Source organism: Prinia subflava, chromosome 2 (genome assembly GCF_021018805.1).
Source record: "Prinia subflava isolate CZ2003 ecotype Zambia chromosome 2, Cam_Psub_1.2, whole genome shotgun sequence".
Taxonomy (NCBI): domain Eukaryota; kingdom Metazoa; phylum Chordata; class Aves; order Passeriformes; family Cisticolidae; genus Prinia; species Prinia subflava.
In genome coordinates, this window is record NC_086248.1 from 105,405,997 (window position 1) to 105,643,363 (window position 237,367).

The 237,367-nt window shown below is 42.5% G+C and overlaps 7 protein-coding genes across 16 annotated transcripts; 6 read left to right on the forward strand and 1 right to left on the reverse strand.

Annotated features, from left to right (window-relative positions):
- The first annotated feature begins 66,094 nt into the window (after window positions 1-66,094).
- On the forward strand, window positions 66,095-85,885 carry PAPOLG (poly(A) polymerase gamma). 7 transcript variants are annotated; one of them, XM_063391432.1, is made up of 23 exons: window positions 66,095-66,680; window positions 69,564-69,722; window positions 69,819-69,885; window positions 70,520-70,601; window positions 70,685-70,794; window positions 71,375-71,428; window positions 72,500-72,611; window positions 73,496-73,585; window positions 74,140-74,278; window positions 74,416-74,488; window positions 74,571-74,691; window positions 74,965-75,049; window positions 75,336-75,389; window positions 76,945-77,064; window positions 77,306-77,415; window positions 79,329-79,450; window positions 79,538-79,707; window positions 80,608-80,696; window positions 80,774-80,844; window positions 81,900-81,971; window positions 82,565-82,618; window positions 83,374-83,468; window positions 85,763-85,885. In XM_063391432.1, exons 1-23 carry the CDS (start codon window positions 66,397-66,399, stop codon window positions 85,821-85,823), a joined length of 2,394 nt encoding a protein of 797 aa, XP_063247502.1. In that variant the 5' UTR covers window positions 66,095-66,396; the 3' UTR covers window positions 85,824-85,885. The 7 variants fall into 7 exon arrangements, with proteins under 7 accessions (XP_063247502.1, XP_063247500.1, XP_063247499.1 ...); XM_063391430.1 differs by having other exon boundaries at window positions 66,096-66,680; window positions 70,685-70,779; window positions 80,774-81,012; XM_063391429.1 differs by having other exon boundaries at window positions 66,097-66,680; window positions 80,774-81,012.
- Window positions 85,886-90,526: 4,641 nt separating this feature from the next.
- Window positions 90,527-130,632, forward strand: REL (REL proto-oncogene, NF-kB subunit). 2 transcript variants are annotated; one of them, XM_063391438.1, is made up of 11 exons: window positions 90,527-90,560; window positions 91,234-91,336; window positions 106,213-106,355; window positions 108,894-109,042; window positions 112,875-112,966; window positions 122,801-122,941; window positions 126,544-126,648; window positions 126,941-127,153; window positions 127,480-127,548; window positions 127,652-127,726; window positions 128,062-130,632. In XM_063391438.1, the coding sequence occupies exons 2-11, from the start codon at window positions 91,318-91,320 to the stop codon at window positions 128,784-128,786; spliced, it is 1,731 nt and encodes a 576-aa protein (XP_063247508.1). In that variant the 5' UTR covers window positions 90,527-90,560; window positions 91,234-91,317; the 3' UTR covers window positions 128,787-130,632. The 2 variants fall into 2 exon arrangements, with proteins under 2 accessions (XP_063247508.1, XP_063247509.1); XM_063391439.1 differs by lacking the exons at window positions 90,527-90,560; window positions 91,234-91,336 and adding an exon at window positions 101,194-101,349.
- PUS10 (pseudouridine synthase 10) lies at window positions 130,462-155,794 on the reverse strand. 2 transcript variants are annotated; one of them, XM_063391442.1, is made up of 18 exons: window positions 155,677-155,794; window positions 153,952-154,088; window positions 152,716-152,982; window positions 151,359-151,445; window positions 147,277-147,311; window positions 146,719-146,830; window positions 145,063-145,124; window positions 142,500-142,545; window positions 140,239-140,303; window positions 139,731-139,816; window positions 137,525-137,650; window positions 136,645-136,701; window positions 135,659-135,735; window positions 135,511-135,566; window positions 135,269-135,386; window positions 134,034-134,176; window positions 133,367-133,466; window positions 130,462-133,145 (listed from the first exon to the last, which is right to left on the reverse strand). In XM_063391442.1, exons 2-18 carry the CDS (start codon window positions 154,075-154,077, stop codon window positions 133,107-133,109), a joined length of 1,602 nt encoding a protein of 533 aa, XP_063247512.1. In that variant the 5' UTR covers window positions 154,078-154,088; window positions 155,677-155,794; the 3' UTR covers window positions 130,462-133,106. The 2 variants fall into 2 exon arrangements, with proteins under 2 accessions (XP_063247512.1, XP_063247510.1); XM_063391440.1 differs by lacking the exon at window positions 155,677-155,794 and adding an exon at window positions 155,390-155,668.
- Window positions 155,795-155,814: 20 nt separating this feature from the next.
- Window positions 155,815-162,199, forward strand: PEX13 (peroxisomal biogenesis factor 13). The gene is made up of 4 exons (XM_063391443.1): window positions 155,815-156,010; window positions 158,005-158,702; window positions 159,135-159,260; window positions 159,497-162,199. The coding sequence occupies exons 1-4, from the start codon at window positions 155,943-155,945 to the stop codon at window positions 159,790-159,792; spliced, it is 1,188 nt and encodes a 395-aa protein (XP_063247513.1). The 5' UTR covers window positions 155,815-155,942; the 3' UTR covers window positions 159,793-162,199.
- A 1,458-nt stretch (window positions 162,200-163,657) lies between these two features.
- On the forward strand, window positions 163,658-186,928 carry SANBR (SANT and BTB domain regulator of CSR). 2 transcript variants are annotated; one of them, XM_063391436.1, is made up of 21 exons: window positions 163,658-165,185; window positions 168,091-168,256; window positions 170,164-170,350; window positions 173,464-173,557; window positions 174,544-174,782; window positions 175,610-175,668; window positions 176,316-176,476; window positions 177,270-177,356; window positions 177,501-177,611; window positions 179,338-179,461; window positions 179,635-179,787; window positions 179,970-180,205; window positions 180,575-180,674; window positions 181,172-181,204; window positions 181,822-181,921; window positions 182,911-183,005; window positions 183,130-183,158; window positions 183,253-183,326; window positions 183,965-184,053; window positions 184,414-184,505; window positions 184,924-186,928. In XM_063391436.1, exons 2-21 carry the CDS (start codon window positions 168,107-168,109, stop codon window positions 184,958-184,960), a joined length of 2,250 nt encoding a protein of 749 aa, XP_063247506.1. In that variant the 5' UTR covers window positions 163,658-165,185; window positions 168,091-168,106; the 3' UTR covers window positions 184,961-186,928. The 2 variants fall into 2 exon arrangements, with proteins under 2 accessions (XP_063247506.1, XP_063247507.1); XM_063391437.1 differs by lacking the exons at window positions 163,658-165,185; window positions 170,164-170,350 and having other exon boundaries at window positions 168,120-168,256.
- An 11,972-nt stretch (window positions 186,929-198,900) lies between these two features.
- On the forward strand, window positions 198,901-227,640 carry LOC134547638 (protocadherin Fat 4-like). The gene is made up of 36 exons (XM_063391785.1): window positions 198,901-198,925; window positions 199,096-199,205; window positions 199,432-199,605; window positions 200,069-200,197; window positions 200,459-200,614; window positions 201,445-201,625; window positions 202,611-202,744; window positions 203,758-204,702; window positions 205,665-205,790; window positions 205,919-206,176; window positions 206,479-206,577; window positions 206,679-206,851; window positions 207,833-207,981; window positions 208,905-209,212; window positions 209,815-210,084; window positions 211,241-211,378; window positions 212,192-212,408; window positions 213,028-213,186; window positions 213,672-213,823; window positions 214,830-214,998; window positions 215,890-216,098; window positions 217,472-217,651; window positions 218,250-218,469; window positions 218,821-218,957; window positions 219,624-219,767; window positions 220,891-221,135; window positions 221,606-221,715; window positions 222,438-222,572; window positions 222,727-222,863; window positions 223,035-223,232; window positions 223,559-223,653; window positions 224,734-224,889; window positions 225,400-225,597; window positions 226,112-226,234; window positions 226,623-226,833; window positions 227,291-227,640. The coding sequence occupies exons 1-36, from the start codon at window positions 198,901-198,903 to the stop codon at window positions 227,471-227,473; spliced, it is 6,753 nt and encodes a 2,250-aa protein (XP_063247855.1). The 3' UTR covers window positions 227,474-227,640.
- A 451-nt stretch (window positions 227,641-228,091) lies between these two features.
- Window positions 228,092-236,657, forward strand: LOC134547466 (activator of 90 kDa heat shock protein ATPase homolog 2-like). Its single transcript, XM_063391456.1, has 9 exons — window positions 228,092-228,251; window positions 228,341-228,531; window positions 232,111-232,196; window positions 232,800-232,914; window positions 234,018-234,106; window positions 234,311-234,433; window positions 235,197-235,298; window positions 236,096-236,147; window positions 236,364-236,657. The coding sequence occupies exons 1-9, from the start codon at window positions 228,172-228,174 to the stop codon at window positions 236,537-236,539; spliced, it is 1,014 nt and encodes a 337-aa protein (XP_063247526.1). The 5' UTR covers window positions 228,092-228,171; the 3' UTR covers window positions 236,540-236,657.
- The last annotated feature ends 710 nt before the right edge of the window (window positions 236,658-237,367 follow it).

The following is a 237,367-nucleotide window of genomic DNA, read 5'->3' on the forward strand; positions in this document are numbered from 1 at the left end:
TAAACACGCACACGGGGAGAGAGAAGGGAGGAAAAGGAGCGGGAGAAAGCAAGCAGACAGGCAGGCAGCGGCAGCTCTCGCACGCACACCCCCGCTGGAAAAGCAAACGCATCGGTGAAGCCAGAGCCGGGCAGACAGGGCTGCGGGGCAGGCTGGCCGCGGGCTGTGCCGAGGAGGTGGGGGAGCTGGGGGAAGCCAGGTAGGACCGGAGACCACCCAAAAAGCAAGGGGGGGGCATCCGGCTCCCGGCTTCCCCGCTCGCCCCCCTCCCCCCCATCCTCCTCGAAGCCGCTGAGTCCCCTCCTCCCGGGAGCTGCGGCCCGTCCCCGGGGGAAGGCGGCGGCGGCCCTGCGGGGAGCTGGGGGGCGGCAGGGGCTCGGGCCGGGCCGCGGGAAACTTCGGCCCTTGCCCCGGGCCGGCGGGGGAGCAGCGAGAGGAGTTTGGCGGGCGAGGAAGCGCAGGCACAGGAGGAGAAGCCGCAGGAGCTGGGCGCGGGGGGAGCGGAGGGCGGCGGGACCTCGCAGCTCTCCCCGCGGGCTGCTCGCGCCCGCCAGTCCCGGAGCCCCCCTTCCTCCCCCGGCGGCGCTCCGGGCCCTGCCCGCAGCCACGGGCTCTGAACGGAAGCGAAACGCGGGGCTGCCGGCGGCGCGGGCAGCGGGCTGGCAACGGGGGAGGGCGGGAGAGAGGGGGAGGCGAGGCGGCAGGAGGCACCGTGAAGTGGCTGGAGTTGGGAGGATGCGGCGGCGGCGGCTGCAACTTCGCCGAGAGGACTCGGAGTGAGGTTGACGCTGCCGGCACCGGGAGGGATCAGGTTTCGGTAGAAATAAGCTCTGAAGGCGAACGGGTGTGCGGAGCAAAGTGCGGCTGCGAAGGGAGTGCGAGGGGATAACCCTGCCTGCGGACAGCCGGAGCGGAGCGCCGGGCGAGAGCCCGGGGGGACGAGGAGCTGCCCGCCGCCGTAAGGGAGACTTTGCCGGGAGAGGCGCGGCCGCCCGGCGAAGTGAAGGGACGGCGGGGGCCAGGACTCGGCGGGGACCTGTTGGCGGGGCGAGCCCGAGCGCGTACCCGGGAGCTGTCAGGAGCCGGGGCCGAGCCGCTCCGCCGTGGGATGGTTTCAGCTTCCCGCCAGCCGCCCTCCGGCTCCGCCCGCCGCCGCTCAGCCCCCCCTCCCCTGGCCCCCGCTTCCCTCCTTTATCCATCGGCACGGGGATGCGCCCCGCGGCTCCCGGGGCAGGGTGCGGGAGCAGATGCGGGACGTGGCGGGGGGACCCAGCCGCAGGTGACAACAGCGGCGGCTCCTGGGCTCACGCCGCTCGCAGGGCTGGCTGTGTCAGGCGTGCACATGTCCCTGCGCGAAATACGGGCGTGTGTGTCTGTACCGGAGATGTAGATATATATATATGAGGCTTGATTTATATCTAATGGCACGTATAAAGCTTTTGAAGGTGGCTGCAATGTAAAAAGTAATGACTTTATTACCCCTGAAAGGTTCTGCGGTTCGCAGTTAACACTCCTCTGAATTACAATTCATTACGCTCTCTAAAGCCAACCTGCATCAGAACACCTACCTGTGCTTATTCCCAACCACAGGCATCGTTTCATTGATTTTCTTTTTTAAAAATCATAGCAAATTAAGCACTTGGTGACAACTAAATCTGTTTCATTATCGTGCCGTGTTTGAGATTCCAGAGGTGACTTCCCAGACCGCATCTCAAAACCTACAGTCAGGAGCTAATTTTACAGATGCTTTCATGAATGGCAGCGAGGATGTTCTTAACCATCAGCATGCCCGTAATTCCAGCACCGTAAAAATGCCTCGATTTAAATGGAAACTCGCTGCCTTAAAAATAATATTTCATCCTGGCTGGATAATTATTAATATTAGCATTTGATCGCAATAGTGCTGGCTCCCCCTCGTTCCTGTACCCCCCCCACCCCACAGCGCTTCGCATTGTCATGTGATTGGAGGGAGATAACAAACCTCAAGAAAGAAAAGGAGTGAGAAGACATTTTTAACACGGCATGACCGCAGATTAATAATGCAGGTGGGTTTTTATTTCATTGTATTTTTAGGGGAAGGGAACGAGGCTGTTTAACGAGCAGTCGTGGACACAAAGTGACTGTATTTACAATTCTTGATGTGGCTTTCGGTGGGTAATAAATTATGACAATATTAAAATTATTTTCTGGCTGCCCAGTTAACTGCGCTGGGGACTGTAAAGCCCCTACTGATTCCATTTATGCCTTGTAATTGCGGTCCACGGGCTCGCTCTAAACCTTTTGGTCTATATTGTGTGTAAACTTTTAGCTAATAGACTTTTTTTTGAATGGAGGGACTTTTCTCGGTACTTCCTGCCGTATACATTTTGTCTCTGATCTCTGTATTTAATGGCCAAGTCCTGGTTTATGGTTTATAATGTGTTGACAAGTTTTCTAACAGACTTTCTGAAATAATGCACATATATTCACGTCGGTTAGAAACTACACAGTATTTTTAGAGTCGAGTAGATCTATATCCTAATGCACTGAGAGGGAGTGTAAATCATAGAGGATTTCATAGCCCTTTCAGTAGTTTTCTGTATGAAGTATGAGCAGCGTGGCCTCCAGACGTAACCTTTTAGAAAAAAAGACAGTGCTTTTATTTTATGGTGTAAAGTGCTTTTAGCTTCAGGGCTCTGAACGTGAATGTGGTCAACAAACAGCTCTTGCGAGGGAGTTTGCTCCAGCCTCAGCCCAGCGCCGGGCGCTGTGGGGAGGGATGCGGGGCCGCCCCCGGCCGCAGGACCGTGCTGAGCCCCCCAGAGACACAGCACCCCCGCCGGGTCCCCCCGCCAGTGTCCTGGGCTCCGACACCCTGCGGAAAGAGAGGGTCGGACGGCCCCCGGCGCTGCCGGAGAGCCTGATGGCAGCAGGGTCAGCCTCGGCGCGGCCGGGGACAGCGGGCTGAGCTGCCTCCGAGCTGGCACCGGCAGCGGCGGCAAAGACAGGGGCAGAGGGCACAGCTGGGGCAGGGAGCGCCCCAGGAGAGTTGTGGAGCAAGGGCAACGCACGCCATCACTGCCCCGCTGCACCCCACGGGCTGCATCTCCTGCATCTCTGCTTCCACCCTCACAGCACCTGCGGGACGCACCGAGCATCTCCAGCCCTCTCTGTACCTGCTGCACGCTGGTGTCCCTTGCTGGGTTGTAGTAACAAACCCAGAGCAAGGGGCAGGCGAACACAGCGTGAAATGCCCAAGTGCTGACTTGCTAACACCTAGAAACCCCAGCAGATTGGAAGGGCGGGTGAAAACAAACCCAGGCCAGTACAGAAAATGATCCAGTGATCATGTTCTGTGGATTGACACAAACCTGTGTCTCCTCCTGCTCCTCCACAACCATTCTTAGCCCAAGCTGCAGGGGATGCCTCACAGTCATGCTGCAGCATTTGGAGCTGCTGTCACCCTGGCCATGTTATCAGCTTCTCTTTGGCTACAGGCTCCTAGCCCCTACACCTCAGCAAATTCTGAGGTACACGCTGAAATCAGAGCCATGGTGGGTTTCAGGCTGCCTCCAAGGGGAAGCTAACCTTAGAGAAGGGTCTGTCACATTAGCTGAGAGCCCATGCTGCCTCAGGCTGTCCCACATGAACCAAAGTCCTGTGAGAACATTCATGCTGTAAAAATTAGTCTAAGATGTAAATCTGCCAAAATGTATCTGTCCCTTTCCTCATACCTCAGCTCTCTGCCTGAGAAACAGAGAGCTCCTCCCTACATTCAGGTGCTCCCGACATTCAAGCACCTGAGATTCTTAGAGGTTGCTGTAGAAAGGGACATAAAACTAACATTGAGAAGTGTGGCCTTCCTCCATCTCACAGGCAGGCACCCAGGACTGGGACCTGAAGGTGCAAAGGAGCATGGCACAGTTCATGCCATGTACTGCTGTCCCTGCCTATCTGCTAATTTAGTGACAGACTTGGCAGTGGGTGAGTTCAGCAACTTTGGTGGGCAAATGTTCCTGCTTCGAAGCTCCAACTGTCACTCACTCAGAGCAGGAATCTCACTTGCCAGCATTACAGAACATTAGGACCAAACACAAATTCCCAAACTCTGCCAGTTCCCCGGAGCTGGGCTGCATTATGTAACGGCAGATCGCACGGGGCGCTTTCCGACACCCTCTTGATAGTCTCAATCAGGCGGAGGCAACGTGGGTGGAACTCTTATCACACCAGGCTGGCTCCCGTGAATGAGCAGAGGACTTGCACGTTCTAGAAATAGTACGTGCATTAGTATTCCCCAAGGAGAAACTTGGGCGCGCTCCTTTGCCTTTTCTCATTTTTTTTTTCCCTTTTTAATAAAGGCTCAAAATAAACTGATTTTGCAAGCTCTTACTAGCAAGCACAGCACACACAGCAGCGAGTCCGTGCAGGATCACAGACATCTGAGCGCCAGGTGACAGAAAGATTTTGTTATCGGCTCGCCCTAGGCAGGACCTGGAATAAAACCCTGAACTTGGGGAGACATTTTTTCCATGAGTTTCAGCAAGGCCTGGGATTTCGGCCTGCCTCTGCTTGCACAGCACCTAGCACAATGGAGCCCTGAACCTTGACTGGGCTTTCTGGGGATGACTATAAAATAAATGGCACAAAGTGCTTAGGGAACAGTCTTTGAAGTGACAAAAAACCTCCCTTGAAGCACACAAAGAGTTTTGTTTGCATGTGGGCAGGCAGTGGAAGGCATTACTAAAAATCTCATTTTTAATCAAATGTTTGATTTCAACCAAATTTGGTTTCGTTTGCGCTACTTACTTAGTTGTCATATTGTAGGTTTAATATTTCTACATATTTTTATAAGTAAACATGTAACCTGCCCCTAAGCATTTCTATGCTACATCTCAAGCCAACGTGATCTAAACTATGTGCATTTCAAACCTCCCAGAACCTGACCTAGAATGCAGATCCATACAGTCTTAATTATTGGCAGCACCAGCAGCCACGGCACGAGTGAGGTAGCTGAGCTTTTGTTACTAAAGAGGCACAGTAGTTATGGTCTGTCAGTGCTCCTGTTACAACCCCCATCTTGAAGAGGTTATAACTTGGGCTGTGTAAATTTGATTGAGCTGAAACTTGGGACTCCAACTGTCAGTCCATATAGGGAATTATCTTATGAATAATTGGCTAACCCATTGCTTGATTCACAGACTTACAAAATGATTTTAATGGGTTTTAATGTTTTTTTCTTTTACTGACATCTAGGGTATGAATTTGGTACTTCTAGCTCTTCTGAAGCTCCATAACTCAATGGAATATGTATAGATACCCAAGGTAAAGTTACAGCTCCCCAAGGATTTCGTGGGACACACCTGCCACCCTGACCCACCTGTGTGTTCCTATACACTGAGAAGCGGCCAGGAACAAGAAATGATACTTTAGTTATCTCCGAAGAGGGTCCTAAATGTGTAAGATAAAGAGAACATAAATAAATATCGTTGCTAACAGTTTCTCGGAATCTTTTAATTTTCCTTGGCTTTATCTTCCCCCCAGAAATGTGTGGAAATGAGTCCTACTTGTGTGCTGGCCTCTCTTACAAAGCCACTCAGCTTTGAAAATTGAGCCTGAGTTTAAATATTGGTTTGTGTTACAAAGGATTTTGCTGATAAATGCTTCCTACTTTTCTCTAGCTTTAAACTTCCAAAAGTCAGTTTTTATCACCTCAAATCACACTAAGAAAAAGAGAGCATGTTTAGTTTAGATGCAGACTGGAGATTTTCCTTGACCCTCCAGCAAACAAAGCCAAGCCCAGGGCCAGAAAGGTGAGCCACAAGCTGTGAAGGGGTTGCTCTCCAGAGAGAACAGAGAGCTGGATCCCACACTTTCCATGCCCACTTCCCCACACAGTTAAGGAGCAGGGACACCTGAACTCAAGAGCAGCATCTCCATGTGTTTCAGGAAGAGTTTTGACCAAGCCTGGCTGCAGCCTGGGTCTCTCACGCTGCAGGGCTGTGTCCTGTGCAAGCCATTCCAAAACAAAGCATTGTGAGAAGCCAGGTGCTCCTTGGCAAGATGTTCCACACATCCAAATCCCATCTGTCTGGCCTCACAGTTGGTCCTTCTGAGACACTGCTAAGATCCCAGGTCATGCATCTAAGCAGGTCACTGTGTCCAAGCCTATGAGCAGTAGGAAGGTAGGTCATTGACACAAACAGCTTCTTAAATTCCTGTTCTGGCTTGAGCTGATAAGTGCACTTTTGTGCACGGGGATCCAATTCTCATGATGAGGAAATCTGGAAAGCCCTACTCTGGATGTGGCAGGCAGGGAAAGGCAAATATTTTGTCTTGAAAAATAATCCAGCTATATCTCAAATATATTTTAAAAATTAGAATAACAAAAATAACTAATCTGAGAAACCTAACATCAGCAATCAAAAAGAAATTACTTCTATTGAGAACTTAGTTTTGCTACACAAGATGAAGAAAGATTTAGTTGTTTACTTATCTGCTGCTGAACATAGTCCTTCCTTCCTAGCACGCTTGGTGTGAGGGACAGTAGAAAGGACAGTGCAATAAAAAAGGATTTTCCTCCTCTAACTCTGCTTGATATAACTCCTGCCAGAGGAATCTACTTGGCCTTGGGTACTGCAAAATTCTTAAGCACATATTTATCTTTGGGCACATCAGCTGTACTTACGTGCTTAAAGTGAGCATGTACTCAAGCATGCTGTTAGATTGGTGCCTTAACATCTTCTGTAAATAACTCACATTGCTTTTTAAAGCTTCAACTTTTAGTCACTTAGAATGCATTGAACTGAAATTTAACATACACAATCATCATTCTCTATATTCATTTTATATTACTATTTCAGGTGACATTTAGGTTTAGCTTTTAGCTTCAGCCAAGAAGAAAAGCGCCTGCTTTGCAGAACATGACATAGTTTGTGTGAGGATCTAGATGAAAAATAATTAATAGTTGAGAGAGTAGAGTCCTTTCTCTGTGCTTAAAAATAAGGACAGCTTTACTGTGGGTTTTCTCCTTTGCCATATTTATTCTACGCAAAATTCAGCTTAATTGTTAAAATGCTTACAATAATATTTTAATGCAACTCTCTGTAGTCAGAAGAATAAATTATTATATAGCCCAAAGCTGCACAGAAAGACACAGCACTGAGGGGGAGCAGGAGTGGTGGTGAATAACCTGTGATAAGAGCCTGCTTCTTTGAGCAGTTTGGATAGTTTTGCCACCATTTTTTATTGTCAGCACACATAATTCTGTCAGTGCAGTGTGAATCCTGGCTGCAGTGAAAAGAATGCCTGCTCCCACCAGTATGAATAAGATTTCACTCAATTAAAATAACATGCAAGTATATTGTATGGCATTACATAGAGAGCTGATGTGCATTAAGTATGAATGCTGAGGTTGGGGGGAGTTATTGTACTAATACTATTGTTCACTGAGCAACTATTCCCCAGCATTTAAAAAAGCAAGGGAAATTAAATACAGAAATCAGAAATAAGTACAATGTTTGATATTACCATACTGAAATTAATGTATTCACAATTTGGACTGTAATTTGCCCTATCGTATTTAGTTTCACAGCATCTGAGAGCCTGGAGAGAGAGAGATAGATGTAAACACATGGAGAGAGAGCTCCATGCACTGTCTGTGCTGACACACACCTCCCTCAGACATTTGGGTGCTCTAGATATCCACAGGGTAAATCCAGGCCCTACAGAGCACCAGTCTGTAGGTGCTATCCCCTACAGGCAGCAGGGAGAGGTTTGGTCTGGATGTGGCTGGAGCGATGGGATCCACTGCCATCTCCTCGTGAGCAGTGCTGAACAGCCCCTCAGCACGGGGGTCAGACGAGCCACAGGCTCCTGGCACCCTGGTTGGTGCTGCCCAGAAATGGAGGAGTCTGAACACCCGGGCATGTACAAGCACACAGCCGTGGCCGTTCCTACGAGGAAGGCCAAAAGTGCCTCACAATAGGTGTGTCTCAGGCAGCCACCGTACTCAGAGCCAATAAAAGTGAAACTATTCTCTATTAGCTCTTATACTGAGTGCCATACTGCACATCTGTACATTGCTTATGAGCGGGACTAAAACTATCTGTACCATGACACTGGACTTTTAAAGTGTCTATTCAATGCCTTTCCCAGTCTTCAAGGATTGCCTCCTCACACACATTCAGTGACTATGACGAGGCTAATCATTTTCCCTGAAGTGATCAGTGCTCGTCTCCAGCACGGACCTCACATTTTCAGCCTCAGAACTTGAAAGAAAGAAAGGAGACACACAACTGCATTCAAATCCTAAAACAAAAACCAATTTGGCAAACAAATTCCCTGCCATGGGCTTTACCAGGCTTTACTCTTCCATCAAAGCCCCCGTGCACGTAGAAGCCTCTGCCATTTTGGAGAGGGGGTTCTGTATTTTCCTGTTACCTTTCCTTCCTGTAAAGCAATCAGGGAGAACGGCAGGAGGCACCATCAATATGCAAATTGCTGCCAGATAACTGGTTTCGCTGGTTCCGCCCTGGGAAGCGGCACCGCCGCCGCGGGGGCACCCGGGGGCCCGGCTCCCCTCGGCGCCCGAGTCCCCCCGGCCCCGCAAGGACGGCGCTCCTCCGAGCCCCTCGGGTTCCCCGAGTCCTCGCAGGCTTCACGCTGCCTCACATGGCTTCTTCAGTGTGCTCGTGGGCCCTTCTGCTTCGGCGTTTCTTTTGCAAGGGGTATCTGAGTCGCCCTGAGAAGTGCCGGCAGTTTGATGTCGCCTGTCTCTAATTAGAAGATGAAGATTTTCGTGCCTCCATCAGCTCACTTAGGCATGGAGTACAAAAAAGACAGGCTTATCCCTGAGTGGCATCAAAGACCTGCTCAGGAAAATCTGTGGACACTCCCATGTGGATCTGTAATGCGAAGCACACATCCCGGCCCCCTCTTTTCTAACTCATCATTTGAGGGATGGAAAGGGAGCCACTGGCTTCTAAATTAAAATTAAACTATAATTCACAGGTAAAAGTTCATGAGCGCATTTTGCAAAAGCATATAACCCCATTTTTAAAAATCACAAAGAAACAGATCTCAGGTGCATTCTGGGTTTGCTCTGCTGGCAGATTCAAAGCAGCACTGCTCATCACACCAACCTTCTGCAAGGCATTCATCAAAACCATGGGAGTATTTTTAAAACCCCACCAAAGTAAACCATACAGCTAATTTATAAGCGTTCAGATGTGCAGTAACTCTAGCACAAATACCCTATCAGTATGGTGGTGGCCCCATATAATACAATAAGACACAATTCAGACCTGTGACGGTCTATTGAATGCATAATATGCGTTTTTTAAAATTGCCTGGAAACATATTCATATTGTAAAATCTAATGGTTCAGGTGGAGCTTTTACTCTTGATCAAATAATAAAATTGTTAGAGACCACTCTGTCATCCCATTGCTCACCAGCCTCCATGAGGACTGTTTTACATTCCCATTTAAATAGGACAGGAGAGCAAAAAAGGAAAACATAAACCACAGAAGAGTTACTACAGACATTAACTTTTAAGCCAGAAAAGCAAAAGAGCTGAGAAAGAAGCTCCATTCTGGGGGAATTGTCTTTGTCACTCTACATCCATTGAGGTTTCCTGCAGCCAAAGCCTCTGGATGGCGAATCACATTAGGATAAGGCTGCACTCACCAAGTCCCAGGGGCTGTCTGGGGCAAGGTGTCCTTGTTTGGCCTCCAAAATAGTTCCTTCCTGTGGATTTAGGTCTGCCAGGGAAGGGGACTGGTGTGGACAGACAAACAGAGCCTGTGGACAGTTGAGACTCCCTGTGGGATGGAGTGGGTGGCGGTGTCCTTGTCGGTGGAAAAGGAATCTGAAGTGCAGACTAGCGATAGTAATGGTGATTACCATTAAAGCATGGAGCTTTTCATTACTGAAAACTTCAAATAACTCTCCTGAACTATAACTATATTTGAGACATTTTTTTTTCATGTTAACTCCGGGTTTGATTGCTGAAAAAGGTTGACTGCTAGAAAAGGAAAACCAGTGCAGTGCACAGCAGTGGGGAATCGAAGCCCTTCTTTACCAGAACCCCTGCCATATACATACTGTCACTCACCTTCCAGACACTCAGTACAACCATTCAATCTATTGAATCAAGAGACTGTTTGATCTTATCTGCATCTGTGAGCTGACTGTCAACCTGCTTAGGCTGCATATTAAATCATCTATAGTAGCTGTATCAAGCTGGGATGATCTGTTAATTCTAAATTTATTAACCCTTGGAGTGCAGTCATCATGTTTAATCTAGTGTAGCCAGCATTTATTTTACAGGACTAAATCCTTCTTTAAGACATGGCTGTGCTGTAGGTTAAGGAATTGGCACCGTGGAGGAGCTGGTAACTGGGAAGAGCTTCCCTTTGATCTCTGTGAGCCAGCTCACAGCACCGCTGCTCCAAACACGTCTGTGTGTGCTCAGTCGTGCTCCTGGGTCCAGGCTGTGGAGTGGCCGCACACGTGTGGACCTAATGACATTGCTTCAGAGTTTTGCCCGAGATGAGCCAGAAAATGAGCGGCCTTGAAAGATGTCTGAGCCCTGTGCCTCCAGGAGGACTTGAAATCAAAAATCAAAGTGACGGCAACCACTGCAACACGAGCTGAGGGTGGCTGCACGTGGGGTCCTACAAGGAGCCACCACCAAACCTCTCCTCCGAGTGGGCGCCTGCTTCTTGGCCCATCACTGCGGTCCAAATCAATTAACAAATGTCCTGGGAGTGCTGAGGACCACGGCCACTGCAGGACACGCGGGAATCCAAGCGTTCCTCTCTGTGTAAGTACAAACACAGCCACGGCGACCCACACAGATAATTTCATACGGATACATACATGCGCATCAATATGTTAATCTGTTCGTTACACACACGCGTCTCTCCCTGCCCCTCTCTCCTGTTATCTATTATCTTTGCACATTGCCGATGGTATCAACATATTCACAGCTTTTATTTCAGTCACAAACTGCTAGGCATGCTTCCTTTTTTGGTAATCATGTGCCCGGTATCTCTCTAATGTAGCCTAATAACAATTTTAGCATTCAGATGAAGCGATTTCATTCTGTGACTGCCTTTTCTATTAGATTTGATTCTGAGAAGCCCCAGTGGGTGCCTCGGAGGCAGAGATCTATCTGTGAGGCTGCAACCGATTCAATAGCAGCCTGAGCTAACCTTGACCTTTCCCTAGACCCTGCTCCATCTGGTGCCAGCCTGGTCCCCCCCTTCTCCTCCTCCTTGCTTCACAGTCAGCATTGATCAAGGCAGAATCGAGCGTCTCTCTCCCTCCAAGGGCTGGGCAGTCGTGGAAAGGACAGCACATTTCAATATATGGAAATGATTGAGCCTCTTATGCAATCATAAATCTACATACAGCCTCGTGATTTGATATTTCATTCACCTCCAAAGATTCTCACCCTCCCTCCCACCAGCAGGGATTTATAAACTATAAGACAACAGCTTTCCCCAACACCTGGATATTATAAAGCTTGCTGTTTATCGGGAGCGAACGCCTGGCAATTTCATCTGATTCACTTTGTGGTTTATTTATCACCTCGTTGTTTTCCCTGCGTGCCTGGGTTATTTCATTTTTTTTCCCGGGGGCTTCGCGCGCACGTCCCCGGCCCTTTCGGGGGTGGCAGCCGCTGGGACAGGGGCTGTTGGATGCCGCAGCCCCCGAGGGAAGGGGCGAACGGGCTCGGCTCGATCCGCGGCTCGCAGCGTGCCCGAGCCCGCGGCCCCAGCTCCGCATCCCGCTCCTCTGCGGGAGCGTTTCAGTAGCTGGGAACGAGCACAGGCTCCTACAACAAATCAGCGCCCGCCACTTTGTCACCTTCCCACTTCTGCTCCGTTTTCTTGTCCCTTTCCCCGCTGCCCGGGCCCCCTCACCCCCGGAGCAGCCGGGATGTCCCTGCTCGCTCCTGGGGGGAGAGTATCCCCTCAGCGGAGCCAGCGTGGCTCTCACCGCCGAGACACTCCGTGCTGCACCATCCCTCTGCTCCCCTTCCTCGCTAGGACTTACAATCAATAATTTTATTTTTCTTCCGAAGAATTCTGACGTAACCACAGTTTCTCACTGCAGACCAGCCTCGAGATTACATAACCGATTATGTAAAATTATAATTGCAAGATAATATATGCAGACTCTAATTATTACCTAGAGTTTCCCGTGTAGCTGTAGCCAGGCACACAGCACATATGTTAAGAGTCGGTTCTGCAATATTTGCATAGCCAACACTTCTGGCTGGATACGCGGTGTGGAAAAGGAATGGATAGATATTTGACAGTACATATGTATGAGAGAGATATATTACTTAATAGGAAAAGGTATCTGGAAATATATTCCTCTCTGTTTTGAGGAATTTGTTTTGCTTTATCTCCATGGGTAGTAAAAAATAATAGGAAGAAACTGTGAATTACACTGAAAAAAAAAAGATATATTCAATTTGTCAGTTTAATATTACACTTCCTCTCTGCAATACTACAAAGATTTAGAACATTTCCAAAACTTTCAGCTCTAATCTGTGCCTTGGGTTTGTCTGGAGGACCTGCCACCACATGCCAGCTAAAAATAAGTGTCAATTAATAATAAAACCCACTCTTCCTTATTTCTGCGCTCATATAATTTAACAGGTTTTCAGAAAACCATGGATCTAATGGTGAGAATTTTCCAATGTGTGCAATATTAACAGCTTTCGTTCTAAAGCACCAAAACTTCCTGGAAAAGAACTGCTCAATGTTTTCTTGCTTTCCCCAATGGTCATCTCCACCTATTATTATACATTTAAAATGCAAAGAATATTCAGCTATTTAAAAGTGGGGTTTGTTCTACCAAGAATATAGTTGGTAGAAACAATCTCAGATCGAGGTGGCTCAGGTAAGCACATTGTTATTTGTGGCCTGCAAAATTAGAAATAATTTGAAACAAGAAGTGGGAGAGGTTTCAGCTTGTGTTTGCCACCACGTGACACGTGACCGGAAAATCTTTGCCCCTACAATGCAACAGGATTCCTAAAGTCTCTGATCTCTGAGCTACCTGAGCAACCACAATAACCTCTGCAGAAGTGCCTGAGCGTGGCTTGTTGATGAAAAGCATATTGTACTTATTAGTAAAATGTGAAATGGCTTAAAAAACAGTTTGAGCTATGAATTGCCATCTGCTCAATGGGGAGAAACAGAAAGTAACTGAATATATTTTCTCACCTTTTTTTATAGTAACATAAACAACACTCCAGAACACTATAAACTTGTAGCTGTACCAAAGGCGTTGGTGCAGTTCGTTGCGCTTCAGGTCAGGACTTTGTCCACACTGTTACATGCTGTTTCTTTTAACTCTCTGCAAATGTCCCAAGGTATTTTTTTCCCCCTGTTAGGTAAGATGGCCTTTTTAATTTCAGGGATTAAAAGTTTGATGCCGATGCCCTGATACAGGGCTAGCCTGAGGTCTGTGCGTGCCTTGAGACATCAAAATACAGGTAAAGCAGCATACATAACTTGTTCTGGTTCCATGTGTGGGAGGGGAAGAGGGAAGGGTTTATGTTACCCAGCTTTCATGCAGAGCTTTGCACCACTCTGTCCATCACAAGAGAAATTTTTCTTTGTGCTCTCTTCTCCCCCAGCCCCATTTTGGCAGGGAAAACCCAAGGAAGCACTTGGGACTGCTTCCTCTGGTGTTGAGCTTTGCCAGCGCCAAAAGCACATTCCTCCAGCACCTGCAAACACAGTGACCTTCCCCAGAGCTGTGGGGGCAAGGCCGTGAACTCGGCTCAGAGCACGGGAGGCCTCTGCCTGTCGCAGGAGAAAGGCCCTGCAGCAGGGCAGTGCCTGCCCCGGTCTCTGCCAGGAGCAGGACTCTGGGTGAGCGCTTACAGAAACCAACCGTGCTGGCAGCTGCTGCTCCACACAAATGCTACAACAGAAAGGACAAAATAACACCTTTTTGTTTTCTGCTTAGCCAGGGTGATTTCTTTGCTGTCCTTCAGCTTTATCCACCTGGGAACGCAGAGAGTTTTTTAACCTGTTAATCCCGTTTCTTGCCTAACAGCAGCTCAGCTATCCTGCCCCAAATGCTGCTCCTACAACCCGTGGACTGGAGAGGAGAGAGTTCCTGGAGTCAGGGATCCATTCAAACCAAATGGAGGCAAACTGGAAGGTCTTGGCTTGAAGTGAGTTTTGCAAGGAGCATGAGGACAAGAGAGCTGTGAATTGTTAAGTTCCATCCCACAGGACAAGCACATGTAAGACAGTAACTCTGCAATGCAGAAATTGTCTTCATCTGCCTGCCTGATGCTTTCTCCTCTCTGAAAACCTGACTTGTCGAAAGCATCACTTAATAATAATATGAGGAGCAGCTTTTCTGCTCCCTTGGAACTTGGCAGGAGTATAAATACGCAGTAAGGGAAAAAGGGGAATCAAAACCTTAAATATAGGAAAGGGAAATACAATGGTGTAAAGTGGCCTGCACCCCTCATATTTTAATTTCCACCAAATGCCCCTAGAAAAGCTGGGCACAGCAAAAGCCTTGAGATTGATATGCAAAGCGTGTGAGCTGGTTGCAATAGCTGCACCACAGCGCACGCCTAGGTGTTCTACACCTCACACACATCACCCCCTAGGATTAAGATTCAAATCACCTGTCCTCTGTCGCTAATAAAAATGAAATATATTAGGGGAAGTTTGAATACGGTGGCTTGACAGAGCATGTCATGTCACACACGTGAAAAAATGCGACAAGTGCACAATCAAAAAGCAGCTCCCATTTTCGTGGCACAGGATTTTTCTGTTTCAGAGAGCAAAATGTGTGCTCGGAGACCAGGAAAACCTGAACCCTTAAACTCCTGCAGCCCCTGAGAGTGCAGTGTGAGGTCAGATCAGCACTCACTGCTACAAGGAGGAAATTCATATGTTTTTATGAGACTTCCAGATTTGTTTTTTGCTTTCCTTTTGAATATGCAGAACATAAGCAAGGCATGAGAAGCAGCACTGTACTTTGAGTGGTCCTTCCCCAACAAGGAAGCTGCCAGAGCAGAACACCACCCTACGGTGGAAGTTGTCAATAATGTCATGTTAAAGGTTTGCCAGCGTTTCCACTGTAAGTCTAAGCCATCCTAGCCTAAGATCCAGATCCCGCAAAGGCCTTCTGGAAAAGAGTGTCAGCCAGGTAGATGAGCACATCTCCAGAGAGCTGGCAGGGTTGGAAGCTTTTTCAGCCCACCCTGGGCTCAGTTTTTCAGAAAAGCAAGAGGCCAGACAGATTTTAAGGTGGAAAGTTAGAAGCAGTGCTCCAAATGAGATGCAAACAAAGGTCAGACACTTCCGGGCACAACAGGTTACTTTGTTCTGTGTGAATGGCCTCCATTATTGACACAAGGATGGACATTACCAGTTCAACCTCTATTGGAAATTGTGTCCCTTCCCTAACTGAGGGCATAAAACCAATTCAAAAAGGTAAATCACAGCTCCAGGTGCTGGAGATAGAAATATTGTAAAGTCTGTTCAATGTATATTCATGCAAGAGACAGCACCTGCTTTGAAAATTGCCCCAGCTTCCAGGAAGAATGCTTTAAGAGGCTGTAAAAAGAACAAGTCCCAGGCAGCCTCTCGGAAGGGCCCCACAGATTTACAACAAATGTGCCTCAAATCTGCCACCTCAACAGGTGACCCTGATGTTGGTTTCTCACCACAGGCTCTGGAGTGCCCTTTTCCTCCTGAATTGTCAGGCTGGTGGTGGAGGAAGACAGAAGAGGAAGAACTTTATGTGCCACTGCTTGTGCCATGATCTGTAGATAGCGCGAGGACTTTGCTCCTCAGGACTGTCCATCTGGCGCCATTCCTGAGCAATAAAAGCTCACCCACAAAATATTTTAAAGCAAACAGTTGGTGTAATGAATACCTTAATACTCCTAATACAATACCACAAAGACTAACTACTATAAAAATACCCACTCAGTGAAAAGAGCCCAAGTTCACAGCACAGCTCCTTCAGAGGGCAGGAGACAGGACCCACAGAGGCTGTGAGTTTGTATCACAGGAGGGTGATTTACTTTGCCACTCACTGTCCAGTGCTTCCCTCTGGCTAATTCAAGCACACCTGCACACTTTCCAGCAGAAGAGGTGTTCCAGCAACCCTTGGACCAAGTGAAAAGGTGAGCTGGCCACCAGAAATGGGAGTGTGTGCATGGGGGCATGGAGTCAGAACCCATTTTTTTAGAACCACGTGTTCTAAAAAAAAAAAAAAAAAAAAAAAGCATTCTATGATTTACCACTTCTTTTTTTTTTTTTTTTTTTTTTGGTGATCTCTGCACAGGTTCTCTCTCTGCCTTCTTCAAACTTAGAAAAGAAGGGCCACGGAAACAGCCTCAAGAGCTAAATACTATCTCTGATTCATCAGCACACATCATGCACAAGAGCAAGAGGTGATTTCGTAAGATACCTGGAACAAAAAGTCTTTATCATTTAAAATCAGAATTTGTTTACCAGGTTATTTAACCTAAGGAAGACAGGCAGAAATCTGAAAACCTGCCTTTAATTTACTCTGTTATGATCTGTATTATTGTTCTTGCAGTTCTCTTTTTAGGTGACTTTACAGTAGGCCTGTAGGTCTGAATTCCTGATTTTAATTTTGTTGGTTCCCCACCAGATTCACCCATTTTTTCCTTTAGAAATTGCTTACTTTACAAATGTAAAATAAGCACCGAAAACAGATGTACATAAGTATTGCACCTAAGGAATACTTACAGTACCTGAGAAAGAGCACTGTGTGGAGGGGTTGTTTGGTTTGGTTGCTAGCATAGTACATCCATTATTTCATGCTATTTTATATTGTTTTACCTTTATGCTTTGGCCTACAATAAAAGCAGTAACTGCTCATATCCTCATATCCTTACAGGTAAAAATAAGGTCTCTTACATTTTTAAAATTAAGTGTACCTTCCACTAATCTCGTGTCTTCCTTTTTTCTTTCATAAAAGCAAGTGCTGTTTGCTGTGCATGATTATTTCAGTGAGCTAAATATCTATTGAAAACTCAGATCATTCACTGGCCTCATTTTCTCCAGTTGATGCATTCAGATTAATAAACCTGTTTCCTACTTAAAATGAAAAGAGAATTCAGAAACATTTAGCATGAAGTGAAAAAAGCAGCAAGAAAATGACTAACAGATACCAGGACGTCGCATATTCATTTTGTCCTGTCAATTATTTTTAAAGAATCCCTTGCTTATGGAGAAAGATTTTTTAAAAACCTGGACTATTAAATAAAGATGTCCACAAACACCAGTTTCTTCATTTTTCCTCGTTTTGGAGAAAGTGGATACTGGAACGGTTTGGGGTTTTTCACTTTATATTATTATACTTTTGCCAGTGCTGAAAAGAACTCACGTTTCAAGGGTCACAGAATAAACCTGCATAAAGCGTTTATGACACTGCGGTAACACATTTATGAAGGCGAATACTCACGGGCACTTACAACATTAGGAAAACACCAATATCAGATGTTCTCCTCAACACTTCAAAGCTGCAGCCGAGTGCAAAGTTCCAGAGGTACCAGCTACTCCAGGGTCAGCGGTGGCTCCGAGTAAACGCGTTCAGAGGCCTGGACCTGGAGGTAATTTCAATGTGTTCTCATCCAGTCATGAGCACACAATCACCTATTGAAAGTGTCTGGCTTGGAGTGCAGACAGATGGAGAGCACAGGGGTTAGTACAGCCAGGCCTTGGACTGACCTTTGCAGGGAGAATTAAATCAGTCTGACCTTGTTGTGAAGCCTAAATTATATCCATAGACCCCCAAATAATGCATCTTTAATGCATCGCTGCCCTCTTTTTATCAGCCTCTTTACCTCGAGGGTATCTTGTTTGCTAACTACTGATGTTAAATTGCAGCTATTTATGCTTACATTTGTGACCTCGGTGGACATCTTGTCACATTTTTCATGAGCACTTGAAAAAGTAGAGAAATATTTATATAGAGAGAATATACAAAACTGAGGTCTCGTTTCACTTCAACATAAAATAAACATTAATAGGAAAAGAAACCTGGTTCAACTGTGGGGCGCTGTATTCATTGTATAAGTCTAACAAAATAGTCATTGTATGATTCTGAGCTTCAGTATCATCCATAACCTATCATCTGGACAGCCTGGAAAACAGAACGGTGCCACGTAATAGGATTTCCAGTAGCTTACAAACACCTTTTCTTCTCAGAGATTTTTAATATTTCAGGATTTTTTAAAAATTCAAAATAGTGCTAAGAACAGAATAACCCCTGTGACACCTGTCAGTTTTGGTAATACAGACCTCTGGACAGAAACAATACCGAGTCCACAGGCTGGAATCTCGACTGGAAGCCAGCTCGGTTCAGACCAGGAAGCGTTTAATTGGTGCTTCTGTTGACTGTAACAGCAGAGGAGCCCAGTGGAAGTTCGGGAGAATTGCATCCTTTCCCACAGCCTAAAGGGCTCCGTTTTGTGGTATTCTGTTGTACCTTAATCCGAACAAAAGGTGCTTCGGAAAAAAAAAATCATCTTAGTCCAGGATATTGCTTTCCAAGTACCATTATTCTAAAGTGCAGAGTTCCCTTTTAGCTTCTATTAATCAAAATAAACTTCTGATTTAAACTACAAAAGGAACGAGGTTTTGTTCCTCTGCTGTTAGTTTGGGATCTTGGCTCTGCCACCGACCGTCTTTGTAATTTGGGCAAGTCGCCGGGGCCGGTCACAGAGAGTCTCCATAGGGAAAGCTGAGGTTTCGCAGGCCGGTGAGGTCCACCGTGCAAGACTGGCACCACACCACTTGGGTGTAGGGACACTCTTCCCAGCAGCAGTGAGCTATCAGGGTGCCTCACCCAACTTACAGAAGCACTCCAGGGCTGGCCCTGTCACCTTGCTGACCTCATCATCCAGCTCTCTAAGCCGACAAAAAAATATTTGCTCCCTTTTGCCGAGCGGGTTTTTGCTGGTTTAGCAAAGTGCATGGAACGAGCGAGGGGAGAGGAGCAGCAGCAGCAGAACAGAGCACGCAGCTGCAGGGCGGAGAAGAGCAACCCAGTGCAGCACTGATTTAAATCAGCTGCACAACCACACCATTAGATTAAACTGCTGATGAAGGTTAAGTTTGGTCTAATCCTTGGCACCGAAGCAGCTGAAATGCTGGAAGACGATGCTTGCTCCCAGCTTTATTCCTTACTATGAGAAAAGCCCAAACCATCAGAACTCTATTTGCATCACTTAAGAGCCGCCCTCCAGGGTGGGTTACAATGATAACGCTTCTCAGATACACTGGTGTGAGCAGTGTTTGCACGCTGAAATAAAAATTAATACTTCATCCATTCCCTTTGAGATTAGACTGTTTATTTTCGAAACAGATAAAACAGGACACACTCCATTCCAAACTGCCCACTGTTACCCCCCTCAAGAAGCTCATTCCTTATCCCAAAAGCGAGCTTTGGGATCAAGTCAAGCACTCAGCATCCTGCAGATCCCACACTGCCAGTGCAGGCAGTAACCACCCCTGAGTGCTCTGCCTGTGCTGAGTGAAACCTGTCCACACAAAGTAACAACTGCTGGTCACAAGCACCAGCCCTGGGCACGGGAAGAGCCACAGCTGCACGCAATGCAAACTATGTGGTGTTATTTTATTTGGGTTTCTTTGGCTCACAAGTCCACAGGTGCTACTGGGAACCACCTAGGGATAATCTACTTGACAAGCAGAGGTCAGTGCAGCTCACAGAGCTCGGCTGTTGGCATTTTCTGCCTACAAACATGCTAGAAGTCCCTCAAAATGGAAGTTTTGCATTGCCAAAAGCACACAGCAGAGCACAAGCACCGGGCTCAACCATACTGCTGCAGATTCGGCCTGATATTTCAAGGGTATTCCAGACAAATAAAGATTCCTGTATTTCAAGGGACAGGAGCAGCAGCTGACTACAACAACAACCACTCAGGGTCTGTCAAGTCCCCCGAAGCCAGGGTTACTGCTGCAGCCCGGGTTGGAAAAGCAGCTCCCTTCTGGCAGCTGCAGTCTTTCCCCACCTTTTAAACTCTGATAGTTCCAAGGTCACCGAGCCTGATCCCAAACTCTCACAGCTGAGGCAGCAAAATTCAGTCTTGCCAGCCCTGCTGAGAAGTCTTGCTCCAGCTCTGACCCCAGTACTCTTAGTTCTCCTTCCTCTTATATGTGGTTCCCTTGTGGTTGCCTGCAAGGTGTGTGGAGCAAGGAACAGAGCTCCCAGGAGTTATATATGGCTGTGTTTGTCCAGCCATGGAAGAGACAATCACAGGATGGAATCGACATAGAGGAGAAACACACAACAAAAAAGCCTGTGTCTTCAAAATCATTTAAACCTCCAAGGCTGCAAACTCAAAAAAATCAAGTGTGATCTAAACAGTCATATAGAATATAATGAGTACAAAACTACTACCTATTTGCTTTGTCTATACAAAGCAAAGAAGACAGTGATAATCACTCTCTTTGATTCCATGATCTGATTCCTGTGTTACCTTATTTCTCAGAGACTGCAGCTCTGCGTACCACAACATGCCTGTCAAGATGTGGATTTACAGGTTACACTGTAGTAGAACCTGCTGGTTTTCAGCTCCAATCGACATCTGCTTGTCAGTACATGCCTGACAGAGTTGCAGTCCAGATTAGGAAACATTTGTTTATGCCCCAAAATCCCCAACATATTTTTCCAGCTATGTTCCCTGTGCTGAGCTCCATGCCACTCCAGCTCTCTGGTAGTCAGCTCTCACACTGCTTCCTGGTATAAAATTGATTAGAAGCAGCATGAAATGTTATCAAGCTGACCCTCGGGAGGCTGGGCCCAAAAATAACAGATGGGAAAAGTGGCCTTTTGATTAAACTTTCAATTGCCAAAAACTGTACATTTCCTCTCACCGTGCATGTGCACACACGTTGTAACTCAAGAGAAGTCCATGCGAGCTGCAGGCGCAACAGTGAGCTTAAAACAGGCCTATTCTTATCAACACTGGTGCTGCTGAAGTCAGCAGGACACTGGCCATCAGCTTCAGCAGTGGCAGGAAAAGGGTCCTTTGTTCCACTTTTTATTTCACATCTCTCTCTTCCTGGTGGAGCTCAGCTGATCCCGGGGAGAGGATGCGAAAGTAACCAGAGCAGGCCCAGGCTGGCTGCCCATGACACAAGAGCTGCTGGAGGGGGTGGTGGCAGCAGCATGGGGAAGCCATGCAGATTTTCAGGCATTCTCTAAAGCCCAGGCCAAGGTGCTTTCAGGGTGGTTCTGGGGAAGTGCACTTCGTACCTTTCCAAGGTGAAAAAATTAGCAAAATGCTGTTCTGGTAAAATCCCGAGAGACCCAGGTCCCATGGCAAGGAGACAAAAGGAGCCACAAAGGATTTTGGTGGGAAGAAAAACGACAAAGAAAGCAGCACATCTTCATGCACGCCTGTACTGATATGAACCTCTGATAATACAAATCTGATTTACATATTCATATATTTATATGCCTGACTGTTCCCATTTCAAAGAGTCTTATTGCCTAAATTGCTGCAGAATAGCCAGATGTAAAGGAATGAGGGAAGGATGGAATAGCAGACCTTGGAACCTGAATTTCCAGGCCTCGGTAGCTTTGCCACGGTCTTGTTTGCATAGGTTTTTCACTCTGTTCTACAAGTGCCAGTTTACTGTGAACCACTCATACACAGGGTATCTATGGTAGAGATTAGTAACAGAGTAGCTTGACTAGGGATTAAAACACAAATGTTTGTGTCTTCAGGCCCAGCATTTAGAGATCACCCCTCATCCGTGTAAAATTGGCCATATCTAGTGACAGGCCATGAGCTGTTTTGAGAACAACATGTATCAGAATTGATCACTGCTTTCCTGGAAAGTTCAGCGCCATCCAGACCAGGACCTGCCTCTGTGGGGCACAGCAGGACCCTGTGGTTGCTTTTTTGCATGTCAACAGAGCCACAATCAGTTTAAAACTGGTTTTGAGGCCTAGAGATGAATGACAAGAGCCAGGCATTGTAACAAGTAACGATTACTGTTATTCTGAAAACAGGGCTTGAGAGGAGCTGGCAAGAGCTAGCAGGATGAGGAACATCCACATTCATCCTACCCCCTCTCATTCACACTTCTCTTACTCTCTTTTCAGAGGATTCAAGGACCTTTCTGTCCCAACCCCAGCTGTAGTTCCTCAAAATTTGAGGAGGGCAGCTCCACTGCAGCACTATCACCTCTTTCTACAGTCATTTTCTCTCTTTCCCCACCATGTTCAACCACGGACTTTGCAGTGTGTACAAAAAAAAAAAGAAAAATCGAAAAGACTTATTTAGTAATTCTCAAGGAGTACCAAGTCCATTATGGCAAGGGTATTTGGGAAGCAGTGGCAAGAAAGAAGTCATATGAGTTCGGCAGAGCACATCTGTCTTGAGCAAGGAGTCGGGATTCAGTCAGGGCAGCAGGGTGTACCTATGTGGAGCCTGCACACACGCAGCAATTTAAGGTAATATTTTGGTCACCAGGCGGAGACCCCAAGTACACACTGGTTTAAGATCAGATTTGTGAGAGGCAGAAATCGGAATCGCATTCTAGGCCTGTTGTTTAACATTCTAGGTATGCGAGATAGAGAACGAAAGAATAAGAATTATCTTTAAATCCCTGCTAAATCATGCCCTGCTTTCTCAAGGCAACCTCGAGCTTTAGTAGTTCAGACAGATTCTCTAGCTGACAATTAATATTAATGGGTAGATTTCACAATGTGGCATTATCACACTGTGCGATGGGTGGGCATACCATCTGGGTTTTGGCAGGTATTAGATGTAATCAAAGGGATTACTTGGCTCAGGAAGAAATAGAAAACCTTGGGTTTGTTTAGGCTTTTTCTTCTTTTGTTTGGACGCAGCTCTAGGTGCACTTAGCTGTTTTCGCCTTGTCCTTTTGTTTCTTGTGATGAGCGCTTCCGAGTTTACACGGGGAATGGGAGCCAGATAACCAGCACATTGTGTTAGTGGGAGCGAGGACCGATTTGCTTGAGAGCTCCCTCTTTCTCATGCATTGTTGTTTTGGGATCGATTGGCAGCTCGTTTAGGGGTCTGCTGCTGCCTTTTAGAAGGTTAAGCTGCGAATTTAAACAGTGAAGGAATTAAAGGCAAAATATATTTAGATAATCAACCAGTCGGGCCCTTTTCAAGATAAAAGCTGAAGAAATCAGGTGCATGAACAGATGCACGCAGAGGACTTTGTCCTCATCTTCGCACAAAGCAAATACTAAGTGCCAACTTTCCGGGGGGATGGGGGAAGGAAATTCCCCTCCTTCCATTTTCCTCCTCCCGACCCAGCCACAAACAAGCCCCCGAGCATCAGCAACAATAAAGGGTGGAGATTAAGTTTTAAACTTTGGGAAAGCTATTGATTTGGCAGGCTTTCTCCTCTCCTGTCTGTGCCCCAGCTGATTGTAACTAAGTAATCCTCATCAATCTGTGGTAATGCAGGACCATGTTTATTGCTGTAGTAGTTAAGTTGTTGTTAATTTTACACTAAACGGTTGTTATGATGATGAATGAGTAGCTCGGGCTGCCACCCAGGGGACTTCAGCCCGTACAACCGACAAAAGGGAGCTCGCATAGGGAAGATCAGGGAAAAGTCAGAACGCCCACCCCAGAAGTTTCTCCGGGACCTTAAAAAAAAAAAAAAAAAAAAAAAAAAGAGGCAGAAGCTGATCTTCAGGTTTGTATTTGAATTTGGACGCTGTGAGGTAAAAGGTGCTGCTTAAGTGTAATTGCAATTCTTTTACATACTGGCTGGGATCAAAGAGGGGAACGAAAGCACAAGTGATTTCCCTCCCCGGCCCGGCAAAGCAACTGATGAGATTCTGCCCAAAAGTATCCCGCTCATTAGCTCTTGGGGGAAAAAAAAGAAACATATATAAATTCACTCTACCGCGGGGTTTTCCTGCGGCGGGAAGGTTCGATAATGTAAACTGTAGGCGTGAATCAGGGGGCAGCCTCCTTCACCGGTAGCCCCTTCCCGGGCCGGAGTCCCGTCCCTCTCCAGCCCGTCCCTGCCCAGGATTCCACGTCACTGTCCATCCCGGGGGCCCGTGTCCTCTCTCCAGCTCGGGTCCCGTGTCCCCGTCCGTGCCGGGGCGGTGCCGGGCCCGGCGCTGCCTTTGTCCCGCCGCCAGCGCCGCGTCCGCGGGCGGGTGGCGCCCCCGTGCGGCCTCGGCGCGGCTCTGCGGCCCCGCTCCCGCCGGTGCCGGGATGGACCCGGCCCCGGAACGCCGGGAGCGCCTGACCGAACACAACACGTCCAGCTGGGCTTTTCTCGCCCGGGGATGCCGCTGGTGGTTTCCGAGCTCAGCGGTGCTGGGAAGAAGTCCCTAAAGGTATAACCGCCTGGCCTAAAACGGCCATGGAACTGTTGGTGCAGGTGCAGAGGAGAGCAACAAAGATGATTGAAGCACTGGAGTATATCTCTTACAAGGAAAAGCTGATGGAGCTGGGCCTGTTCAGCCTCAAGAAGAGACAATTTGAGACGTCATCAATATGTATAAATACGTAAAAGGAGGGTACTGAGAAGATTCTTCTTGGTGGTGCCAACCAAAAGAACAAGAAGCAACAAAAGAACAAGAAGCAACAACAGGCACAAACTGATGCCCAGAAGTTCCACCTGAACATGAGGAAAACCTTTACTGTGTGGATGACTGAGCACCGGAACAGATTGCCCAAGGAGGGTGTGGAGTCTCCCTCACTGGAGATATTCCAGAACTGTGTGGACACAATCCTGTGCCACATGCTGTGGGATAACCCTGCTTGAGAAGGGAGGTTGGACCACATGCCTCACTGTGGTTCTTCCCAGCCTGACCAGTTCTGTGGTTCTGTGCCTCCTTCCATCATTCACCAAAGGCCTGCAGGAGGAGAGGCTCCAACAGGCCACAGAAGAGTTACAAATGAATACAGACACATCTCGGGGTCAGAGCTCCGTGTGTCAGTGGGACAGCAGGGGAACCTCGCTCAAGAATGAAGAATTAGATCTTGCTCTCCCAGACAAGAAAATCCTCATAATCCAGGCTTTTTCTACCAAACAACAGACAAACATGGGAATGATTAAGGATGTAATCAGAAGGTAGTAATCACTATTGTCTTCCATCCTCATACTCTAAAGATGGAAAAATGTACTAACCAGACCTCCCAAGCTCAGCAAGGGTAGACCTGAAGGGCTAAAGCTCAAGAGAGACTTCAGCTATTTAGCTTATTTTGAGAAGTTCTCAAAAAGCCAGTAAAGGATAAAATACCACCTGTGTATCTGCTGCAAAAAATACTGTGTCCACTTTGCCCAAATGGTGCTTTTCCATATGCCATGACAGCACCTCTGTAGCTCAGATTTAACAAGTCGCCCAGTTCTGAGGGGTGTCCCATAGCAGTCTGGGACTGCTGGAATTACAGGAAATAGCTCCATTGCCAGGTGACATCCAGTGTTCAGACACCAGGAAAGCAGCTCAAGTCAGAGAGGGCCAGAAGACAGGATTTCAACTTGCTCTGGCTTTGTCTCAACTCCAGACAATCCTAGGCTTGCTCAGTAAAGCTCCTTTGGCTTTTATGAGAGATCAGAGCTGGGCAGCAGCGAATGGCTCAGGTTACACTCCAACATGGACACCTGCCCTAGAGCCTGATTTACCTGGATGAAGGCCAGAGGTAGGTGAGTCACCTAACGAGTCCTCAAGAGCCATTCTCAAGATGTTAAAATCTTTGTTTCCCTATCACATGGAGCAACTCGTGAAGCACCCGCTGGCATGTCAAACAATAGCACCATTAATTGTGAGAACCTTTCGCAGTACTATGCATCCTACTTTTCCGTGGGCATTAGCATCTTCAGACTCTTAGCCTAGTAAAACAACAATCCTTCTCCAGCCCCTCTGCAACTCAAACAGGACTAATTACATGAGTGCTCCAAGGGCTGGGAGACTCCTTAAGCCATATCTGGTTATCATATACTTTCCATACCTATATAGTTAAATCTAATTTGGGCATAAAACTCAAAGCATCACCAAGATAACCCTTTCGAGATGCTAAGATGTAACCATGACAGACAGGATTCTCTCAAGGAAACCAACACAAACAGTTCTAAATGGCTCTGGAAGCCCAAAAGCCCATCATTAATCCCTTGCACATCCATGCTGAGTAGGTGAGATCCATCCATGTAGGATTAAGAGGTGCCTCTTACATCATCACAAATATCAGATGAGTAAAACACTCCATCTCAACTTTAACGCCACAGTCCAGCCAGTGCCAACAAAACCTCACCATAAATTCGCATTGCAAACAGCAGATTATCTTGTATCCTCTTAGAATTTACATAAAACAACATTATCAGCTGCTGGTAAAACAAAGAGCAACTGGACGAGGTGGTGACTCTGAAGGTTTGACTTTTCAGAGCTGAGAAATAAAACTGTGCTAAGTACGGATTCTCCAGAAGAACAGCAAGAAATACTGTGCTTATGTTATTTCAGACATTTAGTTCTTCCTGAACCTCCCTGTTGTGCTCAGAGTACCTCACAAATGGCAGCAGCTCGCCCTTAGGCCCTGCCATACAGTCTCGGCCACCTGCCTGGCTCCACCTGCCACTTTATCTCGGAGGAGGAGAGGACATGTAAAGGGCAACCTTTGAACTCTTGTTCCCCGGTCAGAAATAAGGCCTCATCTCATCAGGTGCCGAGCAAAAAGACAACTTCTGCCACAAACCACTTGTGATCCAATGTGTTCTCAAGGCTGTGGCCAATATTTACTTCCTGTTATGATTAGCAGCAATTGGACTATTAAAAACAGACAAGTGTACCAGCACTCCTTAAAATTAATGGTCAATAAACAAAACAAATGAACGCCAGTTCTTCCTTATTGACATGGCTGTACCTGTTCTCCGCATGCTGTCCCTACCTTCCGTTCCAAGGGGAATGCAGCTCCTGTGCCACGTCACGTCTTGCAGTACCCTAAACCATAAGGGGACACACAGAGCAATAACCTCTGAATATATTCAGTCATTCAGCACTGGTGTTATTGCAAGCAGCATGGGCTAGAGTATACAATATTCCCATCTTTTCACACATCTGCCACTGCCTTTCAGCAATTCACTAAGCCAACTGCATTTATTTCCTCCTCTACAAGTGACATGTTCCATGTATGAAGCCAAAGGACTCAATCCATGGCTATCCTTGTGCAGGACACGCATCCCTGCAGGATTATCCTCTGTGCACGTGGATCCATGTTCCCATACGAGATTGAGTCTTTTGCCAAGGTCTCATGTCAGTGACTGGTGGAAAGAAGAGGCTGCTGGGTGGTCCTATCCCTAAATTATTTGTTGACTGCTTCCCTAGGGACCATGGCAACTGTGGCATGGACAGGAGAATCCCTAAGGACAGCACTGAATTGGGTCACAGCCAGCCACTTGCAGGAGAAAAAAGGAGATGTCCTCCTATTGGCATGGGGATGAGGTGCTACCCCTCTTCTGTAGGGGCCAGAACCTTCTCTATTCTCAACAATCTACACTCTAAATTAAGGGCTACTATCCAGGAGAAGAAAGCAAAATAAAAGGAAGCAGCAGCAATACGAAGAGACCAGGCATTTATTCCTGGCTCACTTGCTTTTAATGGAGATAACAATACCTCACTCCTTGACAGCAAAGCAGGGAGACTTAATGCATGGAAGTTTGCCAAGTAAATTGAGATCTTTGTACAATAGGCACTTTCGACATGCACAACTCTTGGCTTATTAAAGCAAAACAAAAGCTGCTCACCTTGAGGAGTGTTTAGAAATTAGGAGCCACAGTTCTACGTGGCACAACACTCCACAGGATTATTTAAACTTTTGCACATCCGAACAGCAGTGCTTGACTAGTTAAATACCTAACACCAAGGCAGAAAACAGCAAAGAAGAAGCAGGACTGCTCTGTCTCTTCCAATTTCCCAGGCATTCTCCAGGGCCCCACTCTGCTCCCTTTGAGCAACATCTGAGTTTCAAACAAGGCACTGCATCGTGACCTTATCATAGCCTTACATCCAGTATAAATGTACATATGAGGGAAGAAGGGTTGCACATAAGTGGCCCATTTAGAAAGGTCCCAGAATACTTTTTGTGCAATTTTCTCCTCAGTTCCTCATCCATCCCTCCTGCTGAAGTGGCAGGTAACCTGAGCAAGAGCAGCGTGTGAATTGATTTGAAGGCGATCAGCGCATCGGTGTTCAGCTCTGGCCAGCTGCCGTGTCATTGATTGCCTCGGGATCGATTTGCACACCATTCCCACTCACCTACCAAGTCAGATGGAGAGGGAACAATGAAGTGAAAAGAAAATTATGTATTTGTAGTAGACACTTTCACCTCTCTCCACATTCTCCCTCGGGAGAAGTTAAGGGACCTGGACTGATTTCAGTGCTACTTTTAGCAAGTGTTAGGAGAGAAGTCTGTACAAAAAAGGGGACAATAGGGATGACCCTCTTCCTCTGTTCCCTTTGACAAGAACCACCTACAGCATAGAAGAAACTAATATTTGTGCCTATAACAGAGGCAGAGATACAGTAAGACAGAGTTTTGGCTGATACATAAATCTTTTACTGCACTGTGGTCTTCTGCACAAGCCATAGACCATACAGTTTTCTGCTTGCTTACACCTCATCTAAAAGTGGGACTAGAGCACATCAACACACAAGTACTTCAGATATCTATACCAGTGGCAATGATATTTCTCCTGTGTCACATGTAAAATTCTCTCATGCTGGATAACTCCAACTTAAACATATCCCATTTCTATTGTCCTTTTTTCCCCCCTTTCTTCTTCAAACACAAAACAGCATTTAACTGATTCACTACCTTCATTCCCAAAACCCTACACAGATTCCAACAACATTTTTCCAAAAATCATTCCAGAAAATTCCCATTATGGGCAATAGTCAGTGACTCTCAGAAGACCTAGTATCATATACCCCTTGTGAAAATGAGTGTTAGGCTCCTAAATCAACTGGAATGCACCCCATGTGGCACTGAGCTGGACAAGAAGACCCAATGTCAGGGGACAGAAACAATCAAAGCAAATAGATGCATAAATGAGGGAAAGCACTATGCTGGGCTATTACACAAGATGCTTTGAAAGCAAGCTCAGACTCAGAAAATTCCTAATCTGTAAACTGCTGAAAGTAGGAAATTATAACCGAGCCAGTGTCACACTCTGCCTGTCACATTTTATCTTTTCTCTCTTATACATCTACTATTGGTCACTGTCAGAGACAAAAACCTTGTGTTAGAAGGGAGTTTGGTTTGACATTGGAGAGACATTCCTACACTCTTGTCTATCGGGAAATTTAGTTTTCACAACATGTGTCAAATAGGTGTTATTTTTCCTTTCTAAAGAGTTTGCAGAAACAGGCAGAGTAATTAAAGGTTACACTTGCAGATACCATCACTATTATAGTTATTACACAATACAGTCGTATTATTACAGTCACCACAGCGTTGTGTTCCTCTGGTTTCGGTTTTATCAGCTGGAGACACTTGCTTTCTAATTTCAGATACATTGCAGGCTTCTAGTGAATTTGGGTCTAAATGGCCATCTATTTAAGAGTGCTGGGCAACCTTTGCTTTGTTATCCTATTTTCAGAAGAACTCAGCTTACCTTTAAGCACTGCTAAAGAAAAAAACAACCTGGCACCATAAATTGACCAGCAATTTACAGGGCCTTTTGGGTGACAGAACCTACAGAATGAAGAGAAACTCGAAATTCTGCAGAGCTATTCAGGGTTCTGTAAAGGCCCTACCCTCAGGAACCCAACCCTTTTGTGAATATTTTTCTCTCGTTTACAGAGATTTAGATAATACAGCTCATGTAAGCTGAGGTATCAATACCTACACCCAGGTGTCCCCATTTAGTCAAGTGACTCCCATCTTTTTGTGCTCTTCTAAAATAATTGGTTTCAGAGAATAAAACATTCATCATCTATTTCCAAGCAACATGTCACAATAACCCTTCTCTCTGCCCACCTCCTCCCTTCAGGCAACTCTTGATCCCTTCCTCCCCAGGCAGATTATGAAGGTAATGTTCCTTTTGCCCCAGCCATTTTACTCTTGTGCTTTGAATTCCTCTAACATCCTCCTCTGTGTCATCACGTCATCTTCAGGTGCCTTGTTCTGAGCTTCCAGCTTCTCCTCTCTGCTTATTCATCCTCGTTTCCTACTGTTCAGTCCCAGCAACCCCAGCTGGATCATCATCAGCCATCATACACACAAACTCCACATGCCCAAGGGTCCCCTCTCACCTTTGCCCCCTCCATAAACTGATTCCGAAGGCCCTGTTCTTCCTCTGCAACATAATACAGGACTCATTGCTTTTGTGACATCTGTGAGAAACTGATAACAAAGCTGATAATGAAAATGTTATTGACTATTTAGGTACAATCAGTCCATATTACAAAGTTTATTAACTGCAGGTGAAACAAAGAGCAACTGCACACAGTGGTGGGTGATTCTGAAAGTTCAATTTTTCAAAGCTGAGAAACAAAACTGTGCTAAGTATCTATGGTCTGAAAAATTAAACTTTTCAAGAAAAATATACCTGGATACCAAAGACATCTGAGATGACCCCAAAAAGGTACAATGATTTTGAAATTCTGTTACAGACACTACTTTTAAAAGAGGAAGAAATAAAAAGAAAAATTCACTTCAGGTACAACCTTTACTCCATTGCTTATGTGTCATTTAAAGGCCTACTGGACTGAGTTGTAGACACATTCAGTAGGAATGAATAAATCCTGAAAGTCAGCTTATCAAAAATAGATTGCCAAGTCATGACTTCAGCTTTCCTCAGTTCCACTGGATTGCCATGTATCCCCTGGGTTTTTACTGAAATTTGGAGAAGAACCTTGTGAAGAATAACTGACCTGAAGAAAAGGAGACTTTGGAGAAGGCTGGAAGACAAGAAGCATTTTGAAGATGGATTCTGATAGAAAATCCCTGAAGACAACTGGCTCAAAAGGTGAAGTGTGGTCAGCATTTTTCTCCACAACAGGATGCTGCTGCGTGCACCAACTGGCACACAACTTCTTTTATCCTGACAGCTGCTGGATGCTGATATGGGTACATATTTAACATTTTCCTCAGGCCAGCATACTAATACTAGGCCTTACTCCACCTTTTGCTAGAAGTTCAGGAGAGGCACATACCTAGAAACATTAGAACTCCTCTCTGAATCCAGGTTCTCTGGATTCTCTGAACCCCGGTCTTGCTGTGAACAGAGCCATGTTAAGAACGTGCAGTCACACCACACTTGCAATGTTCTCTGGGGCTTCTCCACTGACACACTGTGGAGGGGAGCAGCACATCGAGCACTGACGCAAGGGTCAAATTAGTGAGTAGCTGCATAAACTTCCTCCATGGCTCATACTAGACCTGGTATTTTGGTGTATTTTGGGTGCTCTACAGAACAGTTATTTATAGAGTCGAGGTTCCAAGAAATGCTCTGTACCATTAGCTTTTGTTTCCTGTCTGAGAAAAGAGGTAGTCCTTCCAAAATGAAAAAGTAATTATGACATTCTGAGCTTGAACCCTGGAACAGAAAATAGTTCATTTACAAAGAATCAATCCCATCACACACAGTTGCTTTGAACTCTGTTCATAATACAGCTCAGTGTAAAATACATCAATTCTATCAAACAGAAAAAAGCAAACATGGCTGGGTGAGTCATGATGGGTTGTGAAACTGAAGGAGCTTGCGCTGTCTCTTGGGATAAGTAAATTTTCATCGATCACCCCCTCCATTCTGGTGATCTCCAGAGGGAAGCAGATTGTGATGAGCTAGCAAACTCCAAAACCAGGAGCTTCTTGCACACTCCTTGTCTTGAGAAGGGAAAAGACTTCAAGAAATCTTGTCTCCTCACTCATAATAGAGACACATAGTCTGGTGGCTGCCTCTGTGTATCTCATATCAAGCTATCTTGGAACACACCAGGACATCAGAAAGAAATTCCCGAGTCCTTCTACTGCTTCTGTACTGGCTTGTTTCTCAATGCTCTTTGTAGAACTACTCTGCAGATAATCTAGTGGAAAAACAGCTTGGAGCAGATAATTGCAGGAGCTGGGAAGGAAGGGATGGCTTTGCAGGGAAAGGAAGTGAGCTCTCCCTTTTTTCTTTACAATCTGACTGCCCCACACAGCAATCTCTCTCTCCCTACTGATGTGGCTATGATTGATCTACACAGATCCATTCCTCTGCGTTCAGCCCTGTCCACACACATCAGGCAGTGCCTTAACTGTAGCACAAAAGACTCTGTGAAGACAATTGGGCCATTGACAGATTCTTCACAGTCCAAGTGGGGACAGTGATGCTGTGAACTCTTCTCCTCATCCACTCCTCTGCCCACAGAGGAGCTCAGATGTTCCCTTCTTAACACACAGACAAAATCAGCTGGGTGAGTTCAAACCAGCTGTTTGAACTGGTTGAACTGGCCTGGTACTTCTGCTTGACACAGAAGAGAGATTGCAGGTGCTGGTGTTGATCAGCAGCTGAGGCATTATTGCCCTTGACCTGCAGAGAGGGAGCCCGAGGAGGGCATTTCACCATGGCCCTGCTTTACTGAGGGACATTAATCCTTTTTAACTATTCCTGTTCAGGAATAAAGATGGGCAATGTAGAAACAGGGCACTTTTCCACCAACGTTTCTATGTCTGCATTATATCTTTAATTGTGTATGATTTTTTTTCCAAACAATTTAAACTTCTAAGCTCGCTCACATTTATGCACACCCACCAGCCTTTGAGATGAGGTAAGTAACAGAAATCACAAAATCTTATCTTATCAGCCTGTTTTATGCTGTAGGTAATTAGCATTCACCATTCTTTTTGAATTACAACTCCAAATACAATTTCTTTGTATCTTTTTCAGTTTAAGGTAAACTTCTGTGAGGTACAGTCCAGTCCAATAGAGGTTCACTATGAATACTGAGTATTTCATGCACAGGGAAGAGGCCATAGAGTATTTGTGCACTGTTCTACCTCTTAAAGTCCTCATAACATTAATTATGAATTATTCAGTTTGTGAAATCTGTGTCACAGAAGTTCCATTCTGTTGCTTCCTAAATTGATTGGTGTAACCCTGACAAGGATCTAATTGAAATCAGTTTGTTGCTTAAGGTTATTTGGATGTTATGTGTGCTGTGCCAAACCATAGCTTATGAACTCACCTTGTATGAGATACACCAATTCTATTAAATAAACCTAGTCTTGCATCTTAAACCTATGATCCAACACCATGTTCTTCATATGCAAATCCAAGCAACAAAAGTCAGAGATACATACTACTCATTATTGTTTCCTAAACAGTATTTGAGAAGAATCAAGGTTTTCAAAGCTGGACACCAGAAATGGCTGTTCAGATTTATCATAATACAACTGACATAGAAAACTTATTTTGTGGATGCAAGCAAAGGTTTGTGCCAAAGATTGTGGAAGTTGATTTAGAAGTCCTGCATGGAAGCAGCTCTGGAAGCAAATGAAAAACATTCAACTCTTCAAAGATCTCCCTTTTTTCCATTCACATTCCACCATCTTCTAAATTACAGTCAGGGAATGGGTTGAGATCTTAGAATAGGCAGGGCTGTAAATCCCCAGAAATTCTGGGTAATTATTGACTGAAAGGGAGCAACTTTTCAGATTACAGAACCAGACACAGGTTTATCTTTGCTGAAGAGTAGCTTGATCTCAAAGAGACTGGAGGTCAGTAGACGCAAATATGTAGAGCCAGGAGAAGGATGAAGAAAAAGAAGACAAACCTAATCTCTAACCCAATCTAGGAATGGCACTAGCAGAGGTAAAAGTCACACATGACTAAACCTCAAGGTCTTCTGTCAGTGAGATGAAAAAAGCAGTGACGACCACCACTGAAAAGCGCAGGAGAATCAAAAGGCTGAGACATAATAAATCTAAGTCCACACACCACTGATGTGCTAAATTCAAAGCCAGGAGCTCCATTCTTCCTACTTGGTATATTTTGTGAGCCTGAACAGCATATTCCAATTCTTTGGCGTCAGAACTTTTTTCCCTTGTTTGTCTGTGAAAGAGAATCTTCAGTTCATGCCCAGAGTTTTAACCAAGGCAGTGAAACCTACCCAAGTTACAATTTCAAATAACAGCCAAGAAATGAAAACTCGCTCTCCTACCTTGGGATATTGGTACTAAAGCATAACAATGGCACGTAGGAGGTCAGCATCAGCTGCTCTGCAGACAGCATTGTAACAGATAAAATGGGACAGTGGTGAATAGCAAAGAGTACATTTGGAGCTGCAGCAGGGAAAGAGACAGAAGAAAGGATGGGAAATATGCCCTTTTTGCACCACTGTGTATTTCCCTACAGAGCAGGGCTGTAACAAGGCTCTAAACAGAGAGGAAATGGGTCCATCACTAAAACAGAAAGTGCATCAAGATGTCTTTGCAAACTCCTTCCACCAACATCAGCAGCAGTGCCCCTGCAGACTGAAGGATTGTTTGACCTGCACACATTAACCTACAGATCAAAACAAAACCCCACAACTTAGATCTTCTCCACCAGGTTCCCTTTAACTCAATTATTTAGGCAGATCCCTGCATTACTAAACCCTTGATAAGCTCAGAAGTAAAACAAACACCATTTCAGGAAAACAAAACAAAAATACCTACATTTTGAAGTCTGAGTTTGAGGCTTGTTTGGTGAAAATTGTAACACAGTTTTGGGGTTAATGACACTTGTGACTGGAATGAGGTATGTGCATCACACAAATTCCATTGTGCTCTGCCACTGAGAGGTCTGTACATGCTCAGACTGAGGGAGGAATGCTTCACATCTGCATAGCTGAGCAGAAAAACTCAAGGAACTCTAGAACTGTTTGAAGCAACTCAGGAAATAGGATGATACTGACTTCTGCAGGTTCTTTTTTTTTTTGAAGTTTGAGTTTCTTGGCAAACACAACAAGAAAAATAGAAAGACACTGCATTAAACTTAGTTTGATTTTCTGTTGTTAGAATTCAAATCTAAGAAGTACTGGTAAAAATAAAGAGCTGATCTCAGCACTCCAAAAATTCAGAGTGGAGGAAAGGAGTGCAGGAAGGGGTGAAATGTAGGTCAGAGGACGGTGTTAGAAAAGCACTCGGAAAAAGCAGAAGTTTCAGACTGTTTATAACCCACCAGCTGAAAGTGAGGCCTGCAACAAAAGCTCTAAGAGCAGACAATCTCTGAAACCAAACCTGCAGATAAAAAGATAACTCCTAAATCACAATCTAACAACTGTAGAACTTAAAAATGCATATTAAAGCTGTCTTTACAGCAGGTGTTTTACTGTAGATTGACAGTAATGAAGACACTGGTGCTCACCATGCTCCCCCTTCACCCTTGTAAGGCCTCAGCCCGAGAGCCTCTGGCTGCCAGTCTTATGCCCTTCCTCCAAGGAATCTACAGTCAGGATGTAACCTCAGTCCAGAGGAAACCAGAGTGAAATACTGGCTTGTTGAAAACTCCTCTCAGTGCTCAGCCATCCATCAGCAAGTCTGTCTTCCTTCAGCCAAAAGCACAAAACTTCCCATTTTCTCCCTTATCTTTCCATCTTGTGGTATTTCTTTGCTAAGGCAACTTGGTACATGGCAGTAACATGTCCTGATGTCCCTGACCTCCTCCAGTTTGCTGCTTCTTTCTGTAAACTGTGACACCATTTCTGATCACCCTCTGGTTTCTGCTGTCATTAAGGGCAGTCTCCACAGCACCACTCCAGTGGCACCAGCAGAGATAAGCTGTATCAGCAATATAACCAAGAACGGATAACAGTAGGATAGTTTTATGGCTGGAGACTTCTATAAACAGCATATGTCATAACTGCATTATAGAGATGGACTTTAATGGGTTCACCTTCACCCTATATAGCTGATTACATCACTAGGAACAGCAAGATAACCATAATTGCATGGTCATAACAGTCCAGTTTGCTGCCTTTTTTTTTTTTTTTTTTTTTCCCCAGATATATTGAAATAATTTTTTTGTGAAACAGGACTTCAAATTTGATTCACGAAAGGTAGTAACAGGGCTCAAATCAAAATCAAGTACAGTTCATGTTTGCCAACTTCCTTTATAACCAGAGACCACTATGTTACTGTGCTTCTGGGAAACTTGTCTTTTACCTCCCATTTCCAAACAGGTGTAACTGTCACTTAATGAACGTTAATTAAGATAGATCCATTGTGATTTCAGAGTACTTTTTGTCTAAGCTTGATAAATTTATCACAGACAGCCTTAACAATACATAACGAGTTATATCTGCACTTTCTGCAAGTCTATGCAATTAATTTTCTATTTGTGAAAGGAAATGGAAAATGAAATATTGTGCCCTTTCTAATGCAGAGGCAGATGTAATGAATGGCTTTGGCAAATAGTTGTCAAAGTATGTTAACTAACATCTACAAATCTTTTCCTTCTCCAACAATAGTTTCAGGGCCCAGGATAATTCACTTCCTTTTTTTGTCATACTGATATGACATACCAAATCCACTGTCTCTACATAAAAGAAACATAATTGAATTCAAGTTGCAAACCAATTGTCTTCATCTTTTAGCCACTGGCTTGAGAGATCCCAAGTGCAGATTAAAATCCATAGAGCAGATCTTTTCAGTATTCCCACTGGAGAACAGAAATCTGATGGGCAAACACTTGAACAGAAGACTCCCCAGTTTTGGAAGAGGCTACTGACACACACTGATCACTCTGCTTCCAAAGGGAACAATCACTGTATCCTACATCTCTCGTCAGCACCCTTTCTTCATGTGGGGATGGGAATATTCACTCTTTGCATCTGGACCTTAGAATTGGCTTCAATACCTTTAAATTCTTACCTGTACCATTAGAAAATATCTACAATATTCTTGCAAGCAGAGCATCCCACCCTGTTTCCAGACTATCAGGCAATTTGCTGCAGCACTCCATTATTTCATTAATGCAAATAGTGATATCCATGGGGCAGCCTAAAGAGCTTGTCTTCTGTTGTCCCCCCAACATGGGCAATTATTCACCAAAACCTACACAAATTTAGTCTTTTAGTTTGCCAGCTTAAGGCTTCAAAAGGTTAAGAAGCCCTAAAATGAAGATTACCACTAATTCCTTGGGTTGGGGCACTCAGACAGTTTTTAATTGCATGCCCACACCCCATTCTACCCCTACTATCAGATTTCTCTTTTATTTGTGAACTGGGGAAGCAGAGCATGTGTCAAAACTTCAGGTTCTTTCATCCTTTTACATGACTAAGTCCAGCTAAGTTCTCCAAGTGGCTTTGACTCTGGCTTTTTCTACCTTTGGAGACCTTGCAATTTCCCTAATACTCTTGAAACAGTTGCTTTTAACTTTTGGACATATGTGATATTAGTGTGATGCAAAACGGCCAGGGTCAAGTGGTTGGTAAAGCCTGGAATAGTTTAGCAGTCAAGGATAACAACAACACACCAAAAAAAGCAACACCAAATTGCTTGTAGGTCGTCAGTAGCAGCACTGAGCTACAAGAAGTTCCACAGCATAACACAAAAGAAGAAAACAACACTGCAACCACAAAAGCAAAATTGAAATCACCCAGCAGTACAACCATAGCATTCAATCTGCGAGTAGACTAAGGAGAAAGAACACCTGGATGAAAAACTCCTAGCACAGAAAGTCATGAATGCAACTGCACTCACCATGGGAGAAGTTTATCCTATTATAGATTCTTCAAAGCCTTCTGATTTTGAAATGCTCAGCCTGAGGCATGGAGCTGCCTGGATGCAAGCTGTTCCACAGGCACAGAGGCACTACTCAATAGGGAAAACTCCAGACCTGATCACGCATTAACTGCATAGGCATAGGTGGCATTTCAGCATCCTGCCTGTCTTTCCCACAATCAGTAGAATCCAGCAAGGGTTTGCTTCCAGCATCACAGCAATGCAACGTTCATATCCATTTCCTCAAGCAAGGAAACAAGTTGAGAGGGAGAGTCCTTGGAGTAATCAGCTACCTACTGGTTCAAGCACTCCCTTAGGAAATTCAGATTCCTCATCTGCTCAGTTTGAGCAGACACATAGACTTCATTCCCCCATACTTCAGGGGACACCTTAACCCCCCCTCTGAAGTCCCACTTCCACACTGTGTAAGCAAGGTCAACACTAAGGGCCTGTAGGGATCAAAGTTTGGATCCCTAAAAAGTTCAGGGAGCAAACCAACCATGTTTTTGCAAGTATAAGTGGAATACAAGCATCTTCAAAGTCATCACCAGCCATACACGTGCACACACACAAAGCCCCAGCTCAAAGGACTGACATCCCTCTGGTATTACCAAAATGTTTCTGAAGTAGTTGATGTTTCCCAGGCATGTTACACCTGAAAAGTAGAACAGCCTAGCTAGTAGAGCATCTGCTTCACCAAGCAACCCTCACATGAAAGCAAAATTATGGGAGCAATAAAATAAATACTGAAGGCACCACTGCTAAAGCCACAGAACCCACAAACTGGATAAGCAACATGAGGCTACTGAAAAGGTAGGTAGTTGTTTTGGGTCCTCCTGACCTCTGTACACACCTGCTTCCTCCCTAGAGCCAGGTAACAGCACTTCTGCATAGACAGAGAAGTTGTGCAAAGCCTTTGAAATAACACTCATCAAGAAATAGTACCTGACTGGGCCAGAGCCTCAATACTCATTGCCAAAGACACAGCCACAAGGTATTGTGGAAGGACAACAGTTACCTCACAGCACAGTGGGCACCAGCAGATGCCAAGGAGTGCCATGTGGGATCCAGCCTGCCACAAAGGAATATTAATGTCCTCAGCAAAAGCAACCAGCAGGATTTCTGAGACTCAGCATCAAAACTGTTCTGGGGTATGGCACAGGAGACAGGATGGCAGAAGAGGTAGCAGAGCACAGCTGTATCTTCAGGTGTTTGCTAGAAAGCACAAATATGGGAAAAAAGTTACGCACATTGAAGCTGGAAGCAGCTACAAAACTATACACAGCCCATCCTTGCTTTTATTGCACAAGGTACAAGGTGAATCTGAAAAGCAATTCAGAAGATATCACTGCTAAAAATGCAGCTGGGCTAAGAGGTTATTAGAGCTTGTTGATGACACCATCTTTTGAGCCCTTCAGATGCAGAAAAACTACTGGTATGAACAAGAGGCAAAACTGCCATACAGACACTGTTAATTCAATGGAGCACAGCCTTGACAAGGAACTGGTGAACAAGGACACCAACCTCAGGGTACTGTCACATGAAAAGGGGTGTTCAGTGAAGCAGAATGTGGGCTCAATCCCAACAAGTTACACAGCACTGATGTCAGGAAATGCATCCACCCAAACTGAGTTTCATAAGTGTTTGTATCCATCTCTCTCTCAGGATGGCTACTCAAAAAGACAGCAACTCGGAATGGGATTTGAGCCGGTATGAAGTCATATATAAGACAATCAAATCATGAGGAACAGATCATTAGAAAGAAGGAATCCTTCTTTCCACACTTCCAGGGTAGTGGCCTGAGTGTGGAAAATAACAGATGCTGTATGCTGGCCAGGCATGTCAAGTGATATCAACGTCATGAGGAGTAAAGATGAGACACAGGAGGAAGTGCAAGCAACAAAAAAGTAGCTGTGAACATAGAGAAGGCTCCTAAGAGACCCTGAAGTAAAATAGGAAAGAAAATACTGGTCTTGTATTCAAATGTCTTCCTTATTCTAAGTGACTCTTTTGACTGCTGAGAACTCAACAGGTCTTTCATTACCATAATAATAATAATCACCATAAAAACATTTCTGTACATACAGTATCCCAAACCATCCAGCTTCAGAAAATACATTTTCAGTTTACCAAGAAAAGAGAATTCAGCTCCACCACACATCAAAAGGTCAAACCAAACTGGCAAGTTATGAACAGCAATGACAGCCGATTCATTCCAGACTGGGAAGCATCTGGGAAGTGGTAGAAAGAGCAGTGGATGAAAGAGAGGGGGACAAAAATGTGCAACACCCAAAACCTGTCTAGTCTGAAAAGATAGCAACCAGAATTAATACCAGACATCACTTATTAAGAAATTGTTTCCACTGCCAAATCGTGCACTCCTGAGTAGTGCTTTGAACAGATAAATTCTTATTTACATAATATGACTTTCTCACTGAAACAGCACAAATGTTCACACACACTGTACATATCAGATGCACACATGAACAAGGAAATTAGTGAGAAAACCACCGTGAGCCAATAGGCTCACAGCATCTGGACACTCTTTCAAAACCCGCTGGAGAATAAAGTCAGCACAATGTCAAATTCATAGGGAAATACCTGATTTACCAATCAAACTAGCAGATGCTTTCAAAACTGAGCTCATGTTATGGGTTTGTGCATTCAGATGTGCACACACGTGATGTTACAAGCAGAACGGAAACACGATAAGTTCCATAAGCATGTTTACTTTTTATCTCTGATAAATACAAAGGAAGTGATTCAGACTTGCCCAGAAGGCAGGGATTCTACTGACATTATAGGTGTCTGTGGTTATGTCTAGGAGCCTTCAGAGAGGTACTGCTTGTGAAAGAAATATTGAAGTCAGCTTTAAAGTATTGAATTCAGGCATAGGTACCAGACTAGCTGTGGCAGCCTGGAGCTCAGCAGGGGCTGATTTATCCTGCTGGAAAGTAATCATTGTGTAATTAATGGAAACATCAGTCTTTATTTTAAGGGGTGGATGGTAAATCCACTACACAAGTTGTTAACTGAAGTAAATGTAAAATTTGTTAAATACTTATACTTTTTGCACCAACATGAAAGACTGTTTTATTCCATTTGCAGGAACTGTTTTCAGGGGAACAAGTGACTAACAGACCATGCTTATGTGACAGGTCACAAGAAGCAGGTTTCACATGCTGAGACAAGAGGGGAACTCCACCCTGCACCCTGATCTTCCAGTCGTGGGTCTTGACCTAATGGCAAAAGTCCTCAGAGACCCCCTCCAAGAATTACTTCCTCTTCTCTGGTAAAATAAAACTTCTGCTTCTCTTGGTTGCTCTATCCTTTTTTTGGGACACAGTAAGTAAACAACCAAGTCTTTAGCGTGCTTCATCTTCTGCACAGGGAAGGATTAATCCTTAATTTTAACAACAGCATCTCAAATGAAAACCAGGGGCACTGTCTCCACCAGCGCTGCATTCAGAGCAGCACAGCTATTGATTTAGCTCAATTATGTTTTAATGTAACATTTGCTTTGTTAAACAAAGCTCAGCATCTTGTAGTTAATGGCACTGGCCAAACAACCTCAGGCCAAAGGTACCACTATGTGAGGTGAAAGTACCACTGCATTATCACATGCTGCTTCTCACCCAGTGCCTGCCAGCTGAGGAGCTAACCCAGGCCACCTTCTGATGGCTACATGACTCCCGCTACAAAGCACTGAACCAGGCCACATAGTCCCATCCAAGGCTGCCCACCAGTGTTCTGACCACAAGATACTGAATTGGCTCTTACTCTTCGCACAGCTGTGTTCCTGCATGTGCTGACAAAAACCACGTCAGCAGCTGGGCATTCCAGGGTTGCAAGCAGACTATCACATTAATGCCCAGGTGACGTGAATGAGGTGGGCCACAGCCAGCTACTCCAAGCCTTTCTCAGGGCACCCCTACTCAACTGGCACAATCGCTCCTTGTTTTTGAAGTTAACTTCCGTGGTGGTGGATGATTGGTGGTGGATGACAAGACAGAAACAAAATACAACATTTAAATCATGCCAATACAACACCAAACAGCCAAAATATCAACTACATGCTGCCTTTTTATTAAGACATCAGTCATTTTAATTGCCTTACACAGTGGAGTTCTGGCTACCCACTGAAGCTTCTGGACACTGTGGATAAAAATTTAATGACACCAGTAACTCTAACAGGTGAGCCTATCTTTCAGTATTTCCCTTCCTATCATGAGGGCTCCATGTCCTTCTTTCCCAGCCCACTCCAAGGCATTCCTTTAATTTCTTTGGGTCTTTACAGAACAAGACCCAAACCCAAGACCCACTTTCAGAGAATCATTTTGAAGGAACAGGACAACCAAAGGAAAACAAGTGCAAAATCACACCAGCAAATAAAGTATGAATGTTTTAGCATTAATTCAAAGCCGTAAGGGTATATGGGATTTGGGGAATTAAGACATACCCTTCACACCAAGGATCTTCAATTGAATGCAGACAAGTTATAGTAGGAGTTGACATTAGAGAATGGGAAGATGATACTGCAGTGAGATCATCAAGGACTAATGCTGCTTTTAACCTGGAGCAGAGGGAAGACTGTGATGTTTAAAATCCCTTCAAAATACTTTTAAGCCAAGCCATTACCATGAGGTGGAAACAGTGCAGGTAGGAATATACTAAGTAGGGTTTTTCTGGTACATGTATGTATTTTGAACTGGAGTTCAACAAAGAGGAGGTTGCAGTGAAGAGACTGATTGACTTAATAGCAGCACAAAACCCAGCACTAGATTTCTTGGTGAGGTTGGATGGGTGCCAGGGAAAGCAGGGCAAAATATTCCATTCACTTTCACTTTCAGAGTTCCAGGGCTATTCATCTTTGAGAAATGTAACAAGTTACACAAATGTAAGTCCATCTAAAATGACTTGGCTTGGAACTCCCATACCTTAATATTGCAACTACATATACAAACAAATGCTATGTGGGTGTTACAGGATCTTCTGACCCACAAGGAGAAGGACAGTAGTCAAAGTGTTTACATGAATTGAACAAAGGGTCAAAAAAAAAAAAAAAAAAAAAAAGGCAATTTCATTTCAAATACATCTAGGGCTTTCTCATTAGGCCATGAAACTCACAGGTATTAATCATGAAAATAAATGTTCCTTGCCCCTAGGTGCGACACAGTTCTTACACAAGAGAAATGACCAATACAACTCTTTCTCTGATCAAATTACTGAAGATGAAATGAATTTTAAAACAATATCCCGGGTGGATTATGCATTTAGCTACTTAAGAAGAGACTTTGTAAGGACCCCCATTTATTACTTTGAAAAGCCAAGCTAGTTGCTGCCAATAATTAAGGCACAGTGTTGTTCACATCTCACCTTAAAGGCTTTGGAGCTGAAGAGCCTATGGATAATAGGCAGCTGCCCTATTGTACCTCACACTTCGCTTTGAAAAGTTTTGAAGCAAAAGTAAAACCAGGTAAAGTAGATGGTCTCATTCATCAGCACTTTATTATGGGGACTTATCACAGGAAAATAACAAATGTTTCATATATTGCCTTTTAAAAAAATTGTTAGAACAAATCCTATACCTGTGTTCTTACCTACACATTATATGTAATCTCACGAAAATAATAATAAAGAAAATCACTGAAAGGCAGATGTTTAATTAGCACTAGACACACAGTTTAATAGGATTTCATTTAGGCTGGGCTTCTCACGAGTATAAAATGAAGCGTGTGATGTATATTTGCAGGATTAGGGCTCATGGGCTGATTGCCAGACCTACACTACAGCTGCACTGGGGTTGCGTGCAGACAGTGCCTCACACGCTGCACCTGCACCAGCAGCTCCTGCACCCAGACAAGGCTTTTGTGCCACTCAGCTACCTCTGAGGCTGCTTCCTTTACTCCACTTTTCCAGCCTAGCACATGGAAAAAAATCTAACAACTGCAGCTCACATTCCAGAAGCATCAGGTGTTTGGTTATAAACCATGACATGGGCAGCCAGTTAAGAAAAGGGGGTATCTTTTCTATTTGAACTCTTTAAGTCTTAGTCAATGGAACCTCATTATGTTTAGGACAGGTTTTCAAGCTTTCCTCCACAAAACTAGAGCTAGAAAATGTAGAACAAAAGCTCTGATTTTCAGAAAATTCACTGAACTTCAGTATGAAAAAACCCAGACAAACAAAAACCCTGCACATGGTTGGTAATAAGATCACGAGCCAAAGCACTGCTGTTCTTTAACTCAGAGTTCAGCTGTGCTGTTTCCAGCCCCTCTCGGCATTGCTCCTGGCCTGCCTTTCTCCTCACCATGTTGTACATCCCTGACCTCCTCCTTGCACCGAGAACTGGCATTTGTCAAATCCCACAGTAAGACATCTAGGATGAGCTCAGCTGCCAGTATGAAAGCTTTTCTGCAGGTTGAGGTTCCTCAACTTACCTTAGCATGAGACAGGCTCCTGTGCCAGTGTGCAGGAGCCAGGAGGGAACTTCCAACAGCACCAACCAGAGAGGCTTCAACTGGTCTAGAATCACAATTACATTTAGCTACAGCCCAGCAAATCCAAAGCCACCGGTATTCAAGTGTCCAGCAGAATAATTACCCACCTAGAGGAATTTTTAAGAGATGTAGAACCAAGCTCCTCTTTCAGACGTGCCAGTGTAAATCAACAGCAGAGCCTATGACAGCAGCAATCTGTTCAGATCTACCTCAGAGTAATTGACAATAGCTTTTGGCACAGCTGACAAATTCAAGTGGGACAGGGTTTTAAAACCACATCTGAAGTTCCTACTGCAAGTGTTGTTATATGAACTTCTCAGTAATTACAACATCACCTCAGTAATTACAACAACTTATGTTTTAATTCAAGCCAGTCTCAATTAAGTGGTAATTCTGTGGTAATATGACTAATACCCAACAATCAAGTCAATAGTTTCCTACTGTCCACATAGCAAAGCCATGAGCTAAGCAGTGTTGGGTGCACTCTGAGCTTAGAAAGATTTTCAGGGCACTGAGAACTTGATCCATTTCTCCCAGAAACCTTAAACCTGTTCTTTTAAAACCCTGACCAAGGGAAAGCACTGCAGGAGCCGTAACCAAGTTCAGTAGGTGGCTCTTCCCATAACAGAAATGACAACACAACACTAGGAAATTCTCAGAGCAAGAGACATCACTGGGGATATTCAGCTGGGCTTTCAAGTGGTATCAAAGATACAAGCCATACAAAAATGATGGAAATTCACAGGGCACTTCAGAGTTGGGATAATTCAGCCAAATTCCAGTGTGAGGAACTAAGATTGCACTGACTCCAAATATCCACTAATCAAATGTGTTTCATCCTGGCTGGAAGTGTGTTAGAGCCTCACAGCACCATTAACCAGCTGCATGTTTGGGTGTTATGTGACATAATCAATCTACTCCATTTTTAGAGTGTTACAGGATTAAAAAGCATTGTATTAATGAAGAAATTTTCACTTAAAAGGAGCAGTGGTGACAGCACAGAGGGGAATGTTTGTGTGTGGTCTTTTCATCAATGTTTCCTCCCTGTTTAAAACAAGGCAAGCCTTAATGAAGGGGAGAGGACAGAGGAGTTACGAAACTGAACTGTTCCAAATAAAGAGAAAAAAATGGAAAATGGTGCCAAAAGGGGCACATGATATTAAACAGTGAACTTTTATAGACAATCTATAAGAGAAACTATATGACGATCTACAGAATAATTAGTTCTGAAGTTAATTTATATGCTTATACAGCACTAAAATATAAAGTGGCTATTCCTGAGGGTTTTCCATTTTTGTTAACTTTTTAACTAAGGACAGAAATTTTAAAGGCACATTAAAATTATCATCTATCACTAAATTACATATTATACAAATGTAAATGTGATCACACCACACTTAAATTCTTATAACAATAAACTATTCTGTTTTCTTCCCCCTGACATTTACAAAATTCATTTGGAGGAGTAGGATATACCTTACAGAGATTAGTGATAAATCATGTATTTTTAATGAATATCAATAGGAGAAACCCCAGGACATAACCCACCATCTAATTTGATTAAACTGTGCTTAAGGCAACACCACCTCTCTGGCTGGGGAATAGCACTATAATGACTTTGTGAGCATTATTGCAGGCTGTTTTAATGATTTAATGAACTGACTCTATATTTAGTTCAATAGCCTTAAAATGATTAGTGTTTAAGAAAAATTAGCTCACTTTGATCTGATTCTATTTGATAGTAAGTTTAAATAACCTAACCCTTCAAAACACAGTGGAAAAAAATTCCTAGAATCCCAGCCAGCTAACTGCTAGAAAACATTATGGCAATCATTAATAACAGTTCATTTATGTTTAGCTACAGCATATGGAATGGCACACTCATCCCCCAAGATGGGACACAGCAGCATATATTAAGTTGCATTATATTATTTTCCTGTGGTTTTTTAATGTGAAAAATAAACCAAGAGAAAAACACCCTCATGAATGTTCATGTAATGCAAAAAAAAATTTTTCCTTCATCAACGGTACCACTTGAGAATTTTAACTTGTGGGTCCAGACTATGGTTCTGTGTCATCTGGAGACTGGAAAACTGTGTTGGGATTCTGGAGGCACAAGCTTCATGGCATCAGTCAGTGCTGGCAAGTTATTTGAAGTGCTCAAGCCACGAATGCAACACAGTCATGCTGCTGAGAAAGGGAAACAAAAATATCCCATAGTGCTAAAAATAACACTTCCAATAGGAAGTTTACAAAATACGGAACTAAACTGGAGCTGCGTTTCTGAAAGGATGAAGGCAGAAACATCCACTTGGCAGGGTTATCTCTGCACTTCACCTGTGCAGATACTATGATCCTTTTGTGATCCATCCCAGGTATATCACATCAGCCCACTCCCTGCACCAAACTGCTAGAAGCAAACCACAAACATCCAAAATTACAACCCACTGTGCAAATTCAAAAGCAGGCACCCAATTCAACCACGAATCAAACCTAGATGTTGAATTCTTCTCAAGAAACAGCCCTAGCAAAGAGATCCTTCGCTGTAACAGACACCAAAGAGGAAATGCCAAGTACAAGCTAAAACCAGAGACTAGTGTAAGACACCCTCAGACCTTGTGTTACGTTCTTCCACTTTCCTCTTCTAACACTATTATCATGAACTGCTCCTTGGGTTTTTAGTCTAAGCAGTTCTAAACCTACCCTTTAAAGTGAGCTCCAAATTGACAGGCAGCAAACACCTTCCTCTCCCCAGCAAAGAAGTGCAAATGACTTTGTTGCCAATCCACCCACTGCAGGAGCCAGCAAGTTGCAACAGAAATCCAGGAGCTGATCCCATCACCCCCCATGAACATTTTTTCCATGTCCCTTTACAACTTGCCTGTTTGTGTTCCCTGCAAAGTACAAGAGTTCGATTTGCTCAAAAGCAATTTCTTGGTGGCATTTGTCTACATAAAAATATTTGGGTACATCCAGAATGCTCATACTGCATTTTCTTATGGTTATCCCTTTGTGTCTCAATGCTCCAGATTTCCAGCCATCCATTAGGAACTGCAGGCCAGGTTCTCCCTGAGGCTGGCTTTCCAAATTATTTTATATGATCAGTGTTCCTACAGTATTTTTTCCCAGATCTCTGATCTTTACTGTGTTGGTCACCCTTTATGTTCAATGAGTACTTTCCAATGTTTTATGTTTCCTATAGAAAAATCTGAGACCATCACTTTCATTCCAGACTCACAAAACTGGTAAATATCTTTATCACCAATAGAGTTTATTTATATCAAGATTTAGCTTTTTTATTCTGCCAATTCTTCCTCAAGCTGACAACGACTTCTATTTTCCAAGAAATTCTAGCATTTCTAAATTTTTATAAGAATCTAATCTAGAACCTAATTTTTATTTTATTAGAATAAAATAAGAAGTAACATTCTGTGGCAGTGACACAGTAGAAGTTTTGTGTCTACCCGCACGTTCCACTTTAATATGATTTATCATCAACAAATTATTGTGTAGAAGATAACAGTTATCATATATGCGAACTGGTATCTTGGTAAGAGTACAATTACTTGAAATCTGCTTTGAGATCCAACCGGAAACATGTCAAATAGTTCAATAAGGCACATATTGTCCAAATGACATACTCATATTATAAAAGCACTGACAAATTGAGTTAATTTTCCCTTTTTATCAAAAGCTACAATCAGATTGTCACAGTCCCGTGGAACACTCCAATTTCCACTAAACTGCATTTTCTAACAGAAAACTGTTCCATTAAAAAAAAAAAATCAGCCAGCTCTAATGTGCCTGAAGTCTATGCAATTAAAAAAGTTTCTAAATATAGCTTTAATCATGGCCGACCCCAATCTTCTCAGAAGTCCTTGCCCTCCAGGCCATCCCAAAGGGATGGGAACATCCAGTAACAAGCCAAAAGTCTCATGACAGTGTATTGACCCCATTTGATATTTATCTCTAGCCATTTGTGAGAGCTTCCCATGAGCTTAATTAAGCTCATTCATTTCCACAAATTGTGGCATCCTAGAAAATATCAGCCTTCCCTTTGATAGATGAGATTCAGATGTGGAAGTCTTATGGGAGGTAAGGTGTCTCTCAGGCTATTTGACAGAGCAGCTCATGAAACATCTTATCTAATCCCTCCCCTCCACAAGGTGGAAGTGGAATGCACGTAGGATTGTGCCCTGTCCAGTGCAGACCCCAGCAAAGAGCCACTTGCTATGAACTGGGAAAAACTCCCCACACTGTGGGGAAATGGAACCCTTTAACTACACAGGCAGAATTGCAAAGCCTCAAAACAATTTCTGTCCTTCAAAGCAGTATTTAGAAGGAAAATTCTTGCATCAAGAAGCAAAGATTTGAGAGGCAATCAGGGTGAGTGTTTCTGCACTTGGCATTTGAGTTTGGCTTTGAGTGTCATCCTTGTCTTTCCTACATTATTTTTTTCTATTTGTGCTATATTTGACTGGGCTTAGGGAATTTGTTCTGTGTGACAAAGCTCATTCGAGGGGACACTGTAACAGCCTTCCACTGTGCAAAAGGTTGCTGCAAAAACTCACTACTTATTCTACACAGATAAGGCAAAATACCAGGTAAAGATAATCAAACATGAACAGAGGAAAGCAAGAAGACTCACTCTCTATCATAATGGTCTTAAAGTGAAGCCAGAAAAACTTCTGTCTTGAATAACAGGTAACATTGATTCCGCCTCAGGGCAAAAATAATAAGCTAGCAAATCCCTCAGAGTTGCTTCAAGTTGGGACTTTTTGTTGTTTGATTGTGGGTTTTTTTAATTTAAGAAAATCCATGATAACTGCAGGCTTGAAAAAGCGCACCTTAGACCCTGTAAAAAAGCATTTCTTAATATCAAACCTAAGTAGAAAAAAGAGAGTATTTCCCTAACATAGAAAAACATTTTTTTCAAAAAAAATCTACCTTTCATGTATTTCACACTATAACATTCAGTCACAAAGTATAAGCTTAAACTTTGTTGATTACATACTTTTCTCCCACAAGTGTTTTCCTTTACAAAGCTGCCTCAGTCTACTATGTGGTCAGCTGAAGACCAGTGCTAATATAACAGTTTTCCTTTCTTGAGTATATTTAAGCACTTTGTTTACTTTGGAATTTTGGTTCATAATTCCTATGCTATCCTAATTGCTCCATTTACCTTTAACGTATTTACACAGAGTCCATACCAAGGAGTTCAGGCACTTCATGCAAAGGAAGAGCATTTGGTCACCACACTGGTTCCATCATTCCAGATTTTTCCAGCTCATTTAACACCTTTTCTACTGTTTTATGCATACAGAGCACCAGTCTCATCTCAGCTGTGCTACCACCCTTGCACTACATGTAACCTGAAAAATCACATTTTCATTCTGGAGCCCTTCAGTTCATCCAACATCTCAAAGAAAAGCTTTTTTCCACACGTTGTATCTGGATCATGAACTATCTTCTTGCTGTAGCACAAATACAGATCTGTTTTCCCCAGTATATGGAACTTCAGGATTTCCAGTGCTTTTGCTGTCCTGGGGTTACAGTGAAATCTATTTACCAATTTGTGTCCCTGAAACAGGATATCACAACAGTGGCACCAAAACCAAAATGATACCCATGTGAAGTCTCTTTCCCTGTAGGAGTTAAAAAGTCATTTGTAGCCACAACCAACCTTTTTTCTTTACTGTTTCCTCTTTCTGGGCATAATTTACCTAGACAAGTGTAAGGGATGTAAAGCATCCTGGTTTTATACTTTGCTTTTTTATTATTTGACTTAGACAAACGCCAAGTGGCAAGATAAAACATTTCATGCAGATGAAGGTACTTGAGGAAGCTGCATAAAAATAGTAATATTTAATGCATATAGTGACTAAAAATAGCCGTGGAGTTGGCAGGTATTGAACGGCTCCAGAAAATCTCAGCCATCGGGATCTGTTTACACAGACACTTCTGTCCCAAGACGAAAGAGTATTAAAAAAAAACAACAATCACCACACAAAACACATCTGTTTGGGGGGATTGGGGGTTTTTTCCAGTTACCAATATATAGGACACAAGGTGAGTGTGACAGATAAAATCACTACTGAAAGGGAGGGTGCGAGAAATAGAGCAAGAGAAGCAATTTTGTTGCTCCATATCTTGGCTCCATACCTACAGAAATAAATGGCTTGTGGACAGCTAACCTCAGGTCAGCAAAGCTTCCACTATTAAGTAGTTCCAGCTGGTAGGGAATTCCCAATTCCCCACTTACAGGAGCCTCTCAAATTACTTGTTCAAATTCATGCAGATCTGGGATTCCAGATACAGATTTTAGAATAGCAACCAAAAAATATTTTACCATAACACCAAAAAAAAAAAATCCTAACTCGAGCTGTAAGTGAAATTAACAACAGCAATACCTCCAGAAAACTATATGCTTCCCATATGAAGCTTTCGGGTACGAGATGCTCTCAAAGTCTAGTCAAAATCTGAAGAAAAGTGAGAGCCAACCTTATTCTGTCAACACTGACCTATTTTGTTCAGGTCTAACAGCTCAAAAAGCTACAAATTTGGTGAAACCCGGACTGTAAAACCATAACACTCCTCAATTACTTTTCCTTGGCCAGACAGGCAAACCTGTCATTTGACAACACATCATGATCCAAGATAGTAAACTTTATCACTCAGGGGTCATGAGAAAATGGCCACAGGTACAGCTTGCTAACCTTCCCCAGGTAATTTTTCACAGTTATCAACCAAAAAGCGTAAAAGCATAAAAGACATGTTATCTTTGAGCTCCGTTTATTGTACCATGGGTGAGATTCCCTGTAAAACCACTTACTAAGCAACTGTTGTGTGTTCTTCAACACGGAGTCAAATCACTAACACATCTTGTTGACAGTGTGTCAGGAGCAAGACGACACCTCTCCTCTCAGAGACCAACACATTATTTATCATTCTGCTCTGACTTACCTTTGCTTCCCACCCAGCACTAGCTCCAAAAACACTTCCTTGCCTGGTTTCTTAAAACAGTATTTGAAGACAAAGCTAATCCAAGAGTTCCAGAATTTGGTTCACATTTTCCCAAATGCCAAGAATCCACTGGAGTTTTGCTCTTACCTGTAAGTAGACGCTTAATCACAACATTTTCACTTATGTTCATCTTCTGAAATCAATTGAGCAGTTTCTGTGGGGGAGTTTGAAGAACAAATCAACTTAATTTCTCAATTCTCATAATAAAAGTGTTGTCTTCATAAATTTTTGCACTGCATTCATTGCAGGGACAAGCTCAAAGACTGGTTTCAGGGCTCTGTGGATTATCGTCTCAAGGATTTTGTTTTTTTCCATCTCCTTTAAATGAAATCAAATCAAATCTACAGCACAATGGTTTCAAATGAAGGATCTCCAGCAGCCCATGTGGAAATTCACAGCCAAATTAACATGCAAATCTTGACACTTTTGATACCAAATTTGAACTCTGTACAGAATCAAGTTCTAATTTAGTATTGAAACCTCTCATGCTGATTCTTACTTAAACTGAAGTCCATTGTATGGCTGAGAAAAGTTAACCCTTGTATTCCAAAGAGGTATTAAGAGGTAATAGGAACCAGGCATCTGATGCTTCTTTTGGAACAAAATTACCACAAACTGAAAAGAGCCTTAACCAGTTCATCACTGGCTCAAGGCAAAGCACCCAAGTGTTGGAGTTGTGCGTATGCAGTCTCCTCTAGAAATAGACAGACACGGAACTCATTAATATTATTAAAGGAATGATAATTGTGTCCCTCATGTGGATTAGCCAGAGCAGTTTCTACATGGGGAACAATTGTCTTCCTGACACAGCCTCACTCTGCAGTCAGTTAAAGGACTGGTCATGTGCAACACCAAGTTTTCACAAATCCATTTTTTAAACCTGAGCTGGGCAGGCTTGGCCTCTAATTGAACCATTTTAGTGGGTCAGGCCGGTGCGACAGAAAGTCCTTTGATTATTTATTTCATGTCCACTCAAGTTTGTTCCTCTCGGGAATTTCAATCCCTGCATTTATGCAACACCCCATTGCTGTTACACCCTTCTTAGTGCTGTGAACTAGCAGAACTTTCAGTTAATTTTCAGGTTCCTGATCATCAGGTTTCTGCTGGGGTTTTGTTTGGTTGGGTTTTTCTTCCCCAGCAATTTGAGGAATGTTAGGAAGGATATAAATATTTCATCGTGTAATAACAGTATAATCAAAATAACTTTGCTTGAATTCATCATTGCTAGCAGAACTCCAGGATTTAGAACTAACTCCATGCTATTCCACAAATTCTTATTCCTGGGTGTTTGTAGGCCCTTTACCCTCATAGCTTGTGGCCTTCTTTACTTGATACCTCCCTACAGTCACAGCAAGCTACTTCCCTCCTTTGCATTTTGGAATCAGGTCCGACTTGCAATTTCAAGCTTTTTGTTTGAGAATACTTCCATTTGTTCTCACAAACACATTTTTGGGGTAGCCTACAAGTAATCCATCACCTGATTCCTACTTCATGGCACAAGAAGATAGTTTGTAGTTGTTTTTTGTTTGGTTGAGGGTTTTTAATAGCTACATATCTTACACTCCCTCACACCTGCACAAACACACTAATAAACAAACCCACAGCATTTTGTCTTTCAAAAGGACACTAATAATAGATTCCTAATACAAAAATCATAGTAATAACATATCACTTATCTTAGGAGACCTACTAACTTTCAGTGGAGTAAAACCATGCTCAAAGCACACGCCTGGGCATTGTGTGAATCAAAGTAGAATGCCAATCTGCATTTTTAAATCCTGCTGTAGTCGACCCTCAGGAGCTGCACTTGGTGCAAAGTAGTACAAAACAGGATGAAATGGAAGAGTTACACACACAGAGCAATCCTAACACTGGTCACAGTACACATAGGGGAAGAACTTCTTTACAGGCACAATCCCAGAAAACATATATTCAGTCATTTAATCAAGGAGCAGATTGACCATTTTGCCAGTGTTCTGTTCATCTTTTAACCTTTTCATTGCATTGTTTTGCAGAGTGGATTAATTGAAATTCTTTGCTCATGTTTTATTTTTGAGTTGATGATGAGTACAGATAACACTTGGATTTCTTTCTTATACCTACAACTGCTTTTCTGTCAGTGCTTTGTTCCGTACCTCCAGTTCATTTCAACTTAACCTCTTCCAAACACACAGGTGCCTGCAAGAGGATGTCTACATTAGCAGTTGAAAGCGTAACAAACTCGAGTATTTGGCACAGTTAACTCCAAATTAACCTCCCACCCTGGCTAAGCAGAGATATGAAGAGCTCAGAATCAAGTGCTTGGGGCCAGTGCTTTTCTTCCATTACCAGGAGAAAACTGTCAGTGTGAACACTGCCTGCTCCTCTGCAGCTTAGTGATTGCTTATAAACCTGAGCAAGGAGTATCTGGTAGTGCCTTGCACCCACTTCCCTCAAGTATAAATGACTGCAGGAGGTGAAGGGTAGTACAGAAGGATCAGTGACATTTTCTGTTTGTTTTAAAATGAAACTATTTTATGGCTCTCTAGAACTATGTACTTTTAACCTCCTTGTTGTGCTGGTGTTTTCTGATTATACCTCTTAGCATGAGAAATATCTTTATCCCAATCCTAACACTCCACTACACTTAAATCAGATGCTGAGGTGTGAGAAAAAAAAATCTTGGTGGAAAAGTAGAATCTTTTTAAAATACGGTGACTAAAATATTCTATAATCTTAGGGCAGAAGTCATTTTTTATTTGCACTAGCTAGATAAACTAAATTACAATGAAAATTATTCTTTAAACAAGAGGGAAAAAAAGATATCTCCAAATGAGACTTTTTCAGTGCAGGTCATATGTTTGCTTTCCCCTAGTTTATCCAGAATATTAAAGGTACAGCGTATTAATTACCATGTATATGAAGACTCTACCTAATCATAACAACCATAACACTAGAGTAAATAAAACCACTAGAATACGTAAGAGCAGAGTAAAATTTGGTTACAAACAGGAATTATCAGCACCTGTTTGAACTTGCTTATTAACAGGTTTAATCCATAAATGCTCAGGCAAACTCAGAAGCAAATATCTTTGATGACATCTCTTAACATAGAAGCTTAAAACCAAAATCATTCTCTATTTGCATAGTCAGTCCTGGATTTACTTTTGTTTCCATGAGCAAGGGCTACCCAGGGCATCAGTAACAGTTTCCAGAGCTACTTCCAGAGTAGTTATACATTAGGATTTGCCCTTTCAAGAGATTTTTAGAATACACAGTTTGGTCAACTCTTACTTGGTAACTCTGCACATGCCAGAATAAAGTGTAAAATAAGTTGTAGAAAATCCTTACGCACATCAGCAGGACTTTGGCAGATTTGTATTTTCACAGAAATAAGAATTATCCTCTGAGAGTTAAATGACAGTGGGAGGGGATATGTATTCCGAGACACAGACAGTGCACGTGTAACTGCAGTGGGCATTTTCATCAATTAACAAAAGCTTTGGGTAAACTTTAGGTGAAATAGATAAAACCTCTGTCCACAAAGTAAGGGATTAAATTGGTCTGCAAATCACTTCTGATATTTAATATTCCATCTGTTATATTTGCTTTGGCTAAAGATTTTAAGCTTGAGCAATTTCTACTCTTCCTAAATGACAGGTCTAACTATACACTTATTTTATGACTTATTTTTCATTTGTCTGAAAAAGCAAGAATGCCCCCTTTTGACAATTCCATATATTTCCCCTATGAGGCCAGGAGAGGGAGTAGTAGCTTGTATTTTTCCCCAGGAAAATCAACACTGGACGCCAAGTATTGTATCCAATTCCCCGCAGAAAACGATGGCATCCTTGGTTCATTATTTTTTAAAAAGGTCACAAACATATTTTTTGGAGGGGTGGGTGGGGCAGAAAAAAAATCACTTTGGGAGAAGAACATCCGCCACAAAGAAGTCTCAGATGAGAACTACACACTTTGTAAAAGCTTGATCTCTTACACTTTGAAGGATGGAAAGTTATGCAGGTGTCTGCACAGGTTAATCTGTGCAAGCTCTGTGCTCGTCTGTCCTGCTGAAGGTACAGCACAAATCCAGATCACCTGCAATCGTAACTGAGCTGAGGCTGGCCAGAACATGATATTAAGGTCAATTAAAAATAGACTCTGCTATTCTTCTGCCTCTAGTTATATGAATTCTAATAAAACCCTGCCTATTTCTCTAGATTCCCATCCAAAATCTCATGGCTTTTGTACTGATGCTGACAGAAAGCAAAGATTGTTTGAAAGCACTTTTGCTTCAAGTTTGTCTGCAGTGAAACCTGAAACATGACTTGAAATTCTTCCAAGATTCTGAAAAGATCACCACCTGATCTTAAACAATTCAAATTCCAGCGTTAGGAAGTCAGTCTGAGCTCTCTAGACAGACAGTGGCAAATGATGTGGTCTTGCAAAAGATAACTCAGAGGAGGAAGGAAAAAAACTCAAAAAACCCAAAAACTTACTTGTGTATTTTCCAGCTCTTCCAGAGGACTATTACCTCAGCCTGAAAAACAAAAGGGAAAAAGTCCGCAAATTAAATCATTCAATGTAACAAGTAAGGCATTTCCAAGAGAAACAAATAACAAGGTAGAAGGCAGATCCTAGTTTAGGGTTTGTCTCCACTACATCCTGGGCAGCAGAACTGCAAGCAGCACTGCCTTGCACCAGAGACTGTCTCCCCTGACCTCAGGGACTGTCTGAGGGACTGACAGGCTTAGAGAGAGATAGATCAGACACCTGCAGAGAGCAGTGCCAGCCTCAGCCTCTCACCGAGAGTCTGCACAGACTTCAGGGTGCTGCACTATCAATCTTGGTTGATATAATTTTTTTTTCAGTAGTTCAAGCAAGAGGCACATCCCTGCACCTGTGTGATCCTGGAGGACAGAGATGAGCACACTCTTCTTGATCCTCGTTCTGTACAACAACCATTAACTGAAAGTGCAACCTGTTTCTCTCAGAGACAGATGCGCTTATGGCATTTAATTAACAATACACAACAGTCATGACAACTGCAAGATGTCTTATTCAGCTGAAAAAGCACAAGAGTTAAGCCAGCAGCATCGAATGACAACTGAAATTACAGCATGGGGACAAATCTCAGGTCAAAGCTGGGAGAAAATTTTTTACCTGGCCCAATAAGAAGTTAAAAAAAAATTAAAAGAAAGTTAACTTACAACTGTCAAAGCAAGAATATCAAAAATCCTGCTGTAGTTACAAAAATAGAAGTGTCTCTCTCTCATGAGAAAAAGAGTCTTTCTGCATCAGTGAAAAATAATTTGACTGATTTCAAATTCCAGGTTTCACACCATTGGTTAAGTTTCCTCTAACAGCACTGAGTTACTGGGTTTAAAGTGCTTATTGGGGTCACTAGAGCTTGTTACAATCCAGCTACCATATTTTCCAAGACCTGCATGGATATTTAGCCACATATCTCCTATTAAAGCTAAATCATCTTAAATAAAAGAATCATTCTGTATCTAACTACCCCTGCAGCTCCTTGAGAAATTTTAAGAAATTACATTCATGTTATATTCTCTCCTTGGTGAAGCAGTGGAAAGAGGAATCATCCTCAAGCAATATTGATTACAAACAAAGTTTGGCATTAGATCAGTGGCATTCACCAATGGCAGGGGCCTTACCCATGTAAAAATTACAGTTTTCACAAAGTGCTTGAGGTGGTTGCAACTGAACTATGCAAGTCTGATTAAGTATGCAGATTTTCTCCAGCTCATCGTTTTTATAATGATGATATGATCATCATGTAATGATCATATCATCATAATAAAATGATGATATGATCATTACATGATGATCATAATGATCTACAAAATATGATCTAAAAAACAGCAACATAAAAATAGGAAACTCTTTGCAAAGCATAGCATTGAATATACTGTTTAGGAACAGCCACTCTGAACACCTTGTGCTTTGTCACTCTGTTTAATCCAATGTGATATGACTTAGCACATGTTAAAATTTTTAAACTCTGTTTTGCTCCCTGGATTCCTTCACAAACACGTTACCTATGGGAGGCAGTGCTCCAAAATCAAGATCCCCTTACAACAAAAGCCAAAAGCACCATCAAGGAAGTCTTTCTCATTGCTCCTTCTGTTGCTTTTTCTTCCCAGTTGACAACAGCTAAAGGCAACAAGTTTTCTATCATGATTGGAAGAACAAGTTCAGGTTCAGGATGTACCCCTTCCACCTGAATTTGGCCCCATATCAAATTCTGTTCAAATCCAAGTAGGGTCCTCACTTTCTTAGTGACTTGCACACTTCTCTTTAGAGATTTAAAGTAGCTTTTTATCTTCCTTGTATAATACAGGGTTTTTTTAGTTGTCTCCATAGCAATAAGTATTGTTTCCACTGCTGTTTAGTGTTACCAAATGTTTGTTTTTTTCTTGAAGTGGAAAAGAAGTACCGTTGGGTTAGATTCCAATTTTATAAAACAGGGCTGTGGGCAGAGAGGATAATTTTCTGGAACTCTCAGAAAATTCTTTTACATTGCTTCAGCCTTTTTCTCTCAGCTCCAAGGACATTCACCACTACATTCCTCTGACCACCTTCTTCATTATTAAGCAGCCTCATAAGGATATTACTCTGATTTAGAGAATGTTTTACTGGAAGCAAGTTCCAAAGAGCCTCTTTCCTACTACATTCAATGTGTTAAGCATTCACTATCAGCTCAGGGATTTACTGAGAACTCGGCAAAGTCTGTTCTCATTCTCCATCAAAGATTAGAAAATTTAAGTGCTTCTATAGTTACAAAGAACTAGTTTCTGGAAAGCCCTTTATCAAGAATGAACTCTGCCTCCCTGAAATGAGATTCTCCTTACTGTTATTTTAAAAATTCTCAAGATCACCTAGCCAGTATTACAGGGATTCCACTAGTGGCTATGCAACCAGCTTTTGCTACGCTCTGGTTCTCTCCCAGGAAACTGAAGGCTTTTATCTGTTGCCAGCTAGGAAATATCCACTAGACTGAAAATCCACTGTATACTTTTTGGAAAGCTGCAGGGCTGAAGGTAAAAGCTGAACAGCTCTGAGGTTTCTTTTCTAATCTGTTTCAAGTTCTGCACTCTTGGATGCTGTTAATTATAGTACAGTATGAAACTAGCAATAAGAAAACCTATTTATTCTCAGTCTTAGTAGTTGAAGGTAATTAATACTTTTATCTTCCTACGTGCTTCATTGATGGGGCACATGAAAGGATAAATGAAATGAATCCACACGTAGTTTAAAGAAAAAAAAACAATTTATAAAGTTACTGTCCCAGGAAAGAGGCAGGGCAGTCTATGCATGTCTCTTGCTTAGTGAAAAATACAGATTTCTACATGAGTGAAAATAACCATCAAGATGCTGAGCTGCAGGGTAGCAGTTCCACATCTGTGTCTGTTACCACTTTAGGCCCAGCCTTTCGGAGAGACCTTCACCCAGAATTTACATTCTATTTACATTCTATTACACTCATACTATTACATGATAACAAGATTTACACAGCACAGTTATGAATCAAGTATTTGGCAAGTAGCTCCTTCCACAGCCATGACTAACTAGGGGTGGAGAGCACGTACCACATAAACACCTGAATGCCTCACCTCTTTATTTATGCCTCAAAAAATAATTGTACTTCCTGATTTTTGCCTCAAGAATTTGTGGGCATTGAAGGAAATCCTAAACCAAAACCAGACACCTCATAGACTCAGTTGCACCCATGTGGATGCCACGTTGAGGATGATTCTCACACAGCAAGATTGCCGTGGCTTCATTGCTAGGAGCTCGTAGCCCTTCCCTTACCACACTCCTCACTCACAGCAGCGTCCACTTCACACGCTATGAAACATGCAGAAGGATCACACACCAAATAAAAACCCCTGCAGAAGCCTTGAGGTTCTTGCTTTAACAGCAACTCACTGCTTTCTAGAAACATTGCAGCTCATTGTATTTATCCAGGCACAGAGCATATCCAGTGCTTTTATTCACATGCATTACACAGCAGTCCACAGAAATGTTAAGAACCTGCCGATCATCCGTTGGGGAAGGAACCAGCAGCTTAACAAAAAGGATTCTTGCACAGATGTGGACTGCCTGGAAAATTCACAAAGACATGAAACCAGTCGTTCCCTCCACTTTTCCAACAGTTGTGATGGAATATTTCTTCCCCCTGCCAAGTTTTCAGCAATCAACGTGGCACACTATTTTTGTGGCTATGTTGTTGTGACCAAAATCATTTTATTTATCGAGATGTGTCTGATTTTCGCCATGTAAAGAATTCTTAGCTTGACTTTCCTGTAGCACCTCTGCAAACAACCAGCACATTACAGAGATTCAAGTATGACTCCAAGATCACACTTTTCACATTATGGTAAAATAGTCCCAAATTTTGGTAGATGAGAGCATAATTAAAAGCAACCTTGACAAGTTAGCATTATTTCTTAAATATCTGGAATAATTAAATACTCCTGTGCAAAATAGCAAAGAACACCTAGAGACTTTTCCTTAGAGAGTGAACACAGCTATCCCAGAAAGAAGTCACTAAATCTGGTTAACATCAATTAAATAAGGGAAAACAAGGGAAAACAGGAGAACTGTTTCTCCCCAGGGAAAACAGAGTGCTTCAAAGACAGAAAAGTTATCTGGCAACAAATTTCTGGTGAATCACTTTTCAATAATCTTAGAAAACAATAATCCTAATCCCATGTATCTGGAATCCTTACATCAATCTTCCCTGTGAACACCTCCCCTTTATTCTGCTGCTTCAAACAGAAAGCAAAAAAAAAAAAAAAAAAAAAAAAAAAAAAAAAAAAAAAAAAAAAAAAAAAAAAAGAGGGGAAAAAAAAAAGGAAACTTTCAGACTAGAACAAAATTTGTTAATAGTAAAAGGACAAAACCTTATTTAGGAGAAACCAGTAGGATGAAAATACAGAAAAGACTTTCACTTAAGTGTGGTGGCTTATTTGCACAATTGTCATTTTCTTCTTTTTCTACAGCATAAAGAAAACCAAAACCAGGAGTAAGTTATATTTATCCCAAGTAGGAACCCTTTATATTTTAGCAGAGTCAATGCACCCAGGAATGAACCCTGTATTCAGGAGCTCAACATTTCAGCATTGCACCCACACACTGGAACGCCCATCCCAGGCACTGTATTCCTGAGGCAGACCTTGGAATGCCTCATTTAAAAGCAGTTGTCAAGAACATCATGCACATCTAATCCACTGTTCACTTGCTTGTGTCTTGCTTTCTATTCTCTCACTCGATTTTTGCCTGTAGCTAAGAGAATACATAATATATTTTAAAAAAAAATTAAAATTCCAAAATTTGTTAATTTTTTAAAAAAAGTCTTTAAAATTTGAACCTATCAGGAAACACTTGCGTATTTGTATGCAATATTGATTTTGTCCTATGTTTGTTTGCCAGTCATCAAGGCAGAAGTAATTGAGTATTCATATCCACCTGTACACACACAGAAAGGCAAGAAGCTCTAAAAGATGTGCACATAAACTACATAAATGCAGTAACGTTGTTCTATAAAGTTCCTCTTGCTTTTCCTAATTTTTCAGCCCATTACTTGTCACTCTCCTTTGCTTCATCTCCTTTTTCAGTTAACTTTTGTTTTTTTAAAGACTTATAAGAAAGCATTGTTTCCCTGCTTACCTTGCACATAAATTCCCTGACTAAACAACTGTTCAAAAAGAAATTATTATCAATGATCTATAGTTTACTTCATCAATTACAACAAAGAAAGCCTGTGAACAATGCACCAGACTGGACACAGGTGCCCAAATCACAAAATCCTCTAAAAGAAGCTGAGCTCTACTTATGCCCTCTTCCTGCATGAAGTTGAACATAACACCATCACATATATAAAGGTGAGGGGGAAAAAACCCTTCAACAGAGTTTTACTACAAGGTTAATGGATGTGAAAATTTCTCCCCACTCACACATACAATTGAGGTGTTTCTGTAATTATCAGTATCCATTCCCCTCTTTAAAGTTTCCCTGCAAGCAGCAATCAGAATTATACACGATCTCTGCATGAAACTAATGAATTCATGACAAAGAAGACTCCTCAACATGATAAGAGATGGTGTATCAGGGGTATTAGCATCAGGCTTTAATGCTCAAAAACAGGCTCACAGCCACGTTCACACTATAATGGAACTGGAACAGTACCAGTGTCACACACCAGCAGCTGTCCAATGACTTGGGTGCCCATCAAAGGAGTAAAGAAAAATGCAAAGATTAAACAGGTTTGTTCTCTTCCTGATCAAGAAAATTTAAAAAAAATAAATACACTTGTCTGCTCTCCATGTAAAGTTTTTCATGAAGATATTCATCCGTAGAAACTTCTGTTCAGGTCAGAGAAAATAATTTTTCAACAATATCAACTCACACCTCTTCCCTACTCCTGTAAAACAAATATTACCTGCAAAATGAAGTGGTGTGCTGAAGAAAAAACTACAAGAGCCAAATCCTGTTAAATTTGGACAATACCTTCCTGGAAACTATTTCTGACCCAGGAGACTTTCTGAACCTATACCTACCACATAAGATTTTTTTTTTCTTCAGGTGCAGCTAGCAGAGGTCACTTGTTCTTCTTATAAAGGGGTAATCTTAAATTACAAGTGCACTTTTCACTCAGTTTTCCTCCCCAAAAGGAAGCACATTAAAGGAAAATTGAAAGGGCAAGGAATTTATGCACATAATAGCTTTGGAAGGTACCAGAGCTCAAATCGAATCTTTACAGCACCACAATAGGCAGGTTCTCTATAGGACACGCAAACACTTCACCACACAAGGTTTGCCCTGAGAGTGAAATGCCAAGAAACAGAAGAAACCTACAATTCTCTATGGCAGCTGCTTATCCAAATGCTGTCATCCTTAGACCTGGTTAAGCCGACCCTTTGCTTATGCTTAAACATCACAGGTCCCTCCACACTTTCCCATAAATGACTATCCCAAATATACCACCCCCACATCTGATGCATGCCAGTGGATTAAAAAAACAAACATTGTTTCATGGGCAAAAATGAGTAAAGAAGAAAAAGAGATGGTGGATTTGGACATGGTTGCAAAATACACAGTTTAAGAAACAGCTGGAAAAGCAAAAATCCTAAACACCCTCTGCTATCATCTGCCAGTTCCCAGACATTTAAAGCTGTACCCCACTATCAGATGGCAGAACAGCATCGTCCTTTGGATGACTGGCTCAGGTAATCAAAGCAGAAAACAGCCAGAAATAATACTGCCAAGTGATTAGAAGAGGACTGGTGGTAAATTTAAACACCCTTTTGATTCATTAATCTCCAACAGCTAAAGACAAACCTAAAGCGAAATTACCGTGATTGTAAACCGAGCACTCCTGTCCTGTGGCTATTTTTCGGCCTGCTGAGAGAGAATGAGGTGATCAAAGACAGACACTTTAGTGAGATTAGTGCTGCTTCAGTGAGCTCACAGTTAGTTCCCATTAACTAACCTGTTTTAGGAGCTGCTGACACCGGCATTAATCTCTGCTTCAATTGGAAGCAAAGCCAGGAGTGACCCGTCCATCCCCTGGTGACAACTGCACCTGCCCCGCGAGCCGGTGCGGGGCCAGCGAAGCCTGGAACAGCGCTAGGAATGTCACAGCAAGGCACGAGCACTCCAAACTTCCCTGGCAAAGCAAAGCACAGCTTCCATTTTGCTGGCTCATCACCCGGGGCATGTGGAAATCCTGCCAAGTGACTGCAGTGAGGGAAGAACCTCCGGGAACAGCCCACATGAGGAGCTAGCTACCATGAGGAAAAGTCAGCCTGGAAGGACGAGTGGTGCTGTAGCAGCACAGTCCCACAGGGATGCCCTCCAAGGCAAGCTTGGTGTTTCAGCAGCACCTAGGACTGGATTAAAATATAGAATATTCTGTGCATTTACAAATCTCAGCAGCTTGTATGGTTACAACTCTACAGAATTACAGCCCTTCAGTAAACTGATGAAATTCAACAATAAAGAAAAAAAAAAACCCAAACCCACAACAAAGTACTCAAATCCTTCAGCCACCACTTATTTAAATCCATCCAAGATCTGTCTTCAGTAACCCCACCTTCTGCTGTTCACTGTTATCTCTCAATATAGATCTTCCACGTGATAGATTAGTGAATCCCGGGAACATTTATCACAAAATGCATCTTTCCAGAATTGAATTTCATATTTTAGCTGATATTCATCAGAGCCTAAATGTATATATACAAATTATTGCTGACAAAAATCTCTCTAGTGAAATATAGCGCATTACACTGATAAGATCCTCTGCACAAATACAAAGTTTGAATAAACTATTTTTTCTCTGATAAATTTCTGTGATGTGGACAATATTTTAATACCATACAAATATTTTCTCTGCAGCAGTCTCCCTCTCAGGCATATTTCACATGTTGATGCAGAGAGTCAGGTGCAGTAGCTGGTACATAACTTTTCATGCATAAACCCTAAATTCTTCCAGAGCTGCCTTTAAAAAATCTGTTTAGGCTCATTCATCTTTAATCATTAAAATTTTATAATATTTAAATGTGATAATCACAAAGCACTTAAATAAAATAGTACTGGGTAATTAGCTCACCTGGGATAGAGAAAAACAGTTTTTAAAGAGGGAAAATGGACAAGGTTGCCACTTCCAACTGAAAAGGGACAGGCATTTACAAGTAAAATTCCCTATGGAATACAGGCTGGCACCTGAACAGAACCAAGTGGAAAAGGGGTAAAAAACAACAACAGCAAAATTATAAGGAATATAGACACAACTTCTTTTATCCAGGAATAAGTAGACTGTCAAACTTCACAAGTCTATCAAACACGTGGTTTCCCACAAGTGCTTTATAAACCACATCACACTAACATCATTAACTCCACAGATTAGATTCAAATAATATATACAGACTCTGACGTGTGAAAATGCATAGCCTAGGTGTTTATAAAGCACCTCTCCATAATTCAGTAATACTCTCTAAGAGATTAAAAGTACTCAGATATCACCTCATTTTTACTACAGAGAAGGATATTGACTTCTTGATAACGTAGCAGCAATTTAAAAAATAAAACAAATAAACCCAAACATCCTCCCCACTTCACACCACTCTTGAGCTAATGCTACCTGGATGGCATAGATACCCACCAAGAAAAAAACCCAACTACAACATTTAATTAGTTTTTCGACATTTCTATAACCTACGTGCTACACAAAAGTATTTTAATGTAACACACCCAGCAAAGGAAAGCACCACCTTGAAACACACTGTCCTCAAATTCTACACACACACTGAAACACGATATGGTTTAGTCACTGCTACACATAAAACTGTGGGAATTATGTGGGCAGAATGCAGCAGTTATACATTAGAAACAAATAACTAATAGTAACTAACTAATACTAGACTAAAGAAACTGCAGAAAACAGGGCACCCTTATTTTCTGTAAAAAAAAAACAAAAAAAAAACCAAACCACAAACCACTCACAGAAGAGCTAACCCAGTCACCTCGTGTAACACTAGAAACTAAAATGCATAACCTCCATAACAATAAGAACCCTAGCTAATTCTTTTTCTCAGCACTGTTCCTTTTCCAGAAAAAGCATTTTATCTGTCAATCCAAGTTCTGGCCACCATGAGAGCTCACCTGGCTATCTCACTCCAACTTTAACACTTTCTATTTCCCAAACACCTCCTGCCTTTTCTCTTTATTAGCTGAGGATTGGAGATGGTAAAGCTTGATTAGTCTTCACTTCCATTTAACATTAGAGCTGTACCTGAAGAAAAACTTCCATGCTTGATCAGCTGTTAATTTTTTCCTAAATGCTCCAGGTGATTTAAAAGAAAGTATCCCTTCTCCATTAAAAACCTCCCATCACCTCTGTGGGCAAGTGCAGCTCCCATTGAGATACTAAAGCATGCAGCAGAAACAGATTTAAAAACATGAAACTTGGGTAATTGAGCTTGTAAACTCAGGAAAAATAAAGGCAGTTGTTTTCCTTACACTAAAGAGCTGGTTTGAACCCTAGAGAAAAAAAAAAGCTGTATACAAGCTTTACTGATTGTAGGATCACAATATTGCTGCAAACATACAACATTAAAGAAAACCCTAATTAATTTCTGAAAATAAACCGTGCTTGGCTAGAGGTTTAACAAAAGCTCTCAATAAATTTGCTGGATATTTTTTTCTTTACTAGTATAATTCCTTGTAGAAGCATTAATCATATCAAAGACTGAAATGTTGACACAAACACTACCATGCAAATGTTCAACAAATAAAATCATTTTCAACTCCCCATTAAGTTGAGTAGGGTAGGTAAGAATATCCTGCTAAAGGTACGTTTGTTTTCTTAATTTGTTAAAATTTCAGAACAAAAGTTAAGTGTGTGTTTCTTCAAAGCATCTTACAAGATTGTATGTATTTTACCTCAAAAAGAGATTCTACAGACAACTCAGAAAAGTACAGAAATCATGTGCTAATCTCAGAGATAAGCTGATGTGATGCTGTGATGTGAAGGCTGTGATGTGACAAGACATCGGGGCAGCAGGAAACAAAAGTTTTTCCAAAGATCTATTCAATTTCACAGAAACATTATGCTTTTGATTTTTTAACTTTTTTGAAGATTTGAAACTGTCATCTAAATGCCATATTCTCAGGGTAGTTTGGCTGATTTAATACTCAGTTTGTAACACACTGTGTTAGCCCAGAATTATTGTAATTTTGAATTACAATACGGAACTTCGAGGAAAGACGAGGCAAGACTATTTACAGGAGCATGTAATGACAGAGGGGGGGACGGGTTCCAGCTGGAAGAGGGTAGGTTTTGATTAAATATTAGGGGAAAAAATCTTCCCTGTGAGGGCAGTGAGGCACTGGGACAGGAGAAGCTGTGGCTGTCGCATCCCTGGAAGTGTCCAAGGCCAGGCTGGACAGGCTTGGAGCAGCCTGGGACAGGGGAAGCTGTCCCTGGCCACGGCAGGGGCTGGAATTGGGTGATCTTCAAGGTCCCTTCCAACCCCAACCACTCCGTGTTTCTATAATTATATATGGGTGGGTACTCAAAGCTGTTTGCTGACCTTAGCGATGTGTGTTAAATCCTCCCGATACCAGCTGGAGTCAAGGGATGCTGGGCTTGCACTTACTTTGTGTGATTAAACCAATACAAGATTCCTGGGGGGTGTTTTCACCCGTCCTCTCTGGAAGAGGGTGTCAGGAGGTTGTCAGGAGTTTAATTCGAGAGCGATTTCTGTTCTTTTTTACCCCTTCTTTCTGGAAGCGGCTGTCAGGAGCGGCAACGTCCTGTGGGAGGGAGGGGCAAGCAGGTGCGATGCGGCACCGCCTCATGCCGGGGTCTAGCCCAGCCTCGGCGGGTCTGTCAGCGCCACGGGGAAGGAACATCGGCCGTGGGTAAGGAACATGAGCCACGGGGAAGGAATACCCTCCCCGGAAAGCGCTCAGCGACCCCGGCAGCGACCTGAAGGGACGGCGGGGCCGCCGTGAGGGGACGCACCCCGCCGCAGCCGCCAGGGGGCGCCGTGCGGGCGGCGCGGGGGCCGCCGGGAAGGGGCGGCGGTGTAGAAGGGCGGGAAGCGCGGGCGGCGGCGCGGGCTGTGCGCGCGCGCCATGAAGGAGACGCGCGGGTGAGGCGGCGGCGCCTTCCCGCCCTGCCCTGAGGGGACAGCGCTGGAGTGGGGGGGGGGGGGTCCCGCCGGAGCTGCCCCGCGAGGGGCCCCGGCGGGCCGCGGGGGCCGAGCCTGCCCTCGCCCGAGGGGAGGATTTCTCGGTTGAAATAAATGGTGGAGTGCGGGTGGCGGGGCTGCCTCGCCCGGGTCTCACCGCGTGTGGCGGCGACGCCGTCGCCAAGCAACGGCAATGGCGGGCGAGGAACGGCGGTAACGGGGCTGCGCCTTGGTCTGGGGCTGCGCGTCCTGCGGAACCCTGCGGAGGAGTGACTCTGCCCGAGCCTCGGGGACGGGGACGGGGAGACCTGACCTGGCAGCAGCCGCCCGCGGGCTCCGCGCAGCATGAGCTGGTGCGGCAGCGGTGAAGGGTGGAGTTGGGCTCCCTTCGTTGAAGGTCCCAGGTGGTGGGGTTTTTCCTCGTTTTTCGTCGTTTTTCCTCGTTTCTGCTGTTGGTTTTGGTGGCTCAGGAGCTGCTATCTGGTCGTTCTACCCCGCACCTTTGGCTGAAGGCAGCGCCCTGAGCCACAGAGTGTGAACTGACCCCTCCACCCTTGGTGTGTGGGGGAGACACACCTTGCAGGTTTGGGAAGCTGTAAATAAGGGGCAAAACCTGTAATAAATCCGTTTAGGCTGGCTTCTTGTGTAAAAGTGTGATTTACCAGAACAGACCCGCACTGGAGGTTTTTGCTGTGGTGCACAGGTTGTAACAAGATTTGGCAAAATATTAAACTGCAACAGGATTCTTGTTTAAACAGAAGGCTGATGGATGAATAGGTACTGTGCCATGTGTGTCGGGATCCATAAGATCCCCTAATTATGTGCTTATATGCTTCAGAGAGCAAAGAAAGAGTTTAATTATGTTTTATTCCAAAAGGGCAACAAATTCTATGGCGTTTCACTCAGTGAAACTTTCCAGGTGTTGTTTCCCTCACCTCTCAAGTTATGAGGTCAAACTATCAATAATGTGTGTAAGCAACTGAAAAAAATCTGCTGTTGACTAGAGGAATTTTGTATTAATAATATTTAATTAATAATAAATGAATTTGATGTTAATACGATTAGGTTTATCTAATTGATATTGTGCTTTACGTCAATCTCCAGTTATATTATTTGTGGGCAGAATGAGGCAATGAAAGGCAGGTGGTGCCTTTTTGTGCCTTGGAAAGGTCTTAAATGCTGGTGTAGTCTAAATCTTGTTTTCTGCAAGCTTTATGAAATCCAAGTCGTACAAGCAATACATAAAACATGGGAGCAGTTGCTGCTGTAGGTGTTTTAATTTAGTTGTAATGCACAGCAGTTAAGCACAGGCTTTCTTCTTGTATTTGTTATGAAAATGATATCATAGGAAGGAAAATACTCATTATGAATATTTTTATTTATGAAGTGGAAATTGTCCATGTCTATAAACAAGGTAATATAGGTCAAAGCCTAGTTAGGCTTGTAAGTAAACAGTTCTTCTGACTGGGGACACGAGTTGATAGCACTACAGTCCTAATACCTGCCCCAAAATACCTGAGCTTTTTGGAAAGCACAGAGGAGAAAGTTTGAAAAACAGGCCTGGAGAGAGGAAGGGGAGGGGAAAAACCACCCTAGGTGACTACAAACTCTGTTTGTAGTTGCATAAGGATACTTAAAGAGAGGGCAATCTCTTCAAGAGAGGGAGTAAAGGCAACATTTAGTACTAAGAGATGTGTAATAACCTGTCTTTTTAAAAATCAAGTGGTGAAGCTGGCCTTTGAGCATTTCCTAATTTTGTTCCAGCCAGAATGGGTCAGGTATCTTAAACAGGTATAAATACCTCTTGCCTATCCCAGCTGATATTTGAAGCTGTACATTTGTGAAGGAGAAAAATATCCACTTTAAGTAATGTCACAATTAATCCCTTGAGCCTTAGGGTCTGGACCCTGATGAGCATGATGAGACTGTTTGGGGGGTCTCTCTCTTTTGCTGGTGGTTTTTCTGTAGAGATCCTTGATGCATTAAGCACCATTCTTAGCTCCTGTCCCCCTCCTTTCTCCTGGTTTCAGCTGGTAATGCAAAATCAGGTGCTTTTTCTCCATTTCCCCCTGTCTAAAACAAGGAGGTTTATATAGTAATATACTGAATTTATTGCACCAACTCTGTTTAACAGACCTGTATGCCTTTACAATCAACTATAATGCCCTTCCTGAATCGGTAGAAACCTAACAAAAGCATTTAATTAAAATAAGTTTAAGTGTTGTGTTTGGTGTTAGCAGGAAACTGTGGGGAGTATCCTTAAATTGAATCTGAAATGTGTCCAGAATGGCTGCTGTCTGTGGGGTTGTCCTTGGTGGCTTTCAAACCTTTTCATTTCCCAGTGATTAGTTCTGATGGGCTGGAGCAATGCAGATAAATTGCGTTAAGATGGCAGCATCTGGGATCATGTCTTACATCCACAGATTCTTTTTTTAAGTAGTTATGACTTCTCAGTGAGGTCAAGTCATCTAAAAATGATAAGCAAGACTTTTTTCGCCTTTCTCTCAACATGGGATAAAAGGGCAGAAATGGATTTGTAAAGTGTAAGCTAAAGGGTGTTTTCCAATAAGATTTTCTTCTTTTATGTACTCTTTCCTTTATTTTCTCTCAGTACTTCCAGGCAGCAGAACCAGCCTCAAGGGCACTATGGACTTACCTCTCCAATTAGCTTGGCTCCTCCTAGTGATAAAGACCACATTCATACTCAGAAGCTGATTGAAGCCATGAAGCCATTTGGGGTGTTTGAGGATCAGGACGAACTCTATCACAGGTATAAGAAGAATAAAATTTGTTAACCTCTTGGAGTTTTTTTGTTTTGATTTTTTTTTTTTTTTTGAAGCAAACTTGGCATGAATTTTCTTTACAGGACAACTGTTCTTGGTAAACTGAATAACTTTGTCAGAGAATGGATTTTAGAACTTGCTGAAAGCAAGGTAAGAATTTTTTTTGTTTTTGTCAAAGCAGCTGAAGCCTTTTGATTTAAAGGCTATGCTACTGGGATCTGTGCTTAAGTTCAACTTTTAGCTTCTTAAATATCAAGTAGGGCTGTATAACTGCCACTGAAATAAATTATAGAACGTATTTCAAGATCAAGATCTCAGAGTCTTTGGGGAACTAAATGGATTCCTGCATTGGCTCAATCAGTTGACTCATAGCTGTTGACAAAGCCAAAACAAGGCATTGTGGATGAGAAATGGTAAAACTGGCACTAATCTTGCCCAAACAGCCTACAGCACTCAGTCTAGTTTGAAATTATGATTCTAGATGTGCCCTCTGAATGGCTCTTAGGTTGTGTTAATTTATGTGTCTCTGCTGCAGGGAAGTCTAATAATAGGTCTTAATTTGTATAAATTAATTAAAGTACCACTACATCACCTATAATAATTTTTTGGAGTTGCAAGCTCAACTTATTTCAGAAAAACAGAATCCCAACCTAGTAAACTAAAATGTAAGGGAGTGAGAAGACATCGCTTATGCAGGCTGTTACAGTTTTTGTAAATAACTTAGGTGCAAGTTAAACTTGCACAGAGGATAATGTGCATCTTAAACTTTCTCTTCTACCCGCAGAATCTTCCCCCTTCAATAACAGAACAAGTCGGTGGCAAAATATTTACATTTGGTTCCTACAGACTTGGCGTACACACCAAAGGTAGTACTTGCAGTGCCTGCTCATAGTTCTGATGCTGGAAAGTGAATTCCAGCAGTAACAGGAGAAATGGAATCTCTTTGCAGGTTCAGACATAGATGCCCTTTGTGTTGCTCCCAGTCATGTGGAAAGATCAGATTTTTTTCAGTCATTCTTTGAAAAACTGAAGAATCAAGAGGAAGTAAGAAACCTAAGAGTGAGTAAACTCTCTGCTTGATAGATGTTGTAAATTTTACAGTAAGAATATTCACATTAAAGACTTGCATTGGTAGTGAATATCTTACAAGCCAAAACTAAATAGTTTTGAGTATCCTCAAATATACTGGTTTATGCAGCATGAGAATGTTGCTGTCCAGCTCTTGGCTCCTTTCCCCAGTGACTCCATCACAGAAGAGTTTTTGTGGTCCCTCTCCCCTCCCTGTGTTTTGGGAATGAGTCAGCTGTATCAAAAAGCAAGGTTGTCTCTGGAAGCTGTGTTTTCACCTTAGATGTAGTAAGGGCTTACAGCCACTGATACTGATGGTTTGTTGTGCACTGTTTGTTACAGGACACGATCAGCCTCTGAGCCTCTTGCCTAAATAAGATCTTCTAATAAAATCTAGTATTGGTACCATAATAGTGCTGTCCTGCCTGAGAGTTATTAGCATTTTTTATTTGGAAGGAGCTCAGTCTTTGTACTGAGTAGTTCAGCCTAAATTCTCTATTTTATCACAGTATAGAAAAAACTTTAAAGTAGCAAAAAGGATATCTTATTACAGATATCCTCTCCTTCACAGGCCATTGAGGATGCATATGTACCAGTTATCAAATTTGAGTTTGATGGCATCGAGGTAAGAGTTTTAATTTTGATTTGGGGTTTTTTTCACCTTTAAGTGAGATTTTTTTTTTTCTTGCTTTGGAGTAGGATAACTTTTTCAGGGCTTTATGGTCCTACTATTCTATGAGGTTATTGGTACATTGCAGCATGTTTAGGAAACTGTAATTAAACAGCCTGACTGCAACCTATCCCAGAAGAAGTAAAATGGGATCTTCTAGGAAAACAAGCCCCTAGCTAGCCTGGCAGGCATGGGAACATGAGGGACATCTTTTTTTAAACCTGTGCTGCAGACCAGAGTAGCCTGCTTGGGTAGCATTTATCTCCCAAGGATGCGCAGAGTGGGAGTAGAGCAGTGTCCTTGCTAACTCCCCTGAGCTCTGACAAGAGCTCCCTTGCTGGAGGAGGTGTTTCTGTTGAAAATTGTCTAATGTTTTGTTGCTAATCAAAAATGAAATCCCTGTGAGACAAACAACAATGGAAAATGAAAAGTAAAATTACTCGTTGGACTCCTGCCTCAGTTCATCAGCTGCAGGAATCCTTCTATCAGGAATACATTTCATGTAGAGACTAAATACCCACTTGCTGTAATACCTAAACAAGTTACTGCTTGGTATTACTATCATGAAGACACTTACTCAGTGACCTCGTTGTGCCTTTATCTGGTACAGACATTCACAGAACAATTTGCTTGCCTCGAGTTAAACTAAAAACAGATGCTTAAGGCCTTACAGTATAAAGAAAATGCTTTCTCATTTGTTGAAGTATAGTTGAGGTGATTTTGATTTTGTCTTAATTTTATGGTTAATTTAAAATTTCCTTTTAATGGGAATTCTAAGTTGAGAGTAATCTTTCCAACTTTCAAAGAAAACCCCCTTCCTTTCCCTAGCTTAAAAACAAGAGATGGTCTTGTAAACAAATAGGAAACTTACAGCAATTTTCTTGTTTGCTGGCAAATAAATATCTATGGTCACATAATTCTAAATATAAATGTTAGCAACATGAATGACCAAGTGTCCCTCACTGGTGTCCTGTTTGCAAACAGTGCTGCACTGTAAGTCATGTGTGAAACTTTTTTCTCTTGAAGATTGATCTCGTGTTTGCAAAGTTGTCTTTGCCAACGGTTTCCGATGATCTCGATCTCAGGGATGACTCGTGCCTCAAAAGCCTGGATATAAGATGCATTCGGAGCTTAAATGGTGAGCCTGATCCGCACACCTTTGTAAAGATGTTTACATTGGCAGAGAATGGACCTTACACAACCCACATTTCTGTACAAGATGCAGAAACTGATCTCCGGTGTACTTGAGTTCTGAGGAGGCAGCTAGTGGGCCTAAATTTAGATATTTCAAGGAGCTGTGTGTTTACACAGACTTGTGTGTCATGTTTGTTTGATTGGTTTGTGAGCAGTGCTCCAGTTTGCCCCAGAAATTCAGATGACTAAGTAGGGCACTTGATAAGAATGTATGAATGATAAACAAGGTAGTTAATAAAAAAAGTAATTAAAATACCTAAAGTCTGACTTGCTCAATGGCTCAATGTTTAGTACCGATTGGTTTAATGGTTGCTTGCTGTCAAAAAATACCCATCTTCTGGAATCACAGAATATTTAGGGTTGGAAGGGACCTCTGGAGATGATCCAGTTCAACCCCCCAGCTAAAGCACGGTCACCTGGAACAGCTGAGCCAGGAATGTGTCCAGGTGGCGTTTGAATCCCTCCAGACAGGGACATTTCACAACCTCCCATGGCAACCCGTTCCAGTGCTCTGCCACCCTGCGATGTAAAGTTCCTCCTCATGCTGAGGTGGAGCTTCTTGTGTTGTAGTTTATGGCCAAAACATCCTGTGCAGAGGCTTTATTTAGAAGTCTTAGTTGTAGTGTAAACTGTGAAAAAGCTGTTGAGGGCACTGGTTACCTAAAGCGATGCTGAATGTTATATGTAATCTGTAATTTAATACAAAGCAAGTAATCCAAACCTGCTTTCCTACACTTGGACCATGAGCTGAAAGCTGTTGATCCTGTGTAGGAGCACCTGACTTGTACCTGTTACTGGGAACTCCTGGCATCACCTTTTGTCTTGCAGGCAGCAGGGTTACGGATGAGATACTGCGTCTGGTGCCTAACCTGGAGAACTTCCGGCTCACGCTCCGCGTGGTTAAACTGTGGGCAAAACGTGAGTGATGGAGTGGTTTGGGATCTTTAAACTTTCCAGAGGCACCTCGTGCTCACTATTGGATGGACCTCAACCTCGGATTGCTTATTTCAATGGCAGTTGTTATATTAAAGCCCTTTTAGTTTAGGTTCATGGTCTGTCCCTGTGGTAAATTCCATGTGTTTTCCTAGTGGAGGTGGAGTTCAGAGAAGAGGGGAGTGCTTATGAGACACTGCTGCATTGCTTATCAGGAACCTGACCAGAAATGATAAAAATTCCCAATTAAGTGTAAAAGGAATAAAAAGTCCCGCTTGCCCACGTGGCTAGAGCAGTACTAGAAGAATGTCAGAACCTTTCTTTTAAAGGGAATTGAAGTGAAGCAGTAGCAGCACAAGCAAGTTTCACAGTAGCAATATTTTGGGAAGTGGTGTTCTACTGATTCTTTTTCTCATCACTGTGAGGACCAGCAATTTGGCCTCGCTGCACTGCAGAAATAGAGGCTGAGATGTATTAAGTATTCTATGGATTGTGCAGATTTGAAAGACCACAGACTAACTGTGTGGTATCCGTCCTAGGGCGCGGTGTTTACTCCAACATCATGGGATTTCTTGGTGGAGTCTCCTGGGCAATGCTGGTAGCCAGAATATGTCAACTCTACCCAAATGCTTTGGCCTCTACTCTCGTTAACAAGTTCTTCTTGATTTTTTCACAATGGTAAAAGCTGTTTTAGTTTGCATAAAGAAGTAAAACTTGTAGTTATTTATATCAAGATGTACATTGGCAACATCCTGTGCAGGCCAGAATTGCAGAGCAGAGCTTAAAACTGACACTTTACTATTTTTCTTCTATAGGGATTGGCCAAAGCCAGTATTGCTGAAACGACTTGAGGAGAGCTTTCTTAATTTACCAGTCTGGGACCCTAGGGTGGGTAGCCATTGAGATCAGAAGCATTAAAAGTTCATTCTGACTTAAGCTGGTGCTGAACAAAGCTGTTGTAACCTCATAGGTGAACCCATCAGACCGGTACCACGTGATGCCCATCATCACCCCGGCCTATCCACAGCAGAACTCCACATACAATGTGTCTGTGTCAACACGGGCAGTCATGGTAGAGGAGTTCCAACGTGGTAAAGTACATTCTGTGCTTATTAAAGTGTCATTCTTGCTCTGTGAAACAGTGTTATCTGAGTTAGTACTGTTCAGTGAGGTGTTTCTCTGGGAAATAAGCCCATTGCAGGCAGTAAGGGACCAGTTTTCCAATAAGCTCTTGAAGGATCTGCATTGTGTCAGGGGAATTCCTGCTCTTTTTTTTTTCCCTGTCAGTTACTATTACAATTTTTTTAAGTTTGTCATGGTAATCTTTAAAAAAATAGTGATAAGATTTTCAACTGTATTTGTAGGTCTTGAAGTTACAGATGAGATTCTCAAAGGAAAATCAGACTGGTCAAAGCTCTTTGAACCACTGAACTTCTTTCAGAAGTACAAGTATGTATGAAATCTGTTGTTGAACTTGAAGTTATTTACTTAGTGGTTAGCATGACAAGTTTTAACTTGGGGTCTAAATAGAAAACTGTATTGATGTATTTCAGTTTAGGGGTTTTTAAAGAAACTGGAAGTTGTCATATAAACTTTGGTATGTATAAGCATAGGGAAGATAGAAAAGCTCTCTTGTGCCACTAACACCATTTTTCCTACCAAAAATCATCATCTGTTCTTTAGAATGCAGAATAAAATCTTGAGCTAGTGTACTCATTTTCCTTTCTTCTTCTAGACATTACATCGTGCTGACTGCCAGTGCCTTTACAGAAGAGCATCACTTAAACTGGTTAGTTCTGCTTTAAATATGGGTCCACTGTAAAACTGAAACTCAATTCAATGTTGCACCATGCTTTTGTTAATTGTGTTAACAAATAGTCTGTAACAATGCAACTAGGCATGGAATGCACCCCCTTCCCTCCCTGCTTTGAAGATCACTGTTCTAGAGCCTTAGACTTGTTTTTATAAAGAGTTTTACTGTAATGTTTTAGGACTAGCTTGCACTAAGTGCTAGATTGCACTGGTGTGTAGTCAGCCTATTCCAGACCTACTTTTCTTCAATGAAGGGAGATTTGCCAGTAATTACTTATTTAACTGATGTGAATGTGCTGAGTCACTGTGAATTTTGAAATAAGGGGAAATGGTGAGGAATTAAGGCACTGTAATGTGTGTTTATTGACTTTCCAGTGGGTTTCTTTAAGGAATTTAGTACTGTGCTTGCTTTTTTCAAGTAAGGAAGCAAAACACCTCTGTGTAACAGACACCCATTCTGAGGGCACCTTTCATTTCAAAGTTTGGCTTGTGCTTTAAGTCAAATAATTCTTGTGCCATCTCTGAAAGATAGCTTAATGTTTAAAAACAGTTTTAATAGGTAATACCTTTTATCTGAACTTGCTAATATATTCACCTAAAAATCTTACCAGCTGTAGCTTGATATCAGTCACAGTTGTGTACAACAAGGTGTATGGGCAGAGGGCCAAATAATTCTTAGTGTGAAATGGTTTTGAGTGAACAAAGCTTATTGTGCCTCACAACAAAGACAAGGGAAGTTCTGGCTGTGGTAAGAGCTGATGTTTTTCAGTGACAGAAATAGAGGCAAATTTTCCAGTTTTGCAGCTTGGGAAAATGATAAGCAGAAGATAAACCTGCTTCAGTTTATTATAAGAAAAAAATTAATTTGCCAATTCTTGAATGGATTTGGAAGTAGATAACATCTCTGTTATTCATCAATATAAGATGCTTTTGAAGAACATACAGATTTCTGACTGCTTTTAAAGTTAACAGAGTTTTAGGCAGAAGGATGAAATGCCAGTACTTTATTGAGATTAAAGCCTGGCAGGTCATGATTAATTTCTTAGGGAAGTTTCTGATGGGACTGTTGACTAGATAATTTGTTTATTAAAATAACTGGTTTTACATTTTCACTGATCAGTCTGCAGGAAGAATTGCATCTTTACTTGGGTGTAACTGAACAGTTGTGCTTGAGCCTTTTCAAAACCACTGTTCTCCATGATCCATGTGGCAAAAAGGAGTTTTGCTGCACCCCAGAGGTGCTAGGATCTGCTCCTTGTTACTTTTATCATAGGTTACAGGTGGAAGTGTTATATCTGAACTGTTCAGAGTACATGTAAAACTCCCTTGTCTCTGTCTTCAGAAACAAAAGCACAAATGTCACTGGAAACATCTCAAATTACAGTGTGTGTATGTGATTAAAAGACCTAATGTCTGCTCAGCTGTATAAAACTTGGTCCTTATTGATTGGTTAACACTGTATTACAAAAAGATGTCTAACTGATGAGCTGGATACGGTTAAAAATGAATAAAATACCTCTTGTTTTTATTAGGATTGGCCTCGTCGAGTCCAAAATCCGTGTGCTGGTTGGAAACTTGGAAAGGAATGAATTTATAACTATTGCACACGTGCAGCCACAGTCTTTCCCTGGCAATGAAGTTCTCTATAAACAGTGAGTTTTGTTACTTTTCTGAAGCACAGTTTGGCCAATGTGTATCTTCATTCCGCTCAGCTCATTGGTGAGAGAGTTTCAGTACGCTTCTGGCAGGGCCCAAAAATGTAACATCTTTTTAAAGGGTTTAAAGAGAAATTAAGTCTGGGCTGGCTCTAAACTGAAAAACTAAAATGTACCAGAATCCAAATGACTGGTATCTGTGCCCAACTCAGGTCTGTGAATCTGTTTTGTTTTTTAGGAGTGGATATGTATCGATGTGGTTTCTTGGGCTCGTATTTAAGAAAGCAGAAAGTGCAGTAAAGACTAACGTTGATCTAACACACGGGATACAGTCATTCACAGATACAGGTAAGGCTCTGGTTTTGCTCTAGACTTGTAGGGTAATTCTTGTGTGTAATTCTTTTTATTCCAGTGTAGGTTACTTCGCAAAGCAAATTGTACTTCCTTCTGTTATTAGGTATCCCTGTAGATAGCAACATGTAAAAGATTAGCTTGAAAAACATGTTGTGTTGGCTGTTGTACTTTGTCAAAGTAAGGGAGTCTTGAAGCAAAGGTGTGTTACAGTCGTACACAGTGTACCATAGGTGAAATAAGTCCTCACAAAACTGCATTTTGTGTAGGGGACAGTCAGCTGTGAAGTCCAGAGATGCCCATTTACTGGGGTAGCTATACCTGTCAAACAGTAGTCAGCTGCTGAACTTGAGAATTGGGAAGTGACTGTGTCAAGCTCTGAAATGAGTTGTTGATGCTGCTGATGTTATTTTTCCAAGACAGTTTGTGTATAATGTGATCCCAGAACTGTGAAAGTCTCTGGGTTGTCACATTGTAATTACATGTAGTCTTGCATGTAAATTTTCATATTCATAGTCTGTTACTACTTTTGATAGATGTAAAAATAATTTAATATTGCAAGGGTTGGTAGATAATGCTAGAATAATAAGGAAGTCAGGCCATTCTTCTGAGTGACAAGCGTGTTTGGACAAAGAATTCTAAACAATGAAATCCTCTAAATGTTTGTTGGAGTTGATCCATAGTACCAGCATGAGTTCTGTGTTGTTTTGCTCAGACAACATGAGTAAAAGCAGTAAAGCCCAACCTCCTTCTTAGCTTGTGCTTGGGATATGAAAAAAGCACAGAAAAATGCATCAAACTCTTGTCTGAGTTACAAGCCAGGTGGGGTGATTTCTTCAGACTTGCACTGTTGCCTTATTTGCGTGTTACATCCAGTGGCACTGCATTTCAGTGGCAAATGTGAGTTTATCTTAAAGTGATTTGTGTGCTGCGAAGAGACAGAACTGACGGCCAATCCTCCGTGCACAAACATTGTTATTATGGCTGTGTGCTCTTACTTCAGTGAAGCACAGCCTATGATATGTGCTGGATGTAGGGTGTGAATCCAGAAAGAATTGAACAGAAAAGCTGTTCCTTGAGAGGCGGGAAATCCTTTGGCACATGTGGGGATGAGCAGTAGTTCTGTGCTAGAGAGCTCTTACTGTGTGCCTTGACTTTGAGAGAATAACTTTAGAGGGCAAAGATTAATTTCCAATTGATGAGCTCAAGAATAGAAGGCTCTATTTGGAAGGCTTTTGTTCAGTGAACTTTTTCTCCTTTGCATACAAACTATTGAATTTCATTTGAGGGAACTGTCCATATTAGGGTGTGTTCATGTCTGTGCTTTTATTTCACTTCTGGTCTCCTGTAGAAAGCCTTTGAGTTGCATATCCCACTCTGATATCCCAATATCAAATTGCTTTGATTCCCACTCTGTATGTCAGTAAGCTCATCTGTATTTCCAGTCATGCTCATGGTAGGCCAGTTAGATAAGCTGATCTAAATGTGACTTCACTCTGTGATAACTTGCACTGCTATGGCATTTGTCATTGCTTGTAAAAGGCTGTTAGCAGGCATTTGAGAAAAACCTGTTTAAATTTAAAGTTTTAAGTTTAAATAACTGTAGTGAGTCTGTTAAAATCAGATATCTCTAAAATCCAGTCTGGCTTCCCTTGACAGATAGAATTTATAAATGCATATTTGAACTCAAATAGCCATTGTGTCTGGTCTGTAGTGAACGTGCAATGGGCATCACAGGTCACATTCATCCTCTTGTGATGACTGGGAGTGCTTGGGCAGCATTTGTGTTAACTTAAGCTGGGAACTCTTCATTTGGGCTGGGCAGACGTGTTTCTAAAGAAACCATATGTAACTTTGACAAGCACTAATGCAAACAGCCCCACTAAGCTGCAATGCTGTGTTTATGTCAGTTTACAGGCAGGCCAGTGCCCTCAACATCCTAAAGGAAGGGATGAAGATTGAGGCAACTTATGTGAAGAGAAAGCAACTCCATTTTTTTTTGCCAGCAGGAACCTTACAGAAGAGAAAGAAGGTATAATAAAAATTCAGCGCTTCTGGTAACTTTTAATAAAAGCTTTAATAATTACTTGAAGACTTTATTTTTTAACTGTCGTTTCAGCAAAGGGGTTCAGATATTAGTCAAATTAATAGTGGACTTCAGTGCAAAAGGTCTTCTTTAGGTGAAAGCTGTTCGGATGGTTCCAAAGACAGAGATTCCAGAACACCCCCTAATTCCTCTTCGTTAAATAAGATATCTAAGTTGGACATCTCTACAGCAGAGACGGAAAGGTTAGTGCCTTACCCTTGGAACTGTGGAGAAGCTGCTTTTAACTGACTCACAATGTAAATGAGTCTAGGATTTCTTATTTGGATCTATGTGGATCATAAGACTGTGGAGGGCTCTAAGAGCGTCAGGAACAAAGCTGGAATCTCCATTGGGCACATGGTAGGAGACCAGATTAAAGGAATCCTTGGAAAAACTAAATAATATCTATGAACACATAGGAATGAAGAGCTTGACACCAGGGAGATTATTTAGTCTTGAATGTAAATCTTCCTGGGTTAGTGTATAACTTGAAGCTGGAGTATTTTATGTGCAAGTAACTGTTCTTTCTAACAAAAGTATTGTTGATGCCAAGTGGATTAAGTTCTAATACTGATTTTGGTCTCAGAAACACCAGAGCTGCTGCTGACTAAATGGAGTGGTATGAGAACTCAGGCAGTAAAAGTATCTGTCACTTCCTGGGAAGTCTGTTTATCCCTAAGCACAGGAAGAATACGTAATCTTGAGAGTAATAGCCCAGTCCTACCAAAAGTGTGATACCTGCTCTGTTCAGGCTGTTTGATACTGTAGGAGTCACGTGGGGGAAAAAAAAGAAAAAATTGTGTGCACATCTGGGTAGAGCAGAACAATGGTTCAAAGCAGCACAGTGTGCTGGGTAGGCTAATCTGAGAAAATATATCAACACATAAAGACTCAGTAAAGAAAATGCTGGCGTTTAAATCTGCAGTCTGAAATTCAGCAAAATGATGGGGTCTGGTGCTACATTCCCTGAGAGATTGTGTTGTTGAATAGAACACTGACAGCGAGCTAAGGAGGTCGATGTTTGTCTTGCATGCACTTTCTGGAAATGACATACAGTATTTTATAAACTAGCATTTTTTAACTCTAGTGTTTGACTTTTATAGAAATGTTGAATGTCAGAATTGTAGTGGTGCCAACAGTGTAGCTGAGCCATCAACGTCTAAGGGACTTTGCATTCCTGTGACTGATCCAAGTATGTATTTGAAGTGGTAGGTGGAATGTAGTTCTTAATCTCGTGGCCAAACTCTAAAAGCCAGGTGTCTCCTACAGAAATGGAGGCTCCAGTTGCACTAAGGACATCGGGACCTCCACTTGGTTGCACCATTCCAAGATATAACACGGTTTGTCAACTCAGAACGTGTTTTGTGCAAGGACAGCATAAATTAAGTGGGACTCTAATCACGGATCCTAGGAGTGCTTCATCTGAGCAACATTATTCACCAACCTCTAAAGTATCTCGTCCACCTGCAGCGGGAGAATGCCCCCAGAAAGCCATAGATGGAGAAAAGGCAAGAAGGGGGAGCCTAGGCCAAGGAGGGTTTGAAATAGTATTAATTACTGATGTAGATCAAAGGAAATAACTGGAAATGAATGCATTTATACATCCCCAAAGGATTTGGGAATCTAAATTTAAGCATATCTTGTTGTACTAGAATGTAGATGTGAGAAATCGTAATGAATATGATGGATAACTATTAATATATTTTCAGGATCTGGCACCTAATTTCTGCTTCTTATCTGGTGCCAAGGTATCTAAATACTGCTGTACTTATCTGTCACTGCAGTGACCAATTGCTGAATGAACTGTCTCATCTGGACACAGTTCTTAATTCAGAAAAAAATTATGTCCAAATGAAGAAGATATTAATCTTACGACTGTAAAAGTAGGAGCTCATCTGTTTCTGGCAGATGCTTTTTCAGTGCCTATTGATAGTTCTGCTGTTTTGGAAATCAGCAGCCTACTCAATAGGTCACTACTTCTGAGACGATAGTGTGGAGTTGCTTGGTAAATCTTGGTTTGTGGAACTTTTAGATTAATATTTCATTTGTTTTGTTGCTATGTGTAAATATCCTTAAGTAGCTGTTCCTGGAGCTTGACCTCTGATTTAAGGCACAAGCAAAGAACAAGCAGAAAAAGGACCCTCAGTTTTGACACTTATAAAGAATCATCTTGTAGAACTGTTTTCCAGTCCTGAGTATTGCAAGTACAGGTTTCAGATTTGGGTAGTAGGGCTTTTTCAGAGGCTTGACATTCCTGTAGGGTAATGGTGGACTTGTGTAAATATTCTTTTAAGAATGGCCCCTAATACATTTAATGTGTTGACTGGAAGCTGTACCCAAATAAGAAAATGTTAGCACAGCAATTATTTTGAGTCTGTGTATTTTGTTCCTCCAGCTAAGTGTGTGGGACTCTGATTTCACAGAAAGCGGATACCCTCAAGATGGGAGGAAGAGAGCTACAAAAAATGTAATTTTTAAGTGATTTTACTCAGTGGACTAACTGAAAAGCTGAACAGTTTAGTGTCTAGACTGCCTCACATAAATACTCTGCACGTTTACTGATAGAAACAAAAATACACTTTTTAATTTAGCTTCTTTCAATCCTCGTTTCCCAAATATTACACTTGTATGACCTGTCTTTTAAATGTTACTATTTGTTGATTTGGTAGTGTCTAATTCCTTGCTGTGCTTGAAATAATATTGATTTTTCTTTTTAAAACTATTTGATTCACTGATGTAAATCAGAACTGATATAAAGACTAAATCCTTTGGCCTCTCAATGGGAAGATAAAGAGCTTTGCTCTTCATGGTGCTGGTTACTGAGGCATAAACTCTTGAGGGCACACTCTCAAATCAAGATGAGATCTTGCTGGTGAAGGTTGAAATACCTGAACCACTGTCTGTGTGGTTTTAGGGCTTCAGGATTCCTAAACCCACCCCCCATGGGGTGGAGGTTGTTAAAGGATGTATGATTTTAAGGTACCCTAGCTGCCAGAACTTGCTACCTCTCAGTCAGGAACATGGCAATACTGCCTAACAAATCCCTTCTGGCTTTTTTAGGGTGTCCTTGATGGAAAATCCATGCAGATTCCAGTGATCACATCAAGATCACAGGTATTTATTGTGCTTTTGTACTCATGGGTAAAGCAGAGCTAGCATTTTCATTTTATGTTCAAAGATTCGTGTACCATTAAACTTGGTGGCTTGAAGATTAGTAGGGTTTTGCCTGTTGTGCTTCCAACAAATTCAGTGACTGAACAATGACCTTCACAAAAGTGAAGCCAAAGTTTCGAAGTTTTGAACTTGGAAAACCACGTTTCCATGCCCTCAGACACTGAGTTTGTGTCCCGGTTTGGTTTTCTTGTACTGTTATCAGTACTTGTATACTGATTTCTGTGATGAGACTTGGAAGCTTTGAAGTCTGTGGGTGGCTTTAACTGCTCTGTGTCATGTAGAATGTTGTGAAATTCAGGGCTGTAAGACTGGAAGTGATCCAGACAGTAGAGACTCTGTTTTCCTGATCCATGGATCTGAGAAAAATCTTCCTTTACTGTGCTGTTGAGCAACTCACAGCTAATTCCCCCCCCATCAGGGATATACTTGTCTCAGTTCATGCAAGAGAAGAATTGTGCAGAGGGGAAAATGCTCTTCCTCTGGATATGGTGGTAATTAAACAAGTGGTGTGGTTAAAAAAAAGGCTTCTCTGAAAATGGGTTTGGGCCCTATATGTTCGGTACATAAAGAATGTTATATTCAGCTAGGACAGGGTTTATCTGTTGCTACTTCTCAATTAATGAATTTAAAAACAAGTCAATAATTAATTTAAAATTCCTTTTTTTTTCCCTGTGGCATTTGTTTGTGTGTTACAGAGGCTTTCCAGTAAAGAACTGCCAGATTCTTCATCTCCTGTTCCAACAAATAGCATTCGTATTATTAAAAGATCCATCAAACTTACCCTTAATGGGTAAGTGGTTGATCTTCAGGTGAAGAGAATAATCACTTGTTCCCAGTCCTTACTCTGAATGTGTGTTGTTGGTACTAACAAAGGTAGAAGGTTACTGTGGCCATACTGTAACTGACCAGTTAAAACCATGGTCTGATTTTTATACTGTTGTTAGATGCTTGCTTCCTTTTGAGGTACTTTTTGCTTATGCTTGTAACAGTTGCCTTGAGGAGTTTTTAACAAGTCCAAGTTGTCACCAGCTGAAACAGCTACAAAAACCAACCTGTCCTGTGCCTTGGATTCAGAATGTATGTCACCAGGGTTAATTGGTTGCTGCAACCACATTCTGTTTTCAAGTGTGTATGAAAGTGCTTGTATTCCTTTGTGCTTGCCTAATTCATGCACATGCATTGTTCTTATCTCCAATTATTTTCCCATTTGGCACACACACTCCTGTGCTTCTCTCACAATGCTGCTCAGCTTCCTTGGCTTGCAGCTTTCCACTGCCTTGCACAGCCATGCACTACACAGCTATTGCCTCCCATGGAGGCCCATAAATGATTTCAGTATTGAAGGATGTGCAGCAGAGGATGCGACCAAGGTATGGAGATGATAGACATGTCCTGTGGTGTGTTATCTGATACTTTTTTTTTTGTCTCGAGACTGCTCCAGCATGAGACTTGAGAGGTTTTTTTGTGTCACTGGGTAGTTAAGCCCAACTCTGAACACACAGTGAAGATGCACTGAAATATTGCAACAGCTCAGGCTGTCCTGACACTTCTGCCCACCTGCAAGTTGCATGCAGAATGTGGTTTCATATAAACCCTGAAAGCTGTTCTAAATGCTTACATGAAAACCTGTTGTAGTCTTGAGACTGGTTCTGTAAACTGATAACACTGCTAACCCAGCTAAGTGCATTAGGGGTTTTGGGGGGTGGGGAGCAATTCTGATTATATGGAACAAGTATTATGCTATTTCTCTATTGTAATTTCTTATCATTTGGTGAACATGTAAGTTGTTTTTCCAGAGTATTTTTGTATGTACTGTAAAAAACTATCTTCAAAGTGAAATTTAAAATCTCTAGTCTCTTCTTTTTTTTTTTTTTTTTTTTTTTTTTTTTTTTTTTTTTTTTAGTGCAGATGGGATCTGCTTAAAAAATCTAAACATCTAAACCAACTCTAAAGGGCTGGGAGCAAGGCAGTGCCAGAAAAGTGTTCTACAAAATGATAATGTCATACGATCATGTAGGTTGGATAAAACCTTTAAGTTAGACTCCAGCTGTAAACCTGACACTGCCAACTCCACCACTAAAGTGCCATGCTAGAGTAAATCTGAGGAGACCAGGAGCACTGCTTTGCTTTCCTGCTTCTGGTAGATCTGGGGTTTGATTTAATGCCCTCTGCATTGTGCAGTTTGCAAACTCCATGACTCACCCGAAGTCCCAGTTTGATATGTGGACAAAGATACCCCTGCATTGTTTTAAAATTAGTTGCTTGTCTTAAAGAGCAAATCTGACCTCTAAACATCTTAAGTATCCACCTTAGTGAGGGGACTGAAAGGACTGTAAAGAAATAAGAGGGCAGTATCTATCTTGTCATGTCTTAACTCTTTAGCATTCCCTCTGCTGCTAGTATTCCAAACCTGTGGAGAAAGCATGGCTGTATCTATCACAATCAACTTGTTTTTTCCCCTTATTCTCTGGTTTCCAGCTTGTTGCAAGTGCAATTGATCCCTTAGAAATGGACCTTAGTGGGTTTGAGGCCTTGTTCTTCCTTCTACCCTCCAAAACCTCCAAAACTTAGACTGCAAGGCTCTGATCTAGGTTAAAATTAAGAAACAGTACCCCTATTACTTAAGTAGCTTTTAGCAGAACTACACAGTGGGTCTAAATACCTCTGTTTTGTTATTGGTTCTAAAACAGTAGTACTCAAACATTGTCACTTCTGTGTACAGTTACAGTAGGTATACAACTTCAGCACCTGTGTAAATATAAACCCATCACGAATCTGAAGGAACTAAAGCTGAAGTAGGTGATAAGATAAACAGCAAAATTAATATGGGAAGCATTTTGTAGTAGCTACAGCCCTGTAATACTCCTGTGCTTTTAAATTCTTCCACATGAGTGTTCCAAGACTGTTTTAAGGATGATTTTCCCATAGGCTCTGTGTCAGCATATGCATGTATGCAACTATTCTCAAACTGAAGTAACCTAGCTAATGGATATACCTTTACACAGATCATTTTGTTTTACTCTTGCTTTGTGATTACCTTCTAATTGCTCTTTATAAATTTTTTATTTTCTTCCTCACTCTTAGGGTTTTAAGAAGAATGTTCAGGGTTTTGAGAAGAACATTCAGGAAGAATTTAGGTTACTAGTTTCTCAGACTTGATCCATTGATGAATTACACGTCTTATCTTAATGTGTCTTGACATATAAGATGTCAAGTGTGATGTTAAGTGACGTCAGTGTTCTGGAGTTTCCCTGGATGTTGCAGAAGTTCGATGCTGCCCCAGGACTCTGCAGATTAGAATTCAGCTGTTTGTAAATAAAGTTCAAACTTACTCAACTTGGGTGTTCTCCTCTGTTGAAGTGATTGAAAGGGAAGTTGCTCCTGCATAAGGACCCAGTGAGGGAAGCTCTTTGATATCAGACTTCCTCCAAATGTTGCTCTTTTCTCTCCGCTTTCTTAGCTGTTTGCTGGATGTCTGCCTTGAGCGTGAGTCGTCTCAATCTCTTCCAAGAGGAGCAGCTCTGTATTGAAATTGTGTCTGATTAGTAACTTTGAGCAAGAAATTCCTTTGCAGGACTTAACATCTGTGGTTTTACTCATTAGGTACAAGCAAAGAAGCAGTTAATGTGGAGTCACCTACATTTTGGCTGTAGCAATTGATTTTTCCTGTAGAAAGTGAGAGAAAGTAACAGAATACTTACTTTTTGTCTTAATCGGGAAAAAGCAAAGAGGAAAAAAGGTATCTTGAAATTTGCTAAACTTGACTGTAAGAGAGTGGGGGCTTACTAACCCTGTCTTACGTAATGCTTAGTGACATAAGCTGTTGAGCCTAAAAAGACCAGCAAAAACTCCTGGCTGTATGTTTGTAATTACCTCATCACACTTCTTATAAAGAGTGTGATCCTGTGCATTATTCCAGTAAACGAAGAGCCGCGGTTGCAGAGTGCAGGCGAAGGGCTCATACCCAGCCCAAGCCCTGTCCCGGAGGAAATCAAGTAGTCGTAGGGGGCACAAGCAGGACTTCGGCCCTGTGGAAAATTCCTCCTCCCCTGGAGCCGGGCTGCTGCCTTCTCCCTGCCCCTGGCCGCCGCTGTGGGGTGGCTGTGAGGTGGCCGTGGGGGCTGCGTGCCCTTTCCCTTGCTCGCAGGGGCGCTGTGGCCGTCCCACGCCCGGGCGGTTTCCTGCCCCGGAGCCCGGGGCGGGCGGGGTCCGAGGGCTGCGTGTGCTGTGACACTGCCGCGTGTGGCCACCGCGGAACGTCACTCCCGCCCTGGCTGCTGCCACCGGCCCGGGGGACACCCACAGCCCCCTGCCGTGCCCTGCCGTGCCCTGCCTTGCCCTGAGCCCTGCGGGACTGAGCGGAGTGCTCGGGCGTGTTGTCCAGCCTGCAGTGGTGGGTGGGCACTCTTCACTGCCTACATCGTGTTGGTCAGTGTGGGCTCTGGTCAGTGTGGGCTCTCCATGGATAAGGGTTTCTTCAAGCATCATCTACCCCGAGCATGGCCCAAGGGCTCAGGGCATTATTATGGGAGGATCTTGACAAAGCAGTTAGCCTGAGGACTGATTTTTCTCATATTCCCGAAAATACAGCCTGTTAAATTCTAAGCTGTGTGACCTTCAAGAAATTGATATGGACTGCTTATCCTTAGGAAGTTCCTCTTTCCTGGGAAGACACGGTCTGAATCTTCCTGCTGTCTTCTCCCAACCTTGTTTCTTATTCACACCTCATCTTTTTTTCTTCTCATCTGACTCTTGCCTGTTTTCCTTTTCTATCTGATAACTCCCATTTCTGTCTTACACCTGAGTCCCTCTTTCTGAATTTGAACTGGGTAATACATTATTTGGTGATGATGAGTGAAACTCCCATGAGTCCTGAAACCAGAGAAATTACCTACCCTGTTTCAGTTTCAGCCTGTGGCAGCCTGGCACTCAGCTGCCTACTGCGGGCACCGTCCAGCTCCCTCTCTGCGTGTGTTTACAGTGGAGAGAAAGCTGAAAATTTTGGCTACTGAAGGCAACTCGGCAAGCATGTCCAATCTGTCTGTCAGTCTTTTCCAAGGAAGAGCAAAAAGTCCAGTAGTGACACTAGTGTGGCCTCTTTGCTAAATTTCATGTCCCTGTTTCTGAAATGCAAAGAAGCTTCTTAAAAGTTTAAGAATTCTTTGAATATAGTTAAAGCATATGTTCCCCATGGTCATTCGTAGAAAAATGACTGAGTCATATTTGTTCTGTTTTTCCTAAAATATCATCTCAAGGGGCAGTGTATGTGATCATGTGGAGAAAAGGTGTTGACAAATTAGGAGTAACTGAAAGTGCGGCCTTAAAATAGGAAGTGTTGACTAGCCATAACCAACAATGTGTGTTGACGATAATATGATAAAAATAAAAGGCTGTAGCAAGTAGGTACTGAAGGTAGAACATGCTAGAATTTCTTTTATCCTTGCAGTTTTAATTCTGCTCTGTTTTTCCAGTGTGGTTACTTGGCCAGAACAGAAAGTTATCCCACCTACTCTGAGTGCATGCACGCAAGGAAGAAAGGCTGAGGTTCTGTGAATCACCTGATGTGTAGTTCCTGGCTAAATGCCTTCAGCACTGCTTTGGAACGATGTTTGTTGTGATTTCGTTAGATTGTTTTCCCCTTTTTTATTTATTTGATACTGAATTTTCATTCTATTATATACAGCAGAAAGGCATAAACCTGTCATAATGAGCAATCCAACAGAGATTTCTAATAACTAAACTAAAGAAGTACCAGCTATTTTACATTTCTGCATTTTCTGCTCTCTCAAATGAAACAGGCATTAAGCTGTTGGGAAACTGAAAGCTGGTGCTGGCTCTGAATTGTATTTCAGAAACTGAAGTCTCTATTTCTTGCAAGACTTATAAACTGGTCATTACATTCACTTTTGGTTTTGTCTAGATGGTATAGCGTATGTTAATTTTCTCCACTCATTTTGAAAGTTTTACAGGTCTTTAATTAATACTGTATGTTATTTGCAGGATAACATGTTGGGAGAGTCTGTAAAGTGACCAGGTATAGCTTTTGTTCAAAGCATTTACTAAATTTGCTAAATCTTGAACAACTGAACAACAGCTTAATTGAAACCAAATGAAACAAAAATATGCCCCGGGAATCGTATTTTGAGGAAAATGATGGTGTTGCAAGCAGTGAAGTACTAGTAATGAGAAGGCCAGGGAATCCCCTGGCGTTTCTGTTCCTCTGTTCACCCACTAAATAAATCCTGCCTTACACCAAATGGTAAATTGTGCAAGTACAGAGATGTTCACTTTGCTGTAATTCAGGGTAAATGTTTGGTACATGCCTGTAAAATGATCAATCAGTTTACTAAATACTATTCCTCTTACAGAAATGAGTAATCAGCAGCATGTTAATTTTCTCTCCCATTCATACATGTTGTGACTTCAAATGGGGAAAATTCAGTAAAGGTAATATCTCAATTTTCTCTAGACTCTGGTTATTTAAAGCTGAGTTTGAGTTCACCTTTCAGTAACAAGTAAGCTGAGATGGGTTGTCCAGCAGCCCAGCTATGGAGCTCAAGCAGAGGTTTGTATGTTCAAACTCAAGTCTTGTGTTCAGCCTTAAAGGTCACTCCTGATTTCAGTGGCTGTGATGTCAGTGGGGAAACCCTGCTGCACTTTTGTCTGTCCTGGTGCAAAGGTCTAAAAACGTCAAACAAAAGCAAATCCATTACTTAGAAAAGTGTAATGCTACAGAATAGAAACCACAGGTTCTCAGTGACTTCTAAGCAACACCACATTATTTCATCAGCTCCTACTTTTATGAGAACTTCAGTCTGTTCTCAGTCACTGTTTCTGTAGCTTAGATTGTTTTGGTTTTCAACTACTTAAGAAGGTGTTTTGTTGACAAACATGGGATCATCTGTTTGTTAAGTAATGGATACCACTAACACCAATGTTAGGGATGACATGTATCCAAAATAATTGGATAGAATGCCCACCAAAAGTTCTTTATTTATATTAAGTTTTGGAATTAAGAATCATGAATTTTTTTTCCCAAGGCTTTCCTTCTGCTTTAACAGACAAACCTAAGGTGTAGAGATTAACCATTTAGAATGGCCAGATAGAAATTGTGTGGCTAGGACCAGAAACTCAAGTCAAGTTCCCTGAATATGCAAGACCCTTTTTCTTTAGAGCAAGGTTGTCTATACCCACAGTGGGGATTCCCAGTGCATAAGTTACTGTATCTGGCTAAGGACTGTTTTAAGGGTTCTGTATTTCTGGAGATTACTGACACCAGCTGTTGGTTTTTAAGCCACTACTTACATGATAGCCCACTATTCTTTCTTGTTGCATTTTTTATAAGCTTGCAAATTAAACAACTTTTCCTTTCAGGGATCATCCTAACAACAACAACAACAACAAAAAAATCACAAATTTGTTTCCTGCTTGTTTTGGTTTCTCTGTAAAAAAGTCTCACTAAGAATTTTAGCACAATCCACAAAGCTACAGGACTGCAAGTTAAAACCTTATTAAGTGCTTGTAGGTAAGTTCTTATGTCCTAATATTGTAAGGGTGAGTGAGACTGGTAAGGAGGAATCCCAGTAATTCTTGATAGTAAAACTGTAAAAAAAATAGAGTGAATTCTTTTGTAAGGAGTATCTCCAGAAAAGGAATGGATGCTAAGTGCACATACTTTTTAAAAAACATGATTAATGTTACATGTGTGAACTGGTGTATTGCTATATCTTTCTGAAAGAATGGCAGAGTTTACAGCAAGTGTTTGGAATCCATCTCCCTTACAATACTTCAATACTTACATGAATATTCTGTTTGCAGGGCCGGGGACTTTTATCACTAAAAATTCCAGTCAGCTCAAGTGGAAGAATTGTCTGAAAGTGAGGTGTGTGATTGGGTTCTTGACTCTTAACTGTTCTGTATTGCTGTGAATGTGTTATTGCCTGACCCCCAAATTTAATAAACTTATTCCTTGAATCAGACTTGTCCAGTGCAGTGAACATGCACAATGAGCATATCTCCAGCACCAAGAATGTGCTACTGCTTCATGAGTTTCTTAAAGCCCCTCAAATAAAGCTGGAAAAACACTCAGTTGAGAGAAGTTGGCATACTCCTTTCCTCTTCCAGCTTTAGGAGCGTGAATTTTCTGAAATTCCCAAATAATGCCATTGAGCATTCTCTGCTTGAGTATGAGCCAAGATGGAGCTTCTTTTGTAAAGGGAACCACAGAGAATTGTGCCTCCCCTCCATCTTACTGAGCCTAGGCCAGGAATTTATGAAGATACCAAACATCTGTTCATAGAGCAGTGCTGTGTGTGGCGTTGGGAAGCTCTGGGTTGGAGGACAGCCAGTAACTTTTGCAAAAGTTGGAAGAATGGTGGGTTAGAGGCTTGCAAAGGGGAGGATATTGCGAAAGAGAAGTCAATAGGGTTGCTAGAGCATAGAATGGCTGTAAAGGAGAGGGGAAAAAAACCTTTAGTAACATATCATAAACCAGTAGCTACTTTGCTATGTATTGTTTTTATAAACTACAATCAGTTGGGGTTTTATCATTTTAGGATGTTCTTGCTGCCACCTTCATCCCCAGCACACTTGAGTCCTTCTTTCCTGGCTGGAGAGTTCTGCTTCATCAGCTGCAGTGAATGGACTGCCTGTGTGTAGGTAAGGAGCCAAACACTGGTAAAGGGAGCAAAATGAACACCATGTTTATTTATCCCTGGTTTTTGTTATTTCAAATTAATTACAGGGGTGTTTATGAGGCAGGGTTGTTGACCACACAAATACATGCTGTTCATAATGCATACAGTCTGGGAGAAACTGTAATTGCTACGCTAAATGTAATTTATTCTGTGGTTCCATTCAGCTATATATTTAATTTTATTTTTCCATTCTTCTTCTTGGGCCACTGGTAAACATTCTTCTAAAGCAGGGATGGTAATGATGAGACAGTAATTGTCTGTGTAAATTATCCAAGTGGCTGTCTTTCTTTTTTTTTTTCATTTCCTACGTTTCTGGTGTCCTCTGGCATCAGAACAGAAGTATATGCTAGTCCTAGGCTATGTAAATTAAAAGTTCTGTCTACATTGCAATTAAAAACATGTCAGGTCACATGGTTTCCACTTGACCAGTTACAGCAGCACTGTTTTGCAAATAAGGTTTTAACCGTGTTGCAAGTGTGAAGTCCTGAACTGACCAAGTCTGTAGTAACTGGGTCACCTGCCAGAGTTTTTTGTGATGTAGGTCATGGGAATATTTGTAGAAGCAAAAGAGCTGTAATTGCATAGCTGTAGCAGTATTTATGTTGACACTGAAACTTAAAGATGCATATTCAGGAGGCAGAAACAGCACTATGTGTAATTAAGATACGTAAAAGGAATATAAATTCTAGTTTAAAAAAAAATCCAGCAGCTAAACAACATGGATTTTTGAATTAATGTCATTATTTCAGATCTGTTTCCTAATGGGGTTTTTGCACCCCAAGAGCACAGACTTTGCCCACTGTTGGGCAAAGAGCATTAGGAGCAGTAGCATAAGAGAGCTCAGGAACCCCAAAAAGAAATCAGTGCATCACATGTAAGGGCTGGGTTGTCATGCAGCTGAGGAGCTGTAGTCTTAGACTACCCTGCTGTGCTGTGGAGGCAGGATGAAACCCCTCCCCCAAATTGCCCCAAAGGCCTGGCAGTTTCAAAATAAACAGGTGAGAATCGTGAAAAAGGGTAGCACTAGCAATTTCCAAGACAGCATCTGTCATGGAATGCTATTTTGGAAAGGAACCTCCAGTTCATCTGGTTCAGCCTTTCTTGGCAAAAGCACAATCTAGACAAGCTGGCCCAGTGCCTTCTGAATCTCAGAAGTGTCTAACACTGGGGAAAAGAAAGCTGGAATTAAAGAAGAAGTTAAGGAAAGGTGGAATTAAAGCTTTCTGCTGCAGCAACAGCTTTCTCCTGGGAGCCAGTCTCCCTTGGTGGGTCAGCTAAGTTTGAAAGACTTTGGGCAGTAAAAGTCTCCAAATGTGAACCAGGTCTCACTACCAATTTCAAAATTGCAACAGTGTCTCTGCAGGCTGTTTATAGGGGGTGTGGAGCATAATGAATATTAATTAAGTGTGGTAGCCAGTTTTACTTTAGGCAAGTGTCTCTGCTATTACCATGTCTGAATCTCCTGGAATCAACCAGCTACAAAATTCACTTCTCTACAGCATCCATGCCTTTGGGAACAGATTTGGTTTCTCTCTTACTGAACTACGAGTCTGTAGTACTCTAGAACTCTAGAACTTCGAAGTGGTATTAAACCTGGATTAGTTAACTCTCAGGATTTTGCTTTTGCAGAGTAAGAGAAGGCGGTAAGAAAAACTGAAATAGCTGTATTATTTTTTAAAAGTAACAAACTTCTTTAGACCTACAGATTTGGCTTTTTATCTTCTTTTTTTTTTTAAGCAAATGATTATGTATATGGACAGAAGTGCTTTTCAAATTCAGTGGGAACGTTGGTCTCAGTTTAATTTCAGTTACGCAGATGGTTATTTATGCAGCTTTTTTTTTAATGGAAACTGGAAAAGGCACAGTCAGCTCTCTGGCTACTTTTCTTGGAGATGAGAGCTCAAGATAGTGCACAAAGACTACAGTTCTCTGCTTTGCACATTTAAATCTTGACCCTCCTGTTCTGGGAGAAGAAGTAAACCCAGAGTACAGGAGTAGTGGGGGAAGCAGGATTTGCGTGCCCAGTGAGGAAATCCTGGTGGTCACCACGAGGGAGCATTTTATTGAGACACAAGAAAGCCAAGGGTGTTACTCACCATCACTACCACGGTATCAAGGCCCTTAAGGGATGAGCTGCTGTGACAACCAGGAGTAAAGCCAGTGGGACTGTCATCAGAGACTTTATTCCAAATGCCCTCCATTCTTTACTTTCTACTCTTTTGATACTGGAGTCTGTAATGCTTGCCTTAGAATCCGTGGGGCTGGTGCAGTGGGAAGGTGTAGGTAACAGGTACCTGTCTCAGCCTTTGGGAAACAGAACTGAACAGGTTTGACTTTCAGCAGTGCTGCCTTGACTTGGGTCTCATTGGAGAATAATCAGAAGTGGAGCTGGGACATCTGTGACTTTAATAATTTCTACATCTTCCTGTTAAGGAACCTTTCCATAAAGCAGTTGCCTTTTCTTTATATTCAGCTTTATATATGACATTGCCCCTGTAGCCAACACTAGCCCTTGTTCTAATTAATCCTTCTTGCCACTGGCTGCTCTCTGTCAGCTCTTTCTTGGGCTAGGCCTTCTCCCTGCTCTGGTTTCTGCACGTACTTGCCAGAAGCAGCTTGTGGTGTCTGTTGTGTTTCCATTCCACAGGCTGTGTCTAGAGCTGTTATTTCCACTGCACAGAGCAAAAAATCAGTTCAGTTCCCTTTTTTTGGATTTGTATTACACAAGAGATGTCTTGAAAAAGTAGTCTTCTTTGCTTACTGTTCTTTTTAATTAAAAAAAATCAGATTGACGTGTGTATTCTTTACGTGCATACAGTGAGTAAGGTACATGGAGTATTTTTTTCAGGCATCTGAAAATGTTCTGAGTCTCACGGTGCTTGACACATTTACTATACCTGAGGCTCAGTATTTCTTATCGAAAACCCAGAGGTTGTTGTTTGGATTTGATACTGTTTTCAACAATATCAAGGCTCACAAGTGGAAATCCTGTGCAGGTGAATGAGAGTATTTATCAAACTCATTGTTATATGAGAGGTTAACCACAACATTGATTACAAAAACGATGTCAAACTTTCCCCAAATGTCCTAAAAGCAAAATTGACAAGTCATGTAGCAACTGCCAAATGAACAAGATAATGAAATATCAAAACTCATCACTGTTATGGGTGAGAAAACAAGGGCTTTGAACTGTGTCATTCAGAAAGCTCAGACTAATAATGGTAGCCTTACTGAGATGTAGGTCTCAGTAGGTAATAAATCTGAATTGCTTTATTGCAGCATGGCAGTAAACTGGATGCACGGGCACAAAGTGCAGACAGCAGCAGCGTGAGCAGCCTGGTTTGCCGTACTGCGAGTCGATTGTGGCCACCTACTGCCAGTAAGGCTTTGCATGGTGAGGTGGCACCTGTGACACACAGCCCCAGGCAATCTGTAGGAGAGGGCTAATGCAGGGCCTGATAAGATGTGTAGTGGCCAATTTACAAACTGCAGGTTTGCTTTGCATGTGTAGGAGGCCTTGATGTGTAAACTTGTCCCAGAAGGTGTTATGTGTTTACCTTTGGCCTGAAGAGTGGTGTCACTTTCTATCATTCCTGGGTGTAATCCTGTAACTGTGCAGATAAGGACAGCAGGAGTCATTGCGTTAGAGGTTGAAAATTAAGGTGTGAGACTTCATATTAAGAGGAGATATATCTGGTGGGGCTGTACTGAAACAAGGTACCTTTTCCACCTCTTTAAGGTGCCCTTGTCACTCTCTGCAGCTCCCTGAAAGGAGGTGGTGGCCGGATGGGGGTCGGGCTCTTCTCCCAGGCAAGCAGTGATAGGACAGGAGGACACAGTCTTAAGCAGCACCAGGGGGTGCTTGTGTTAGACATTATAAAGGATTTCTTCTCAGAAAGGATGATTAGCTATTGAATTTGGCTTCTCAGGGAGGTGGTGGATTCACCAACCCTGGAGGTGTTCAGGGATGTGGTACTCACTGCCACGATCTGCTTGAAAACGTAATGTTCAGTCAAAGATTGGATTCTGATCTCAAAGGCCTTTCCCAACCTAATTGATTCTGGTTATTGGCTGTAGATACAGTCATATGGGATTCTTGAAGCTCAAGGTGGTTTAAAGTAGCTTAAACTCCTAGTGAACCCTGAGGAGAAAGCAAAGTCCTGTAATAAAAACCTGGGTAAGTGATTATCCTCTGCGTAGTGGATGCAGTGCATGATGACTGGCTGGTATCTGCTGGAGTTTTGGGGAGCAGCAGAATTACTTCAGGCATACATTGCTTGTATATTTTTATGCAGTTTTCATTATAAACTAAGGTACTCTAACAGCTTTCTGTTGCCAAAGGGACTATTCCTATCCTTCCTTCTGCCTCCTTATGTTTTGTGGCTTCCCTTTGAAAGCAGCCACAGTGATCTGGCTTATAGAGGTAATCTATTTTGAAAAAAAATCATTCTGGGCAGAAAAAGGTTGTTTTCTGCTGGCTTAGCTCCTTCTGCTCAGCTTGAGCTCATCACTTCCATAAGTCCTCTCCCTACAGCTCTACTGCATCAGATGAATCCTGACTGTGTGACCACTTCAGAGGTCACTAATCAACTTCACTGTAATGAGAGGCTTTTATGGAGTGCAGTGGAAAATGAAAACACTACTCCATCTTTTTCTCTGCCTGCCAGCAAACATTTAAAGTTTTTCTCTGTTAAATAACACAACTCCTAAACTGTGGTATGTGTTTATAGCACTGGGATGAGTAGAAGGGAATAGAAAACACTTGAGAGGGTTGGGGGAGAAAACGCCCAAGAAGTCCTGCTCTGAGTACTAACTCTGGAAAGGAAGGAGTGTGAATTAGAAATTTCAGGGAGGTTTATCAATTTCTCAGGCTAAAAATACAGTGTTATGCTACAGTTCCGTGACATTAGCACTCTGTCAGGAAGCAGGCACCTCTGCCCAAATTTGTCTTCCAGAAACTTGTTCGAGCCTCGGTGCCACCACATTCCTTCCTGCTGGCAGAGTAATTTCTGTGATTGTATGTGGAACTGGCTCCAGCAGGAAAAAAAAAATCTTGTTTGCTCCAGGTTACTTTTATGCATGCTCCTGTGTCTCCAAAGGAGTGCTTGGAACAGTGTAGGAACACAGTGGAGTGAGTTACCTGGATGGAAGGAGATGGAGAGGGGACATTGTCTTTTTCTGACACTACCCCTGTGTTCATTTAACTATCATAGTTCTGTGCTCGGCACTTTCATGTAAGAGAGTGGTTCATCTCCTGAAAAAGTTGCATCATGAGTGAATTAGGGAGAAGTGTGGGAGCAAGGAAGTATCTTCTCTGATTTTTATTGGGGAAATCAAGGCTTAGAGAATTAAACAACTTGCCTAAGAGTAGAAGGGCTGACTTGCCAAGAGCCAAATTCCAGTCTCCTGAATCACAGCCTTCTGCTTTATCCACAAGACCAACCTTTCTCTATTAGCATTTCCTTTCTCTCCACCCTGTTTTGAGGGAGGCACAGTAGCATTGTTCTATGTCAAACAAACTCCAAGTGTGGTATAGGAACGCTTCCAGCAGAGTGACTTGAACAACCTCTGAGTTTATCATTAATCTGGAAGCCATGAGTTTTTTGAGAACGGCTTCTGCATTGGAACCTTCCTCAGGACCAATAACCACAAAAGCTCTAACCACCAAAAGGTCTGACAGTGTTTAAAGTAAGACACCTTTGAGTTTAAAAAACATGCTTCAAACAGCAAAAGGTTTCTTAAGGCATAGAGGGTTGGAAATTTCTTATCTGGCAGTAGGTGAGGCTTGAGATAGAGTGGACAAGAAAACAGGACTTAAATTTATTCCTTAAGGAGAGAAGGGAATGATTTTATTAACAGTATTCTTACTCCTAGTATGATGCACCTTATTAGGAGAACCATATGCTGAAAGTACCTTAGTGTCTGCTTAACCAGGCCAGTGACAAGGGCCTTATCTGTGATCGAAGTCAGATAGCTGGGAACAGGAAATAAAGACTTAACAGTTTGCCTGTGCTGCTGTCCCGTCACAGCCGGCTTCATTGGGCAATGCCTGTGCAAAGCACCACTAAAGAGCCAGCGTCCTGGGCTTGACAAATACCATGTCAAACACTCAGTCTTTTGCTGCAGAAGGTTTAAGTGCTGGCTTTTTATCCCTCCGCTCTACCCTTGCTTGCCCCATGACATTCCCTGCCAGGACAGGGAGCTTTATTCCTGTGTTAGGTGTTAACTGTGCTAGAGCAGCAGGCAGCGAAAAGCAGGAGGGTAGGACTTGTCTTAGGACTTGATAAGTGGAGAGAAATGGGATCTTAAAACACTTGCTTTAACTGGAAGACAGGAAGTGAAGCACTGGATCAGACTGGCCTAAGAATTCTGGTATCTCGCCTCTGGCTATAGCCAAAGTCAGCTGACAAAAATAATAGTGAAGCACCTGGCTTTTGTTATGCAATGCTGCAGGAGGGGAATTCCGTCCTGCTTTTTGCAGAGATCTGCATATACCCAAAGCTATGACATGTTCTTACACTTCGTGGCAGTTGCTGACGAGGTTTCTGTGATTGCTAAAGCTGTACTGCAATCCTCACTCTCCCAGGATAGTCCCTGTGCCAGGGATTCCAATCGCAGCAATTGCGGGTAGTCAGGAATAGAGGAATATCCTCATGCTTCCACGACTTTGAGTAAGGCCTCTTTCATTTGCTTAGGTTTTTGTCTTTTTCTTGGGAGGGCTTCTTGGTTTCCATAGAGTTGAGGAACATGAATGTTTTATAAAACAGCTGTGCTGGACCTAGACTTAAAGCTCCTTTTGTCCCACTCTTGTGCTTTTCCCTGGCCATCAGCTTATGGCTACTGCTAGAGAAAAACCATCAAGAAAACATCTCCTTTTCACCCTGTCCTTCCTCCAATCACTTTGTTCAGGATCTTCCTGAGCCAGATCTAGTCTGTGTATTCTGATGATGGGAGCTCATAGATTTTACACAATGAAACTCTTCACATGGTTGGTTGTCCTCTTGTCACAAGTTGTTTTCATTTGGAGGAAGAGAGATAAAGTTTTTGGGATGCTTTAAGAAGTGCAGTCCATTCATATTTTTTCTTAAAAATAATATGAAGGAGCATTTTGTACCAAACACACCGGTGTGCATGTGAGATACCACCTCAATTTTGAACGTGCAATCTTAAGGATTATCACTTAGTAGCCTGTTCCTGCAAGCCCTAAAAGTTAGAGTTCAAAAGAGCTGTGGAAAATCAGGGAATGTTTATTATGTTTTAGTCATAACACGATATTTGTATTGCCTGGAATACTGCCCTTAATTTCACATTGGTTTAGATTGTGTACCCTACAATAACACTTTTCTTCTGAAGAAATCAGTAGATATTAATGTTTTGAGCCACAGTCTCCTTGGTCCCCTGGTGTGTGTTTACTCAGTAGTGTCATGGGCTGGAGAAACAGGTGGGAACTAGTGATATGAACTGTATTTAGGGAAGCAACTAAATTAATTCTTTCTGTGATGTCATAGTTTTTACTATCAGAGATTTGGAAAACTAGCCTGAAGGTAAGCAAGAGAAAGTATTTTAGTCACTTCATCACTTCACAACTTGCTTTACATCCAAACTCAAAACTCACTTCTACAGCTTCAGCTATCCCACAGGAATTGCACCCCTTTCCTTTTAAAAATCCTGTCCAGGTCACTCCTGTGATCTGCAGGGATGCCCTCAAATTGGCAGCATTTCTCTGGATATTCAGCCCTGCGAATTAAGGCTTGTACAAAACTTGCCCCACCAGGTGATCAATTAAAAAAACTAAAGTATCTTCTAATATGGGATGTTGATGAGCTGATTGTTTGGATGAGGCACTCAGCAGAGAGAATTCAGGCTGTGCTATTTCCTATTTGCTGCCTTTGTTGTAGAGCAGCACAGTTTTATTTGTGGTCTCTTTGTCAGTTTGTGCTTTGGGGTCATGTGTGCTTGTGTGGGTAAAGTCTAATTTTGATTTGAAAATATTAGACCCACTTGCCTGCTTTATTGTACATTATCAATCATAGGGAATCCAGGAAATCCCTGAAGATGTAAAAGTCTAGTCTGAATTTCTTATACTTTTAGGGCACTCCTAGTTTATATCTTTTGTGTTGTTGTGTTTTGGCTTTTTTGTGGGAAAGAAAATAAGAAATTATGTTCTTCTGGCAAGAAACTAACCCACAGCCATGGCATTATTTTATTATAACGTCTGAATAATATAGTTTTTCTTCTCTTTAATCGTCTAAGGCAAATGTCATAGACATTTTGATTATCCTGTGTTTTTGATCATCCCGTGTTCTCCCCAGGATTCTTCCACTCCCAGTTTCAGTTATAAGTTTGACAGGGGTGCAACAATCCTACCATGTGACAAGCCATGAATCTTTAATAAGGAAAGTTTTGCTTGTGGGGTGGAGAAAGATAAATTTTGGTTATAGGAAATATGAGGATAGTTGAACAAAACTAAGGTTATAAAGAAAAGTCTTGTTGAAATGGACTAAAGAAGAGGAAGAATAATAAGCATTTGGCAGCCTCTTCTGCTTAGTTACATGGTTTGGTGTATGAATTTGCAGATTATAGAACAGCATTTTCAGCTGTGCTTCATTTCTGTACATCCCAAAAACCTTAGCTTTAGAAACAGGATAGTGGGAAAAAAAGCAAAAACCTATCTGTTTTGTACCTCACTTGAGTGTTCTTTCAGGCTTTTCTTGTTCTTTTATTAATCTTTCTTTTTCAAGGATACTAATTGAATTAACTCCATTTTCACATGGGACAGTTTATTTCAGAGTTAAGAAAAAAAAAATTAAATTTTGTTGTTAACTAAGCAGTCTTACACCACAGCTAGGTGTGGCCTTCCTGTTCCTTTGCGTTCCTCTTTGTTCGGGTGGTTTTTAGTTTCCCCCCAGATGTTTGTTACTGACCTCTCCACCTGATCCAAACATGGGGCTGTGGGGTTGTTCCCAGTGTCCGGCTCCTTCGCTTCCTCTTGCTGTGTCAGGGCAAAGCTGTGAGATCCAGGATCTGGGATGCTCCAATGGTTTTGTAGATTTAGAATTGGTCATTGTGACTGAGTCAGCTTGTTGGTGATTAGTTCTTACCTCACCTGCAGTGTTGGTCTATCCCTGGTATGTACAGCTTAGTTATTGCATCACGGAATGGGCTGGAAGGGGCATTCAAACCCGTCTCATTCCAACCCCCTGCTTTGGGCAGGATCATTTTCCACTAGACCAGGCTGCTCCAAGCTCCATCCAGCCCGACCCGGAACACTTCCAAGGATGGGGCATCCCCAGCTTCTCTGGGATTTGTTCGACTGCCTCGCCACCCTCACAGTAAAGAATTCTTTATCAGTATCTAATGTAACCCTGCCCCCTGTCAGTTTAAAGCCATTCCTCACTGTCCCGTCGCTATAGGTCTTGGTAAAAGTCTGTCTTTGTCTGTCTTATAAACCCCATGAGGGGCTGGAAGGCTGCAGTGCAGTCTTCCTGGAGTTTTCCTTTCTCTGGGCTGACCACCAGGCTTCATGCAACCGAGAAAAAGATGGATAAGGAGAGCGCTTGGTCTCTCGAGGCTGACAGAGCGGGGCTGTCGGAGCGACAGAGCCTGTCAGAGGGAACAGGCTCTCGGTGAATCTGCCCTGCTCTGAAATCGGAGGAGCGGAACTTTTTCCTCTGTACTTTTGGCTACCGGGCCGGGCAGGACCAGAGGACAGTCCCGGAGCTAGGTTCCCCCGCGCCGCGGGGGCTCCGGCGGCGCCGCTGCCGGGCGGGGCGGGCCCGGCGGGGGCGGGCGGGGGGCGGCCCCGCACCGCCCCGCAGCCCAGCGCGCACGTCCGCCCGCCCGCCCCACGGGAAATTCCCCCTGAAAAGGGCGGCGAGCCCGGCAGCCGCGGCCGTCCGTGCGTCCCTGCGAGGTGTGCGGGCCCGGGCCGGACCCCGCGACGCAGAGGCCGGAGCGGAGCTGTCAGCATGGCCGGTGAGCGGCGGGGCTGGGCGGGGGGCAGCGGCGCCGGGGGCTCCGAGCACTCCGCGCCCTCCCTCGCTGGTCGCGCCGGGTGTTTACACGGCGAGGCTGAGGCGGCGGTGGGTTGTCCGGATGAGTGGAGATGAGATTTTGTAAGGCCGTTCCATTTCCAATGGATCTCTTGTAATTGTGGAGTGGAAGCGTTTAGGTGTTAAATAAGCACGCGGGTCTCGCGTCTGGGCTGGAGACGACAAGGCTGAAGGTTGGGTGATGCTCGTCGGGATCCCGTTCACATCGGAACTCGGCTGTGAGAATGCAAATGAATGAGAAATAGCGATGGCACGGATGCAAAGTAATGCAGATAAGGGAGCGTGCTTTGAGTAATTACAACAAAAAGCACAATTAAGTTTCTAGAGGCTAAATTAAACCGAGTTCGTCATCCTTTCGGGAGGCGTCTCTCTGGTATCTTTCTTAGGGTTAAAAAAACCCCAAAATTTAAAACTTGGCTATACTAATTAGAATAGTATTTCTAGGCAAAGCTGCTTTTCAGAACTTGAGCGTGTGTGTGTTCTGTTCCCGCTTAGCAAGGTATGAACTTTCAATCCTGATAAATATATAGGTGTCCTGTCAACATGGAGAGAAAACAGCTGGGCTTGTGCTTTAAATGTTATGATGTATTTTAGAGTGGCAACAATGAAGCAGAACAGAACAGTTTCGGGTTTTTTTTTTTTTTTCTTCGTGTCTTTATGTATTTTCAGTGTAATTAGGAACCAGATAAGGAATTTTTTTCAGCGGGGGAAGTTTATAACTTCCTGGTACTAGCTAGCTTTCGTCGTGGTGTTTTTTTTTTTTTTTTTAAGTTGCCGTTTTGTAATGTAACACGATAGTAAAGAGGAAGTTCATGAGTGTTGTTTGGTCTCTGTTAGAATTTGTGCCGTTCATGGAGCCATAGGTAGATTACTGCTTTTTCAAATCAAATCGTGTTATGTTTCCGGTTGCTTTTGCTTAAACTGGGGTGTGCTCTAACAAAGCTTTCATCATCCTCCCTCTTTGCCTGAGGTGTTGCAGAAGGTTACAAGTGGATAGATTCTTGCTTTTTAGAAATTACAGACTTCGGGCCACCAGGGATTTGTTCAGAGCGGTGACATCAGAGTTAAAGGGCGCCGCTTCTCCCATCTGTGTCTCCTGGCAGTCACCTCGGGCCGGAGGGTTTCGGGTGATACTTTCACATCTTCCACAAAGACCCACAGCTGCTCTGCTTTCACACGCAGATGTTGATGGAGAGTCTGTGCACCGGGCACTCCTGGCTGTGCAAGAAAATGACAAATCGGGCAGTTCCTCCAGAGCCTGCTTGCTTGGAGCAAAGAAACCCCACGGAACCCTCGATCGGGTTGTCACTTTGCTTGGTGGCAGCACGTCACACTTCCTCCCTCGTGGCACAGGCTTTAAACTTTAAACCATCACGGGTTTCTTGTCATGGAGAGGTCTGACGGAAGTCTGTTCCAAGTTTTAGGGATTGTCCTTTTGTTCCTCTTCGTATTGCACAAAATGTGAGAGTAAAACACCCTTCAGTTCTTGAATGAGCATAACTGGCTGAAGTTTCTGAGCTGTCACTGTTTCTACCTCTTCCTTGCTGAACTCTTGGAGCTGACATTGCTTTTACCTCTTCCCCTTGCATATGTAATTGGGACACCTGATCTCCTATATTCTCTTTAAAACTATTCAGTGTTGTACTCAGGGCAGGAGGGGGAAAAAAGCAATTCAATAACAAAAAAAAATGACAGGCAGGTTATAATGTGTGGCACGGTGTTTCTATTGCTAGCATGTGTATGGGCAATTAGAATTAATTACAAAGACAAATTAAACTCTTAAGAACTTAGATGAAGGATTAGCTAGATTTTTTTCTTTTTGAAATGCTTTATGAAGTAGTTGTGGGCAGGCAGGTAATAAATACAAGTAGCTGTGCATTTCTCTTCCAGAATTAGTGAGAGTTCGGGTTTTGGCATATCTCACATTTATTTGACAAGCAAAGCAAGACCTGAGAAGGACAGGTCTGTAGTGACTGTGTGGGAGCTAACAGACCTCTGTGTGTGTGTGTGAGAGCAGATTGGGAAATAGTTAAGTTGTGCCACTTCACAAACACGGTGCTGATTTACAGAAATAGGGAACTCTGGACACTTGGCTGCAGAGTGCTGGTAATGCCTCCCATTCACACAAACGCTTCTGTGTGTTTCCTCTCTACACAAAACATGATGACACTGATAATCACAGCAGAGATAATAATACGATTCTTGAATAGAGAGAGGGGCAGCCAAGACAAAATGAAGCTTAATGTTTAATCTCTGGAGGCTGCGGCGTCACCGAGCTTTACTTTCCCACAAACATACCTGCTGCTGAGCGGTGGGTTTATCTTCAATGACATTTGTTTGGACCACAGCCCTGTAAAGATCTCTGAGCCCAGAATTTTAAAATAAAGGGTTCTTGAGAGGTGAGAAAATAGCCCTCTCAAGCGAGTATTAATAGAACGTGAGGGGAAATTGTTGGTTAAAGCAGCAAGAGTTAAGGACCTCAAGTGATTGTGCTCTTGTAGTTTTAAGCAGCGAGGCTCTGGCTAGTTTTGACAAATACATAATGTCTGTGGGTGTCCTGCACGTCTGGTGAGCAGCTATGTAAGCATGAAAATCTCCCAGTAAAAAGATCAGTAGGCACTTTGCTGTAATGTTGTCATTTTGACTTGTAATATTTTAGTGTATGGATATGTGTCTGTATTCATTCTGATCAATGCAATAGCATAAGTAAATTGAAATGTGAAAGTTAGAACAGCCATACACAGATGTGTGAGCATGGTTTTTTGGGAAGCTCAGACTTCTGCCCTCTTTGAAACCAGCATTACGTCATTTCTAGGCTTTTTTGTTATCAATGCCTGCCTTCCCCTTCCCTTTTGCTGGACTTGCTTGTTTGCCAGAAAGAGAAAATATGCAAAGCTCATCTATAGGAGAGTTAGGTAAAGAGCTGAGAAGTATCTAGAAAAGGGACCATCCTCCTGAGTAACTGCACTTAGACTAGTAGCTAATGTGTATTTAATGTGACATCTCATGGCTGGTGATCAGAAAGTTATTTTAAATCTACCTGATGGGAAATGATCAGTTTAGAAACTGCATTTTGACTGACTGTTAGACAGGTCTATAAAGAGTCTTGAACCATAGTTTTCAAAGGTTTTGACCCCAAACACAGTCTGAAGTGGAAGTGCATTGTGCTTTTGAAGATTTTGCAGAGGCTCCAGTTGTTGAAGACCACCCCAGCACAAGAGCTGCTCTCACATGGTGGTGGATACAGTTCCACCACTGCCTGTAGGTGTGTGGCAGATAAATGTGCATCTGGGTTAGACGCAGGTGATGCCTCAGATGTCATTCTTTCCATCCATCCCTTCTCTGCTGCTCTTGACTCCTTATCTCTTAGATCATAATATTTTCCTACTTCGTGTATGAACTGCAGCAGCACTGGATATGTTCTGTGATCAACAAATCCTAGGCATAAAGTTCAAGCTTTGCCTTGGTAGGGGTGCCTAAACCATTGCAGGTGCAGCAAAAGAGAAACCTTTATTATGGAGTTAGGATTGGAATCCGCCTCTTTGCCAAAACCCATGTGCTGTGGACTCACAGGCAGGATAGACCTTGGGCAAAAGGAAGTTGGCGTTCTTTTACCCTTTCAGCACTTTCAATATATTTAATAACTGTTTTGCTTATTATGTTGAAGTCCAAGCACTTTTTTTTTCAGTGCTGTGCCACAGGATATTGTCTGCCCTGTTTGTGATGCTCAGCCTTGCTCGAGGAGGATGCTATTATATGAAGATGACAGAGAGCTCAGTAGACATTTCCATAAGCAACGTTCTTCTGATTGTGCAGCACTGTGATGATTCAACTTCAACCATATTTACTTAGCCTCTGTTGTTTGTTTTTCACATACCATCCCACTGTTGTCACTGTTTGATTGACTGTCCTGTTTGATGTTCTCAGTGAGATATATTAAATAGCTTGGTACTGTCTGGCAATAAAACATCATTTGAAAAGTACTTAGGCTCTTGCTAAGTTAACGTCTTTCTAACCCCCCCCCCGCCATTTAAGAGTTCTGCTGTCTCTTATTCTCATCTATCACTGTGTTTCCTGAAAACCTCCCTTCTGACAACTGCCCAATAGCTTTTCTGAGGTTTCATTGTCTGGGGAGATACTGCAAGTAGAAACCAGCCCCGTGGGAGATGGGCAGCTCAAAATGTAGAATTCAATACGAGCAATCAGGTATTTTTTGAACTCACAGTGATAGTATTCCACCCAGTAGGGTGGGGATTTTTTGCGTAATTTGAATAGTTTCTGCTGCACTGTGATAGGAACTAAATCAATCAATTCTGAGCAAACATCTTCACTTTCAGAGGACACTTAGGAGATCACAGCAGTTGACAGTACCAGTGCTTGGAGAGGACAGCCATTCTTAAAACTGTATTATTCCTAAAAGTGTTAACTGCTCCCTCTAAATAATGATTTGGGTTTTTTTGTATAAAATATTCTTCCATCAGACATGTGTTCTATGATGGTTATAAGAAGCTAAATTCTAGATGAGATGGAGGGAAGCGTGTCTTTTTCTGCTAATTAGTTCCATGCTATTGATACCGTAGATGCTTCACCCAAATCTGTTCTCTTCCCTTGTACCCCACCTTCAACATGTGCATGTACATAAAAAATAAAGAGTAAATTTTCTGATAAGGTAGACCAACTGGAAATATGGCAATGTAAATCCAAAGTCTAGAAATGCTAATTCTTGCATCTTCTGCTGTTTTTAAGCTCTACTGTGTCCTAACATTGAAAATATTTTATTTTTAAGGTGGCCCTGAGCCCTACATTGAAATATTTGAGCAACCCAGGCAAAGGGGCATGCGTTTCAGATACAAATGTGAGGGAAGATCAGCAGGCAGCATTCCAGGAGAACACAGTACTGAAAACAATAAGACCTTCCCTTCCATCCAGGTAAATACCTCTTTTATCTGGGAATTACCATTACCGTGGTGCTCGTAGCTATGTGTTGGACTCTGCACGGTAAATACAATGCTTTTCATCTCACCTTCTGGGATTCTTTCCTTGGCATGCAAATGGAGTTGCAGCAGAGTGGGAAAAGACTTACTTGCTCCTGGTCACGAAAAGATTTGGTTTACAAAAAGAGGAGAAGGTGCAGAGGTGGTTTACAAAGTGCTGCTAGAGGGGACGCAGTGAAGACTCAAGGTCTGGGAGCCATTCATTAGTAGCTTTCTCTGTGTGCATGTTTGCTCTGCTTTCTTAGTTAGGTGACGTGGGTTTGGTTTTACGGTTTGGACTGCAGCACGAATTTTGGGAGAGCGTTGAAGGAATTTGCCTACAAAATGTGCAAAGACTTTGAAACGTTGCTGGGCACAACATGAAAGAAGGCACTTTGTACAAGCGAACAATCGCCCGTGATGCGGCGAGCGGGCCCTGCAAAAGACACCAGCGTGGAGTGCGTGAAGTCAGAACTTAAAAATGAGCTGAGAAAGGGGAACTGTGTCCTCAGAGCATCTGCAGCGATGATGACTTGGGTGGTTGCACCATGGATGGGTTGGGAAATGCAGAATGAAGGGATTCAGAGGAGCCCTGACAGCTGTGATCAAAGCAGGGGCAAAGAGACAGTAGAGCTGGAATGGAACCACTTGGGCAGTAGCTTCCATGGGTTGGATAAAGGAGACCATAGACAGGTAGGGTAAGAGAAAAGAATTTCTGGTCCCCCATGTGAGGTTTAAGTTGCCCTTGATCTCTTTGGAGTTTGGAGGAAGTCTGTCAGAGCTGAGATTAGAGGAGAAAGCTCAAATTGAAATGAGAAGAGCACTTGCCACCTTCCTGCCCAGGAACAGAGGCTGTGTACCTGTGTTTGCAGAGTGTGCAAGTACAAAAAAAACCAATGTGGAGCCCAAAATGGAGTCTCTGGAATCACAGCAGGAAACAAACAGATGGAGAAGATGTGAAATGTGACAAATATGAGATGTTTTATGCTGAGGCAGAAAAGCTCTTTTAAGAGGGAGGGCTTGAGAAGGAGAGTGTTGGCAGTTGTGTGTTGAGCAGCAGAGTGAGTCTATTGCATGAAGCAACTGTGGAAGTTGGTCCAGCCCTGGAGCCAGAATTACTAAGGGAAGAAGCAAAGGTTTCCCTTTGACTATCACAGTGCCAGATTTGGTTAGGGAATGCAGGAAATGGAGATGGTGCCAGACTCATTTTTCCAGCACGCTGCCAATTGAACAAGGAATTGTGTGGGCTGTTGGCAAGAGTAGAGGTTTGCACAGACTCTCAGCCTGAGTCTGTGTCAGGGCACAAGCTGAATGGGCTGAATCAAGCCTTGATTCCTCTTTTCTTGGACTGTGCTGCACATGAAGGCCAGGCAGAACCCAAAGGGGAGATGGGATATGGGTATGTGACTATGCAAGCCTGGCCAAGTTTGTTCTTTTGAAAGGTGACTGTTGATGACAGAGCTGATTGTACTGATAGCAGGTGATTTCTAGGTGAATTCCTGCCTCCCTGAAGCCCGTGGGAGGCTTTAGTGCTGATTATGTTCCAGGGGAGTCCCCTCTAGAGATGGAAATGTGAAGAGAGGGGCCAGGAGGAGATTAAATTTCATGGTGTGGTTATGATGATGAACATCAATGGGGAACTGGAGAACCAAAAGCAACTAGATCAGACTTCATGTTCATGGGGCTGGGTGTGAAATGAGGGGGAAATGATGTAATGGTTGAAGAAAGTGAAGGAGTAGTGGAAGTATTTTTTTAAGGGTAAAAAGTAACAGTGGCTTGTTGGAAACTGAAGGGAACCAAATTGGAGATTGATGCAAACAGATGATGACAGCTAAAAGAGTACAGTTCAAGTTAAAGATTTGAAGTGTTGACTAAAAAGGATTGTGATGGATCCTTGGAGTTTCCAGGAGGAGGAAAGAAAGAGAAGGAGAGGAACTGTGGAAGTGGAGGAGAAGAATTCACCTCTGCACAGACGTGTGCCTGAGCAAGTCTTGTATTTGCTTTCAAGTTTTTATGTGTCAAACAATTTAGGCCAAACTGGTTTTTGTCCCTTTTTTTTTTACACTCCCTCATGCTCAGTGACTTCACTGGTAGCCATCTGCTTGAGGTTGCTTTTATGCACCTGAGAAAGGAGCATTGAATTATGCTGATGACTGCTGTGAAAGCGCTTGAATGTAAGATGGAATACTCATCTGAGAATTAGTTGGGGAAAAACCCAGCAACTTCAGAGGGGATTGTGTCGTGCTGTATCTGTTAAGATCCTCTTCCACTACTTAGTGTTCCATGCTCAGGTATTATCCTCATCCCTGAGCCTTTATGAATTTCTTTCCTAGAATCTTTGGAGGTAGACTTGTTCTTCAAGCAACATTTCTGTATGGTCACCTGCGTAGCTCTGGTGTTCCTTCTGTAGAACATTTCAGGATAAAATTTATTTCCTGTAACAGATGGGGACTGAGACCTAAAATCTTGAAACTATCCCGCCTTTTTTTTGTAGATTCTAAACTATTTTGGAAAGGTAAAAATAAGAACTACGTTGGTAACGAAGAATGAACCCTACAAGCCACACCCTCATGATCTGGTTGGAAAAGACTGCAGAGATGGCTACTACGAAGCTGAGTTTGGGCCAGAACGGCGAGTCCTGTCGTGAGTAATGGTGTTGCTTGGGAGTTTGATTAATTATGCAAGTGATTTGCTAATCTTGTGTTTTAAAACTCATTAATGATTAAAAGAGCAATTATAATGCTATTTTTGCTGTAGTTTACTAATCTGTCTCAGGGAACTTCCCTTGGAAGTATTTCCTTCTCTTTTCAATACTACGCTTGTGCTTTTTCTTTCCTTTATCCATTCTCCCAGTGTCTGTCTTCTTTTCCTTTCTCCCACTTACTTTTTTTTTAGCCTGGTTCATTAATACATCTTACTCTTAAGCATGGCACTTTCCTACATGTAAAAATGATGAGTAAGAGGGTAACAGCATTAGAATTCATACTTCGTGCTGATGAGGGAAGTTCTCATCTTCCATGGAATTATATTTGGACTTTCTGGAGAAAGTTTGTAGTGGCTGAGCATCACGTGATCTAGAAGATAGTGGTTGTGACACGTCTAGAAATGTGTTAGTAGCCGTCACTGTTGTTTCTTGTTGTTTGGGTTGGGGTTTTTTGAGTGAAAATACAGATTCTGCTCCAGTCCAGCTCTGAAGAGTGGGTGTGCCAGGGAAGGATCTGCTTGTGGATGCAGTGAGGAAAACTCGGGATGTGTACAAGACATTTCTTAGTGCTATTAAGAGTATCTCAAGTACAATTGTATTTGATGGTGTTTCCTCTAAGTTTACCAGGTCTCGTGTAATAACATAAAAGCACAATAAGCTGCAGCAAACATGGAGTGATTATTGCTGCAGAAGGGAATTTAGAACTGGCAAGCTGTTTGTGGTTCCCAGTTTGCAATGTAGGAAATATGGAAGTAGGCTATTGCTTTGGGGTAAGCATAACTGAGCTGGGAAGAAAATCAGGTAAATATTTCAGTGTGTAAGTAGCTCTTACACACAGCTCTCAGGCCAATGGGATTCTGTTGGTGTTGGTGAAATTACTCCATGTTTACCCAGGTTTAGTCAGGAGGACACTATTAAAGGAGAGAGCTGAAGACACATCTGTTTTGAAGGTGGTGAGTGCCTCATGGTGAAGTAAACAGTGGAGATGCTGCTTCAGCATCCAGCCCAGGCTCAAGAGATGTGCTACACTGTGATCCAGTGGCACGGGGCAGGCTGACTTGCAAACATCCTAAACTCTAACAGGACCTTGCACCTTCATCTGACCATCCATTCACCAGCTTCCCCTTTGTCTTCTCAGATCGAGCTTCCTCAGCCAAGGTCAAAGGAAGTCTGCTGTTCTGGCCCATCCCACTTCCTCCCCTCAGCTCTGTGCCTGCTGATCCGAAGCAGAAAAGCCCGATTGCTTAACACCTTTTCTGGCCCTGTGCTCCCATCACTGAGTGCAGGAAGACACTGATGATTGTTTCTCCTCTTGGCATTTGGTTGCACAAGGTTCGATGTGGAGGCACAAGACAAGCCTGTTAGAGAGGCCATTACAGGATGTCACACCAAGAAACACCGGGATGCTCTGCGAATATTTATTTGCAGATTGTGATTTCATCTCCATTGCACGTTTGCATCAAATCCTGTCCTTTGGCATAATGCCATGCCTCTGTTTCACTTCAAGCCCTGCTGCTTGTTTGCTCCATCCATGAATTCCTCTCAGTATTTTTAGGATATGAGCCTCTCAGTTTCCTACAGAATAGTAAGTGGGCTGCTTTCATTTTATTGATAATGTGAAACTGTGAGCTTTGTGTTTGACACTGGAGATCCTGATGGGAGGAGGCTCGACACATTCCCTTTGAAATGTTTCCAGCATCGGTACACTCATTTTTTTTAACAAATCATTGGTTGCTTTAAGATGAAAGAACAGTATGATCCATAATTGGATCTGGATGTTTAAAGTCATTTTCCTTTTTGTGGCTGGTGACTCAATCTTCACATTCTTCTCTTCGAGTCCATGTTGGAGAAAAGCCTCCTCCAGTACTAGTGAGCAGGAGATGTCCTCTGTCAATAGTGTTTCTGGCCCTTTGCTCTTGTTGAGCATCCCAAATTGAGCAAAAATCCATTTTTTTTTTCCTCAGTAGAAGTGGAATTATTAATCACAGATTTTGGGCTGCTCCGAGTGATTACTCTGCTTTCTACTGTTCAAAGTTCCCCATGTTTTAAAGTTCTCAAGCGTTTTGTTCTGCCTGTGGTATAAAGATCTTTGTACTGCTGCCCAAACTTGATCAGAGCCCTCCCTGGCCGAGACATCAAGGCAAGAGTATGAAAATCAGAGCTTGTGGGGCTGCCTGTGTACTCAGATTTTTACTTCCTAGTTTCCTCCCTCTGTGAGGATGATATCATAGTTTTTTGAGATGTTTTTCATTTTTTCTCTCTCTCTTCCTACTTCTCCCTCTCTCTTCTCGTTATCTCACTTGCTTCCTGTCAGCGCCCATCGATGTGAAACCCCACAGCCCTGCTGGGGCTCTCGGCAGTTCCTCCTCTGAGCCAGCCTCTGCTTAGGCATGGTTAAACACACACTTTCACTGTGACAGCACAGGCTTAGAAAACCCTGATAATCTGAGAATTTCGGGCTGCTGAAAAGCCTCCGGTGCATGAGAGGCTTCATTTGGGGTGTAATAAGGAACTGCCTCTGTTTGTTTGTGGACTTTGAAGCGTGCTTCAAACAATCTGTGGAATACAGTGGGTATTCTGAGGGGGGGTGGGAATAACGTGTGCTGTGATCAAGCCCTAAAGAAAGTACTTTCTCCAGGAGCAGGTGGAAATAGGATTGCTCATCAAGGTATAGTCCCAATCTGAATGCCGGTAGCCACGATGTGAAGGGAAAGTGCTTCAGTGAATGATGAGATGCTGCTGTGTTTTATTTTCCCCTAGGTCATGTCATGTTCGGTTTGCAAAGGAAGCCTGTGCCTTCCTCTAGTGAGCAGAGGTTCTGGAAGTGGAGCCCAAGTGTTCAGGGTTTGGGAACCTCTGAAGAGAGTGTTTTGGGTGCAGACAAGGGAGTTTAGGGAAATTAAACTTAACATCATACTAGGATAGTCTTGTTCGAAAGTGTACAAGCGCTCTTGGCAGGAACAAGGAATATCTTTAGGTACAGTAAGATGCTCTTTTGCTAAAGCAAATAAAGTTTGTGGAGTTTCAAAGGAAGGGAAATGGCTGGGACTTCTGGAGAAAGATGCCTGCTGACACAACCCATCTTCAGAGCTTATTGTAACATCATGAAACACAGATTTTTTTTTTTGATTTTTTTTTTTTAAACTTCCTGCTTTACATCCACTCAGCTTTGATGATGTCATGGTTTTTCCATGTGGGAAAGAGTCAGCCTGGCTGGGACTCCCCCCACCTCCTGCATCAGGGTGACCTGCACTTTCATGCAAATCAGGAGGAGCTGCAGCTCTTCAGAACTTTTCCATAACTATGTGAGATTTAAAAACCTGTTTTGACTTGTTAAAAAAAACCAACTTTATAATAGTGTATTAGATTTACATTCCCTGATAAGAGCAGGAGAGCATATCCTTTAACTAATGCAAATTACCAGGTTTATTGATTACAAAAATGATTGTCACTATAAATCACCCAAGACTGATTATCTGACTTTTTAATCACTGTAGGTTTACTGCAGAGTAATATTTTTTAATACAGAAATATATGTTCTTAATAATGTAAATTATTTAAATTTTTATTTTAGGGCTTTTTTGCTTCTGTGTCTGCCCTTACTTTAGGAAAAATGGCATCTCTGCTCTTCAGGTCTTGTACACCCTTCTCAAAAGAAGCTTTTTCTCATTTCACACTGGATGTTATCACACTAATTAACATGAATATTTTATTTAATAGTCTACACTGAACATGTTATTAGCTGCTGAAATCTTGCCACATATGCTTCAGTTTTCAGAACTTGGGCATTCAGTGTGTGAAGAAGAAAGACCTGAAGGAATCCATTTCTTTACGAATCTCGAAGAAAATTAACCCTTTCAATGGTGAGTGGAAATCAGCTGGTTCTCTTGGCATGGTGGTGGGGCTTTTTGTCCTGTCCTGCCTTTGCTTTTGTGTTGGAGCTCTATTTTTTTTTTCCAAAAAATGTCTTTCTGAGAAACAGTATTCCCCTTCTGTGTCCCTCCCAGTCTTTCTTCCCAGTTATCACGTGATGATCTATTTGGATAGTTGCCCTTTTTTTTTATATTGAGCTTTTGTAATTCCCAGCAGCAGTCTGAGTTGCTGCTTGGACAGAGGGAGTGGGATAGCAGCAGAAACCTTTCCTGGAAACTTCTTCAAGTGTTTTGGGAGTTGGATTTCCCCAGTTTTGGCAGCAATGAGAGCAAAAGATTGAATTAGCTTAACTGCAACAACTTCAGCCAACAATACAAATCCCACTTGCCACTTTCTCATTCTTCTCTTGCTGTGTTTCTTGTGACCAGGTCAGGGGGCTGATATCCCCCTGGGAACTGCTCCTTACTTGATTTGGCAGCATGGAAGCTCAGAAATCCACAGCAGGATTGCAATGCCAAGTCTGGGCTGGGCAGGGCTTGGAGCAGCCTGCTCTGGTGGGAGGTGTCCCTACCCATGGCAGGGGTTGGAACTGTTGATCTTTCAAGTCCCTTCCACCCCAAACCATCCTGTGATGCTGTGGTTGGGCTCATCAAGGTCAGAGGCAGGGCCTGGAATGACACCTGTGAGGGCTTGCCCACAAAGTTTGGTGTGGTGTGACTGATCTGTGGGCTGCTCTCAGGAGGAGTCATCCTGCTCTTCCCTCCATCCCTGCTCACACACTCCCACCACTTTCCTCACACCTCCACACACAGGGGCTGCGTGGCCTCACAGTGTGTTGCTCCAATGGAAAACCAACTTGAAAGCAAAAAAAAAAAAAAGGATGGTGGTTTCCCTTCAGATCAACTTGCTAAACCAACTCCCCTCACAGCAATTTACCTGCCAAGTTCTCTGCACAGAGGGGGTGGAGAACACACTGCAAAGTTTTGGGCCAACTGGAATGGGACCAGAATGCAGGCACAACTGGGGAGAATTAGCTGAAAAGCATAAGTAGCCCCAAATTATTAGCTAAACAGTGTCAATGTAGTCATGTATTTCCCCAAGTGTGGCAGGAGCTTGGCGATTCTCCAGACACTTATGTGGATTTTCGAACACTCACAGAACTCATGCAATATTCAGGTAAGATCCTTTATGGAGAGATGAGAGCTGGATTTCTGGCTGGCTTTAAAATACATGTCCCTGAACTGGGACAAAAAGAAGGATGTTGAGTTTAGCACAGAATAAGAAATGTCTTAGATATTTTTCTTAATTTTAGAGCAGCTGTTTGGAATCAGGTTGATGGCCCTGATGATCCATCTGAACAATTACCCTGGTTATGATAATGTATGGACACAGTATTTTGACAGGAGTTTAGTTCATCTGCACAGTTTAAACACTTTAAGGGTTTGAATTATGTTGCCTTGACTCAGCCGGCTCTACCTTGATTTCAAACAATAAAAGGGGAACTTTTCTGTAGAAGGAAGTAGATTTTTACAGTTGTTGGCACTTAACTCCACTTTCACTAATAAATTTTGAGTGATTATGCTTGCTTGTGCTTGGTAGCATCCAGGCAGATCCTGGGCTCCTTCCTGCCAGTCCAGCAGTGGAGGAGGGCACATTGCTGCCCTGGCAGCAGGGGAGAGCCTGCCTGGGTGGCACACAGGGCAGCAGCCTGCTCTGGGCAGGGGCTGTGCTGAGAAGGGGCCGCTGGCAATCCCCAGCCGCATCATTGCCCTTCGGCGCGTGCTAACGTGTCAGCACAAAGCAGAGCCACTTGGGAATGGCCTCTAGGGCAGTCTCACATTGAGCAGAGCCTAGAAAGGGCTGGGACCAAGGTCTAATAAAACAGGAGTAGTGACAGGAATATTTTTATGTGTTTATTTAGTTGATCAGAACAAGGTTTTGTGAGTCACCACAGGGTTCGCTGCTTGATAAGGTTGAAAGTTTTATGTATGGATTTAGTTTGTTTTTTAAGGTCAGAGGAGTGTTGGTACCTTTCCCAGGATTGCGCAGGCTGTGCTGAATCCATCCTGCATTGTGCTTTACCTCTGTGTCTACAGAAAGGCATCTGACTTTCCTGTTTAGAAACATTCTGGAGCTGTGCATCCTCTAAGCAGGTCGCAAGTTGGTGTTACTCATTTCTTGTATGACATCATCAAAGAAACTTCATGGAAAATGAGCCTTCAGGGTGCTTGTGTGTTGGTTGGCTTGTCTTTTTCTTTCCCACTTTCTTCTGGAACAAACATGCCCTGTCCTGAGCCTCCATCTGGGGAAGAGAGGTTCAGTATCGACCCTAAACAATTGATGGCTACCTTGGAATCCCTGGGTGATTGGAATCTGTTTCCAGATCACTGCCGTGTGCCCAGCTGGAGGTGTCTGCATCGGAATCATTCTGCAAGTGTGCCAGTGCAAGTCTGTCTCTCTGTGAATTCCCAGTGTTGGCTGGCAGCATTTATCCCTTGGGAGGTTCAGCACAGGCTGTAGGAGCTGTGTGCCTTCACTAGGATGGATGACTTGCAATCATGTTGCATCTCCTGTGTTAGCCTTGCTTGAGAGAGAGGGAATTGCTGTTTCCACACCGTGTTCATGATCTGTTGTGTTCCCAAAGCACATCCCGTATATTTTTGTCCTCTGACAATCTCAAGAATTCTAGAAATCCCTTTTGTCTCATCTCTGAGCACTCCAGGGAAATGTGGCACAGTGTCAGCCTAGCATGTAACTAGGGCTCCTTGGCATGGTGATGATGATACAACTAGCACAGCATTGAGGGAGCAGAGTTACTCCTCCAGTGAAGCTGGTCCATGTCTCCTTTCTATGGTGTTTGTTTTCTTTTAGGAGCTGTTGAGTTGTGCCATATCCTTGTCTTCCCATGCACTCTCTGATGTACAGCCAACTCAAATTAAAAGAAGAGCCAGTTTTCAGTTAAGAGCTTTTGTGAGTGGGTGTGACTTGACATAGAGACAACAATTGAGTTAATAACAACTCGAGTTAATTGTCAATGAGGAAAAGCCCTGAGTGTTTTCTTTAAATTAGGGAAAAACTGTACTAAGTGCAGTGTTACAGAGGACTCACCTTTTTCTAGCCAGATGCATGACGGCATGAAACCCCAGACCTGGAGTGAGAACTCCAGAGAAGCATCAAATTCCAGGCAGTTTTTATCAGAGGGGATAACCTGACTTTCCCTGGAGCTTGCCACAGGCTTAAGCTTCCTGCTCCTTTGCAATCGCTTGTGCTTACGAGCGCGCGGTTCATTTTTAGGCTGTCCCCTGCACCCCCCACCTCAGCACGTCTGCGTGTGCCTCCGCAGTGTTTCCTTTGCCATTTCCCCTTTCCACCCGCGAGCAGCTGACCCCGCGGCGGCTCCGCGCTCGTCACCGTCTGTGCCGTGACGCCCCCGCCGCGCTCGCATCCTGCCCACGCCGTGCCCTCTCCGCAGCTTCCTCCGGCACCGCTTCCACGAGAAGCCCCCTCTCCTCTGACGCCGCTCTCCTGAGGGATCCCCCTTTCCACCTGCGCCGGCTCCTCGGGGAGTTCTGTGGAGCCGTGGATTACGTGAGCAGCTCTTGGCAAGAATCCTTGGGTTGGGAATGGGTTGAAGGTGTCCATTGTAATCATCTCCTTGGATATCACAAGAAACTTTGAGCTGCTTTTCTTATGTTGAAACAAATGTGCAATCCAGTTCAAAACCAGTTAAATCCTGAAGTGTAAAATCTTAATAGTAAGAGTCATCGGCTTTTGAAGAGGCACAGAGCAAACCCACATGTCCCGATCATGGCATGACTTTAGCACTCAGCTTTGGAAAGCTCTTTGGTCTTCTGTTCTCATGCAAATGCTCTTTTCTGCTTATTCCAAAATGTGTATGTTAATATAAAGGACAGCCCCCTTTCAAATTGTTTAAAAAGGAAAACTACCAAGTAGCAAGACAAAAATGCTGACTTCTTTATTTTTTTATGATAGAAACAGAAACTGCTAAAGAAAGGTGCTGGGAATGTACAGAGGCTGATGGATACACTCATTTAAATCTGTTCCAACTACACCTTTTTCACATGGAACTTAAAAAAGGAAAAGAAGCCAGAGAAACATTGTCTAGGCAAAACAAATGCTGAGTTTTGAAAATTTTAATTTTTATTTCCAGTTCTTCCCTTGGCGGGACCATTCGCCTTCCCTGTGTTTCTTTCTTCTGTAAACCAGGGGAACGTATCCATAGGCATTTGGGCATTTACTGACTCTAGAATGGCATCTGAATTTTAGTTGTTTGCACTCATCAACTCCCTGAGTTTTTGCTTTTTTAAAAATGAGTGTTGCTGATGCACATTCTGTTTCAAGGTACACGTAAAAGTTTCTCTTTTTCTGCAGAATTGGTTGAAAATTACCTTTTTGTGGATCTCAATGTAAGAAATAGGTGGGGTGTATTAGGAGGGGGAACACAGTGCTGCCACAGACCTTCCCTCCCCTTGTTCCCAGCTTCACCAGGACTCTTCATCAGGGTTTGCAGTGATGAGACAAGGAGTAATGGGTTCAAACAAAAAGAGGGGAAAATTAGGTTGGATATACAAAGGAAATTCTTTAATGGTGGTGAGGCCCTGGCACAGGTTGCCTAGAGAAGCTGTGGCTGCCCCATCCCTGGAAGTGTTCAATTCCAGGCTGGACAGGGCTTGGGGCAACCTGGAGTAGTGGTTGGTGTCCCTGCCCATGGCAAGGGGTTGGAAATGGATGACCTTTACAGTCCTTTCCAACCCAGACCATTCCATGACCCTGCCCCTCGGGAGGTGTTAGTAAAAGGCTACAGCAGCACAGCTGTGGCTGCAGCAGGGACTTAGGCTGGGGGGATAAGCTGGATCTGAAATGGACCTCCTGGGCACCAGGAGGGACCAGTGACCTGCAGCCCATTTCCCTGCCTGGCTGAACCTGGTGTAAATCAGCACCAGCTCTGAAGAAGCTCTCCTTCCCCCGATTTCCTTGCACCAGGGCTGCCTGTCGTGGGAACCAGCTGGCTGAACACAAGCCTTTTCATCTTCCCTTCTGGCAAGATAGTTCTGAGCCAGACCAGTTCCTTGATCTGATTCACCACATGAGAGCTAAGCCAGCCCGAGCAGTGCTGGAAAGGTTGGGCAGAGCCACCTTTTGCAGCAAAACTTCTGGCATGGACCGAGTCAGACTGCCCAGTCGGTATCAGGGCCAAGGGGGGTATCTTTGTACTCCAGGAGCAAAACCCTGGAGGCAAACCACCTCTGTGTCATCCCTTAAATGAAACTGAGCTCCCAGCATATCCCTAAATTAAAAACCCTCATCTGCGTAAGAGAGAAACAACCCATGATGATTATTAATGATGTGTGTTCCCCACACATGTGGGGAGGGATGTGTGATGATTATTAATGATGTGTGATCTCTAGGGTGTTTTAACTTGTGGAAGGTCACTCTCTTTGACGTCTCATGTGGCTCATGTGCCCCTGCAGCCCCTCACTGATGGGGGAAGGTCACAGGATGTCCCTCTGCAGGGTGATCTGTGCTCTCCACAGAGCCTCCTCTCTTACTGTGTCACACCACATTGTTTGCCCTGGAAGTTTCCGTGCAGGTTAAGTTGAAATGCCTCCAGCTCTGCCCACTCCAGGAGCTTGACATTATTAGCTGGTTGATGGGCTCTCTGTGAGGGATCTGCTGTTTGATAGGTGTCACATTATCAGTCAAAAAACCAAACCCTTGATCATTTCTCTTCAATGTTCAGAATAAACTTTCACTTTCCCTGAAGCATCACATTATCAGTGAACATCAGAGCCCTTAATCCCCCATTAATTTAATCATATAAATGGCATTTTATTGGCCTTGCTGGATGTTGAAAGCTGTTGAAATACTAAAAAACCTATAAAACTGTAATTAAAAATTAATAAACAGGAGGCCTGACATTACCAGCATCTTTAATTTTGTGTCCAAACTTGGCCTTGCATGTTGGTGTGTTGAACCCAGAAAGTCTCCAATTTTGTGTTACAGAAGCAAATCCAGCAGGTTCTCAGTGGAATCCAGTGGAATCCCAGTGGGGCATCTGTGGATTTTGGAGACAAAATCTTGGAGACAGGGACAACCCCAACCTAATGCCTGGGAGCTGCCTGGATCAGTCAGCTCAGCTTGGGAGGAGTTCATAGTTTAGCTCATATGGGGTGTTTTGCCCACACTGTGACTGTGTTGGTCTCTTACCACATTGGCAGACAATGCGTTATGGAATTATTTCCAAGATAATTATTTAGTAAAGTTGAAGAACCAGCATTTTGTTCAGAAGTCTTGTAAACAGATGTATAAAGAAATTATTTATTGGTTCTTGTAGCACCTTTCCAGATGAACAGCAAATCCTCCCCAGGTTTGACTGCAACCCCAGGTACTCCCTTTGCAACCCTATAGCAACAGTCTTGGTGAGCAGAGTTGGATTTCTTTTACCATGGTGTTGCTGGTATTTTTATGGACTTTTTTGACATCATATTCCACATTTAACTTGGACTTTTACTTATTTTTTAACTATTATTTTATTTTCTGTGAGTTACTTCTGAAAGCTCCTTGTAAGGCTTACAAATAAGTGTTCCTGTGTGCAGAGATAACTACAGTTAAAGGATTTCTGCCACGTTTATGCTATTTTTTGTGATGAGCCTGGGCCATCACAGGAACATACCCAGGCTTTTGGTTGGGTTCAAGCTCTTTTGCCTGGATCCAGATGAAGGCACAAAGGTGTGGAACCACACAGCAAGCAACAGTCAGAAGAGGAAGTTGAACCGTTGCCAAACCCAGAGAACTTCTCCTCTTTCTGTTTTTTTGGTTTGTGTGTTGTGTTGGAGCCTTTTTTCACCGTACCTGTGCCCCCAAGGTGCCACGCTGGGCAACGTCTGCACTTCACACGTGTGATGCCCTTGCTCTCAGTCCTGCTTGTGCAGAGCTTGCAGGGCTTGATGCAGTGGCTGCTCCTCCTCTCCAGCACATAGCGTTCCCAAAATCTTCGACAGCGTTTCCTAACTTTAATAACTTCAGGTTTGTCAGGTTTAACCCCGTCTGTTGTCCTTCTGCACAGAAGTTGGTGGAATAACATGGAGTGACATGACCATCCTCCATCCGGCCGCACTCCAGGCATTACTCAGGGTGTTTGTCTGCCTCAGCTTTGTTTGCTTTTAATATTCCCAGGGTGTAAGCCAGCATCCAGTCCAAGTTAGTGGCTGCTCTCAAATTGACTTCAGAGGGAGCAGAATTAGATGTTTGTTAAAAATAACATTTTGTTTTGTTTGGATGATTGTCTTGTTTTGGAATTGGTGAAAGCTGTGTGCTTCTTCATATGCACATGGAATCTGGTCTCTCTCTTTTTTAAAGTGTGTCATCGCAAGATGGAGTTGCAGCTGTCTTGTTCTCCTTTTTTTGCACTGTTATGTTCTTCTTGTCTGGTTAAAAATAGCCCAAGAGGAATCACTCTTGACTGAACACTTCCTCTTTCAAACTACAGATTTTTTAAAATTCTATGAAATCATTTATAAAAACATGCAAATCAGGAGCAGTGGTTTTGCTGCAATAGAATGAGCTGTACACAGTGTTTCTGTCCCTCGCCATTCTTGGCACACCACTCCTGTGTCAGGTGTTAAACAGATTTATTGGGAATTTGCGCAAGTTTGTAGCATAGGAAATGATGTCATTTGAAAATTAGCACTGCTAATTTTCTCCATATCTAGAGTATTTTTGCTTTTATAGAGTACTCTTAGGCTTCAGTCTGCTGTTACATTTCTGAGGAAGAGACACATTTCCCTGTGGAAAGCACGGAGCGGGACTGAGGCTCCTTTAGCGTGAGAGAGGGACTTGGTTGCACAACCACAAAGCCCTCACTTTAGATTCAGGACTTTTGATCAGAAGCCAGATCCACATTTCGTGCTCAGCTTCCATCCACAGACAGCTTACTCGGGCAAAGGCATTGACTCTCTGTTCTTAGTTTAATTGTGAAGGGGTTTGAGGTTTGACCACCCCTTGGGTCTCTGGAAGGATCCACATGGTTGCCAATGGCTAGCACAGCACAGGAACGTAAACCCTGGTGTCAGGGTGTCCTTGGGAGCTGGCCGTATTGTCAGGGCACAGATTAGAGCTCTCTCCTGATAGCCCTTCTGCAAGGTGCACTTTGGAAAATGCACTTTTCTTTCTGTGTTCTCTGAACCAGGCTGTATCAAGAGGCAGCTGGGCTGCAGAGTCAGCCAAATCCATGTCAGGCTGAGGAGCTGTCTGTTCCAAACCTGTTTCCTAAAGATCCTATTTCAGGTCAGCAGGTGAACTAATGAAGTGCATTGAAGCATAAAACTTTGTCTATCTGGTGACACAGTCAGCACCAACCTGCAAAGTGCTCACGGGCAGAGCTCCCCTGGGCCTCACCACTGCTGAAGCTCACACAGTTGTTGCTTAGTTTTGTACTCGCTGCTGTATTTGCCTTGAAATATTGCAGATCACAGGCTTGTAAAGGGGAAAGGTGACTTGATTTCCCTTTGCAGTAGAGACCAGTGGAAAGTATTCTGAGCTCATCACACTTGCTGTTTCACACTATCAAAAGGTAAAAGGAAGAAGTCACTCAAGTGGGCATTGTGGAATCCCACTCGTGGCAGGGTGGAGACCTGAGCCAGTGATAAATGCTAAAGGTCAGAGCAGGCAATCTAATCAGTACAGTGTGGTCCCCAGACTTATCACAGCCACGTTTGATCCTCTGTTCTTGCAAGAGCCCTTTGAAAGGGAGGGGAGGAGAATGGAGAGCTGGTGATCTGGTGACTTGGCACATGTTGGCTTTGGGTAACTGTGAGGAGTGTGAAACAGCTGAACTGCTGCTTGGAGGGGTTTGGGAAAACAGAAACACTTGCAATGATTTTAATTATCAGTACTTCTACTTAAGTGAAATTAAGCCAGTTTCTCGTTTTTACTGGCACTGAATGTCAACATAATGGTGTAGTGTCACACCTTAAAGGAAAGTGTAGAATTCAGAGGGGGCTGCTCTTCCCAGAATTGTCCATTAAGCTGGGAATACATGCAATGTTCAGTAATGATACCCCAAGCCCTGTGTCTTGTAATTAAAATAAGGAGTGAACAAAGTTGAAATGCTGAGTTTGGGTTATGCATTGCTGGGTTTTACACTGGGAGGTATATGCAAGGAAACGGATCCTTTCCAGCAAGGCTTTCCTTCTTGTGTTACAAATCTGTATCCTAATGGCTCCAGTAATCCCTGCTCTGAAAGGTACAGCTGTGGCACTGATGGTGATGGCACAGGGAGGTGGTTTCTGTTGTTTCAGCTTCATTCTTGCCCCAGGAATTGCCTTCAGACTCTTTCTCCATCTCAGTTTCTAGAGGAAAATTATGATACCACATAGCCAAAGTCTCTCAGAGCTGCAGAAAATCTTTAATGGGATCCTAGAATCCCTTTGTACCAAAATATTTCTCTTGGGCAACAACATTAATTCTGTAAATTTTATCACACACAAAGAGGAATAAAAAATTACTTTCAAACTATAGATAGTTGAAACTGTTGTGGAAGGCAAGGTGAAGAACCCAAACACAAGAAACAGCTGGAGGACTCGGACAGTTGAATTTTGTTGGGTGCAGGGAAAGCATTAAAGGCTTCAGCATCATTTGTTGTGAACAAGGGAATAATTCGTGCAGCTCCTGTCCAGCTGCCAGGGGCTACAGGCACGTGTGTCGGGACCACGCCATCTCTTTTACTGGTGAGGATTCATCCCAGTTTGGTAAAGAATTTGTGCAGGTTCTGTGGCTGACCCTCAGTGTTGTCTGTCCTGCAGTGCCTGAGGAGCAGCTGCACAACATCGATGAGTACGACCTCAACGTCGTCCGACTCTGCTTCCAGGCCTTCCTTCCTGACGAGCACGGCAACTACACGATAGCCCTTCCTCCTCTGATTTCCAACCCCATCTATGACAACAGTGAGTACCAGCTCAGCCTTCTTTCCCCTTTTTTTTTTCTCTCTAGCCTGGGATGAGAAGCGCCAGCTTTCTGAGGTCTCTGCTGGTTCTGGGTCTCTCCTGTGGCTGCCAGGTGCACGACTGTCACACGGCAAGTCACAGCGAGCATACATTCACACATGATCCCAGGATTGGCCAGCCAGAGTAAGGATTGTCCATGGCATTCATGGACTCACACTCAGGTGTTCTTCCAGCCCTTGTTCACACATAGCAGTGGTGATTGCAAGGAAAGGCCCGTGCCTGACGTGCCAAGTGATTAAAGTGACAGTAGTGAGATGGATGGCTGCCTCAAGGCTGATCTGTTTTCCAAGGGAGTCCTCTGGAGCCTGTCTGTGCCCTTGAGGAGTCTTGCCTTTGGCTTGTGAGGGCTCTGGGATGGGACTTGCAAGAGAGATTTATCCCAGTGGGAAACTGTCTTAAGGCCTGTTGTGTCCTGGTTGGTGGCTGTTTGACCATACAGGTGGGTAATGGAGGAGTCCTTGGACATGCTCCAGGAGGGTGCAGAAGTACATGACACCCCTTCTTGGCACTGTTTTCCACATTCCTCAAAACTGGACATCCATAGGGCATCAGCAGCTGAAGACTTTAGCCCCCAGTGTGTGCTGGACACCTCTCTGGGAGCAGAGTAGCAAAAGAACTCTTAATCCTGGAAAATTTTCTCTCAGTGTTTTTCATTTCTGCACCATGAGTGTTTCCATGCTAAATATTTGACGTCCTCATTTTAGCAGAAAGTACTGAATAAAATGACATCTGTGTTTCCTAAAGTTGTTAGGATTGTGTTGATGTGGGCATAACCGTTGTGAATATGTTGAGTATGAACTCAGATGGCTCTGATACATTTAGAGTCTCCTCTAGAATGATCTAGAAGCTGGAACTGTGAGCGTTGTGTTACTGAGAACCCTTGCACTGAAGTAATCGGGGCTGAGATAAAAACCTGATGTACAGATTTGCAGCTCTGCCTCAGATGCCATTTAGAAATGTGCCAAATCATGATTACTTGTCCCGTGGGCTGACGTCAGCCCTGGCAGATCCGTGAGAGGCCGGGGCTGAGCGCAGTGGGGGAAGCAGGGGCGGGTGCTGGGGGTGTCTGTGGGCAGCACTGGAGGCACCCAAACCCCTCCCTGTAGCATAGCAGCCGTGTAAATAAAGCTGTGCAGAGCTGTGACCACAAATTGTAAAAAATGGCCCTGCTCAGTTTCAGATGCGAGCTACTTTTAGAAGTGTCAGCCTGGTTAGAGCTGCTCTGGCCGGGCTGTACCCTCAGGTGGCACGGATTGCAGGCTGGGCAACCCTGGGCTCCGAGCCTTCACAGATCTGCTTGGATTAGGACCAAAGAGATACTCTGAAAACCAGCTTGGACACTTCAAACCCAGTATTTCCTTCACTTTCTCATCCCTCATAGTCTCCACTTGCTTTGGATAGTGAGACACAGAAAAATCGTATTGACAGCACGCAGGCAACCCAGTTAGCAGAGGCTGCAAGTGTCTCAAATTCAGCACCTTCTGTTTCCAGATGCTTCTAAAGTTAACTGGTTTGGAACAGAAATTTCCCAGGTTGCATATCAAAAACTCCTAGGAAGGGTCAGATGAGGCAGCTCAGCGTTTCTGAGAAATGGGGTTGGGTAGAACATGTTGTCCTGCCCTTGTTGAAAGCAGTGTGATTTTCAGTGAGGCGCTCATTTCTCTGGGGATTTGTCACCAGGGATGTGGTGTAGGGGAGTGAGGAACAGGAATTGGGCAGGAGTTGAGGTGACAGGGGATGAGGAACGTTTCCCTCTGAGGCAGGTGCCGGGCTCAGTGCGCCTGCTGACAGCACAGTGGTGCATCCACATCTGCTGGCATTTGTGTGCGTTGATTTCCCTTCTGAATTCCTTGTCCAAGGACAAAACAACAGATTCCACTGAAGGAGATACTGTCCCAAAAATCTGTCACAAGGACCTAAAGGGAACTGCAAGAGAGCTGCAGAGGGACTTTTCACAAAAGGCATGCAGTGATACAACGGGCTGATGGCCTCAAATGGACACAGGGAAGGGTTAGATTGAATATTAGGAAGAAATTCTTCCCTGTGAGGTGGGGAGGCCCTGGCACAGGTTGCCCAGAGAAGCTGTGGCTGCCTCATCCCCCAAAGTGTCCAAGGCCAAGTTGGACAGGGCTTGGAGCAACCTGTGGTAGAGGACAGTGTCCCTGCTCATGGCAGGGGGGCTGGAAATGGATGATCTTTAACGTCCCCTCCAAGCCAGATCACTCTGTGATTCTCTGCTGTTGAGTGCCATTCAAGCACACAGAAGTGAAACGCTGGTAAAATTAGGCTTTTCCTCACAATTCTTATTTTACCCTTCCTGTGAAAAGCGCACCATGACGCTGGCAATCACATGGCCCTGTGCTGTTTCTGGGTTTGTTTGCTTTCCCCTCCCTTGAAGGTTTCTGATTCATTCAGCAAATGAGGTGGTGTGTGTCATGTACATGAGGCTGTAGCTGTCACTTATAATAATGACAGTAATAACTGCAGATAGTAACTGCGTAATTGGGGACTGGCAAGAGGTTATCAGGAACTCTGCTCTAGGTGTAGTCTGTGTTGTGCTGTAGCTGTACTTGGGTAGGAATTGATTCAAACTGAGAGTCTAAAGAAGATTGGTTTGGTTTGGTTTTTTGTTGGCCTTTTTTTTTTTTTTGAGGTTGGCACCATAAACTTTGGTTTTTGTATTTCTTCTCTGTGTCTGGAACGGGAAGCTTGTGGTGGTGGTGGAGCCTCATGGAGGATCGGTTTCATGGTGCCCAAGCAGCACCAGCTCGATCGTTCCAGACATTTTAAATGTTTGGAGCTGCTGCTCTGGAACAGAGCCAGACATCACCAGGCAGAGTGTGGCTCCATCCCATTGGAGTCGCCCATAGCCATGAGATTGTTTGGAATTCAATGTGCAGCCTTCAGTGGGGGCTAATTCATGGTGAGAGGCAGCTCTCCATCCACAGCTATCCTGAGGGCTGTTCACGTACAGCCACAGTCTGGAGTTGGAAATCTGAGTGGTTTGGAGTGAAACCTGCTGCCCTCAGTGAAGGTGTGAAATTACGGTCCTAGAGCTGCTCTTGGACACCTGCAGAGGGGAACAGAGGAGAGGCTGGATGGCCAGGGACCTCTGTGAATAGAACTCCAGCCAGACCCTCAGCGAGGGGAATTCTCCTGACTTGCTAGCCCAGCTCTTTCCAGAGAAGTGTGACTGTACCGGGTAATCAGTCCCTCACAGAACTGCTTTGAGTTCTGCAGCTCGAAGGGCAGCAGGGCTGAGCACAACTTCATCACTGGGGGAAGCACCCGAGACTGCTCTACAATAGTTAGGGAGTGGGTGGCACAGCAGTGCTGGTGTCTTGTGTTTGGAGCTAAGCAGCATGGAATATCAGACCCTGCAGCTGAATTTTCTGTGTGGAGGGACTTGCTTTGTGTGGATTTCAGGGTGTCACACTCCTGCAGCTGTTGCCTTCCCTTCATATGCCTGAACTCCCAGCACCTCCTAACATTGACAAAGCCACAGTAATTGTGTGTCATTAAATTTGCCTGTTTGCTTCCAGGAGCTCCCAACACTGCAGAATTAAGAATTTGTCGTGTGAACAAGAACTGTGGAAGCGTCAGAGGAGGAGATGAAATATTTCTGCTGTGTGACAAAGTTCAGAAGGGTAATCTGGACTAGGTTTTTTCTCTCTCTTTTTCCCAAATGGACACATTCCATGACCATTTTCCCTCCTGGAGGGCTGAAACCCTCCACCACACCTCACAGTGGTTTGATTTTGTAGCAGGGTGGAACAGCTTTCAGGTTCATGGGATCTCAGCACCTCTTGTGCCTTTAAAGTTGAGCCATTTACTTTGCATATGAATTCTGAGTCAGGCTCCTCACTCTGCTCCCCTTTTGTCTGCTGTAAGTTTTCAGTTTTCCAGCATAACAAGCATCTTCTGTTTCTCATGGCCTAGATGACATAGAAGTCAGGTTTGTCCTGGACAACTGGGAGGCCAAAGGTTCCTTCTCCCAGGCCGACGTTCACCGCCAAGTCGCGATCGTGTTCAGGACGCCGCCGTTCCTCAGGGACATCACCGAGCCCGTCACGGTGAAGATGCAGCTGCGGAGGCCCTCTGACCAGGAAGTCAGTGAGCCCATGGATTTCAGATACCTGCCAGATGAAAAGGGTATGGTTCCAAGGAGATGAGCTTCTGAACAGCCATGATCAATGCAGGGCTCGTGGTAGTGGCTTAATTAATAAAAAAAATCTACAGCGCTGCTTCAGCAAGTAGAGTTTTGGGGTTTAACAGTTACAGCAATCGGTTTATTCCCTCTTTCAGTGAAAAGTCCAGAATTACTGTTGGGTCACTCTGGCATGGTTTGTTAGTGCTGCCACGCCTGCAATATTTTCCTTGAAATAATTCCTACTACAACTTGTTGCCACTAGGAAGTTCCTTTAGGCCTTCATTAAAGAGAAATGTAACACTTTCCCCTTCCCCTCCTTTCTTTGTAGATCCATACGGCAACAAAGCAAAAAGGCAAAGATCAACGCTGGCTTGGCAGAAGCTCATACAGGACTGTGGTAAGGAAAACATTTGTCTTTTTCTTCTTGTTTGAGTGAACTTACATTCAGACGGAGCTGTTTTCCTCTAAATGCTGCACCCTCATGTTGTGTTCCATCACAGGATCAAACACGATGGAGAGGCCCAAAGTAGCCCCATTCCCTGTTGTCACTCCTGAAGGGAAGCTGATTAAGAAAGGTAGGTTTTTGCCTGCAATCTGACAGTAGTTTAAATAGATAGTGCCCTCCTCCTGGCTCAAAATTCTAATCTCTTGAGGGTTTCTTCCTGTAAGATAGTGATACTTCTGACTGTACAAGCTTGAAGCTGTCAGTTCTTTGTGTCGCCCTCGGTATGGGCCATGGAGGGGTGAGATAGGGCAGCTCTCTCGGTGCTGCCCAGAACTCTGGGGTCCATCCTGGAGAGCAGTGAAGCGAGCAGACAGTGGAAATACACGTACAGTCTTGCTGCCTTTCCTCTGCTTTTTACCATTTGTGATTTGACAAAACCCCTGAAAAGCGGCGTTCTCTCCGCAGAACCGAACCTGTTTCCCTCCACGCTGGTGCTGCCGGCGGCGCTGGGAGCCCTGTCCAGCCCGAGCCAGCTATTCCCGGGCTGCCCGCCGCTGCACCCGCCGGCGGCGGGCCCGGCCAAGCAGGACGTGCTGTCCCCGTGCTGGCTGCACGGCTCCCCGCCGCCCGCCGCCCTGCTCGGCTCCCACCCGCACGGCGCCTTCTCCGCCGAGCCCCAGCACAGCGCCGCGGGCAGCGCCTCCCTGCCGGCCTTCCACGACAGCGCCCTGGCCTGGCCCGACGAGAAGGATCCGGGCTTCTTCCCGACCTACAGCGGCACGAACGGGCTGGGGGCCGAGGCGGTGTCGGCCGAGCTGCAGAGCCTCCCCGGCGGCGCCGCCTCCGGCGCCGGCATGGTGGGCATGGACACGGACGACATGAACTGCAGCAGCTTCAGCCTGGAGAAGTTCAGCGCCGTGCTGAGCGCGGGCAGCCACCGGCAGCAGCTGCAGCTGCCCCCGGCCGGGGCCGGCACGGGCAGCGGGGCCGCCGCGTTCGCCTCGCAGCCCGGCCTGGCCCACCCCGCGTACAGCTTCCTGGAGCAGGAGGTGCTGAGTGAACCCAGACTGTCCAGCGGCCACCAGGGCAGCCTGGCTGACAGCCAGTTCTATGACGCCGACGGTGTCCACACTGACGAGCTCTATCAGTCCTACCCCTTCGATAACATTTTACAGAGCTATAACCCGTGAGCCGGCGCTGGGTACGTAGAGCTCCCGGGGTGCTGCTGCGTGGAGAGGAGTAATTTACCCTTCTGGAGTCCCTGCTTTCTCTTTCAGAATGTTGCTGTGCAAGTTTCATGATCTAACTTAAAGGTTATTTATTGCAGCCCGTAGTGGTGCCCGTGAAGAGGGAGGTGGGAGTAGGGTTTGGGGTTTCTGGGCCCTCGGAAGTGCCTTGTAGACGTGTTTTTGCACTGCTGGAAGTGGGAACTGTTAACACTTTAAAGCTTCCTTACCTTTGGGGACTGTAAAAGCTGGCATCTTCAGAAGGGTTAAAATTTCAAATACTTCACAGGGTTAAAGTTGTTTTGAAATAGCCATTCTTGCTATAGAAATTAAATTTTGATAGGACAGAAATTGGAGGAAAAACCCTGCTCGTGAGCACTCTAGTTCAGTCTCATCTAATGAATGACATCTGACTTCTGCTCAACTTACTTGAAAGGTTTAGGTTTTTAAACCCCTTTCTATAAATTTTCTTCTCCTAAAATGAGAACATGTATTGATTTTCCACGCTGTCACCACACTCCATTTGCTTTGAAGGCAAATTTACTCGTAAATTTTTTTTAATGACTATGTCATTGTTAGATATATTTAAAAAGACCGGAAGGTTTGAGTTTTTAAATAGTCCAGCTCTGTTGTAAAGGCAATCACTGCACAAGAGAAGGAACAGAAAGTGAGGACTTGTCTGCACTTCAGCCAGAGTGCACTATTTTAAAAGCCATGCCCCTTTTGCTTTAGGATGAAGCTGTTAATGCTTTGCAAGCTGTGCGAGTGTGTAGCTGCGATGTGAGTGAGGTCTGGAAAGGCAGAAATCTCTGGAGCTGAAGTATCCACTTCCTTTCCTCAGGTATCCTGGCAGTTTCCTGCTATGCGAGGGACTGCTTCAAAGAAGGCTCAGGTCCTGCCTCCCTAGCATCACCCCCTCACAAGAGGGCAAAGCCAGAGCCTGCCTCGGTGCAGCCTCACCTCTATTAACAACTTTTAAAGCCATTTCAGTCAGTACTAATTAAAAACACTCCTCTGTCCTCTGTATCACGAACCAGAACTTCTTCCCTCCCACTTGGTTCCCAGTCTTCGCTCTTAGCCTGAGCAGGAGCTGTTCCTGCTGGAGGTAACTGGCTGGGTAAGACACTCTGGCCTTGGCTACTTTATTACACTGTTATTTTTAAACAAGCAACACCGAGAAATGTCTGAGTATTTATTAAGTGACACAGCTGCTCTTTAGTGCAGCTAAGGCTTAAAAGTCTCCGCTGTCACCTGTTGGTGACGAAAAACTGCACCATGAGAGCAGCAACAAAAAAAAGCAATAAATGCCCAAAGCCCACGCCCCCAAATCAAAAAAGCCACTTGAGGTGTAGAGTTGTACACAAGGAAAGGTGCTCCAGAACCCCTCTGTGGCTTACAGGAAAGCAGGAATCCATTGCACAGGGAGCACTCCGGTGCTGTTGCTGGAATTCCATCACACAGGCCTGACAGTCAGGTGAACTTTGGAAACTGCTTCCCCTGACTGCAGTGCACAACAAAATGAATTGATTCTCCCCGTTTTAAAGCAATTTTTTCTCACTTCTGCACCTCTCCTCCACCCTTAAGCAATAGAAAGACCAAAGAAATACACAGAAATTTACTCAAAGAAATATACATAAAGTTTGAAACGCGTTGTTTATTCAGTTTTTTTTTGAAGTTCTCAGTTTTAAGTATATTAAGTGTAAACATTTTCATGTAAAATGTAAACATGAATTTTACTCACTTCATAGAAAGCTCTTTATAGTACAATTTGTTTCTACTGTATAATTAAATATTTTCAAAGTTCTGTTTACCTTTGTAAACGAGTTGGTTTGCTAATTAAAAAAAAACTGGTTTACCAAGTGCTCAGCTTCTGCAACCTCCTCGGCTTTGTGACATCCCTCACCACGGGAAAGGCAGGGAAAAGGGACAAGGTAGGTTATTGGTTGCTTATCCTGGGGTTTTTTGGGGTATTTTCTGTTCCCTCTTGCTGGTGGTCACTATAAAACCTCAAAGCACGTGAGGGCTCATCTGCCTCAGCAGGTTTTGTGGCAGAGCTGTTGGGTTTTTAGGCAGAGGGGACAAGGGCACAGGTGCTTTTGGCTGAGCTGTGCTGCTAGTGCAGCTTTCTCCGGGGCCAGCTGAGCTGATGCAAAACCAAAACACAGGAGGGAGGCATTAGAGGGCTTGGGCTGGGGTAATACAGGATGAAATCTGGCCCTCACAAAACACCCAGCTTGAGCACTCACAAAAATCCTCCTAAAAATCAGGCGAAAGCCCAAGTCCAACATGAATATTATTGCTGCACCATTCAGTACATGAGGTTCCGAAACTGGGCTGGAAACAAAGCTCAGAGGCCCAGATTACGTTTCTCAGTTTCATATTTGCACGTGATGGGTGCCCAGGCACTGCCTCAAGAGTTCAGGGATATCTGCATATCAGCTCCACCCCCCGTTCGGATACTTCCCATTTATCATAAACAGCCTGGGAATTTTGGGAGGAGCGCTCTGCCTCTCTGTCCCAGAGAGGAGCCCAGACTCAGCACACTGAGGGTCATCTTCATGGCCCTGTTTATCCTGGATTCTGCCTGGGACCCCATGTGCAGCAGGAGCTGCAGAGGGAAGAGCCTCCTGTGTCCTTGGCATTATTGCAGCAGCCCTTTCCCTCTCCCCCTTTTGGCTCCCTTTCCCCTCGGAACAGCTCTTCCCATGCCTGTTGTGTCCAGAGAGCACAGTCTTGTTGACATTTTTTTCCCTTGTAGCTTTGGAATTTATAAATCACATTTTAGCTCACTGTGAGTTTTAAGAAATCATACAGATATGAAATTCTCTTTTGTTTTCTGAATTCAGTTTCTCTGGTTTTCCATCATTAATGACATTTCCTTCCTAGCTGCAGATTATTATCTGAGAACTACTCATGGAATCCGTTGGTCATAAGAGCTTTAATATTAATATCAAAAATAATACTGCTGTCTGAATCAAATTTTTGTGTTAGAAGAACAGGAGTTTCTGAATTACTTATATTACAGACACAAGTTTTGACAGCCCAGCACAGGCAGAGCCTTAATGGAGCTCCTTAAAAATGTATTTATTTAACACTTCTAGAGCCTGCAGCTCAAGCTGTCGTGGAACTGTTCTAGCACCACTGAGTTCAAGGGAAGACATCCCAGTCATCCTCCCTGTCCCCAGACAATGGTTTGTCGTGGCAAATGTTACGCTCTTTATTCCCAAAATGTTAACACAGAGCTCTGAAATTCCAAACCTTGGTTTCTTGTTGATAGTTTAGCTCCCTTCTGTACTTCAGGGAAGCACCTCCCTAATGAATTAACATGATACAGGTATAAAAAATGACTTCCTAAAGATGTAGGTGGTGCTTAGTAAGAAACATTAAAAATAACCAAAGAAAACCTCAGATCTGCCCTATTCCAGGCAACTTCCTAGGCTGTGTTCAACTCTTCCAGGCATCCACCCAAGGTGAGGTACAAGAAAAAATGTATTATGCTGCTAAATCACAGCTTTTTATCTCTCTCTCTCGATACCAGCATCCTGTGGTACCTTTTGTTTTTGTCTGCACTCTGACATTCTTGGTATTCCTATTTTTCTTTAGATTCCCACCATGCACCCCTGCCAGTTCCCAGTCTTTCTATACATTGTGACTCACTGGGGAATTCCTACTCACGAGGGCTGATGAGACCTCAACTCTTGTTTCTAGGAAGCATCCCCAATGTTTTTAAATGAGAAAAACTTGGTTTTCAGTGCAAAGTTCTCCTCTGAAAACTTTTTTTACCCTTTGAAAAGCACTCTGAGAGACAAATTTGTTCATCTCTACTGCCACTGACCAAAACAGAGTCAGTGTCTCAGGGAAACTTTGCTGCAGGCACTGTCCTGCTGGCTGCAGTCTCCCTGGCTTTTGGGATTTCCTGCAGGAACTGCCCACAAAAAGTTGGGACTGGGTTTCAGATAACTCAGTGTTACGTGCACCCACACAAGGAAAGCTGTAGTATCCAATATAAAAAGAGTTTAAAATAAAATCTGGCTTGATAGAGGGTTATATACACTGGCTCCCCAAAACCTTTTTATGTACAGAAGAAATAAAAGTAAGGCTAGAGATTGAACCAACACTACCTGGTCCAGTGTGTGTAAAGTGGAGCCCAAGGGTATCCTTTGGCAGATCAACATGATCCACATGTCCCAGGGACACCCTTGGCACCCAGGCTGGAACGCTGCACAGTGTCTGGTCACCAGCTGCTGCCAAGGAGCTGCTGCTTCCTCATCCCAGCTCCAGAAGTTAATCAGCCAGGCTTGGAGGCCAGTCAACATCAACAGACTAGAAAAGCAGAGGGGGAAAAGAAAGGCAGCAGAGTTGGTGTTTTACAGATACCAAAAGAATCACAACTCCTTTTGCTACTATTTGGCAGCATCACTCTGTTGGGCTGCATTTGCAAAGCAGTGGGAAATGTCTCCTGTGGTAAGGAATGTTGATCCACATGGAAAGCATCTCACCAGGGCAACTCCTCCCCCAGGAAAGACAAACAGCAACCAGCTTACTTCTACATCCAGCTCCAGGATGTCAGCAGTTCTGTTCAGAAGGGACCCAATGTTGGGCTTTGTTCTCCCAAAGTCTCCGTGCACAAACTCTTTAATGTAGCTGGAAATACTGGCTAAGGAGAGGTGGATTCCACACCAAAGAAATCAGAAGGGGGGGGAAGTGGTTTTTTTTTACTCCTAAGTAATTTCTTAGGTAATATCCTGTTAAGCCCATACCTATCTTTAGGAGAGCACACAGTCCTGGCTTCTGACTCTGGTGCCAAAAACTGCACTGCCGACCTTTATTTTGTTTCATTCCAAACTGAGTAGTGGCTTTAGGACAACACTGTAACTTGTATGTAGCAGCGATCTCCAATCTGTACTGAAGTGCATTAAATATTGTGGAAAAGGTCACCTTTGGAGCCGAAAAGTTTTCAGTTACATTTCAGTTAAATTAGAAAAAGCTGAAATGTATTTTAACCAGCACATTTTTATATCTGTCACATACTTAATGAAAACTCCAATGTGCATTTGTGACCTAAAAGCAAATATCGTGCAGCGCCACCACTGCGGGAGGGCGGGGCTTTCAAAAGGCCGCATCCACCCGGGCAGGAAGCTCCCCATTATCCCAGTCAGTGCCACCAGGAGGCTGCCTGGCAGCTGCCCCGTGTCAGGGCACCAAGGATACGTCCCTGCCTGCGTTTTGAGGTGCAGGCGGAAGTGGTGCTCGTCGATGTACTCGGATTTCATGGTGTGGATGAGCCGGCAGCGCACGGCCAGAGGCCGCCGGTGCAGCACCCGCAGAGGGGTCTTCTGGTCCAGCTTTAATTCCTGGGACAAGAAGGGACCAAAACCATGAGGAAGGAAATGTGCAAATGCTGCACAGATTGTAGGAATAGTGTGTGTTGTTAACCAGTCCCATTTTTTTTGTCTCGTGTTCTGGTAGCTAAGCAATCTCAAGGCAAGACTGGTTTATTCCAAGTTTATCAAAGGAAAAAGGACAGCCCTCTCAGAGGCCAGAGGAGGCCTCACATGAACACAAACTAATGGAATCACAAATACAGAGGAATAACCTTGAAATCTCCATAGCCCTTTGCTGGAATGACTCCAGGATTTTGCAGCTCACTCAGAGCCTCGGGGCAATCAGAAAAAAAAAATCCCACCCACAAAATGCTTTGTCTAAACTACAGCCAACCCCCTAGATATAAAAGTGAGGGGGAAAAACCTTAAATGAGATTAGATCTCAGGACAGTCTTTTCAAAAGTTCATTCCCAATCCCTTTCCCAAAGGAGAGGCAGCAGTTTGAAAGGCAACTTCTCAGGAGCAAGGGAAGCTAAAGGAAGAACTTCCCAACACTTGTCTGCCTGAGCTGTAATGGCTTTGAGAGTGAGCTCATGGAAAACTCCTGTAGGAAATGGTGCAACACACCAACAACTGAACCCACTTCTCCCTCAGGCCAATATCTAGAGCAAGTTCTCATTCCTGCCCATGCTGAGCCTTCCTGAGGCCTCTTTGCACTCTGACATTTCCACCTGCAAATTGTTGCAGCTGTGGGAGAATGGCTTCAGAGCAGAATAAAAAAGCTTTTCTGCTCCTTTCACTTACACAGGACACTATCTAAAGTAAAAAAGGGGTGCAGAGCCAGACTTCCTGCTCTCCCAGGATTTGGTCTCCTGGAAGGTGAACTTTACACAAGGAATTGTTGTCTCTGCTAACAGCCAAGCCCCCTGTCCTGCTGGAGTGACTGGTGAAGGAAGGAAGGGTGGTATGGAAGTCCCTAAGCTGAGAGAAACCCTGATTTAAAAAAAAAACAACAAAATCAAGCACAGAGCAAGAGACAAGCCCATGGATGGCCTGTATTTAGTTCTTCCCTAGGGCACCAGGGCAGGTACTGTTTAAATGAGCAACAAGAGCTCGTGCTACCTTGATATCATCTAGGAACGCGATGTCTTCTCTCTGTATTGCTTTGTCTGTCCATATCAAGGCACTGTAGGTCTTTGTCTTCTCCTCCTCACCTTCCTTCATACGACTAATTGCCTCTCTAAACAAAAGAAATTAATTACTCACTTAACATAAGCATAATTATACAAGGCTGTGAGCAAGAACACTTCCCAGCTCCCCGAGTGTCATTTTGAAATCCCTCGCCGGTGACAATACACACTGACCTGGTGACAAGCTGTAAATCTCGAACCTGTATTTTGTCTGAAGAGTCATTAATTGCCTGTGATATTTAAAAAAAGCAATCAGTTAGCAAAGCTGCAGGGTTGGAGGGGCAGCGAGTGCTCTGAGTTCCGTGAGCTGCCCGTGATTTACCTGCTGTAGCCTCCTCATCTCCTCAGCAGTGAAATGGATCCTGCGAGGATTCACCAGCTCGATCGCAAAAGGCCTTCCTGGCAACAGGCACAAAACACAAAAACATGTTGTTCTGAATTAATGCTGCACTTACACAGCAAGGCTGCAAGGTGTGAAGACTGTCTGCTGTTACACAAACTGGGAGAGGACTGGCGGACTGAGGGCTGGAGCATCAGATGCAAGAGAAGAAACAAGGGACTTTTTTTTGGCTACTAAACCCCAGTATCAGCAATAAGTGCAAATTATGACTTCCCAGAAGACATCTTGTACAAGTCCGTGCTAATTAAAAAATAAAATAAGAAAAAAAGCTAATTAGCTTATTTTCTGTCACCTACAGCAATGCCCAGGTGCACGGCAATGTTAAATCCCACTCCCTCAGCTCAACATCTGTTGCCAGAGTTGTAACTCTGTGCTCAGGGCCAAGACAATCCCCAGCACAAGCCATGCCAAGAATCACACTACAAATCAGACAGCTACTGAAACACAGAACTGTTCATTTTTACTTTTCCTTTCCTTCCTCCCTTGGCTACAGCAGCTTCAGTATGTTGGAAAGCAGCTGACCTTTATAAGGGACTCAAGTTCAAAAAGAAAACAAGGCTTCCCCCGTCCATAGTCACAGTGAGGGAATTAGAAGGATCCAGCAGAAAAGAAGAGAGGAATCAGTCTGACATAAATGCCTTAAAAGCAGGGAGTGAATAAATAAAATAAAATACTTGTAACTAACTATGCCTTTTCATGCAGCCAAGGCCAGTGAAGAAGGGCTCCTGTTTCAAGCTGGTTTTATGAAGCTGCTTGGTCTTTGGGAATAAATATCTAAATTTCACTGAAATGGTTCTGAGATAAAATTCCAAAGCCTGTCACACTGTTGGCATTCAGCAGGAGCTGTAGGAGGAGCTCCACGCACCCATTTCATCTCTGTGTTTCACAAGGGGTCTTCCAAGCCTTACCATTGCCTAGTGTCCTTACATCCACATCTTCTCTTCCAGAGGAACTAAAATTAAAGCCTGTAACAGATTTGAACAAGGCAGGTGAGCTTTTATTTTACATTCATAAGAGACTCTACAGCTTTTAAAAGGTGAAACATTTTCTTTCTAAACTTGTTTGCAAAATCGACTTCAAATCTACTTTATAAACTGGAGCCTGCACTTCACAAACTGTGGGAATTCCTATTTATTCCCAAGTTTCTTGAAGAGCACTCCCAATTCCTCGGCCTGAATGAGACTGCTACAACCAGACTAACATCTCCACTGGGAGGGGAGGAGGGGGGAAGTAGCAGGGTTTTTTCCAAACTAATATTTAATGCAATTTTTCCTTGGGCCTTCTATGTCTCTAATTCCACATCTGTTAGATGACAAATGATGGGCAGTGATAATTTCATCTGGCTAATCCCTGGTAAAGAATTTGGCTTGTGGAACTTTATGCACTGAGGAAAATAAATGAATTGAGGTAAGTAACATGAAGGGGTGGAAAGCCAGGCAGATCCTATGAAATAAATCCTGTCCCTGTGACAAAAATCTTCTTGGTACAAGTCATTTTATGAATTACCAGCTGTTAAGAAGTCTGGTTAAGCAAAAACACTACCACATGAAACCAGCATATTTGCATCATCAGATCCACCAAAGAGCTGCTTTAGCAGGATAAAAGGATCTAATTACTCCCAGATCACAGCTAAATAAAGTTGACAAGCTTTAACTTGGAAGGAAACAAGAGGGATGAAGAAACATTTTTTTTTCCATTATACTCCCACATTAAGCGGATAGCTACCAAGAAAAAATCTTCTAGTAGTGAGGAAAACTATGTATGGTAGGAGAACCCCTAAATACTTACTGTCTGCCTTGAATTCTGCCATTAGGTGCTCTGAAATTAATTCTTCCACTGAAGATTCCAGCTTCCGCTCCCCGTCAATAATCCAGGGAGTCTGAGGTAAATTCCTGGAATATTTGTTGTATCTCCCTGTAAAAGACAACCACGGTACTTCTAATTATTCTACAACCATAAGTGAAAGCTGCAATTGTTGCACAGCACACTGAACTTCATGGGAGCTTTGTGTAAATAAATTGACAGGCTCGAGCTTGTGTCATGGCAGGAGCATCCCACCAGCACTGCGAAACACACGTGGCTACATCCAGGAGAGTGGCAGTAGCCAGGATGGCCACTTAGGCTGCACTTGGAGAGCCTGTGGCTGCAGTCCTGCCTCCAGGAATCATCCTCCTGTATGGAATAATCCAGGCTCCAAGCCAATTCTGCTATTGTCTGAGGGCTTAAGAAAAGAAACCCAAACTGAAATGCTTTGGCTCACTATGAGGAACATCATGCAAGGAGTAAAAAGTCCAAATAATACAGGAGGAGGAATGGCAGGAACCTTGAGGAGGTGCCAAGTAAAGAGATTGGCATCTTTGGATGGTCTCAGTGATGTTTTCATGGCACCTCCGTGACAGGTTATAACCAAAGAACAAGCCTGACATGCATGATCAATGTGAGTCTTTTAATGGACAGGTTTGATAAGAACTGAAAATATTTGCAAAGCAAGGAAATAATTCATAAAGGCCAAGCAGCAATCCCCTGCTTCATCTGCTTCCAACTTGAAGCCTTGCAAAGAGAAAATACAAAGAGTTCAGAGTAGCTCTGTGCATTACTTTGGGCCTCTGACATCTCAGGGGTTGGGGTTTCTTATCATATTTTCCTATCTCGAACAATGTTTCCTTTTTGCAGTTTGCGCAGCAGAAAAAGCCACACAAACAAATGGGGAAACTGAGTAACACAGTTTCACTGGGTCAAAGAATGAAAGTAGGATGACTCATCATTCAGATACGGCCTCACACTGCTGAATTCTCTTTCCATAAAATGGAAAAAGGAGAAAAAGGTTTGCTATTTTTTTTCCTCCCAGCTCCCATTCTAATAATTTTAACTTTTGATCTGAACAAGAGTAGGTTTAAAAAAACAGAAGATGTTTCTTAGTTTGACAGTTCCTGAATCCTTAAAAAAGGTTGGGGTGGGAAGTGATCGCTAAAAGGTAAGGTCAAGAGGACAATGTTGTGCTTACAAATTCAGATCCCATCTCATTTATTAAAAGCAAAATACCTACCCTGTACTCAATAAATTCTATTCTGGATTTAGTTCTTCAAAATTAAACACCTGCCTGGATTGGTTTTTTATTTTCTTGGAGCAAGATACAAACCATAAATGACAAGACCAGTATTAAATGACAGGCAGAAAGCAAACCCTCTGTTCTGCTCTTCATACTGTTGAATTCCAATAAAATTATCCAATAAAACAAAATAAAACAGTCTGTTTGGAAAAACCTAAAAGGAACTGGGTATCTTGGAGTCACAAAAATGCACATCTAACTGTCTAATCAGTAATTAAAAATAAGGAACGGTTATATGTAGAACATGGACTACCCTGCCATTCACTGTCGCACTTTTTCATTTTCCATTTCCTTACATTCAGGATTTTTATCATCACAGTATGTTGGATTTAAATTACAGGCTGGGTTCTCTTTAATAATAATCAGTTTGCATGTATTTAAATAAGTTGTTCATACAAAGGACAAGAAAAATGGCAGATACTCTGGCAGGGAGATGATAAAAAAGTTCAATCATCTCAACTCAGTAACACCCAAGTGTTGCTGCACTACCTGTCTCGCTCAAATCTTTATAAATCCCATTAAGATTTGCAGTTTGGGATGGGATAATATGCAGAGAAATCCAGATGGTAAAAACCTCTGAATCCAAATCAAAACCCAAGGAAGTGAACAGCACTGCTGGGAGCTTGCTGGTGTGGAGTTGCCTTTCCCAAACCGTTATTCTGAGGGGATCTGTAATTTCTAACTTTTGACAAAATAATATCTTCAGCAAAGGTCAAATATATTTTTTCCCCTTTCAAACCACTCCTGGATAAAGCTGGATTTGTTTCTTTGCTCCTTACACTTCATTACAGGAATTAACAAACGGCAAGAATCCCCTGGGTCTCAGGGCAGTGTTACAAAGTTCTCTTCAGCACAACACAGCAGCAAAGACATGGATCACTTTACCAGCCACAAAAACTGCACCATTATTGCACTGAACTTCCAGAGCATCACAGAGGTTCTTTGGTGAACTTGGGGGACATGGAAAATGCCTGTATGAGGATAAAAACAGAGTAAAACATCAGCACTGCCAGAAGATGATGGAGCATCAGCAGAGCAGTAAAAAGTGCCTGTTCTTGGCCTCCCACTGTGTGTGACTTTTACCATATTAACAGCACTTGCTGTTTTCTTGAAACTCAACTCCTAACATTTTGGAAATATGGGAATTTTTCTTGTGAAAGGAAGCTTACCTTACAAACTCTAAAGTTCAAAATAATCCTTTCAACTAAAAGATCAGGAGTCATTTTCTATTGCCAGAAAGAAAACACGTTTTAACCAGTAAAGCAACAGAATTTAAACAATCAGAAGTTCTTTTAAAGCTACCCTACCTCTACTTACACAATGAATATTCTCCTCCCCTCCCTAATTCTACACAAAATCACAGTACTAAGAAATAGTTTCAGTATATACTTACTTGAGAAAATCCTCTTCTTTTATCTTCTCCAGGGCTTTTATAACTGCCATTCTGGTGAAAACAGACTGCACAGTGAAATAAAACAGTGAGTCAAGAACTGAGAAAAGCAAAGAAAGGATATGCCCGAGGAAGAAAAAAATGCACTGAAACTTACAATGTGTAGTTCTGTCACTGCTCACTTGGAAGCCCAGGTCCAAATTTGCAAGGCAGTTTAAAACCAGAATCCTAAATCCCTGAACAGAAACCTAAACCAGCTGCATTTTCAGGAGTTAAATACACCTAAGGCCAGCTTTTATGTCAGTGACAGCAGGCAGGCAGTTCTGCTGAAAATAAGCCTGTTGAGTAGGAATCTGTTTCTGAAGTTCAGAAGTTGACTGATTGTCAGAACTGAGGGCTCTGAACGGTGGGGCTGGGCAGTTCCTCCCGAGGAAAGCAAGCAGCAGCTTCCCACTGCCAAGCTGCAGCAAAAGCAGCAATGCCAGTGCAGCAGGAGCTGACTGCCAAGCTCTGGGCACAGCCAGCTGCTGCTGGGCTCACTCCAGCGAGAATTTACCTTCCTGGGACAGGAGGAGCAAGAGTTATAACAGCTGAGGTGAAATCCTGCTCGAGGGAGGCTGAGGACAGGAGAAGGTCTCTAAATGAACCTTCTAATCAAGCATGGTCAGGTCTTGAAATGCACCTGGGATGGAGCCTGCACCCCCTCTCTCCACAGCCTGCTCCACTCTCAGTTTCCTCAAGGTAAAATGTTTTCTCTTTCCTCTGACCTTCTCATTCCAACGTATTCCCGCTGTGTCTCATCCTTCCACCACGCTCTGGGCAGACCAGCCTGGCTCCCTGCTCTCAATGATCTCTCCTGGCACTAGGAGAAGATTCAGCTGGATGCTCCCCAAAGCCCTCACCAAGAACCTTGAAGAAGTCCAGGTTCCTCAGCCTCCCCTCCCATGTGCTCCAGCGCTGGGACTGCCCTGATGGCTGTCTGCTGAATTTTCAATTTATTGGTGTCTTTCTTGCAAACTGGACTGGGGATTTGGGGAAAAAAGTACATATACTAGGTCACTGTTTGGGACAATTCAAGTCCTGGCTCTAGAGAGCTCCTGGGTGTCTTCAGGAAAGCTGCTCTTTCTCCTTCTAAGCATAAATTAGAGATAATAGCACCTCCCTTCCTCATATAGCAGAGGAGCAGGAAAGCCCTGAAAGCAGCAGCAGGTTTGAATAACTATCTACAGAGACAGCACAGACATTTTCCATCAGAAGCCAGTTTTTACACCACTTCTCTGATTAACACAGCCCTTGAAGCCCAGGCTCTTTGTGAGGACAAACCTCTGACAGCTCTTCAGAGCTGGTATTTTTCTTTAAATTCCCCTACATTTTGTTGCCTGTGTGGATTTAACAGCCAGGCGCTGCTGGTTTAGCTCCTTATGTGGGATTTCCCCCCTTTTAAAGGACAGCAATGCAGCAAGCAGCGAGTTACAACAATACAACCCGGCTACAAAAAGAGTGGCGTTTATTGGTCAGGTGGAGTAGACTCAGCAGAATTCCAGGGCCAGACTCTGCCTCTGCCAAACGCTGGCAGACTCTTCACCAGAAAGAATAAAAGGTCTTGCAATGGCTTCTGACAGGAGTTACTTGTTCTCCCTCTGATCACATCAACTGTCCCACTCGTATCCGCTTCCCTCCAACTGGTTTTTTATCCTCGCACGTTCCCTTTTCCATCAATGGCTGTGTGCGTGCTCAGGGTCTGCAACAAGTGGCAAGGTCCCTTTTCTTTCCCCCCCTCTCCAGAGGCACACAGGATAAAGCCATCCTGCATGTATCCTGCCTTTCATTCAGATCAGACACATGGAAACTGCAGTGTGATCGTTTTCCTTTCGGCTGCCGAGTCTCATCTTCACAATGTGACTTATCTGAACTGCTTCACCCACAGAGAGCTCGAGGATCATCTTTTATGCTACTTTTAATGCATGACAATCAAATTCCTAGATCTTAAGGGAGGTATTTACAGAGAACCTTCCTAAAATTAGGGCCTTTAGACAGCCTGGAAAATGAATGACCTAAAGAAAAGCATCAAGCTCTTGGTTTTCCTAAGCTGAGAATTGCGATGTGAATAAAAGAGACAACTTTATTTTTAGACAATTGAAAACTAGAGAGCTTTTTGATGAAGGAAAAGCAGACATTGAGCACTGACTGAATACCCAGGTAAGTTGTAGGTACTGCTGTGGCATTCTGAATGTCAGAGCAGAAATACAATGATGAGATCTTACCTGTTTGTTCTTCGCTGGTTTGAAACAGTCTGGGCAGGCTGTGGCTCTAAACACAGAAACGAAAATTAGCTGCTCCTCTTACAGAGAAAGAAATAAACAGACAGATTCACAAGCGCAGCATGTAAATGGTTTTTGTACCCATACATGCAGTGTCTCACTTCCACAGCTTAGCTCAGAGCAGATTTTCAAATTCCCTTTATCCTAAACCACGAATGGTGCAAGATGTGCATTGCTTGATCCAGAGAAATCATGGACAAAGCTCTGCTCTTCCGCTCTCACCAACACCGTGTCTCAGATTTGAGATGGGATGGAAAAGCACACAAGTTTAGCTTTCAGTCTTTTCCAATCCTTCTCAATAAAAGTCATGATTAATATTTTAAGTTCTAGGCAAGATTTGCTGACACCTTGAAATCTATACTTGCCGCTCTTAGACAACGGCCACTACAAACCTGAGATTCAAATTGTCCCTTCTGGAGAGGAAAATTCAATTTCCCACTGAAAAAGTAACCCCAGGTGTTCACCACCACTTGTGCTTTGCCTGTTTGAAAGGAAACTATTGGCTGTTTCACGAAAGTGAAAGCCAAGTCAGTGAAACACCTCTTCTGAGTAGAGGAAGTTGCTGTTCCTATCACTGCATTTCTATGTATGCAGTCAGAGATGTTTTCTGGATTTCTGTGTATGCAGTCAGAGATATTTCTGACCTCCAACCCAATTTATCATTTCTTGCTGGTGCTTTTCAACACCTCTGTAACTCTTTCAGACTCTAAGGAAGCAGGTTTTGTTGTTTCTACACAAACAACTTCTCTGGCCAGTCTGTGACCCAAGGGAATGCAAACTCCCTCTTCCAAAATTGCAGTATCACCTTACCCTTAAATATGAATTGACAAGAGCCAATTCAATCTTCCACGTCAAACCACGGGCCATTCCAGTACACCCACCTCCATACAACTGGGTAAGCACAGGTGAGAAACTGCAGATGCCATGCTTGGAAATCCAATCCAAAAGCACACCTGGAGTTCTCCAGGTTGAGACAGTCCTCCTTTGCTTCCACAGAAACCATGACTGTCACCACTACTGTGATAATCCCCAAATTTACCGTATTTATGTGAAAACCAATGCACTGCCTCAGGATGTGCCCAGAGTCAGCCGCTCACACAGGCAGAATGCCTTGGCACCTCAGGAACTGCTGTGTAATTAAATGAGGTGATGTGCTGTTACTTCAGAAAGTGTCTCAAACCTTAATTGCTGTTTAAGTGTGCTACAAAGAAAGGGCAAAAAAGGGATATCATCAGGTCACATGGAATAAAGCCGAGTAATTGGAATTTGGAATGGAACTTCTTTGCAGCTTTCACCCCTACAGCTGCTCTGCTTGGAGCAGTAACACTGGCACCATAACAAGTTCAACAGCAATATTACTGAAATGCCAGAAAAAGCAGGGGAGGATGAGTACAAAATACCAGTGAAGAGGTTTTGGAGGAAGGAAGTAAAATTAAATAAATTAGAGCAAAAGGGTGCAGGATACAGAACACTTCAGTTCTTTACAGGATTGCAGGAACCACTATTTAGAACTGTAGTTTGGCTTTACAATTTCCTCCCTCTTTTGCCCCATCTTGAAGAAGGTGAAAGGGAAAGATATTCAGCAAACACTGGTAATAATTGTTCCTAACACTGGTTCCTTCCCAAACTTCCACTCCCTCATCCCTCACCTCAAGACAAAAAAAAAGATGCAGTTGTGAAAAACCAAGAAGGTGGTGGATTGAGCACTCAAAGATCACTCATTGCCAGAAAAGAGATCAGGAAATAAAAAAAGGCTGCAAGAGAAATCTCCAGTCTCAAGAAATGAATTCACGTTTCAACAGAGACATCTCTGCTGAGCCTCCTTCTAGGCTAAGATTTAACTTGCAGTAGGTGCAGATTAACTGAGTGAAACTTTCGGTTCTCCAGGAAGCATCAACAAACAGGAAGAGTGACCCTAATTTTCCAGAATATACTACAGCTAGATTTTGAGAAATCAGATTAAATGGCAGCTAAATTCACAGAACTATTTTGCTTCTCTGTGTACAGCAGGCGCCCTACTGGGCCAGGCCAGAGGCGGTGGGTAGTGGCCAGGGAATTTCTCTTTGTTTTCATCAACCAGCTACACTGGATTAACTCACTTCAAAGCCTTTCCTCCTGTCCATGTGTCCTACAGGAGCAGGAAAACTTAGGTATGACCTCAAAAGATTCCCCCACCTGCAATTACATGGTTCAAAATTTTAAAAGTGATACAGGGAATGACTTTGAGGAGGGCTGAAATTGAAGAACTTATCTGAATGCTCTCCTTCCAGTTCAAATCAGAATTCCAGATGATTTTTGATGGTTTTTTTAGATTGGCTTTAAAGAGCAGAATTAACCAGAGATGGTGTAACTTCAAGCTCTGCAACTTCATGTGGATATGAGGAAATCTAGATGCAGGCCACATTCTAGTTTATAAACACTGCATATTATGCTCTGTAACAATCCAAACCAACAATGTTGCACAACATTTAGATAAAGATCTTTTGTTACTTATAGAAAAACTTACAGGAAATGGCACTCCTCCTCTGTTTCTGGGTGAGCAAAGACCACGCTAACTTCAAACAGACTCTAAATTAAAAGAAAAAAGAACAAGGAGGTGGTAATAGTTTTTTAAACAACCAGGGAGGATATTCTCAAGCACCCACCCGTATTGTAGTTTTAGGAAAACAGTAAAGACAAAAGAGACAGTAAGCCATTTACTTATGTTTAAAGACATTAGAAGGTGTGCCAGGGCAGCATTTGCCTTTCTGAAGTCAGCACAGATGATGTGAGAGCACTTCAGAGCCGTGAGTGACCTGCACTGGTCCCATCCTGTGCAGGGCCCGGGCAGAGGCAGCCACGGCTCAAAGCCTATTACGGTCACTAAACCCCAGAGCCCTCCCAGGAGTGCAATAAAGATAAAAACCCTGCAGTAGTCACCACTGTAAAATTTTGTCAGGGGCTTCCTTTGCAATGCCTGCATGGCCTTGGGGCAAAGCAAGGCAACACGTCCTGGTGGATTGACAGCTAGCCCAGGAACTCGGTGTAATCTCAGCTCTTCCCCCAATTCCCTCTCTGGCCTTGGGCAAACAACACTCATTACTTCTGTTACTCAGATACCAGAACACCTCAGGAGGTTGAAAAGCCTGGCTAATATTCAAGTGCCTTGTAGATAAAGGGCACTAGAAAAACAACTTCTGTGGTACAGGGATGTCTGGAGTGGCTCCGTGCCTAAGCGGCGTGGAGCTTTTGCTGACTTTTGGTTTGTAAGAAGTTTGTTTCTTCCTGGACCATCTTCAGAGGAACTGAGTGGGTTTTTTCCTTCAGTAAGACAAAAGGGATGCTTTCAATTAGCATTCCTGGGGAAACACAGCCTGTAATTATTATGGAGGCTGCCAAATCAACATAAAGACTAAGTGAATCTAGTGCTGGGGTCAGTGCTATGGCTGGTGACAGGTAAAACCTACAGACAGTCACAACTGCAGAAAATTTACATTCCAGGCAATTCAGTGTGCTTCTGAATTTGGCAACAGCTGATTGCCATGTTTAGTCAATGCCTTTCAGGAAGATTTTAAGGATATTAATCAGAATCTGCAAGTTGAAAATAGTTTGAAAAAAACATTTCTATTGCCTACTTAGAGATATTGCAGGTCCCAACAAGGCCATTTCTAGTGTTCATTAAAGTGAACAAGGACCAGTCTTTTCTCTTCCAGTACATTTCAGAAATTTATTTTATCCCCAGAATCCGAACAACTGAGCTCCCAGAGCAGTAGCAAGTGTTGGCAGTGACAGGAGTGCAGGGAAGAAATGTGTGAGCTTTCCTCAGCCTCTGCAAAACAGGGATCCTGGAATAGGAGACAACTGGGAAAGTCTCATTAACAAAAGCAGGACGGCAGCACAAGAGATTCAGCACAAGCCTGTGGTGGTCTCAGAAGATGCAATGATCTGTGTGTACAAAAACAAACACTGGGCCCCTCAGGACTCTCACTTGGCTAAATCTCTGGCTAAAAGAACTTCCCCCCAGCTCTTCTCTAGGAGCCACTCAACTTGTTTCTCTCTTAATAAGGAAAAAAGGATAGATTTTTATTTCCCCACCGTGTGTATAAGTGTATAAATACACACACATAAACACGTATGAAAAAAGAATGAAGAAGCCAAGAAAAAAGTGCTATTTATACAAGACCTTTCCATCAGCAGGAACACCCAACTCTTCTGACAGCTGGGGATGAATAATCCACTTGTAAGCTTCCTTCAGCTGAACGATGTCATCCTTAGCCAAGGGAAGGCCCAGATTTCTGAATCACAAAGAAATAGTAACTTGCACAAGGGTCTGTCAAAAATAGATCCATGACATACCATATTTCAAGAGGAACTTAAGTAACTACTGCCAAGTAAAACAGATTCAGTTTTTTCCCTGTGCACTGAGGAAACTGATGCCAGAACTTCCTGGGAGATCAAAAGTTGCAAGAGTCTTTCCAGAGCCTGCCCAGAGAAAAGCTGAGAGAGAGAGATGCATTTCAAACTACTTGTCTGGGAACTTAGAGAGCAAAAGAGACAAGAAACTCCAAGGAAGGTCAAACCAGGTGAAAAAGCAAAAACAAAATACATAAAACCCAGCTGCCACCTTATTCTTTGTAAGCATCAGGTAAACTGGACTATAAAAATCAACATTTATATAGAGAGATGGTGTCTGTATGAAGAGTTCTTGTCAGACTGACACACAGCAAAAGCAATGGCTCACCTCATCTGCTGCTTCACCCCCAGCCAAGCAGCACGCTGCAGGTCACCAGCCATGCCCAGGGAAAAGAGAGGAAAAAATAAAAGCAAGTGAAATTCAGGCTTAGAACTCCCAACAATCTGAGAGAGTCTGTGAAAAAGAACTGTTTTAAAAACTCATGACTAAAAGGAAGTATCAGGAATTTAGCTTTTGCTTCAGAAGTGGAAAGATGGAATTGATGGGAGTTTTTATTTCTAAAACATCCCTTTGCCCTTCACCTCAAATCCTATCTGGCTTAAAAAAAAAAAAAAAGAGGTATCATTAAACACTTTGAAACTTGTTATTAATACTGTAACTACAAAAAGAACTTAAGTCATCAGTTATCTACCATACAGAGCAATGAAAAAAATAAAGTGTCTAAACGAATGGTATATGAAAACTGATTGACATAAATAATTAAAACCCCAAATTCAGCTATCATCCATAATAAAAAACAATGGAATAAAAAATATACTTGGTCTTCTGGTAATCACAGAATTGCCCCCTTATTTAAAACACACCACTTAGTTTAGGTGGCTAGGTTAAATACGGACAAGGCAAGGAACAGAAGGAATAATTCTAGAAATCAGAGGGAGCTTTTAGTACGCTTGAGTTCACTAACAGTTAGTAGAAAGAGAGAAACTTCCCTCAGAACTTCTTGCAATGAAGCACAACAACATTTTCAGTTCTCCTCTACTAACAACAACTACAAAATACATTACAACAGGCAGGCTGCAGGCTTTTAAATCCCTTCCCCATCTTTTATTTTTCATTTACATAAAGAATAACCTCCCCCAAACTCTGCTGAAAGAATCCCTGTGCATTATCAAGGAAATAATTCTAAGGAAGAGGTTTGAGAACAGGTCTCAAACTTCAGGAAGCAGGGCCAGGTTCACATGGATATCAGAAGGAACCACATCATAGATCCCTTTTCCATGCTGATAAGGAACTCAATCAACAAAAAAAGTCTATTATCTTTCATTTAGTACCTCTAAAAGAATGAGGGAACCCTAAAAACAGTGCTAGAAATTAAGAGGGAAGAGGAATGGTGGAGAGAGGACATGAACTTTTTTAGATCCATGCTACACAAACCCACACACTGCCAAACAAAACAAGTGTAGTTGTAGTGATGAAGTCCTGTTTGCTCAAATCCACTGTGATTCATTATCCTGCATTTGAAGACAGTATGAGTAAGCCTGCTTCCCTTGAAGTATATTGTAATCCTGTTTGCATAATAACCCAGATAAAACCATAAATAAAAATAGCTCCAATTGAAATTCCTTGAGCGTAGCTCTGAACTAGAGGATGTGATGAGCACAGAACTGGGCCTAGGAAGCTGCATTTGACAAATGCCAATTTACAAAGAAACCTCTCTCATGGCTTGATTTAGAGCACATGCAGGTTTGGAATGTTTGGGATTCAGGGGAAGGATAATCCCACTCCTATTCCCTGTTTTCTTGGGATAAAACTACAAAACTTCTGCATGGGAGCAGCTATGCTAAAATGAGACCACAGGTCCAATTTCATCCCCTCTCTCTTGACTTCCAAGCTGAAAGAGAATTAAAGAAATTACTTTTCCCCTTCGGATAAGGGGAAACAATAGATGAGGGTACTGCAAGCACAGAAGCCAAAAGATCCCAAATTCCAAACCGCATTCAACCACCAAGCCAGGCAAACCCCGTTACTGTCTCCCAGCTGAACATGGAGCAGGGGATCAGATCCCTCTACTCCGTAATTACTTCATGTTTGTGAAGTGGTTTGAAAATGAGAAATGCTCATTACAGAGCTGAAGCCTGCAGGGCAATGCTCAGCAGCAAATACGTCTCTGGAACACACCAGCCCAGGCACCGTATTGATATGAGCCGCAGGATATTGCTGTGGTGCTGTCTGAGGGAGCACAGTGGCAACAGTTGAAATACCATGTGCAATCCCAGGCACAGCATTGTTTCAGTGCATTAGAGAAGAGCTTGGAGATGGGGAATTCCAGGATGAGGCACAGGCAGCCCCACGGGGAGCAATGAGTACAGATGTTATTTGCATCAATGTCCTTGTAGCAAGCACCAGGATGATGGATCACGACTGAGACCACAGGCAGAGGCAGCAGTCACCCTTCTGAAGGGCACGACTCACTTCATATTCTAATAGAGCTGTCGACATAAACTCGGGACTCCTGTATTTATGATTTATTTCAATCAAATCTCCTCCTTGTGGAAGGAGGCAATTGCTTCCTTGCATCACAGATACAAATACTATGCAAATGTCGATTTTATGTCCCGCTCTTCTCCAGCTCCTCTCATACATTTTAGACTCGGCAGGATGACAACTGTCATAATTAAATGAGATGAAGGTAACACCGAAAGGCAGTTTCTGATTTTTTTTTTTTGTTAAAAAAGATGATGGGGAAAATCTGTGTGTCACACCAGAGGGCAGTGGGAGAGAGGCTGCCTTTGGGTGTTCTTTGATGATAGGATTCCACATGTTCGTACACAGCAGGTCAAAGAATTAAAAGCAGAATTTAACAAACAACCTCTTTTCAGCACAAAGCATGTTGAGATATTCTGATTTTGATATTTTCAGGCACTTTTACATACTGCATTGCTGGTTTTCTATGGCTGTAAACCATGTTCTCACTATTTATTTTTAAGTGATAAACAGATAGGAGGTAGATAAAGCCCCATAATTTTCCAAGTTCTTCCTCCATCACCAGCCCTTCTCACCCATGCAGTTGGAGCAAACAGCTGCTTTAGCATTCCTAAAGGAGGCACGGACCAGAAGGGACAGCAGAAACCTTTTAATCCAAACCTTCTCCCAGTCCAACTAGAAGTGCTTCCAAAGGGAACAAATCCCGTTCTGGAGCCTCCTACTCACTCATTTCACTCCATCTATTGATTTGTGGGCCCACAAAACAACTGTGAGCCCCTCGGCTGTCCCCAGCACCGCTGCTTTGCCGGAACACGAGCCCCAGGCGGCGAGGACATCCCTCACCCGAACTGCAATGCAACACCACCCTCTACCGAGGCTTCCAGCGAACGTCAGGGGCTCTTGGATCTCCTCGGCTCACAGCAGGCTTAAAGCTGCGGTAAAGCTTGGTAAAGCCTGACCTTCGTCTGGGAGCATCACAGGCATCCCAACACACACCTAGCCTGAAAGTGCTTTTGACAGACCTCATCTTCTGGAGGCACCAAAAACCGAAATGGGAATCAAGGAACCCAGCCAGAAAGGACAAAGCAAACACACCAACTATGCTCAATTTAAGATGGGAAGTAGAGAATCCTATGCTCCAGAAGACTTAGGAGTAGGATATTTGTCAGCTATTCTAGTGGCACTTGCCCAAGGTGCCACAACTAACAGCACAAATCAGCACTACACGTGCAGCAGATTATTTACCAAAGTGTGTGGGGGCAGAAGAGACCTCACCACAGCGTTACACAGAAATCCAACCATCCACACTTCCTTCTGTCATGTTCACTGCAGCTCCCACCACATCTTAACCACAGCAGGCATCTCTTGTACAGATTTCCATGTTGCCCTTTAAAACATCACTTTTGCATCACTTTTAGAACAGTAGTTTTGCATCATTTTATATCAGAAAGCAGAGGAAGACTGCAAAATATCTCACAACTAAGTGTATTTTCCCATCATTTAAAACGCTGAACACCTCAAGAGTTCATCCTCAAGTTCCTTCAGCTGCATTCTGCACTACCAATCATCATTTATCCCTGGAAAGGGACCCTCTGTGCAGTTCTGTCTCTAGAAAGATCCACAAAGCAGGGCTGGCATCTGCACCAAGGGCAACAATTCACTGAGGGTTTCAACAAACTCCTTTCAGGTCTTCAAATAGAAAGTAACTCCTGGGCTAACTGAAAACTGAAGTGACTCAGGCCCTTTATTGATTACAATAAAACTCACTCACAAGGAAGGGGAGAACAAACTTCACTTCCAGCATGGGCTTTGGGGGTTTTTTAAACAATAACAATTAAAAATCAAACCACCTCCAGCTCATACATTCCACAGTTACTTTCTTAAATATGTACTTAATTATTTAAGTTATTATTTAAGTTACTTACCTCCCTGACAGACAGCTGTGGGGGTAGTGACACAGAAAATACAAAACTGGTGAACTGGTAGTCAGCAGAATTCACTTTTTGGCACACCTGTAAGACAAGGAGCTTAACATGAAACCACAGCAATGGGACTGAGCTGGTAGCTTTTGTTCTAGAACAATCACTGTGAATTCATGTTAACACACACTCAGAGAGATACCCAACATACAAACCAGTGTAATCACTAACAACTTATTGCAATATAAGCTTTTCTGTCCTGTTAAAAAAAAAGTTATTAATCAACAGTACCCTTGGTGCTATGAAACAACCAAACTCACTCTTTTAAACTCACTATTAATGTATATTGAAATGTTAGGTGATATCAGCGTCTTAGATAAGGAAATTTATGTATCAAATAATGAAGTTTTGTGGTACCTTAGCAAATGCTGTCAGATTTTCCATTGCTACTGAAGAGAGTAGCTCTTAAATAAATCTTAGCAGTGGATTCTGTAAAAAGATACATATTCTGCCCATGGAAATCAAAAAGAAACAATTATGTTCTGCAACAACAGAAACTATGTACTATGCTTTCTGTCTAGTCCCATTTTTGATATGTTTCTGCTATTAAATCAAATCCTTTTCTATCAAAACTCTGTTAAATATCTCAGATGCCAGTGTTGAGTTTTCTAGCTCATATTTTGGTTTGTCACATTTGTCACAATGCAATTGCTCAGAGGTGGCATTTGCAGCACTCTGTGCCTACTTTCTCTCCTAACTCACATCTTCTCTATTATCCACAATCTGTTGCATCACCAAAATGCTTTCTTCTCCTGTGGTACTTCATAAAGACAGGTTCATGCTGTATTAGAAACACACAGTTCAGAGAACAGCACTTGATGGCTCCTCATTTGCCTGTCACATAAAAAAGTGAAGAGAGGTCACCAGTTCCACTGAGGCTTTACTTGAAAGCAGCTGAACCTCAGGTCATCTAAATTCATGTAACCACGTATCTGTTAGTCCTTCTCTTAGGAAAGTGTGCTCCCTGCAGTCATTCCATTGTAGTGCACTGGTATTTTTTTAAAAAGTACCACTATGACAAAGTCTGGGCAAAATTTGGCCCCACCACAGATGGAATTTCCCAGCTGCACAGGTGTGCAAACACTGCCCAGGAGCAGGATGGAATAGGATTCTGCCATCTACTTTTCATATCTTCAAAACAGGCAAATGTTTTGGCTTGTTGTCTGGTCTCTTTCTTTCAAAAGAAAGAGAAAATTTGAAAAAATAACAAAAAAACACGCAGTGTTTTCAGTCACCAGCTCCATCCTGTAGGCCCCAACATACACAAGTTCCAAAAAAGTACCCCAAAAGGCTAAAAGTTTACCTTTTTAACAAAGTCAGCCTCGCAGAACTCCTGGAGGATTCCCAAACACACGTTGCAAACCCTCCCAGCCGAGCTCTCCATGGCAGCGCTCCCATCCTCAGCCGAGGGGAGCTGCGGGACGGCTCCGTTGTGGTTCACATCATCAGCGCCTTCCTCCCTGTGTTCAAGTCTGATTCTCTTACAGGGTGGGTCAGCCACATCCACACAGACTGGGGCTGCTTCTTCCTGACTGCTCTTCAGAAATTCCTGCAGATCCTTCAGCAGGTCCTAACACAAACAGAAAAATCACACCGTGGTTGTTTGCTCCTCTTTAACAAATACAATTCCATAGGGCAGTGTTCCAGTTGAGGCTTAGCGTATGTAATTAACAACATGGAATTTATACCCAAAGACACCTTTAAGACACAACTCAACAGCTCCAAGCTGCATTTCTCTCAAAACAGAAATTTCCAGAGAAAATATCGCTGAATAGATTTGTTTATCATCCAAGAACGAAAACATTTTCCAGACCTGGCTTGCAGAAACACATTTATCTTTGCCCCATCACTATTCCACAAAAAGACACATTTAGTGCTTTCTTGTGATTTAGATTATGTTAGAATTTAATTCCCTCCACTCTGCTAGCCCAGGAAGAGAGTTGGCCACTGTAATAAAAAGAAAAGAGAGCAGACACAGGTGGGCATGAAATTAAGAGTAAGAACTTTGTATCAGGAGAGTAACATTCAAAAATTAAGAATTACCTGCATGTCTCTGATTCCTGGAAGGATAAGAGACAAGACATAGTTCAGGAAGAAAGATTCACTAAAAGGTTTTCAGTAAGGAAGACAGCAGTTACTGTGTGGTTGCAACTCAGAGGAAAATCAGGCAGAGATGCAAAAGGATAAAAAATGGCCCAATGAACGAACACTGCTCAAATAATTGATAAAAAATTGAAAAGGATAGGAAAGAAAGATGTTAAAAATGAACTGTGGAGAGTCTAAACTTAAGCAAAGATAAAACAAGACAGACACCAGCAGACACAAGCATAAAGACAGGAGATGAGAGCAAGCTAAGAAGGATGTCTAATAACACTGTGTTTCTCTGATTTAGCCTTAACCTTGCTCTGCAATTCTTCAGTTGCATCCTACCAATTCTGCCATTTCATGTAAATTTCCTTTACGTTAAAGGATAAAGCACAGTTTTCCATAACTCCTTCTCCTTTCCTTTTTCTTTCCAAAACAACAAAAAAGGACAAACCTTGTGTGAATGTCTATAGAGCATCTGTGATCCCACGCAGCAGAACCTCAAAATACATCGTGGGCAAGTGCCAGCGTTGAGTAGGAGCTGAACAATTGGCCTGTCCTTCTCTGTTAGTGAAGACATGCTGGGCAGATCTAAAATTCAGCACAGAGAAGTAAAAAGAAAAGCCTAGAACAAACACAGTTCAGCAATTCAATAATAAAAAGACTCAGCTGAGATTTAACTGCACCACATTTAGAGGAACTGGAATTTTTTTTTGTCCTCTAGAGAAAATGTGGGAGACACATTTGTTTTAAATCATAGACACAAGAGAAGTGGAAGACCAACCCAAAAAGAGCACTGACTGGAGGAAAAGCTTCTCTATTTCTTAGATTTTTTTCTAGAAAACCTGAACTCGTGTTCTGACAAGGGAATACTGAGCTTTTGTCCAGTTTTATCATGGATAAAGTCTTTGACATGCTAATCTTTCCAGAATGAAGGAGGGTGGAGCTCAGACATATTAAGGCAAATTTAAAATGGGAATTCCTCCTAAAATTCCAGTGACTAAAGAATCGGTGTGTTAAAATCACAAGGAAAAAAAAAAGAGCCTCAAGCCACCCCCTTTTGTCACACAAAGCTCCTCCAAATTTTTTAAGATTTATTTCCCTTCTCAATATAGGACTCAAGTTTTTGTGAGAAATCTCACAATGCTTTTTTTCACCCCCAAAATATCATGGCTAATTTGGTTTCATGTCATTCTCTCTGCCCAGAACTTTAGAAAAGATTTTTTGTTGTTGTTTGTTTTGTTTTGTTGTTTTGTTTTTTTGTTTGTTTGTGGTGTTTTGTTGTGGGTGGTTTTTTGTGGGGTTTTTTTTGGTGGGTTTTTTGTTTTGTTTTGGTTTGGTTTTTGCCCAAATTTTGTGAAAGGAATAGAACCCAGTATTCTTTTGGAAGAAGAGAGATTCCCAGTGAGGTGCTCACCATTACTGGACATGTAGGAAATCTCAGGAGGCAAATAAGGATAGGCACAGTTGTTTAGACCAAAGGTTTAATGAGTCCATTGTCACCCAAAGTGGGAATAAATTCAGCAAGGAATTCCACAGTACTAATGAACCACCTAATTTTGCTTTGGGCTTAGCTCCTGTAAGCACCATTTGATATTCTCCTAGTTCTTGTGTCCCAAGGGATGGATCTATCCATGTTCTCCATGCCAGCCACGGACACCTGCAATATCCAAACCTGCTCATGAGTACCTTGCACAGAAATACTTCAGCCATGGAAAACCTCCACGGCAAGGAAAAAGGGGTTAATTCAATGAATTTCGTTAGTCCTGGGTTTGGATGCTTTATGGTAAGTTGTAAAACCCAAGGGCTACCTGGAAAACCTCAAAGCTGCTTTTAAAGAGGAAAAGCAACCACGAACAAACACGCTTTTAGGTAACTGCAACTCAATTCACCTCCATGAGACTTCAATACTGGCACTGTGTGACACATAAGGGCAAACGTGGCAATATTCCTGATATTTGCTGGCAGTGCTGGGGGAGGAATCGGCGCCCCCGCTCCGGCCCAACACCTCCGGGCGGAGCTCAGAACCCCTCACATGTGAGGGGAGGGGGGGGGCTCAGGACCGCCGTTCCGGCTCCGTTCCCGCTCCATTCCCATTCCCGCTCGTATTCCTATTCAGGCTCCCGTTCCCATTCTCGCTCCCGTTCCCGTTCCCGTTCCCTCTCCCGGTCCCGCTCACCCCTCGCGCGGCGGCCCGCGGACCCGGCACAGGCCCGCTCAGCAGAGCAGCAGAGCGCATCGCTCGGCCGGAGCGCTGGGGCGCCGCGCCCGCAGGGCGGCTGGTGGAATAGCTCGGCGCTCCCGCGTGGCGCCTGCCAGAGGGCGGGGCAGAGCGAGGCCGAGCCCGAACCGAGCGGGGCCGAGTGAGGCCGAGCCGGAGTCGAGCGGAGCCGAAGCGAAGCCGAGCGAGGCCGAAGAGGAGCCGAGCGGGGCTGAGGGGGCGCGATGGCGGCGACGCCGCCGCCCAAGCCCTGGGAGTCCCGGCGGCTGCCGGGCACCGCGCCCGCCTTCCAGTGAGTGCGGGCGTCCCTGTCCGAGTGTCCCCGCCGCGGTGACCCCGGGTGTTCGCCCCCCGGGCCGGCTGGGCCCTCTCTCCTGGGGCGGGCTCAAAGGTCGGGCCCGGCCAGGGCTGCGCGCGGCCCGGAGCTGCCCCGCACCGTGAGGGGCTTGTGCCGGGCGGGGAGGGCTCGGCGTGCGGGGCTTCGAGCTCAAACCCCGCTGGTGTCAGACGGCAGCTGCGTGTGGGTGTGGGGAAGGGAAAGCTGTTGTCACCGGTGGGTAGAGTGAGTTCAGAGTCCATTCCTGGCCGCATTCACGGTCGTTTTCTGGCGGCATTCACAGTCCATTCCTGGCCGCATTCACAGTTGTTTCCTGGGGGCTGTGCAGCTCTGTGAGCCCCCGAGCCTCTGCGGGGCTCACAGAGCTGCGTGTCACCCGCAGGACTTGGAAAAGATTCCTGTGTGGTGTCAGTCTAGTGTGTGTTCCCGTCTTCTGGGACCTCTCCCAGGAAACCCAACCTGCTGGTGGACAAGGATGCAGTTTGTAAGCTCCTTGTTATTTATGGGGAGTCAAGGAAGGCTCGCTCTGTGTCTGAATACTCGTCTTGTTTTTCACTTGCTGCTGGTGATTGCAGTTGGAGGAGCTGAAACTGGGCAAAAGGTTGGCCCGACACTAAACATTGAGCAGAAACTTCGCTGTGTTGCCTGCAGCGTGCTGAGCCAGCAGTTTGGTGTTGGTTTTTCATTCTGAGTTTGTTTACCCCGTTTTAAATGGCTTCAGGCAGCTTTAAAGTGCCGTGTCCCAAGCTGGCTACTGGAGAGAGGACTGTAATGTGACTTACTGAGTTACAGCAGCTCTGTTTGCTGGGGTAGTATCTTATTTTTTCTCATGTTTTCAGCTACCGAGAGAGTTACAGTCTGTGGTGGAAAAAGCAGCAGTGTAAAGATACAAATATTATTCTTTGCTGTGGAAACCTGTAAGATTTGCTGCGAGGAAGCTGTTCCCTACCTTGTATGGAAATAGAACAGCAAACAGCAGCTCCACAGCAATTCCAGCGTGACTTCCTTATTTTTTTTCTGGATTCCAGAAGTGGGAAGTCGTGGGACGAGGCAGTAGGCATGGGAAATAAAATGTTTGACTTTTGGGGTGATAATGCATGAATGAAACACATACATTTTTACTGAACTGGCAGAAGTTGGACAAAAAGCTGCTTGACAGAATTCAAATGCCAGTCAAGTACTTCCAGAGTTTTATTACAAAGGGCATTGATAAAATGAGTTAAACTTATGAGTTAAACTTTCCTTAAACAAAGGAAAAGAAAAATTACTAAATTAAGACCTCTCTCTGCTAGCACTTCTCAGGAATAGATTCAGCCCCTTGACTATGTGCACACAGGTAATCAGGTAGTTTGGGTAGAGAGGGAAATTGGGGATCTCAAAGCCCTTGTACATAGTGCTGCATCATTACTTAGATTCTCAGTTAGGTCATACCACCCTTTAAGGGTGGATTCGGAGGACCTCTCAAGCTTTCTTCCTGCTGTATCATTTGCTCACTGTGTAGAACAGCTGGGAACAAGGGCTGGAAATAAAGCTTCCAGATGGGAAGGTTTGTGTTAGGGCCTGTGAGAGGCTTTGATGTGCACAAGAATGACCTGGGTGTTAGAGCAGCAGGTTTGGTGGCTCTGGGTTGTGTATTTCATGTGTCGATACATTAAATGCACAATAAATGATGGAATGAATAGACCAGGTTTTTCCATGTTTACATACCAGCTCCATGTTTACACTGAATATCAGATTATGGGGGTTTTATTCCCTGGAAGGATCTGTGTTTCCTGTCCAGATTCCTGACTTCCAGCAAACGCTGTGCAACATACTGAGTGTTGGGCTCCCAGGTTCCCTATCCCTGCACTGCTGAAGCTCTCTGTGGTATTCGTGTAGTTATCCAAGGGCTCTGTGGAAAGGAAAACTTAAACTTTGGGTGCTGATCTTGATTATCCGAATTCCTTTAGGTCTGCTGACTTGGGTGACAACCTGCTGACCAGGCCGGGACAGCCCACGGTGGCGCGAATCCCCCCGCCCATTTTGCCAAGACCATCCCAGCAAACGGCAAGCAGCAGCCTGAGCGCGTTCAGGCCAGCCTACAGCAGCTCTTTTTCTCCAGGCTATGGCTCCTATGGCACCTCTTTCTATGGAAGCTATAGTCCCTACAGCTACAGCTACGGAGGGCTGGGCTATAACCGCTTCTGTGCCGACGGCATCCCGCCCAGCAGGTTTGTGCAGCAGGCGGAGGAGAGCAGCAGAGGGGCCTTCCAGTCCATCGAGAGCATCGTGCACGCCTTTGCCTCGGTCAGCATGATGATGGATGCCACCTTCTCAGCTGTCTACAACAGCTTCAGGGCTGTGCTGGATGTGGCCAACCACTTCTCCCGCCTCAAAATTCACTTCACCAAGGTGTTTTCAGCCTTTGCTCTAGTGAGAACTATAAGGTACCTCTACCAACGCCTGCAGCGCTTGTTGGGTCTGCGGCAGAGCTGTGAGAACGAGGATTTGTGGGCTGAGAGCGAGGGCAAAGTGGCTCGTGCTGGCCTTGAAGACAAGGTGGCTAACTCTGCAAAATCCTGGCCCATTTTCTTGTTCTTTGCTGTTATATTGGGAGGCCCCTACCTGATTTGGAAGCTGCTTTCTACATACAGTGATGAAGAAGCAGGTAAGGATGAGAAGCACAGCCTATATTGTTCCTTTTGTTGTTGCCTGTATAGTGATTAATCTCACACTACAGCAATAGTAATTAATAGATACTGGGGCACAGGACTGAATTTTAGGCATGTGATGCAAGTGACAGCCTGCTTAAGTAACTTGTTGTTAAGATGTGGTTTGCTGCTGAAGCTTTCTGTGATTCCAGAATCATGGTTCCCCACAATTTTTGGTTCCTTCCTATTAGATGTGGTAGTTTGGGTTGGGTGGGACAAGTGTTGCTTGGATTTACTCAACAAATCCTGCTTTTCATGTTGCTTCTGTCACTTCTCTATCGGAACAGTGTTAGCAAGGAAATTACAGCGTTCTCTTCATTTTCCTCTGAAAAACGCACCAAACTTTGTAACTCAAAGCAGATAAACTTGTGATTTGTGTTTGAAAACAGTGTCTAGTAACTGGGCGAGTGGAGAAGATGACCATGTGGTTGGAAGAGCAGAATATGATTTCAATGCTCTCTCTGAGGAAGAAATTTCTTTCCGTGCTGGTGACATGCTGAGATTAGCACCCAAAGGTAAACTTCTGATTCTCTGTTAATTTTCTCATCACATGTGAAGTAACTTACAGTGTAGGAGTCTGAAAATTGAAACAAAAAAGCCCCCAAACCACCTTATTTGACCAAACTCCTCATCCACACTGATTTTTACTCCCTGTTAAGTGATTACTTGCATTCTAATAAAACTTAGAGAGTAGTTTTGTTCAGTTTTGTTGAATTGTCTTGTAACTTGATGCATTTGCATTCTCCTTCAGAACAACAACCCAAGATCCGTGGTTGGCTTCTGGCTAGTTACGATGGCCAAACAACAGGACTTGTGCCAGCTAATTACATCAAAATCCTGGGCAAAAGAAGAGGTAGAAGAACAGTGGACCTGGAAAGGGTTCCAGAGCAGCGGCCAGCCTTTCCCAGCACAGCTGTCAGAGGAGCTCCTGCTGCTGTGACTTTGGAGGAGCAGGAGGCTGCTTTTGAAACTGTTTTTGCTGGAAGCAGCAAAGCTGCGGTTGCGTCGGACTCCGCTGCGGCTCGTGGAGAGAAGCAGGAACTCTGATGCGCTTTGATCAACAAAGCAGCTGAACTGTGCTGTATTGATACCACTTACGGTTTGCTGAAAATCTGGTTTGTAGTGGGGCACTGGTGGGTCTGCACCAGTTACTGCTGCTACTGGCTGGTGAAGGGATGGAGAAACGATTGCTCAAATTTGTGGTATTTATTTTTGACTCACCTAAGACTGGACATCAGTATTCTATCCACCCACCTGGCAGCGACTCTGAGATCTTGAGATACCAGAAGTGAGGCATTTATAAAAAAGCAAACAAAAGAAAAAAAACCAGGGATTGCTATTCTTGTTTAGGAGACAAATTAACACCCAGTCTTCATAGGAGTATCAGCCTCCTCAAAAGATGTGCAAAGGGAAGATTGATTTCTGTAAGATGTCCTCCAAAACTTCACACTCAGAACCATAAAGGAGTAATAGCACATTGCCTCCCTCTGAAAGGAGGGACACACGCTGGAGGTGCACACAATTGAATAGTTAGAAGGTTTAAGTTGCTTTTCTTAAGAAGTGGGGTTCTGTCATAAAGAACTTAGCTCTTAGAAGAAAAGGGACTTGAGAGGAATGGAGGAGAAATAGAGTTTACCAAGGGAGAGCAGTGAGGCATCACCAGTAGTTCCAAGCAGTTTTGTTTTGTTTATTAAAAGGAGCTTAGAATAAAGGGTATTCTGCAGTCAGGCACTCATGAGTTGTTGCTCCCTTAACTCACTTTGCTAATCACTCAGCCATTTTGTGTTGTAGCCTGTTAGCTGCCTATCAGCTGCCATCTGCATCTCAACTTATTTCTGTCCTTTATCGATTTTGGATGAGTGTCAAGATATCTGTCCTGCGTTTTTGAGCAGTAGGAAAGCCTTGAGCTGGGGGAAGCTGAAAGCAATTGGAGCATCAAAGAAAAAGTAACATTTCTTGCTTAATTGTCTCAGTTAGAGAAGGTCTTGGAGTTGGAGAAATTTTTTATGCTGCCTTTCAGGTGGTAAATTTTGCATCTGCCCATAAAATTTGAGGGCTCCAGTTTATCAAAAGCCATAAAAATATTTAGACTGTTCAGAGTATTTTCTTCATATGGGTGTTTGAGAATTCTGTCTTGAAATATTGTTTTGGTTTTTTCGTTAAATGAAGCAAAGATAATTAAAACTTTTTTTTCCCTTGTAAAATGTATGTATAACTTGTTGAACTTCTAAAGGTTGCATCAGTGGATTAAATAATTAAGTTTGTCTTAATCATTAAAATAGCTGTTTTATTATAAAGTTTCTTGAAAATATAAGTAGGTCACAAGCCTTTGCTTAATTGATTGAGTAGTTTCAGTTTGACCATTCCTGCAGGGATCTTCACCACCCATTATGTGTTCACAAAGCTTTCAGTTTTTATATTTTAATTGCATTTGCTGGCCTTGGGTTCTTAGAAATCTGTTCAACACAACAAAACTCTAAAAAAGCCTGAAATTTGCACAATTTTATTGAGGTAGAGTGGCTGAAAAGACAAATATCATGCTGGAACCTTGATTTTAAAATAATCTCTGAATGCCTGTTGTTAATAAATAGAACATAAATTTAAGTGGTTGTGATCAGGTATTGGGAGATGGTGATTAGAATAATGTATAGTAAATTGTTAGATTTTCAAGTGCAGATGTAAAAGAAAGAGTAGTTAAAGGGCAAATGAAAACCTTGAGGTTTAACACAAAATATGTTCCTGAGACATTGCCCTGTGTACTAGGGCATAGGAGGAAATTATCTGTATTTGACAATTATATCTGTTGTTGAAATGAGAATAGCAAAAAAAAATCTGAAATCTAAAATACAGAGAGGCAAAAGGGGGGAGGGGTGTATCAAGTGTACAGATCTGTGTGCAGAGTGTGTCCCTGGAGGGAATTAATTTACTGTTCTGAGATGGAGTTAATGGACTGTCAGCCTCTCGTGTCAATGAAAGATTTCAATCAGAGGAAGGGTCTTTAAATGAATAAATAAATAAACCCCGAACTTTTTTTTCCTTTTTTTTTCCCAAGAGTATCCATTCAGGTAGATTTTTTTTCTGTCATTTTTTTTTCTGCTTTCTCTCCTCTTTTCTGGCTCAGAACAAGTTGAGAAGACAATGCCATGATGCTTGTTGGAATGTTTTAAGTCTTATTTTTAGAAAGATAAGTTTAATTTAGGTCTTATTATTTTACAGTTCTTTTGGTAGGAAGATAGGTTATTTTTACCTGAGTTGTCTTTATATTTGTTTAACTTAGCCTACAAGTCACTGTCATCGTTGTACCTATTAAATTTCAACAAGAATTTTGATCCTTTTAATCTTGCAATTACCTTAATTGGAAAAGAAGGCTCTGAGGAAATGAAGTCAGTTATTTAACTGACAATTAATTGTATTGATTGCAGAAGGGTATTAAAGTTCATCGAAGTCAGATCTACACTACAATGCACTGTCTGTTTCTGTGTGTCAGGCGACAGGAAAAAGACCTAAATGAGCACTGGGTGGAAAGGAAGGCTAGTGGACAGGCTGCTCAAGACTTGCACAACTTTAGGAAGGGGAGAAAATCCAAAGGAGCAGGTGTGGCTGCAACAGGAGAGTGGAAGAGGAGCTCAGAAAAGAGAGGTTGTTGAAATACTGCTTAACCTAAGCATTAGGCAAGCAGCTCTTATTCTGAGGTCTGTACATTCTGAGTTACCTTTATGCTCTTCTTTGGAATTACATACCTGTAGCAGAGCTAGAAGTCTGTAACAGAGCTTTGACATCTGTTTATGTAAGATTTTAGTTTATTCTTACTTAAATCTTACTGATACTGTTTAGTAGATCAACCATTTTCTGCTTGAGTATGTGAGCTGCTGACAAATGCCACTGCCGAATGGTTCTCGGGGTGCAAACAGAGCGTGAACATGCACAGGGTCAGAGCTTTGTTCAGCTTTCTGAATAATAAATTTAAAATCCTCTGTAGTAGAAATAAATTGGCCACTTTGCATAGGGTCAAAAACTCTTCCTTGGGTGGAATTAGACTCCATCTGGGATATTAAGGTTGTTCTGACTCACTGGGTGGTCTTGGTGGAATTTGCTACTGAGCTAAATACAAAGCAAATGCAGTTTCTTACAAATCTCATCTGTTGGCAATGCAAACCTTCCAGAAGAGGTGCAAACTTGGAAACCAGCACAGGGATTTCTTGATGAACAGTGTAGAAATACTCTTGTGTGCAATCATGGCAGAACTGTACTTGTTTTACAAAACATAACACAAGAAGTTATGTTCTTATGTAACTCCTTCCAGATTTTTTTTCTGTGCAGGTGTGGCCCAAGTGTTGAGATTGGTGAACATTTTTGGGCTGTAAAGGCAAGTAGCAATTGTGTGTGTCCACAGGTGGTGAGACACATACTGTCCTCTTCTCCTCGTATCTTGGACCGGTTCCTTTGCAGAGAAGTTTGAAGCAGCTTTGGGCTGGTAAATCTGTCCCCTGAGTTCTGTAGCCATGTGGAGCTCAGCCTTTAAACCCCTGGATAATCTCTCCCTGGAACACGTGTACTGGTGTAACTGGTTTGACTGGTGACAGAGGCATGATGTCAGTGCAGGGCAGCCCTGGCTCGCTCTTACCTGCTTTGAGCAATTCCCTAAATTTCACAATACTCACAGAACTATCAGACTCGAGCAAGGGACAGGGATTATTTATGCTGTCAGAGTATGAACACAGTCTTGTGGTTTTAGGAATGAAAAATACAAAGAGACAGTTCTACTACCTTTGAATTATTGTAACGGGTCTAGCACAGTCTCTAGAACAGCAAATGAGTGAAATTTAAGATCCTGATTTTTTTGTTTATTCTCAAATACTGATTTTTTTTTCTTATTAAAAAAAAAATAGATGAGGGGACAGAACTCCAGCCTGTCAGCACAGATTAATGAAAAAACCCTGTTCCAGTTCTCTTGACATACCATCAAATTTTCACTCATCGTGAAATAACTGGATTTCATCATAATGCAGCAATATTCCAGCATTATTTATTCTGTGGGTGGCTGTGGGGTGGTATGAAAGCAGTGGGGTTTGCTTTCCCTGAGACCTAAAGGAAGCTTTCAGACTGACTTAGAGAATGTAGATTTCAGATAATTCTCTAGATGAGTGGAATAATTTTTTCTGGATTTTTCTGTGCCTTTTTTTTTTTTTTTTTTTTTTTTTTTTGCATTCTCTGTCCTTATTGTACCATTCCAGAGTTTACATATGAGGTTTTTGGAAAGAAAATTGTTAATGTCTCTGATTTTTGCCAAATTACCACAAAGGAACAAAAGTTACTTGGCAGGATTGGGAAGGATTGTTATGTGGGAAGTGGGGATCTGGGCTGGTCTTTATCCAGCACGAGTGGCTTCCCACAGGAAGTAATTTTAAAATGTTTGGGAATACTTGATACAGCAGGAGACAAGCAGTAGGAGTCAAACTGTGTGGGTGAAATAACCCAATTGGGACTGTCTGAGCCCTTGCACAGTAACTCTGGTGAACCACTCCCAGTGCTTGTGCTGTTCTGTGTAATTAGCTCTCATTTCAATGTTCTGCTGCTGGGTTTTTATGGTTAACAGTGTATCAAATGTTTACATCAGCCGAAAACCTGGGAAAAGCTTTCTGAGGCTTCTCTTTGGAAGGAGCATGGAGTGCATTAACGCATTGCTGCTTAATTAGTTAGCTGTCCTTACACCACGAACCTAATTCTAGTGTCTGATGCATTCTTTTGGCGGGCGGTAAGAACTTCTCGTGGCCTTTTCCTTCCCCGCGGGGTGCTGGCAGGCGGTGAATCGTGTCCGCGAAAAGCGGAGTTCCTGCCGTGGGGTCTGCTCGGAAAACTGAGCTGGGCGCCGTGGGGATGCAGCAGCGGAGGGAGAGGGGCGGCGTGACGTCACACGGAGCGAGAGCTAGGCCGCCGTGACGTCACTTGTGGCACTGAGCAGTGTGTGTCACTCCCCCGCCGCAGGAGCGGGACCGAAGTCACTTGTCCGAGCCGCGCCGTGACGTCACGGAGACGCAGCGCGGGGCGGGGCGTTGCCGTGGTGACCGGACGCCGCGCGCGGGGCGGGAGGGGGCGCCGCCGCCGCCGCTGCACTGCGGCAAGGCGGGGCCGCCGCGCGCCCGGGGCGGGAGCGCTCCGCGCCGCCCCATTGGCTGTTCCCGGCGCGAGGGGGCGGGGCCTCGTCACCCGCCCCGCGCCCATTGGCGGGGGCAGTCCCCCCTCACGGCGTTCCCGCCCCTCCCCTGAGGGCGGCGCCGGGCGGCGCCGGCAGATGAGGGCGCGGCGGGTGCGGACGGGGCGCCCGCGGGTGCCGCTCGTCCCTCGGTGGAGCCAAGCCCCCGTCCCGCTGCTGCCCCGGCACGTCCCAAGGAGGAGCCCCTGCCTGTCCTGTCCCGTCCCGCTGGCCTGGGAACCGCCAGGTAAACCCGGGAGGGATCCCAGTGGAGAGCGCCTGGGGGGGCGCCGGGGTCCCCGCTCTGAGGCTACTGCACTTGTAGGGTATCTGAGACCGGGTTTGTTTTTTTTTTTAATTTAAACTCTTTATAATTTTTAATGTTGGCTGGTGCGTGGGCAAGCTACAAAGTTGCTGTTGTTCCTCTCCCGCGCCTCATTCTGCACCATCATTTCCTTGCGTTCCAGGGCTGTGGATGGAAACCTCGTGCCCATCCCACCATCTTCACCTTCCCTCAGGGTGTGCGCGTGCAGGGGGTAGGAATTCTTCATTTCTACGCTTTAAATAATAAAAAATCGGATCAGATTGTGTGTTTCCATAATGAATTAACTCTTTGGAATTCTTTGCACCGCTTAATTTGGAATTCTGAGTATTTATAGAAATTGCTGTTCTCACGTATCTTTCTGTGTTGTGCATCTCAAATGAGTTGGTCAAAGTTTAATAATTTGGAAACTTTTTTTTCTCTCCATTCTTCGTAGTTGAGGAAGGGGTTAACCAGAGCTTCCCTTGCAGTAACAGAGCAGAGAGAATCTGTAGAAGTTGCTTTTTCTCTTTAAGAATATGATCTATTACAGGGTTTATGTTGCTGCTTTTAGAGAGTTCTTGCACGAGACAGAATCTTGCATGTGTCTTTATATTTCCAACAGGGTTTCCTAAAGGACAAAAAGGCAAATATCGAATGTCACATATAAAGCTCCAAAGAGGAGTCCTGTACTCTTTCCAGAATTTAAATAAAAATACTTTTGTAGGCCTGTAATTAAGTCTCTTCCTTCATTTGTCTTTGCAGTGATAAGCATATATGGAACTGTATTTTAATATGCAGAATAAGCAAATTAAGAAACCTGTATGAGAGACAAAGACTTGATTCTCTCTGAATGTGTCATCACGTTTTAGAGCACCTGTCATCCCTTCGTGCTCAGGCTGCTTCGTGGGCCACAGGGTTGATCTACAGTAAACTTGTTACCACTGAAGCACTGAGAATTTTCCCTGTAAATTACAGACTCTCTTTTTTTCCCAAAAAAAAAAAAATAGTTTTCCTTCTCTCTTCCTTTCTTTGATTGCCCAATGTAATCATCCCATTGCACTAGCCCTCAAAAGGGTGATTTATGGGATATTGACATTGCTGGTAATTTTATTCACATTAAGCCTGTTTTATGGTGGGAAACCAGGGGATTATACTACTCCATCATTTACTTATCTCCTCCAAACATATTTTTAAACCAACTGCTCCGTGTGTGTGAGCTAGCACAAGAAGTCAGCTCTGTGTTTCATAAGCACTGGGGTTTGCCTCTGGTGCTGACCTGTTCTGGCCCGGTTATTTCTCCTCCCAAGAGCAGAAATGGGAGATGTTCGGGGGCTGAAATGTAATTGCTGCCGACATCTGTCTGCACACTGACAGAGAGAAGCCTCCACCACACAATCTCCACAGTGACACTGCTGGAAAGTGCTCTCAGGGTGAGAGATAAGGACACCGTGACTTCAGAGACTGATCCACTTTTACCTGAGAGTGGCATCTATTTTACTCGGAATTTTGGGCATGTATAATCTGTGAGGACCTTTCTCTTTTAAAATGGGCTGTTTGGCATATTTTACAGCAGATTTCATTTAGATGGAATTGCTAAACTGGTATGAAATTTTCTATAGGACTTGTCTTCTGTTTTGTGGCTTTTGTTCTTTTTCAATCCCATGACTGGGGGGAACCAAAGAATTCTCTTAGTGAGTTCTGGGTTTTCCTTCTGATTTAATTCAGCTGCTCTTTTCAGAGAATGAAAGCTTACAGTAACCTGCTGCTGTGATTTCTGCTTCTACCAGCAAAACAAGCAGAAAAAAGGGCTGGAACAGCTTCTAGAGGGAGAAAAAACAGGACTATTTTGTGTATTTTAAGCATCTTTTCTCTTAGAAAGAGGGTGGTGCAAAAGAAACATCGATATATAGTATGCTTTTAGTAACAAGTTATCAGGTGTTATCTAGGTGCATTTTCTCTCAAATTCTCTGTAATTCTTGCTTTATAAGTCAAAAATTCGCGTGTGACTTTACAGTTCTGTTATTAAGTACTTCTAAGTCCCTCCTGAGCTCTCTGGCCATGTGTTACTTGAACATGGAACTCTTCACTAATGCCTGCAGTTCTTTCCCAGCATAAACTGAATCAGTACTTTGAACTTTTACTCTGTTCCCTGGTGCTATACACAAAATCCACAGGGAAAATGAAAAAAAAAAAATGAATATAATTATAAAGTGTTTTCTGCTGTCCTTATATGCTTTGTTCTGGTGTTCAGCTTGAAGCTGAAGAATGAGAGGTTTTTGTAACTGCTCATCCAGGCTAGTAAGGAGTTGGGAATGTCAGGTGGCTGGGATGAGAGTTGAACGAGAGTCAGGTGTTGTTTCCTGGCTCCGAAATTGGTGTCCTGGCTTGGCTTGGCAATAATGGCAGTCAGATGCGCTGAGAGGATGTGTGGAGAGAGAGGAGAGAAAAGCTGAGAGGAGAAGGTTTGTGAGAACAGACAACTGTGTTTGAATGAGAGTAACTTTACATTGAAATACCCCTCTGTAACTTAGGCTGTTTATTCTGAGACTTTAAAAGCCTTTCTTTTGTGTTAGAGGCCTCAGAGGTGTGATTTCCCCTCTGGAAAGAGGCAGCTCAGAGCAATGGTGGATAATACCTGCTGCTCTTGGGTTGGGTTTGGTGTGTTTTGCACACCTGCCTCTCCCTCAGGGTTTTGAGAATATGTAAATTTTGTCAAAAAAGCCTCAGTACTTGACTTTAATGCTGTGGTAAACACTTCCCTCAGTAATTTATGGAGTGCTGCAGGTAAAGTAGATCAAGGTTTAGTAAAGCATGCAGTGAGACTTGCTAAAAACTCTTTCTTTTCTAGGCTTAAGTAGCCAAAGATGAGTCGCGGATTCTCAGAAAACAATAACTTCCCCTATGACAACAACCAGATGGTTTTGGATATGATCCTGTGTTCCCTAATTGGTGTTCCTCAGCCTATCAACTGGGACAGTGTGGCAAGGCTGGTTCCAGGATATACATCCAAAGAAGTGAGTTCACTGATAAAAGAATTTATGTGATTTAAGCAATGCTTTTTGGAGAAGAAAACATTTCTGGGGGGGAGGGAGGGAAATCGAAGTTAAGGGTTTGCGGTTTTTCTAAAGTAATTTGCACCTAAGTGAAAATGTTAAATGAGCAGTAGATTGAGGTGGGGGGTTTTGTTTTGTTTCTACAGAACCTGAGCATTTAAATTGAGAAATACAGTCTGCATTGTATTTCATTAGAACTTATTTCTAATTCTATTTCTAACTTCTTATTTCTAATTCTGGAATAAGAATTAAAATTTCTGGAAAGGAAAAATTAAGAAGTGGAATTAAAGAAAGGTAGCTGTGCTCTACTGCATTCCAAACTCCATAGCTAAGAGTTGGATGGAAAGGATGCCAGCACCCACTAACCCTGTGCAGGTTGTAGTATCCTTACTAGGAAACCTAGTAACTCTCTATGCTTGTTGTAACAACTCTAAACGAGGAGGGTTTACAGATCTCTATTAGGTAAAGAGTGCAGTTGCTTCCTTTTTGATCCTGCAAGATGTGGATTTTTCTTTCTTTGGTTGGAGCAGAGTTGGAAGAACCTCTGTATACTTCTTGTTCTAGATTGCTGAATTCCTGGTTAAATACTGGGGGTTTTTTAGTAATAATTTTGACTTTTTAATTTCTGAGAGAGTGTAAGCTAAGAAAAGAAAAATGTGTTCTGCCCTTGTGATTCAACAAAGCTGAAAGAAAACACGGCAGTGGTCTTGACTTTCTTGCAAACCTAATCAGGTGTGTCAGCTCACATTCGTAGCAGTGCTATTGGGCGGTGCTGTAGCCTTGTATTTCAAACATAAAAATGAAGGATTGGGTGTAGAGGCTTCTGTGGCATGATACTGCCTTTCAAGTGCTTGGCAGAATGCTCGGGGACATCTCTACTGTTCACCTTTCAATGTGCAGACAGCACTGTGCACGTTAAGCAAATAAAATAACAATATCAGTGAGCCCTCTCCTCATATTAATTAATGTGATTAACTAGTATGTGTCCGATTGCTCTGTTTTTCAAGAACTAAATGTCTTAAATATGTGGAGTCCCTGTTTAAGGCAGTTGCAGAAAAGCAGATACCCCTTTATTTATCTCTTGTACGTGTGTGACAGGCATCACAAATTTGAGACACTGTGAATATCAGAAGGATGGCCCTGTGTGCCCCTGGCCCAAAGGGGCACCGGCATGGAGCAATGGCTGTTAACCCAAAATAAATAAATAAAGACAGCTGCTGATGGAGCCCCACACCCCTGTCACAGGAGGAGCACCTGGAGAATTAAACAGATTGATTTATATGTGCAAGTTACCTTTGTGTAGGACTTTGCTGAACCAAACCTATTTGTTATGATTATGTTGGTACAAATTTATAGCATGAAAAGACTTTCTAGTTCATTAAAACAGGGAATGGGAACTTTTTAGAATTGCAGTGGAAAGCAGCAGTCGGTCCCTTTTGTCCGCACTGGAATGGTGGTCGTAAAGTGAAAGAATAATAATTGTGAATTAGTTTCTATAGCCACTCTTCATAACATTTGACCATGTTTATGGTAAAAGAACTAGTTACAAAGTGAGAATTCAAACTCTCCCCATAACTTTCTCTCTGAAGACTGGGCTTAAAATCACAGTGTTTAAGGAAATGAAAGTTGAAACAGGTTCCTTAGTTTTTTCTCTATCTCTTAGAGTATATCATTATGGCAGCTATTGTTTTACTGTGTTTTTAGATACCAATACCACTGATTACATAGGAAGCATTTTTGAGTTTGATATCAGTAACTGTTCACATGCAAAAATGTGCGATACAGTAGTTATTAAAAATCCAATCATAGTTATTAAACATGTGCTGAAAGCTACTGCTTCATTGTCCTATCATTTAATCTTGTGACAGTGTGCAAAAAGGTTTGATGAACTAAAAAGCAGTGGAAGTTCACCTGTTGACAACCAATATAATCCCCTGATGGCTGCTGGTGGGAGTCCTGTGGAAACTTTAGCTACGTACATCAAATCCTCCTTGCTCGATTCACAGACAGAGTTTCAGGAGCCTGCTCTCGGGCAGGATTCCATTACTATAACTGGTATGTTTTTAGTCATTCTGAAATATATTGGCTTTCATAATCAATATGTGCATGCTTTTGTCCTGAGTGGTTAAGTCCACCCAGGAATAATAGCCATTCATCCTTGGAAAGTTACATATGAATATAATGCTTACAACAAGGCACTTGCCGTTAGTTTAGTTTAAGAGTCAATGTTTGCTTGGGTGTTTTTGGTAATTTGTCCTTCCAAGAGGCATGAATCCTTCTGTGAATTCTGTTTAGGATTTTTGGTGGTGTGCTATTAGCCCTACAGCCATTTGAAGTCACGTTAAGCAGCATTGTTAAAATAACTGGAGAGCATTGTGAAGAAAAGCTGCAGGAAGCTGAAGAGGTGATCCCTCGAGGGCAAACCTTCCTCTTCCAGCTACAAGCCCTGTGTTTTCCATGGATGGGTACAGAGAAAAATGTAGCTAATTTTTGCCTCAAGACAATCTTGATATGACATAAAATGTATCTTAGTCAATTGTGTGTCCCAGTAAGTATTGGGCAGAAGAGGATCAAACCCAGTAGTTGTAAATTCAATCATAGCACAATTGAATATTGTTAACAATTCCTTTAGTACTACTTCTGTCAGAAGCTGTAATTAAATTTGTGTTATTCTCTGATTTTCAGTACAGAGATGTTCCAGAGACTTTGGAACTTGGTAAATGCATTTGCATGAGAATTTGCAAATTTCAAAATGAAATTTCAGTTTTGAAAGTGACAAATAAATAATTTCTGTGTTAAAACTTAAGATGACAGTGAAGCGTTTAAACAACGTGTTCTCTGTTAAAATGCCCTTCACTGCAGCTTTCATTGTCCTCTTTGCGGCAGAAGAACAGCTGTTTGAACTTTGAATAAATTCCAATCAAGGGATGATATTGGAAAACTGAATATGGAGTGTCAAGACTGAAAGTGCTTCCCATCAGCTTTCAGTGATGTGGTTCCATGCCCGATGTGGGATAAATGCTGCTGGCACCCACAGGTCGCTGTTGACAGGATTAGCAGCTTCCCAGAAGGCAGTTAACGAGCTAACTCTGCTTCTAGAACTCCTCAGACAATTAGTGCATGTTTTCTTTTCAACAGGGTAATACATGTAATGAGTATTAATGCAGTTAAGTCCAGTAATGGAATGTTTCCTTCGACAAGATCCTAGCCTGAGATTATTCTGTTTTCTTTGTGACTTTGGATAAATCATTTGCCCTGTTTGAGTGTAATTTGTTGATCTGAAATTAGGGTAATTCATCTTTTTTTCTCACAGGCTTGGGTGCACTCACCTTAGTATTTGTAAGCTACTTCTACATTTCAGAATTGGGGATTTGAATCAATCCTATTTGTAGATATTTGTTGTTTAATTAATTGCTTCCTAGTGGATTTTTTCACATTAGCTTATTGTCAGGATCAAGAATTTTGGGCCTGTTTGCATTTGTTTGTAGTCATGAGTAACAGCAAGAAAAAGCAAATCAGACCACACTCATTCTGAGCTGGATTCTGGTTTTGGCTGAATTATAAAAGCTTATTTAATACTTGCTAATTACAAGGCAAACTGCTAGTAAGTCCCTCTGATTGCGTCCCATGACAGTAAACAAGCACAGAGGATAGCCTTTCACCCAAAGTATTTGTTACAAGGTTTCAAAAGTTAATCAATCTGTAAGCTTTGGAGGGGAGGAAAAAATATATGAAGAAATGTATGGTGAAGTTTAGATGTCCCTATTAATTTGGCTGTGTTGCATATTGTCAGAATTGCTGCCTTCAATAAATCATTTCACTGTGTTCCCAATGAACTTGTTAATATATTTGCAGGAAGAACTCTTTCATACCCTGTATTTCCCCAGTCCCTTCTTTTCAAACTCACACCTTTGATTCCAACCTGCAGTGAGGATGGCTGCCCAGAAAGCTGTGGCTGGAGCTGCCCTTTCCAAGGTTTTACTGGGAGTGCATCTTCCTTTTCTGTGAACTGTGCTCCCTCTATTAAGGCCTTAAGACTTCACTGTGCAAGGCCTTTGGCTGCACCATGGGGAAAGTTTTGATTCTTCTGCCTCCCATGCAGTAATTTGGCTTTCCTGAGGGGCATAACTGCCGTGTTCTGAGCTATGTATCATTTTTGCTGTCAGTCTGCTGCAGTTGTTGGGCCGTTAGATGAAGATGAAGAAGTCTGTCTACATCTTCTTCAGCTTCTTACATTACTCAGGAGGGAGATGATGTTTCTGGAACTCCCAGAAATCTGAGAGAAGGACATAATCAGGGAAAATCACCACCTTATCGGTTTTCAGTGGAAGACAGATATGTGCCCTTCCATTGTTTAAAAAAGATAATGATCTTTTCCAACTTATAAGCAAGATCACTGAAATTTCACATTGCGGTAATCCATTCACAGCTGGAAAAGACATTCATTGCTTTAACCCTTGATCCAGAACTCAGTGGATTTGGTGACTGAACTCCTGAACTTCACTAGGTCATTATATGCACTTTCCACTGCTTGTGGTACCTTTGTGAAGATCAGCTGTTTGAAGTGCATCTGTCCTTTATTCCTGGAACAGCCTCACTGCCATAGCTCTAGGACCAGGCAAATTTTGTGGCCTGGTCTCTTTGAATCTTGTTTGATGTGATCAGCTGGTTTAAGCCACGTGTGTGAGAAATTTGGCAAAAACAAGCATATCCTAAGAGTCTTCTGCACTTCTTTCTGGAAGCTGCTTATTTCCAAAGCTGGCATGTGATGGGTGAGGAGGGGGATTGGTCTCAAGTAGAAGCTTTGATGTTGCAGGGTCTCAGGAGCCACATCCCACAAAGCAGAGCAGAAGAGCTAAAGGAACGGGTCGCATTCCCAGAAGGAAGTGCTGCAGGCAGTGAGTCTCGTGTTCAGTGTTGAGCCAGGAGTGATCTGGGTTTGTAGCTGAGTGTTTGGGCAACCCAGCAGTGGTGCTGCTGTCAGTTCCCGTGCATGGCACTCAGAGCAGGAATCCGGATTGTTTAGTAGCCCTTAGGGAAGCAGCTTTGTTGCTAGCTGTGCCATTGCTCCACTATGACAGCCGTACTTCAGTTGCATTTCTGAGATGCTGAAGAGCCAAAGGTCAGGAGTTTTTGTTCTAATGCAGCCTTTTTTCCTTGCGTTGAAGGAAGGCCCAGTGCAGCCTCCACAAGGAGCTGTTCTTCAGAATCTGAGAAAGGTCCTGTACATAACAGTGGAGAAAGCACTGACGAAACCCAGGGGTAAGAAGGGCTTTGTGTGTTTGTTGTCTAGGATATTGCAGAATTGACAGAAAGATGTCTAAATTGCTGACATTTATCTACTACCAGAAAGCAAACAGCTGGAAACAGCCTAATGACTGCTGTAAGAAATCTGGAAACCTTCCATTGCTTCAGAAATTCAAGGAGTTGGTTTAAGAACATATTCTGTGCAATGAGATATTTATAAATCTGTGCATACTGTTCCTCTGGGTGATTGATCACTGCTGTGGCAGGAATGAGAAACATACCTGGTTTTGTAAAGACTGATGCTCAATTACACGTTAAAAAATACTCTTGAATATAGATTTGTCCTATGTAAAAGCAGGAAGAGAAAGCTGTAAATTAAAAGTTTTCCCCTGAATTCCAATAGCCATCCAGGTCACTTTTATTCCATCGCATATCCCTGTTTTCCACACCATATAATTACACATAGAATAATGTTTGTTTAAAACCTAAACATCTCTCTGTAGAGATAGCAGTTACTGATTCTAGCTTTGAGCATTTCTTAAGAAATAGAGATTTTTAATATGCAATAAACCAAATCTTGACTTCCACTGATGAAAATTGGTGTTACGTGATGCCTCAGTGATTTAGGCGTCTATATCTGGTTATTCTTTGAAGAAAATTAAGAAGGGAGAACAGATAAGCTCTCCATATAATTCAGGTAATATCCTATGTCGTTCAGGTGAGAAAATTGGGGAATGGAGCTAGAAATTTTCTATTTCTACTCCCTTAATCAAATCACCCTGATTATCTGTAGAGGATATGCCTCTGTCTTCCTCACCTATCCAACTATAGTTTCTATCAATAGTTAATAACTGCAGTTTGTTTTCCCTCCATTAATAAATCCCTGTTGGTGACATCAGTGTTGCCATGCATGACCCAGAGTTGGGGATGAGGTCGTTGGGATTTGATGGCCTAATTGGCTTAGGCTCCTAATTTACTTTATGGCTTTTTTTAATTTTGAGGCCGAATATGGTGATCCATGTGTGCGATGAAGCCAAAAACCTCAAAGAAGATTTTGTGTGTCCTCGAGACCTTTTGATTTCAGAGATGAAATACTTTGCTGAGTACCTGTCAGTGGATGCCCAGCGCTGGGAGGAGGTGGACATTTCCGTGCACTGTGACGTTCACATCTTTGACTGGCTGATAAAATATGTCAAAAGGAACTCCAAAGAGTCTGAGGCTAACGAGATGCCCGCTTTAGGTAAAAGCAGATAATTTCTTTTAGGTTCATTGTGTTCTGTACTAATTGAAGATGAATGGTTTTGATGCAGTTCAGCCCCAGCCTGTCTCTGGCTGTTGTCAGTTGTTAGAAGTGTTGCAACAGAGATCCTCTGGTCATTTCAGCAGATGGCTTTGCTTTGGCAGCACTGACAGCTTTGAGGAAACATGCTGAAAGTTGAAGCAATAAAAAAGCCCTAATATATTTTAGGATGTGATGTTTTTAATTAAGACTCTTCAGGCCTCTTCTGACCAAGAACACAGTGTTAGATTTTAAATGCTGATGATTGGTTGGTTTGTTTCTCCTCTGCTCCTTGCTGGTACAATTGCAATGTTTTCTACAATTTCCATGCAATCCAGTACAATGGTAGAAGAGCCTTTGCAGATTTTGAGAAAAGGTTTTAATTTTTTAATGAGCCTTTGTTACCACTTTTTAAAATATAACTTTATTCTCTTGGTTTGTTTATAACTTGCAATGCAAAGGTTATGTTGAAAAAATTCTCACCTGGGTGTGATGGCTACAAATGGAAGTTAATCTTGTGTAATTGTTTAGTTGTATTCCTGTGAAGCCTCCTTTTCCAATTTTAATCATTTTTCCAGGTTATAGTTGTACTCTGGCCACTGAAATGGTAAACCAAAAGTTTATTTCTTAAGATGCTTAAAAGATTCTATATACTAGAAGATAGAATGACAAGTTGATTGCTAAAATAATAGCTAACACAGATGCTAAATATGAAGAGAGAGGGATGTGATATGAAATTACAAAAAAAATCCATGTAAAAAGCCTACCTTTGTTCTGTTGCCTTCTAGAACCATCAAATGTCATCTCAATCCTTATTTCTTCTGAGTTTTTGAAGATGGATTCATTAGTAAGTATTAAGAAAGATTGATTTTCTGGCATGAGGACACAGTTAAATACCAGGTGTCTTAACAGCTTGTTTGTTGTGCTTTGGCTGTTACATGAACAGGTGTTGCAATGAGAACATTTTGAGATTTTTAACACTTTTCCTATTCAGTGCAATAATCCAATATTTGCAGAATCTCAATACAATAAAACTCAGAGTAAGTTACTTCTAAATGTGATAGTGTGATCTAGAGTGCTTGTTTTAGATCCTTTTTTACAGGAATGATATGTCTGCAATTTAGGATCTGATTTTCCAGCTCTGCATAAGGAATAGCTGCTGACTGTTGAAATGTTTGTCCAAGTTCTGTCATTGGGATGACCCACAGTAAAGCATAGCTGTTGAAGCTGAGCTCCATGTGTTTTGTGGTTCTATTTTAACAAGCAATTGGAGTGTTAATTAAGTTTTTGGAGAAGAACATAAACTAAGTCATGTTAATTCAGAGTCTCCTTTAGGCAAATCCGAGGCTTGTTTTTTATTTCTAAGTCAAACCGAAATAGTTTTCCAAAACACCACTCCTAAAATAGAAGTCTTGAAGCAATTAGTATGGGTTGGTTTTTTTTATTATTATTTTGTCTAGAAGTCCTCAACATTCATATTTCTATTTTTCCTAGGTAGAGAAATGTATTCATTATTGTCACAAAAATATGAATGCTATTGTAGCCACGCCGTGTAACATGAACTGTATCAACGCTAATCTTGTTACACACATTGCTGATCTCTTCAGGCACAATGAGGTGGAAGAGCTGAAGGACAAAAGAGACAAATTTAAGAGGTACCTTTTTTGCCCTCTAATGCACTTCGAAAGTGCTGTTGAGCTCTGGGATCATATTTCATAACAATTAAGACTGTGCAGTTTGAAATTGTTATATAAATTCTCATGGAATGTATTTTTAATGCAGAATATAATGGTGTGACTTCAGAATTTTATATTAAAATTATGAGTAAAAGGAAAGGCCACACTAGGAGCATGGCATGGGTGAATTATTCATGAATTCTCACATGGGAGCCAGGATTAGGATGAGAAATCTTTTATGGGATGACATGCTCCTAGTGGGTAGAGAATGGTTTGGCTTCAGCATCCTGTGAACCCAGATGTTTGGACATAGAATTCAGAATGGCTGGGAGGCTGAATAGTTGTGATGGAATGTTCTTTCTTACATCAGGACCCCAGCTTAGTATCAAGATAAGGGCCAATTATTGGAGTGCAGACTGACAGACAAGCACGGTGAAAGTACGGGAGGATTTCAGTCTGTAGGGATGGGATGAAGGCTTAATTTTAGAATGAAGTACAATTCCACAGCAATATTCACTAATAAAAGGTCTTTTAGTCAAGGTAGAAGCTGGCGGTTAATATTGACAAGCATTTTAATAAAGAAATCAGAGTACCACTTTTGTCACACTTGTGTAAAAAATGAGATGAACAGGATAATTTAAAGGGAAAATATATTAAAAGCTGGATTCTGTGAGTGACTTTGCTTATCAGAATGTGATTGTTAATCTCACTATACATAAAGCAATTTTCAGTTGTTTTTCTAATGGGTGAGCTGTGTTGCTGTCATTAATAGTAAACTTTTCTGCAAGAAGATTGAGAGACTGTTTGATCCGGACTATGTAAATCCAGATTCAAGAGGAAATGCAGCAACTTTATACAGGTATGGTCTTTTTATATGGCTGCTTCAGTAGCAAGGATACTGCCTATGTTTAGAAGTCCTGCTCTTACTCCAGTGCTTTCTTTCCTCCTTTCTATCTTTTTTTTTTTTTTTTTTTTTTTTTTTTTTTTTTTTTTTTTTGTCTAGGTGTTGTTTATGTAAAAAGCTGCTAACCAAAGAAACTGAAAGGAGAATTCCTTGTGTACCAGGAAAAATCAACATAGACCAACATGGGAACATTGTCTATGTTCATATAAGGTACTGAATATGTACATAGATAAAATGTTTCTTCACCTCTGATTTTAGAAGTACTACATACTCAGATATGTGACAAAATTAGGTCACAGATATGTGAAGAATGTATGAAGCATCTCAACTTCTTGTATTATCTAGCAAAAAATAAAACAGGGGGATGTGATTATGATGATGTACTACTGAAATTCATTCAGCAGTGCTGCTGCTGAATGGAAATGGGAAAACTGCAGCCATGATTACTGGGAGGGCTATTTTTGGGTTGCACTGCTTTAAATAGAAAATACTCAGCTAATTCTTTCATCAAATAGTTTTAAGATGTATGCTGTTGATGACAGATTGAATTAAATGCTGCATTTCTGCAAGGTTTGTTTAGTGAAGGGTAGACTCCACCATACCAGCAAAGAAAGGCTAGAGAGTACTTTCTAGTCTGACTATATACTGTCAAATCAAATGCTCAACCCTCCTAAAGACTGCTATAAATAAACTTTGCCAGTTGTTTTTCTGTTCCTGAAGTATTTGTCAGAGGAGCTTGCAGAACCTGTTCTGTGTGTGAGCCTGATTCATTGGCACAAATGTTAACTGAGTTCTGTCTGATCCGTGGCTGTGAGCAGCTGGATTCTCCTGTTAATGAAGATCAGTCCACGGTCAGCTGCAGTTACCTCCCTCCCCTCATGCCCCTTTTGAGGAGGTTGGTGGGAGATGAATGACAGGAGACCTTTCTCATCACATCCATTTTGCTCAGAACAACCAGAACACTTCCATATCAGCTCCCACCAGTTATTCCAAGGTGGAGTTAAGTTCTGCCTAACATCTACATAGAACCAAATCTGTTGCCCCTGACCTATTTAAGATCATTGGTGATTAGTCACATGAAATTCATTAATTGTATTACTTCACTTAAGCTGAGTGTATGTGGCTGCTCTGCAATTCCCAGCAGATAAGTGTGCAGGGCTTTCAAGTTACTCAGAGGATTATCTAGATTCTGATTATTTGCCTTATGCTGCTTGTGATGCTTTACTACACAGATTGTGTTTACTGAGAAGTAATGCTGGCCACTAATGAATTGAGGCTCAGGAGCTAATACAGTTCTATCTTTAATGATTTAAAAATAAGTTTCTATTTATTGGTCCTCTAGTGGTGCCTAGAACTAACTTCCAACTGGAAGTACTGCTTGCTTAGTCTAGGTTAGGCACACATTTAACAGAAATGGTTCTGGCCAGGGTTAAAATTGGGAGGAAATTTTATCTGCTCTTTTGAAGACAACATGCCCCACTACAAGTTGCATGTTCCCTTTTGAATTCTGAAGAGGTGTGCCTCATTGGACCACAAGGAAGGAACAAAGTCCTGTATTTTTAAGACTAAAACTGCCAGGAATGTACCGTCATCAAAAGGGCATGAGCTTGTGCTTTTGGACTGTATTTTTTAGCTAAGTAATTATTGTTGTGTTGCAGATAGATAGAAGATGTTTATCTTAGCTTGTAAATTTGCAGTATATGGATCTTGAGATGAATCAAGCTCTGATTCTTTGTTAGGAGAGAGTTTAGGATGTTCTGAAAAAACAAAGGCTCTTCTGTCATGCTCTGAATTTAGTAGTCATTGTCTCTCATTGTATCCTTCCTGTTGTAACTACTGGAGGCTTTTCACCAGTGGTTTTTTGCTCTTTCTCCACATTGTGGTTCTGGTGATAGGATCAAAACAGAGTCAAGACTCTGATGTTTTGCTTTTTCAGAGACAAAACCTGGGAAGTGCATGAGTATTTAATTGGCCTTCACGAGGAGCTGAAATCCTGGCGGGATGTTTATTGGCGTCTTTGGGGGACTGTGAACTGGTTAACCTGCTCACGGTGTAACCAGGTAAGTGTGATTTCACTTTGGCTTGTGGTGGGTGACTTCTGGGGGGTGAAGCAGGGATTAAAGCAGTCTGGAAAATATGTGGTCATAAAGTTCAGTACATGTTCTTTACAGTGCACAATTTTTACTTCCACAGGTCATCTCACCTCTCCCTCTCTGTCTTTTTGCTAATGCAGTCTTTCCTGTGCACTGAATTCTCCCACTGCCAGTACCATTCACAGCCAGTTCTGTATCCAGGTGTAGCAAGTGCTCTGGGCTCCCCTGGCACAGGAGTGTATCCCTGCTGTAACCAAAAAGTTCTTCGGTTTGACCCTACAACCCTCCCAAAGGTACTTCAGCTCTCCTTTAAAAGAGCAAAGCACGTGGTGGGCTGGGCAGCAGTGTTAGGAAAACGAATCCTTTTCTAAAATAAGGGTTGTAATTGAGAAGTTGAACTTTTGTTATTATAGTGACTGAAATCAGTTCTTCCCATTCACTCTAATATTTGCTCTTCTGCCCCTGTGTATTGCAGGGCTGCAAAGTGAGGGACCACATGGTGGAGTTACCTCCAGAAAGTGAAGAGGGGGCTGCTTTGCCATCTCAGAGTGAAGAGGGGGCTGCTTTGCCATCTCAGAGTGAAGAGGGGGCTGTTTTGCCATCTCAGAGTGAAGAGGGGGCTGCTTTGCCATCTCAGACTGCTCAGATCTTGAATGATCTGCTGCATCATAGAGATGTTATAGTTGTTCCTTTCACTAAGGATGAGAATAGGTAAGAACATTGTATTGTGTTACTGAAATAACTTAGCCTTCAACAGTGAACACATGTGCTTGTTATATTTGAGTTCTCTCCCATTTGAAAATGAGTCATAGGACTTTCTAAGGGTAACATATTTTTGGTTGTTTACTTGGAAATTGGGAAGTGAAGAACAAGTACTTTGTACTTTTAAAGCAGGCTTTAGTCACTCAACCTCCCTAAGCATTCACTGCTATCCTTATATTTCAATGTATTGTTATCAAAATGTTATGTGGCTGACTCGGAGGTCTGCCTGCTCCCTTGACACAAGCTGAGTAAATTGAGACTGATTCTGAAGTAGTGGAATAGAAATATTTATTTTTGCTTTATGTATTTCTCTCCCAGTGATTCTGGTATTGGGCTCGGTGATGACAAAGGCCTTGAATGTGATGTGCTTGTAGAACCAAATACACCGTGGGGCCCCAAAACTGCAGAAATCAATGCTGTGAGTGCTGATGCTTTTCCTTCCTTTTTTCTAATAATGAGGATTCTTTGAAGAAATTCTTGAATAACTTCTAATAAAAATAAAAACAGGCTGAGCATTGTAGGATAGGCACAAAATACCTGGTTGGTGAAAAGGCAAAACTTTTCCCATGTCTGCTGGAAATATTTCAGTACGTAACTTTCCTCCTGTCCTGGACTGATTTATGATCAAAAACTCAGCTGTAACTATTTTTAATGCTAAATATAGCATTAAATAAATACTATTTTCACTAAAACATGAATTGACTGCATTTAATTTGTCAGTGGTTTCCAACCTGCTTGGGTTTAGTCATTCCACCAAAAATTTTAAGTTCAAGTTGGGAGGATGCCAGGGTGTTATCAGTGTAGAGTGCTGTACTGTAACATACCACCTCTATTTGTAGAATTCCTCTCACATTTTTATTTTAATTATTATTAGTTCTTTAACTTATATGTCTTTTTCTCTCTTTGTGACTACAGTTTTTGTCTCTGAAGAACTGGACTTTGCAGCTGGTTAGTAAAATATTTTACTAATTTTAAATATTTGGTCTTCTGTACTAGCAGAGAACTAGCTTTGATTTTTGTTTAATTTTCTAATAAATGAGACAAAAATGTATTTTTTTGCTTTAATTTGGAGGTTGCGGCATAGAAACAGTTTTTACAAGAAAGTATGGTATGTGTGAAGTACTACTTTGGCCTTAATAGAAATGAGAAATTCCTTTCAATGTTTTTATAAATGGCCACAAGCCTCACTAGCAGTGCATGCACCAGTTGTTAATAGCTTTTTAGGCTGACAGAAACATAAATCAAAATCCAAGGTTTTGAGTATCTGTCTCTCTTGGCTGGTCTGAGGTGCTTCACATCTTCATTGTTTAAGCTTTATCATGTCTCATTACTAGGCATGCACTTATTATCACTTAATTTAGACATATGTGTATATTCAAACAATCTAAACATCACATTATTGAACATTTCTATAATTCTGTGCTGATCTGTTAGGAATTATTCACTTTTTTGTCACTGAGGGAGGGACTATGCTGGATGTCAGCTCCTGCAGGTCAGATTTAATGTATCATTCAAAAGAAGCCTTGCCTCACATTTAATCTTTGGCTTCTCCTGGTGTTGGTCAGAAGCAGCAGTCGCTGTTATCTGAAGAGGAGGAGTACACCACGGGCTCAGAGGTCACTGAGGATGAAGTGGGGGATGAAGAAGAAGTGTGCAAGAAACCAGGTACACCAGGTCTTTACAGTCCTCCTCTCTGGAGTTATCAGAGATTGGAGGCAGCAGAAGTCTGCTGTAAGCAGATGTTGACTATCAGGTGTTTCAAAAATAAAACGTAAAGTTACTTGAATTTTATCCTTAGTTTTCCTGTGGTTAGATACAAATTACCCCACTGGTCGGTGCCATCAAAGATCACTGGCAAACAAGAAAAGCTGCAACTATTCATGTCTGAGAAGTCCCTGGAATTATCCAGCACTTACTTTGCAGGAAACTCTTAAATTAATGAAATCGCACATAATAAATGTTGGAAGAAAAGGCAGTAATTACATGACTGCTTTTACATGCAAAAAAAATTGCATATTTGTCTTTTGATTACATAGAGGAATGACTTGTTAATGTAGCTAAAATTGCATCTGCCTTGAAGCTAAGCTTTATATGATCTAAAAAGACTTCTATTCATTTTTTAATGTGATAATGGGTTTAGGAACATGGAAAGCCAAAAAGCAACTTCTCCTTTTCACCCTACTAATGATTCACTGGAAAAGAGAAAACACTGAAAAACATTCATTCTTTGTTCTTTTTGCCTTTACTCAAAGGGCAATCGGAATTGTACCAGTTTAAAAAAGAATATAAACATTGAAAGAAAATTTTTGCAATTTAAAGTTAAAGTTGTTTGATCTGATATTGCTCAGAATTTAGTCATTGAATTAATATGGTCAAAAATGTAGCTTGTATGTGCACTTATTTTTAAATGTAAAAAATGTATGCTGTTATTTGTAATCACTCTGCATTTTAAGTACATACTTGAGTTTCTGTATATTTCTCATAGAAAAGCATTTGAGTAATGTGTGTTAGCATGCCTGCAACATTAACAAAAGGAAAACAGCCTGCTGATTTACACTATTTGTTAAGAAATAGAGGGGGGAAAATACTTTAGTAGCTCTGTAGTTGAGAAATTCCAAATATCTGAGGGTATGAATAGATATTTCTTCCATTAGCAGGGAGAAAGGAAAAATTAAAGAAATCCTACAGGCACCCAAAGAAAGCTGTTTCTTCACCAAGTGTTCAGAAAAGGGAGAAGTCATCTGATAAGGTAAAATCACAGCTGTGAATCCAGGCTCTCTGCCTGGCTTAAATAATGAGGATTTTTTCTACATTTTGGACTTGACCTTAGAAAACCACATTAAATGTGGGTTGTTTTTTTTTTCCTTCAACAGTCAAGTTCCCGAGATGCTTCTCCATTCATGTGAGTAATTTTCAAAGCCCTTGAGAAGCCATTTGAGTACCTCCCTCCTTTAAGCTGTTCCTGATGACAGGGCGTGTGCACCTTTCTCTTGCAGTGTGAGCGTGCAGCAGAACAAATGGGATGCCTCCAGGTCCCTGAGATTCAACCAAGATGCTCAAAGAGAAGATGGTCTGTTCCTGCATGAGTTTAGCTTTCATAAAGTTAATATTATGCAAAGGAGATGATTCAGCTAATTTTCTTAAAATTTAGTTAGTTACACCCCTGTAGGGTGAATTTAATCGCACATACAGCAATGGGATTCGGGGTGTTTATAGGATTTATGTGCTTTATTTGGAATGTCAGCACAGAACCTGCAGAGATTATGGTTGTGTCATCTCATGATTATAAAAGTATGCAGACATTTTTTCCCTGCATCCCTGTGGCATTTGTTGTCTGTGCAGATTAATAGAGAAACATCCACTTTCAGCTCTTTCCCAGTCTCTCTGACTAAAAATATTTAGAGTTGGATTAATTTGTTTTGCCTTTTTTAATCTCTCCTGAGACTCTTGTGTGATTTTGCTGTTTTAAAACCTCTGCCTCAAAACCATTTCCCGAGATTTTGATCTCAGTGTTGTGCCTCAGGCTGACTCTGGTATCTGCCAAGGCTGCTAAGGCTACATCAGCATTTAGGATCTTGGTTGTTCAAGATTTTCATGTGAACTAAAAAAAAATTAAAATTCAGTATCACTTAAGTCTGTATCTAATTCTCCTTGTGTTCAGTAGCAATGAAAACCTTTGTTCTAAATATCCTCTCTTATTTCTGACAGATCAGAGAAGAATGTCTGAGATCACAGGGCACTTAATAAAAATGAGACTGGGAGACCTTGATCGAGTCAAGTCCAAAGACAGCAAAGAAGTAAGATTTGTCCTGGCAAAATGTAGTGTTTGCAGAGTTGAAGTGAGCCTTGGTTAGCAAAAATATCAAACATAAATGAAATTAACATCTATTCAATACTTAAACTAAAAAATCAATTTTATCAGTCTTCATTTTGTTCCCAGCACGATTTTTTGAAGATTAGAGTTCAAAATTATATTTAAAGCTCACTGCTTTTAAAAACTGCTCTTGGAAAATAGAATGGGTTTAAAAAAATCAGTATTGGGTTGTGATAATGGGCAAAAGTAGGCCAGAGGTTGTGCTGAATATTAGTGATTTTTATGGAAAGTCACTGATTACATTAAAAAATGTCAAAACTTGATTTTTTTTTCTGGATTCCAGTATGCAGGAGGCATTTATTCTAGACTTGAAGCGCAGATAAAAGCCTCAGCACAGGTCAGTGCACGACAAAACAATGCTGAGAAGAATCCCAGGTAAGATTTTAAAATAAAAGTAAGAAAAACTCATGGATTTTTGTGGGGGGAGGGGGGTTTAAAGAAATATTTCAGAGAAAAACATGACTCATTTCAAACACTACTTATGGATCAGCTTCCTCCAGGTTAAGCCATATGAAGGTGTGAAAGCTTCCTGTTGTCTCCCAGTAGAGCTGGGAGGATGAAACTCTTGGAGCTGTGCTGGGGGGAGGTTCACTGCAGTTCCCACATAATTTTCTTTTTGTGAAATTACGGAAAACCAGAAAAGTGTTAGCCAATGCTTTTAGCCTGTTCTCTGTCCACCTTGTAAAACAAAACCAAAAAAAAAAAACAACCCACACATCAAAACCCTGCATTAATAATGTAACAAACCCTGCATTAATAATGTAAAGATGTTTCTCATGTGTGTTTAACCCAGGTCAAAAGCCCGTTTTGGTCAAGGCCGTCCAACATAAGGAGTCATGGACACACTTTAGCCAGAACTCATTACTGCTTCCTGAAACTCCACTGCACTCTGACATATGGAGAATGCACATCTCTGAAAGCTTTCCAGTGACTTATTTATTACTTTGAGCCTTGTAAATTATTTTGTGCTATAAATGAATGCAAACCCAATAAGGTCTGTACTTATTTTAATTGTAAATATACTATTTCTTAAAGTTAAATTTAATTGCTTTTTTTTAGGCTATTGCGTTAAGTTGCATAGAAAATATTTTATAAATCTACAAAATTAAATTATCAGACTAGCTTTATTTATGGGAGAAGACACAAATATGCCTTTTGGTATGCTAGAAATACTGAAAAGGGAAAAGCAAGACTACTGAATTCTGAATGCAGTCAGCAGCATTAACCCAAGTCTCCTTGTGTATTTATATTGTGTTGTATTTGATGGTACATTTTAGGTCAGTCTTCTGGGGATTTGCATTTAAAGTCCATGACAGTACCTGTGACTTAGAGTAGTTTAAATGAAATTTTCATGCAGTTCTGAGGCTTCCTTGTTGTACATCACACAACTCCCACTCCTCTGAAGGCGGGTGGCAGGTAGGGACTAGACCTCCAAAGATGCTCTCGGTGCCGTGATGGTGCAGCATTGTATCTTGCATGTGAACCTTTTGCTTCTCTTGTATATGAAATCTGTACCCATCCCCATTCCTGACCCCTCCTGCACAGGACAGTGCTTTGTTCCCTTCTAAAACCCAAACCTTGTGATGCAAGGCAGTTCTGTCTCTAACTGATGCTATCCCACTAAAATTCTGAGATCTGTTATTAACTCTGTATCTTTCAACAGAGATGCATCATTACAAAGGCTTGTGCACGTAGATCTTTTGGGTCTAGTTACTCCCTGAAACCTGCCTGATTAATACTGTTTAGAAGTCAGATGCACTTTCAAGTTCTGTATTTGGAGCAATAGAATACAAATCCAGGGCTACCGAAATGAAATAACTTGCCTAGAAAATATGTTGTATATTAGCAAAGAAAATGGCAATAATAATCATAATGATGATGGCTGAATTCAAGGAAACACGTTCTGACTTTTTGAAACAGGTAGAAAGAGAGCTCAGGGAAAGCTTATTCCAACTCCTGGCTGTACAATAAATTGGGAGTTTGGAATTAAGTCAGCAAGTTCCTGGGTGGGAGGGCAGGGTGGGGTAAGGAGAGGGAGATTTGTTTAAATGCTCTTCTCTCCATTTTGGCTTTTTTTGTTTGTCTTGTTTCTTGATGATTTTGGTAGGTGTTAGAAGACTAGGATAGCAATACTTGAAAATACTGCTGTCAAGGTGGAAGATTTTTATTGAAACAATTAAAAATCAGTGTTACATGTGTGTTTTGTCCAATGCTGTAGCAAATTTGGAGCCCAATGAAACCAACAAGCAAAATTTGATTTCAGTGGCTTTGATTTGGGGCAGGAGCTGTAACTCTGCAGGAGTGCTTTAATCTGTGTCAAATAAATAAGGTTTGATGAATGCCTCGGGCCTGTTTGCAAGTACTAATGCAGTTTGAAGCACTTGTAGTCAATGTTGGAAAGCTGATTGTTGTTTGTTGAAAGTATTATAAAACCCATCAGGTATGAAAAATGCAGTAGGAAAAGTGTTTTGCTACAATTTTGTGACTTCTGATAGAGAAGTGTTCCAAATTCTCATGGTAAATCTGGCTATGAAAATTGCAGGCTGCATATGTGTGTGTTTATTTTTCATAGAACTACTGACTGGGAGAGAAAGGAAAATTCTGCTGCTTTTGTTCTGTGGGGAAGTGCCAGTTCTAAATGCCAGTATTGTTTTACTCAAAAATATTTTTGAGCATATACAAATAATATCCATGATGTGCAGTCTTTCCTTTTTTCCCCATGCCAACCACCTTGAATTTTTATCTTGTATTAATTTTGAAAATTTGTCTTGGTTTAATGGAAATAAACATTGTTAATTTAAGAAGTGTGTGAGTTTTTTCATAGATGCTTTTAAGAGCTAAGTATGTGCATAAATGTTGTTTGATGGTCTCAATCATGCATGTGTATTTGTGATTAAATTGCAGCATCCTCATACAGGCTTTTTATCTGTCAAGAACAGGATATCATTAAATGCAGAGCTACTCCAAATCTACAAGAACTTAAAAGAATTTTTATGTGCATCAAGTTTTGAAGCTGGATTAAAAATTCCTCAGTGAGCTGCACTACAACTGACCCAAGTATGCAAAATGTCAGACTAAGCTATGGTTAAAAAAACTTAACTTTGCTTTGCACTGCCGCAGTGCAAATTGTTTAAATGGTACAATCCCTTAAATCTGTGAATGCAGTTAGTTTCCATGATCCTGTTTCTAGGAATTGCTGTATGGATGTCTTTGATGTCCTGTGTTTGTGCAGTTGGGATGTTGGGAAGGCTGCAGTGTACATCTTGCTGTCACATGTGGGTATAAATGAACTTACTGCACTCTGGAGCTGTGCCTGTTTCCTGGATGCCCAGAAATCTTGGAGAAAGGGACAGGATTTTAAATTCAGTGATGGGTCCAAGGGAAAAAGATGTTGTGTTAGGAAAAGTGTGGACATATGGTTGCCCCAGTCTATGAATAGTGTGGGCATGTTTGATGCAACTGAGTAACAACTTTCTCGTGGCCAGAAGGAAATCAATTTTTAAAAAATCATTGTTCCCATTGTTCTTGTTGAGTGCTTAGACATTACGGGGTTGTGTTGGGAAAATGCTCCTGGACATCAGATGCTTGCTTGAGCCACTACATGAAATTTCTGCTTCCATTTAGGCACTTCCCTCCCTACTCCAGGCTAGTGTAACACCTTAAGTTATTCCTGATGTCCAAGAGAGCAGCACACACAGACCCTGCAGAGATTCCTCCTGCAGCTCAGTGAAAACTAACCTCCAGGAGCTGTACCACTGCGTTCTAAGCTTTTTTCTCTATTTCTTAATAATTAGGGAATCACAGAATCCTTTAGGTTGGAAAAGACCTCCACGATCGAGTTGCATTTTTGGGGAGACAAAGAAGACTTGACCCATGCTAAATTTATCCTGTCATAGGAACAGATTCACTGCTGAATGGCCTCCTGGCTAGATCTATAAATAAAAGCAGCCAAAGGCTTTTCCAGGCTTGAGGCCAAGTGACAGCACAGGATGGCTGTGTCCCCGAGGTCAGGCTCTTGTCCTGTCTTTGAGCAGCACAGTGGTGGAGGCTGAAGGATCCATCAGCCCCTCAGAAGGCTACAGCAACTAGCAAGGTTTAACAGGACTGTGAGCTCCTCCACTTTGGGAATCGTAGGGACGTTGAATGCTAAGTTTTGGGAGGTGCTGCTGTTCCTTTGGACCAAGACTCTCACAGCAAAACCACTGCTGCATCTTCCACAGAGAGAATTTACAGAGTTGTGCTGCATCTCAGCAGCAGTTTTCATCCTACACCTGCCTGTAGGCATTTGTGTACACTAGGGGCCTTCTTCCTTCAGCTTTTGGGCTGCTTCCCTATGGATAATGTGGGAAATCTTGCTCAACTTTGATCCTCTGAGCTCTCATGCCACCTCTCATGGCTGAGCTTCAGCTCTCTGGGAGGCCTCTTGCTAAGAGAGCTCCCAGAGAACACTAAGGCAGCATTGCCTTCCCTCTGGTTTGGGATATCCAAAAGTAGGTCTTCATTAGTGGATCAAGGCATCCAGCACATGAATATTTACAGTGGTCAAGAGGATTTGTTGCTAGAACCTTTTGGGACAAATGTCAGATTGTGTAGGCTCTGGCGAGGCTGTGATAACTTGAAGGTGCTTCATCAATTAGGTAAGGGAACTTTTCCTTTTTCTTCTTCACAGCATTTTGTGCACAGACCTGCCTTCCTACTTTGCCATATAAACTTGCAAAGGCTTGGCCATGGTAGACATGGAGAAAAATCAGGCCAGGGAGAGGAAAATCACCTACCTGAGATTGGCACCAGCAATAAATAACACCACTGAAGGCATAAGCACTACTGCACATGGCCTTTGTTCAAAAAACACAGTGCCTATGCTTGAACTTCTTTTAATATTTCTTTAATTGCCTCTGCTTGAGTTGCTCCCACATTTTATTTATTCAAGGCTATGACAGTATAATGGTAATTTGATTTTCAATTGTTTTATGCAATTTTATTGTATTTTGTGTTCTCATTCAGCCTACAGTTATTACTTCAGTGTCCAGACTAAACATGCTGGCACAATCACAAAAAGACACTGGGCTGGCAGCAGTTTCCTTTGTAACCATTTGCTCCTTCCAATTAAAGGTATATTTACCTGCAAGTGATACATTCAATCATGTAGGGTTTTCCCATCATTTGTAGTCTTTGAAGTTCTCTACAAGCTTAAAATATTGGTGGTTTGGGTTGGGGTTTTTTTAGGTAACTTCACTGAAGTAAAATGTTTTAGCTGCCTGCTAGACTTATTTTCAGTGTGTAGTATCTGTAAAATACTAGATGTTTCAGAGGTGTTTGCCTTCACCACATCAAATAGTAACTAGTTTTCAAAGAGGAATGCTGCATTTATTCCTTGTGGAACAGTTATGTGAAGATACTCAGCCATCACTACGAGATAAAAGGGGCAGTGCTGGTCCCTTTGCCTTTTGACACAGCCCGTTAATTTTCTTTCCCAGGAAACATGTACATTTCTCTCACATTGGCCAGGATATCTAGCTAATTTATTCTCAGTTGGAATGTTAAAATAAAAATGTACTTGTCACTGCTTGTGTTATAGCACAAACGTGGGTTTCCTTGTTTGGTTTGTTTTTTGTTTGTTTTTTTTTATTGCCCAAAAGGACTTTGATCTCACAAGCTGAAAATGATAAGCACATTATATAGTTTGTGGGTTGCTCTCAAGAGGCTTATTCCAGTCTTTTGCCTTGGTGAAGCATTTGTCAGGATAATAACTAACCTATGGATATGGCAATGAAATGATCCTTTGCAAGTTTTCTATCTGAGAAACCATCTGGTTTTGCCTTGAGTTGGGTATTTCTCCTGCAGTGATCATGGCTCTCTCCAGAGCTCTGGTTTTCACTTTCATCAGCTGGGTTACATTCCTCTGTCTCGATGCACAAAGTGAGTATTGTTATGTTTATAAATGCCTGAGTATTTTACTGCTTTTATTGCAATGGAAAAGAATTAAATTTATGAAATTCATACATATCACAAACCTAGAAGTTTCAAATGCTTTGACCTATTAGTATAATAATGTCTGAACAAGCAATCTTGGTGCCCTTGGAAGTGGTGTGTGGGCTTTCAGGGACTGAGTGATTGACAGGTGAAAACCATGCTCTCGTATATATAAGGGTTTTTACAAGCTTTCTTTAACTTTTGGGGGGTTGGTTATTTTATATCTGCAGCTATAAATTAAATACCTAGGATGAAGCTGAGTCTGAGGTGGATAATTTTAAAGTTAGAGTCAGTTGAATTCCTTGCTGCTGCTTAGCTAAATTAAATTGGAGTAGTTACCATTGTTACTTCTGCTATTCACAGTGATAAGTACTTCACTAAAAGTTCTGTTTGATGTAATGAGGATTCCAGAAAGTGAAAACTGCCAATTTTTTATCTTTTTCACTGGTCCAGAGCCTAGGCTTTAGCATATGCAGAGATGGGGGTGGTAAATGAAACCTATAACCAGCAGCTGCTGACTAGAAATAGTCACTAGGATTCTATTCAGTGACTTGTGTAGAAATCTGCCCACTGCTCACTTATAAATGAGATCATATAAAGTGAAGCAGACATGAAGGCATCTACCTAGCCAGGGAAAAACAGCCCACTATTTGTTTATACCAAATGTCCCTTTGAATATCCATGAGGATGGCAAGGATGAGGAGTGGGGACATTCTTAGCATTGGTGCAAGCCCACATAAGACCACAGGAGCTGCACAGGTATCCATAAGACCATGGACTGCACTCTGGAAGCTTTGCTGCTGAATTCTAATCAGAGAGGGGGGAAAAGTTTTGATAGACTTCTCGATTTTTGTGAGTATATTTTGCAGATCTTAATGATTTTTTTTAAAAAAAATTGTCACTTTTGTCACACAGTAAAAATGTAGAGACGTGACTGAGATAAAAGAAACCACTTAGCCACTTCTCATGAATAAAAATATATACTCTCAAAGGACTCTTTCTCTAAAAGTTTAAGGAGAGTAAATTTTAGGTGATTGTGCCAATATGCCTTCACCCTAAACTCCTGGATTCTTGCTAGCATTTCTGTGGGGAATAGCTTTGTGTTTAAGTTGTCTTGAGAGCAGAAAACAATCTCCGGTCCAAGGTACGAGAGTAGTTTCGGTTATGATTTCCACAAACGGTTCAGCAGGACACTGTTGAGCAGTGACTCACTCTTGACAGGCAGTAAAGCTCTAGATTGGCTCCAGGACACCAATGTTTGCCTACTCCCTGTCATATATTGCTTTAAACCCTTCAAGGTGCCACCATGATAAGTGTCTTGGAGCTTAATTTGAACCCCTGTGTGCATCTGGGTTTACATAGCGTCAGCTTATTTACCTTCTACTGTTTCTGGACACAGTCCCTCTGTGTTCTTTGTACATGACATTTCTGGTTCCTTTTAGAAATCACAACCATCGACTGTGATGTACCACCCAGGCCACTGGTGCTCTCAAGCTTTTTGGATGGATATACAGGTAAAATCAGGATTCTAACCTAGAATTGTCTGATCTCCTCCCAAATGCACTTTATTGCCTCACGTAGCCAGTGTATTTTATAATGAGTCTGTATTATTTATTGATTTACAACAGTCTTCATGGCTGGATGCAGCAGCTGCCTACATGAAACTATATTTATTTATTCCACTACTACTTAGGGGAATAAATAAATATAACCCCCCAAATTCTCTGATCCAAGGATCTCATTGTCTGAATAGACACATCAGGCAATGGGAAAGAAAATGAGTACAGAAAATGTTCTCAGTTCACCTTGTCCAGCCAGTATTTGATGTCCCTAGTGGTTATCCCGCAGTTTTACAAGGGAAAATGTCAAGTTATGGCCAAAGCCTTCCCTCTGGGATATGTCATAATCCTTAGGATCTCATGCTGACTGTCCACAGGCAAATTTCACTGCTGTTGGCTTTCAACAACATACAGCAAACAAACATGAATCCAGAGCAGTGATTTTTTTTTTACAATCATTGTTGAAACATTTCTTTTCGAGTTGTGGAATCTTAGCTGGTGTGTCTGACTTTTGCATGGAGTTAGAAAGGAAGATAACTACATCTCACTCTGATTCCATTTGATTTTTAATCAGCCAGCAAAAACTTTGGCCTTTTGTGTGTATTGTATGTGTGAATGAACCCGCTGGCATGTCTGATGAATAAGCAAGAGGGACAACCAGCTTTAATTTTTCCTCATCACTTCTTTTTATTGGGCTTTCTCCTCTGGAGGGAATGCTGTTTCCCAGGCAGCTGCTTGATACTTGGCTGAATGTATCCAGCTCTGTGTGGAGGACTGGACAGCCTATGGCAGCAGGCAAAGCTGGACTTTGTTTCCCTGGAGGGTTTTCAGCGCTGTACAAGCACGGTGGTACCACACAAAGCTGTGTCCCTGAGACCCAGCCCTGTGGTTCTGTGCTTGCTGTCAGCTCACTGGACTTTCTCCTCACACACAAATAAAGTCCAGTGTCTCTGGGCTGGTAGCTGACAGCATTCCAGACACTCCCTGCTGCTGGAAGAAGATAAGGTTACACTCCTGGAACAGCTGGAGACCAAGAGCTGTGAATGGAGATTAGAGATGGGACTGTTACAGACAGCATTTACTAACCTAAATGAGTAGTGATGGAGTACAAAATTAGTGGATAAGGAAGAAATACAGCTTGGGAGTTTCCTGAAGATCATGGAAAATACTTGGGCTGTTCAGGAAAGACTCTGGAAAGGAGAGGGGATTGTGGGTTTGCAATCCAGATAATGTGTTCCATGAGAAGATAAGTATGATTACACAAACACAAGTGTCTTGATGACATGAGTAAGGGAACTTTAATAAAATTAAAGCCAGTAACACCATGCTGGGTAGTTTAAAAGGATACATTTCCAATACAATTTCAAATAAATTTGGTCTTTAACCAAGCAATAGTACACAGTCAGTCTAACAGAAATCCTGATCGTTACAAACAAGTCATCATCTTTTCAGGAGAAGAGTTCCTAAATGCATGGTTGTAGAAAATCTCATAAGAATTGATTTGAAGGCTGCAGGGTTTTGTGTTTGTGTTCTGTAGAAACAGGAACGCATTCAGGGAAAGGCCACACACTTTTCACCTGAATCAAAATTCACACTGGATTCTACTGCCTGATAGAAATATAGAAAATATATGAAAGGCCCTTGTGTTTGGAAAATACTGAAACTGCCCCCATACAGCCTCTCAATGATTCTGATTATATTGGCTGGCTTTAATTATATTTTCACAGTAAATGTGGGGGGAAAAAGCTTTGCAGCATAAAGTGTTTTTTCAAAAAAATGGTGGAAATTTAGGTGTAAATTATGCCAAGCTTTTAAATTCTGGATATATTGTGTGAATATAGTGGAAAAATTTGGTTTATGTGATTTTAAAAATGCATCAATACACTTGTGCAGGGTATCTAAGGGGACATTAACAGATCCTACAGTTTACCTGAAAATGTCAAAATTATATAAAATGTAACCAAAAGTCACCAGTAATCACGTTGTCAATACATATGCGATGAACCTATGGATTTCTTTTCCATAAAGCAATCTAATTTTGTTCCATTTTCCCTTACAGGTGATATAGAATGGATCACAGATATCCCACCCAACGTGCATCTGACATTACAAGAGTTTGTATTCCCTGAACACTTGGATTATGTAGAGCTGGTACACAGTTCTGGATCTAGCAATGCAACTGTGAGGACTACTATGGCACTGGATGTTGAGGCTCTTGAGGTATTATTTTTACTGCATATAAAGCCTAGAGACAAAGGTTTTCTTGACAAGTGAAAAAGAAATAGAATTAAGATAATGCATTTTAATAGTTCGTTCTCTCACAATACAGGTTGGTAGTTCAAAAAAGGGGTTTGTCTGAATAGAATTCAGTATCCACCTCTCACTAATATCTGTTAAATGTCTTCAGTTTCCTATAACTGAACCCTCCTGTCATCTGAGAGCCAGACAGGTTCTTTCCTAGTGGTGTCTTGTACTGAGAGCTGTAAACATGCGTTATGACAGATGCCATTTTCCTTACAACTCACCTCTCAGGAACGTGAATTATTTCATCACTGAGATTGAGCAGATATAACTTGGTAGAAGGTAATCCTTAATCATAAGCACTTCACTCACTAATGGATTTATGGGCCTCTGTTGCTTGATGCACAAAGGGATAGATCCTTCTTCCTAGGCAGTTCTTGCTTTGGAGGATTGACAGGAATTCAGAAAGCAATATCAGTGTTTTTCCTGGCTGGAGTTGCCTCTGAATATGAAAATGGTGTAGTACTGCAGAGTAAATGGAGACAATTTATCACACAAGTGCTATTTCAGAGTAGCACTGGATTTGTGTTTTGGACACTGCCATCTCAGAGGAGCACTGTGCCTGACAGACCTGGACCAGGCATATTGTAAAAAACACTCTTACAATCAGTGTTTGTAATGGATGAAAATGTACTGATTTTTTTTTTTTTTTTTTTTTTTTACATTTACATTTCTCATTTGGATATTTCCCAAATGGAATAAAACACTTTTTATGCTTCTTGGGCATGTTCTCCTCTGTTCTCTATCAACTGGAGAGCAGTCAGGTACAGGGGGATGTTAGGATCTGGATAGGTGGGTATCAGTAGTAGAGGAATGGCAGTCAAATAAACTTTATAATATAGAGCAAAGTAATTACACAGTGTTAATTTTAAGCAGACTGTTATGGTACAACACACCTGAGGATTCAACTACTAGAAGTAATTTTGTATAAACTTGTCAAAAATTATCTTTGATAATCATATTGTCAGTTCATCAATTATATTATTTATCGTCTCGTTTGTTCAATTTTAGGGTAATATGATCTGGTATGCTGTTGTTTGCCAAAGGATTGGAGCAGTGAGTACAAACCAGGCTTTATCAAGTGTATTTATTGTCTAATTTAATGCCAATTATTATTTTCTGCAATACGATTTAATTGAAAACTACGATGCAGGGAGTTCAGAGTACCTTGTAGAAGATGATCTGTTGAAATCTCTGATTGAAAGGAGTGGTTTTGTTCACAGAAAACTAAGGTAAATTTTTAAAAGTTAATTTTAGGAATGGTAGTCTAATCCCCTCTATTCTCTAATTCCAAATGGTAGTTCAATGAAAGGGTGTCTATTTGAGGATCTCATTTTATGTATTAACATTTAAATGAAATGTTAGCAGAATGCTGCCACCTCACTGTTGTCATTTCTTCCACTGCCAAGATTGATGCGATAGAGAACGGACGGAACGTACAATTGATAGATGTAAACGACAACGCTCCAGAATTCCAACAAGCTAATTACAGTGCTTCAGTATCAGAGGTGGGTTACGGCAAATACTGAGACTTTTAAATTACTTTTTGGGGAGGTTCTAACCTGACCACACTGAGATTAGTTCATTACGTGCAGCCTTACCAGACTTACCTTCCCGTGGGTGTGGAAAAGAAAGGCTGGGCTGCACATGCAGCTGGGGGAATGGGGTGATGGAGAAACATTCCCAGCCAAAATAGCAATGGGAAGTGATTTGCTAAGCAGGTGGCACAACTTTTCTGCCCCAAGTTAGGAAGAATGTGGAAAGGGGCTCATGACTGAGTGTTTGATGATCTTTATTTCCTCTTAGGTAGCTGAAATGAATTCCACAGTTGTAAAAGTGGAAGCTGAGGATAAGGACTTTTCACCAGAATTCAGCCTCCTCACTTACAGTCTTTGGGTGAGTGCCCTTTGTTAGTTGGGAGCTGTGAACACCAGTTTGAATTTCATAGATCCATGGGCTGGGGCCTGATCCCACTGTGCTCCCTTGCACTGTGAAGATTTAAAATCTGCAAACGTCCAAGAGACCTTTCAAATTATACCACAGGATCAGCCTGGCATGCAGTGAGGCCTGAATCCTATTTCCTAACATCTGTGGAATGATTTATGGCACTCTTCAGCTACAGCTAAGGAGCTCAGTGGTCCTTTGCAGTAGCAGGAGGGAGAGCTGTTTCCCCTCTTTTTAAAGTTTATATTTGATTTGCTGTCAGTCTCCAGTCCTCAAGCCAACTGAAGTAAGATCATTTCAACTAAATTTAGATACCTGCAGTGGACATCTTCACATCTGAGCTTGTCTCTGCTCCTTTTATAGCTGGTGAAGGGAAGCTGATGCCATTCCCCTGTGTGCCATAGGATAATATAAATCAGAAAGAAATTCTGTTGGCACTGACAGGGAAGGCAATAGGATGTGTGGAGGAGGATCAGCCTTTTTCTTTCCATTGGTGGTGATTGAGACATTCCTGCACCTTTATGAAAATAGTCCAATAATAAAGGGGGAAAAAAGAGAGAAGAGTATGTATTTCATCATCAATCATGTAAAATATTTGACTTATTCATTTAATAGGGCCCAAACTCTGATTACTTTTCAATAAGGGAAGGAGATGGAAACGTCATGGTGAAAAAACCACTGGATTACAATGAGGTCAACTTTTTCAATTTAACAGTCCAAGCAAAGGTATGAAACAAATTAAAGGAAGAATGAGACCCACCATGATATTTCCTTTGTTTTATAGCATCCCACTTTCTACCAATTTATAGCTTTGGGAATTCCTAACCCAACTTGGTTTATACTGGAGACAAAGTTGCACATTCTTAATATTTCAGCCATTGTTTGTTTCTTCTCAAATACCAGCCCAAGTTTCTGTATTTCTCCAAGTATAAATATTGTACATATTCATTCTCCACTATTGTAACACATATTCACCTATTCATTCCAGCAGAGCTCTCATATTTTTGCTGTCTTACCAGGTTTTTTGTTTGTCTTTCTGGAGTTTTGACTATGTATTTGCCTTCATTTTCTTTTAAAACTAAAAATAAATAGTTTTGCTAGGATTATTGTGGTATCTAGCAAATAGTACAGCTGTAGAAAATATTCTATATTCTACATGCCTGATAGAAAGCAAGAAACTAAAGAAAAATTAGCTGTTGATAGTTTTGTTCCTAGAACTGGATTTGAGAAATGGAAAAACCTGACAGGCTGAGAGTTCTCAGGTTAAAAATGCTGCAAAATATATGTGATAATATTCTGCTGTATTTTCCTCTGAGATATGGGGGTTTTTCATGACAGTGGCTCTTATTTTCTTATTTCCCTTGGGATGCAGGAAAAATTTGGAAACCAGAGTGCCACTGCATCATTAATAATTAATGTGCAAGATTATGATACATTGAACCCCTATTTCAGTCAGTCCGTGTACAATGGGAATATCACTGAAAACCAGGTAAGAAGCTCTTCACTGAATGCTGCTGTGAAGAGGTTTTCCCTATCTACAGGGCTTTTCTTCCAAGGATTCCTCCTCCCTGAGCAGCTCAAGATGGATGGAGCTGCTTTCCTCTGTGCTGACCAGTGAAAAAGATACCAGTTGTAGACCTCAACTCTCTGTAGACCAGATAAATAGGCCATGTGTTATATGAAGCATAGAATTTTCTGCTATAGAAACACATCGTTTTGTATTTTGGGGGAAAAAATGTAAAAAAGAAGAAAGAAAAGAAAAAAAACCAAATTCCTGTTTTAACAGGGCTTTTAATGTAAAATTCAAAGGGCAACTGGCTATCAGTCCTGAAATTGGTTTAAATAGTGTAATTCCTTTATACAGCATTACAATCAAGTAAGCAAAAATAAGGATCTGAATGGCAATCCATGGTTTCTATTACTTCTGTAACTTTTTTTTCTGTATAGAGTGGAGATTTCTTGATGGAATGTATTTGTTTGACTCAGGTTTCTGTATGCATGAAGAAAAAAATAACAGTATCATATTATCAGAGTAATCCACTAAATTAAAAATGTTCATTATTATCCCTATTTCTATGTCATTATCTTCATCTTAACGTATTTTAAATCATAAATACTTTTAGTTACACCTCCAGTGTCCCTTTTGTTAGAAGTTCACCTTTAATTCTCTGAAAGGAATAATTTTAGCCCTTCTAATTTTTTTTATCTTTTAAATTACTGTTTTTCTATGGGCTGCAGTATAGACTTGTGTTTTCCAGGAGAGGAATGGAACTGAAATAGTCAATGTTCTACAATAAATTCCATCTGTGACTACAGCTTCATAGTCTGTTTCTTAAACACAGTGTATCCATCAAATATCTTGGTCATCATTTTCCTCTGTAAAGCATATATGGCAAAGAAAGATTTTTTTCTGGATTACATTGATTAAATACATGTTTCTTGTTTCTTTTATCAAAACTGTGACTTATCTAATGATAGATTCGAAGTTAATGTATGGTTTTCTTCAAGATATTCAGGTTAATGTACATTTTCTAGGAGGGTCCTCTGACTGTTCTCCCAGAGGTCTTGGCTCAAGATGGAGACAAAGGTATAAATGAAAAAATAATTTACAGCATCAAACTAGGTAAGAGCCTTTCTTTTCTTCTAGACATTGACACAGTAATTCAGGATGATTCACTGACCTGTTTACTGGAGGGAATGATAAGGAAGTGCAGGGTCTGTTCACATGCCTTGAAGTGCCCTCAGCTTCACTGCTGTGCTGCTCCACGAGCTAAATCAGCCCAATCTCAGTATTATTGCAGGGCCCAGGCACCTCTAAAATGTTTAGATGTTTTTACCCTCCCTCCAAGGAACAAAAATCTATTCCTGATTTCAAGTGGAAGCCACTCTGGAGGCTTCAATTTTACGAAGGAATTTCCATTCAGGACCATCTAGAGAGAGAATTCCATCAAGAGCTGTTCCTCTTCCTGAATAAATTACCAAAAATTTATGAAATGCTTAATTTGAGACCCTTGAAGTGTAAGTGAATTTCCTAGGAATTGTTTTGAGGACAGAGTGTTTGAAAAACAGCCTTTCATGTCCATATTCCTTTTTGCTGTGGCTGAGAAGTTAACACTCTTACAAAGCACAGATCAGACTTCCAGTTCTGGTTCATTCTCATTAACCCTTCCCAATTTGTTGCTTTTCAGTGAACCCCCCAGCCTATAACAACAGCTTTTCAATCAATGATGCTGGAGTGTTGGAAGTCAAGACCTCAATTGACAGAGAAATATGTCCAAACCTTGTGGTGGGCATTCAGGTAGAGATTGTCTTGGTATTTTAGTCTCAATTTCAGAAAAGAATACATAAATCCAAGTTGCTGTTAATAGCATTTCTCATAGTCATTGGTATCAAGGCTCCATCTTGCCATTTAAAAATCAGAATAAAGGAAAAATTAATCAATTATAAATATGCAATTGTCATGTCCTTGTGTTAAGTTTGTTGTTATCAGGGCATGGAGTTTACAGCTGTAAACTGTTTTCTAGGCAGCTCAGCAAGACAAGTTCTTCAAAACAGCCGATGCTGTAGTTCTGGTTACCATTGGAGATGAGAATGACAATGTTCCAGTACTGTCACAAGCAACTTACAATGTCTCACTTCTGGAAAACTTCCCAAATGGGATGGAAGTTCTTCAAGTAACAGCTACTGACCAAGATGAGGTAAAAAGACAGTGGTTTTATGGCTGCTACAAATACCGCACTTCTGAAATATAACATAAAATGCATTTGTGTTATACAGCTATTGTGAATAGAATTTTTTTTCTGACTACCTGAATGTGCTTAAGCAAAGCAAACTTAGTTTCATTTCTTTAAGGGGTAGAGTACTGCAGACCAAGAATAAATTTTCCCTCTCTTTGGAACTCCTCTGGTTTGCATAAGGTCCCAAATCTGGAAGTGGAGGAGTGCAAAATTAACACAAAGCTGCAAGTCATTCTCAGCCTGTATGTCATTTCTTCCATGTTGTTTGCTCCTCTCTCTTTTTTAAATTTTGTTTTTTTGGAACTGTAATCTCAATTAAACCAGGAAATTTCATCTTCTCCATGTAGGAAAATAAGAAGAAAGCATCCTAAGGGAATGTTCAGTGCTTGTCCTGTTTAATAACGACCGTCTTTCCTGTTTGCAGGGAGGCTTCCAGGGAACGCTCAGTCTCACTCCAGAGGACAGTCCCTTCCAGCTGAGTCCAGCTGGGATCCTGACTGTGAGGAACTCCACGCTGCTGGACAGGGAGAGAGTACCCTCTATTCACCTGCAGGTATTAAAAACAAGCCTGCTCCTTTCCAAGGTAACCTGAGGCCAACAGGTGAGACCTGATCTGCCCTGGCAGGAGGCCGAACCTCGAGTATGGATCAGCAGCTTAACTGAAGAAACAAATCCAGACTTTGACAGCAATGTTATCTGGAGGGAAATACCACTGCTGATACCATTTCCTCAGCTTGTAGTTCTCATTCATCCTTTTTACTACTTCCACAACACGCCTTTGAACAACAGTCTTCTCACTGCATCGTTCTTGCAGGTCACTGCCAGAGATCATTTGCCACCTTATGAAGCGGTGAACTCTTCCATCAACATAGTGCTGCTGGATGAAAATGACAACAGCCCAACCTTTACAGGCACACCATATAGACAAGATATTTTCCTCAACATGACTGCAGGAATGGACATCCTTCAGGTACTACAAATACTAACCAAAAATGACATTTTTGACTGGAATGCAAGCATGAGTCCATCCTTAAACTTGTGAAGCAGTTCTGTTGAATGGGGAATCTTTTTGGAACAGCTCTCGGTCCAGAAACATTCCACCTTTCATTTCAGAGCTATTGATATTCCATAATCACAGTGTCCTGGATACTTTAATCACATCCCAGATTGCAGAATAAATGATAAAGGATTTTTATTCTGATACTGTGCACAGCCTCAATTCCACACATAAAGAATAAATATCCAGGAAAATAGGATTCTTGAATTTACTAGTTGTAGTGTTCAATAAAAACTGAATGTTGTTAGAGTCCAGGAACTCAAATAATGGCAAAACATTTCTGAAAGGCTGCTGGAGTGTGGGGGATAATTTTTAGATTCAATATACTTTTTCTAACATAGTACACCAGTTAACCAAATAAAACAGGAAATAGGAGTTGAGATCTATAGGGAGTCACTATCAATGTTCATACCTAGATATGCAGATTTCATGGCTCCTGATGAAATCTCTTGAACAGTCTGCCTCTGGTGCCTTTGGAATTGTTATGAAACCAATTCTCTGAGATACGAGTTCCTCAGGAGCAGAATTTTGCTCATGCTGCTGGAATGATATTGTGTGTGTGCATCCAAGAGCAAACCTTGTCACTGAGGTTTAACCCAGGAATTACATAGGAAGCGGACAGTCAAAGGTACAACCAAATGTAACTGCAGCTATCTTTATCTGATTTTCATGTATATCTAAAATGGGAGAAAATTTGTTAGAAGCACAGAACCTAGAGCAAAATTATTCTTTTTTTCCTCCAGGTCACTGCCACTGATCCGGATGATGGTATAAATGGAGAGATAAGCTTCATCTTAGCTGGTGGCAATGAAGATGGACACTTTGAACTGGATACATCCACAGGACAAATCAGTTTAAAAACCGTAATCCCATTAGGAATCAACCAGCTTAGGAAGTTTGTCTTGTGGATAACAGCTACTGATGGTAAGGCAGGATTTAAGTACCAGTCAACACAGCTATTCCTGGTGATCAGTTTTGGTTTTGTTTGATTTTTTACCTGAAGGAATGCTGTCAAATAGCTTCACAGGCTTTGTTTGAATAATACCATATATTTTATCTGCTCTTTTTGTTTAAGATAATAAACTGTCTTATTTATCCAAAGTAATTGCTGCATCTCTGGTAAAACTGTTCCTGCTGATGACATTATAGCAAATCTGTTTTCTTTATAGCTGTGGGAAGAACATATGAAATAACACATATATATCATATATATATATAATATATAAGCAAACATATATATACAATAAGCAAACATATATATATATAATCACATCTTCCTTTAACTTACTGACGGGGGTTCCACAGCATAGAAAACAGAAATTCAGGCTGAAGTCAGAAATGTATAATTCTCTCATCAGTCAATAAGGAGTAAAAAGAAAGTAAAATGTGCTGAGTAATTTGGTCATTATTTGCACATCCATGTGGATAAAATGGAGATGCCAAGTCCATTTTTAGGATGGTCAGCATGAACAGCATTTCCTTAGCCAGAGTTATTGAGGTTTTCTTTATTTTAAAAGAATAACACAGAACTCAGTGAACATTCTTGACTTGAATAAGGGCAGAAATAAATGTAACCTAGGAGTGGCATCCCACTCCTGGTGTAATGAGAATACAAAGTGGTTTGCAGCTTTGTGATTCTTTGACAATTTGGTCAATATGAGCTCTGTGTCTTCAAATTTAGGACCACATGGATAAAATGGGTCTTGTGGGGAATATGGGTACAAAAGGGATTGCTCAGTCCATCCTTTGTTTTGGTGGTCTTGGTGAGGCCCTCTGAGGCAGTACCACAACAGCAGCAGTAAGGATTAAATATTAAAACAAAAGGCAGTACCCATAGAAAAGTGTATTTTTGGGAGGGCCAGTAGGTATTTTGTGCATCAGCTGAGAAATTGTTTCCTTTTGCTTGCAGGTGGGACTGTTCCAAGAAGTTCATCAGTGCCAGTAGAAATCTTTGCAGTTGGAGATTCCAGACCACAGTTTATTCAGAAAGCATACAATGTGTCTGTAGAAGAAGAGCTGATTGCTCCTGTTGAAGTAGCACAAGTAAGAACAATTTTATTCTATCTCTGTATAGGACAGGGCAGCTCTGAGAAAATCCTAATGTTGTAGTAGAGGTGCTCTAAGTATCCATATCTCCCTGAGTTATGGGGAACTAGATACTGTGTGTTCTACACATCAAGCTTCACATGCAATGCATCCCTCAGATGAAGCTTATCACCCACAAAGGTGGGTTTGCTTCCAGTTAAACATTTGCAAGTATTTAAACAGCATCTGCTACCACTTAGCATTTAAAAAAAACCCAAAAAACACCAAAGCAGGTCTCCAAAATAAAGTGAATCCCAGAACTGCTTGAGAAAAAAAACTTTTGTGTATAGCCCTCTGTTGATATTGGACACCCTTCAAAGGGTTTAGTGGCTCAAAGTTTGGGATAAGCAATATTCCCTCCTCTCTTGGTGATAAGTCTAAAACCTTGTGACATGATATGAGAATTCCCATCAGAGAAATTTCATAAAGGCATTTTCAAAGGAGGCCCTAGAACTTGCTCTTCATTTTGATCAAAACAGTTGCTCAGACAAGCAGAGTACCAGAATGCACCACGCTAGCTCCTTCTTGGATGAAGGTCTGAACACACATGGGAGGTTTCATATCAAAGTAGTGAGAAGGTAATGTGTTCTAGTGTTTTGATTTATAGATCTCTTGAGCTAATTTCCCCCCTTTTTTCATGTAAAGAAAGGCAGAACCAAAGGTTAAAGTACAGTCTGTTATTTTCATTCTGTGTTATATATATTCACATTTTAATAAAAGGCAGTCTTCTCTGCATTTTTATGTCTATTAAGGCTTGATCTTTACTTCTTTTAAAGAATCTGTGAAGGTAACAAGTATCTGAATGAAAATTCATTAAAAGAAGTAAAAATCAAGACACAGCATCAACCATGAGTTGATCAATCCACAATATCAACCATAAAATGAGTGTGGACATAGTTAAAAGCACTCTTCTTTTTCAGTGGTTTGTGTGTTTTAATTCATTTACTGATGATATGCTGTATCTTACACAGGTAGAGTATGAGGCTTTAAATCCCCATATACCAGTTGAGTTTCGGGTGCTGACGGAATCGGCTCCATTTGCCATCGATGACAAGGGAGTCATCTCAACAAATACCACACTGGACTACGAATCCCAGAAAAACTACACTCTCAATATTTCCTTGTCAGATGGAAGCACTGCTGACTATGCCACAGTGTTTATCAGAGTCACAGACATCAATGACAACAGTCCTGTGTTTGGTACCACCAACACCACCATTGCCCTCGCGGAGAACATGCCGGCAGGAACCAACGTCACCAGCGTGTCAGCCACGGACATGGATGAGGGCTTTAATGGATTCGTGGTTTACACTCTGAAGGGTGGAGAAGGAAAAATGGATATTGACAGTTCAGGATACATTTTGCTGCAAAAGGTGCTGGACAGAGAAGAACAAGGCTTCTATAACTTAACTGTGATTGCCAGTGACCAAGGCCAACCTGCACAATCTACAGCGCTCGACCTGACCATCATCATCGATGACGTGAATGACAACGACCCGGTGTTCTCATCGAGCAGGTATGAGGTGAAGGTCCCTGAAGACCAGGAGCTGGGCAGTGCCCTGCTGACACTGTCTGCCACTGACGAGGATGCTGGGCCCAACGCCCTCGTGACGTACCGAATCACTGACCAGAGACCTCAAACCTCCTCCCCGGTGTTCCTTGTCAACTCAAGCACGGGCCAGCTCAGCCTGGGCCAGCAGCTGGATTATGAAACCATAAATGAATTTGAAGTGAAAGTGGAGGCAGCAGATGGAGGTCAGCCAGCTCGGAGCACTGAAACACGGGTAGTTGTTTGTGTACAAGATGTCAATGATAACCCACCAGAATTCAGTCAGGCAGTTTATGATGTATTTGTGTTTGAAAACCATCGGAAGGGGAGTCCTGTCTACACATTCAGTGTTGCTGACAAGGACGAGGTAGGTACCACATTAATTTCATCCTGATAAACCAAAATGACATGCTTTTATCTATTAATCTTCAAAAAAGCACCGTAGTAGATGGGCAAAAGGAGATTTCTTAAATGGTTGGCACTAAGTATGTTATGGTTCATGAAAACTTTGTCTTGCTTTCTCTGGACCCAGCAGTAAACCTTCCCAGCCCAAGGAAGTAAAGACCTTGTACAAAACAGTTTAGTGGCTATATCAGAGAAGATGGGGAGAGCTTCTTTCCCACTCCGTATGTGACTCAGAATAGGACGTGGTGTTTGCTTCTGTTAATGTACACGAGATGAATGCATCACACCAGACAGATAATAGATTTTTTTAAATTGTCTTATTGCTTCTTGTGTCAAAATAATAGTTTCTGATTGAATGTTGCTTGATAAACTAAACTTGGTAAACTTACCTTTAGTCTCAGCTTAGTCAGAGCAAGAGACCCTGGTAGAGTCATTTCATCTAATATAGGAAATCACAAATTTTCCCTCTGCTTTATAACAAGTGGTTTCTTTTGCCCTTGTTTTATAAAGACATTTTGCATGTAGCTGTGGCACTGGAGAGATGCTTTGGAGAAAGAGATTTCTGATTTGCAATATTATTCTAGCTCATGTCAGTTTTAGAGCAGCATAAATGCTCAGTTCATACTCCACTGAACTCTTTTTTGCTCCCCTTTTCATCATGGGGTTAAGTCTTGGAGAGCTTCAGGGAGAATGTGTAGGACCCAAACAGGAAGGCCCATAAGTGCTTCCACATAGCCCAGCTCCTGTTTGCCAAAAAAGTGCACTATTCCAATAACTCAGGGTGCAGGATTTAATTTATTAAACCTGGCAAATCACTTGTACTTCTGTAATGAGAAGTCCTATAAAAAGGTCAAGTATTAGTTAATGAGTTTATTTTTTGAACTTAATAATTTTAAACTTACATGAGCGATATTTTCTTTTTAGGCTGGCTTTTCTCAGGGATACTTCATTCTCAACAGCACTTCATTTACTGTGGATGTCCCTGGAACACTTTCATTAAGGAATGACACAGAATTGGACAGGGAGACTACATCTGGATTCACTTTACAAGTAAATTTGGAGAGAGACTCTGCAGCTCAACCCTACTTCATTCCCTTGAATGCCTTTTTATATCCTTATAAGAGGTTAAAATGACAATGCAATCAACTAAAATTACATTTTTGTTCTTACTTTGTTAGGTATGGGCAGTTGATAATGTAATAAATGGGCTTAATTCAAGTGCCCTGTTCCACATCACTGTTCTGGATGTCAATGATAACAACCCTGAGTTTCAGAATCAGCCATACAGTTTCGAGGTTCTGGAAGGGGAATACATGTTGAATAATTCCACTAGAGTTGGACATGTGACTGCTACTGATTTGGATGAGGGAGAGAATGCACGAATTACTTACTACTTGGCACCTGAGGATGGAGATAATCCATACAGCATCCAGGAGGTAAGGCTTTGGCAATGCTGAAAACAAGATTTAGATCCTGCTGTTCATGAAGTGACTTGGCATGGTAAAATACATCAGGTAAAAAAGAGTAGGCAGTATCATTCTAGTACACATCACAACCAGCACGTACCCTGGAGGTTGGAAATCTATGTTGATGTTCAGAAACCAAGACATTCCTGGTCAGGTGTTGCTTGGAATGTGAACTATCCCAAAGGAGAATAGATTATTTCAATCCCTCATCCTTTTTGAGAATTACAAGAATTTTCTGAATGATCTGTGCATTGAACCACTCTCTTCTCTAGGATGGAACCATTTTGGTTACTGGCTCTGTAGACAGAGAGAGTAAAGAGAAGTATGAGCTGCTCCTGGTGGCATCTGATAACGGAGTGCCTCTGAGGCAGGTAAGGAGTGGCAGGTTATGCTTTATCTGAACTGCCTTTTAATTGTACATCCAAATGCCTGTGCACTTTCTGAATCATGGTTTTCTCCTGCCACACCCTAGAACTTCACACATGTCAGCATCCAAGTGTTAGATGTGAATGACAACCCTCCCCAGTTCACAAGGGCACAGTACTCAGCCAGCATCCATGTGGCAGCAGCAAAGGAAGGAGAGTTTGTCCTGTCAGTGTCTGCCACTGACCTCGACCTTGGGAACAACGCCGTCATTTCGTACAGGTACGTTCCTGTGAGGTTAATAAGTACCTGTTGTGAGAGACACACAAGGTATTTTTATTGATCTTAAGAAGGATAAGATCTCTTCATAAATATTTCACAAGTTCTGTAATCAGTTATGATTTCTATACTTGGAAGAAGGACAGTCGTTACTGGGTGTTTTAGAGCTTATAAAATCATGATTGTCATAAGACAGGGCGTTAATGACAAACAATGTCATTTGTCAAATGTCTATAAACATTTGATGATGTCAAATGTCTATAATAACAAACGATAAACTAGCTGCAAAAACCCACAGCCAAGATTTGTTGCAGTTTCTGAAATTTTGAATAACACACCGGAGTTTCTGGGTACAAAGTAAATGAATCTCTGATTCTTTTATCTTCTGTTTGTTGAGAGGGGGAAATGAGAAATTAACTTCCTTAATGCACTATGCATAGAAAAATCAGGGGAGAAAGATATTGCTATGAGCCCTAAATCATGGAAAATACCAAGATACCTTGATGTGAAAAGCATAGATTGAGAAGGACAAATGAATGAGCAGTAAACTTATGGATGTTTAAATACTGCCTTAAAAGAGGTTATTTTTAACTATGAGATAGCATTCTACCTAAAACACATCACTTGTGAACAATCCAGTTATCAGAATGCCAGGAATCAGCAGCTCTTCAGATGAATGTCACTTGGGTTTCTCCTACTGCTGAATATGCAGCTGAGTGAGCAAGATCTGCCTTCTCCTAGTGGGAGCATCAAAGCTTTGGGGTGTAATGGGAGCTGAAGGCATGAACACTGCACATTTTCATGATGGAAGACTTACTTGGAAATAAAAGGCCAATATATTTTAGGCTAAAGACAGCAATTAAAAGCTGTTCTTTATAAATAGGCAAATATTGTCTGTCGAGTGCTCCTTACAGAGGTGGCAGTAAGTAGATGGCCCTTCCAAGGTCATTAATATAAATGCTCTCCTGATTGCTCCTTGATCAGCCTCATGACCCATTCTGATGATTTCCATATAAATAATGGCACTGGAGAAATCACCCTCAGCAGTACCCTGGACCACATCACAGCCGACACGATTGTTACACTGACAGTTGTTGCCACTGATCATGGAGTTCCTCAGCTCAGCTCAAATGGTAAACCATCTTTTTTACCCCTTATTCTTTTCCCACATAAACATAACCCTTGCAAACATTTACATTTGAAATTAATCCCATTGCTGTCAATCAGACTGAATTTAGCTAAAGAAAAGGTTACATTTGCACAATGATGAATACTTGCTTGTTACCTTTTGATCTCCTCCATGCTGATCATATTAACAGAAAACTGGGTTTTAATAACCCTGGTTAGAAACAATTTTTTAAAATTCATTTATTGCAGTTGTACTTATGGTACAAACCCGAAGACTCCATAGTTGTAGTCACTCTAAAAAGATGTATTCACATTATATTGTTGACGTGTTCCTTTTCCAGTTTTCCTTTATCTTCCTAAAATTACAGATACTTAAACAAACAGAAGCTGGCAAATCACCCTCAAATGAGTTTCTGATCCTCAAAAAATATTCAGTCACGTAATATTTTTTGTAACTTTTTCATGTGTTTTTGGAGGTTAACTTTGATTTATCATGAACAGGAGAAAACAACTGATTTTCTTAAAATAGGACAAGTGGTCACAATAGAAGTTGCCCTCATGGTTTATGTACATCCCCCCTCTCTTGTTCCAAAGCAATTAAGGGCTGGATTTTTAAGGAATGTGAAACATCTGCACATCCCATTAGCTTCAGATTGGTGATCCTTGCTCTTCTGTCACACTAAAGCAAAACTTCTGTAATCAGGGAAGTGAGGTTATCCTGGAAAATCAATTAGTTGTAAAAACCATCACGTTTTGTGTTACATACCAATCCTTATTATTATTAGTTTCTTTTTTCTTATCATTCCTCTTTCCTATGTGATAATTTCTATCATTTTCTACTAGTTCCTCAAGAGCTTGCGGAAACAGAGCACGGATTATGAAGACTTTAGCAATGACTTCACTATTTTAATTTGTTTTCTCTCTCCAGCCTCTGTTACTCTCTACTTGCTGGTAAATGACACCAGCTTTGGACTGACTTTTGAGAGCTCCAGCTACGAGTTCAGCCTTGAGGAAAACAAAGCCCCAGGGACGGCAGTGGGCTCTGTGAAGGCTCTGACTGGAAGCATAGCTGTGCAGGTTGGGTACTCCCTGAAATCCCACTGGGACAGGTTCTCCATCGGCGACCAAGGAGACATCGTGGCCCTTGTCCAGCTGGATCGGGAAGAAGGAGACCTGTACAGCATCCTCGTAGAAGCTGTGGATTCTCTGGTGCCACCCAACACAGCTGTTGCTTTGGTATGGAATATGCATTTCAAAAATATTTGTTATCAAGGAATATGAAATATCTTTGAAAAATATTAACAATCAAGCAAAATCCAGATAAGTGTCTTCTGTCATGCAAATGTGAAGCTTTGAGGCTTCTATTTAATCTCCTTTTTTTTTTTTATATCCTGAGGAAATATTACCATCTGGAGATATTGTCAACTTCACAGATTGTGTCACTCCCTGAGAGCTCCTTACGAACAACCCATAACCAGAGAAACTGCTTAACACCATTTCTGGTTCTGTGCATAGTTCTGTCAAATGAATGAGCCAAAAAGCCTCAGGTTATTAGTTCTGCTCATCTCTTCCAGTTAGAGTGTGTTATCTCGCATATATCTTATCTTGCAGCTGAGAATTCAAAAAGATAAAAAACGCAGAGACTGTGAAAGTGCTCAAATGCTGAAAAACACTGAAATTGTAATCTATTCCTTTGGATTTTGTTCCTTTGTTGTTTGGTTTTTTTCCTACAGGCTTCCGTGGACTAAAATAAACCAAAATTCTTCTTTGGATACTACAACTACTACTACAACTCAAATTTATGTCTTTTTTTCTTTCATTTCTTATTTTCAATATAGGTTACTGTGAGGGTTGAAGACATCAATGACAACCCTCCAGTTTTCTCTGCGTGGATCCAAACTCATTTATCAGCTCCTGAGAATGCAGCTGGTCTAGACCTGGGCACATTTTCTGCTACTGATCTGGATATAGGAGATAATGCACTTATCAGCTACTCTCTGCAAGATGATTTTGCTGGAACATTCCATATGAACAGTTCTACGGGCAAGCTGATGACAAAGAAGTCCTTAGACAGGGAAGTGATGGACAGTTATGAATTGAAAATAATGGTGAGTTGACAAATTCGATGCAAGTTCCCAGAATTCTCAGCATTAAAAAAAGAGAAAATACTGAACCATCACAAGAAAACCGCTTAATCTTAGAGAATTCCATTTGAATTCATGCATGATTTTTGACTGTTCCTTATGTTTCATATGTAGAGCTCTGTTTTCTGCTCTGTAAATTGGTTTTGGTGAATAAATTACCTATGAACCCTAAATTTTAAAGGTCACAGTCACACAACAGCTGACTGTGACATCTGCAAAGCATTCCTGGGTCCATTTTAGACCATACAGCTGCATCTCCAATCCATGTTATTTCTCCCTTTCCCTTATTTTTTGTCATTTTCCAAAATATATGTCCTTAGATCTTTAAAAAAAACACCTGAAATGAGATTTTTCAAGTAAAAAAGAAAGAAAAAGCATGAATTTTCACTCAACATCCATGAGGTTATCTATTTATTCTAGCTGATTTCATTGATTTTTCCTGCTAACTAATCAGATCAATTACTGTGCATACAAAGAAGTGTTCCAGCAGTGGCCATTAAGTACAAATATATTGGAAGGACATTTTTACAGGTCAAAGAACTTGTGGAAGATATAGAGGGGACTTATTAAAAATTGAGCAGTGTCTTCTGAAAAGCTTCAACTTAATAAAAGTGGACACTTTTTAAGACTAATTGAAAACCGTGTATATGTACCTACAGATGAGAATCTTCTATGGCAGATGTCGGTGCAGTGTAAAACTGACTGTGAGTTTGCCACATACTGGATGCTCTTCACAACTTGCTTTGTTGGCACTTTAAACCCTCAAAATGCAGGGGATTTCCTCATTCTTTTGACTACCACAGCACAGATATCTGTGCATCACAGTCTTGTGTTGGTTAGTGCCACATCTGATCACACGACATGTTTGATCTGCATCCAGGCTCGAGCTTTTGATTAATTGTTAATGAGAGGCAGAGCATGTGATGGGATGAGGATACCAGCTGCAGGAAGATGTGGCAACTAATCAAGCACAGGGCTAGAAAAGTGTCACTGACAGATAATTGGTCCAGCAGAAAGGCTTCAGAGGCAAAAGCTCACAATTTTTGGAGCAAAAATGAACTGGGAGAGTAGGTTTGTGTCAAAGTAGTGCTGTTTTTAATGACGAGTTGTTCCTTCACAGGCCACTGATTCTGGCAAGCCACCACAATCTGCAAGCTTAGTTCTGAGCATCGCTGTGGAAGATGAGAATGACAACCCACCAGTGTTCCCCCAAACGTCCTACTCCGTGACTGTGAGGGAGAATGAGCCTCCGCATGTGGTGTGTGGCACTAGGAATAAACAGCCTGTTCTGAGCTTGTTTCCTCTGTGCACTGGGAAGGGGCAGTGACCTCTCATGGCTGTGCATTGCTGAACATAATTTTTTACTTTGTGGAGCCTGTAGAATCAACCACACAGCATGTTTGGTTTGTATGAGTATGACCTTGGTGGGGAATACCTGTCCCACTGATTCTTCCTAAAACTCTCACAAAGAGTGAGAGCTGCTCCCCCTTTCCCTCTTGTCCTCAGCAGTGATTCCACACTGCACAGCCTGAGTTTTCACTGGATCTAGGGGCACCATATTTTCAAGATGTTTAGTGCTGTAGATGTTGTGCATATGTCCAGCATCCCTCTGTTCCTAAGCTTTTCTGTCTTAGAATCATGAGGTGGTTTATACTGGAAGGGGCATTAAAGATCATCTTGTTCCAGACCCTCAGCCATGGGCAGGGACACCTTTCTGTAAGACCAGGTTGCTCAGAGCTCCATCCAGCCTGGCCCTGAACATTTACAGGGATGGGGCATCACAACTTCCCCGGGCAACCTCCCAGTGCATCCATTTCTGGCTCTGTATCCGCCTTGCAGATGTGACCTAGTGGTTTACAGGAGTCAAGGAAAGAGGCAATGAAATACCTGGCAGTCTGAAACTGCTCTGCCACAAGCTGTGCCAGAATTCCAGCAATGCAATTAATCAATTAATGAGTAATTCAGTCAGTAAACACTCTGTGGGTCAATACCAATCTTGTGTGCATGTTTTGCCACTCTCTTTGTTCTGCTCTAAACGTCTTGTTGCTGACTTTTTTCCCTTTTATTTTAGATTTTGAGTGCAGTAGCCACAGATGCAGATCTAGGGTACAATGCCATCATTCATTACACCATAACTGGAGAGACAACTTCATTTCATGTTGGAGAACTTTCTGGAGATATTGTAACCCTTCAACCTCTGGACTATGAAAGTCATTCCCAGTATATGTTTGTTCTGAGAGCTTTCAATCCTGGAGAGCCACATCTCCAGGACACAGCAAACATTACAGGTAACTGTACCACAGAAAATGAACTTTCATTAACCCTAGGGAATATTTCAGCATGTGTAATTCTGAGGCAGTAGTAATGCAGTCTGCTAGAGTTAATTATCAGAAACGATGGTGTGATCTTTTCACTATAGCCAGATGAAATTTTTCTAAAAACAAGTTTGCCGTGTCAAAAGTGAGGATTTTCCACACAAACTGACATTACTTCCTTCAATATCGTCATTTTTTTTTCTATTTTCTGAGAACCTATTGACATTTTGATTGAAAAGGTTTCCAAATACATAATTCAGGGTTTTTTTTCTGCTTGTATACAGAAGGGCAGTTTCTAGGGTGATAAAACATGTTGACAGTGATTTTTAGTCTTGTTAAAATAACAGTGCTTGATTGCTGTTTTTTTTCCCTTAAAAAAATTAAATCAATTTGTTCTGTTGGGGGAAAAAGACATTTCTGTGAAGCTGGTATCCTACCAAGGAGGATAGCCAACCCTAGGCCAGCCCTACTTTTGATCAGTATAACTGGATATATTCTCATTCAGAGGAGCTGTGTTTGTTTATGTTAGCTGAAAAAACCCAGCTCGTAACCATTTAGGTAAAACTCACCAAACGTGATGATTCTTTCTCAGTTACTGTGGAAGATGTCAATGAAGAAGGACCCGTGTTTGACCAGTCCTCATATTACAAGATCCTCCCAGACAATTCTACAGCTGGCACACTGGTAGTGGACATCAATGCAAGAGATGAAGGCAAGGGTTATGATGAAGGCATTTTCTACAATATTTCAGGTATGGAAGAAAAAATCTTTATATTTTTTCTATAAACAGAATCTTTATATATCTTTATATATCTTTATATAAACAGAGTAAAATCTTTATTATCTTGTTTATTACTGGGATACTTGATACTGCTAAAGCAAGCTGCATGACACCAGAATGAGAGAGAATGGTCATAAATTGAACTGGCGGGTTCAGACTGGATAGAAGGGGTAAGAAATCCTCTGTGAAGATCAGTAATTAATGGAAGAGGTTGCCCAGAGATGCTGCCCTTGGAGATTCTCACCTGATGGATCAAAGCCTTGAACAACCTGTGCTGAATTCACTCCTGGCCATGTTTTGAGCCAAGAGGTTGGACTAGAGGGGGTGTCTTGCTCCAAATCACACGTACAGATTAGGATTTCAACTTGTGTCTCTTCCCTCCTGGGCATACATTTCAGTCACTGGTCTCTGCTGGTTTCAGGGAATATCTCCAATGCTTCTTTTTTTGTTTTCAGATGGAAACTCAGAAGGCCTCTTTAGTCTTTCCAGTACTACAGGAGAACTCAGGTTAACAAGAGACTTATCCAAACAAACTGCTCCCCTGTATTACTCCTTGAATGTCACCGCTACAGATTCGGGTCTGCCACCTCTTTCAACTTCTGTAAAGGTACTAAAATTTCTACCTTGCATTCTGTTTACTGTAATTCCTCAGATTATTTTGTTCTGCTTTGAGCATAGTTATACCAGGAAAGGGGTATTAGGCAAAGTTATGCAAACCAGGAATCAGAATGTCAGAGATTTATTTCTGTTTCAGGCTACAAGATAACAGTCACTGAGTTATGCTGCCCTAGCAGTTGCTGGCATACCACACGAAATGATTGTGATCCTTCCATTTCAGAAAAGACAGAAGCTCCAGGGAGGAGGATTAGAGCAGTGGAGACTTCTGTGCAAGGTCAAAGAGGGGTACAGCCAGAAAGAATGTAATGGAAGTATGTGATAAATAAACAGGAGATAGGAAAATAAAAAGGAACACTTTATTTGCTATAATGTAAGAAAAAATAATTTCTAGATTGAAGAGTGAGAAATCTAAATATGGTTAAAATAATTATTTTTACACAGTCCTTATAACTTGCTGGTGATCGTTTGCCACTAAATATCACAGCAGAATTTTAAAAGGAACTAGAAATCTATATGGATAAAGATGTAGAAAGTTACCTTCAACAATCTTAAAATGTAGACTTATAAGCCATCATTCTTCAGGCGACAGGCCTTTTTTATTTACCACCTATCACCTTTTGTTCTTAATCTATACATCAGTTACAACAGTTTTAAAATACTGTGCAAACTCCTGCTCTGGTTACACCCTCTCCAGTGGAAAACTGGAGATGAGTGCATCTCTCTGAGAGCTGCTTAGTCTTTAAAATGTCCTTTAAAATGTGCTGTATGTGAGGAACTGGAACTCTGTATTTAGCAAAGCATCCAGGTGAGCCTGACCTGGTGAGGCTTCTGCTGTTTCCCACCAGCATTTGCTGCCTTCAGGGCAGTGTCAAACTCAGCACGCAGCAATCCCAGGCTCCTCGCTGGCCAAGGCCTGGACTTGTGCTGTCTCACACCTCAGTAGGAATGTTCCTGCTAAAGCTGCAAACATCACCCCCATGTCCTTTTCCCTGCAGGTGTCAGTCATGGTTTCTCCCATGGATGTGTCCTTCCCAGTGTTCCTGGAAGAAGCCTATCACCCTGCCCCTCTGTCAGAGAAGACCCCTGCAGATACGTTTGTTGTAGAGATCAGTGCCTTGTACAGGCTCCCTGTGAACTACAGCATCGCCTCTGGAGATGAGCAGGGTGAGCCCTGGATGTGGAATAACGGGAAGAGGGGGTGTGGAACAACGAGCCCAGCACTGAGCATTGGGATGGTTTCTTCTCCCCTTCCTTTTGCTCTCACCTCAGTTCCACAGTTCCTATCCATTAATATTGGGTGGGAATGAACCCAATGCATCAGGTGTGGGCACGTGATTGAATTTCTATCAGAGCAGCACAAGGCACACGATACAGGGCTGGCTCCACCAGCCGTGTGCTCTGTCTGCTGCAGGAAGATCAGGCTGTACCTGGGCAGGCATAAAGTTACTCTGGCTGGAGAAAAAAATAACTAATAGCACAAAAACTTCTAGTAGAAAACTAACTCAGCAACATTTTCCTAACAAATGTGAGTGCCTAGAGTAAGTTTATATTGGTCAAGTGCATCAGTGCTTTGTCACATTTTTTTACTAAATATAGAGCAGATTTTAATCTATCATCAAACAGCCAATTTGTACTTCAGCTTTGTAAAGTGTTTTGTATGAAGTTGTGAACTTCAAGGTAGTTGCAAAATTTCTCATCTTCATTAACAACAGGACTTCTTAAGAAATATAAAAATTTCTAGCTGAAAGAGGGGCAAATAATCTCTAACTGTTTCAGAGGAATGTGAAGACCTGACTGGAGAGTGGCGGATTGAATTTTCTCCCTTTTGGTTCCCATCTGTCCTTCTGAATCATTTATTTTTGTTAATTACAGCCCTGGATATATCTGAAATTCTTGTCAACACTGTAAAAATGTTGAATTTCATTTTGTTCTTTGAAGAATACTGTAACATACAATACTCATATAAATGATGTGTAGTGTTCACTGGAGGATTCATATCTTCAGTTTCAACGAATGAAATCATAACCAGAATAATTTCTGGGTTTTTTTTAACAGGATATTTCATTATCCATTCATCCAATGGTATCGTAAGAACAAGTAAGAATCTAGAGCTGGAAGATTTCCCAGTCAATTTCAAGGTACGAGCAACAGACTCATCTAATGCTGCCATATTTAGTGAAGTTGGAGTGAAGGTGGAAGCTATCGATGAAAACGATTTCCCGCCGGTTTTCCCATCCTCTCTACTAGAAGAGAGCTTGCCAGAGGTAAGAAAATGCCATCCGAAGTGAATCACAAAAATAAGTCTTCAAATTAATAAAAATAATCTTTTGTTGAGTATATAGGTAAACCTTCTGGAACTGGGCAGACTTGCTCTTCTGTCCTACCATATGATGTTGTGAGGTTTATTTCAAGCAGAAATCCCAGTACACAACAAGAATGATCTAGGAGTGCGGACTTCTTGAAGGAAAGGTGGATCTTTTCTAATGAGGGGCTCCATGAAGGAAGAACTACCACTCCATTTTGAATATTTGACACAGAGAATATTCAGGTGCATTCAAAATCTATTGGATGTGCTGGGCACCTCATAGGGTCTTACTCAGCCTTTTGTAAGGGAGCTTCACACAGGGAAGTAACAGAGCAAAGTGTCTAATTTAGCAATATTTCTGCTCTTGCTCACGTACAATCTGTTGTGATTTTGCTGGCACAAGTGATCAGCAGCAGAGAACAAGCCAGATTTCAGTCAGATTTTCAGCCGTTGTGGTTCTCTACAGAAGAGGCCACAGCATTTAAATATGCAAAAGCATCTTGCTCAACATTTCACTCTCAATTTTCAAGCAACCCTTTTCACACTTTATTCTGCTGTTTGTTTTTTTTAAGAAGCACATTGATCATGTTAGTATTTTACAGAGCACATACCTTGCCTTTGAGACCCCCAGCTGATGCACATGTATTGTCTTTAGCAGCCACAACTGATTTAAAATCTACTCCATTTCTTCCACTGAGTTAAACATAGTTTCACTTACTACACCTAATTTTAATGTTCCCAGTTAGTTTAATGGAGAAGAACTAGAATCATGTTTCCCAACCTTAAAAAATTGATTTCCATGTGAAATATTTACACAGTGGGAATTGCTGGATGCCCTGTTGGATCAAATAACTTCAGATCAGGTCTCAAATGGCCCTGCAAGTGAAATGCTGATATCTGCTGTCAATCTTGGTGCAAATAACATTGTTAAAAAGGAAGAATTAGATTATTTATTTTGATAGCTATTAGCCAAATAGTGCTCAGAAAGAAACATGACTTTGGAGTTGAGAACACCCATTGAATTTCATAGAAGAAGAGGCTGTTAAAGGGAAACAAGAGCCAGTCAGATCCTTGAGGTTAACATTTGGGTTGTTTGAAATCATTTTTCTCCCTGAAAATTGCAGCTATGGGCAGAGACACGGGGGTAGGAAAACAGCTCTTTTCTGTGAATTAGAGAAAGCAAGAGACTCTCTCACTGTGCTGAACAAGTAGTATAATTTTGATTCTCAGGTCTATACTACTGTAACTGGATGCAGTACCTGTTACTTTCACATAATTCAGGCAATTGCAGCAAAGCAGTCTGTGAGAGCCTCAATCTTTCCTCCTCCACAGCATGCCCCTGCTACTGAGATTGTGCAGCTGAAAGCTCAGGACAATGACACAGGTAGAAATGGTCTCCTGACATACGGCATTCTCAATGGACACGGACTAAAATTCAGGATAAATGCAACAACTGGAATCCTTTATTCCACGGCCCCCTTTGATTATGAAGAGGAACCCACAGAGTATCAGGTTTGCTTTAGATTTTTTACATCTTCTTTATTCAGAACTCTCTATCTTTCTCTTGGAGAACAAGTAACACTTGTGCTTTAGCTTGATAACGCTGCTTGAATGTTTTCCGCACTGGTTTGGAATAGGAGCATCTCAAGGTGTGAGGCATTATTAAAACAAGCTACTGCCTTTTGACTATAATGAAATTCAAGCACAGCTCATTGTTCACTTGCTCTGCCAGCACTTCAGCACATGAATAACTAATTTCACAATGACAGCTCATGTATTCAGCACTGTCTGTTGCTTGAACCAGTGCTGGATTGAGATCTTGCAGATATGATTCTCAGTTAATCTTCTTTTTGTTGTTGCCACTACTGGATATTTTTTTATGGTCTTCAAGTAAAAAATACTGGTGAATTTGTTGGTTCTACACAGAAAGACTTTTTTAATTCACCCAAACACTCCTTTAGTTTCCAAAAATCATTCTGAGGGGAATTCAGAACTGGACTTTACATTTCTAAGAACATTTCAAAGTTTAAAATTCACCAAGATTTTTTAAATCCTTATGCATGAACCTCTTTGTGTGGCTTCTCATTACCAGTGAGTGTGTAACTTCCAGGTTGTGGTGTATGCTGAAGACAATGGAATCCCTGAGAAGAAGAGGGGTTACTGCACAGTTGTGATAAAGATCACTGATGTTAATGACTGGCCACCTGTGTTTGATCCAGTGCCTGACTTCAGTGTCCATGAAAACGTGCCCGTGGGATTCATAGTTGGAAAAATCACAGCGTCAGACAGAGACATGGGAGACAATGCCTTTGTTCGGTATAACCTCACAGGTAACAAGGAATTCTGTCACTGCACTGGCACTTTGTTGTTGTTACAATTATGAGCATAATTAGTATTATCTGTGTTATTTCCTAACCTCTTTACACCAAAGCCAGGAATGTTCACCTTCACCTGGTTTGGAATGTTACTAATATATGCTCATACAATTTTCAAACCTTGGCTCATGTTTCAAATGCCCATCCACTCAAAATACTTCTGCTCTTCTTCTACGTTATCCACGCACTACTTAAAATTTTGTTTTGATGTGTTTGGGACACAAGTAAACATATAATTTAGGAGTGTAGCTATTTATGTGCTGCTTAGATATATTAACTGATGATGCTTGTTTAAATCTGTCTCAGGTGAAGGAGAAAATATATTTGAAATAGATGAAATACAGGGCATCATTAAGATAAGGAACTCTCCAGACTATGAAACCATGAATAAATACAACCCTACAGTGACTGCAGTCAACAATAAATCTGCCCCTTTCTACCAGGTAAGAGACCATTACAGTAATGAACAGCCACCCTTCAGAGTGGATTTTGAGCTACTGAGAGGGAGATCTATCCCAGCCATTTATTGTGTAGAATAAATGAGTCACCTCATCATGTTTAGAGTCAGCCTTCAACAGCCTTTAACCACATTGAGTAGTAGTATCCTTGAAATACTTCAAAATTATGCATGGTAGGCTTTGACCCTGAATTGTTTCCTGGCTGACCTGTGCTGGGGAACTGGAGCTTGTGTGCTGCTGTTACAACTATAAGTGATGTGATAATTTTTCATGGGAGAAGTATTTTCAGCAGATTGTTCTAGTTCTGCTGTATTTCTTTTATTTGAAAAGATATTGCACTTCTTTAACAGAATCAGAAATGTGTGGTTTCCTTAGCTGCATGGTGGAGGTCTCCTAAACATATCCTGTTCTTGCTTACTCAGACACCTTTCAAGAAGAATCCTACTGCAACACTGAATTCCTGCCCCTCCTGTTAAAATCCTGTGATGATCTCTGAAGCTGAGTTAACACAATTAAACCCAAACAATATTTTACTGCAGTGTTTTTGAAGCCTGATTTATAATTTCTGTTGCATGTGCAAGTAAGGAAAAAACAATGCTAAGTAAGACTTTCTAAATATTCTAAAATGCATGGCACGATTTTGTTTTCTAGGCAGCCACCCATGTCAGAGTTGCAGTGATTGATGTGAATGATAATGCCCCAGTGTTTGCCCAGAGCTCCTATTCCACTTCCATAAACATGGTGAATCCCGTGGGCACTCCTGTCCTCACCGTGAGCGCCGCCGACTGCGACCAGGTGATTCCTCCTGTTACCCTGACACTGCTCTGGGCTGCAGCACAAACACATCCTGCCCCATCCTCCTGGCACGCTGCACCAAACACAGCAGAAAGTACATCCTGCTTAACTACCAACTCTGGGAAATGAAAATTAGGAGTTTGGCTGGCCTTGACACTGATGTACTCCCTGGCTCTGGGCATCTTTCCTCAGCTGTATTTACTTTAATTTTTCCTATTGCTACCCAGAGCTGCAGGAACCAGCCCTTCAGAAGTATACAAGGACTGAAGCAATTTAGTGTCTCTGAAGTTATTTGAACTGTTGAGGTAGAAGAATCTGTAAAAACCAAACATCATATAGCTGATTTGAGCAAGGAAATGTATGCTTGCCAAACCCCTCTGAAGTGTGGCACCCCAGCTGATTCTCTCTGTCCCCATTTTTAGGTGTAATTTTGTTTGATATATCTGTACTACACCCATCAAATAGTATCCAGGCACTGGCAGTAACATCCAGTAGTCAACCACATCACCATGACAACGTCACTAGTAATTATATCATTTGCAAGATGAAACATCTCCAAGTGACAACAAAATAGGTGTAGCAGGTGCCTTCCTATTTCTTCATGCATAATTTTGGTTGGAATAGCTGCAGCTGTGATACATTGCTGCAAATCATCTAACAGCCCTTTTTTAATCAGCCTTTTCAATTATTCTGTATAAAAAAGTGAAATTGCCTTTGAAAATTGCTGCACTGTAGGAGATCTGCATTGAGACCCCAATGAAGCTCCTCCTTCAGCTGTGCAGAGTGGCACTTGTCCTCCCCGTGCCACCCTCACTACTCTGACTGTCCCCCTCTAAAGATCTAACTTATTTTCATTAGAGACTTTTTTACTGTGTAAATGACCAATGTATTGGGTACTTTCTTCTGCTTTGTGTTTTGCTTTTTGTTTTGTTTTGTTGTTGTTGTTTTGTTTTGTTTTAATTTGTATGCGTCATACCATGGCTTTCATTCTTCAAAAAATCACTATTTTCAAAATAATTTCACTAGAGACATTTAGATGTTTTTTGACTCTTTTGTTTCAGTGTTTATCCTGTCCTTCTAAACATACTCCCAGTTCCATAAAATTCTGTTCCTTTGATGGCAGGGGCAAAACGGCCTAATTGAGTATTCCATCCTCCCGGATCGCACTGTGAGCCCGTTCTTCCTGATAGAGGATTTGAGCGAGGGGAAGATAATTACAACTGGAAACCTGTCTAGACCTGGAGAGATGCATTTAACAGTGATGGCAAAGGACAAAGGTTCTCCTCCTTTAAATGGCACTGCTGTGGTAACTCTGAGTGTGTTTGACAACCGTCCATTCGTTCCTCGCTTCAACACAAGTGAGATCAGGTGAGGCTTTCATGTTGAGTTAAATAACTGGGATGTCTTCACCAGGTAGTGCAAAGCACAGCAAACCTGCAGGTCATTTTCGTATTTTTCCATGCAGAAGAAAGGAAAAAAGTTTGGGTGTTTTTTTAAGCAAAACATAGGAAATTCTGCTACACTTGGGGTTCTGTGAATGTGAGTTGAGGCATTGCCTTTTGTTTCTCTACTTTGCAGCTTTTATAAGCCAGACTCTTTGTCCCTTTTCTCTTGCACACTATAAAACATTTTTCCTTAGGTTTTACTCAAAGATAACCCAAAATCTGGCTGGAAAACCAGGGTTTGTACTGCACTCTGAAAGTCTGGCAAACAACTGGGGGAGGGGTCAAGATTTTCCACAGAGAATTCTCCTTTAAAGAGTTAAAATTCAAAGCCTGCCTGGGCAACCACTGTTGGCAAAGCTAACATTATGATTTTTCATTCATTTCCTGCATTAGCATTTCTGTTTCGGAAAACACTGGAGTGGATTATTTAATTTATGATTTTGCTGTGGTTGAAGCTTCAGGAAAACCAATTGATTACGCTGTTGTATCTGGCAATGAAAGAGGTGAGTACTGTCCCCCTGATGAGTTCAAATAGCCAGGGGAACATCCTAACCTGTCTTTTGCATGGCAGCTGCTGCTGTGCATAAATGAGGACATGGAGAGCATGGATAAAACTTTTTTAAAAGAAAGGAGTACACAGAGATTTTTTTTCAGGGCTTTTCAGCAATAACTTTGCTCATCTTTGGCTTTAGAAAGGATGGTAACTTGCTAAGAAATGACTTCTTTTAATCTTAAACTAAGATAATTTAGAGACCAAGGGAGCCAAAATAGAAAGTATTGTTAACAAGCAGCTTCCTCCCTGCCAATCACTTTTAGTCCATCATTTCCTTGCATTTATGTTAAGGCATCTGCCCTCTTGCAGCTTTGCACAGGCCCCATTCAGCCCACAACAAAGGAAGTACATAGAAACAGAGAGAAAACCTGGAAATTCATAAAAAATGGAGCTGTGCAAGAAGGAGCTGCAATTCTCCTTATTTGTGAAATCATGTGAAATTCTTTTTCACATTTACTGTTCTTTTACATGTTTAAGAGCTGTTTGGTGTGGGGTAGGAACCCAGCTGTGATGATGCCTTTGCTGCTTGGCCAGTGGAAGTGCTGAATTTCACACTGTTCAGAGCAGAGGAGCCATGGAAACATCCCAAGGGCCACTAAGACACAAGAGGTAGGAGGGGGGTACAAGGGAAATGGCAGCTGTCACAGCAAAAGGGCATGTTTGTCCTTCCAGGTCACTTTAGACTGGATCCTGAAAGCGGTGAGCTGAGAACAGCAGTTAATTTGGACTATGAGGAAGTTTCTCAGTATGTGATTTTAATTCAAGCAACCCAAAAGGTCTCCTCTGCTGCAGAAGTCCAGCATTCAGGTAACTTCTTGCCTTGAATGACATTTCAGGGGGGCAATGGACACATGTTTTGTATTTGCAATCCAAAAAGGAGTTATGGTTCTCTTAACTTGTAACATTTGATGTGAAAGGTGAAAAGCAGGTGGCCAAGGTGGTTCACTTGTGTTTTTTCCAGGCCTGTTTGCTGAGAACGTGGCCATGCTGACGATCTCTGTGCAGGATGTGAACGAAGAGCCCGTGTTTTCCAGCAATTCCTACTCTGCCCGCATTCCCAGCTCAGTGCCCTACAAATACTCTGTCATCACAGTCCAGGTAGAGTATTGCCTGTGCTCTTCACAAGGACAGAAATCCTGTCACAGAGCTGGGTTTCTTCCCCTGCTTTAAAGCAGCCTTAAATCTGCTCTCGAGAGCTGAGTTTACTGATTGAAGAGCAACGAGCAGCCCAACAGGCTGAGTGTCACAAATCACCTTTTTTAAACCCAGGCCACAGATCCAGACTCAGGAGCCAATGGACTTCTGCTGTACAGCTTAGTGAGAGGTCAAACCAACGAGTTCGACATCAATGAACACACGGGGCAGATTTTCACAGTTTCTGTGGCAGGAAAGGCTGGAACTTTCAATCTGGAAGTCCAAGCTGCAGACCAAGGCACAAGAAGACTCACAGCCCGGACAACAGTCAGCGTAAGGAAGATTTTTTTAATAGAAAATCTTGGTTTATTTCCATGTCAAAATTGTAAACAAGAAGGGCTAAGTTTGGTAACGGCAAAAAAAAAAAAAATTACTTAACGCTGTCAATAGGGTTGTCAGATGCATGAATTTACATACTAGAATAAAGAGGTTGCCATTTTCATTGACATATAAAAACATGTTGGCACAAAAACTGATTTTTGGAGGACTTTGACTTTATATCAGAGGGGTTTTGTTATTGTTTACTGGGTCAAGGGGTTTTGGTCAATCTATGAGAGATACAAATGCTTTAGAAAATCTTCTCTGTGATTCTTTATTAGGTAACTGTTGATTCCAGTTCCAGGAGCAACATTGTGATGCTGGTGCTTAATCAGAAGATCAATGTTGTGGAAAGAAACAGTGCTGAAGTACAAAGGTATTTTCGAAACTGTGAAGTTTATTCTGGTATAATATCTAATGACAAATTCTGAGTCCCTTTGGGAACAGGGGTCTGACAGCCTACAGGGAGCTGATACAGCCAGTGCCCAAGAAAAACCAGGCCTTCAATTTGACATAGCTCAGAGTAATTTGAGCAAATTCACAGGAATCCAACAATTTTTGCCTTTTAAGTTTTTAGCCTGAAGGTGACAAATTTCAAAGAGGTCATCAGACTAGACAATTTCAAGTGATCTTGTCCCACCTCACTGTTTGTGTCATTTTTAACAGCCTAGGATAAAAGCTTTCAGGGACAGCAGGATAAAAATGTGGAGACACAGGGCAGACACTCCAAACCAAACCCACCATTACTGCAGGTGAAAACCCCACCTCCCAGCACACCTCTGGCACAGCAGCAGAGCCTCTCCAGGACATCCCAGCCCTGCAGGAACACGGGATTAGCCAGGGATGTGTGACGGCCACCCTACAATTAAAACCATAACTGGGCCATTTTGGCACGTTAGCAAGGATGGAAGATCTTTTGTTTGGCTACACATAAAACATATATTTACACTGAAAAGATGGAGTCCTGTGCTTATGAAGGGAAAATCACTCTGAAAGTGGGGAAAATGTGTTTGTGATGTTGATGCCATTATGGACCCATTCTTGTTGGTAAAAATTAAATGGAAAACTTTCTTGGAAGCAGCTGGTGCTGACTGCTACCAGAATGATGGATTAACTGGGCCACTGGTCCAATCCAGCACAAAATCTCTGGAAAAAGAGGAGAAAACAATGAGGATTATGAGACTAAATTTCCCTCCTCCCCACCTTTACTGTTTATAGATATTTTTTTCCTCTGCTACTCAATCACTCGACAATTTTGGACAAATAGTTTAATTCCTTTGCTGATGGTAATCTTGCATTTTTACATGCTTCAATTAAAATACCTGCCAAGGTATTTTTATTAGTATCAATTAATATCTGCCAAGTGTTGTATTAAATACTACTTCATTTAATTTCCAGGGTAAAAAAATCTGTCATTGCCCAGTTAATTAAAAATGTTTTCTTCATACGATGTCAGGGTCCTGGAAGATAAACTCAGATGGAATGTGTATGTGGTTGATATTTATTCCAAGGAGTTTGAGGGAAAAGCAAGGAGCAGCACTGATGAAACCCAAGTATGCATCATTGCTTTTGATGAGGCCCACCAGGAAGTACCTGCAGAAGATGTGAGAAGGTCTGTACGGCACAGTCTGACTTCTGGGGGTCAGAGCTGATGCAGATGGGATTTCTTAGAATTCAGAAAGCTGACTCACTATTTACTGAAAGCTAAGTTTGCCAAAAACATGAGTAAGGCTGTTTCATTGTGCTAAATAGATTTAAAAGTCAGTTTAAGAAAAAAAAAAAAGCTGAAGGAGAAAGAATATAATTAAAATATATATTAACTTCAGAGTGGCAGAATGTTGATTAAAAATCACACTTTAGGTGTATTTTACATTTCTTTGGTAACCTGTCAGTGATGTGGCTCTAGTTCAACTGTCCAAGCTCTGCAGCATTTTAGTTTTAGGTCACAAGCACCAGGGCTGGTTTCTGGAAAACAGAGCTTTTCCTGAATGAAAGACATGACAAGTCTGACTCCTCGGAAATGGTCCTGGCAGACCAGGGAGGGACATTCTGTATTTCTTCACTACTCCTGCAGCCAGTGAAGGTCAGGTAAATCACACACATTTTGCCCTTGTGTCCTCAGAAAGCTGAGGGAGCAGAAGGCTGACATTGAGCTGGGGCTGGAGCAGGTGTTCTCAGCACCTGTCAGCGCTGCCATCGCGGAGGCTCCCGCTGCCCCGGCGTCCCCGGCGCTCGTGGCCGCCGTCGTGCTCGGGGTGCTGCTGGCCGGCACCTCCGTCGCCTTCCTGGTCTATGTCCTGCTGGACCGGAAAAGGAAAAGGTACAGAGGCTTTGCCTCATCCACGTCATTCAGATTTACAGCTGAGGGGTGAATTAAGCGTCAATTCGAAAAATGCCTGTCTGATCAATTACTGGCATTTGCAGGGAGCATTGCCCGAGATCTGTTATGTTGGGTGCACCACACACAACTGGAAGTTGTTTCTTCTTGTGTTTGTCACACAGCAAAAGTGGAAATAAATACTTCTGAAACAGAGAAATGTGGGCAGCAGAAATTTTAACTGTGATGGGGGCACATGAGTTTCTTCCCACCCCATAAATGATTTTTGCTGTGTAACTTCAGTGGCAGCAGGGCCACATGATACAGGAAAACAAATTCCAGAAGAGATGAAAACATTTACACTGCTACCATTATGGAAAAATAGGAAATACTCCAAACTAATCCCCAGAACAACACTGAAAAGAAATGTGTATTAAACTTATTACACAAATAATTCATCTTCTGCTTCTAAAACAACTGTAAAGCCAATCTTCAAAAAGATTTTTTTTTTTTCCAGAAAGTATGGGAAACAGGATTTGGTCAAGAAAGTTGAAATTATGGAGGGCTTTGATAACCCGTGGGCAGCTGACAAAAATGGAAGTCTGAAAAGCTTAGAGAAACCAGAGTACATGAATAATGGGTAAGTAGGCTGCTGCTATCACAAATTTAGAAAAAAATTGCATATAAAAACCGTGGTTCTGGTTTCTTCTGGTACCACAGGATTTCCCTTGGATCTCCCACTAGGCTAAAGGTCCATTTTTAAAGACCTTTAAGATGATAAATTAAGCATCTCTACGCTTGAGGGAAGTTAATACCTTTTAATCTTGTATCAAAGGCAAATTCCTTCTTACTCTTCAGCAAATTGTTAATCCTAATGCAGAAAAGACTCTTCAGGATACAAGAAGCTACTGAATTCCTCGGGGTAAAATCCCACTAATTTTGAGATCAGTGGTGTACACGCTGCTTTTGGCTGTAGAGAGGCTGAGATTTTTGTGTCAGCTCAAAGTGAATTCTCTGAACTCCCTTAGGAGAACTGAGATGATGTCATTTGACAACCTGGAAGGCACCAGAGGAGATGATGCTGAAAAAGATGAAATTCAGGGCCCTGAAAAAGACAATTACCTGGAGACAATGTTGCTGCATTACAAGGGTAAAAGTGAGCAAAATGGAGCATCTGAAAAAGCTGCTGAAAGTAGAAATGTGGAGGTCCAGCCCACTGTGGGATTCACAACAAAACAGGTAATGAGCTTTTTGATTGCAAAGCATGGAGTGAAAGGTATTTTATTGTTATTCATCAAACAGCTGAAGGAACTATCACAAAAGCAAATCTGATGGAACTAAAAAAAAAACTTGTGAAGTAATCCCTGGAAATGTTCAAGGCCAGGCTGGCCAGGGCTTGGAGCAACCTGGTCTAGTGCAAGGTGTCCCTGCCCATGGCAGGGGGGCTGGGGCTGGGCAATCTCTTACAGTCCCTTCCACCCCAAACCATTCTGTGATTCTATAAAAACATCTTAGAGGAGGGGCTGTTTGTCCTTGCCTACAAGGAGCAGGGCTTTCATCCAGAAGTGATGACTCTCTTCTGTCTTTATGGAATGTGAACAGTATAGGGCTCACAATTTTATGATCTCTGTTTATAATTTCTGCACACTTGACCATTTGTAGCTTTCTGCCTCACCTACATTACGCTTTTTTGCAGGATTCCTTTCCAACAGACACAAACCAGAAGCCAGCTGTTTCCTCAACACCTCATCCCACATTGCCTGCCCCTGAGAAAGAACTGAAAGGAGTTAAATTTTCAGAGGTGGCAGTGATTTTGGACGCAGAGCCTAGAGATGATGACTCTGAAGGCAATGAGTCTGGTGATGATGGATCTCTCTGATAAGAACACTCAGTGAAGAAAATTTTTAGAAAAACCACAATGAGACTCATTAGAACAGCTCAGAATTAAATGAGCAATAAGAATATGGGAATGTAATCCAGGTTTTAATTCTGCTGCTGTTGCAAGGATGTATAAGGAGGAGGAGAAGCAATATGCGGGAAGGGCTGCAGTGCGGAGTTCTTCCCCAGCAGCAGCGCTGTCTCACAGTGTATTTAATTTCTTCTGGCACGTGTCAAATGGGCAAGACAATAAACCCGATTCCAGAGGCGTTGCCTTGTCATTGCTTCAGATGGAGTAATTTTGGGACATCAATTCTTCTGTTCTTCTGCGCAGACGTGTCCGCCGCAGTGTTTGAAAACACTGAGAGTCTGTGCTTCTAATTTTCCTGTTTTCCTTTTTTTTTTCTCTCCTCTCTCCTCTTTTCCAGTGAGGCGCTGCCCTCCCCCCGGAGCAGTCCCGAAGGAGCGGCTTTCCCCGGGCACAGCAGCGGAGCAGCGGCCGGCGAGAGCCAGAGCAGTGCGGAGGCTCCGGGCGCCGCCGCCCCCGCTCCCTCCGCCCTCCGCGCCGGGAGGAAGGGCAGGGCAGGGCCTCGCCTTCCTCCTCCTCCTCCGGCGGGGCGGGGAAGTTTCTGGCACCTTCTGGCGGTGCCGGCGGAAGCGGCCGGGAGGGAGGCGCCTCCGCGGGGCCGGGGCAGCGCCATGGCCAAGTGGGGCCAGGGGGACCCGCGCTGGATCGTGGAGGAGCGGGCGGACGCCACCAACGTGAACAACTGGCACTGGTGAGCGCCACTGCGGCGGGAGCGGGGCGCGGGACGGGCTGGGGGAGTGGGATGGGCGGCCGGCGCTGACCCCGCCGCTCCCGGGGCAGGACGGAGCGGGACGCGACCAGCTGGTCCAAGAGGAAGCTGAAGGAGGTGCTGGAGGGGCTGGTGGTGGAGGGCGAGGCCGGGCGCTGCGAGATCGGCGACCTCAAACACGTGGAGGGCGAAGCGTCCTGCAACAGCCGCAAAGGGAAACTCATCTTCTTCTACGAGTGGAACCTGCGCCTCAGCTGGAAAGGTACGGGGGAGAGGGGGATGCGAGGGGAGGTGGCCTTGGCACGGGCACTGTGGGCTCTGTGCTGGTCCTGCTGTGATGGGAGCCGTCCCTCTGCAGAGGAACCTGTCCCCTCCGGGCTGGGAAAGCGGGAGTGCTTCGGTGAGCTGCAGTGACTCAGAGTCGTGGGGAGATTGCGAGAGCCATGTGGGCCTGGACTGGATAAATGCGTATTCTTAAATAACCTTGAAACCCGAGCTTGGCTCTTTACCCTTCACTCGGGCTTTTCCCACCTCATATTCCTTAGCCCTGCGTTCCTGGTGTGTCAGCTCGGGGTTTTTCACTTTGCTTTGCATTGTGGTGATACTGACAGCAGAGTGCGGGGCTGGTTTACTTCCACTGTTCCCCAATTACAGCTGTGTGCTCCGCGCCTGTGGAGAGCAGGAAAACCTAGGAGACGTCACATTACAGCTGTTTCCAAAAACTAACTGTAGTTTACATTGCGGATTACGAATGACATGAGGATAAAACTCTTTAATCGGAAATAGAAATAACTCTTGATTATTTGGGATACTGGGGGCTGTGCCCGTGCATTTTTTTGTTTTGCCATACCCGTTTGTAATCCCAGCTCTTGGAGTTGCCCTCCACTGTGCTTGTCCCATGCCAAGCTTTGTTTGCAGCGTGGCTTTGGTGATACTAAGGAATTCTTTCCATTTATTATGTGCCTGAAACTTGACAGCAAATTGTGGCCTGTGTCTTGCACTGGAGTAAGAGGAGGAGCAGCTGATGGAATGAGCAGGCACAGGAGATTGTCCTGGGTATTGTTGTGCCCAGTGACAGGCTGTGCTTCCCCAAATACTGTTCTTATTTGTTAGCCCCTGGGTGGGGAGATTTGTCTGACTGGAATACAGCTGAGACCAGAACAGATCTGGAATTGAAGTCTGCACCCACAAGAAGAGGGGACTTCAAACGAAGTACTGTTGTTTGTTTTAGAGAGTTTTATATGGTCTAGGTGTGTTACAAACTAAGATCATACTTAGAGCCGTGGTGTAAATGTTAGCGGAGAGCAAGGCAAATTTTATACTCTTGTGCAGTTTAAATCAGTGTAGATAAAATGATTGTAATCAGCTTTTTGACTTCTTTAAGTTCAGCTAAAATCACCTTAAGCTTTAAACAGAGGTTAGTTTGGCTTTGTGTGGTTTATTTCAGAGCATAAAGTTAGAAGCAGGCAGCATTTTGTTTGTATTTCTAAGGAAGTTCTGTCTAAACTGTTTCTCTACAAGGTGTTTATGCTGGTCACTGGTTAGAGACAGCTCTAACTTGTCCTGGCTGCTTTGCTATGCTGAGTGAATCATGGCTTTGAGACCTTAACTTTAAATGAGTTTTAAATTTCCTACTACACAGGAAATTCGGAAAAAAAAACCCCAGAGGCTGATGATTCCTTTTTTTTTTGTGATAGCCATCATGTTGTGTGTTTTGAGAGCTCTAAATTAGAAGTGAGAGTTCAGATTGAACTAAAAAACTATAATTAGTTCTACAAGTCTTCAAGGATAACTAGGACTTCAAGCTACAATTAAAATGTGAGTATGTAAGAACAAATGATAAAAATCCTGAGATTTGCAGCCGGTTTGGAAAGTCCAGTGTTGAAAAAACATTGTGCTTAGCAATTTAGATAAGAGAGAAAGGGGAAAGTGAGGAACTGAGTGTACTTAATGGCACTAAAATTGAGCAAAATGGCTGTTCTATCACTTTTTAGAGGATGTAATGAGGATTTTAATGGATCATTCCACACTGTGGTGGAGGCTTTGTGAAAACATGTTTGTCCTTTTAAAGCAGGTATTTCAACAGGGTGGTATAGCTGGGTCTTCATGAGATGTGTGCTTCACACTGGACTGGCAGGAAACCAGAAAATAATTTATTCTCAGGTCTGTTATTGAATTCCAGTGCAATTCCAACACATAATTTAGTGATTGATAAAAAGGTAGTAAAGCTTTGTTAATATTAGTGGTAGTGAAAAGGCAGAGCTGCACTGACACACTGCCTGTGTCATGTTGATCCACCAGCTCTGTTTGTTCACTGCTTGGACTTTGCTGCCCAGCACAGACACTGTCACTGTGAAACTTTATTTTAGGGGCTCTGCAAATTGCAAATAGGATTTTAGCTGAATGAAGTCAGGTTTGTGTTTTGCTCCCCAAAACTCCTTCCTGCATGCCTGCACTTCCCTTCTGGGGAAAGCAGCCAAAAATAAGATAGGTTTTATTGTCTATAAAGACCATGTTGTGTGGTTTTTCTGTACTCATCCTGGTGCTGGAAGGGAGCAGGAAAGGGCACACTGAGGTGGCTTTGTGGGCCCAGGAGTGTTTCAAGGATGGCATGAACCACTTCCCACAGCTTTATTGAGTGACCCGTTCTCCTGGGAGACTGCAGGGTCGAGTTCTGCTGTCCCTGTGTGGCTGTGGCTGTGTGGTTGTGGATTAACAGACTGTGCCTGTTGTGCAATCCCTCACTGCCTCAGACCCGAGTGGGGAGGGATCTTTGCACTTGTGTTTGCACCAACCCTTGGCTCTTCTCGTGCCAGGAAACACCGGGGCTTTTGCTGGAGTCCCTCACTGGGATCTCCACCAGTTGGGTTCTGTTGGTGCCCTGCAATCGCATGGGGATTAGGGAAGTAATTAAAATAATGAGAGTGATGGTCAGGAACAGTGGGATCCAGATGGCTCCTGTGAAAGTGAGAATCCCCAGAAATTGTGCATCTGCCTTCCTGATAATTCCCCTTGTGCAGTCGTGCTGAGCCCTGGGCTGTTGGAATTTGAGAGTTTGCTGATGAAGCATCTTATTGGATTTTTAGTGTTCCGACACTGAGCTGACAGACCTGCCTGTTTCTGTTGTTGCTTTCTGAAGAGATTTTATCTGATCTAATTAGTGAGTTAAATAACGCTTTTGCAAGGCAAAAGGGAAGAGTCTTGAGTGTAATCTTTACAGGGTAGATCTGAGGCAGGACAGCACGGGGGCAGCTCCGTGGGGTGGGCCTTGGCCTCGAGGGATCAGAAGTGGAGCGTAGTTCCTGTCCTTGCTGAGTCTTTGTGCTGTGATTGTAAAGTGGTTAAAAGTACTCTCAAGTGCTCCAAACGTGCTTGTGAATTTCGTGGTTTGTAAAGTGTCAGTTGTGTACCTCCTCCTTACACACACGTGTGTTTCCTGGTAACATACCCGTGTGCCGGGAGCTTTCACACAGTTAAAGAGGGCATGGGCGGCACTCCAGGGAGCTTCTGAATCCAGAGCAATCCCATTCGGGGAGAAGGAGGTGATTTTCCCCTGCCCACCCTCAGATGCACATTGAGTGTTGGGGACAGGCTGTAAAGGGTGTCAGAGCAGGGGAGAGCAGTGCAGGGAGCAGGTGGCTCCTGTCCACCCCTTGGTGCACCTGCATAGGGAACACAGCTCCCAGGAGAGGCTCAGGTTGCTGTTCAGTTGCTTTAAATCAGCCTCGAGGCAACTCCCTTCAGGTGACACCTTTGTACAACTGAGTTCCAGGTGTAAAACTCCTGCTGTGGGGGGAATAGTTTTTAATGATGCATTTAATGATTCGTTATGTTAATACAGGTACAGTGAAAGAGTCTGGTGAGAAACATAAGGGATCTGTTGAAATTCCTAACCTGTCAGAAGAGAATGAGGTAGATGATACAGAGGTAGGTGTGCAACACTGGTATGGCTGTACAGGTCCACAGTTCTTAAATAAACTTAATCAACATCTAGGCATCATGTTTTGATTTATCCTGTTGCTAAGTGGGCTAATTACACGTGGATAGTTTATTTCATGCTTTTGTTTATTATACTTGGAATAATGCCTTATTCTGTTCTCAGATTTACCAATGAGGAATGTGCAGTTTGCTTTGCTAATAATTATTGATTGTGATGATATTTAAACTACAAATTTGAGAAGAACTGCTTGTAGTCTTAAAAAAACCCCAAACCAACACAGCGAACCACCCCCAGCCCTAAGACCTTAAGGATTCTCCGTGTTGATTGGACCGTGGTTGATAACTGGGCTTCCACAGAGCCTTCAGCCTCTGCTGAAAAACAGCTCTTGATGAACTCGACTGAGTGGAGATCTTACTTGTGTCTTAAGAGGACTTACTCTTAGCAAAGGTTGGCTACCCCAAGATCATGAATTAGACATTGCAGCTGTCCTCTGAGCATAGCAAACAAAGCCCAGATGCTTTCCTTTGTTGCCAGGGCCCAAAAGGCTCATGACTGGGGTCTCTGAGACGCTGTCATTTTTCTGTTTCTAGATCAATGTTAGCAAGAAGAAAGGGGAAGGTGATGCTCTGAAGGACCTCATGAGAACTGAAGGAACCACCAAAGTCAGAGAGGCCCTGAGGGACTACCTGAAAGCACTTAAAACAGGTAAATGAAACCGGGTGAACTAATCAGCACCTTGGGGGGGTGCCTGTGCCCTGAACAGCTTGGTCAGAAAGTGACAAATCCCCGGGTTAGTACTGGTTTTATTTCTAATTGTCACTAGCTGAGATGACTTATGTTAGTCCTGACACTCAGGATCTTTTTTGCTCTCAAAAGTCGCTGTGTCCAGAAGGTTCTGCAGTGACTGAGGCTGTGCTGGGTCACACAGGCTCAGCTTGGCCCTACGAGGACTGGCCAATATTAGGATTTTTTTGTTCCCTAATTTTAGAAGCTGCCTTCCTTGCCTGAACTGCTGCCTTATTTTTGTGTCCCTTTGTTTTAGTTATTAATTAAATCAGTTATTTTCTAGAATTTCTGAACTGCTGCCCTTATTTCTGTTCTTTAATCTACAAATACATTCTCTGCTGATCTTTAAGTTTGCCGTTATCATTTGAGATTCTAAGGTTTTATTAGCCTAAACTTACGAAATCTACAAATTATCACTTGTTCTTCTAAACCAAAGGTGAACCAAGTTTAAATTTTCCTTTCTATTTTTTGAACTGTGGTATTTTTGTGAATTACAGCTGTTTCCAAGAACCAGGAAAGTATGTTAAAAAAATTGATACGTTTACAGCTTACAGTCAAATTGTTATCAGGTGCAGTTTGGATTGTGAACTGCTTTGTTAAATTATTACCTTTTTTTTTTGTCAAATGCTGTGTAATATTCCTAAGTGGGATCCAGCAATTTTGGCTGAAGAAACTTGAAAGTCAGAGGGGAGCAGCCTCTGACAGGGATGGTTCCCATTCTGCATTGAATTTCATCCCAGTATTGTTTCTCTTTGATCTGAACATCTGCTGTGCTGCCAGAAGTCTGTGCAGATGTGAGTGATTTGGGGTCAGGTAACTTGGAGAAGCCTTTTTCAGGGGAATTGCTGTTAAGCCTGTTCCTGATGGAGGCATAAGGGTAATCTGGGGAAACCGGATTGAGTTTTATGCCCTGCACAGTTTTACCCGTTCTCCAGGGTTTTGGTGATCTTCATTGAGTGTCTGAATGTCGGGGGGGTTGAACAGCTCAGTTTCGCACTGAAAAGTCCTTTTCTGCCTTACAGAGTTCACCTTGGGAATGATTCTGCCAACAAAAGCTCCTGCTGGTCAGGAACCAGCCACGGAGCGAAAACCAAGTGGGAGCACTGTGCAGGTATGTTGGCTTCAGGTTTTTCCACAGAATTGAGTGACTCCTGATTAGTAGTGCTGCTGAGTAAATACAGAAATACAGTGTGTACTGTCATGTAGTCATGCACTGTGTTTGACAATGTGCAGGTGGCAACACTCCCGCCCTGCCAGCACTTTTTAAGGGTAGAGATCTTGCACTGATTCCCGTGAATTTTTTTTTGCTTTGCAGGACTCTGTTACACCGCAGTCTCTGGATATGGTTGGAGTAAAAATTCCAACGGTGAGGATACATATGAGGGAAGTCTTTAACTCTCCAGCTGATGAACTTTACAGCATCTTCACAAAGAAGGAAGTAAGTGCTACTTTGAGAGGCATTTGAACTGTCTGTGGATGTTGATGCTGCTGAAGAGTTGTGTAAGCAATAAACACGTCACAGTGTCAAGTACAAATTCCATGTGGTGGAATTTTGTTAGGCTGCCTCAGACCTTCTTTTGCCAGTTGTTCCCTTAACAAACTGAAGCTTCATTGTGGTGTGGGTGCAGCCTCCTTGTGCTGTCCTTAGCAAAAGCTTTGCTCTTCCATGTAGGTGTTGTTGAGGAGCCTGAAGGGCTCAGTAATGGCACTGCTGTTACCCACAGCTTAATTAGATTAATTACTGGAGGTGATGATACTGTTGCTTATAGGGTATGAAACACAATCATTAATTTTGGGATTGTGTCCTTCAAACGAGTCTGGGCTGGTACTGGGGAACTTCAAATTACAACCCCACGGCTACCTCTGGGAAACAGAAATGGCTCTTAGCAGCTCTTCTGCACCTTCCTGAAGCTGCTGCTCCATTTCCCTCATTTTCCAGTCTGGGAACTGTGTCCACAGCTGTGGATGTGCTGGGGGCAGAGCCTGTGTTGGGTTGTATTTACCAGTGCAAGTTTCTCAGCATTAATATTCTCACTGTGGCACCGCACTGGCCCGTGCCACCACCCCAGCAATGCTGTATAAAACCAAGAGCCTGAGGAGTGTTTAAAGACTCCCAGCTGTATCAGAGTTCAGTTAATTCCTGCAGCACCCCTCCCTTGTCTCCCAGCATGGTGCATTTTGTGTTTTTCTTTTTTTGTTAGTTGGTGCAGAAGTTCTCCAAGTGCCCAGCCGTGATTGAAGCAGAGAAAGGAGGCAAACTTCAGATGTTTGAGGGCTGTGTCAGCGGTGAATACACCGAACTGGTAAGAAGCTCCTACTCTACTATAAAAAGCGGGGGGAGGGTGGCTCCTTCTCCGAGCTAAAAAGCAGCATAGATTTGTGAATTTCAGCTCCTCTAGTGCATATTTCATTTCCTCTGTTTCAAAGCCAAGCTGTTGGTCTTTTGTTGCATGGTTTTTTGTCCCATCAAAAGAGCAGGGACCGACCACCTAAGGACCTGCACGGGGAGCAGAAAACCCAGCACAATCCTTTGTAACTGAGAGGAGGGAGAAAGCAGGTTTAGGGTTTATGTCCCAAATCCCTGTCCCTTTTTAACTGGGGAAATGATCTCTTTTTTATTCAGGGCAAGTGTTACCCTGTCCCAACTGAATGCTGGTGCAAATAGAAGGAAAAACCTGATAACTAGCGCTCAGCTGCATTTTTGAAATGTCCTAAAAACCATTTTCATCTGCAAGAGTGCCTTACTCGTGTACTGGGCCAGGCTGGGTTGTGTAACACAATCACTCGGTCACACTTGAAAATTTCAGTGGGGAAACCTGGGCTTGTCCTTGTTTCAAAGTCTGCATGAAAATCAGTGGTTTATGTGCAGTAACTAATGAGTCCTGGTGTTTTCCCACAGCAGAAACAGAACAGGGGAATACAGCACGCTGAAAGCTCCATGAAAACAGTTTATTTCAAAAACCAAACCCCCATCTTGCTCTTGTTTACATGCGTGTGTCAAGTATTCCATAAGATAATGCTCCTCTCCCTGTATTTCAGGGAGAAGTGTAATGGGAATTCTGTCAGCTGCTAACAAGGAGAACCTGCTTATCTTCCACAGGTGCCAAGCCAAAGAATTGTCCTGAAGTGGCGGTGTCGGAGCTGGCCTGACGGTGAGTTTTTCCAAGGATCTCTGGTGTTGGAGGGCTCCTTGGCAGAGAGAAGGCTGGCAGGGACCAGCCTTGGCTGGGCACTCCCTCAGTCCACGTCCTTCAGAGAGCTGTGAAAAGAGGCTGTGCTCAGACAGGCACAGCAGAGAGGGAATCAGCACCAACAAATGTCCCTCTTTAAAAAGCACTTCACTGAAGGGTCCTGTTTTCCTCCCTCAGAACATTATGCAACAGTGGCCTTGAAATTCCAGGACCTGGCGGCTCAGTCGGAACTGGAGCTGGAATGCAAAGGGGTTCCTGTTGCCCATGAAGAGAGTACAAGACAATGTTGGAAGAAGCAGTATTTTGAAGAAATACATATTTTACTGCAGCAATCAAAAGACGACATGGAATGATAACAGCACTGTAGTTTTGTTAGGGCATTACTTTTTATACTTTGTTAACATTTGGTTTTCTAAAAAAAAAAATAATTTATTTGTGGGAAAAATAAAGACCCACTTCTATGAGACTGTACATAGTTTAAGCACTATTTATGGGTTTTTAGGGAATGAGAGGCAAGTCAGACTGTATATAAACAGCTTTACTTGGGGATAGTGATCTCTGTTCTGCTTGCCTCCACCTTCAGAGCGATGATGATCCAGCTGCAGTGAGTCCTGCCCTCAGAGGTAGGTGAGCTACATCAATCAATAGGAAGCATTTCCAGTTCCTCAATACTCAGAGTATCAAGTGGCAGAATTAAATCCCTGTACGAGACGGAGTTCCCAGCAGAGGTGAGCTGAAAGGGATTACAAAACTGCTGATCCATTTCTAGAAGTGGGGGGTATCATTTATAGCCTCATGGAATACTTGCTAGATACTTTTAACTGCAGACTGTTTGCAGCTGCAGTTTTAGGGAAGAGAATTAATGCCATGTAATTATTAAGCCTGCATGCACTGTACTCCATTACTTGACCTCAGTGTGACATTTATTTAGGAAGAATCAAACAGTAGTAGTGCTTCTCTCTGCAGTTCTGTAAAACCTTCCACTGACGTGATTTACGGCCCTCTGCAATGCTGTACCTCAAAGAGAATGAAGAGAATTTTGACAGGAACAAATTGTAATTCCTAATTAAACCATCTTGAGGTGAGCAAGGATAACTTAGTTCTCAAATGCTTTATAAATAAAGTGTACAAATTAAGTATACAATCTGAAACAAATTGACCACAATAGGGCAGACTGCCTT

What these genes read in the sequence shown, in the direction of transcription:
- REL (XM_063391438.1), top strand. An exon ending in GAAGCTCATACAGGACTGTG is followed by an intron (nt 127,549 to 127,651) that starts GTAAGGAAAACA and finishes GTTCCATCACAG; the next exon opens with GATCAAACACGATGGAGAGG. An exon ending in AGGGAAGCTGATTAAGAAAG is followed by an intron (nt 127,727 to 128,061) that starts GTAGGTTTTTGC and finishes TTCTCTCCGCAG; the next exon opens with AACCGAACCTGTTTCCCTCC.
- SANBR (XM_063391436.1), top strand. Translation starts at nt 168,107, where the DNA reads ATGAGTCGCGGATTCTCAGAAAACAATAACTTCCCCTATGACAACAAC. An exon ending in AGCACTGACGAAACCCAGGG is followed by an intron (nt 173,558 to 174,543) that starts GTAAGAAGGGCT and finishes TTTAATTTTGAG; the next exon opens with GCCGAATATGGTGATCCATG. An exon ending in AGAACTGGACTTTGCAGCTG is followed by an intron (nt 181,205 to 181,821) that starts GTTAGTAAAATA and finishes GGTGTTGGTCAG; the next exon opens with AAGCAGCAGTCGCTGTTATC.
- PUS10 (XM_063391440.1), bottom strand. Translation starts at nt 155,426, where the DNA reads ATGTGTCACACAGTGCCAGTATTGAAGTCTCATGGAG. An exon ending in GTGTTCCTGCTGATGGAAAG is followed by an intron (nt 145,125 to 146,718) that starts GTCTTGTATAAA and finishes CTTTTAATTTAG; the next exon opens with AGTCTGTTTGAAGTTAGCGT. An exon ending in CGTTCCTAGATGATATCAAG is followed by an intron (nt 134,177 to 135,268) that starts GTAGCACGAGCT and finishes TTCTTGTCCCAG; the next exon opens with GAATTAAAGCTGGACCAGAA.
- LOC134547466 (XM_063391456.1), top strand. Translation starts at nt 228,172, where the DNA reads ATGGCCAAGTGGGGCCAGGGGGACCCGCGCTGGATCGTGGAGGAGCGG. An exon ending in CCTGAAAGCACTTAAAACAG is followed by an intron (nt 232,915 to 234,017) that starts GTAAATGAAACC and finishes TCTGCCTTACAG; the next exon opens with AGTTCACCTTGGGAATGATT. An exon ending in GCGGTGAATACACCGAACTG is followed by an intron (nt 235,299 to 236,095) that starts GTAAGAAGCTCC and finishes TATCTTCCACAG; the next exon opens with GTGCCAAGCCAAAGAATTGT.
- PEX13 (XM_063391443.1), top strand. Translation starts at nt 155,943, where the DNA reads ATGGCGGCGACGCCGCCGCCCAAGCCCTGGGAGTCCCGGCGGCTGCCG. An exon ending in ATACAGTGATGAAGAAGCAG is followed by an intron (nt 158,703 to 159,134) that starts GTAAGGATGAGA and finishes GTTTGAAAACAG; the next exon opens with TGTCTAGTAACTGGGCGAGT. An exon ending in GCTGAGATTAGCACCCAAAG is followed by an intron (nt 159,261 to 159,496) that starts GTAAACTTCTGA and finishes ATTCTCCTTCAG; the next exon opens with AACAACAACCCAAGATCCGT.
- LOC134547638 (XM_063391785.1), top strand. Translation starts at nt 198,901, where the DNA reads ATGCTTAATTTGAGACCCTTGAAGT. An exon ending in AACGCCGTCATTTCGTACAG is followed by an intron (nt 206,852 to 207,832) that starts GTACGTTCCTGT and finishes CTCCTTGATCAG; the next exon opens with CCTCATGACCCATTCTGATG. An exon ending in AATCTGCCCCTTTCTACCAG is followed by an intron (nt 218,958 to 219,623) that starts GTAAGAGACCAT and finishes TTTGTTTTCTAG; the next exon opens with GCAGCCACCCATGTCAGAGT.
- PAPOLG (XM_063391429.1), top strand. Translation starts at nt 66,397, where the DNA reads ATGCTGGGCTTGCACTTACTTTGTGTGATTAAACCAATACAAGATTCC. An exon ending in TTGAGTTTGATGGCATCGAG is followed by an intron (nt 71,429 to 72,499) that starts GTAAGAGTTTTA and finishes TTTCTCTTGAAG; the next exon opens with ATTGATCTCGTGTTTGCAAA. An exon ending in TGATCACATCAAGATCACAG is followed by an intron (nt 82,619 to 83,373) that starts GTATTTATTGTG and finishes TGTGTGTTACAG; the next exon opens with AGGCTTTCCAGTAAAGAACT.